Here is a 277,449-nt window from a genome sequence, read left to right on the forward strand (position 1 = left end):
CTGGGCTCATGACCAGCCCAACACTAGTGAACCTGAACTAAGCCCACACAGTCCTAGGAATCTATATATTAGGCTGGGCCAACACATTGTCTCAGGGTCTAACAGGCCCAATCTTAGGCTTGAAAGTTTCTATTCCAACAATTCCTTGGGCTTGGGGCAAATCTTAGGTTATAGCGCGCCCAGCTCAACCTACCCACACACGGGTTTGGTCCTTAATTTTTGCAGCATTCATAGTCCACACAAACTCTTGAAACTTGTACTAGAATATTTTAGGGCGTGATGAATACCCACTCAATTGACTCAATTCTGCGTATCACCCACTCCAACCATCGAGAAGTCAATGGATTGAACCCTCGTAATCAATTACATGGAGTAGGGCTTACTTCTAGAGTTAACAATTATTTTATGCTATTAAGTATGCTATTGACCCGGAATGAAGATGGGCAGTCAACAACCGTTAATTATCATCTCCCATGCCATTCAAAGTTTTCTAAAATTATATCTACATCCATATACCTGCATGCTGATGATGGCATAGTTGAAAAATATATTGCCTAAATGAGTTGGTAGTTGAAATATGTGGAGGAAGCCTCTGGGAAGAAAAGTCTTCTAAGGCATATAGGCTTATGTGAAAAGGAGATGTGGAAAACTTTTCCTAGTACCAAACCGGGTCCACTAGAAAAAATATCATCCCAGGCTGTTTCATGTACGTCCAGTCTGGTCTTTTGTTCATCTAAGATGGTGAAATCATGTATTCATAAAAGGGTTCAAAGTATTGAAAACTAGGTGGGGTTGTGGGATGTACTTTTTTGAACATGGCCTGTAACAAGAACGATGTGGTATAGTATAACTGTATCGAGTGGTAGTCTGCTTGATGTGGCATCTCTCTCATGAATTTGATGATAGTGTTGCTTTGGCCGGATACGGCATTGATTTCAGATTGTAAGTTGGGGGTTCTGCTCACCAAAAGTAAAAGCCTTCAAAGTACCGTGTGACACTGCTCATCAAGGGTGGACCCAAAAAAAGGAAAGTGATTCATTTTTCATACATCATCTTTCACTAGTTCTTTATTTATCTTCCATTTATATATGTTTAATCTGATTGTGATAGGGTTGTTCAAGGTTTATGTATATAATGAATAGTGATTAAGTGTGATAAAAAAATGGTTTATATTTATTAAATCTGATTTTTTTTTTATGCAATTTTTTTTATCATGTAATAAAATAATAAAAATGATGATAAAAGTGATAATTCATATTTTACCTTAAGAATTTTTAGTGTGGAAGCAAAGGAAAATGATACATCAACATCATCATCATATAGAAACAATGGTCTGGTTCAGTCTGGATATTGATATATTAGGCACAGAGTAAATGGATAGAAAGTAATATGGTATAATCTATGATTGGTCAGCAACATGATAGCCAGAAAAACGTATTGAATCACCCTTGAACAAGTTCTCCAATCAAGCTTTGATAAATAGTTGGATTGGTTTACTTATAAGTTATATGCAGGAGAAGAATCAAACATGGGTAAGCAAAGAAATGTGGCCAGCATTAGTCCTCGTATAAAGATGTACTGCAGAGTGTAGAGCGACAGGCAAAGGCCTCCACGCTTTCCAAATTGCGATCCACCCATTGGACAGAAACCGAGTCTGGATGACGGCACAACTTTGGAAGTTTCATCGCCCACCTGTCAATGACTTCATAAAAGTAGCCTATTATTGAAACAAAAGAGCCTGGCCCCTCACCCCACTACCCAGGTTCCATAACTCATCCCCATTTCGGCTCTTCTCTCTATTCCCCCTCCACTCTCATCTTTGCTCCCATCTCCCATAAAAAATTTACTCCCACCTCCTGGAGGAAACTAACTTGAGTCTAAATTGTTAATATCATACCTATTCACTCATATAAAGTCTTTATTTTGAACATTATTTGTTCAAGGTAAATAAGGAGACTTTGAAAAAAAGAAAACAATAATTAAAAAACATATATTTATTAAAACATAATATTTTAATTTTTTTTTTTAAATTTAAGACACTTTCAAAAAACCCAATTTAATAGATAACTTCAACCGAATTTTCATATTTAAAGTGACATTATCTTTTAAATTATTGTATTTTTCGAATATTTTTATTTCTACCACTAATTTCTACCTTTTAAAGCTTTTTAAGGTCAAATGCCATATATAACATTCATTTCCTTTTCATTTTTTGGGCAAATTTTTATAAAATTGCTACCATTGAAATGATGGATTTTTGCGATAGCACATCTTGATATTTCAACTTACATCTTATTTTGCATTTTTTACATTAGTGGTTAGAGGTTTCTATTTTCAATGATGCCTCTGTCTCTACTTTTAACATTTTGGAAAAGACAGTTGTCCTTTTTTGGTTTTTACACATGAAGCATCTCCATAAAGGGTGGCAACTGGTAGCCACGCTCAAAAGTTGCGTGTGATGTTGAGCCATGGACGCTGTTGTACATTTTCATTTGGTATGTGAATGTTGAATGCTCCATCGCCAGCCAACAATATCCCAGTCTCCTTCTCTCCACCATCGCCACTACCATCATCTCCATCTCTCTTCTTTGTGTACTCTGCCGCTATGAAAATACCTGAAACTGAGCATATCAACCAGCTTATCTCTTCTCTGTCTGATGAGATACCTCATATACAGACCTTCAAAGGGAAATGGGCAGTTATCAGAGGCAAGCTGGGTGATCTCAGGACCCAAGTGGCTGATTTTGGTGACTTTCCTGGGTTCAAGTCCAATCCTCTTTCTATGGAACTCATGCAGTCCATTTCGCAGACCCTACAAGACGCCGTTTTGGTGGCTTCGAGGTGTAGAGAGTCTGAGTTGTCTCAGGGGAAGCTCAAGACCCAGAGCGATATAGACTCGATTTCCGCGAAGCTGGACCGTTTGATCAAAGATGGTGAGATCTTGATAGGGAGTGGAGTGCTTCAAGATGGGGTATTGGTGGGTTCGAAGAGGGAAGTGGTGCGAGCGGAGGCGAGGAACTTGATAACTCGGTTGCAGATTGGGAGTTCCGAGTCCAAGAACTCGGCGATGGACTCGTTGTTGGGTTTGCTCTCTGAGGATGACAAGAACGTGATGATCTCGGTGGCACAAGGCGTGGTTCCGGTGCTCGTACGCCTACTCGATTCCAGCTCTTCTGTGGAGATGAAGGAGAAGACCGTGGCGGCGATTTCCAGGGTCTCGATGGTGGATAGTGGCAGAAATGTGTTGGCTGCTGAAGGGTTGTTGCTTTTGAATCATTTGCTTCGAGTTCTGGAATCGGGAAGTGGGTTCGCAAGAGAAAAGGCTTGTGTTGCCCTCCAATCTCTGAGCTTTTCGAAAGAGAACGCTAGGGCAATTGGGTGTAGAGGTGGAATTTCATCTCTATTAGAGATTTGTGATGCTGGGACGCCGAGTTCTCAGGCTGTTGCGGCTGGGGTTTTGAGGAATCTTGCTGGGTTTCAAGAAATAAAGGAGAATTTCATCGAGGAGAATGCGATTTCTGTTATTCTTAGGCTTCTGGCTTCGGGAACAGCCTTTGCGCAAGAAAATGCAATTGGGTGTCTGTGTAATTTAGTATCTGAAGATGAGAATTTGAAGCTTTTGGTTGCTAGGGAGGGAGGGATCCAGTGTTTGAAGAATTTCTGGGATTCAGTTGGGGCAGTTGGAAGTCTTGAAATTGCTGCCGAGTTCTTGAGACACTTGGCTTTGTGCCCGTCAATTGCAGAAGTGCTTGTTTCTGATGGATTTATTGGTCGGCTCATGGTGCTGTTGAATTGTGGGGTGGTAGGTGTGAGAATTGCCGCAGCTAAGGCTGTTGATGCATTGGGCTTTAGCACAAAATCGAGGAAAGAGATGGGTGAATGTGGGTGTATTCCTCCATTGGTTGGAATGTTGGATGGTAAGTCTATTGAAGAGAAAGCAGCAGCGGCGAAGGCATTGTCCAATCTCATGCTCTATGTGGGCAATAGAAAGATTTTTCGGAAGGATGAAAGGGGAATAGTAGGGGCAGTTCAGCTTCTGGATCCTTTGATACATAATTTGGAGAAGAAGTACCCTGTTTCTGTATTGACCTTAGTTGTGAATTCAAAGACCTGCAGAAAGCAAATGGTTGCTGCCGGTGCTTGTGTATACTTGCAGAAACTCGTCGAGATGGATATTGAAGGGGCTAAGAAGCTTTGGGAAAGCCTTGGTCCGAGTAAGTTATGGGGTGTTTTTGCCAGATCATAGTAATGAAAGAGATCTGAAAATGGCAATGCATATCATGAACAGCATTGTCAGGAAGATTCAATAATTTGTATCTACAATTGTTGTGTTTTCTTTTTGTTTTCCTTTTTTTCTTGTCCATAATTGTAGGTAGAATTTGCCCTAGTAAAGTAAATGTTGGTGGCCTAATTTCCCGATGAAAACTTATGTGTAGAGCTGTGATCTTGGTTTGTTGACCTAACTGGATTTGAGTGTTATGTTTTTCTCCCAAGAAGCCAATAAATTAATAATGCTTTATTCTCTATGAGTTCATCCATCTGTTGAATTATTCCTTTGTGTTTATCGACTTCATATTGGCTGTCTGAGGCACTATATACAATTTAATCATTCTGAATCCCTGAGTTTTTATTTTCCTGCTACAGGTTCTGAAAGTAGGAATTTTTACAAAATTTTGCCCCTAAATGTTTTTTTCTGCTACTGGCCCCTTTGTTATATAAGTGTTCTGGAAATCCTTTTTCTGCATTCCATTTTATCCAATAATTAGTGCTTTGTTGTGCTCCATTTTCTGAAACTTCTTTTGTTGATGTATTTTATGACTTTGTTCACATTAAGGAAGAGTGTTATATTTTTTTGGATTTTACTTCTAAGCCATCCTCCTACTTTTATTGGAAACTTTCCCATTAGCAACAATATTAGATTCTTAGCATAGTTTTAAATTGTTTGGCAGTTGGCTGTGGTTTTTTTTAGATGATTTCCAGGTAATGGTGGGTCTGGGCCATGTGCACTTGTCCAATGCCTTGTCCAACACACTGCACCCCTGTGTTGGTGTAGTTATCTGAACATGTAAGGTCCTATCTCCTTCTTCTTCATCCCCTTCTTAAACTATGGGGATCACACTTCCTATTCTGGGACCTCAGACTGATATACTTAATTAACATTTCTCATTAATTCCTCCATAAATAGTAAATTACAATGTTCAACAACTTCAGATCAGTTTTGTAGTTTGATATCTCTTAAGAGCACACCCATGTAATGGTGGGTCTCAACTATGTGCATTTGTCGTATGTCTAAACCATGTGCATTGTCTGATGCAATGTAGCGAAGGACCTATTGAAATCTGTTTGCACCTTCAGGTGTCTCAAATCTTTTATTATCAGAATATCAACTGCCCAAATTCTGAGTTCAATTACTTGCCCTTAAGTAGCAATAACCCTTGCTCTGTTGCAGTCTCCATATATAAAGTTGAAACCAAAAATAGAACCAGTGTTGCTTGATGAGGCATGGAATTTGGCTGTCTATTTTATGCTGGAATGACTAGAAGCTGTGATTCAAGTTGAGCCTTCTTGAATTTAGAGGACCCCCCATTTTAACTGGCTCCCTCTAAAATGAAATTCATTACGGCTGTGTTCACCAAGAGAACATGAATCCAAGAAACAACATAGGATGGTGAACAATAGAGAGAAGTGTGATGAAGTTGCTCATTTCTTAGCTAGGAAATTGGTCTCCAAGTTGTGGACTTGTGAGACCAATTAGAACACACAGAGCAGCAGTTGATGGGCCCTGGCTATTACTGGAGTTTAATGTAAACTTCATTTGCTAGGTTTATTGCTTGAAACTCATAAATGAAGGAATCAGCTCTACCGAGATTCTTCAGTTTCCCTTTCTTCATTTATTTTTCGTGGAATAGCATCTACTAGGTTATATCATGGTAGTTCCAGATCCAACCAAAATTACATATTAACACAGAGAAACTTCTGGATTTGGTGTGTTTTCACTGTTTTACCTTCACGTTTAAAGATGCCACATCCTAGTTACTATCTGTCCTTGAATATCTGCAGAGAGGAAAGTATGAATTATTGCAGAATGATGTGTCTGAGAAAATGAAGGATAAGTTAAATAGGAAGATAGTGAGAAATGGTTACCAAGAAGATGAAGAATAGGAGAAAGGGATCAATTCTTAAAGGAAAACCTAGGAGCATTTAGCAGAGGTGTTGGGATGTGTTTGTCTTGGGGTTGGTAGTAGATTTTTAACTTATTAAATCCTACAGTTGACATACAATATGATACTAGAATTCTGAGCTCAAATCCTTGATGATAACACATCATAGGCAATTAAATAATCACCACCATACCCCAAGCAACAAACTCTTCAGTCCTGGGAATCTCATTCACTGCCATACAATGTGCTATATTTACTAAATTTTTTTAGCTGAGTCATGCCCTGTACTTGTTCATACCTGAATTTTCTTAAACAAATATATGGCAGCAGGACTAGTTTACATAACCTCTGTGTATTTGTTCATGAATGTTAATGCTTTCTGAACTTGTTCACATCCTGAATAAACTATATCCTTCTGGTGTCTTTTGCTTTTGTCTTTTTGTATGGAGGCAGTGAAAAAGGTTGAAGAATATTTGGGCCGCATTGCTTAAGAACAGATGTTAATGTTCTCACTTTGGTTCACAACTGCTAAGATACAATCAACCAATTAAACTATTTTACTCACAACAAGTTGTCTCTCTATTTCCTTTTCTTTCTGCCCATGTTGCAAGCATACTCTCTGTCATCAAATTTGAGCATTATTTTGAGGATGAGGACTGGGATCCAAAAAGGAAAATAGAAGAAGAAATTTTCTTCCTTCTTTATATCCCATTTTTCACTTCACACGTTTTCCTTTTGTCCCTTTTCCTATGACATGCATTTCAACATGAGAATTGGTGAATCAATGAACTCTCCCCTTTACATTGAATTTATCACCCCTCCCACCAGATCCTCCATGTACTCGGAAAGTCCTAGAGTCAAACCAGCCTCTTTTCATTCTTTTTGGGCTCATTCAAAAGTAACCATTTTGCTATACCCACCTAGGGTTTCTTTATTTCCATTTTGGCAAATCATCAAACCACACACGCTAGCCTTAGAGACTCCAGAGTTGGCCATATGGCAGGTCAGTCTCATGCCATTTGTTGGTCCTGTTTGACACCCACTCCACTTCACCTTGAAACTAGCTTTTCTCATTTTTAGTTGTTTTATTTTGGTTTAATCAGCTTAGCCTTGGAAAAGAAAAAATGGATTGATATCTCTCTTCCTTAGAAATCTTATCATGCCCCTTTTCAGTTACCTTTGAAATTTTGGTGGGGATGTGACTTGGTGAAGGTTTAATAAAGTTCGAACCAAAATCTTAGTGAGAATTCCCAAATCAACCCGGGGAACTGAAGGCCCTGAATTCAATAGCCTGCACTATAGTTATGCTACTCCAGGGCTTTTGATGATACATAAACGGAATCAAATAGTACATTACCTCATCTACACGCCCACCTCATCATCATCTTCTTCTTCTTCTTCTTCAAACTTCTAATTCTACTACTACTATTACTCTGATTGTACAGAAACTGAATCTAAGTCATTCTCAGACTCGAATTTCTCTGGACTTGTTTGCAGACATAATGGTGAGCATCAGTATGAAAACAAAGGCCAAGTAAGAGAACATCAGAGAGAGTCTGATTCTGTTGCAGTACTCGTCAAATTGGTCACAGATGGCCATCCAACCAGCATGGTTATTCCCATACCTTCCAACATATCCTATTGCAGTTGCAGCAGCACAACCAGCCAGCACCAAAGACATCATGCACTGAAAAAAAAAAATGGGAAAAGAAAAGAAAAAACAGTAAACAATGGTTAGTTTCAGCCCTTCATCTCTCCACAACACTAGCTTCAATTCAAGATTGAAATCAAACCCTAACTTACCAAATCATGCAGGAACAAGAAGAAGAACTTCATTGGGGTCGAGCCTCGATAGAAGAGGGAGAAAGCTGGGAACAAGGTTAGCACAGAACAGCCACATGCAATAGCATTTGCGTAGGAGAAGAACCTGCAAATCAGGTACAAGATAACATCTTCACAACACTGAATATAAACAAAAATGACCTCTACACTTGGTAGGATTTCTTCATGTTTAGAGTATCTTACTTGAAAGCTGATGAGTAGCTATACTTGGCTTCAACTTGGATCCCATACACCTCAACGGTTTGCTTGCTGGTGATCATCATCCAAGCTGCAGTCAATGTAGCAGTTACTGTCAAAATTCTCAAGCATATATGGGCTCCAAGGAAAAGCTTGTGTGTTCCCAGAGGTGGGTTCTGCTGAAACTTGGCCTCAATTCCTGCCATTACAAGATATTTTCTAGGAAAAACCCTGAAGAAAATAAGAGCAGAAACAAGAAAGGAAAATAAAGAGAAGAATGAAGGAAAGAGAGTCTATGGGGTATATTTATAGAAGAGATATAGTTAAAGGAATCTTTCAGATCAAAGGATAATGATGTGAGAGATCACCTGAAACTAGAAAAAAACTTAAAAGCAAAAAAAATTGAAAAGAAAATTTAATTTTTTTAAAAATAAAAATAAAATAAAATCATGGGGTTTCAGTTCAACTGTAAGGCATGAAGTGAATCGATTGCTATATTCTTGGAAAGAGGTTTAATGTGGACTGTTGGATATGCATGGCCGTTGGATAGGATGACTTGTGGTGTGGTTGACTCTTGATTCTTGACAATAGGCTTTTCATCCAGGCTAAGGATGTGGACTAGTAGTAGTTTGTTCATTACCTCTTTCTTTGAAGAGAATTTTAAAGTTCTTCTTCGACCTTAAAAAGAAAAATGATTAATAATTTTAACAATGAAATTATAATTTTTAAGGTGATGATCATAATTTTAATATATCCTAAAAAAATGAAAATAATATTGAAAAAAAAAAATCCCCCAAATAGGCCAGGTATGAAGTTTACGAGATTGAAAACTTATCCTAAGTTTGATTTTTGAAAATTTTAATTGAAAAACATGGCGAATATGGATAATTATATTTGATTTTTTAATATATTTTTATAATAAATTATATATAAGAATTTTTTTTAAAAAAATATTTTTCTTTTTTAATATTAATATCATAATTTTGATGTAAAAAAAATTAATATCCGAATTTTAATACTTGTAATGTTACCCAAAATGGGCCAAATAACAAGTGTACAAGATTGAGAATTGAAAGCACATGCGTCCATCATTTTTGTCCACATCTCCAAAGATATGCACAACCTTGCTTGGAGAGACAAAACACCCACTATATTTTCCAATGATAAGCCTCGTGGGAACTTTGCTTAAAATATTTTCATTTAGTTTTAGTATTTAAAAAATGCATAAAAATTTCACCAAAATCTTTAAAGTCCATCATTAATTAAAAAATAATTTTTAATTAAAAATATTTTTCAAATTAGAAAAATTCCTTTTGGGCATTTTACATTTAAAATAATTTATATATTTTTTTCTTAGTATTTGAGTTTCAAAATTCGAAAAGCATGTAGAAGAAAGCGCAGCATATTGTGTGATGTTGGCCCAAAAAAGAGGTTGACACGACACGCCTTGGGTTGCAACGCACGGTGCTTAGCCACATTCAATGGTTACGGTTATGGAGGTTACAAACTTACAAGCACATGTTGATGTAGAGTTTCTTTTCAGCTACTACTTTCTCTTTGGAATCCCTGTGAAGCAATGCCCAACTTTCTCTTCCTCTTTTTTTTTTCTTCCACTTCTTCGTTTATTTCTAAGATCAATTTTTTCCATTTCTAGGGTTTGTGCTGCATATAGCTTAGGAGGTTGAGTTAAAGCAAAAAAACAACTTCACCCATGGTTTGTGGAGCCATAGGTTACATCTTGTTAACTTTGTTACATTATTGGTGTGTTACCTATGTGCCTAAACTTTTCTTTTCATTCTTACTTTGTCTATAATTAAAAGGTATGGTCACATATCATCAAACCAACTATGTTTATTTCTTAGAAAGTGCGAGAACAAAAAAATTGAAAGGGAAAATAGAAGATGTAAAAAATATAAAAATTTTCTTTTATTTCAATGTCTATAAAAAAAATTGATGGGAAGAAAATTAAATTAATAAAAAGTTTATTTTTTTCAACATTTTTTAATGAAAATGAAGAGAAAAACTTTAAGCTATTGTTTTTTTCAATGTTTTCAATCAGTTCAAATGGCCAGACTGGACCAAAATCGTGACCGACCGGTCCAATTTGGTTTTTAAAACCATGGTTTTTTTTTTCTTATATTCTTCGAGAACTAAAGAAAACTCTAAAAATTGACTACCTTATAACATGACAATTTTCAAATTGTCAATTCTCCAACCTAACTATTTCACTCCAATTTATGATTTGTGAGAGATCCTTTTCCCAAAATCACTCAAATCCATTATTCTTTCCAAACCCACCCTTAACAGCAAACAACTTTATTATATGAATTCAGTTTTGGAAATTTCTTTCATAAAAACAACATCAATACCAGGAGTATTCAGTTGAATACTTAATTCTCTACAATTAATGCTATTCTGGTTGAACTCTTAATCGACCGTTCATCCTCCATGTGAAGTCCACTGCATTTCAGGGAAGAAGTAGTCGTATTCTACTGTGGTTAATAATTTAATGTAAAGGTTTGAATTTATCTGGGAATATTCATGTGCTAATTTTGCTAAAAATTCTATAATCTTTTCTGAAGAGTAGTCTCAGGGCATGGGATTCCCTTCCTTTATGATGCATCGAAACAACCTAGAGAGCTTTGGGGATTATATGGAGAGTTTGGTGCTAACAATGACCATTAACCAACCACATTAAAGTAGTCGAGGATTTAGTGGGTTGTTTGGAGTCATGGAAAAGGAAGGAAAATGGGAAGAGATTGAATATATTGAAAACATTAAATACAGTGTAATCACAAAGGTTAACGGGGAAGACAGGAATAAAAGTTATCGGTTTGATTGTTAAGAGTATGACAACTTATGATACCAAATATTGTACACAACTTAAATTATTTATCCTAGTCTTATTTTACATGTCTTCAATGTGGGAGCTGTAGGGACCTCTCTTGAGCGGACACGTGGAAGATTACCCTGGTCTCACAAGGCACCTTTCTATTGGACACATGGCACCACTTGCCTTCTGTCCGGACATCCAGTCCGGACCTAGTAATTGCTATCCCAAGCAAGACCTCTGACCATATTTGCGGGTAATCATTACTCATCCCACCAAAAGCACACTTGATAGGACATCCCTAGGTCTTTTCAGGCGACCTGTTACGCCTTGCCCCGTGCCGCCTGCAAAATGAAAGGACAAGTGAGACGACAAGTCGTCCCACCAACAATCTCTATCAACCTCTTGAAAGATAATGATTACTCTGTCACCCTTTGAGCAATCATCATGATTGCGAAAGTCAAGGAGCCTCCCCATCTTCAATATGACAAGGCTTCAAACACTATAAAAGCCTTCTGATGACTCAACGAAAAAAGGGAGGTAAGACATTCAATCCAAAAACCTCATAAAAACTGATACGTTTTATCGCCAATCTAACTAGAGCTTTGGAGGGTGTGTCCAGACATTTTTTACAGGAGAGTGGAAGGAAGCATCACTCAATTGCAAAAATATCAGGGAGTTTTAGTACTTCCAGGAAGTCGCGACCTCAACAGGAGCCGTGGAGCAACCCTTTGCTTGGGTAGATAGAAGTGGCCCAGCCAAGCCAAGGGCTAGTGCCCAAACGGGTGAGAGTGTCCTCCATCCAAACGTATTTCACTCCGGTAAAGCAAGCTTCCGAACATATTTCACTAAGATAGAGCAAGCTTCCTAACATATTTCACTGGGATAAAGCAAGCTTCCGGACATATTTCACTAAGATAGACTAAGCTTCCGGACAGATAGTTAATTAAGAAAAACCCTGAGCAATAAAGTAAGCATAAAAATTGAAGCATTTGTAAGTTACAAATGTTATACAGGAATTTTTTTTTCAAAAAAAAGTAGATGAAAAAAATATAACAAAAGAAAAAATAAACAAAAATAAAAAAATAAATTTAAAGTTAATAGATAATATATATAAACTCATTTCACCTGTTTTTTTTTTCCTTCATCTATATAAAAATTAAATTATTTTAAAATATATAAATTTTAAACTAATTTTTACTTTTTTTTAATAATAAATCAAATATAAAAAAAATCATTTTCTAACATCTTTTTCTGTCCTAGATTTTTTTATTTATTACAACCGTACTATTGTGTTATTCAATACTAAGGCCTAATCCTAACTTACTATGATATAACAACTCTAATTTTAACGGGCATTTTAACTCTATTTATTTTGAGTTGACAAAAATGAAAAGTAGCGAGAGAGAGAGAGAGAGAGAGAGGAGAAAACCTCATCATCCTGTTATCTGGGGTCATGGGAATGGCTGAACAGAATCATCTAATTTATTGAAAATGGAAATCTCTACAGGTGAAATGGGGTTATTGCCCCAGTAAGTGATGTGATGAACAAAAAATTACATTTTATTTTTACATACAAATGTACAGACACAACCAGATTCTGAGATCACCTGGGCCTTCTAGTTGCTGATGTCAAAGTATTTTGGATCTGAAGGAAAATCATATTCCACTTGTAGCTGCAATACAGAAACAACCCCTTGTAAGATTAGGGTTCAGAACACAGATTATATAAGAAAAATTACTTGGATGACTCCGAAGATTAAACAAATCTAAAAGAACTAAGGTTGCAGAATATGTTCATTATTCTCTAGTCAAATCACATGTAACATTCAGAAGATGAAGGAAATAGACTTCCATTCCTTCTGGAGATGTGTTTTTGGGATTTAAGAGTCAATATCTTGCAACATGATTTGCTAAGCTTGTTAGGAACTTCCATGGAAATGGAGCACCATCCCAGTTATACCCACCTAATCTAACAGGATAGATAAGTCCTCTACTGGACTGCTTCTGTCTTTTGTCATTTTTCTTTTCTGGTCAGAATAAGCAGAGCCTATGTATATGTACAGAATAAATTTCAGTAATGCTAAGCCAACAATTGAAGCTAGCTTATTATCACATGCAACAGGCAAGTAAACCATATTAGTTGATAATATTGAAGTTGGCAAATGGTAAAGAGTTCAGCATACCTTTCCCTCATCAGCATCTGAATGGCGTTGAGGGAATACCACCCTTAGATCATTATATAAGTAGAAGCGTCGCTCCCCATCAATGTCCATATTGTCTCTTGTTGGTACAGATAAAGGATCGGATTTGCACCTCTGGATTGACCTCACACATTTCTTAGGAGGTGTGCATAAAAACCGGAGATGAAGAGCATAACGCAGAACACCAGCACCAGTTGTGTTCTCATTGACCTTTGAAGGGCTATGTACAGATTTGCTTTCAGTTACATGGCATGTATTCAATGGAGCATTGTTCAGCCTACTGGTCTTTAGGTATTCACTACTGTTGAGTTTGCTAAAATGCAAGGCTGGTGAGCCTCCTTCTTCGTTACTTTGGGATCGATGGACAGGATCCCCAGTGTAGTCCGGAACTGCAGTTTCTATCATTTCCACACCCTGGCTTGTAGATCTTATTGTATGTGCAGCATCAACTCCATTTGAATTTGAAAAATCCCTGCTTGGTAAAGAATGACTGGTGTTTGAGATTAAAGATGGCTTGACATCATTTTTCATGCGAGGAACTCTTTGTCCTCCATTCCCTGGTACAGAAGTCGATCTAGATGAGGCCAGAGTGACCTTTTGGCGCAGAAATGTCTTTTTTTAAATAAAAAAAAAGATACAGGGAAAAAAATAGCAAATGTAAGGATCTCAGTTCACACTTAAATAAATAAATGAAACAGAAAAAAAAGAAGAAAAAATACTGCAGTATGACAGTTAAATGTGAAATGAAAACACAGTTGAAATAGAAATATCTAGATGAATGAGAGACAACTAATAACATAAACGCCCATGAGAAGTTAGAGGTAGCGCCAAAGATCAGGGAAAGCCAAATGCTGTCTATGACGATTCAAGCATGTGTGACAAATACAAATAAGTGCACTAATAAGGAGGAGAAATCCAAGTTGAAGGCTCCAAAGGACGAGAGCAAGGCCAAAATGACCATGTTTTGAGGTTAGGAAAAAAGACATGATTGTCGACTTGACAAAGGATACGACTCTAGATAGGCCGGAATGGGAAAAAGAGATTCATGTAGCTGACCCTATGTAGTTGGAATTAACCCTTTGTTGAGTTTAAAACTTGAAATTTCGTGAAAAAACATATAGTGTCTCATGTCAATAAACATTTCATAAGATTTAAAATATATCGCATATTTTTCCTGCTAACCTTGGTACCAGATGGCATGTCACTCAAATCATAGTTACAAAGAAAGGTGTGAATGGGCGTCTTTTCTGGATTGCTAAGTACCTGCCAAAAGCAATTCAATTGAGGGTAAAACAGCCATACACTGAGTTATAAGTCTCACAAGTATCATTTCAGATTCTACTGCTCAATGTATAGAAGCTCCCATACAGCATGTAAGTATTCTACTAAGCAATAAAACAAAATTGCAACCACTGGGACATCTCAAAAACACTTGTCATAAGGGTCATTCCTATTTTAACATCCAGCTTTTGCCATTTAGGCAACCATTTTAGCCACAACCTTGTCGATGAGGCCATGTTTTGTAAGCTCTATATGAATCATGTTCCTGCTATTTAAGTGGTTGTGCACAAGCAAGGGAGAACACAAGGCAGATGGAAAACAATTTTAAATGTTTTGAATTCTTACGTGTAATTGCCCGTAAAGCATCTAGAGGATCTGAAACAAATTTCAAAAAACAATGGGGCATGTCTCCAAACATCTCGACTTTGACCAAGAAATCAGTGTTCACTCCATCATTTCCCTTCATATGCTTTCCCTCTTGAGCATGAGCTCATCACTCACTTGCCACTAAGCAAATTTAGCTCATCCTAAAAGCCAGATTCCCAAAACTCCAGCTGCTTTAGAAGGAAAAATTGCTTGCATCACAATCAACTATGATAACAAAACTCCTACCATTTTTTTCTAATGGAAACTCAAGATCTTGAGCAACAACTGAGCCATCAAACGACATTTTTAGGTCTCAAATGAAATTGTCAAATCTTTTTTTCTCCTACACTTCCAGTATTATACTCAATTTTTTTTTTCCGAGTCTCTACTCATAGGACTTTAAATCCCAAGACTACAAAATTGAAAACTATCCTGCATCACCCAATAAAAAATAGGTAAAAATATTCCTAAACATAATTCCATGAAACATAGTTCTAAAGGGTATTGCAAACAGGAGAAACAACCGGGGAACTCGAGCAAACTACTTGGGAACTTATGTTGGCACTAGGGGAGTATTCTAAAATCAGATTTAATCCACATACCAAAAATAAGTAAAGAAATTATCAAGGAATGAACAACAAAAATGCAAATGCTTATATGCTTCATCCAATAAGGCTATGGTCATAAGCAATGGTTCATCCACTAGAGCCATGATCACAAGCAAATCTAATCAACCCCCTTCAATAATGATGACGGAAACTACAATAATGCAGATTTTCCCCTCCAAAGACCCAAAAAAAAAAACAGAAAAAACTGCCAAAAAGTGTATCCGAAAAGGGTTTCAAAGCTGCAACAAACTCTCTTGTTCAGATTAAACATGGATTTGCCCAAAAGCTCATGAAAACTGGTACCTACAGGAGAAGAGTCAGACAGTGAGCCATCATGCTCTCCTATGAAGGAGGACATTCTATCAGCTTTAGTTACAAACGAGGCCTTCAGATAGAGTTCCAGACATAAAATCCTGGTTGGACAAGTGATGGAAAGCTGGAAATTTCTGTTCCAACAAGTAAAATCCTAAGCGAATTGTCCTTAAAACAAAATCTCTAGAAAAATAACAAATTAGAGACAAATCCAACAATCAGCATTTTGGATCAAATTCCACAAAGCCATCAGCTCAGCTTTCCACCACACACAAAAAATGGATGTTTAAGAGTTCGTTTGGTGGTGATTCTAGGAAGCGTTTCTAACCTTTCTAGCACTTGAAATTTTTTATCAAAAGAGTTGTTTTCAAATATTAAAAAGATTAGAAATGTTTCCTAGAATTACTGCCAAACATGCTCTAAATCTCCCAAAATACTAATTCATTGCCTTTTCCATAATATCTTACACATGAAATCATTCTTCTGACTGACATTTTGTCACCTCAAAACAAATCGATCAACTTTTCACCAGTTGCAAGAAACCCAAAAAGCTATGACACTCCACAAGGCTGCATACACTAGAATTGAATCTTTAACCATAATATCCCACAAAACATAAATATCACAAATTAAAACTTTGTCTGCAAAATCACTATTAGCAATGTCCTGAAACTCTTGTATACCACTAGTTGGTGGTATGGATTTGTTCCAAATCCAAGTTTTATTGGCAGGTCAACAATAAGAGAAGAAATTAATGGTGAAGAGCATATGGCAAAAAGACATGCAGGCTTACATGTTTCATCCAACAAGTATGTCCACAAATGAATACGGACATCAAGCTCCACCAATAATAATGGAGATTGCAATGACATGAATTTTCACTAAAAATTAATAAAAGGACTCTTTGCAGAGAGTGTTCAGAGGAAGAAAGAACTCTCTTGATTACATACAGAATATGGCAACATCTCAAAACTTACAAAAAGTGGTGCCTAAAACAATACCAGGTCAACAACCACATGGAGAGCCACCATGATCACGAGAGCCCACCTCTCCTTCAAAACAAACTTCCTAGAATGGATCCCTCTCTCAACTTTGGATACAACCTACCCCATTTAGTAATGTTTCACACACACAGTCCTTGTTGGATCAGGAATAGCAAGTTGGCAATTCCTAATTCTTCTTAAGCCTCTTCCGAATGAACATTTCTTAAAGTATCTTTTTCTTTCCTAGAGGTCATGATTTAGTTTGCTACGCAGCTTTTCTAACATTGCTTATTTGTTTGGTCAAGTTCCTCATCAATTATCCCTGAAATTTCCTGCTTGTGTTTACAGCATAATTTTGGGGCAACATTTCAACTTCAATTTCTTGTACTGTTTCCTTCTTTGCATCCTTTACTGGAACTGGGTTACTAGTAAATCTAAACAGGAAGTGAATGAACTCTTCTACTACTATGCACCTAAATCAATGTATTATACTAGATTCAAATAAAAGGAGTTAGTAGTCCACTAGTCCCAAGTTGATAATCAATCAAATTTTTGACAGATAAAATCCAAGTACCAGTTGTATCCGCCCTTTCATTGGTATACGCAGGCGGTTCTTTTCTGCTCGTGAGTCATTAATGCTAAGGCTCCTCTTCATTTTTGGGCCTCTGTACTTGTCTGATGGAAAATTCCCAGCAAGATCTATTGATGAATAGTACAGTAAGTAGTTATCCCCATCCACACTAGTTACTGCAAAAGGAAGCTTCTTAGGTTTGGGTGAGAAATTCCCTCCAGTGACATTAAGAACAGCTAGGAAACCATCGATTTTCTGCATATAAAAATCATAAAAAAGAAGTTGAAGAAAAACGTGTATAAGTAGCAGAAGTTAAACACATGAATACCACCTTATATCACAGGATGTTGATACTAACCTGACTGACTTTCCCAGATGATAACCGGCCAGACAACAGGGACTCCTCAAATGAACCAACTAAGGACCTTCTAACATGCAATCCACTCAAAATTCTGACATACTTGATACATTGTGGATTAATGGTTGAATCATGCCCACAATGCTCACCCATGCTCGAGATAATCTCAGGTGTAAACAGGTTTAATTTTTTCTGGAGAAGATCAATATCTTCAAATGATTTGCTTGACAACCCAAAGTACTCTTCCTTCTGGGAAGATAAAAGGCCTGAGACAGTTCTATCAAGCGACTGTTCCACATCCTTTAAGGTCAAATAGTCATCATCTAATTCTTCCCTATTATCCTTGCATCTTCCAGCAGCTTTTATTCTTTCAGGGAATTTTGGACCAAGAGGAGATAAAGATAGTGGAGGGGAGAGCACCTTTATTGAAGATATAGCTATTGCTTCAGAGTGGGACCCCAACTCAGCTGTTTCTCCAAAGTAGTTAAGTCCAGGTGAAGATAAAACGGGATTATGAGACAGTAGGCCCTTCTTCCCAAGCAAAGGGCCATCAGTGAGAAAAATGGAATTTGCCCCATAGGTATCATCAGGAGAATTCTGCCACTCTGGGGAACCAGGTGCAGACCAGATTGGAGGACTGAAATAATTGGAGCTCTCGATATTAGCTTTTTTATGATCTTGTGACTCAGAAACATTATAATTGTCACTACATCCCTGGGGAGCAGTCTGATGAATAAGGTGACGAGTGTCATGGGCATCACCATCAAATTGATCTGGGAGAAGCATGCCACTCAAAGGTGACAATAACCGCTTCCTCACTTGCAACCCACTGGCATCAGTTGCATCGCCGGTGATACAAGCAACAACAGATGAGGGTTGATTCCCCTCAAAGATATTAGCAGGAGAACTGAGAGCCCTTGATTCAAAACCCACAATTCTTGAAACAGGACTCTGAATATTCCGAGAACTTTTACGAGTGAACAAGCCATTTTTCTCTGTAGAGCCAATCTTCAACCTGTGTAAGTTGGATGTACCCTCATTGTGAGTATCCAGGCCACCTGGGTCCTGCGGAAGCTCCAGGATGGTTTTCCTTTGGAAATCTCCTAAAGAAGAGCATGGCAATTCCATTGCCATTCGATTGCCTGGGTTTCCCCCATGCAATCCACTTAAATCACAGCTGCTCACACCAACAAATCGAGATGGAGTTTGCACAAATGTGCTCAATGATGTGGTCACTTCCTCAGCGACCGCACTGGAGGACACTTGAGGCAAGCCCATATTTAGGGTCGAATATGTTATTGTCCTAAGTCTTCAAGAGGGTCCTTTTTTCAGTTTATTTATCCAATGTTTCAAACTTCTATTCTTTGCCCCCTAATAAGTACACTCTTACACAAAGATCGACCCTGTCTCAATTTCCCAATGAACAAATGAAATTCAAGTTGTTCAATCCCATCACTGCCATCAAAGATTATTAAAACCTCACAATCCCTAACTCCCACCCCAACTTCACCAAGAAAGTAGAAATTCCCAGGATTACAAATCCATATATATATTATAGTGCCTATTACTAGCAATCTACCTAATGCGTCATGGCTTCAACTACAGCACTCTCATGAGATCCTCAAGAGAAACTCAACCATTAACCGGGAATCCAAACCGCACAGCAAGGATAACCCATCTCTCCTTCACACCAGCAAGCAACAATAGAAGTGAGGTTCATGTTGATTGTAGCAAACCAACACACAGAATCCTGGTATACATCAGAAAAAGAAAGTGTGTTATAACCGGTATGAAAATCAAATAAAATACAAAAAGGCCAAGAGAAACAATTTTGCAGACTTCATTTTCCATTACCCTGTGCTTATCGACTGACAAAACTAAGGAAAAGACTGGTAAATAAAATTTTGCACCTTTGGTTTTTTTTTTTTTTTTGCTGGTTTGATTTCTTAGAAATGAGAAAGTCGACTTAGTTAGAACCAAATATAAGACAAGACTCACTTAATTGTGTGTTTTTCTTTCCATGGTTCCAAAATAATGGAAATGCCACGACTAGGATATAATTTCTTTTCCTTCCTTTTCTTTTCCTCCATTTTCTCAGCAACCAAACCGATCATCACATCTTTACATCCAACTTGAGAGAAAAAAACCCAGAAAATATCACCTAGGAAATACACATGCTACTCAGGAAACTTCAAAATCTAGCTAGGCTTTAGGCATTGATCTTTGATTTTAACAGAAAATATTTTAACAGGAAACCCACAACTAATTCCAAATAACACTCCAACACACTAAAAGTTTAACAACAATGCAATCGAGAAGAACTCATTTTCTCTCCAATTTCAGCAGATGAGAATCAAAGCCAAACACAATCTCTCCAAACAACACAGCAACAAGTACATAATCACAAAATCCCCAACTTCAATCTATAAGACTATAATCCACATCAAAGTACAATAATTCAACCATTTCACTCAGTATAATCTGATTGGATGCTGAGAAACCAGAGGTAAATAGAAAAAGGAACAGAAAATTAATCTGCCAATTTTCCCAAAACCCAAAAAGGAGTGAAAAAAATTCAGCTGAGCTAAATTGAGCTTTCTTTTCTTTCTTACGAACTAAAAACCGAGAGGAAAAAAAAACCCTCAGTTTTCTCGGCGACCAAACAGAATCGAAAAAAATTATCAAAAAAATCGCAATCGTGTATCGATGAAATCAAAGTCGATCATCAAAACTCTTATCACACACAAAAAATAAAATGAAAAAATCGGGTCCAGACCCACCAGTGAAGCTTTGATTCATTCAACAAAAAACGAATAAACCCTGAGCTGACCCAAATATTTTCTGAAATAAAAAGCAAAATCAAAACGCCCCGTTTTGAAATTCCATATTTTCCTGAAATTTTCTTCTCTTCCTCTTCTCCTTAGAACTGCTTCTCCTTGCGTTGAATTTGCGGTTCCTCAGCATTCCCATACCTCTCTCCTCTCCCGTCTCCCTCCTCTTGTGTGAGCCTCAGCTTCTCAAATTATACGCGTCATCGTTTAACCAGAAACGTCTGGCTGTTCCTTGTGAAATGTGTGTGTGGGGTTAGCCTTCACAAACCCATATTTCTAATACCACATGCTGCTCTTTCCAAGTTGCGGCCTCTTTTATTCTCCCAACATCCGTCCTACTCAATTCAAATTTGCTAAGTAACTCATTTATGGTATAACTTGATTTAACATTGATATGTTTTTTTCCTTTTTTTTCTTTTTTATATGATGTTATCAAAATTATTTTTATTTAAATGATTTTAAAAAATATTCATTATAACATCCCATAAACATTCAATCTAGAAATTGTCAAGAATATTTAATGCGGTGGTTTGATTTTCAAATATTAGGTATTCAAATTTAATATAAAGGTTATAATTTTAATGTGGATAAACATGAATTATAATGTACTAAATGGTAAAATTATGTGGCGACAAGAGATTGTTTTTTTACTAAGAAAAATATGGTAAAATTATGATTCTAGAACAAGTCACCTTCCGTGTATCATATGGACAAATTTTTTTATTTTAATTTATAAAAATTTGGAATTATGAATGTATGAATTGTAGCTATGTGGAACCCATGGACATGATTGGAAATAATTTGTGGTCGTTGATTATTTTTGGAAAAATCGTGTGCGGGTGGGCTTATGGTAAGGTTCCACGTGTCGGAGACTGAGCTGGCACTCAATTGGAGACGTGTCATACAAGGAGTCATCGTATGAAACGTGTCAACCGCTGATGGGAAACATTCAATTAATCCTATTTTTAAAATTTTAAATATTATTTTAAAATTGTATGCAACCATTGATCCAACTCAATTCTATGTGCTGCTACGTGTTTTCTTCAAATTTTATAAAATATTTTATTAACTTATTTTACCTATATATTTAATTTATTATTTAAAAATTCAATTACTTACTCCATGATAATGAAATATTACTATTTTGAATTTTTTTAAATTATAGAGGTGTAATTTCTTGATTAGAAATCAAAGAAATTCTTGGTGAAAAATAACAAGATAACCCTTAATTTTAAAAAAATAATCCCACTTTCCAACAACTTTAAGGGGGTGTTTGGTACATGGGAATAGGGAGTGGGAATAGATATCTCATTCATTTTCTCCCTTATTCCTATATTTGGATAAATGTTAAGAAGGCGGAAATGAAATAAAAAATTATTCCGGCAGAAATCAAATCCAACTTATGAGTCGGATTTGCATTAATTAAAAGTAGGTGGTATTCTGATTCATTAAACCTATTTGATAATATAAAATAACCTAAATTACTATTTTATCCTCTTATCTTGTTCTTCAAACCCGATGTTTATCTTATTTGTAAAGGTAGAGATCCATTCATCATCCACTTCTTATCTTCTTTGCAAAGCTAGAGACCCACTCATCATCCAATTCTCTGCAACAAGTGATTCTTCCAAATTGAATCAATTAAACCTTCCACGATATTTAAAAAAAAAAAATCAATTTCTAATTTATAGGGTTTTGGATGTTCATTTTGATTGTTGGATCTAGGATTCGTCATTGTTTACTGCAACTAGGTTCTGAAAACTCCCTTCTACATCTTCGATCAGGTTTACCTTATTTTCTCTTTCTTCTTCTACTTCTTTATATGTGTTTCTTCTTCTCTATAAATCAATTAATTTTTTTTTATTAATTTATGTTTGGAATCTTTGATGTTTCTTTATCTTGTATTAATGGAAACTAGAGAGAAAAATTGCAATGGTTGGAAAAAGATTTTTCGATTTCACGTGTTTACAATATTGAAAATTTTTAATGGTTAGGAAAAAAATAAAAAGAAAAAAACAAACAAAAACAAAACTTTTGTTCAATTTAGATGAAGATCTCAAGGTTGAATGGACAAAACAACTTCTTCAAACCCCATAAATCTCCATGTTGCATCCTTGTTGATTTATTGTCTTTAGGTTGGATTGATAGAAATTTTAGGTTGGATTTTGTTTCATCAATTTCCTATGAACTTTTTTATTGATTTGATGGCTTAATTTTGGAGGATATACTAGTTGTAGATTTTAGTAGATATGGTACTTATATTGAGAACTAGAATGAAGTTTGTGTTTTTTTATTTCCCTTTTTGCAAATAAGAAATAAGTATTTGGTAGCTTTGACAATTTATATGTTCTTATATTTTTTTTCTTTTTTTTTTCTTAGTAAAATATAATTCTATAGCTTTTTTTGCATGACAAATTATTTAAAATTTTGATAAAAAAAACGAATATTTATAATTTTTTAAGGTTATGGATTTGATCGGATATGATACTTGTTGAAAATTAGAATAAATTTGAATTCTTTTATTTCCTCTTTTGAAAATAGGAAAAACATTTGCTAGCTTTGAGAATTTAAATATTATAATAAATAATTTTTTTTAAAAAAAAATATAATTTTATAACTACATAAGCATGACAAATTATTCAAATTTTCAATAAAAATAATAATTGAATATTTGTGCATTAGGGTTATACGATTTTTTATGGTTAATTTTTTATTTATTGAGTATATATATATATATATATATATATATATATATATATATATATATATATATATATATATATATATATATATATATATATATATATATATTTTAGTCTTATTATTTAATAACAAAAAACTTCTCAAATTTTATTTTTTTAAAATAAAAGTAAAAATAAAAAAATATTTTAAATTATATGTAAGGATATTATTGTAAATTTATTTCTTTTTCATTTCCATTCCTATTATTATCAAACATTGGAATGGAAACAAATAATCATTCCAATCTTGTATTCCTAAGTTCATCAAAATGCTAGAAATGGAATCATCAAATTCATTCCATTCCACTAAGAAATAGGAAAGGAAACAAAATATTATTTCCATTCCCTATTCCGACTTACCAAACACCCCCTAAATATAATCTTGTTTTCATAAAAACATGCATTTTATATTATTTTTTTTTCTTAATTTTTATTTGTCTCATCTTAATGTTTCTCTAAATGTATAACTCCCTTCATCCACTTATCAATCTCATTTGTTTCTTTAATATCAATTTGCAATTATATATTTTTTTTTAAATATTAATCACAAAATTATTGTATTGTCAAATATAATGAATGATTAATATGCCTTTATTATATGTTTAATCTTTTTATATTTTATAATAAATTTGTCTTTATTATATTAAAATTTTTTATATTTTATAATTTTATATTTTAAAAAGTATGATCGTGATTGATGGAAGATTTTTATTTTTTTAAAAAAATTTATTAGTAATAAATCACATTGATTATTAAATTACATTAAAAAAAATTATATTTTTTAATTTATTTTTTTCAATGGTGTGAGGTTTGGTTAACAATTAGACAACCATTTTCTTAAGAAAATCGTATTTAATATTTAAAAGTAAGTGTTATTTTCCGGTTGAAAGGATTATCGGCCCGAATCTTTGTCAACCTCACAGATAAAATAGAAGAATATTTTTTTACACCAATAATTATATTATCCGCCGCCACTGGAGCTTCTAAACCGCCACTTTCTCTGACTTTTGCACCCAAGCCCTGAGCAATGGGGCCATACCACTAGCCCCATTAAAAAATGGTGGAAATTAAGGAGAGTGGGGGAAGAGGTGGAGGTTTGAGAGGCAAATGATGGTGATGAGGAAATGAGTTGCTTTGAAAAAATAAAGAGATGAGATGGAGCGGTGCACCTAACAATGCCTTTCAATTCAATTACCACCTCTGTTTTGTACATAAAGACTAGGACCATTATGTCTCCATAATTAATAATGAACATCTCCATTCTAATTGACCAATTGCTCCTTCAAAGTTGATTGCTTCCATAATGGTTCAAACTCCTTGTGTCTGTCCAACCTTAATTATCGGATTAATTGATTGAAAATATGAAAATATTTTAAATTTATAAAGTTAATAGAAAAGTAACTCATCTTTTATATAAATATTTTTTAATATTTCGATTATTTATATATGTATTTTAAAATAAATTATTATTTTTGTAAGAAAAATTAAAGACATTCCTATTCAAAATGAGTATTTTTTTATGATAAGAAAAAAAAATGGAGGGTTGGTTTTACAAACTAAGATGATTTCTTTCATATTTTAATTAAATAACCATTTTTTATTTAAGGATGATAATAATAGGTTAGAAATGTGCTTAAATGATAACCCCTGGTGAAAGTAGTCTTTTATTTTTTATAATAGAAATTTGTTATAATTTTTTTATATATATAATTTAGTAGGGAATCTTGTATTCTTTGGAATAATTTTCAAATGTTTTTAAAAAATATATATTTTTGTAAAGTTTTCTAAGTAATAATTGAAAATTTTGAGAATGGTTTGAAAACTGATGTACAGTGTCTAATAATAAGTCTAAGAAAAAGTTTTTTTTTTCTTTTTTTTTTTTGGTTTAAGTTCCCAAATAAAATTTTATTCTTAAAATAAAATCTATTTTTTGAAAACATTGTCAAATAAGTCTTATTTTCCTTTTTTATTATTGAAAAGGGCTCACCGAATGAGGATTTACCAAGTTGGTTTGTATGAAAAATATTTTTAAAAATACTTTTTTATTTTTTATTTTAGAATGAAAAAAACAGTTTTCTAAATTGATAAATTGATAAATGCAATTTGACAAACAGTTTTCTAAATTGATAAAAAAAACAGTTGTTTTGTTATAATTGAGCTCTATAACAAAATTTTATTTTTAGAAAATAAATAATTAGTTAAAAGGGATGAAATACTCTATATATTTGTAAATTTATCATTTCACATGTTTTTATTTGAAGAGTAACTCATTTTTGACATAAATATCCTTAATTATTTTAAGTATTTACAATATATTTTTTTTAAAAGTTATTTTATAAAAAATAATAAGAGCATTTTTGTCAAAATGAAGCCAAGAAAGGATGAAGGGTTAGATTTTCAAAATTGAGTTTTCAATGATCCTTTTAATCAAATAATCCTTTTGAAAATAACAAGTTTGAAAAGAATTGTCAAAAATTGACATTTAAGAATTGTTCTTAAAAAGTAATATACATTGCATGATCTTATAAAAAAAAATCCAATTATATACAAGAAGTGGCATGAACAAATTTGGAAGATGACTTATTTAAAACTTAGAATTACCTATCAATGTGACTAATATGAATTCAAAAGTTAGGATTTGATTTTTGCTATATACAAAATTGGAAATTAAACAAGAAAATATCATGAAACAAGGGGAATGACAATGGTCTTGGGCTTTAGGTTAGAAATTTAATGATTAGTTTTTTTTTGTTAGAAAAAAATTATATCCATTTTAGGGTTGATTATATGTATAATAGGACTACATAGACTTATCTACTTCTTGGTCTAGCAAACTTTCATAACTTTAAAATGCGTTTACATTGATTAAGCTTGAGGGCCATTATGTCATATTTACATTCTTGACTATATTATATAATTTTCAATGACTTATTAATGTTAGAGTTATTTATTTATTTAGTTACTATTTTTCTTTTTTATTTAGTTACTATATTAGAGTTATTCTCTTTCCTTCAAGGAGCAAGGATAAGTTAGTCTTTATTTCCTTTTATTAGGTCTATTTAAATTCTATTTTTTTTATGAGCGTTCATAATGAGAACCCGCAATTTTTCTTTTTTCTTTTTGAATATTTTTTGGATTTCACATGGTATTAGAGCAAAATTAATCTTTATGAGACCTATGATTTGTGATATCATGTGAGAAAGTTCAATCTCATACATACACTACTTTCGTGGATTCAACTCTACAGTGAGTTGGCTGGGGGCTTGCAAGGGGGCAATGCGCCATTTACTCAGGGTTTGGAGTAGAGCCTCAAAAAAAAAAAATCATATTTGGCTGATCGTGGAATTCATTTTTGTCGTGTTTGATCATGAGATATCATAATGGGTGATTATATCATTCTTTTCCTATTTGATCATAGTATTTGATTTTATATTCATTTTATTCGGTTCATAACTATTTTATTTTATTTAGTGGTTATTTGTTGTTTATTCGTCATGATTGGTGAATGGCATGGTTTTCTTCAATCTATTAGTGTGAGATTGGACAAAAAAAAATAATTTGTATTGGAATTATGTGATGAAATTTTTTCTAAAAAACATAAAGATGTAGGGTTATATCATTGACACTCTATGCAAACCTATGAATAAAAATAATGAAAAATAAGCAGAATAGTTAGATGTTTGGGAAGCAAGCAATTCAAAAATTATAACTTGGATCAATAACTTCATTGATAATTCAATAAGTATACAAATGACCAAGTATGAAAATGTTAAGGAGATTTGGGGACATTTGGAAATACTGTATACATAATTTAATTTTGGAAAATAGTATTAGTTAGAGACTAATATACAAACCCTTGAACAGAAAGATATCAGTATTAAGGAGTTTTATTATATTATGACTAATATCTAGGACTAGTTCGGTCTCATGAAATTAGTAGAGCTTTGGGCATTTGCATGTTATATTACTCGTAGAGAAAAACAATGTTTGATTCAATTTTTGATGGCCCTTTGTAGTGATTTTGAAGTATTATGTGGAACTATTTTGCGTCACAACTCACTTCCTTTTGTCGATTCAATGGTTAGTGAAGTATTGGCTAAAAAGATATGGCTTAAGTCATAAACAAGAACACCTTCTACATTTGTTTTGGCAGTCCCTTGTAGGCCACCTTCTAGGACACATTCCAATTAGAGAAAACCTTACTCAAGGGTTGTCAAGGATGAATGTAGCTACCATAATAAAAAGGGTCACTGGAAAGTTTGATGTTCGATTATCCTCCCTCAAACAATGTAAAACCTACCTTCTTAATAGTCTCAATAAAATCAATTCAATATTGGTCAGCAACGTTTTTACATATCTCTATAGTCTAATATTGTTGTAGTTGTTATTTCATTTGACTTATATGGATTTGGACCCACATTATCCTTTAATCCCACGATAACTTCCCTTAATGAATAGTTCAAGAAGTTCTTCATCACATAGCCACATGCTATGTCTACCTCTTCAAGTTTGCTAACCATTAGTTCTTCAGGTATATCTTTCTCCATATGGGTCTTGGACTCTAGGGCTTTTCACCATATATCCTCTAATTCTTTTTATTTTTATTTTTTTATCTCTTACATTTTCTATGTTTGTCATGACCGTTGATGACAATACTTTACCCTTGTTGGTATTAGTTTTGTTATACCTCATTTGTCTCTTCCTCACGTTTATCATGTTCTCAATCTTACATTGAATCTTGTCTTTGTTGGTTAATTATGTGACTTTAGTTACTTAGTTTTTTTTTTCTTCTACTTCTTGTTTTGTGTAAGATCCTCAATCCTAGAAGCTAATTGGGATAGACCATAAGTGAGTGGAGATTATATATTTTGGACAAGCTAAAAGTACCAACAATTATAACTTATAGCCTTGATTTATCTTTTTTTCGCTTGAGCCATTCTTCATCTAGTTTTTATTTATGACATTCTCATTTAGGGCATGCTTCATCTTCTCATTTAAAGTATTTAGTCTATACAGGAGCATTAGGAAATTTGTAAACACAAGATATTTCTGATTATAGTGGTTACAAATTGGCAAAATTTTCTACCTTACCTTTTAATATAAGTATTTTTTTTTCTTTTGTTCGATTTGATTTAGTTCATTTTGATGTGTGAAAACCTTTTTCAATTTCTACAAAATAAGGGTTTTGACATTATTGTTGGGTTTATCTTATGAAACATCATTATGATTTTTTGAATATTTATAATGTATTTCAAGTTTGTGTTAAAACTCAATATTCTACTGTTATCAAGTACTTCAAATGTTGCTTTTTGTGAATAACTTGCTTCACATGAAACTATTTACCATATGTCTTGTACTTGCACTTTAGAGTAAAATGGTGTTTGTAATACCTAACACTAATGAATTAAATAGGTAATAATGATTATCTTAGTACTTAACTTTAAACGCGTTTAATTAGATGTTAAAACTAGTTTAGTGTTAATCTTGTTTAATTATGAATTAAACTTTGATTAAGGTTAAGTGAGATTAATTAATGACTTAAGTATGCTTATTAAGTTCTTAGGGGCTGATTAGAGTTATGAAAACCTAAAGGACTAATGGGCAATTGTAAGTTTAATATTGGTTAATTCTGATGACTAAAGTGCAATTATGAAAAGTTGGGGTTGGTGGCTGCCATGTGGCCTACCAGCTCCTATTTGGCTGCATGGAGGCCCCTTTATAAGGGGTTGCAGCTTGTTTTGCACCATTTCACCTATTGCAGCTTGGATTAAAGAGAGGATCTAGAGAGAGAAAGTGTAGATTTGAGGTAAGCAAGTTGTTTAATTTAGTAATTTTGGTTCCTAAAGGTATGTTGAAACAAATTAACGATAAAATTTGTGTAAAAGTTGAGTGTAATTAGCTATAAACATGTTTTAGTTAAAAATCACAGTTAATTAAGGATTAAAGTATTTTATTAATGGTAAAATCAGCATAAATCTTTGTTTAGTTTGGTTTGATTGAAAAAGAGATTAGTAAACATGTGATTAATTAGGTTATTTGGACACTTGGGATTTGTTAATGGGTTAGGCTTTAAGAAAATCAAAACAATTAGTGTTTGGTAATTAATTAGGGAATATTAATATGCATTGTAAATATAGTTTAATTCAATTCAAATTTGATTTGAAAACCTGTGGGCATGTAGATTAGAGAATATTAGAATTAAAAATTAGCAATAGTAAATTGTATAGATTTTCATCGTTAGAAAGTCTAAATTACGTGTTTCATTTCAGTTCCTTATAATAGGTAAAGATCACCTACATAGAAGAATCACATAGGAAAAGTTCGTGTAAGATAGGGAATTTTATGTTGTTCTATGGTGTATTTGATTTCTTTCCTTAAAACATCTATTGGAATTTCATGTTATTTATATGATTTCATAAAATGTTTTAATGTGTCATTGCATCTCGGTTTATTGTATTGAAATGTTACAACGATATTGGAACGTATATTGATATGAAGATTCATGGTTTTGTGTTGTGGAAATGGTTCATAGTGTGGTTGCATTGCAAGAAGGATATGGAATAATCATAGATGATATTTGGAGAATTGATTGGTGGAAAGTGTTTATGTGATGCTACAAACATTATCCTTTGATATATTGTTTATGTGGGACCGTGGGTTCTTGGGTGAAAGTCCCTAAAGCCCTCGAAGAAGACATTTCGATGTGGGTGTATGGGGTTGGTCCTGCCCTTGGGTTTTAGTCCCTAAAGACATGAGGTTAGTCCTGCCCTTGGGTATGAGTCCTAGAAGACACGGATACCCCGCCCTTGGGTGATGTCCTAAAATAGTCATTATTATATTGACCGAGTATCTTGTGGAGCATTGATATCTGATGTGTAGATTGGTGGAGGTTAACAATTTATCAGTTGTGAAAAGATGGATGAGGAAAAGCAAAGATGAAACTAGCAAACATGTGCATACATGTTTGACATGATTACATATTTGTTAATGGTTATAAAATGTATATCATGCACGCTATTAAACGTTTAATTCAAGGTTTTTAAGGGTATGCTTATGATGGTTATAAACTTTCCTACTGAGTTGTGAACTCACTTTATCCCTTCCACCTTTAGATACAGATCAGAAGACCTATGCAGGAAATAATGCTTGAGCAATGCTTTATTGTGATTGGATGTTGTTTGCTCGCATTGAAAGTTTATTGAGGCTTTGCCTTTTATATTAAAGACTGAATCTTTTTGTAGGAATAATGTAATATATATATTTGTCAAATACATTTGTAGTATGGGCTACCCGTAGTGAACCATAGGATTTTGGTATATGTAAATTAATGTAGTACAAGTTTCTTTTGTGAAACGAAACATATTTTGTTAACTAATAGTTACAAAGTTTAATATAGGATGAACTCTTTATAATAGGTTTTGCATATTCTTTTTTTACACAAAAAATCAAGTGGGAATAAGGGTCTCCAAAAAGCCCGCGGCCCGCTTTAGGCCCGGCCCGTAGGCCCGCCCCTTTAAAAAAAAACTACAAAAATAAAAAGTATTAAAAAAAATATTCATTTCAAAATTTTATTCATTGAATGTATAATTACATTTAAAAATGTGGGAAAAGTTTACATCATTACAAAATAAATACATCCCAACTAGGTTGGCACCTATTTATTTGTCAATCATCTGTATTTTTCAACCACAAAAAATAAAAATAAAAATATAATATACATTTAGTCATTATTTTCTGGCGGTGATGGCGAACTATCATGCATCCATGAAGATCTTGATAATTTTAAAGATTCCATATCGGCAAGCATCTCTGTTTCTCAAATGGAATCGTACATCCTTTTATCTGCTATTTCCCAATCTTTCACACATATCCCTGCTTCAATAACATCTGGCGCTAAGTTGCATCGTTTTTTACTAACTACTCTTCCACCTGCACTAAAAGCAGCTTCTGATGCAACTGTACTCACAGGAACTGTTAGTACATCACGAGCAATTATAGAAAGCACATGATATTTGTGTTGATGTGATTTCCACCATATTAAAATATCAAAATCTTCTTGATCTTCAAATGAAATTATATTAGTATTAAGATATTTATCTAAATCAGATGTATTATTTGGAGAACTATTTGTTGTCTTTTTTCGACTTTTCAACATTTCTAGAGCTCCTTTATAAAAAGATGAGGAGTTTGTAGATGTAGGTGGTAATTTAATAGTATTAATATCATTACCATATTTTTCTTTATAATAGTTATATAAATTATATAATAATGAATTTATTTCATTTTTAATTTCTTCAATTTTTATTTGGTCATTAAAATAAATAATTGTTAACCATTCATCCAAAGCTTCAAATTTCAATCTAGGGTCCACAATTAAAGCAATATAAAAAATTAAAGGTATTTCTCCTCAATATTTTCTAAATTTTTCTATCATTGCAAATATTGTATCATTAAACATTTCAAAACTTAAATATTTTTGAAGTACAATAAAAATATTAGTTATTTGCATAATAACTCGATTTGAAGTTGGATAATATACACCACAAAAAATGTTTGTTGAAGTATCAAAAATTTCAAAAAGATCTCTTAAAAGATCCGCAATATGCCAATCATAATCATTTAATGCATAAATATCTGCTTCACAATCATTGTTAATTAATTGTATTTCATATAATTCGACTACTTTTTTATATTTTGTAATATTTTGTAAAAGTTTATATGTGGAATTCCATCTAATGGCCATATCCAAATTTATATTTTTTCTTTTCATATTTAACATTTTGCAACAATCAAAAAATAATTCATGTTTTGCTTGAGAACTATTAATACTATATGCAATGCCTCTAATTTTTTCCAATGTACTATCAACATTTTTTAATCCATCCTTTACAATTAAATTTAAAATATGTGCACAACAACGCACATGAAATATTTTAGCATGATCTTCTTTTACTTGCCAATATCGTTTTAGTCTATATATTGCTGCATCATTATTAGCAGCATTATCTAATGTTATTGTCAATATTTTATCACGAATGCCTAAATCTATAATTTCATCATTTATTAAAGATGCTATATTTTTACCACTATGTGGAGCATTTATTAATTTAAATGAAATTATTCTTTTATTTAATTTCCATTCATTATCAATGTAGTGAGCAGTTATACATAAAAAACCAGTGTGAGTTAAAGATGTTCAAATATCAGATGTTAAACAAATATTTCCTTCAAAATTTGCAAAAAAAAATTTTAAAATTTCTTTTTGTGTATAAATTTTTTTCATAATATCTCTTTTAACTGTATTTCCAGACCAACCTTTAAATTGAGGATTAATACCTCGTTGAATTGTTCTTGCAAAATCATGAGTTTCCATCATGTTGAAAGGTTGTTATGCTCTTATTATATAATCAACCATTTCTTCACGACAGTTAGATTCATCATAAGAAAATGTTTTTAAATTTCCACTTTCATTTTTACCTAATTGCATATAATTTCTAATATCTACATTATTTTTAGTTTTACAATTTTCGTGATGTCTTTTTAAATGACTTGTGCCTGCATTTGAGCCACTAGTAAGAAATTTATTACAAATTTTACATTTTGCTTTTATTTCTTTTTTATTATTTTCTAAAATTATTTCTATTCTATAAAAAAAATTTCATATATTTGATGTAAATTTTTTGTTTGATGATATTTCATCACATGGACTAGATGAAGAAGCATTTTTCATATTATAATTATTGATAAAATATTATGCCAAAAATAATAAAGTAATAAATATAAAAAAAATGTAACAAAAAAATAAAGTAGTAGGGGTGAAGTATGTTACTCAATTAGAGAACCGATGTAGAAATTCCTAGCAAATTTGAACTCTTGGAGCCACCAATGCTTGTTTTGCACCACCAACAATATTGTATAATTTGAGGGAAAAATAAAAGAATTTGAAATATTGTAGAATGTGAGAGAAATAGAGAGAGAAATGGAGAGAATTTGATGAAAAAATGAAAATGAAGAAAATGTATTTATAGGAAGGTTTTAAAAAAAAAAAAAAATGGCCATGTGACAGTTGGAGGCTTAGCTCCAACGGTCACATGACCCACATGGGTTGGAGCCTTTAATTTTTTTTTTAAAAAATAATATACTTTATTTTTATATATATATATAACTAACTCAATTAATAAGCACAAAAGGAATGTAGCTCAGTTGGTTAGAGCCTTGAAATTTAAGCATGAGAGGAGGGGTTCAAATCCCCCCCTCTCCCTTCCCTTCCATTTTGGCTTATTTAAAAAAGCCCGCCGGCCCGGCCCAGCCCGGCCTGCCTGTTGGAGACCCCTAAGTGGGAACTCAACATTTAAATTTTTATATCCCCATATTTTTTTAGAGAACTTATACTAAAGTTTGGGTATCACTTGTTAAGTTTGAAAAAAAAAAAAAAAAACGAGGTATGATAGTGTTGCTAAAAGGAAACATAGGCATATCGTTGAAACTACTTGTTCTTTTTTATTATCTACATCTGTTCCTACTGAATTTTGGGGAGAAACTATTCTTTCTGCAATTCACTTAATTGATAAAATCCCTTCATCTCACACCTCTGGTCTGTCATCATTTGAAAAGTTGTATGACTATGCTCATTATTATTCTTCCTTAAGAGTCTTTGGTTATACTTGTTTTGTTCTTCATCTTCATGTAGAGCATAATAAGTTATATGTTCACTTTGTCATTTATGTTTTTCTATGATATGGTGAAGGGCAAAAGGTATATCGTTGCTTTGATATGATTAGTCATAAATTATATGTTTCTCATCATATTTTCTTCCTTGAGCATGTACATTTCTTTTCTATTCCTATCAAGTCTCATAATGCCTCGAAGTTTGAACTTGCTCACATTGTTCATTTCTTGGATGATACATTTAGTTTTCATACAAAGACTGGTACTTTAGTTTCTGATCATCATGCACATTTTTTTTCCTTCTACAACCACTCCTACTCTTTTAAAGATTGTGAATCCTCCTTCCTCATATTCTTTCCAACGTCTTCATAAGTCTACTCAATTACTAGATTTTGTTTATTCCTCTTATTCATATTCTTTTACATCATTTTTAGCTTCTATTCATAATTTTTTTGAGCCTCTATCATATAGAAAAACAATTCTTAATCCACTTTGGCAGCACACTATAACTGAGAAACTTTCCGTTTTGCATAAGATTGATACTTGAGATTTGGTACCTTTACCACTTGGTAAGAGTGTCATTGGTGCTTGATAGGTTTATAGAATCAAAACTAAGTTTGATGCTTAGATTGAGCGGTACAAAGCTTAATTAGTTGCTAAGGGGTTTTCTCAATAGTATGATATCGACTATGATGAGACGTTTGCTCTTGTTACAAAGATGACTATTGTTCATACTCTTAATGTAGTTGATTCCGTTTTTCAATGGCATATATCTCAGTTTGATATTAAAAATGTCTTCTTAAATGGTGATATTCAAGAAGAGGTCTACATGGTCCCTCTTTCTAGTGTTTCTCATAACCTTGGAGAAGTTTGCAAGCTTAAGAAAAACTTCATATGATTTCAAACAGACACTTTATACTTGGTTTGCAAAGTTCTTTGATGTGCTTACTTCTCTTAGCTTTCACTCTAGTGATCACGATCTTGCACTTTTTCTAAAGTGCACCTTTGTTGGTCGTATTCTTATTTCTCTATATGTTGATGATATGATTATTATAAGTCATGATGTTGATAAAATTGTAGTATTGAAATCCAATTTGACTTTTCATTATGAAATGAAGGATTTGGGTGCTCTATGATACTTTTTGTGTATTGAGGTAACCTCCTCTCTGAAAGGTTATCTTCTTTCACAATCCAAGTACACAATTGATATTCTCGATCAAGCTCACCTTATTGATACTAAGACTGTTGATACTTCTTTTAAGGCTAATGTTTGTTATTCTTCTTTTGATGGTAACCTCTTGTCAAACCCTACTTTATATTGTATTATTGTTGGTAGTTTGGTTTATCTCACCATTATACGTCTAGACATTGCTTATGTTGTTCACATAGTTAGTTTGTTGCTTCTCCTACTATAGTTAATTGGGTTATTGTTTTTCGTATTTTCTAGTATCTTTAAGGCTCTATATTTCAGAGTGTTTTATTTCCATCAACTTCCTCTTTAGAGTTGCATACCTATTCCAATGCTGATTGGGCCAGTGATTGATTACAAGTTTACAACTAGATTTTGTACATATTTTTTTTTTTGAAGATTCTCTTATTTATTTGAAGAGCAAGAAACGAACTATTGTTTCTTGATCTTCCACAAAAGCTGAATGTCATGCCATGATGTCTACCACCAGTGAGAGAGTTTGGTTATGTTAGTTGTTGATACGAGTGTTTATCTTTTTTGTCCCACTCCAATGTATTGTGATACGAAGAGTGTTATTCGCATCGCCTTTAACATGATACTCTCACTTTGCCTTTTATTCCTTCTTCCCCACAAATGGCGGATTTGTTTACCAAGTCACACTCGCTTCCTCGTTTTCGATATTTGGTTGGCAAACTTTCAATACTTCTTGCAACTGCATTGTGAGTTTATGGGGAATGTTAGAGTTATTTATTTATTTAGTTATTATTTCTCTATTTATTTAGTTATTATATTAGAATTATTATTATTATTTTTTGGAGCAAAGGTAAATTAGTCTTTATATTTTTTTTTATTATATCTATTTAATCAATTTTTTAAGTGAGCATCCATAATAAGAAACTCTAGTTTTTTCTTTTCTCTTTAAATCTTTTTTGAATTTCACAATTAACATTTTGAATTTAAAGATTTTTCTTCCATGCTTTCTTTCATTTAAATTTAAAACTTTTTAAACCAAATCTAGCTAAAATGATATTGCCCATCAAGCTAATTCCTTACCGGAATCAGGTGTTCCTCATCAAGCCAATTACCAAACGTCTCTAGCCGTCCAATGCTTAGAAAATAGATGGTGTACGAAACCACCGTGGACCAACATCCACCCCACCCAGATGCTCCCCTATCACCTTTTATGCCCACTAGCTTTTATATTCAATGATATTCACACTGAAAATCCTCTGTCAGTGGAAAAGAAAGAGAGGCAAAGTGAAGGCACGAAATTCAGAGATTCTGGTGTAGAACAGATTGAACAAGCGGAAAATTAGGGTTTTTTGGGGGTTGACGATGGTGGACTTGGGCAGAGTGCAGAAGGAGCTTCAGGAATGCAACAAGAACATGGACGTTTCCGGCATTAACGTGAAGCCTAAAGGCGACAGCCTCACGCATTTGATCGGAACTATTCCTGGGCCCATGGGCACGCCCTACGAAGGGGGCATCTTCCAAATCGACATCGTTTTGCCTGGTATATAATGATTATTGTTGCTGCCGTTGATTTATTTATTTCTTTGAATTCTTGTGCTGAGGACTCTGCTTTTAGCAGTGTATTGTGATTGGGGTTTCGTTTGTTTATTGAAATTGGGGATTCGGAGGGCTTTATGGTTTTTTGAGATGGGTGTGAATTGATTGGGGTTTTTGATTGGAAATGTAGCTTTAGGCTTTGTTTGGTTGCCGTGAAAAAAGTAGGAAAAGGAAGAGAAATGTAGAGTTCCCTTGTTTGGCTTGGTTTAGGAAAGGTTTCAGTTTTTAGAGACGAGAATTGTTTGGATGTTCTCAGCAATTAAAGGAGGCTTTGGATTCTGACTTCGAATGCCAACGAATTGTTTGATTAAATTGATCGAATGCTTTATATTACACCAAAATTCAAAGAATTTTTTTTTTTACTAGTTAATGGTTATTTATGAGTTCTTTGCTGTTTATTTGGGTTTCAAGAGAAGGAAACATTCATATTCTTTGACATTGTTAATGCTGGATTTTTTGCAGATGGGTACCCTTTTGAGCCTCCAAGAATGCAATTTGCCACGAAAGTTTGGTAAGGAGAAATTATGTATGCTATATTCTTTTTGGCCTATGTGTTATCCTTTTCTAATTGATTACAGATGGGGCATATTTGTTTCAATTACATCGGACCTTTTCATTATCCATATGAGCTATAGGAGAAATTCAAATGTTTTATATCCATGTGAGCTTCATTGTTTACATATGTGCATCTTCACATGATGACTGGGATTTGAGCATAATGGAAGAAGCTAATTGGAAATTTGGAATGACAACTTCGACCACTGGTTATGCCATATGTGTACTTTTTTTTGTTAGGCACAATAAAATTGAAAACAACTTTTACACTTTCATTTAGCATGGATCCCATTGCAACATCAATGGTTAAGAGAGATCAAGATGTGTTATTTACTTTAGTGGAACCGTTAAATTTTGGTGGATTATATTATGGAGAAAGAAGTAATAATATTTCATAAAAATTTAGACTCTCAGAGCCTCTTCTCCCCAAGTGGTTTGTTGGGAGGAGCGTGTATAGTTTCTAATGTGGTACACATTTGGTTTATTGTTACTGCTTGGGTGTTTCTTTATGTGCCTTCACATGGTTCTAGCACAGCTGTTGCTTTTGACTTTTGAAGCTCTTGTTTCTCTGGGATCACTCTAGGAACTAGGAATTATGTGATTTTGTGCATGGAATGGTTCTAAATCTTGGGCATTGGTCTTGTCTATCATATATGTATTGGGCATTGGTCTCAGTTCTGGTTTCAGTTTGGTGTTAGTAGTTCCCAATAAAATTTGGTTTTCGCCTGAAACTTATTCAATAGAAAGCATAAGAATCCTAAATAGATTGTGAGAATTCAGAATTCTTGAAAAATGGAAAACTACACAATCATGTTGTTGTATACAATTGATACTAGAATTTCTAGCTAAACAAGCAATTGCCAAACTGGTTAGCATTGCATGATTGATTTGCTATGCCATATTATGCTATATGTGCTATCACACCATATTTATGTGTTTTTTAATATAGCAAATGGAACATTTCTAGTCTACTGGATTAGTTGGGCAGTCAAGTGATAAGCTTCAAATCATTAAAGGAAAAAAGTTTTAAAAGGAACCCATTCCACCCTCATTTGCTGCTGCCTTCTTGAAATTGATTCTTTTTGGGTTTTTTTCAATCTAATCATTTTTCAAATATTTTTGTCTGCACAGTTTTGTAATTTGTTTCATTTTTTTACACTTGTTCTGCACCTGAGAGGCATCTTTTGGATGTAGGAGGATTTCAACTCTTTGACAATAGTTGCATTGCATGACAAATATGCCTCTTTTGGCACACAGCTACATGGATGAATAGTTATTTATGGTTTAATACTGGTATATTGATGAATGTTACAGCTGGACATTCCATGTTGACTGTCTCTTTCAGTGTATATTTTTTTATGTACATATATATTCTCAGTAGCGAAAACTAGATGGATGAAGATTGTGGATTAACTAAGTTTGATGCTTAAATTATGTGGTTTTTAAATGGACTTCATATGGCTGTTTAGGAATAATAGTTTTGGATTTGGTCTGCTGTCTTGAGGCTTTTAAAGGTGATTTATTTTGCTTGCAAATTTTTCACTCCTTCGTGCATGATAAAGCATAACGTCAAATAATTGGTCAGTTCATCTTTGAGACGAGTAACATAAGAATCCTTTTTGCATGTGCATCACATATTCAAGGCACCCTAATATCAGCAGTCAAAGTGGAGCAATTTGCTTGGACATTCTGAAGGACCAGTGGAGCCCTGCACTTACTCTGAAGACAGCACTCCTTTCTGTACAAGCCTTGCTCTCTGCCCCTCAACCTGATGATCCTCAAGACGCTGTGGTGGCTCAACAGGTCTAGTTTGCTTCTAGTCTTCCTACATTATCTCCTTATTTATTTTAGTCTTATTTTCTTGTTAATTAAATTAGCAGCTGTCTATGGTCATTCCATTATCTTAGAGACTAGCAGACTTTGTAGTTTGCTTCCAATCTTTCCTCAATACTGCTGCTTATTTATTTTGTTTATATATTTCTTTTGCTATCGTGCTAAATTAGTTTCTGTATGTGGATGTTGCAGTATCTTAAAGACTATCAGACCTATGTTGGCACAGCTCGATATTGGACAGAAAATTTTGCATCTTCTCGTGGACTTGAGGAAAAGGTATTATCATCTTGGCTTAAAAAATTACTGAATATGGTATAAACATTCATCGACCTCTCTTCACTATTGTAATTTTTTGAAAAGTAAATGTTCATTAAGTTACTGTTGGATTTGTACAGGTACAAAAACTTGTGGAGATGGGCTTCCCTGAAGCTTCAGTAAGGAGTACCCTGGCAGCTTTTGGTGGTGATGAAAACTTGGCTCTTGAAAAGCTCTGCTGTGGCTAGGGCATCAGCACCTATGCTATTGTCTTACTCAAAGCTTATGTTCCACCATGAGCGGTTAAAAATTACAGAAGGATACAAACGGTTTATAATATAAGCTTTATTTATCTGTTATTATCCATTAAAACCTTCTGTTTAGTTGTTTTTTCCCCTTGCAGATGTTACCTACTCACCCCTTGTGGGCATAGCTAAATTATCGTCTGATTTTACTGCATCCATGTCAATGTAACCTGATTGACTACCAACTTCTGCTATGAAAATAGAGCTAGTGGAACTAATTGTGAATGGGAAGTTGAAAATTTTCAACTCACATATCCAGTATCTTTCTTTTCACCTCAGCTACTGGTTTTCATAATAAGGTAGAAACTACAAAGATAGGGTTGGGGAAAATTCGGAAGGTTCTGTTTAGGAAAGGAAATGCAAAATGGCCTGCTGGATGAAATGATCTTGCTTGTATTTGTTGATGCTGGGTTCCCCATTCTCTCCTTGGAATGATCTGGGGTTGGGTTGGGTGGATTTGGGGCCATTCTCTAGGTTGTGGGCGGTGGGTGAGGTTGAGCTTTAGTAGAAGCATTCGTTCATTGTAAATTTTGTATTGGCATTGACAAGACCCACGGATGATTCTGAGCTCTTCTCACTAAAAACTTTGTATTGGCACTGACAGGACCCGGAATGATTCTGCAACCCTTCAACTCTTTTGCTCTTTGCCCTGGACCCATGAAGGATATCGCAGTTTTTCTAGTCAAGTGTAAGCAATGTCATTGTAAAGTGAATTCTTGTAAGAGAACTGGTTCCTCTTGTGGGTGACATTGGATTTGGCTGTAGATGGACAATATCTTTGGTAATTTCATTTCTCTTGGGGATATATTTCATTAATTCCCATAAGATCTCATGAACTTGCTGCTTAACATAGACTCAATGTGATTAAGGCATGGCCATTACTTGAGGAATTTAAAAAGACTTTGAAACAGTCATGTGTTTTCTGGTGAAACTTTTTTCAGTGTTGTGCTCCTAGCCAAGCTTCCATTTTAGTATAAGAGCTTGGAGTTGCTCAATTGAAATTGTACTGAATTGATGAAATTGGCCTGCTGGTGAAAAAGTGGCTTGAATGTTCCGAAGATCATTAATTGAATGTTTAGCTTACCAATTAATTGCCAAAGTAGCAACATTAATTCTTTATTTGTGGACTGCAATTGGAGCTCTTAATCTAAATGGAATTGTTGGGGGCGCAGCAGTGCTGACTTGCCTGAAACATGGTTTTTGGAAATAGGCTTGGGAATGGTTATGATGTTGAATGCAATAAAAGGTATGATTTGATCTGACAAGTGGTGTTAAGAGCTCTGTGGCCAAACTTGATGCAACAAATTGATTGCCATTTACCAAATACACTCTTATGGCATTGTTCAAAATAAAAATAAAAACCCTTGTGACACTGCATCTCCATTCATTGAGCCCTCAAGTTAGGAATATTCTCGAGTATGGGTGCAGCAGTCGCAAAAATCCCAAATCTCTGCCCATGTTTTTGACCTTCAGTTGCTATTTTTTCACCGACAAATTTGAACACAAAAATCCATCTTTATTATCACATTGATTGGTGCCTTGCCTTCAGCCACATACAACCCATCTAATACTGACTCCTCGTTTCTTATTCTTCTTCTACTGAAGACGACTCCTACCATCCCAAAATTAACTAAATTTTCATATTCAAGCCAATATATATATATACATACATATGCATCATACACTGGTAGTAGATGGTACATACCATTAAACTTGAGAAGTCTTTTCTAAAGAAAAATCAACGGCACTGACAAACAACGACCGTCCTTCTGGGATAGGGTGGACAGAGCATCATCAACAACATAGCCAAAACCAAAGCCAGCACCAGCCCCCAAAGCATTGAAGAGTTGTCTTCTGAGTCTGAGCAGCAGATCCCCATTTTCCCTTGTGATGAAGATGAAGAAGAAAAAGAAGAAGAGGAATGAATGAATGAATGAATGGGCTGAAAGTAGTGGGTGAGAATTTAGAAGAAAGGTTGAGGTTATGAGAAGGCTATGAAAGTAGTGGAGGTCTATCCACCGAAAGTGGGAGGAGATGAAACGTCTCTTTCATGAGTTAGGGAGTGTTGGCTTTGTTGTGCTCCTTTTGGGCCCTTTTTGACAGCAACTGGTGCGTGTGTTGGATCCAAAGAATTGTGTGAACCATTGCGCTCTCATTCTTTCATTGGAAGAATCTCACAAAATAATTTCATTGGTGTCATTTATCCCTTTGGAAAAAATCCCCCAAAATAACTTCATTGAGGTGTCAAACATGGCATATGCATTTGACAGGTGGGAGTAGGAAATCATTACATTTGGATTACTTATTATTACGAGAATGTGCATAAAATATAGTTTTCATAAAACCTAAAAATTACCCATTTAAGTTAGATTTGATTGGATATATCATATGATAAGATAAAAAAAAAAAAGAATATTATAAATAATAATAATATTTTAAAAAAAAATTATATTAATTATTTTTAAAAATAAAGTTTTTAGACAAAATTAACCAAATAAATATAAAAAATTCTTATTGAACTTAATTACGAGCTTTCACCTTTTGTAAAATGGATCTAATCAATCTCTGCAACCTTTTTTTCAATAATGTAAAATTTCACCAAAACCTTTTTCTTGATGATGTAAGATTTAACTGAGTGATATAATCTTCCAAAATACCAAACTCTATAATGCTATATTTGATTCTCATAAAATTATTATTTTTTCTTTTCTTTGGACTTTCCAAAATCAAACGTAACCTAACCCTGGCTGAAAATAAGTTTTTTTTTTTTTTTTTGGTAGATTCTTTGACATACATATGACCAAATCTTGTGACAGATATGATAATTAACCAGTCGACCAAGTAATCAAATTGCGGGCTGTTTGGTATTCCATAGAAAGTCTATGAGAATGAGACCCCGCTAACCTACAAATATATATATTTTTTTCCTTTTCAACATTCGACCTTTCTACATGTAAGAATTGATGAACGTAAGTCTCTAGCTAACATTGACAAAAGAAGACTGTCATCATGCTGAAAACAACTTCAATCTGTCCACTCTTTTACTTTTTCTTCAACAATTTGCTTATTTATTTATTTATTGTATTTTATTGACATGGTCTAATAAGATAGTTGATTATTTTCTAAACACGTGAAAGAATTTCATTCAATCTTATTTTTTTTGGTACAATAAGTCAAATATTGGACATCCCAATATGAAGACTTTTACATGGTTTTATTTAAAAAATGTATTTGAATTGTTAATAAGCCCAATCCATAACCTCCTCACCAACCTACAATTTTTCTATTTTATATTAATTAGTAATATAAGGAAAATAATGAGCCTAAAAATTTTATGAGTATTTTATTATATTTGTTAAATTAAAAATATGTATGACCATAATTTTTAAAAATATTTTTAATATTTAAAAAATAAAAATATTTTAAATATTTAAAAAAAATTTCAGAATCAAATGCATTTTAATATGAATTGATCGAAAATTTTAAGCTCACAGAAATTATCACAATAATCATTTGATGAAAAAAAAAAAAAAAAAGAGGGTTGAAAAATGAAAGCAAAGGACAAATGGCAAGGTTTGATGAGGAGTAATGGAGGGTTGTGAGTTTCTCAATCCATGAAAGGTGTGTCTGGCTAGCAATTTTCCAGCAGGAAAGAGACAAGCATTTAGTGAAGAAGAGATGGTCAGAGCATTGAGTAATGGGCAATTAATACATGTTGATGGGGTTCCAGACTCATCAATTCAAACATACCCATTTGTAGTCCTTGGAGTTTGACTTTCATCTTCTCTCCCCCATCTCAAAAATCTAAACCCACATTCCAATTTCTATTTTTATTTTTTGATTGAAAATTATATTTAAAAAATAAGAGTAATTATAATATTTTTAAAATATTTAATTTATATATATGTATATATTTCAAATATTTTATTAAAATAAATATAATAATCACAAATTTATAAAAACAACCTTTTCCATATTTGAATAATAATCCATTTTTGATATAAAAATAACCCTTTTTAATATAAATATTTTCTAATGTTTAAATTATTTTCATGTAAGTTTTTAAAAAAACACGTTAATTTTATAAGAAATGATGAAAATATTTTTTTTTGGGTAAAAAATGGATCAACGGTTGAAATATATGAAATGTTAGATTTACAAATTTACGATTATTTCATCATTGCATATCGTTTTTAAAATTCAAATAATAGGGTTATTATCTATTACAAAATATTTATTTTTAATTAATGATAGACTCTAATACAATATTTATTATGAATATATGAGTCTCCATAACCCTAATATATTGGTCTTCACAATCTTAAAAAAAATGCATTTTTAAATTGGAATATTTCAATGCCATCTTTGACTACCGTATAAATATTATTTACCATGAATCTATTGATTTTCACAACTTTAATATACATATAAACATTGAGAAAATACCCCCCAAGCAATATATCAGATGTACCATACCCTTATTTTAATCAAACATAATCTCATTTTCCTTTTAATAATTTCTCTCTACTCTTATGTTATACTATTTCTAATAAAATAAAAAAAATTCTCATGGGACTACTTATTTAACATAATCAAAAAAAGAAAAAAAAAAAAAAAGAAGAGACAAGTATGAACAATGATTTATCTTACATCTTAAAGTCTACTTTCACCAACAATCTCTTTGTATAATAATGACAACAATGATTTATCAATACTTAAACTATTAACAGTACAACAAACTCATTTGGAAGCTTTAGACTTTAAACCCCTTTTATTATTATTTTGATATCTTGACATAGATATTATTATATGATAACAATTCATATCAATAAATGGTATTATTATAATGTCAATAGATTAGTCTAATGGCATGTATCTAGAATCCATCATATATGGTTGGGCAATTATATCAAATCTTAAAACTCACAACATTATTTACTCCAAAATCGCATTAAAATAGTCTAAGCTTTGAATATAAATTATTTTTTGTTTTCGTATCTTCTCTATTTGGTATACTTCCTAACTTTTTTTATCATTGATTGTAATCAATGAAATTCTCACACCATTCATCACAAAAGAGTTGCATATGTCATATTAAGGAGTATGATATGCATATAAGGGAAATGCAAATTGCAAATAAGAGAGGAGAACTCGAGACCTCAAAGCTTGGTTTGGTAGGAAAATTTGCATTTTTCCTATTTATTTATTGAATATGAATCCAAATTCTATATATCTCTTCATGTGCGATTGTGCGAATATGGGTGTCGCATGTGAAGGATCGGGGTTTTAAGAAACATGATATACATATCAAATTCATATCACATCAATATATATATATATATATATATATATATATATATATATATATATATATATATATATTGATGTGATATGAGTTTTTCTTGTATCCTATAATAATTAAGAGTTAATTTCAGTCAGTGTTGGGACATCATTTGTTTTGAGTATATTTGGCTCTGTGGGATGCTCGGCACTAGGTGCACACGTTTCCCCACAAAGTGGCCTCCCTAGGATTCGAACTCGAGACCTTAAGGTCTTTTGGTTTGCCCTCCTGGTACCATCTGGGCTATCAACCACAAAGACTAAAGTCTTGAATTTGAATCCTGGGGACGTCACCCTCAAGGGCTAAATAAACAAATGGCCCCATAAGACTCTGCGTGCGGGCAAACGTGAGGTCTCCGGACCCGAGCATCCCACAGACCAGAGCAAAAAAGGCCGATGTTTATGTTGGGATGTCATTTGTTTTGAGTATATTTGGCTCTGTGGGATGCTCGACACTAGGTGCACACGTTTCCCTACAAAGTGGCCTCCCCAGGATTCGAACTCGAGACCTTAAGGTCTTTTGGTTTGCCCTCCTGGTACCCCAATAGTCAGTTCTTTGAAGTTTTGTATAAATACATTTAATTATTATTGATTTTACATTTAGCCCGTTAATATTTATATTTTTTAATTTCAGGTATGAATGAAAATATAATCCATCCCAATAAAAAAATATTTAACAGTGGGCAAAACAAAATTGAATCTATCTCTCCAGTAATTTACCTTTACTTAAATATTGAAGTTGAGTCTTGGAATCACTTATTAGAGCCCACTATTAAAAGGGTTTACGCCATTATTTTAATGATGGTTTTTGGGACTTAAAAGATGTGATGATGAATGTAACTTTAATTAATCCATCTCTTGGCATTAAATAATAAATATGTCACTACTTTGACACCCATCTAACTATCAAAATTGTTATGTCTCTCATTATTCCTTGAAAGCATCTTAACTACTTGCTTTAAGTTTTAATTTTTATGTGAGTCAAATTACAAAACACATTCAATGAAAATTCCTCTAATTTATTGTACAAAGCATGCCCAAAGACCCACTTCCTAAATTAATTTCTAGGAGGATAGATCTATAATTTTTGTGTTGAAAAATATCTTATTTTAAATGCCTTAATGATCATGAAAACGAAAATTTGTTTGAAAATGGAATATCAAACTTGACTTGGTAATTCATTTGACTAGGTGGGGGGATTTACACCTTGGGGGTCTTCCTTTAGAATTATTATTCCCTATGGTGCAACAATAGAAAGCTCCACTCCTATAAAGTTACCAATCAGCTCTTCCATGTTGACCCCATGCATTTGACTTTGCTCCTTCTAATTTACTCCTAAAAGTTACTTTTTATGAGAAAGCAAAATAAAGTGGAAAAAAAAATAAAAATAGAGTGGACAATTTTCAAATTTAGAAGTTGTTTTTGTAACTTTTTATGGAACTTCTTTATTTTGTAGGCAAAAAAGTACGATTTTTAAAGTAGTATCAATCATGAAGCCAAGAAAAGAGAAGAGATCATCATATAGAACTAAAAAATAATTTTCAATATTATTAAAAAACTGCCTACTCATCATAACTAATAATTTCTTTATCTAAGTTATATTTTTTTTATATTTTTATTTAATAATTCTAACTTGAGTACATAAAATAAATTAAGATTGATGGAGGAGTATAAAATCAGATAACCTTCACCTCGAGTGCTTAGAAATCTCTCTTTCTAACAAACAAAATCATCTAACTTGTCAACTGAAGTAGGAAGAAATAAAATATATTCGATAAAAAACTAAACTTAAAAGAATTATAATAAAGAAAAAGCCTAGAAAAAGTAAAAAATCATTGTGTCAAATAATGGTTTGAAATTTATGATAAATTGTAATCCGAATAAAAATTCTTATTTTTAGTAGAAGTAAAAGGTTTTTTTTTGCATCTTCAAGTGATATTAAAAATTTGGTAAATATCATGTTGATACCTTAGCATTCCCTAAAGAAAAATATAGAGTACAAAATGGAGTTGGTGTTCATAATTTAAGATTGAATATGTGACTCAATAATGGAAGAGGGTGAGAATTAAATAGGTTTGGTCATGGTGGGTAGAATGGGCTTCAATTCCTTTCTACACTATTATAATTCTGCAATTGATTTCACCTTCTCAATGACGTTGTCCTCTTGCTTCTGCTGCAAGTCTTTCTAGGGTTTATTCACTACCAAAAAGTCTTAACTTTCTTATTTTTTTATTTTTTTTATTTTTCCAATTTCAATAAAAAACTTTCATTTGATTAAAAAATATATAACATAAAAATCAAGAAATATTACTTCTCTTAGAAATTGTATTTTAATTTATAAAAAGTACATTCTATTCCTTTTGAAAATAACTTTCAAACTTAAAATAAAATAATTCCTAAAAATATTCCCAAATTCCCCTGGGGGTTTGAAAATTAGAAAATTCAAAATTTGGGTTTCAATTCAAAGCCATCCAGAGCATAAGTCAAAAGGATTAAGGAGAGACTTTCAATTCCATGCCTATTTTGAAACTTAATTTTCTAGGCTGCCAAACACCTGGATAGCAATCCACCTTGGAATAAGTCTTCAAGGCTGCTTGCAATACCCCAGAAAACTACATTTTTGAGGAATTTTTAATGTCTTTTTGTAGGTTTCTTGACCTGAATTTTTGGCCCAAATAAATGATAATAAGAATTCTGATTTCCTAATTGAACCTGCTTGTCCCCTCATCTGTTGACTGCCACTATTAGGGAAATGCCGTACTCAACATATAATAATGACTAAATTTGTATTGAATGATGATATAAAATATGAGTAAATTTGTATTATAAAATAATAATAATTAAAAAAAATGAAATCCTATGTAAAGAAATAAGACTTAAATACAAAATAATCAGATTTTAATTTGTTTTCTTATTATAAATATAATTTTTATTTGAAGAATTAACTGTTTTTTTTTTAAATTTTTTATTGTCGGAAAATTTAAGAGAAAATGTAGGGGAAATAAAATAGAGAGAGAAAATTAATAAAAATAAAAAATAGATTTCAAGTTAATATATTTTTTTTATTTTCTAATTTAAATTCCTTTACTTATTTTAATAAATTATATAAAGATTAAATAATTTGAAATTGTATAATTATTTTTTAGCTAATTTTGATTATATTTGATTTATTTATTTATTTTTTATAATATAATAAAATATGAAAAAAATCATTTTTTTAGTATTTTTTGACAACAAAAAAATAACCTTAATAGAGGAAATAAATATTTTTTATAATTTTTTTTTTATTATGTTATGTTTTTTTTTTCTTTCTTTTGACATAAGTTGGTATCTCTCCCACTTTCTCTTGCCTTTTTTTTTTTTTAAAAAAAAAACTAATATAGACATTTATTTTAATGTTCTTGAAAATGATTTTATGATTTGAAACAAGTTTATACTTATAAGTATGTTTGGAAGTGTTTAACAAATTTTTTTTTATTGAAAATAATGTTTTGAGAATAAAATTAAATTGGATAAAACTGTTTTCTATTTAAGTTTTTAGTTAGATTTTTTTTTCTAAAATAATTGATAGTTAATTAAGAATTAATTTTAAAAACTATTTTTTTTATAATTATATAGATTATGCCAATAAAAAGCTGTTGATCTTATATAAATACTTTTTAAAAAATAAAAATAAAAAATAAAAAAATAAAATATAAATATAATATTTATTGTAGTTGGATTTCCTTCCAAATAGATAAAGATGAAAAAGTTAGATTAGATGGCCAGAAGATTTTGTTATGAAAAAGGTTATTTTTTCGCTTTGACTTTAATGAACCCGACAAGTAAAAAATTCCAAGGTCCGTGGTAGTTCGGTAATTACCTCAGAAAATGAAGGCTGATTGCGTGGAAGCAGTGGCATTGAAGTGAGACTAAGTGGCCTTACTCCTCAATCCACGCAGAGAAACGAAGCTCGCCTTTCTCTTCGAAAAGACCTAACTGCCCCTCTTCTTCGGCCTATAAACCCGCTCTTTTCGGGCCCATTTACGTCACCGGTGAACCTCCGTCTGTTGCCGGAGCTCTCCGTGCTCCGACTATTCCCGTGGCTGCAATCTCTGAGTATGAGAATTTAGTGGAAGGTGAGGTGAGTGGTGTTCCGGCGATTTGACTCTGGTTTGTTGGCGTCGATGCCGCGGAGGCATAGAGGGGGGAGAGTTTGGGACTGAGGAATGGGTTGCGTTCAGAGCAAGAGAGCTTCCAGAGATGACCCGAGCGCGGCCGGGGAGTCGGACAGGCAGCGGGAGCTGGAGGAGCTGTCAAACGCTCTTAAGAATGTTGTTAAGGGTAGGAAGGAGGGAATGGAGGTCGCAAGGGGGGTGGAGAGGGAGAAGGTTACACGTGCCGGAGATTCCCCGGCGACGGAGCGGCGGCGACCGCGTCCGGAGCCGTACTTGAGGAGCCAACGAGGGTGGCCGTCGTGGTTGTTGGACGCCCTTGGTGACGGAATCCAGGATTGGACTCCTCGCTGCGCCAACTCCTTCGAGAAGCTCGATAAGGTAGTAATGATTCGCAAACCCTAGCTAAAAGATGTTAATTAGTACTAATCACTGATGTTTAGCATCTGATTCATAGATTTTTTGTTTGATTAATCTTTGTTTAGATCGGCCAAGGAACGTACAGCAATGTTTATAAAGCAAGGGATCTAATTACAGGAAAGATAGTAGCTTTGAAAAAGGTTAGGTTTGATAATTTGGGGCCAGAGAGCGTGAAATTCATGGGAAGAGAGATTCTTGTTCTTCGAAAACTCAATCATCCCAATGTGATTAAGCTTGAAGGTTTGGTTACATCAAGAATGTCTTGTAGCCTCTACTTGGTTTTTGAGTACATGGAGCACGATCTCGCAGGCCTCGTTGGCCATGGCTCCTATCTCTCCACCAGCCAAGGCCGCAAATTCACTGAGCCACAGGTCCTTTTCGAATCCGCCAACCCATATTTTAACCCGATCTTCACGTGAATTTTGTCTTAACTATATTTTCCAAGTGAAGATGTTGCGAACTATTGGGTGAATTTGAGCAATTTATTTGGATTTAGGTGTTTTCCTTTTAAAGTTTGTTATCCGCTGTTGGTTGTTTTATGCATTTTTTTTTGCCATTTCCGTGAACAGAGTTTTGAGCTTTTATGGTCGAGTTTGTCTTTTAGTTTTTGTTCTTGTAATTTTTGATGTTTTGGCTTGAGCTTTCTTGGTATTGGGTCCCATTAGTAGAGTTTTCAGGTGTCTGATTTTCTGCTTCTGTGTTCATAATTTGTGGATCTTTTACCATGATGTTAAAAGTTATATTGTTTTCGGCATGTTGATTCAATGGAACTTCTTATTTCACATGACTCCCAAAAATGTAGATAGCCATAGGAGCTGTTCACTTCAGTCCATTTAGAACGGTCTAATTGGTCACCAAAAAACTATAATGATTCCTGGAATAGTTGGGATAAGGTTCTTTTTTGATCCAAGTGTGTATGAATTTGTCTATAGCTTTATTGATAAAGAGTAGTCTGAAAAGCCTGGCTTTTTCAGTCAAATGCTTCCACTCCTTTAAAGCATTATTATGCCTTGATTTCCAGTGGCTGCTCTTGCATACGCCTATCTGCTCATAACTCACGTATTTCTTAGTAATTAGCTCTAAATAATTCTAATCAGACTCATCAATGATTTTTAAATTTTGGGAAAAGTGTCAAAGCTCTTTTTTTTTTTGTTCGCATTTCTTTATTATTATTGGGCCAATTATGTCATCATATATACATACTAGACATACATACATATATATATATATATTCTGTGCTTTTAGCAAAGGTGAATAATGTGTTGTTGGAGAAAAAGAGAACACAGCTACTTACTTGATAGAGAAGGAAGATGTTTCTGTTGAGAGGTTCTGTTAGTGATGTGATTAAAAAGCACTTTGCGACATACAAGCATACAGCTGCAACATTCTTTCCACAATATTGGCTGTTACTACTTAATCCTAGTTTTCTTAGAAAAATTATGTCTTCTCATAAAAAAGGATTGAGTTAATTGCTGAACTAGAGACCTACCTTTGCTTATATTAGTAACTCTCGTGCTTGTGGATGCTGATTAACAGCTTCTCACCTTTGACGTATATGGGCGAGCAAGCAGTTGTTGCAACTATCTACCAGTTATGAAAGATATGATTTAGGATAACTTTTGAACATTTAGAAGGTCATTTTAAGAGAGGCACTTTACTTGAAACCATGGATATAGGCTGATAATTTCTCTTTACAAACCTTTGATGCGTTTGTCTTGGTTGAGATGGGTCTAAAATTGCCCTTACATGTAAAGTAAATTAATCTCCTTTTTAGGTATTCCTTTTATGGTTAGCTGCCCATTCTCAATGTCTTCCCTTTCGCAGGTCAAATGCTTTATGAAGCAATTACTCTCTGGGCTTGAGCATTGTCACAACCAAGGTGTTCTGCATCGAGATATCAAGGGTTCCAATCTGTTAATCAACAATGAAGGAATTCTAAAAATAGCTGATTTTGGACTGGCTACTTTTTTTGATCCTGACCGCAGGCGGCCCATGACTAGTAGAGTTGTCACTCTTTGGTACCGACCCCCAGAACTACTTCTTGGGGCCACTTATTATGGTGTTGGTGTTGACCTTTGGAGTGCTGGCTGCATTTTGGCGGAGTTGCTTGGTGGGAAGCCAATAATGCCTGGACGAACAGAGGTGATCTATTTGCCATCCTTTTTAGTTGGAAAATCCTTAAATAACCAATTCTAACAATCTATTCTCAAATCAATCATTTTTTTAAAATAATTTTTTAGTAGTGACAGGGTTTTTATGCAACAATAATTTAGGTCGTTGGTTTCTATCCATTGGTCACGTCCTCATCAACCTGGGCTTTGAAGATTCTGTCCATCCATTATCCTGCTTGTTGCAAAAAATCAAATGGTTAGGAATTTAGATTCACATGCACCTCCATTGGGCTATTTAGGTTTCATTGGGGAACAGATTTAGGTTACATTGGAGAACAGATTATGCTTAAACATGTCACTTTAATTTGCATGTACTGCCAAATATACCATCACTGTTAAATGGAGGACACAGAGCTGCACTTCTACTACTGAGTGGCCTAGCTTATTTTTTTTAAGATACAGAATTGTCAGGGCCATTATTTAATGGAGGATACTCAAAAATCACTCTGTATTTTTATCTGCTTGGTGATCCTTGTAGATGTTGTAGCTGTGAATCCTAATTTCATTTTTTTTATTGGATTATTTTCCTTCTTAGGTTGAACAAGTGCATAAGATATTCAAGTTATGTGGCTCCCCATCTGAAGAATATTGGAAGAAATCCAAACTGCCACATGCAACAATCTTTAAGCCGCAACAGCCGTACAAACGCTGTGTAGCAGAAGCATTCAAGGATTTCCCTTGTTCTTCGCTTCCTTTGATTGAAGCTCTTCTTTCAATTGATCCTGATGACCGAGGCACTGCCACTTCTGCTTTAAATAGTGAAGTGAGTAATCTCTACTGATTGCAATGTTTACTTCTTTGGAAAGTAATTACATTTGCAAGATAATTTGTATCCTTAATGTTCCATGTCCAAGCATGCAATCTGGTTAGCTATCGTTGGTTTGACAATCTGTGGCAGTTTCAATTTATGAATACTGTGTTGGTTCTTGACTAATGAAGGTAATTGTTGTGATTGCAATGCATAGTAAGATAAGAGTTGTTGTTGTGATTGCAATGGAAGGTAAGATAGATTTGGAGTCGAAACCATGCAACCATGATTCTATCAATAGTTAGATATTGTGTTGCAGTTTCAGCTTATGAGCGTGATGCTTTTTTTTTATCTTGTGGTTTTTAACTAGTAAAAGGTTAGTGCCAACATTTGCAATTTTGGAGTCTAAACCATATGATATGTTTCTATTTTTGGTTTTATGTTTTAAAAAAAAATAGAATTATAAGATTTATGATTGTAGAATCATCCTCCTACTGTGGCTTTTGGTTTTGACATTTGAATGTTATTAACTATGCCTCTTATTATTCTTTAAGAGGTCCTCTGTTAGCATAATAGTAGCTGAAAATGCATTGTCTACTCAGTACATGAAAGCAAGATTTCTATTGCCTTTGCTGTATTCATTTGTGGATTAATTGCAGTCCCTTTTTCTATATCTAGACATTTGAGAATGAGCTAAATGTTATAATGCTTGACTTTTTACCAATAAATGGCTTTGACCATCTTTTTATGTACAAGGAAATTGAGTTAGAAGCTTAATGTTGAGTTACTCTATTCTCTGTAGTCTCTGTAGGGATTTCTTTTATCTTGGATCTACACTCCTAATCCTTGCCAAAACTTGCATGATTAAACTATCATCCATGAATCCGGCAGCAAATGGTTCACTGTTGCATCAGTAATCAAGATTATGATCATTGGATTTTGGATCTTGAAAGAATGATAAAAAAACTGTTGCAATACATGATTCCAAGATTGATGTCCTTTTTTTATTGTAATATGTTTTTGTTCTTCAAGAAGGCAGTTTCTGGTAATAGTTTGTTGTGGATCCCAAGAAATTATGTTATATTTATTCATTACTGTATTTATTGTTTTAGAAGCTAATTGCTGCTGGTCAAATCTGCTTTAGATCTTTAGAAATTGGCTCAATGTATACATTTGAAACCGTGTAGAACTGCTCTGACTTGATTGTTTACTTGGTACCTTGTCTCTGCTTACAGTTCTTTACTACTGAACCATATGCTTGTGAGCCGTCAAGTTTGCCAAAGTGTCCTCCCACCAAAGAAATTGATGTAATAAAATTAAGAGATGAAGCAAGAAGGTTGGTTTCTGTTTCTTTTCTTCATTTTTTGCCATTATCTGGAATTGTATTTCCTAAATACTGACTGTTACTATTGATTTTTCTCTTTAGGCAAAGAGGGGTGAGCGGGAAAGCCAATGTTGTTGATGGTAACAGAAGAGTCAGAGCTCGTGATCGGGGTGGACGGGCAGTTCCAGCTCCAGAAGCCAATGCAGAGCTCCAAGCAAACTTGGATGTATGTCTTGCCGACCTTCCTGTTTTTTATTTTTTTGCACTAAATGCATTAAGACTTCACCTCCTGATCCCCATCTTTGAGACTTTGTTAGGTTGTGCTTTAGTCTTTTTACTTTGGCCTAGTGGTTGTGCTATGCCATTAAGTGGCTGCAGCCCAGGAAGTGTCTTTGGTTTGGGTGGGTGTGTCTAGTTATATGATTCTTCACTTCTCAAATTTTAGGATATGGCAAGTCGATTAAAAAATAAGCTTGAATGGTACTTGAGTATGGCATAATAAAGGGAAAAAATCAATTAGAAGTAAAAAAATTAATCTATCCTTGGTTAAAAAAAATTTCTCTCTTTTATCCTTATTTTTTTAGAAAAGAAAAAAAAGAGTCAAAATAGCAAATATATGAAGCAAAATAGGAGAGCATTCTACAAGGATTCCCACATTTACATCCACTCTTGTCATGGCCTGTGATGTGGGTGTGTTTAGTGAAGTTAAGCCCTGGTATTACAGGTCAGCACAAACTCTATTTTATTTGCATAATTCCATTTTTTGGTCTTTGTAAACAGTGCCACTATTCATTTGCTATAGTTACCTCTCCAACCCCAACAAAGAAAAAGTTGAGGAATGCTGTCAGTCATCAGATGGTTGCTATCATTTGGTCAAACTAGCTTTAAACCAAGATTATCTCTTAGGTTGGTCATTAGACCTATCCACTGGCTGGGTCCACCTTCCCTGTATACTGCAAAATTTGGATGTCATTTAGATTAATCTGTGCTTGAGTTAGCCTATGCTAATTTTTGTTGTATCTAGTTGTACTCCAATTCTCTCTTTGGTACATCAAAGTTAATTCTAATACTTAACTGCTTTTTTGTATACCAATTTTTCCAGAAGTGGAGAGTGATGAATCCAGCAAATTCCGAGAGCAAGAGCGAGAAATTCCCGCCTCCCCATCAGGATGGAGCAGTTGGATTCCCTCACACATCACGCAATGGACCTGTATCATTTGGTGCAACTGATACTTCATTTAGCTCATCATTTTTCAATCTAAAGCACTCGACATCTGTTCGACATACTGGGACTGCAGGAGGCCCTTCAAAGAGAAAAAGCAGCAGAGCAGAGCCCCAAACAGCTCCATCTCGTAGGTTCCTCCGATTACTCAAGACATCCTCAACAACTCCATCAATGCATCCAAGCTCAAAGGGCAAAGAATCAGTTTCAGAAGTTTTTGGCAGCCAAAAAGTAAAGTAAAAACTCTTCAGAGTTTAGCATAGTTTCGCATTCCTTCTTCCCCTTTTTGTCGGATTAGATGCCCTAGCCGTCAGTTCTCAAATATGCATTTTTCTTCCCCATAGTTCCCATTTATTGTATCTCATCATAAGTAAGTGGGTGTCTTATTCCAAACAACCAAAATGGATTCCCCCACTTCTGTTGTACAGTTTTTGGAATGAAGCTCTAGCTTTATTGTCGTCTTTCACTTCCCTTTCTCTTAAAGCTTTTAGAAAAATCGGTTGTCCATATCAAAGTTAGCCCTAGTTAATCAAATATCTGTATCTTCCATGATGGGTATGAGGCTCCACGGAAAGGGAGTGTTGGACTATGATTTATTAAGCTTATAGAAAAATGTGTTTTTCAACATATCATTTATAGAAAACACTTCATGACTGAATCACTGATTGTGATGTCCCTGGCTTTGATGAAGTCAATTTACCACTTCTCAGGTAGTTTTCCAGGGGGAATATGATATTACGTGCCTAAAGTCAATATCTAATCGTGTAGTAGTTGGATTTTTAAATGACAGTTAATTATCCAACTTGTCTTGATAAAGGAAAAGAATCTGAAAATGCCAAGAAACAAACAGACAGACAATTATGGTTGTGGCTGCTTATAAATAGGAATATGGTTCACCTGCATTTATCTTCCATCTAAAGAGACATGATGTTTGGAGAGAAGAGAATATTCCTTGTTCTTCGCCTACTTCTACTCACCATTCTAGTTCTTTCATTTGTCATGGCTGTCACAGGTATCTAACACCCTCCCTCTCATTTTTCATCTTGATCCTTTACACTAGTTTAATTCTTGAAAAATGATTTTTTGACGTTTCTTGAAATTGTTTTCTTCTTTCAATTTTTTTTTCTTTTAACATGGGAAAGTTTGGGAAAATATCTGTTATAAATTTAATTTTCTTGAAAATTTTCATGCACAACTTTTATTTTCTATGAACTTTTTGGGATTCAAACATATTTATTTTCTTGTATGCTTCTTCCATATGTTGAACAGCTAGGGAAGGGGGACAAGTGCCCGGATTGAGGACCGTGCAGAGGGTTCAAAGCCGAGATCCGCTGCCACCGCCGCCACCTCCCCGAGCGCCACCAGGCCCAGGGCCTTGATTGATAAGCATTCCACACATTTCATATGTATCAAAACTTAATATTAACGATGGTAATAGCAATTACAGCCAGTGTTATCTTCGTATAACACACTATTTAATTGTATCAGTCAGTTCATCAATACCAAATAATGGAGTGAAGGGCCAAAGGATTCGTATCATTAGTCATCGATGTGTGAAGTTGGTAGGTCCATTTTCCACCATATACCGTAATGTCATGGCTACTCTGTTCATGGGTTTCCACCATACCCGAATTCAAACTTGGATTGGACCAACAAATCCCACATTGATTGTTTGACTGACTCTTAATCTCATAGTCCATGATGGTAACATCATATGACTTTGAATTTTTGAAGAGACGAGTTTTTGAAATTTATGAGGGTCAAATTGCATTTTTATAGACGTGTTTTAATACTATAAAGGCTAACTGAGTTAAAACTTAAAACTCACAATGTCTTGTTGGGTCAAAGAAATATTTGATAAACATTAATGGATTCAAAAATGATAATATACAAACAACAAGCTTGAAAGTACAATTTATATGAAAAATCATGTTATGTAATCTTTAATAAGAAGATTTTAGGATAAAGATAAATGAGTTAGAAAAGTTTTAAAAAATCTGAATAGGATTTGAGATGGATTCGGGTATGACCTGTTTGCCCCTGTCTCATCCTTCCCGATTATATATAATTTTAAATAAAAAAATATTTTAATTATTTTTTTTCAATTTTTTATATAAATAAAATGTTACTTTTTATATAAATAAATTATAAACATTTATAATATTTTTTATTTATAAATCGTATTTATTTTTAATAAAATTTAAATTTAAAATACAAAAAATGAATAAAAATTAAATGGGACAAGAAATTTCCTATACCCACCACATTTATTTATTTATCTTTTTTGATAGGATGAAAATAAATATAAATAAATAGGATAGGATTGGAACGAAGGTAATATGCTCGGTCTACCCAATTGTCATCCTTACATACGAGGGTTGCATGACTTAGAAATTCACTAGTTATGAATATGTTTCAAAGCATTGAAAGTCAATACGAATAAACCTGATAACATTTACATATTCATCAAATTCAAAACAATGAAAGCGTATTTTGCATGCAAAGTGTTTTATAATAGCAATCTATGCATAAACAAGTCTACAAAGCAGAACAATGTGAATAATTAAATAGTTTCTTCCAGCAGAAAGAAAGGATAAAAGAAAATGACATTCTCCATATTCTATAATCTTTCATTTGAGAAAAAGAAAAACCCACCTTCACATTTTTTCAAAGTGAAGACCAAATCTTTTACGTTACAAAAACCTGGTAGTCAATGAACCGATGAGAGCACAACACAACCACAAATGTTTATTAACAGAAAAAAAAATAAAAAATAAAAAATTCCCAAAGAGACCTTGTGACATGAGTCACGGGATCATATATCTCGATTTTATTTTTTATTTTTTTTGGGCCAAAACTCAACACCTAAACATGTAGAAATTATTTTTCTTTTTATGGCTTCTTTCTCCCTACTACTTCAGAATGTAAACACCAAATAGCATATATAATTTATATATAAGATAAAATTAATAATTATAAGAAATAAATAATTGAAATTTTAATAATATTTTTATTTTTTATATTTGATATTGTCAAAAAATAATAATATGAATAAATATGAATTTATTAAATAGAATGTACCGAAGATATATAAAATAATAATATTTATTTTCATCCAAAAGTTATATATGTTATTATTTTATAATTTTAATTTATATCATTTTTATATTTATTATTATAAAAATAAGTGTAGAGGAAAATATTTATGTTTATTTAAATGTTTTAAATAAAAAAATAGTTTGAAAAATACAATAATGATATATATAATGTTTTACAACAATACTATAATTAACAGCCTCACAGTCACAGCAGAGTGGTTTATCCACTCCTTTGAATAGCTTTTATTATCCGGAGGTCCATGGCTGACTAAGTCCTTTCCCAGATTGGATTGAAAGGTAAGGGTTTTGCAAGAAAATAGCCCGTTTTATCCGCTGCAGCCTTCATCTCCCAGATTCCTTTTTAATCACTGAAAAAACACCCCAAAAAGAGTAGAAAGTGATCTCTCTTTTGAAGGAGTTGATGGAGAGAGGGGGAGGGGCCGAGGACTGCAATAGCTGCATCTACCACACACCACCTACCTGTTGTTAATAAAAACGAGAGAGAGAGAGAGAGAGAGAGAGAGAGAGAGAAAGCCCATTTAATTCTCTGTCAAGGTTTCCTGCAACCCTCAACCATTTTGAACTTTCTTCAGTATTTCATTAAGAAACCCTAGTGCAGTTTCATGGAGAAGATGGGTGAGTGCAGTTTGCAGTACTACTAGTATTGTCTTGAAACCGCATCCCACTACTCTTCTGCTCAGACCCAACGCCAAGTTACCAACTGCAACACCTTTAAGGAAATTTTTGTGGAGTTTTTCAATGTAGGGAATTCTTACTTGAAACCTGGTCAGACTCGACACAGCGGTCTGGTATATCTTTTCATGCAATATAGGGTTTTGGGTTTGAATCTGGATTGGGTTTTTGTTTGATTTGGGTGATAGGTATTTCTTTGGGATGTAATTAAACCTCCCATGAAGATTTTGTGTTAGGCCCTTTTCACTTCACTTGCATATCAATCGATTGGAATGCAAGGAGGGAAATAAGGGCCATAAGTTTTGAGTATATCATTATCTTTATAATAAAGGCATATTTATATTCCATATTTTTATTTTGTATTGAATAAATCATAATTTTTTAGAAGTTCGAGTTTTTGAAAGTTCCATAATTTTTTTTAATATTTATATTTTTAAAATATTTTTTTAATTAGAAAGTATATTAAAAAGAATTAAATGACAAATTATATTAGTTTCTTAGGTTATGTTTGGTTACTGAAAAGTACTAATAAAAAAAAAATATTAAGAAAAATGATTTTTTTTATTTGGTTTCATTATGAAAAATATTAAAGAAAATTAAATATAATTAAAATTAGTTAGAAATTTATGCATTTTAAAATCATTTAATCTTTATATAATTGAAGAAAATAAGTAAAATAAGTTTAAAAAAATATGTAAAAATAATTTATTGACTTTAAATCTATTTTTTTTATTTTCCTTCACTTTTTCTTTACTTTTTTTTTTCCTCTTTTTTTTTACTCTTGCATTTTCTCACAAAATTTCCAATTAAAGAATATTGTTTTAAGTTATATTTATAAAGAATAAGAGATGGTTTGATAGCACCACCTTGCTTTGCTTTGAAAAAAGCACACGCCTTTTATTAAAAATTTAACCTTTTATTAGAAATTTAAAATATGATTATTAATCGAGGATCTTTATGATAACATTAAGACAGTTAAGTATATTTTATTTTTAATTATTAGAATATGAAATATTACCATTGTTAATGGCCTCATCATGGCTTTGAAATTTAAAAGGGTTGCTTACTATAAATTTGAACATATAAAGAAAAATCCAATTTTATTGTAAATTAAAAACTACATTTTCCAATAGTATTGTTATATTTACATCTTGGAAAATATATTTTCACATAATATGAATTTATTTTCATAGAAAAAAATTATTTTCAAATATGGTATGGCTTCATTTATGTTCTTCACAACCAAAGCAAAGTGTCCTCCGTTTAAGGCTCTCTCTTTTGGAAACAAATTAATTTGATAATTGTTTTGAAAACATAGTCAATTTTGATAAATTCAACAAAAAAAACTGATTTATTTTTTAAAATTTTGGAAGTAGTTTACTTGGTTTGGGTTCAAAATGACCCTTGTAGCAATAAAAATATGTATTTGGGATTTATTTGAAATATTTATTCAAAAATGGATTATTTTCTCTTTTCTGCTTCATCTTTTATTTTTTATTTTTTATTTTAAATTTGTTTGAAAGTATATTTTAAAATTACGATTTCAATATAAATTTAGAAATTGATGATTTTAATACAAGGAAAATGACATGATTAATGGAACCAAATCATAAAATTAATAAATTGGGTAAACTTAAAAAAAAAAACCTCTAAAACATAAAAGAATTAAATATAGAATATAAACAAACTCGTCAATCATCATATGATTCCTCATAAACTCAGTGGAGAGCTCGACCCTAATATCCCAAGCAAAACACAACAAAACTTATTCAAACTTCACAATCCAATAAAAAATTTATTACATATGAGATATTTTTTTGTAAAACATTTTTACCCTTTTCACATTAAGTTGTATTTAAATTATAATTTGTTTTAAATAAAGTTGGCAAGACAGACATAGAAGCTGAAGTTCAAATGGGGCTTATATTTTCTTAGAAGGTAATTTAAATATGCATGAAAATCTCTAGAGGTAAACTCAGCCAACAAACCATCTAATTGAAGGAGAAAAAGGAGATTAACCATACCCTCAAAATCATATGCATACAAAATAAAGTTAAAGATATATAACCTAGTCTTATTTGTCTGTCTCAAGCTTCATACAAGACGAGGTCAACAAAGAGAAATTTTAATTTCCAAATGTTGTTTCTTTGAACTTCCTTTTAAAAGAGAAAATTGACGGTCCAATCTCCTATTCCAATCAAAATGTAAAAGTCTAGCTAGAGACCAGTCTTTACCTACCAAATGCGACTATGATATAAAAAAATTTCCACCCTGACTTTGAAAATTATGACAAGAAAGATGATCAGTGGGAACTGCAAAGAAACAAACAAACATGGTTGTGTATAAATACAATACCATACCTGCATTATCCCTTCATCCGGAGGCAACATGAAGAGATGCCTTATTCTTTGTTCTCTCATAATTACTACCCTAATTCTCACATGGAGCACCCTTGCGGCAGGTAAGATTCACTTGTTAAAACTTATATCTATTGCTGGTTCAATTGGCACCTTTTTTTTTTTTAATTGTTATTGTTTTTAGAAGTGTTATTGGTATATTTTTCCTTAGGTAGAGGAGGACAAGTATTGAGATGGGCAACGGTGGAGCATATTTCTATTGGAAACCCACCACCGCCTCCAAGGGCCATTCCACGTCCACCGCCACCACCTCCAGCAGCGCCATCAGGGTCGAATCCTTGATGCACATTCCTGCGTTTCCATGTTATTGCAAGTGTTATTCCCAATATTATGTGAAGAGTTCGATAATTTGTCAATGGGAATATTGAGTTGTATTTCCACTTCGAAAAATTTTATACATATGAATAAGAGGGACATAAATACCATTTTTTAAAATTAAGGTAATGAAATATTATTAATATGGATAATTTCCATTATGGAATTATTGATTTTGTAAATCTCTTTAATTATTCATATTCTGTAAATTCTTTGTATTTCTTTTGATGATTTCACTTATGTTATATTTTTGTTGTAAAAATTTATAAAAAGTAAGACACCCACCAACAATATCATATCATATCATATCATATCGTAATTTTCAACTTAATCTAGAAAGGAGAATAAATATTTTTCAGAATTATAATTATTTTCAAGGGTTATTGTACTTATTATGGTATCTAAAAGGGGGATTCCCATTGTAGATTTCCCTTATTTATTTATTTTTTAAAAATAATTCTATGTTAAAATCTCTCTCGTCCTCTTATGTTTCTACAATTAAATGTATTTATCTCAAATTTCCCATTTTAAATACTTTTGGATATGATCTTAAGGTACATCAATAATCAATATGACAAAAGTCCTTATATCAATACCAACTAATTTTGATATTTGTAGCTAGTGATGTAAGTAAAATCGAAAAAATGGACAAACCCATCTAAATCAAACAATACATATCATATTGGTTGGACTTTCGTTTTTTTGTCTCATAACCAATAAAAATTGAAACAAATTGATATTCTAAAACATATATATAATTTTTTGCTATTTGATAACATTTTTTATATTAGATTCTATTAAAGTAATTCATTATTTTTATATTATGGTCAAATTAATTTTAAATATATTTAATATATTTTTAACATCAAATCTAAATTGGTTTTAATTAATTTTAAAAATAAATTAGACGTAGGACCTAATATAAACTCAAATTAATGAACTTTTGACTTAAAAAATAAAAATTTATAACTAGGTTGAAGACTAAAAAAGCCATTAATGTTAATACCTCGTGTCCCTGATGATCCACGTAGTTGCCAAATGGATGGATGCGTAGTTCTCAACCAATACAGGTTCTTGATTCAGTTGGTTTACCTGCAAAAGACGTCCGGACAGGGTGTTCGGACGCACCCTCCGATGGTTTTGTTAGCCATGGTTAGAGAGAGATAATCAGTTGACTTTTTACTAGGTATTGCAAGCTTACCTTCCTCTTTGTGTGAAGGTTGATATATATAGTATCAGAAGCTTTAATTCCCTCTTTAATGGCAGGGAGATATTTTGTGTTGTTATGATGACATTAGGTGGTGGCAGGGCTACCATCACCCTATGGGTGGCTGACAGAGATCGTGGTAGGTGATCGTGTGAAGTGATCGTGGGAAGTGACTTGTTGTCACTTCATCTTGTCTCTTCACTCTGCAGGTGGTGTAACGTGGGCCATGACAGGCTGTTGTGATAACGTGTGAGACTTGCTTGCTTTAGTCAATGATCCGGACCATTATATCCGGATGTACTACATTGGTTATCCGGATGTATCGTGGAAGTCATCTGGATGTTTTATGTTTATAAGTGTCGTTTGACTTTCCTTGAGGCAGGCCGGATATGAGGGCGCGTTGCGTGTATCCGGATGGGATGGTCCGAATGGTATGTGTGCTACGTGTCACTACGAGGTGTGTGGCACGTGCTCTCAGGAGGAGGGGTCCCTACAATGCCCCCCTTTTTAACTTGCCCATTTTGCTTAAGCAAAAAATGGGTGGGTTAAAAATAATCGGTTTTTTGAAACTGAAGTCGTCCTTTGTCTGGTTGGGCCAAGTGGCGAGTAGGGGTGCGGGAGCCAAAAAAGGCATTTATGATGAGCCGCCGACTCTGGGTATTCCTAGGCAGCATGTCGTTTCAATGATGGCGTTGCTGTGCGTTTGGCTTTCCGAGGGGTTGTCCCCCTATAAATAGCATACTGTGCCTTCTGTTGCATTTTTTCCTACTGCGTTTTTTCTGAGAGTTTTTTGCTTCTTCTTCCTTCTATGCTCTCCTTTGCTTTTTCTGAGTGAAGCCCTAGAACCTTTCTGCCGGTGATTTTCGTGTTTGCAACAACAACCTTTCTTCTTCAGATTTCCACTCGGTACGTGTATTTTGCGTTTGTCTTTCCCTTTGTTGCGTTTTTTTGTTCATTGGCTTCGTTTCTAACTTGTTTGGGCAAGTCGTTTGCTACTGTGTGTTGAATGTTTGGTATTTGTTGGTTTTCTGGGATTTTTTGAGGGTGTTTTTGACTGTTTTTGGTTAGGGTTTGTGAGTTTTTGGATCACAGTGTTTGACTGTTGCACTTCTTGTATGTAGGTTTCGGTTCAGCCTCGGGTTTAAAAAATGTCTGCAAAGAAGAAACTGTCTCATCTGTCCGGGCCAGCGATGCTCGTGAGAAATCTATAGACAAACTGAATGCGAAGGAGTTCCGAGATCGGTTCTGCATCCCAAATGGTGTGATTGTGGAATTACTGAATGAGGAGGAGCTTGTGCCGACTGAGAAAGCTGAAGGAAATGCCATCATTTTCTCAAAAGAGCAATTCAACGTGGGGCTCCGGTTCCCTCTTCCGGCGTTGTTCAAGGAATTCCTCCATTTCTCCCAGATTCCACCCGCCTTCATCCATCCCAACATAGTCCGAGTGCTGATGGGATGCAACATTATAAACATGCTGTACAATCTCGACCTCTCGCTGCTGGAGGTTCTTTTCGTCTACTCCCTGAAGAAAGGAAAAAATGATATCTTTAGCATGTCCGCTCACCTACCCTTCCTTCAATTGGTGACGGAGCTGCCGGATTCGACGAAGGGAGGGGCGAAGGGACACGTGATGGTCCGGGGAGCGTGGGCGGGGCTATTGGAGCATCCGACGACGCCTTTTTCTCTAAACTACTCCACAGTGCTTCCGGGTAAGTTTGCTTGCGGGTTTTGTCCGACTTTTACCTTGTTGTCTTTTTGTTGATCTTTCCGGACGACATTCTTATCTTTTGTTGCTAATAATGCAGGTCCGGAAAGGAGGGGCCACATAGTTGACTAGGTGGAAAAGGCGTCTTTTGCCTGCCTTAATAAATTATTTGAGATAGACGCTAAGGAGAGACATTATGGGACGCTGCTCACTGCGCGGAACCTAATGGCCGTCGTTTGGGAGTCCCAGGAGTATGTCGTCAACATTTTCCCCAGGAAGATGCCAAAGGAGGTAGTGCCTGGGGAGCATTACATTCTGAAGGATCTCCCTATCTATCAAGAGGTGAAAGAAGCTGATGCTGAGAAACGCCGAGCCCTCCTTAATGATCGGGAGAAGAGAAAAAACGAGGGAACTCTACGGAAGGCTCCTGGACAGAAACGCAGCGCAGCCTCCCCTCCAAGGAAAGCCCCAGCGAAAAAGAGGAGGCTGGTAAAAAATGGGAAGGGAGTGAAGGAGCCTACTCCCCTAAAGGAGTTTGTTCCTCCGCCTATTACCCATGCGGCGGAGGTAATAATAGAGGAGCCAGTGAACCCTGCCCCCCACTCCATTTCAAGTGGCCCCGGACACGTCGCGGGACTGAACCATTCGGGGCCCTCCTTGTCTGCGGTTGCCCGTTTGGCTACTCTGGCTGAGGAAGCTGCGTCCATAAACCATCCCGGCTCCCCCCATCCGGATGCTGATGCAATTGAGGCCCTTTGCGCGACTCCAATGGAGGAAACGGGGGTAGAAAGCCAGAGTCAGCCCTCTGACGATCCAAACCGTCTCGCTCTTGTTCTGGTAAAGGGGCCACCTTCAAAGAGGTCGTGCTCGGCGCGCAATCTAAAGTCCGGACTCATCGGGTGGCTTCAAGATCGATTGCAAGAGATTGAAGTTAGTTGCTCATCCGCCCAAGATGCTCATCCGGAGGGGAGTGAGGTGGAGATGGCAACTGAGACTCTAGTCGTCCCGGTGGTGGTCCCGGACGAGGGTGCACCCGGAGAGACCCCTTCAGGCTGAAAACGTTGAGGCCTCGGATCCGGAAGAAGAGTTGCTTTCTAACGCCTCATCGGGGGGGAATCCTGTTAATGATGCGGCTTGCACCTCCGCTAGCCCTTTTAGTTATGCGGAGTTCGAAGAAAAGTTGAAACAGATTCCACCCGGCTCGACTACCGTCATGCCTTCAGCCAAGATGTTTGAGATGGTGGAAACGGTATACTGTTTTTTTTTTCTTTGTCACTCTGATGTGTTTTTGTTGGTATGGTTTATAACTTTGCTTTTCTTGCTTGTGTGTTTGAATGCAGCTGGTAAGTGGTCTTCGTGGCATGGCTCAACAACACGATTTATTCACTGACTTGCTGCAAACCACTGATTATATGAAGGCCTTCGCGTCTCAGCACAAAAATAGTGAAGATCAGCTGCGCTTGAGACTAGAGGAGGCCGAAGCCAGTTTATCCACCGCTCGGGGGGAGAATGAGGCCCTCCGGGCGGATTTGGCTGAGGCAAAGAGCCGGGAGGAATCGATGGAGGCCCGCCTGCATGAGGCAGAAGATGAGATGACCCGTCTGAGGGGGGATGTGAGGCAACTCCGGACGGAGGCTTCGATTGAAAAGAAGCAGAAGGAGGATCTGCAGCTGTGCCTGGTAGCGCAAAAAGAGGAGCTAGAGGGAGAGTTTGTTGCAGACAGGGAGACGCTTGAAGCGGACTACCAAAAGCAAGTGGATGGTAATTAAGGACCGGAAGGAATGCTAAAACCCTTGTCTCAACACTCATCAATCAAATCATTTGAAAGAATTAAAGAAATCCAGCAGTGGCTATGTATCAGAGAATTCAAACCATCTCACTATTTTTAAAAAATATATTTTTTTAAAGTTAAAAAATATACTTAAAAAATATGCAGCCTTTCAAGAAACTAATTAATACTTAAAAGTTAAACCTTTTCAAAATGGCCGGATGTTGAGGGCGGGCGGAGAAGCACGGCAGCAGCAGCTGCAAGGGGCGGACTGGCAGAACGGCAACAGCTGTAAGGGGCGGACTGGCACAGCGGTGGCACGACGACGACAGCTGTAGAGGGCGGACTGGCACCGCGGCAGCAGCTGCAGTAGCTGCAGGGGGCGGACTGAGGTGGGGAGGGAGGGTTTCGGGCTTCCAGATTTGAGATTTGTAGCCAAACTAGGAGATTGAATATATATACCCTCTAAAACGGCGTTGTTTTGATGCAGCTTAAAAAAAAAAATATATTTTAATTGAATCGGTCGGTTCGGAGAAAACCGGACGGTTCATCCGGTTCACTGGTTGGACCGTTGGTTCAGGCGGTCCGACCCTGGTTCGATTCCATCCCGGTCCAATTAGCCGGATCGGACCGGAAACGCCACCAGTCGGCGGTCAGACCGGTCGGACCGGCCGGTCCGGTCCGGTTTTCAAACCATTGGAAAATACAGATCAATTCTTAATTTTATTTTTGGTTATTTAGGATAAATATTCTCCTTTTTTATTTTCAAGTGGTCCGAAATTTACAGTAAGATTAAATCTTCTATGGGGTGTCAAGTTCTGAGGTCCCGATGCAAGAAAAAGAGTCTTCCAAAATTCAAGCCTTCACATAAATTCTTTTCATCACTAGGTTCGCGAAGATGCCCAATTGTGAGGAATAAGAAATCTCTTAGCTTAAGATAAATCTAACCCTTAAAAAGTGGAGTACTCCTATTTTTTCTATTCCTATAACAAAAACCATTGCTCCTTTCGTTCATTTTTGGAATTTTTTATAGTGGTCCCCTCCATTTTTGGTATGTTTAACAAAAAAAAATCCATGCTAGCCCCCATTCCATATCTGTAAATATCAAACACATCTTCACCAAATAGAACCCAAACACATATATAACAACAACAATAACGTGAAAACCAAACGAATTTACAAAAAAAAAATTAAAATTTATGATAAACTGAAAAACTCATAAATCTTACCTGACCAATGACTTCCAAACTTTGAATTTGAGCCACGGATGCAAAGGAAGGATGAAACCCTAAAGAGACGAAACCCTAAAAGGGAAGAAAGGTAACTGGGAAGGAAGAAGGTAATTGGGAAAATGAATAAACTTAATCGGGAAAGGGGGAAAAGGTAAAGGAAAGTTAAAGCCGTAGTTGGTAACTACGACTTTGAATGTTTTTAAAAATAATCAAAGCTGTAGTCACCAACTACGATTTTAAACACGTGGCAATCTACATGGCGCAGACACATTAGATTAGGCATTATTTTATAAATGAGGGTACTTTATGGATTTTTTTTTTAAATTTAGTCTTTTGGGTCAAAGCTCGGGAAGGAGGACAAGTACCAAAATTGATGATTGTGCAGAGGGTTGGAAATCGAGCTTCACTGCCCCCGCCACCACCTCCAACAGCGATAACATGGAATGGGCCTTGATGAGCATTTTACACACATTTCATATGTAATAGAAGCTAGATATTTTGTTGTGTCAATATTAATAACTATAACAATTACAAGTTGTCTCATCATATTATTACATATTTTATTGTGCTAGTAGAAGCTTTAATGCAAATAATATTAGTTCAAAAAAAAAAAAAAAAAAAACAATCACACAAAGGCATATGAAGTTTTAATGTGGTTCAACTAACTATGTTTGCATTCACGAATGAAAGAAAATCATTCCACTATATCATAGAAAATAATATAGATAAAAGAACTAGATATAACTATTAGGTTTCCAAAACATCTCATACTACCCCACCCCTTATATTTACACCTTGAACCACAAGCTCGTTCGTTTCATTGGGTATTTTCGATTTTTCCTCACATCTCTATCCAACACATATAGTCTTTATAAGTTTATTTTCATCTTATAAACTTTTCCTCTCATGATTTAGAATATTTATAAAACTATTTCCAACAAGTTTTCTTAATCTATAAAAAAATCTAATATTACAATAACATATCAACTTAGAAAATATTTTATACAATATTCTTTATATAAAAAATTCTATATTAATTAGAAATTTAAGACACTTTCCAACACACCCTTTAATTGTAGGGAGAATTATGTTTTGGGGGTAGATGGGCCCCCAAATTAACAAAAGGTCCATATAACTCTTTAAATTGAGTTGAAGGATATGAAATAGTAACGGACAAATATACCCTTTAAGAATACATATAAAATATTTTATAAAATTAAGTTAAATAATTTTTTTTCAATAATTTTTTTTTCAAAAATACTAAATTAAATAAAAGTAGTTTTCAAAAATATTAAATTAAATAATTTTTTTTCCAAAAATATTAAATTAATTTTTTTTTCAAAAATATTAAATTAAATTAAATTATTTAAAAAAATATTAAATTAAATAAATTTATTTTAAAAACACATTAAATTAAATAAAAGTATTTTAAAAAATATTAAATTACATAAAAGTATTTTTTAAAAATATTAAATTAAATAAAAAATATTAAATTAAATAAAAGTATTTTTAAAAAATATTAATTTTTTTTCTCAAAATCAACGAAAGACATTTTTAGAAATACTGAAGGATGATATCCTTCAACTCAATTTTCATATTTTCATTGGGTCTTGGGCTCAATTTGAAGAGTTACATGGACTTTTTGTTAATTTAGGGGCCCATCTACCCCAAAACATAATTATCTCTTAATTGTATTAGTTAGTTCATTAATACAAAATAATGGAAGGTTGAAACGCCAAAACATGTTTAATATTCGCACTTGGAATAAAAAGGTCCTTGTTATTTTATTTGGATTTTGTCTATGATTTTTGAAAAGAAACTTGATTGAGACTCATTTAAGTCATATTTGGTAATGGGAAAACTTCGTTTGAAAGGTCAAATAAAAGGGCTATAATCTTAACTCATTACCCCTCATTTGAAAAGGAAAAGCCAACCTTCACATGACTTTTTCAATGCGAAGACCAAATATTTTGTACCATAAAAACCTGCAAGTCAATGAACCAATGGGAGCACACCACAACAGTCAATTTCATCAAATATTTATGAAAAGAAAATCTCCCAAGACCTCGTGACATGCATGCATGCATCTAGGATCTACACATATTAATTTTATGTGTCAAAATTCAACACCTAAACATGTAGAAATTGATTTTTCTACGACAAATTCCACAACTTGACCTGGTAGTTATAATGGAAGATGAAAAGAAAATGAGTAGGAATAATTAAAAAGTGATGAGGACCGCATATATATATATATGTTAACTGAATTAATAGTTATGCTATGCTCTTCCTTTGTAAGGCAAAATGAGGGCTGAACTGGTGAAGAGATACCTCATTCTTGGTTTTCTCACATTCACAACCCTAATTTTTCTGTGGAGTATGCTCATAACAGGTAAGATTTTAGGTTGTAGATGTTCGGATAGAATATTATTTTTTAAAGATATATGATACTCATATTTATGTTTGATTATTGGTTGATATACACACAGATATATATATATTACCATCATCCCGATGGAAACGAAAATTTTAAAACCTATCCCATCCTACCAAACGAACACAACCTAAGATTAACATTTGTTTTGTTTTTATTTTTAATTCATTTTTCATCTATCATATTACATATTTGTAAAGTCAATTATTATTACATATTTGTAATTATCTTTTCAAAACTCATTAGCCACAATTATATTTAGTTGTAGGTAGAGAAGGAAAGATGGAGAAATCGATCACCGTGCACATGATGCAAAAACCCCCAAGCCCGCCACCGCCACCACCAAGGGTGCCGTCAGGGCCTTGGCCTTGATGCAGCAGCGGAGTCAAGAAATGAATTGAGAAGGGACAAGACATGTAAGAAGGGTAGAAAATCAATAAAGTCATCGCATTGCTCACTAATACTCATGGATGAGCTCTTTTCAATATCTCTAATGAGGGGTTCAAATCCCGTTAGCGTCAAATTTATAAAATAAAATAAAACAAATCAGTTTTTTTTTTTTTTTTTTTTTAATTTCATGAGGAAAAGTACCTCTTCTGGGTACTATATATCTGGCTAGGCTACTGTCTTGATGGGCATTTCATGAGTTTCATGTATGTATCACAACATTAGAATTCATTGTTATCTTTACATGAAGAATGAATAATAGCTATGCTCAAAGTTATATATTTTGTATTCTTAAAATCAAAGTATCAATATATCCGAGTGTATCAATATATTTTTATTTTCGACTATACCTTTATCAATTATACTTACAAAATAATTTTAATATGTGTATTTTTATTTATTTTATTATTTTTTAAAGTTTTTCCAAACATTTCTATTATTTTTGAACAATTTCTACCTTATTAATATTTTTGTCAAAATATCCATCAATATTTTTTATATATCCATAAAATTTAAGTATCAATATATTTGTATTTATCGATATTTTCATCATCGTATATAATAAGTGAAGAACTTGTTATAAATATTACTTTATCACTTTATTACACAGGTTGAACATGGAACACATTTTTGAAATAGCTAAGATGTTGTTTGAATATATTCCTATTTTTTATTTTTATTTAAAAAAATATTAAATCATATATAAATTAAAAAAATTCTTAAAAATTTATTCCATAATTTTTAGAAAAGTTATGCTATTAATAAAAATTTACTACCTCAAATTTTAAAATTGTTAAAAGTAAATTTTTGGAATATAAATTAAGTCCTTATATTTGATATAGAAATCACTACTAATTTTAATTAAAAAAAATCATTGTTGATAGTAAATATATTTGGACCTAATTTCGGAGAAATCATAAAGTTATTTGGGTTGGCCGGATTTTGGGGGCTTTTTTTAACTTTTGCAGAAATTTTAAAAAATAATTATTAAAAAATGGTAGTTGGGAAAATATTGATAGATCTACGACAGTTTTTGCCACGTGGAAGGTGTCTTTTAAAGAGACACATTCCACAATTTTCAAAATCATGATACATATCTAAAAGAATTAAATTTAAGCTAAAAGTATCTCTTCAAGAGACACCTTCTACAATTCCAACAAATTTTAATTTATACAAAAGGTGTTACTTGAAGAGACACTTTCCACAATTCCACAATTCCACAAATTCCAATATGTACTAAAGGTGTCTCTTCAAGAGACACTTTCTACAATTTCATAAAATTGAATTTATACTAAAAATGTCTCTTGAAAAGACACTTTCCACAATTCCACAAAATCTAATATGTATTAAAAATTGTGGAAATGATTTTAAAGCTAAAGATGTCTCTTGAAAAGACACCTTCAACATAAATTCGAAAATTTCCAATGTGTATGGAAATTGTGAAAAGTGAGAAACACTTTCAGTATAAACCCAATTTTTTTAAAATTATGGAAGGTGTCTATTCAAGAGACACCTTTAGTATAATTCCATTTTTCGGGAATTGTGGAATGTCAAATGATTGCCACTTATTACAACTACATGTACCTTCATTCAACTTAACAACTTGTTTGTTACATCCTTTATCCATATGAAACCCATGGAGAGCATTAATTACTTCAAATGTTTGATGAATTTGATAGAAGATGGTGATAGTATGTCCACTAGCTTTGGCTTTAGCTCTTCTAAATTTATCAATTACATACGTGGTATACACATCTCCAACTACCATTCTAGCACGTATCTCTGCTCTACGAGTCTCAAAGTATGACACACATCGATAAAAAGTTAATTGAACAAGTGCAGTGATAGGTAACATTCACGCTCCTTTAAGCACCTCATTTATGTATTCAACAATATTTGTAGTCAACCACCCATACCGATATCCTAGATCATATGCTTGAGTCCATTTTTTAGTGTCTAACTTTGAAAACCAAGCCACACTTTTTTCATCTAATTGTTTTAACTCCTCCATGTATCTCTCATACTTCTGCGGTTGATGTTGACTTCCAGCTCTATACGTCAACTCTTTTCAGACCTTATTCTTATATTTATCACTAAAATTGCTCACTACATGCCTAAGACAATATCGATGTTGCGCATGAGGGGGGCTCCATCCAACTGATGGATTTCTAACAGCAACATTTATTCCTGCATGGCGATATGAAATTAAGCATATCCCTTCTCTTTGAGTGATGTGAGGCCTTAATGTAATAAGAAACTAAGACCAACTATCCTATGATTCTTCCTCAACAATTGCAAACGCAAAGGGGAATATATGACCATTTACATCAATTGAAGTAGCAATTAAAAGCTTCCCCATGTATTTTCCATATAGGAATGTACCATCAAGTTGTATAATTGGTCTGCAATGCTTGAATCCTTCAACACTTGGCCCAAATGTCCAAAAAACACGCATAAACCGCACGTTCCCAAAAATCCCTCCTAATGGTATTGTCTTCCAAACAATCTTTGTTCCATGATTAGTTAGCTAAAGGATGTCCATCCACTTCGGCAATGCTTGATAAGATTCATCTCAATCACCAAAAACTCTAAGCATTGTTTTTCTCTTAGCTTCCAAAATTCTCCTATAATGGACATCATATCCAAATTTATCCTTCACTATCTAATGTAATGTAGCAATAGAGGTAGTGTGATCCCTCCGAACGACATTTTGGATCTCTCTTACAATCAATGTAGAGTCTAATAGAGAGTGATCTTGTGATAATTTAGGATAAACACAAGTATGAGAACCTACATACTTGGTTATCTCAAACATTTTATGGCTTTTACGACGACATGCACAAAGCCTCCAATTACATTATTCCTTCCACTTCTTACATCTCACTGCCCACAATTGTGGTTCTAATTCACAAACAACCAAATGTTGATTCTGACATATTGCATAACGTTTTACAACATATTACAAGTCTTCTTTACTCTCAAATCTCAATCCTTTAAACAACTCATTAGATTCATTCCACAATCCGATACGTGATGTGAGAGGCTCAACAATCATGTTATTTATTGCATCCCAATTCTTCAATTGTTTGAATATTGGGGAAAGCATAATATGTTCACCATCATTTAAAGAAGCCTTATTTGTTGGAGGTTTATCATCATAATTCATCTTATTAATCTCGTCCTCATCATAAAATTCCACATCATCATTTTCATTTATAAATGGGATGTCAACATAGTTGTTTGTTGCTATCATAACTAACTAAGTTACTATTGCCAAATTCCCCCTTATTTCGTCATTATGTGCTAATTCTCCTCCATTTCATCAGTGTGCACTGCCAAATTCCCTTATGCTGGTATTTCCACATCATGACCCATAATTTCTTGATCAAATGATGGACTTAACCCAGATGAATGATCCCTTGGACGTGTCTGCAAATACATTTCAATAGTATTTGATGGTGGGATTTGTGCTACAACATGAAACATTAACCTTACATCATCATCATCATCATCTTTAATTGGTAATTATATATAGTTAATGTTCCCATTTCCAATCGACATAAGAATTGGATACCAAAATATCATAGATAACATGTTATGAGCGCAATCGATCGACATAACATGATACAACTTATCCTCAAACTCATCATATTTGATCAAATTGTTCACTAAAACACCTTTTTTAGGAGGACAATTGTAACACACCCCATTTGGGCCATGAATTATTTCACCATCCTTGTAACACACAATTATAAGCAAACTATCCATTCATGTACCTAAAAAGAATTAAATAAAAGATATATAAGACTGAGTCAAATTAAATTTATTTTAATTTATCAAATTCAATTTAATGTATTCATTTTATACAAGATAAACTATTTAATTTTAACAAATAAAAAGATAGTATATCCATTTTTATATATGATAAATGATTTGAATATTAATTAAATATAATAATAATTGTTTAATTAAAATGATCCAATACTTCATTATGTCCCAAGCCAAATCTAACCCATATTCGATTGGGCTAGTTTCAATGTTTTCCTAAACCCAACCCAAATTACACCATCCATAATCTCCAAAATCTCGTTGGATTTGGTTCCAAGTTGCAACCCAGTGAAGCATCCCATTTTGCTCCATGAAATTGAATTTGCCACCGCTGGTAGCATTTCCTTCACTACATTGACAACAAGCTTCACCCAATGAAGAATCCCATTTTACCCTCATTGAATCTGCCACTCTCAATCCTCGTAGGTACTAATCTAATCATGTTATTATTTTTTATTTTTTTGGCAACACCCGTTTGATTCCCAATAAAATCCATCCCCCATTCGATTTCCGGGAAAATTCATCATCGTTTTATTTCCGAGAAAATCCATGCAAAACCCCTAACGAAAACAAAAAAAAAAAAAAGCTTTTTCTGGATCTGTTCTAGGGGTCTCTTTGCTTTTGTGCCATTGGATTTAAATTTCACAAACCCTAAATCCACGATTTTTGAGCTAGGCTGAAAAACATAACCTTTCCCTACAAATCATTATCATATTACCAAATACCATCTTATGTTTTTTTATAAAAAAAGTTAGACAAATTTTGTATCCTATGCGCGGGCTGGACTGGTAGGAAATATCAGGAAATTTCTCGAAAATTACCGAAATTTCCTTCAACCGATAATCGGTGACGAATATTGTGTCGGAGCCAACCGATAAAAAAATGAAAACAAAATTTTCAACTTTCCCACACTTTCTTGGCAACCAAACATACTCACAACAAGCCAAACCACAAAAAAAATGAAAACTTTCTCCATAATTTTTAGTCTACTTGGTTTCATTGTAAAAAAAAAATGAAAACTTTATTTTTTTTTTCAACTTTCCCACACTTTCTCGGTGACCAAACACAACCACACCACTAAATATAACCACAAAACATACAGAAAACATCGAGGGCAATGGTCTCTCATATCTGCACTTCACTTCCTTTCTATTGGTGTTGAGGCAAGGATATCCACTCCATGATCAATGTGCGGGAAAATGGGTTTTCGAGCAGAGGACAAAATGAGTTTTGAGGCGGAGAAGAAAACGGACTAGGGGAAATGGTTTCCACTTCTTTTCAAATATAAAATGCTATTTTTTTTCTACTCTCATCCCACGTGTTAAAAAGTGCCATAGAATTGAAATTATTTTCCTATCTACAGCATTTTAAAAATTACTTTCCCCAGTAGCCATACATTTGTCACAAATCCCGGATTTTGGACCCTGGACAACTTTGAACTTTCTTCCCCATTGAGGGAATTCATAAAGGTATTTGGGTTGGGCCGGATTTTGGGCCTTGGACAACTTTCTTCCCCCACTGAGGGAATTCATAAAGTTATTTGGGTCGGGCCGGTTTTGGCCCTTGGGCAACTTGCTTCCCCACCGAGTGGATCGTCATCAACTTTTGCTTTTCCCAATGGTTGCAATGCAGAAGAAAAACCAGATGGTGGTCAGTATCTTCTTGCTTTCGGTAAGGAAATTGAACCTAAACCCTAGATAAATCTTAAAAAACCCTACCTCCTAATCTTTTTCGCAGTCTAAATACAGCAGGAAAAAGCACAGCTGAAGCTTCTTACAGGTAAGATTTATGATTATCATCAATCATCTTACATTTCCAATTTTACGACTTCATGGTTCAGTGCCTGCAAACCCTAAACCCAATTTTTGTACATAGCCACCAGTGGGTCTGAATTGATTATATATTATTTAATGGCATCTCATGTGGAAGTTTTCTTATATAGTGGGAGAAAGCCATTTGAGAAATTTTGACGAATCTCGAGAAAATAAGCTTGTGTTTTATCAAGGGCAATCATTTTCCTGTGTATGATTGTTCAATTTATCTTTTTACTTGTACGGATGAAAATCCATCTTCAAATTCAAATACTTTTGGTCAGGAAGATCAAGAAATTAGTGCTTTGTGTTTGTTTTAATGTTTTAATAAATAAAATGAAATTCTATGTTTTTTAATCTGGGAAGGAGGGGAGGTGGTTGTTCACTTGATTGTTATTAGAGGCAGATGTAAGTTCATATTGCTGATATGTACTCTTAAGTATCTAAAATGGCTTTCAATTCCCAAATTGACAAATAGAAATTTTTTTGACTCGAAATGGAAATCTATCAGAACTTAATTCATGTCTCACTTTTACCAGTATGAAAATTTCAAAACTTCTAATCATTTTGTCCAAATTTTTAGCTAAATCAATCAAAATATCAACAGGACAGATTTTGACAATTTTAACCTTCATTTCTCTGAATTTTCCACATGAACTGACCCAAATTTGTTTAGTGGTGTTCCCAGTGTCTAGTTAGTTTAGTGTACATGACAATTCGGTCATTGTGAAGTTAACATCTTTCTTCTTTTTCAGATTGCTGGAGTAGGATGGCCTGGTGTTGAGTAATTGTGCATTCTCAACACTGCTATTTTCTTATTTCAAAAGAGCTAGGACAGCTACATATAGCATATAGGATCATGGATAGTGCAGTCAAGCCTAAGACAAGAGTGGCATTTGTGCTGATTGATGGCATAGGAGATGTCTCTTTGCCAAGGTTGGGATACAAGACTCCTCTGCAAGCAGCCAAAATACCAAATTTAGATGCCATTGCATCTGCTGGAGTTAATGGTCTCATGGATCCTGTTGAAGTAGGCTTGGGTTGTGGAAGCGACACCGCACACCTTTCTTTATTGGGTTATAACCCAAGAATATATTACCGAGGCCGAGGTGCATTTGAGTCCATGGGTGCTGGATTAGCAATGTTACCTGGAGATATTGCATTCAAGGTGGATATTTATTTTTGTTTTTTTTTTTTCTCTCATTTCATGTTCATATTTATAATGCCTATCATTTCTTTTTAACCAAGTATGCATTAGGTAGAATATGGCATCCAAGTGTCAGACAATATGGTGTATGGTAAAGAATTTTTTGTATTGTGACCTTCTATCCCACTGCTATTATTTCATGCCTATTTTATATAGAAAATAGAATTCAGGAAATCCTAGCTGGTCTTTTGATTAAACAGAGAGTTTGGACCAACATGAATGTGATATCGAGTCTTGAGTCAATAAAAAATAAATGCTAATGATAATTTGAGTCTGGAAAATCCTGATAAATGTTTGTAAAAACAGTCTTCAACTTCTTGTTTACTAAAGTAAAATTTACCCTTAAGGATCAACAAGCACTGATGTGGAATGACTAATGGTTCACAAGATGAATGAAATAGATACCAGAATCCTTGTGTAGTGAAGGCATTAAACCAAGTATTAGCTTGGGAGATTTGCAATTGCCTCCAACATTTACAAACCCAATCTGAATCAAGACTTACCCTATCCATATCTATGTTCATGGAGAAAGTTTTGAAATGTGTTTGAGATTCTTTTGAAATTTAGCTTTCCTATCAAGAAAAGTCACAGTGGTTGAAATGATAATGGCTTTATAATGAATTCTCAATGGAATAGATATTAGGAGCCCGAAGTTAGGTGAGTTTCTTAAGCAAGGCATGCCACCAAGAAAGTCACATTAGAAGGTGTTCAGAATTTTCTAAGGAAGATGTGCCACCAAGAAAATCACATTAAAGGTGCTCCTGAACTCTTCTTCTTCCTTTTGTATTTATTATTTATTTATTTTAATAGGGCAAGTTCTCAGGTTCTTTGAGAATTGAAGTACAAAAAACTGATTTTAACTGGCTCTCCTCTGGTTTATCTGAAGCAGGTTGATACCTTTTCAAAACGAGTATCTTCTGCTGCTTCAATAGAGGGCATACTCTGCTCAAGAGTTTATACCTCTTTGCCAAGCTTGAAGCTTTGAATTATTCATAATGTCTTTTGCCTTACTAGAAAGGCACACCAAATGATTTATTTTCACTCTTCTTCTTTTTGGTTTCTATAGAACAACCCAAGGTTTATATAGATTTGTGCATATTTGTTGCTGACAAGGCAGATCCTGCATTTTGCATGTTGCTACAAACTCTTCCTTTTCAGCTGGTGCAGTAAAAGAACTAAACTTGAATATATTTCTATCGGTAGGCTAAATATTATGTATGAGATTATGTTCGCCTATGAAGTATGAAATTCACAACTAATTGACTTTTCATTATCTGATTAGCTGGACTTCTGAGCCCCTGCATGATTCTACCATATTGATGTATGGTAGGTACAGTTGGGATGTTCCAAGAAAATTGAATGGCTCCATAATCTTTGACTTAGCATTTGAATGTACAAATCCTCCATGAAGAATGAGCATTCTGAAGAAGATGGCTTCCAGTTGAACTAGGAAATAACATCCCTATTTATGATGTCGGAGCAGTATTAGGATTTCATGAAATGATAATTTCTATTTTTTATTTTCATTTCTCTTGTAGGATTCTACCTCCTGTTATGGTTCATTTGTGATGAGTTTGTAAATAAATTCATACCAACATGCCTAAACACATATATAACATACTTATATCCGACATACAGTAGCAAACATGTACATGTGCATAAGTGCGCACTTGAATATATTGCAGCTTTCTATTTCTTGCTATTTTTCTATTATTGTGAATTTTTCCTTTTATCATTTGTAAAAAGGGATTGTGTTCTAAAGTTCTTTGTCATTTTTGCTTGTTCCATCCTGTGACCCCTCTGCATTCTTTTATCTACAGTCAAACTTTGCAACTTTAGATGAGAAGACTGGAATAGTCACCAGTAGAAGGGCTGACAGGCACTTCGAAGAAGAAGGCCCCATCCTCTGTGCTGCACTGGATGGAATGAAGCTGCCATCTTTTCCTCAGTATGAAGTCAGAGTCAGGTGCAGATGTGCAGTAACTTACATTTCTATTGCTTGACTGAACATCCTTGGAACTGGAAATTTTTTATGAGAACTGTGTTAAATAAAAGGTTCTTAAGAACTTAAATCTCCATTCATTTTTTGGAACAAGTCACTATCAATTATTCTTAAGAACTTAGAACTCCATTCATTTTTTTGAACAAGTCCCGATGAATTAGGAAGTCTATCAAGAAAAGGATTAAGTTTGGTTGGTCTAACTACCTCTACATTAAATGCTTTTAAGAGTGCTTCCCATCTCCAAGTTTGTGTAGAGTCTCTTATATCAAGTAAAATCAGACACTTGAGTTTTTGGGTTGAGGTTAAAGCCCTTTGATTTGGAGACAGTATAGTAGAAACTTAAAACAACATCATTTTCTATACAGGTATGCAACAGAGCATAGATGCGGAGTGGTTGTGAAAGGACCAAATTTGAGTGGAAATATATCAGGAACAGACCCATTAAAGGATAACCGTTTGCTTTTACAAGCTACAGCTCTAGATGATACTGATGAAGCAAAGCACACAGCTGCAGTTGTTAATGAATTGTCCAAGGAGATATCACGAATTCTTGTTTCTCACCCTTTGAACGCAAAGCGGGCAGCAGAAGGAAAGAACATTGCTAATGTTGTCCTTTTACGAGGTTGCGGTATTTGCATTGAGGTTTGTTGTCTCAGCCCTTAAATGATGTCTCATTCTTTTTCCAAATGTTGTATCACTTAGGTAAGTTGTTAGTGTACTAGCATAGGCTAGATTAAGCTGGTAAATTTGTTCCAAAAGCACTTGATCCAATGCACTACTTCTTGTTAATGAACTAGCATGGCTAGATTAAGTTGATAATTTCATTCCAAAAGCATTTGATCCAATACACCACTTCTAAGGAACTAATTAGCTTCAAAAGAAAGATTGAAGATTCAAGGAAGTAAAGCAAATTAAGGAAAGTATGCAGTTTTGGATTTGGTTAAATAATGGAAAAATTAATAATTGAATTTGATGTAAAAAGAAGTTTAAAAATCTCCTATTCTTATTGGTTCTCACTTCCTGACTTTATTATACTTCCTATTGTATTCTAATTGGGGTTTTGTGCTTATAAAAAGAAAATTATTTTTCAAAACCCTTTAGAAGGAAGGACACACATTAAAAAAAATTATTATTTTGCCATTACTTCACCATTGTCCCTAAATTCTCAAAAATCTTTCTAGTTCGAAACTTGAAAGTACTTTTGGTGAAAAGCATTGGTAGGTTGACCTCGTCACTTAAAGGAGTTGGAGTTGAGGTATTCACTAAGGAGCATGAGGTATACTATATGGACATGAAAGTAAACTGTAGGTACTGCCTAAAGTTCACTTGGAAGTCGGTTGCTTCTAAGTCAAGTAAATCTGTGTACTTGCTTTTCATATTTAGTGGATTTGTTTTGCAATTTGCTGAGACCCGTGATTTTACACCTGTAGAAATTTCTGTAGGATGTTTCCGTGTATTATTATGATTGGTTCCTCTATATTCCTGATATGAATAAAGTGTTCCATAATAATAATTCTTAAAGTTAGATTTGGAATTAATCAAAATTTCATATTTCTAGATTTCACAGAAATTGAATTGAAAAATTGAAAAATTGAGAAATCAAGAAACTGGATTTGGACCATATAAATTGGACAACCCTATTTACACCCCTCTGGTTAGTTTCTGTAAATAAAGAATGAGCTTACATAAATCCAACTATAAGCATTTTGACAAATTGGCATGCACTTTCTCCATACTATTAGGTAGCAACAATACTGATGTGTCTACTGTTGGGCTATGATCGTGTAGCTTTGTATCTTTAGATGTACAAATATATGCTTTTAAATTTCGAAGAAAGAATAAAAATTTCTCACAAAAACATTTGAACCTAAAAGGGCACCTGGTAACATTCTGTGTAACTTTGGATGTATACGTATACATTTCTAAAATTGGACAAGGAGGGTGAACTCTCAGAACTGTTTGGAGATAAGAGGATCAATTTGCAGTGCATTTTTGGTTTCTTTATTCTTTTGAAATATTTTTTTTCAGGTTCCTCCGTTTGAAAAGAAACATGGGCTATGGCCATGCATGGTAGCTCCCACTAAAATTATAGCTGGCCTGGGCTTATCACTTGGTATTGATATCCTAGAAGCTCCCGGAGCAACTGGAGACTATCGAACACTTCTAACTTCCAAAGCAACTGCCATAGCTAAAGCACTATCAGCTCCTTTGCAGTCTTGCCCTAGTGTTTTTGTACCAGGGGAGGATGAGCACAAACCTGGCCGATCGGATGGCTATGATTTTGGGTTTCTTCACATTAAGGTGTGAGCTCTTGAGTTTCAGACCTCCATGCTTTTTAATTTTTATCTCTTGCCTGTCTTGATTTTTGTTTAATAAAATTTCCTCCCGTCAACATTCTCAAGCCTAGGAAGTGATCAACCTTGGGTATGAGGCTCAGCTCAGACTTGTGCACACTGAAGCACTGAGACAGAACTGCTGGAATATTTTTGTAGATGAATGAATAAACTGAAAAACCTATTGACAAGATTCACAATTAAGATCAAGAATCCTGAACCAACTGAATTGAAACTTTCTGCCACATCTATTTAGGAAAATTTTCACAATCTAAAGATAAGATGGTAAAATCGGGGGCCTACAATTATTGGTTGCTGAAATATTTTACTTGGGTTTCCACCCTTTGATGTGTTCCTCAACAGATAAGTTATCTATGCAGGCCTGACTGTCAAATTCAGGATCTTCTATATCTGTAAGATAACAGATTCAAGTTTTTCCTTTGATGTTAATATGATTTTCTTCTTGATTATGTTTGTCGCAGGCTATTGATGATGCAGGCCATGACAAGGCGAGCATTTTCAAAGTCAAAGCAATGGAAGCTGTAGACAGAGCTATAGGACAGCTGGCCAGGCTCCTCTGGCAGGCAGAATCAACTGGGAAATTTGAATACTATCTTTGTGTTACTGGAGACCATTCTACTCCAGTTGAATATGGAGATCACAGTTTTGAACCTGTTCCATTTGCAATTTGTCAGTTGAAAGACTTTGTTGATGCAATGGGTGGAGAAGCCGCCATCATGAAAACTTCACTTGAACCATTCCCTCTTCCAACCATCAAGGGGGATGAAGATCTAACAGAAGGTTTGGAAAAGATGGAAGAGAGAAGTAAACAAGCTTTCAATGGTGATTCGGTTTCAGAATTTACTGAAATAGCAGCTGCAAGGGGATGTCTTGGGCGATTCTCAGGGAGCGAGATGATGGGAATTATTAAGACATATCTTAAGCTAAAAGCATGAGCTTCTGAGTAGAGGCATTGGTTAAGGTTTTGAGCTTCACCAGATGGTTCCCAATAAGGTAATGTCTTAAATTCTAAACTAACAGAATAAATTTAGCTTCTCCAAAATTTTCCCATCATCCTAATCTTTCCCACTGTAGATCTCTAAGGTGAGAGACTCTTGGCCTTTGCTTCTTCTGGTCATGTACTTAAAGCATGAGACTGTTGACGGTTGAGAATACTCAGCCTTGTATTTATAATTAGTTTTAATGCATATCTTGAAAACGTAACTTGTTTCAAGTTCATAATGTAAAACAGTGGGCGACTATTAAATAATTTCCTCTGAAGAGATAAAAGAAAGGACCCATATCCTATACCCTTGGTTTGAAAATGAAAATAAAAAAAAATAAAAATTAAGAAAAAAATATGAAGATCTTGGTGGGCATATCTGGAGTAATGTAAATTTTAAAGACATCTTGCTTTCACTTTTTGAATATTGTTAGGCAACAACTCTGTCATTTGTAGTACAAAGCTCTATTAGAAAGTTTTTCATTGAGGTGGGGGGGCTGTGTAAATGCTGAGAAGAGTAAAACAATTTGTATGTTATTATATCATGAATTTCCAACTTAATCGGGAAAGGAAGATAGGGAAAAACACTTTTCTACTCTTTAGAGCAAAAATAATTTTTAAAATTAAGAAATAAGTAGCAAATTTGTTTTGGAAACAAAATGATTTTTGAAGATAAATTTAAGATATTTTCTCTTATTTTTATGTAAGCTGTTCTGAATATGGAAGAAGCATGAAATTATTTTTATGCAACTTTAAACCTAATCCTAAATGTCTCTTCATCACCATCTTCTTTTTCTTGTTCATCTTATTAGAATTGGATTTATTTATTTATTTTTTTGAAAATAATAAATAAATTTTATCATTTTCAGAAACAAGTTGTATGAAATATAAATATACAATTTTTTCTTTTTCACAAAATCACATATTATTTTTCTTTTGTTCTTAGTAAGATTTTATGGGATTTTTAATTTTTTATATCTATGTTTTGTTTTTAGGAAGAGATATTATCTAGAGAATAAATATATCGATACAGAAATAGTAATGATTTATTTTGAGCAGTAATATATATCCTTGACTTCAACTATAACAATGAGTCCTCTTAGTTTTTGAATTGCCCTTCCAAAAATAAGCACTTTTATGTCAAAAAAAAAAAAAAAAGGATTCATAAACAATTTTGGAAAAGGAAGGGATGGTGGTTATATTGAAAGGCTTTTGCCTTCAAGAAATCTCTTTCTACTTGGAAAATAAGTATTTGTTAAAATAGTTACCTCTTAGTTTTTAAACTTACATGTAATCACTTCAAATTCTTTTCTAGATGATGTTGAATGTAATTTTATTCTAAGTTATATCAATACAATGTCTTGATTATATCTCATGACTTGATAATTTTTATATAACATCTTATTTAAATCATATGACTCTAATTTCTATATTAGCAACTCCAAAATGTTTTAGAACCTTAAAAGTACTTGAAGATGTTCGGAGGAACTTTTGAAATACTTGAAAGAGCTTGGAGCAACTTTGTGGTATTAGGATATTCTTGAATGTAGTTTGATGAGCTTATTCGAACCCCAAATTGGAAATATACCAAAGGAAACCATATCTAGGCATCTATAACTTATTGCAACCATCTCAAGGAGTTAAGAAATACAATATAACAAACTTTCTTAAACTATGTTTGGTTTTCAAAAAATTAGAAAGATGATTAAAAAGAAAGAGAATGGAGAGGAAAAGTTAAAGAAAAAAAAAAAAGTTTATAAATTATTTTAAATTTATTTAACTTATCTTAACTTCTTAATATAAAGATTAAATAATTTAAAAGTATATAAGTTTATAACTAATTTTAATTATATATATATATATATATATATATTAATATTTTCCATATTATAACCAAACAATAGGACATCATTTTTTTCTTACCTTAATATTTTTCAAAAACCAAACATAATCTTAGTATTATTATAATTAATTTCTTCATACACAATTTCTTATTATGTTAATTTAGGGGATGTTAGTTTGTGTCTCAAGGCTCCAATGCCATGTTAAAGCTATAATAATTCAACTATTAGATAATACATAAGAATGTATATGAGCACATCCTGCAGCCAATATGGACCATATTCACGCCGAAAAGGATGTGAAGATTATTGAAAAAGATGAATACAGAGAAAAAAGGAAAAAAAGACAAAAGAGCGCATGGACATTTTCCCATTCAAAGACCACAATATTCAACCTACTGAGTCTGTGGGTCAATCACAAATGGGAGAGATGCAGTAGCCCAAATGTCAATACCTAACCATTTAGTTGGTATCTATCCAGCTTGACCTAGTAAAAGAACAGAATTAAAAACTGCAAATAAACATGGGTAAGTATGTATAAAAGGGAAAATCATACCTACTCTTGGAATATGTGACTCATATTGAATGAAAGATATATGAAGAAAAATGGACAAATATTGAAATGGAGCGATGACTTTTGCCATTTAAGTTTGTATTTTTATTATTGAGAGCCAACGATAGGTTGGAGGGTGGGGGATAACACCTTTATCCTCAGGGTATGTTCAAGGGTATTTTTGGAATTTCATTACCTGAGAGTTAGTATAAATACCTATAAGGGTAATTAGAGATATAGTGAAAGTTTTCTTCCCTGTTCCGTGGATATAGACAATCTTCCTAACCACATTAAATCTATGAGCTTTTCTTTTCGTTTGGAATCGTTGCATGAAAGTCAACACCTACATTTCTCTTTCTTTCTAAGGAGAAATGAAGCTTGAAGTGAAGAGAAGCCTTATTCTTTGTTTTCTCACAATCACCATCCTATTTCTTGGTTGTAACAGGCTTGTTTTCAGTTTTTATTCTTCCTAGAGAAAGAGAAAACCACCACACACAGTCCACAGACATCTGCCAGTCCAAAGTTTTGTTCTCATCTCCTATTGTGAATACTTACTGGTATGTTTTTGCATCAGGTGAGAAGATGGAATCAGTTAATGCACAAAGCAGGGAAGGGGGATATGCACCCAGATTGGTCACTGTGCGGCGGGTGGGAAGCCCAGACCGCAAGCCACCGAGCCCACCACCACCTCCTCCAACGGCGCCACCAGGACCAGGGATGCTCACTTGACCTTTTTCTTGGATCCCAAACTTTCTATGATGTATCTCTAAGAAAAGAATGAAATAAGACCGACAAAATAAAGAACAAAAGTATTGATAATTTACGCCTTAGTTTCATGATCACTCTTTGTCAGTTTACAAAATCATGATCTCCCACAGGGGAAAAAATTGTTACAAACCCTTATTTCTTAATAATAATAATAATAATAAATAAATAAAAATAGAATGTTTATTTTAATGTTTCTCGGTGACAGGAATGTGCTGAACCAGCAGCTGTCACTAGCGTTGGCCGAATTTTGAGGGAATGCACAACATTTGTGTGTGCATAGACATAGGTGGATAAAAAAGATACCTTTTCTGAAAATGGAAATGGGAGATGAAATGCTTAAGCAATCTTGATCATGCTAAGCGGCTGCAGCCTTAGGAGCTGATCTGTAGCAAGTCCTCTTTGCCGCACGAATGATATCATCAATCTGCATAGTAGATCAGAACTACGATTTAAATGACCAAGTCAAGAGTATTATCTCAAAACTTCAATCAGGAATTAGGTAGAATTGAAGTTCCATAATACAATTTCTAGCGAAATTCAGTGTCAGCCTTTAATTGGCTTCCAAGTTGAGGCAGTGGCTTCTTTGCAAAACAAAAGGGTGCCCCACATCTAAAGGGCTATTTTAGAATGTGAAACAAGTTTTTGGCTGGAAGAAAAATTTGAAATATATCACAAGACATCTTTCTAGTGGATTTGGACAATTATATTGAAAATAAACTTCCTGTTTGAACTGAATCTCATTTTCTATCCACCATTACCAAGTGGTGGAGTGAATTTATGAATGAGCAACTATAATAAGGAAGACCTTTCTCTCTTTTAATTCTTCCTCTACTCACTTCCATGGGCGAATGGAGTCTACCACACTTTTTTGTTAGCTAGTTTGGTAGAATATACAATCATATGATCAAGATATATCTTTTTGTAGACCTCCTGGGAGTCCTGTGGCACAAGCATCTTGCTTGCAACCGAGAAATATATAAGACGTCGTATGTAATTCCAAGGACAGGCCATAAATTTCCAGATCACCAGCAAATCTGAAACAATGTAGAATGTAATTACAAGAAAAACAAAGGAGAATATCAGGATGCATACCTGTGGAAGAGCCATTCTCTCAAGATTTGCTGCATAAGGCATGGGAATATCTGCCCCTGCAATCCTTTCGACAGGTGCATCAAGAGAATCAAAGCTCTCCTCAATAACAGACATACTGCAGAAATTCAGACACGTTGTAAGAAAAATACTTAAAAGGAGGATTCTAAACCACCACTATCACACCCTCGCCCATGCCATAGATTTGGTGAAAAAGAAGGTAACCAGATCTCAGCGCCAACACCATGTTGAGGGAACCCCTCTTCAACAGTCACCAGTCTGCTAGTTTTCCTGACTGAAGCATTGATTGCCGATCTGTCAAGGGGACGGATTGAGCGAAGATTTATAACCTGTATCAAACAGAACAACAATTGCTTTCCTTAAAAACTGAATGGAATACCTTTCTGAACTTCCAAAACTACTAGTTGTCTGAATCCAATACAAAGAAAATAATTTCAAACTTCTTTTGAGTTACCTCAGCACTAATTCCTTCTTTTGCGAGTATTTCAGCTGCCTGAATCCAAAAAACTGAGTTACTTGTGGATTAAAATGGAAAGATATCTTGCTCGACATTTAAGATAACAATAAAAGAAACACTAATAAGAAAAGTTGGTTGCTAAAATGAGACAGTGAAAGATCTAATGGTACACATGTAGCCATCACCTTGTGGCAGTCTTTGAGGAGAAGATAACACTAAGCTATAATGCCATAGCTCCTTTAACTAATGAATCCAGCAGAATAAAGGCAATGTAATGGCCTATATAGCCTTCCACGCATCTGTAATGGATATTGCATTTACTTTGACAGCTAAAACATCCTAATGCAAGTAAGAGAATAAATTCTTGTGGGTGGAAAACAGAACATAGTAATTCTGGTTTTACTGTTAGCAAAAGTTTGATTCTAAAAAATTGAAGCAAATGTCTGTTCCCATGAACCTTTTGTATCTTCCTTGGTTATATGCCATATGAACCACCTATTTAGTAATTTTGATTACCCTCTTTACGCATATGAACTATATCTATGCTGAGAATACAAGTCTTTACCTACATTCTGGTGTTATAGTCTAAATCTAACATAAAGTTTTGCGTCCTTTCCTACACATAGTGGTTGTTTGATATCAAAATTCGATGCCTAATACTGAAATTTTCCATGTTAGAGTGTTCCATAACTTACAGTAATCAGTGGAATTTCCATTTTCACTTTACATAATCAGTCAACTTACTGCTGAAACACAAATTAGCTCTCATGCTATAACTCAATCACAGTAAGATTGTATGATCCAATATGGAGTTACCAGTGCATAACCAGTGATTTGTTCCGGCTGCAAGAAAAACAACCTATTGAAGTAATATTTAGAAAAAGCACCCTAAAATCAATTTATCAACTAACAACTCAAGAAACATTTTTTTTATGGATAAAATCCATTGCCTTTTTCATCCTTAATACAAACTCAACAGAAATAAGCATATCCTTATCCAACTAAATTCCATTTTAGTGCAGGCCAAATATGTGCAGGATTATAAAACTATATTTTCAACTGAATCAAACAGTATACCCAAGTTATTCACAATTATATGCAATAGTGCTTCAAGAAAGAATCTCAAACCTGGAGAGAATAATCAACCATCCTTGCGTAAGTGACAATAGTTACATCCTTTCCTTCTCGCTCTATCTTCAATAGCCAAGAAGAGGAAGAATAATTGCATCTAAAGATAAAAATCATTATCAGCAGCAACAAGAATGTTAAGAAAAAGCACCTTTGCTTTCCCTATTGGAAGGGAGAAACTGGAATCAAGAGCTTCCTCTGAAACAGGGAAAGACTGACCATATCTGCAGCATGAAATTCAACTCAAGGATGAGTAAGTATACAATGATCCAATTACAGAGAAATCTCAAGCATCAAAACACTAACAGCAATTCGTTTTCAAGGAAAACAACAGGGTCAGGGTCCCTTATAGCAGCTTTTAACAGGCCCCGAGCGTCCTCTGATGAATATGGAACCAGCACCTTCAAACCAGGGCATGCACCATACCATGCTGCAAAGCACTGCACAAAATTCCAAAATGAGCTTTCAACCTAGTGTGGACTTTTGATATTATTAATAAATTAATCAGAAATTTCATAGAAGTGCTGATAACTTATAATAAAACAACTCAAGTTCGTAATCATTTATTGATTAAAAATTTTAAAGAACACCAACACCCAATAGGTCTCTCCAAAGCGTTTTTCACCTTAGGGATTACCTATTTAGTTTCCTGAAGTGCCCAAAAATATTTCTCAGAAGAAAAGATCTCTGAAAAATACTTGCCACAACCGGAAAGACATGGTGGTATGCTGACATTGTTTCAATTCCTATACACTGCAAGCAGGAAAATCATGCTCCTAACACGAGTATCTACATCAGACCTATTAATCATTAGTTCTTTCTCCTTTTAATGAGTAAAAAATTAACCATAAGGACATTCAATATTCTCTTCCTAGACCTTTTTCCAATTTCCACTGACTTGAAAATACACAATAAAACAGCATAAAGAATATATATATATATATATATATATATAAAAGAAAGTCCTCACTGGTTCCACACTGGTTTATCACATTCCGGAAAAACAATATAAATAAGCCAAACCCCATTACCAACAGATTCTCATTTGATCATCTTCAACGAACCTTGACCCTTTTATCTACTATTGTCTATACTTTTTCTTAGTTTATTCAAGTAAGGTCAATGTCCATTTGAGAACTTTTTCTGCTTAAGCTATATTTTAAGTTTGATACTAGACACAGAATGCTCAAGTGGGTGGTATCCTTTTAGTTCATAATGAATTCTAGACTAATAACAATGATTGTTTGGTAAATTATTATGAAGCAGTCTTGAAGTAGGGCAGTTGACCAACTTGGGGATAAAGTAAAACCCAAATTTGATGAATTTGTCTTGTTCACTGTTGCCCAGCCAAAAGTAAAAAGGCCTGTCCATGTGACATATTAGCAATTTATAACTCTATCCTTCTGAGAAAAAACCACACGACAGGCCCAAAAAGGGCATAGTATATGATTTTCCGTTGATCTCTTATAAGTAGAAGTACAGCAAATGATTTGTGAAAAATCAAAATTTGAAGATTTTGAAGAAAGCATTACATAGTTGAAGAATTTAAGAAAGGTCAAGTATGGTTTTCTAGCCATTCTATCATTTCTTATGCTTTTAAGAGTAAATTATTTGAAATTATATTATATTGTTGAGATTAGAATTCTTTAATGGCCGGGTTTCATTGTTAGCAAAGTATAAGTTATCAATAGTGTCTATAATTACTTATAACTGCTATCAAATTCCTTTTGACGAGGACAACCTCCATTCCACAGAAACGGAAAGGCCAGCCCTTATTTGTGCTTTATTTTCCCTTGCTCTCTCTTTCATTTCTTAGCATCTCTGTTCATTAACTGAACCAAGTACTGCTGACCCAGAAATTAATCTGCAGCTTAGATGTTTTGTCTTGTAGGATTAAGGGAAGAGAAGGGAAAATAAGCAGAGCATCTAGAAGGTTAGAAGGAGACTAACCATATATGATGGCAAAATCGCATAAACAATAAGTATCAGACAGAATTTGGACTACACCTGAGAATGCTGGGCACCAACTCCTGCAGCAGCCCCATTTGGCCCTCTGAAAACAATTGGCACAGATATCTGACCAGCAGACATATAGTTTGACTTTGCAGCTGAATTAATTATATGGTCAATTGCCTGGAACAATTCAATAGTGAGATTAAAAAAAGGAAAAATAAAAAAATAAAAAGTAAAAAGTTAAGGAAAAAAAAACCAAATGTTCACTAACGGAATCTACAAGAAGTCCAAACTAGATCATTTACCTAGGGTGGTGTAAGAAAAAGGCTGCATGAATGTGATTTAATTAAATTGGTTGAAATGCTCTTAAGTTTGGGACTTATGAAGTGATACAGGAATAGAGGTGGTAACTGGTAATACCACAAGAGAGACCTAAGACATGATTAAGACTCAATTCAAAGACCAATTTTTAAGAAAGTAACTCTGACCTGCAAGGAGAAATTAAATGTCATAAATTCTATGATAGGCTTAAGACCATGGTAAGCAGCACCAACTCCAATTCCGGCAAAGCCCGCCTACAATACATATCCCCAGAAATCAGATGCTGAGAATATTCCCGCAATGACAAGTTAAGAAAAACACCTTGCTGCATATACTTACTAAGCCAAAGTAAAAAAGAAAAGAAGAAAAAGAAACAGAGAGAAATGGCAGAGCATAAAAAATTATCTAAGCACATGAAGAACGGTAAAGCTTAAGGTCTTTTCGAGTGTAAGGAGTAACCTCTGTGATTGGAGTATCAATAACCCTCCCAGGACCATACTTGTCCAAAAGCCCTTTGGAAATCTATCCAGAATGCAAGTTGAAAAACTAACTTCAGTGAAAAGAACAGATGGACAAGCATTTGAAGACAGAACAAGATAGTAGGATTATCTGGCTATGCATGTCTTACCTTGTAGGCACCTTGATATTCACCAACCTGTGGTACAAAATTTTAAAAAATAATTTATAATTAACAAAAAGAGAAAAAAAAAAGCCACAGGAAAATGAGCATACAAGGGAAGAAAATTGTTTCTATTTGTGTTTCTACAACACCTCTTCACCCATCAAAAAAACTTTAGGATCTGCAGACATCTCTTCATCAATTGCAGTATTCAAAGCTTCCCGTACTGTCATCTGCAAGATGTCAGCATTGCAAAAAAACTTAGACCACGATAATGTGAGAAACGGTGCATATAAAACTTCCATTGACACTACATAAATACAAGACTTATGTTCAACCTATAGGAAGAAAGACAGAGGTGTTTGTTTTTATGGCTTGTAAAAGAAATAAGAGCAACAATGAAGATCCAAGCAGACCCAAAAATAATATGCAAAAAAAGAACCAACTATTTACAATAACATGAGTGATTGAATCAAATAAACAATTTTCTGTATCCAATCAAACTCTTGTATATCCCAAGCTAAAATTAAGAGAAAGCAACCCACTTATTCAACAAGATAATACTTGTAAAAGAAACCGTATAGAATGAAAAGGAGAAATGTTTAAAACACTTCCATGTGTAGATACAAAGCAACCACTTGAATACATTCCCATGAAAGCAACTTTAACTTGATGCCACCTTATGCTCTTCAGCATTTTTTTCAACAACATTTTCCTCAGTGCATTATAACAAGATGCAACAAAGCAATTTCATGCAAAAATATTAAACTGGAAGACACGGAAGACTTGTTTGGGAACATTTTTAAAACGATTTTCAGAAAACAGTTCTTATTAATGATTTGTTTGTTACTGTTTTTAAGAATAAAAAAAATATATGGGAGAACATGTTTGACAACCAGAAATAGAAAACAATTTTTAGTTCTTAAAAAAATATAAAATAGTTTCCAAGAACATCTTTACATTGTTTTTAAATGTTTTTAGTTATTTTCTCAGATATTTAAAAAAAAATAATTATACAAACATGGAGAATGATTAAAAATAAATCATGGGTAAAAGTTATTCATAGAAAATAGGTTACGATATTTCAAGTTTCAAACAAACTTTTGTTTTACAAAACATCAAAAAATTGTTTTAGTTGTTTTTAATTTTTTTACTTGTTTCCTTAGATTGTTTTAAAAAAATAATGAGAGAAATATGAAGAATAATTGAAAATAAAGCATTATATATAAAAATTATTTTTTACAAAAAAAATTTGGAAACATAAAAAATAAGTTGAAAACATTTCAATTTTTCAAACGAACTTTTGTTATAGAAACATCATAAAACTATTTTTGAAAAATATTTTCGGAGAATTGTTTTTGAAAACATTACTAAATAGACCCTAAAGTTTTCAATTGTTTTTACAAACAAAATTCCGTCAAGGGGCTAAAATGTGAAAACAATTTTCTCAACTTATTCTCTATAAAAGTACAATGCAAAAGTTTCATATCTTCGGTTGTTGCTTAAAACATTCTGCAAAAACAACTGAAAACACCTAAAATTTATTCTTAAACATAACCTATTTTCATAACAAATTCTTAAAAAATTATTTTCATGTCAAACATGTTTTTAAGTTAGAAAACTCTTCTTAAGAACAGTTTCGATAAGAGCCAAAGTAACCCACAAATGGAGTCAATACCCGAAAAACACAGTAAACAGGAATAAGTGAATATTACCTGCTTTGGTCCAGATGCATAACTTCTGGATGCGTATACTACAGGTCGAGTCCTGTTCAAGGCCTGCTCCCAACATCACATTTTCACAAACATAAAATGTGCTTCAGAAACTATGAACAGAGGCATCACATTCAATAAATTGACAACAAATCCAAATGAAATGAATAGAAACCATAACTCATAAACCAAAACAAGATCACAAAATAATAACGGGAGCGTCAGAATTCACCAAGTAGCTGACTCGTTGCCTCATAGTCCCCCACATTTTCTCCTTTTTCACTGATTATTATCCCTGATCACACTACAAGAAATAAATTAGAAAAAACACATAGATGATGGATTAGCAAGAAACAAAATATATTTCAACGCAGAACATACTCTAAGCGTTCGGAAAGCACATTGTCCAGAGCAAAAAAAAAAAAAAGAGGCGCACGTTTGGATCCCAAGAAAGCGTGGGGGAATGTACGAGAACAAATAAAACAAAACAAAACAAAGGATATTTTCTTTTTCACTTTCCCTCCAACCAAACAAAACAAACTTAAAATTACATCTTTTTCTCGGTACCTTTTCAGATCTCAAATGATTAAAAACAATAATAAATAAATAAAAGATTTTCCATCCACCTGGTCTGGTTGGTAGTGAGTGTCGTCGTTGGGATCGCGAAAAATGATTCGAAAGCCAAGACAACGCGAAAGGTGGCCAGCATGAAACGATGTCGTACCGTTGCCATCAATTAATATGCTCTTAAACATGATTAATAAAGAAAAATAAATAAATATGGGATTTGGATAATAAATTCTTAATCTTCGTCGTACAAAATCCAACAGCCACGTGTTGTTTCATCATTGGTAAGATAATCTTAACAATTGAAATACTTAACGGTTTGTTGCGCTTTGAGGACTGTTAGCCTATTATAACTCTCGGTTACATTACTAATTCAAATCTCTATGGGAAACTTGTATTTTGATGGGGTCATTCGGAAAATATATGGTTTTCATAACCCAACTTCATGAAATATGAGAACCAGATTTTAATATGAAAAGTAATATTGCTTTCATGCACTTTGAGTTCAACTCCATTTTTTGTGCCAAGATTGCCCTTCCAAGTCTTCATTATCGATAAAAAAAAGAGGTAGAAGTGCATTGTAAGAAGTTGGGTTTAGCTATAGTGATGGCGGCGGTGGTGATGGACTGATGTAGAGCTGCGACAACCTTGGCACCTCCGAATTTTTCTTCCACAGCAGCATCCAAGCCTCCACGTCAACACCGATCGAAATTTGAACAAGTTTCCTAGCTCATCTTTTCAATTTCTACTCTTCCTTCGTCATTTTCTTCGTTTTCTAGGTTTTTCCACTCAAAAAGGGAGAGTTGAAGTAAAGTCACCATGCGATTGCTGCACGAGGTGAGCGCCAACCACTGTCGCCATTAATTACCACCAACTTCCCCTCAATCACGACTAAAACCCACCATCACCATTGTAGCTTCTTCACATCTCCAGTTTCAGCAACTTCCAACTCTAAAACCACTTCCATCTTCACTACATCAAATTCCAATCCTTCAACACTTATTCGGCGCTGATCCACCTCCATCTTAATAATAGCCGTAGCAGCTAAAGGAAAAGAAAAATCTGGAGGTGCCAATGTCATTGTTGCCACAGCTCCACATCAATTCATCGTCGCCGCTACCACTATAGCTAAACCTAACTTCTTACAGTGCACTTCTACCTATTTTTTTAGATCGGTAATGGAAACCCGAAAAGGAAATCTTGACACAAAAAATGGAGTCGGCTCAGAGTGCATGAAAACAATATTACTTTCCATATTAAAATCCGGTTCTCATATTTTATAAAGTTGGGTTCCGAAAACTATATATTTCCCAAATGGCCCCATCAAAACACAAGTTTCCCAATCTCTTTTGCATTTGTTAAGAAATGGTAGGAATGCAAATTTGGCTTGTAGGTCTGAAACCTGGTTCACGCCTAAGGATGAATCTTAGTCGAGCCCACTCAAGAATTTTAACGTTTCATGCATTTGCTATGGAAGCTTGGGGATGTAAATTTAAGGCTAGGGTTTATTTGATAATTGTTTTCGAAAATGATTTTTCCTTTTCTAGAGTAAAAAAAATAAGAAAACATATTTGATAATAAAAAAACATAAAACAATTTTTTTTGTTTTTAAGAATAAACAAATGATGTTTATAAAGAATATTTTTTAGTTGTTTTTGTTTATTTTTTAAAAACTATTTTAAAAAAGAATTATACAAATATAAAAAATCATTGAAAAGTATTATAAAAATGATAAGCATATTTGAAATTACGAAAAGATTTTTAATCACACTTCCCAAGCATCATCAAATGTAATTTGCACACCAAAAAAATTAAATATTTTAGCACTAAACACTCCACTAAACAATCTTTAGTCTCTGACAAGATTAGTAATTTTTTTTATTAAAATTGTAATGAGCTTTGAATTATTTTGCACGTATTAATGCCTCACAATAAAGTTTGAAAGAAAAAATAGAAAGTAAATGAAATGAAATAACTTTTAAAGTATTTTGCTTTTAATTTTTTGCTTTTTCTAGAAATAGAAAATTACAAATAAGGTTATATCATAACTTTCATATTTATTTTTATAAAAATATTAAAATATTAAGTTGAATATATATATATATATATATTGACCACTACTTTTAATGTCTTTGCTGTTGAGAAACCATAAAATTGTATTTCCTTTTTCTTCAATTTCCATGCAATACATATAGAGTCATGGTGATCCTTATGAACTAGTTGAACTTGAATCCTAAAAGTGAATAAAAAATCGGATCTACATCAAATTGTCTCACTGATGTACATTAAATTGCCTCGTTAGTTCTTTTGAGTAAAAATTTGGTCTTACACTCTACTTTAAACAAGAGGAGTACATTATATTAATGTGTCTTAAATGATCCACATCTAGGGTAGTTGACCCAATAAGCATATCAGTGGTTGACCCAATGAGCACATTGAAGAATTAATGTGATTAGTCATGATATTTTTGTAGGGATGACAATGGATAAATTTTTTTTGTACCCTCTATGCCCTTAATAGGACGAATTTGAAATAAATGTATGTGGAATGAGTTTTATTGTTGTTGTTGGTTTTTTTTTTTTGTTAATCAGAGTCATATTCAAAGAAGGTTTTCTTACCCACACTAATTGTATATAAAATTAAATAAAAATAATTTCATTTCATTTCATTTTCTCTTAAGATAATTAAAATTTAAAAATTTGAAAAATAATTTAAAAATTAAACAAGATGTGAAAGGTAAGCATGGGAAATTCCTAGGGGTACAACTTGGATAGGTTAAATTGGGTTAGGAACATATATATATATATATATATATATATATATATATATATAAGTTTATTTTTACTTTTTCATTATTATCTTGAAATTTTGTCTTGTTTATTATTTAAATTTTGGTATAAATATATATAAATTCTTTTTAAAAAAAAACCATTATGAATGAATTTTAAATAATGCAACTCAATTAACCCAACCAACTCGACTCTTATCCAATCAATTCGAGTTTAACTCCATCAACCCAAATTTAACCAAAGTTTAGAAAAATGATATTGAGTTAAACTTAAGTTGAGTACTTCAAGTTAGAAGTCGGGTTGGATTGAACTTGAGTTACTTATTTTTTAATTTGAATTAGGCTCAGGTTAACTATTAACATTCCAAGTTGCAACCCTAGAAATTCCATACTTATCTCAATCTACTCTTTTCTAGTTAAAACCTTTTTTAGAATGGAAATATGAGTAATTTTAAATAATCTAGGTACCTACCCATCCTCATCCATTGAGTTGCTATCCCTAGGGTTTTTATAAGATTGTCACCCTCTATTTTTAGTATTTTTACAAGATTGTCGGTCTTGTTATTATTTGTAGTTTACAGTTTCATGGAATGTAGATGGTGGTTATCATCTATTCCATTATAAAGAAAATAACAAATAGTGTGTATTATTGGTGGTAGGTTTCCTGAAAAGCCCTTGGGATCTTCCTTTCTCCTAATTTATTATCCTCTTGGAAACTCCCATTCTACTTGTACAATGACTTATATGCTTTTTTATCCATCTCCCTTTGGAAAATGAGAGAAAAAGACAAGGGGAAGTTGTGTTTTAGGAGGCCCATTTGAAGGTTATATGGGAATGAAGCCCATAGAAACTGGAATATGGGCTTTGTCCATTAATGATCAGAATATTATTTTTTTTGTGCACTAAATACTGTTTGGATAAGTTATTTCAAAATTGCTCTTTTGTTTTCTTTGTTAGCAGCCACCACAGTCTCCATGTAAGCAGCCACGGGTCTCCAAAATTGCCCATGTAATAAACACTCAAATCTGAATTGAAAAGAACCTGATCAGAGGAAACAAGGCATGAGATATGTGGTTCTCTGTTTAGTGGGTTTTACCTTAGGTGTTTGATTGATTATAGGTGTGGTAGATAGTAGATACAGTATGTGTTTAGTACAGCCATGATCCTGAATTTGGTTTGATGCCTGAAGACGCAAACCATTGTATTTTTAGGCAAATGGTTGTCATTTTACATATGGATTTGGATCTGATCGATGATTTTGCTGACCATTCACATCCAAATGACCCACTTTCAATTTTTGTTGGCACTACAAGTACATTTTCGGATCTATTTTGGTAAAATATCTCGTTTTTACACATGGGTACGAATTCGGTTGATAATTTTGGTAACCATTCATCTAATATCCCAATTCAATTTTTGAGGGAAAATTCTCTTTTTTGGGTGTGGGTTTGAGGATTTTGATGAACATTTCTGCATTTTTAGCCCATTCTTCCTATGACCTAGGTGAAGTTTTGGCATAACAAGTAAATTTGAGAATGTGTTTTTGGGAAACAATCTCATTTTTACACGGGTTTGAATCTGATTAATGATTTGATGAGCATTTCTTAACTATATGGCTACTCATGAAATGACCCATGTAAACTTCTGATTGTATTTTTGGGAAAAAAGGTCTTAGATTAAATCATTTTGCTGACCATTTCTCTAATACATGGTCATCCATCCAAAGGCCCACTTCCAAGTTTTGGCACAACATGATTATTTCAGTGTATTTTTTAGAAAGTAGATAAATAAAGCCTCTCTTTTACATATGGGGTTGAAATTGATTTGATGATTTTGGTGAGCACTTCTCAATTATGGAACCATTCATCCAATGACCCACCTCAAGTTTTGGCACAATAATAATATTTCAAAAGCTAATTTTGGGAAGTAGTCTCATTTTTTAAAGATTGCACCTTAGGTATTACCTTAAGAGCCCTTAGGTACTACCTTAATGGCCTTGAGGTACTACCTTAAGGGACCCTAGGTACTACTAGCTAAACCTCAACTCAATATCTTCCAAGCCTCGGGCCTTCCTTTCTAACCCTTAGACCATGTCATTGTGTAGTTCTCTTGAGTGCTCAAGTGGTCCACCAATGCTTTTTAGGGACTATACCTTAGGTACTACCTTAAGAGCCCTTAGGTACTACCTTAGTGGCCTTCAGGTACTACCTTAGTGGCCTTCAGGTACTACCTTAGTGGCCTTTAGGTACTACCTTAGTGGCCTTCAGGTACTACCTTAAGAGACCCTAGGTACTACCTTAGCTAAACCTCAACTCAACCTCTCCCAAGCCTCGGGTCTTCCTTTCTAACCCTTAGACCATGCCATTGTGTGGTTCTCTTGAGTACTCAAGTGGTCCACCAATGCTTTTTAGGGACTATACCTTAGATACTACCTTAAGAGCCCTTAGGTACTACCTTAGTGGCTTTCAGGTACTACTTTAAGGGACCCTAGGTACTACCTTAGCTAAACCTCAACTCAACCTCTCCCAAGCCTCGGGCCTTCCTTTCTGACCTTTAGACCATGCCATTGTGTGGTTCTCTTGGGTGCTCAAGTGGTCCACCAATGCTTTTTAGGGACTACACCTTAGGTACTACCTTAAGAGCCCTTAGGTACTACCTTAGTGGCCTTCAGGTACTACCTTAAGGGACCCTAGGTACTACCTTAGCTAAACCTCAATTCAACTTCTCCCAAGCCTCGAGCCTTCGTTTTTTACCCTTAGATCATGCCATTATGTGCTTCTCTTGAGTACTCAAGTGGTCCACTAATGCTTTTTAGGAACTGTACCTTAAGTACTACCTTAATGGCCTTGAGGTACTACCTTAAGGGACCCTAGGTACTACCTTAGCTAAACCTCAACTCAACCTCTCCCAAGCCTCGAGTCTTCCTTTCTGACCCTTAGATCATGCCATTATGTGGTTCTCTTGAGTGCTCAAGTGGTCCACCAATGTTTTTTAGGGACTGTACCTTAGGTACTACCTTAAGAGCCCTTATGTACTACCTTAAGAGCCATTAGGTACTACCTTAACTAAACCTCAACTCAACCTCTCCCAAGCCTTGGGTCTTCCTTTCTGACCCTTAGAGCATGCTATTGTGTGGTTCTCTTGAGTGCTCAAGTGGTCCACTAATGCTTTTTAGGGATTGTATCTTAGATACTACCTTAAGAGCCCTTAGGTACTACCTTAGTGCCCTTCAGGTACTACCTTAAGGGACCCTAGGTACTACCTTAGCTAAACCTCAACTCAATATCTTCCAAGCCTCGGGCCTTCTTTTCTGACCCTTAGACCATGCCATTATGCGATTCTTTTGAGTACTCAAGTGGTCCACCAATGCTTTTTAAGGACTGTACCTTAGGTACTACCTTAAGAGCCCTTAGGTTACCTTAATGGCCTTTAGGTACTATCTTAAGAGACTCTAGGTACTACCTTAGCTAAACTTCAACTCAACCTCTCCCAAGCCTCGGGTCTTCCTTTCTAACCCTTAGACCATACCATTAAGTGGTTCTCTTGAGTGCTCAAGTGGTCCACCAATGGTTTTTTGGGACTGTACTTTAGGTATTACCTTAAGAGCCCTTAGGTACTACCTTAAGGGACCCTAAGTACTACCTTAGCTAAACCTCAACTCAACCTCTCCTAAGCCTCAGGTCTTCCGTTGTGACCCTTAGACCATGCCATTATGTGGTTCTCTTGAGTGCTCAAGTGGTCCACTAATAGTTTTTTGGTACTCTACCTTAGGTACTACCTTAATGGCCTTTAGGTACTACCTTAAGGGACCTTAGGTACTACCTTAGCTAAACTTGAACTCAACCTCTCCCAAGCCTTGGGTCTTTCTTTGTGACCCTTAGACCATGCCATTAAGTGGTTCTCTTGAGTGTTCAAGTGGTCTACCAATGGTTTTTTGGGATTGTACCTTAGGTACTACCTTAAGGGACCCTAGGTACTACCTTAACTAAACTTGAACTCAACATCTCCCAAGCCTCGGGTCTTCCTTTGTGACCCTTATACCATGCCATTATGTGGTTCTCTTAAGTGCTCAAGTGGTCTACTAATGGTTTTTTGAGACTGTACATTAGGTACTATCTTAATGGCCTTTAGGTACTACCTTAAGGGACTCTAGGTACTACCTTAATTAGTTTTAAAAACTTTAGATATTCTTTGAAAGATCTCAATCTAGATTAGGGTTTGTTAAATTAATTTTTAGATTAAAAGACTGGAAATTTATGAATGTGGATTAATTTGTGATGAAAATAGGAAAATTTAGAAAACTTCAATTAAATAGAAAACAAAATAAATGAAAAATCAATGGAAGAAAAGAAATTTTAGATTTAGAAAATAAATAAATAAATCGTTTGTGTAGACTTTAGATTTGAAAAAATAATAATAATAAAATAAAATAAAATAATAATAATAATAATAATAATTGGAGTACGCATGTGTTGCCAAGGTGTTGACTTAGGTATTGGAAAAGATTTTATATGTAAATATATTATTATAATAATAAATAATGAAAAGAAACATGAGACTTACTGTTTTATTTTTAGGGCTTTGTGCGTGTAATGAAGATATGAGGGTAATGAGTTGGTTATGTATCGAATTTGAAAATTAATAAAAATTATAATATTTAGTTTTAATCTAACAAAGGAAATATTATTAATAATAATAATAGTTTCCTATATAAGTTTTAATTTAATTTAAGTATATAAAGAAATAAATAGTGAGGGTAAGATTAGGAAAGAAAATGAATTTTACAATAATTTGGAAACTCACTAAATTAATTTATTATTGTTTAGGAAGTTGAAAATAATATTGGATGGTAATAATTTTTAAATGAGAAATTAATTAGGATCCCTAATACTAAATAAAATATTTTTAAGATTGTATATATATATATATTTAGATAAATAATCAATAATCAATATTGTGTATGATATTATGTTAAGTGAGGAGAAATTCTTCAGAGTTAAATACTTCAAGATTTTGAGTACTTTTTCAAGGTAAGGGAAATTAATGCAGATTTTTACAGAAGAAAATAAAATTTTTTTATATTGTATTTTGAAAAGTGTAAAAAATATTATTTTTATCTTTTTGCATGGATCAAATATGTGTTTTGTATGGAAAGTATATTTGAGAATCTTCTTTGTTTATTTATGAAAAATGAAAATTTTTTGAGATATAATATTTTGTTTTGCAAGTTTGAATTAATGAAATAAAGTGTTTGACTTTGATTCCTATGGCCCTAGTCAACGGGTTATAATTGTTGACATTTCTATGACCCTAATCAATGGGTTATAATAGTTAATATTATATGACCCTAGTCAACGGGTTATAATAGTTGACCTTATGGCCCCTAGTCAATGGGTTATAATTGTTGACTTTTGGTTTTGTTCACCTTAAATGGAACAAATTTGAAAATAGTCACTCATTTGTGAAGTCCCACCTAATTGGGCACCATTTGTTATTTGATAACCAGAGTAAGATATTTTGAATGCATTTAATTTGGTTTTGATGAGAAATTGTTTTGAAATGGATATGAGAAAGTTTGTTGAAAAGTTTGAATATATTAGTATTTTGAACTCACAAGTTTTTTATAAAAATAAGTATATGTTATATCTCCTATTTGCAAACATGGTTGAAAATATTTGATTCATGAAATTGCATTGATGTTCTTTATTGAGCTTTAAGCTCATGCCCCTTCGTTGATAATTTTTCAGGTACTCTCAGTTCGGGCAAGAACTGATGGCTAGGCTGGGGAAATTTTTCTTTGTTAGGATTTTGGTTCAAACTTTATTTTTGGACATTTTTTAGATGTTAAAATTTATTTTTCGTTTAAATTATTTGAATTTGGAGTTATTTGAACAATAATACTCTAGTTGATGTGTTAGTTTTTTTTTAAAAAAAAAATTGATGCTCAAAGACTTTAGAATTTTTTCCTACTACTCTGAATAGGAATTTGGTAATTGGTAAATTTCTTTCCAGTTACAATACGAATGTTTGTGTCATTTTCACTTTGAGCCTTTGGGCTTGAGGTGTGAAATCACCGTCATGCCCTTGGAATGGGTTTTGGGGCGTGACAGATTATGTGATCATATGACATACTAGACTTGGGCATATTGGACAAGAAAGAATGAATAGACTAGCTAGAGAAAATCTACTAGGTCAATTCACTAAATTTGATTTTCCAACTTGTGGATATTGCCTAGCTGGTAAGACAACGAGAAAACCATTTGGAAAATGAACTAGAACTGAAATACCATTGCAATTGATCCATACTAACATTTGTGGTCCTATGAGTGTTAGAGTAAGGCATGACACCTTGTATTTCATCACATTTATAGATGACTTTACTCGTTACGGTCATGTTTATTTGATTTCTCATAAGTTAGAAGTATTAGATTACTTCAGATGCTACATTAATTTAGTTGAGAATCAGTTGGATAAAAAGATTAAAACATTAAGAACAGACCAAGGTAGGGAATACCTATCAGAACAATTTAAAGATTTATGTGATGAAAATGGTATTAGTAGACAATTGACTATTCTAGGGATTTCACAACAAAACGGTGTTGTTGAGAGGAAAAATAGAACGTTGTTAGACATGTTTAGGTCAATGATGGCTCAAGCAAATCTTCCCATTTCATATTGGGGAGATGCATTGTTGACTGCTACTTATGTACTTAATCGAGTGCCCTCAAAGACTATTGCATCTACTCCATATGAGTGATGGAATAATCGAAAGCCTGATCTTAGCAATTTGCGACCATGAGGGTCAGCGGTTTATATTCATAATCCTTCTTATAAATATGGAAAATTAGGTCATATTGAGAGACATGTTTTATGTACATGTAAAGTCATTAGGATTGCGTAGGTTATAATTTATGTTGATTATATTACATGGATCATTATTGATTGGACATAAGATACTCTGTAAATGATCAAATGAGATGAATATTCGTTATTCATATCATTGAATATGTAAATAGTACTTATACATATAAGCTCTTAAATGTATGTCAATAGGCAGATGTTGGCTCTCTCACATAAGCAACTGTCCCAATCAATGTGTTTATGAGTTGGGATGAAACATGGTATATTGATGATGATAAATAAGTAAAAAGTATACAAAGATAATGAGTGTCACCTTGGTTAAGTATCAAGATGAGGTCTATAATAAATGACATCTTGATCAAATGTAATCACCCACAATTACATTTGCCTATTTGAATCGGACTTGAGTTGTAGCATAAAAAGTTTGAGGAGAACTATAGATGTGAAACTCAAACAAGCGGTTGTTATGAAGCTCTTAGTTGAGGTCCGTATGGTGGTAGTTTGACATACACTCTCTAATTGAAGAGAAATCACCATAGCATGTATTTCATACTACATGTGTTATGAAAGTGACTAATAAGGAAAGTGGGTGATTAATCCCTACATCCTCACTGTGTAAGATCCTTAGGGCTTATTACATTTGTAATAACTCATTATTGTACTCTTTGTATTTTTTGTTATGTTTTGAGGTGACAAATTAATGTTGCTATTTTGGTATGTTTCCGACGTGAATAAAATAATTTATCCTTATGGGACATATTTGGCAAACAATTAATTTGAATATAAAATATATGAGCCTAAAAGAAAGATTTTTTTTTAGTTACATTGATAAAGATGTGTTCCTGGTCGACTAGTTATATTGCTTTTGTAGCTAATATAATTGTGAATACATTTATATTGTTGTGTAGTATACAACTTTGAGGGATTAGGTGTATACATTAAAATATGACTAAATAATCTGGGGTACAACTAAACATGATTATAAATGTTCACTCATAATTTTGGGGTTAAGCTATTATGTATCCCTAATAGGTACATAACTTTATAAGCTCCCAAATTGTAAATGTGCTCGCATGGTCTTACAACTCATTTGCCTGTATAAATCACCTTCAAAAAATTGAGAGAATGGACTTGGATGATTATTTATCAGTTGTATCAACCTATCTTATGCAAGCGGGAGATGTTGGAATTGGGTGGGTGCCCAAGTTGGGCTGACCCAACCTAATCCAATATGTCAGAGATCTGGGGAAGTAGTTTTTGGTAGTTGAAACTACCAAAAACTACCTAAAAACCTCCCCACTAAAGATATATATATATATATATATACATAAAATCTCTCTCTGACTTAATCTATCTCTAACTCTGTCTTTCTGGCTCTCCAATTCCCACATCCTTTGTTTTTTCTCTAAAACAAAAAGACAAAGAGAACTTCAAAAGAAAAGTTCTCTAAAAGTGGGTGAAAAGTTTTTGTATTGTAAAACCAATTATGAAAATATCGGTAATCACGGATATATCGATACTTCAATTTTATGAATATATTGACGGATATTTTGGAAAAAATATCTGTAGACCTAAAATTGATCAAAATTCATAGAAATAATAACAAAAAAAAACTTCATAGAAATGTAATTAGAAGTATAATAGATATTTTAAAATTTTTTTGTTGAATAATTTGATATATATATATATATATATATATATATATATGATATAATTTATCATATTTGATAATAATATCCTATACGTTAATAAAAAAAAATATGAATTTTATAAGTGTACATTTATTATTAAATTACATCAAATATTATTTCATAATAATATAATGATATTTGATTATAATATGTCTAATTTTAAAATATATTTAATATTAAAATTATGATTCATTTAATTTAATTGTATTAAATGATATAAAATAAATGATGATATATGCACAATTTTTAAATATTTAATTAATCTATTAATGATATTAAAAACACTATACAAAAAATTATCATAATAATTTTTATATTTTTGGCAATCATTTAAATGAGATTTTTTTCATTTAGTTATAAGATAATTATAATTAATTTGTTCTTTCAAATATTTTTTAAAAATTTTGTTTATATACTCACTTTTACTATATATATACATATATATATATATATATATATATATATATATATATATATATATATATATATATATATATATATGTTTGGTGCATAATATTTAACAAAGGGCAAACCAACTCTAATGGCAAAATGAATGTTTTGTTGGAGGTTTGAATCCCCTTAATTGCAAAACAAAATCTTATTTTTGAGCTTTGATTGAAGCGCCCGCACGTTGACCACACCCAATGCTTATGTTGACTGCCTAAGCCGTGCTTTGACCAAGGCAAAATATCGTCAATATATCGCCATTGGCGATTTTTCTCGATATATCTCTTGGTCGATATTTCTCCACCATATTTCGTTTCCATAAGCTTCGATAGGCGATATATGACAATATTTTCATCCATGTGTGAAACTAAGTGGTTCCCAAGTTGACTATGATTCCATTCAAGACTTGGGCCGAAGATTTGAATAGTGAAACAATTTTATTGGATCTTGGATTTTTTTTAAAAGGTAATCCGAAGCTTTTTAACAAAAAAATAAAAAATAAAAAAGATAAAACTTGATTATGGTTTTAACTTTTAATATTTTTCTTTGTTAAAATTTAAAATTTTTTATTTATATAAAATAAAAATAAAATATATTTTTCATGAAAAAATGTATTTAATCATTTATATTATTTTCTCTTAATTTTGTTAAAAATTAAAATTTTTGCACATTGAAATTGCGCATCCATCGACATAACCCTTTGAAAAGATCACACTTTTTTGAACAAAAAAAAAAAGTACCATTGTATATTAATAATACCAGTGTGATGAGAATGATATACCACTCTTCTTTGGTATTTTAGAAAAAAAAATGGTATCACTCTTTTATGAAAAACCTAACACTGAAATGTATTAAAAGTACCAGTATAGTGGGAAGGGTATACCATTTTTCTTTGATTTTATGGTAAAGTATGCAAAAATTTTAATTTTTAATAAAATTAAGAGAAAATTAATGTAAATGATTAAAAACATTTTTTATTTTTTATTTTTTATGAAAAATATATTTTATTTTTTATTTTGTATAATAAACAATTAAAAATTTTAACAAATCAAAATATTAGAGCCACAACCAAGTTTTTATCTTCTTTAATTAAAAATATTAAACATTTTAACAAAAAAAAAAATTTAAAACTGGGCAAAGTTACATACCCATAAGTAAAAGGTTAAATTTGTTTATTATGTATTTATTTTTATATTAATTATTTATTATATGTTATTATTATTATTTTATATTTAAAGTCCTTAAAAATAATAAAAACAAAAGAAGAAAGAGTGAAAAAAATGAAATTAAAAATATTTGTATGAGAATGTGTAATTATCATATTATAAAAAAGTTAAAAGGTGAAATGAAGAAAAATAAAAAGGAAAAATAATGTGACATATTGATTGGTGACTCTCAAGTTTAAAGCATGTGGTAAGGTAGATTGCCACATGTCTCTTTACTGATTCCTTCTCCACTTGACTATCCTCTTGGAATCTCCCGTTCTACTTGTACAGTGACTTATATGCTTTTTTGTCCATCTCCCTTTGGAAAATGAGAGGAAAATACAATGCAAGGACTCCATAGTCCACAAAGACGTGGGGTGGAGGAATGGTGACGTCACTTTCTAGTACAATTCCACTAGATGGGTGTCTTTTTAAATCTTTAATTTTTATTTTTTTTCATCCTTTATTGATTCCTTCTCCACTTTCTAATTCCTTCGCCGTAGGTTCCTCTTTGGTTAAAGTTAATCATTAAATGTAAAACGATTAAATAAAATAACATTTTCATTAATAGTCCCATTAAAGTAAATCATCAAAGTTAAGATGATTAAATAAAATAATATTTTGACTAATAATTAAGGATTTAATTGAAAATTATTCTTGAAATTAGTTTTATACTCCTTACAACAAAATTTCAGGAACACTTCTTAATTGTTTTTAGAAATACATTTGTATTTGATATTTGAAAAATGGTTTTTTATCTTATTTTCCATGAAAGTATTATCAACTTAAAAAAGTTTATATTTTCAATTATTACTCAAAACACTTTAAAAAAAAAATGAAAATATCTTAAATTTATTCTCAAAACCATTTATTTTTAAAATAATTTTTCAAAAAACTTTTTTTTTTCAGAAGTCTATTAAAATTGTTTTTTTAAGTTAGAAAATTGCTTTTAATTATACAAACTTTTTTCATAAATATTTTTGAAAATAATATTCAAAAATATTTTTACGCTAACTTCTAAAACAAAAGTCTGTTTATAAATTTGAAATATTTTCAATTTAGTTTGTGTATTTAAATATTCCTTAAAATTAATTTTTATATTTAGTACTTCTAATTTTTTTAAAACAAATTTTAAAAAAACTAGTGAATACCATTGTATATTCTAAAAAAAATCATATTTTTATAATAATTCTCAAAAACCTATTTTGGGAATAACAGAATAATAAAACATATTTTGATTTTTTTACCTTTGAAAACAAAAAAATTGTTAAAATAATTTCCAAATATAACCTAAAAGGTTGTTTTCAAAAATAGTTTTTAAATATATACTTTGCATATGGATTTGGTATTATATCAAACTCAAAATATGAATCTTTATGATGTATGATTAAAAATATATCATTGAATAAAAACATAAAAAATAAAATAATATAAATATATAACTCCAAATTATCAAGAAAAAAAAAACATTATAAGTACAAATAAATGAAATTTGTGGTCTTTATATAGATGTTTTGCCGGAGTAGCACTTTGTACGAAAAATAAGGCTTATTTCGAACTATCAATAATTTGTATTTTGAAAACATTTTTATATTTTTAAAATCATATTTGATAATTTTTTTTATTGAAAATAACATTTTTTTTTTTTTTTTAAGTTTGCTCTCAAAATATGCTTTTAATAACAAATTTGAGGTGTTTTGAGAAACAATAAAAAAATGATATTTTAAAAACTTTTACATTATGTATTATGTATAGGTGCATAATACATGGAATAAGTTTTTCAAATTAAATTCTCCATGAAAATTTTGTTTGTAGTATAAATTGAGAAGTATTTTTTGTAATAAGAGTTTATTTATTTATTTTTTAATGAAACTCAGTAAAAAAAATTATATTTAGGAAAATTGTTAAGTTATCAAATAGATATTATATCTACAACTAAATCTAAATTATTGATCTTCATAATTAAATTTGAAAGACTAAATAAATGTAATAGAAAATGGGATCAGAATGGAAAATTAGAAACAAGGTATAAGAGAGTAACCTTCTCGAATGGAAATTCATTCCATTATAAATTTCTCATCTTTGGATATATTTTTCGATTGAATTTTGTACTTTTTTATATTATTTATTTTTATTTAAAAAAAAAATGAAAACTTCCCTTTTTCTTCACTGTAATTCACGGAATCAAATTTTTATGAGATTAAAATTAGAAATAAATAAAGTAATTATTTTAAATTAGAATTTTCCAACATAAAATTGGATGATATAAAATTAGGTAGAAACAATGAGATTTAATTTAAATTAAATACAAATAAATCTATTTTACACGTGGTCATTTCTAATTGGGCAGATCGAAAAGATACCACTTTTAAATTCACTCCCACATGCAAGGACGATTCAAATTCCCCACTTCATGGTACCACTCGTCGGCTCCCCTTTTTATGTTTCTTTTGTCGATTCGGTTGATTAGTTACTTCATCCACAAGTTTTGCTTCTCCACTAAGTTTCTCACGTTCTAGTCCACCCGAAACGACAGTGGATTGGACATTCTGTAAATGCGTCTCTCTATATATAGACACTTCTTCTGTGTGTTGCCATCTAGTGCTCTTGGCTTCTTTCTACTGAGAGTGAAGACTGAAGAGTGCTTTGTGTGAATCTAGAAGGAGGAGTAGTAATGGCGACGCCGAAGGAGCATATAGAGGAGATAAGGAGGACGAAGTTCTCGATCGGAGGAGAGCAGAATCCGCTGACGGAGGATCTTCACCAGGCGGTGAAGAATCTCTCTGCTGAGCTTTACGCTAAGGATGTTCATTTCCTCATGGAACTCATTCAGGTCTGTACTTTATACGTATGTCTTGTTGTTTTTGAGATGCGATCGGCACTCTGCGTTGTATGCAGCGATTGTTTTGTTATGTTATTTAAAATTTTGAGCGTTGTTCTGTTCCTCCTTTTGGTTGCTGAGACTTTTGAATATTTTGTTTTTTGTATGTGTATTTTGTTTCTTGGAGATGACTAACTAGAGATTGTAGCTCTAAATCTACGGTATACTGACTTTCCGAAGAATCAGTTACTTATCTATCATTTGACTCGTATACGGATTGAGAGTTAATTTGTTACATTTGAAGAATTGTATTTTCGGTCCAATTGGGCTTGATAATTAAGGTAAATCCTTCTATCACTCAAAATTGATTACAAAGAGACGAGATATTAATGGATAAAAATACTATTTTAACTCATTTTTGTCTTTATTCTACCACTCTTCACATGCCGCTACCATCAAATTCTCTCTTATTTAACCATTTTTGGATTTTCATTATTTTTTTAAACTCTTTTATAAATTATTAAAAAATCAACATTATTTTCTATTTTTAAATTATATAAAAAAAATTATATTAATGATTTAAAGGGTATTTTGAAAAATACTTTTTAAAAAAATGTTAATTTAAATAAATAAAGATTACCTTTTATATTTTAAAAGTAAATAATTTAATAATTAAAATACTATTTAAAATAAATATATTCACTATTTTATTTTCTTTTATACTAAAAATTATTTTGAAGTTTTTTTTATTATTATAAAATAAAAAGTTTTTTTTTTTTAATTTTCTTCTTTTCTTATTTTAATAACTTTTTGAACATAACTTTTAGTAATAAGTTATACAAAATGTTATAAATTTGTTTATTAAGGATTTTTTTTAATGATTTTCATTAATTGAAAATTTTTTAAAATAAGAAAAAGAAAGAAAAATGATGGAGGAAGAGTTTTTTTATTTTAAATAAAGATAAAGAAAAAGAAAGAAAAGAAAAAAGAGTTTTTTAAAATAAGTTTTCTTCTTTCTTTTTTATTTTATTTTAAAAGAAAGAAAAATATGGTAGAGATTGAGTTTTTCTTATATAAAAGGGTTGAAAAGTATATTTACTAATTTTAGATGAAAACAAGTAGTTAAAAATTATATAAATTATTATTTTCTCTCTTTTTGAAAATATGTTTAATTAAAAAATGAAAACTATTTTTAAAAATAAAAATTGAAAACTAACTGTACAAGAGAAATATACTAAGTATACAAGAGTGTACTAGGCTATATTTTGTGAAAGATTTCAATTTATTTTGAACCATTCCTTTATTTTTCTTATCACACACAAATTGTATATTTATGTCATGTATTTTATCTAATTCTCACATGAAAATTTCAATACTTTCTCAGTAAAGATATTTGGGGAAAAAAATTTGACCCTAAGTCATCCACCATTTTCTGAACTAAACCATTGGAAATATGGTTAAACACACCTACGTGGATATATAACTTAGGAGAGACATGAAATTTGTACCACTGTATAGTATACAAGGGAAATATATTAAGTGAATAAGGGTGTACAAAACTACCTTTTGTGAAATATTTCAATCGAACCATTCCTTTATTTTTGTTATCACTCAAGGATTGTACATTTATGTCATGCATTTTATTTAACTTCCACATGAAAATTCCAATACTTTCCTCAATAATGATATTTGGAGAAAACCCTAAGTCATCTACCATTTTCTTAACCAAACCATTGAAAACATGGTTAACACACCTACATTAACACAAAACTTAAGAGAGATATGAAATTTGCACTATTTTATAAGGATATTACACTAACTGTACAAGGGAAATGTGTCAAGTGTATAAGGGTGTACAAGACTCCTAATAGATTTGTAGGATTTTTAAACAATTTGAGCTTGACATTAAGACAATTTTTTATAGTTTTTTTTTTTTTACCAAACTATGTCATTAAGACATTTCCTACAAAAATTAACATGTAGAAAATAAAATTAAAACCAATCATGTTTGAATTGTTCATTATAAGTAAGCTAAATAAAATATATATATACTATTTTGCCTTTATAAACATAATTTTATTGTTATCAATAGAGATTAAAAAATAATATTTAAATGGAATTAAAAATAAATAAAAACTATTTTTGTAACATTTTTACTTTTTAAAATCATTAATTTAAATTATGAAATTAGTTTTAAAATTAAAAATATTTGTTGTAATTATAGTTTTGAAGATTTCATGATTTTTATCTTATTACTTTTAAAAAATTGTTTTAATAAGAAAATATTTATTTTAATAGTTTTAAATATTTAAATCTTTATTTAAAAATATTTAGGATTAATATGGGGAGCAATTAGGTAATTTTGAAATGGATAAATTTTGAATATCTTGAAGACTTTAATTTTGTCAATTACTCTATTTACACTTTCGAAATTATTGGAAGGTTGGTAAATTAATCTTAGAAAAATTATTTTCTTGATTAATATTATATATACATATATATAGCATGTGAGTGTTTACATTATTTCCAAAATAACATGAGAAATAATAAACACTCTATGTCTAATTTGCAAGTTAGAAAAAAAGAAAAAAGATAAATAATATTTTATGAGGTATTTAAAAATTATTTAATATATATAAGAAATAATGTACAACATATTTATTATTTTGTAAGTAAAAAACAAAAAAAATTGCTAAGGTATTTAAAAAGAATTTATTATATATTCTATAAGTTTAAAAAAAAAACAATATTTGATGATGTCTAATTTGTAAGTTATAACAAACAAATAATACTAATATTTTATGAGGTGTTTAAAATTTTTTTTAATATATTTGAGAAATAATATAAGTTTAAAATAAAGAATAATATTTATTATATATTATGTAAGTTTCCAAGGTATTTAAAAAATATTTATTATATATTATGTAAGTTTGAAAAAATTATTTGATGAAATATTTAAAATTTATTTACTTCAAAAAATGTATTTAGTGAATATAATTTTTAATCATTTATCTTTCATGTTCAATTTGATGGAGAAAAATGATTAGGAAATTATTCAACTAGGTCCCACTAATAAATATGAAAGAGAATGGTGAAAGAGCAAAAAAGAGAATGAGAAAAGTGGGATGGTCGGTTAGCTTTTTCATTTAATAGTCAAGGGTATTTTAGAGATTTTTTAAAGGTAGTATCCTTTCTCTCAATTTCTACTTTTTCATTGAGTTTTGAGTTTAATTATGAGTGATAGGAGGACTTTACCTCAATTACCAACTTTAGTTGAACTGAAAACATAGTTTTTTTTTTTTCCCTATTCCTCTTGGAAAATCTAAATGTGAATAAATCAAATATTGTGAATTTTACACATCAGAATGCAGAAGATAACGAATATGGGGAAGACGTAAATCCGTCGTTGGAGCTCGTTATAACTTCAAAGGACATAACTGGCACTAGAGCACTAATGACGTTGTTGATTTTCAACAACGAAAAGGGATTTTCAGCTAAAAATATTGAGTCTATCTGCGGTGTTGGGAGGTCCACCAAGAAAGGCAACAGGAAGCGCGGTTATATTGGAGAGAAAGGTACCTTCATTTCTTGATTCTTTCATTCATATTTTTCCATTTTCCATACCCTAAATTTGAAAGGGGAAACTCTTTGTCCTAAGCTCTAACTATAGAGCAAGTATATCCTCAAGTCTTAGAACTTCTAGTGTAGAAACACTTTATTCAAGTCAAAAGTTAGCTTGATCAAGTTAGCTAAATGTTATGAACTGAAGCCTTTTGTAAGCTCACGAGCGGCACTTAGACAACTTAAAGACATTTGAAATTGCTAAATTAGCCTTCCCTTATACTTAGCTTGCTATGTTAAGACGCACACACCTTGGAAGCTAAGATGAGAACCGTAGGCAACACTTAAAAGAAATGAAGCTTTATTGAACAAGGAAGCTTTTAGAATATTGCTTGGAAGCTCTCACTTGCTTGGTTGGTTACGTGCCTTGGCCAAACGAGGCCTTCACCGATTTATACGCACCTTAGGAATTCTCTAGAACCCACAGAGGTTCCACACTATCCAAAAATTCTCTATATAAAGACTATTTCCATGACTTGTTTGGAACTCTATAGAACATCCCACATGCTTTCCTTTTCTTCCAATCTTATGTAGAGATGTGTGAACATCACACTCCTCCACTAGTGTAAATGACTCCAAGAGATTCCAAAAGCTTTCTGCTCACCTATATAAGCTTAGGGGAGGGTCATTTAAGCAGGTTATGACATAGCTCTTGAGGCCTAACTCAAGTGGTAAAGGGTTGGGGAGGGTTTGTGGGAGGTTCTAGGTTTAAGTCCCAATGAGGACAAAAGTTTACCTATCATATATAAAAAAACAAAAAAAAAACATAAAAAATAGTTTTCAAACTCATTTAACTTATTTTAACTCTTCTATATAAGGATTAAATAATTTAAAAACATATAAGTTTTCAACTAATATATATAAAAAAAAACATTAAAAATAGTCTTCAAACTCATTTAACTTATTTTAATTCTTCTATATAAGGATTAAATAATTTAAAAACATATAAGTTTTCAACTAATTTTAGTTTACTTTAGCTGCAAATGACAACATAGGGTAGTAATGAAGTTCATAGGGCTTAATTTTTTGGATGATTATACAAATAAGAATGAAAGATGCATGAAGAATATTCCTTTTCATGCATTCTATCTATGGCTCCGTAGAGTTTATCCTTCCCCCTAAAGAATGGTATTAGATCCTTACATCTTGGATTGCATTTCCTTTATAGAAATCTATGCATTTAAAATGCAGATATGAAATATAGAACACCTATATATAAATTTACCTAAGAAATATTGATTAAAAATATGAAGAACATATACAAGGAAGTTCTCAACAACATATAAGAGTACGTGAGAGTTAGTTTTAAGCATCAAGTCAAAGAGGTGTACAATAAAAAGGAAATGTTCATATGCGTGGAGGTGCATGAATACAAAGGTAGAAATGGCTTCCAAATTCAGTAATAGGAAACCCAAGTTAGCTTTGCAATTAAAAACCAATGTTAGTGAAAAGGTTTGGAATTACAATCATGTTATTGGTGTTCCAGAGTATCATTTGACCTAAAATATATGAACTCTTCCTACAATAGGCAAATCACAATTATCCCAAATACCTAGTTGTGTGCAGTGTGCCACCATAAAACACCAATATTGATGGATTGCCCTAGTGTTCTATGTTTTAATTTTCTTAGAGGGGTTCTTCTGTAGACTTCAGTTCCTTTGAAATTGGCCTTCTTATTCTTTTCCCCAAAGCCATTAACATGCACTGTCTGATCTTTGATGTTTTTTTATGCACGTGAAAGGACTACTCTGGGCATCACATGCACAGGACTTTGTTCCTTGGTGCCTCAATTCCTTCCCTCATATTTTTACATTCTTTAGTGGCAAATTATATACTGCAAATTGCTGTAATTTTGAAAGGGCAACAGAGTAGTAGCCCTTTACTCTCTTACCTAAGCTTTAGGCATGGAGCAATTAGACCTTCATGTCATAGAACTTGTGGAGCTGAAACAGTTTATTAAAGTCATGGGTTTGTTTGATTAACACAGATGGAAACATATTCCTTATTATCTTAGCTTTTGTCTTTATGTGAGTCATTTTTAGTTGAGTGGACCTAGGCAAAATTTCTAGTCAACTTTAAGCGTTCATGGGGATGCTTTTATTTGAACGTTCGGAACTACACGTTACTCATAATTGAGAGAGCATTTGTGTCTTGGACTTTTTCCGGAAGTACTGAAGCTCACTGATGAGCTAGATGGCCGAACAATAGTATAAACATGTGATGACAAGTATGTTTGTAATTTTCAATTAATCTAATGGGAACAAGACTTTCTGTTAACCAATTTGATCTCTTTACCAACTATTTATTTATTTATGTTACTTATCTTCTTATTAGAACTATTTCTTATACAACTTGTCGTCTTGCTAATCTGCAGGAATTGGATTCAAGAGTGTATTTTTGATCACAGCTCAGCCTTACATATTCAGTAATGGATATCAGATACGATTCAATGAAGAGCCTTGCCCGCACAGCAATCTTGGGTACATTGTCCCTGAATGGGTTGAGCAGAATCCAAGTCTTGATGACATAAAACAAATATATGGTTCTCATGCAGTCCTTCCAACCACTACCATAATCTTGCCTCTAAAGCCTGACAAGATCAAGCCTGTGAAGGAACAGCTCTCAAGTATTCAACCTGAAGTTCTATTATTTCTTTCAAAGATTAAGCACTTTTCTGTCAAGGAAGATAATGAGGATCCAAGGCTCAATACTGTGAATGCCATCTCTATTTCAAGTGAAATTAACTTTGTTACAAGGAAGAATATTGATGCTGATTCCTATACTCTCCATCTCTCTGCGGATGAAACTAGTGATGTGACTGAAAAAGAATGCAGCTACTATATGTGGAGGCAGAAGTTCCCTGTCAGGCAGGAAAATCAAGTAGAAAGAAGACTTGAAGTGGAGGAGTGGGTTATTACGCTGGCATTTCCACTTGGACAGCGACTGAATAGGGGGATGAGCTCTCCTGGAGTCTATGCATTTCTTCCCACGGAGATGGTTACAAATTTTCCCTTCATTATTCAGGCAGATTTTGTTCTTGCATCATCCAGGGAAACAATCCTCTTGGACAACAAATGGAACCAAGGCATTCTCGATTGTGTGCCTTCTGCTTTTCTTAATGCCCTTATTTCACTGGTTACAACATCAGAAGATGTTCCAGTTTCTACACTGACCCCAATGTTTAAGTTCTTACCTATTGACAGCTCTTCTTATCCAAAGCTCAATGTCGTGAGGGAGTCTATCAAAGCAAAACTGCTCAAGGAGAATATCATACCATGTGAGTCGTATTCAGACCAGAAGATCTTTCGTAAACCTTGTGAAGTGGGTAGGTTAATGCCTTCTTTCTGGAATATCCTCAAAAAGGCAAGGAATCAAGGGGTAAGCTTGGATTCTCTGTCATCCCATGGAAGCTATATCCTGAATTCTTCATTTGATACAGAGGAGTACGATCACATATTGAATTTCCTTGGTGTGAAACCTGTCAATAGCGAATGGTATGCCACGTGTATCAGGAGTTCCAATCTTCTCTTGGGAGTGACAGAGGATGATTATTTGGAACTTCTACTCTTTATTGCTGAGAAATGGAGTTCCTCTTTCCACAGCACGGACATGAGGAATGTTCCTCTCCTGAAATATGTTGGTCCTGATGGAAATGTTGTTTTGTGCCCTACAAGCAATGTCTCAATGTGGAATGGTGGAAGTATGATTTGTATGTCCCGTGAGTCTCAGCATATTTCATGGTTGATAGACTGGAACAGGGAATTTAGACGTGTGACAGATCGATATTTTATGCCCAAAAGCACACAAGAAGCTATCAAAGTTTTTTCTAAGAGAGAGACTCTGTTGGAATGGCTTCAAAATCAAGTGAAGGTTCGCGTTGTCAGTGTGTACGACTTTGCTGTCATTCTTTATAATTCTTTTAAGGGTGACCGACAGCTTGCTATTGCCTATGTTCACTTCCTTTATCATTCCCTCTCGAAGAGTTATCTACCAAAGGGGGATGTTGACAATTTGTGTCGTATCATGCCACTTGTAGATAACTATGGGCATGTGAGCACTCAGAGAAAAGGTGTTCTCGTTCCTGCTAACGGAAGCAAATGGGTGGGATTAATGGGTGCAAATCCGTGGAGGGGAGCAGGCTATGTTGAGCTGGGAGAAGACTATTTGCGCTCGGGCAGTTATGCAGGTTCATTCACACCAGAGATGCAGCTAATGACGTTTCTCAAAACTCATGTTGCAGCTTCTGATATACCTGATATATCTCCTCCCGACGCCGAGTTATCTGCCGCATATGCACCACTCACCAAGCAAAATGCATTCTTGCTGTTGGACTGGATTCACAACCTGAAATATAAGCAAGGTCTGCCAGCTAAGTTCCTGACATCCATTAAGATGGGAAGCTGGCTCAAAATTTCCCTCAGTGGCAGTCCTGGATATAGGCCACCATCACAGTCTTTCCTGCTTGCTTCATCAGATGAAAATCTTCTGCAGGATGAGTCAGTAATGGTTGATATTCCATTGATTGACCAAGGATTTTATGGAAATGGCATCAATAATTATAAGGAGGAGCTCAAAACTGTTGGAGTAAAGTTTGAATATGGCGAAGCGTGTGAGTTTATAGGGAGGCACCTCATGTCTCTTGCAGCTTCCTCTGCATTGACTAAATCCAATGTGTTTCAAATACTTAAGTTCATCAGATTTTTGAGACTTAGATGTCTTCCGGCTGATAAATTCATCCAGAGCATCAAAGATGGAAGGTGGTTGAAGACTTCCTGTGGTCACAGGTCTCCAGTTGGATCTGTTTTATTTGACCAGGAATGGGAAGCTGCATCACAAATAAGTGACATCCCCTTCATTGACCAAGATCACTATGGCAAGGAAATCCTTGGTTTCAAAATGGAACTCCAATTGCTTGGTGTGCTGGTTGGCTTTAACAAAAATTACCAGCTTGTTACCGATCACTTCAAGTCTCAAGCATGCTCAAATTGTCCAACAGCCAAGTCTATTCTTTTGATATTTGAATGCATGTGGGATTGCGAGCGCAATTCAAGATCAGCCCATGAGCTTGTGCATGCGCTTAAAGGTAATAAATGCTTGAAGACGAACATGGGCTACAAGTTTCCTAGTGAATGTTTCCTGTTTAATACTGAGTGGGATTCGCTTCTGAAAGTCTTCCATAATGATTTTCCACTTATTGATGAAAACTTCTATGGAACCAGCATCTTGTCTTACGAAAAAGAGTTGAGGCAAGCAGGTGTAGTGGTGGATTTTGAAGCAGCGACCCAGAAATTTTTAGCTGTTTTCAAGAAGCATGCATCCTCGTCTTCTATTGGAAGAGAACATGTTCTGTCTTTTCTCAGGTCTTACGGACAGATTAATAAGACAAACAAGAAGTTTCCTTCAGATTTTAAGCACAACATTTGTGAGGCAAAATGGCTGCAAACACGGCTTGGTGTTCCTAGATCACCAAGAGAGTGCATTCTTTTTGGCCCAGAATGGGAACCTGTAAGTTCAATTACTGTGCTTCCTTTCATTGATGATAGTGACAAGTACTATGGCAAGAGAATTCATGAATATAGTAAAGAGCTGAGGAGCCTGGGTGTTACCATCAAGTATAAAGATGGGGTGAGGTTTGTGGCTGCAGGTGTCTACTTTCCCCAAGATCCCAGCACCATAACTCCTGAAAGTGTGTTCTCTCTGCTGCAGTGCATCCAGATATTAATGAAAGATGGTTATACTTTGACTGATGCTTTCCGGTCAAAGGTTTCTCAAAGTTGGTTAAAAACCAATGCTGGGTATAGGTCTCCAGGCCAATGTTTGTTGTTTGGCTCTGAGTGGGGTTCTTTCTTACAGAGGAACGATGGACCTTTCATTGATGAAGAATTCTATGGCCCCAACATTACAGCCTACAAGAACGAGCTCAGAGAAATTGGAGTGACCGTTGATTTGTTAAATGGGTGCTCTTTGCTTGCTGGCTATCTTGATTTTCATTCTGAATTTTCAACCATTGTTCGAGTCTATAATTACTTGAATGAACACGGCTGGTCGCCTTCCAATGATACTCCTAGAAGGATCTGGATCCCTAATGGGAGTGACAGTGGAGAGTGGGTTAGTCCTGAAAAATGTGTTATTCATGACAAGGATGGTCTCTTCAGTTCACAGCTGAATGTTTTAGAGAAACACTATAAGCCGGAATTATTCAGCCTTTTCTGCAGAGTCATGCAAGTTAAATCCAATCCTTCTATTGATGACTACTGCGAACTTTGGAATAACTGGGAAAATTCAAGGGAGCAACTGTCACGTTCGGAGTGTTGTGCTTTCTGGGCCCATGTTTCAAAGCACTGGAGTAAAAACACACAGAAAACTCTTGCCGACAGCTTGTCAAAACTGCCAGTTGAATCAGGATCGGAGAGAATAATGCTGTTTGACAAACGTGATGTTTTCATTGCAGATGACCTCCAGCTGAAGTATCTTTTCCAACAATCTTCGCCTCACTCAATTTTTGTGTGGTATCCCCAGCCAAGCATCCCTTCCTTGCCCCGGACTAAGCTGCTTGACATCTACAGGGAAATTGGTGTTCGTTCTATCTCTAAATCTGTACAGAAGGAAGAAATCTCCAAGTTGGAGGCCAGTGAACTCAAGCAAGTGTCTCAGAAGGAAACTTTGATCGGAAAAGGCCTGCTGAAACTCATTCTTGGCTTTCTCGCTGGTCCTTCTATTGAAATGGAAGCAGGACAAAGGCTGGAAGCTGTCAAAGGCCTTCTCAATCTTAAGGTGTTTGAGACGGAGGGGCAAACTGCAGCAAGCTACAGATTGTCAATGTCTTCTGGGGAAACCATGGACGTTGATGCAAGAGGAATGATGCGCTGGGACCGGGAGGATTCCAAGCTTTTCATGCAGAAGATGGATATATCGGGTGGACATAAAAATAAAATCGAATATGCTACAATCTTCGCTGAAGTAATATCAGAGGGCGTCTTACAGGAGAAAGAAGACCATATATCTGATCTCGCCGAACTGATCAAGTTGGCATTCTTCCTGGATTTTGATGAGGAAGCAGTTGGGTTCTTGATGAGATCCAAGAATCTCCAAGTTTTCTTGGAGGACGAGGAGCTTCTCTCTTCAGCCCTTTCTCTCGACTAGGTATGCATTCTATGCCATGACCAATAAATAGTTGAAAGTGTCATTTTCCTTATATTTCCCCGTTTGAAGTGTGTACTGGTGTGTGCTATTAGAATATTATATAATGTATATGAATCTGGTGTGAAATGGCTGATTTAGGCAGCCTATATTGTGATAATTATGCCCTTGTGCTTGCCTTTTTTATTAAATCGATTTAATATTAATTGACATGCAAGAGACAAAATTAAATATTTAAAAGGAGATGCATGTGAAGATCTAATCTACTCATATGTTTTCAAACACTAAAAGTAAAAAAAAAATTATATTGTAAGAGTTCAACTTTAACATATCAAATTATAAAAAAATAAAAAAATTACAATATATCATCCTTAAAATAGATGGTTGCAATTTTTTTTTAATCCTCATTAATTATTTTTTAAATGACTATATTATTTGCTATAGAGAATACTCCATCTCTATACCTAAATTTAACACTTGAAGAAAAATTTTCTTCGGCTTTGAACCCCGTGAAACTCGGTTGCATTAGAAGTTACAAATAAAAATGATTTCATTACTTTAATAAGATAATATGAGAGTATTTGATATATAAAATTAATAAATGAACATAGTCTAATATTTAATTTAATTTATTAACCATATTATGGATTTTTTAATTAATTTATTTAATGTCAAAAAATCTTTTTTTAGGTCTAATAAACCCAAAAAAAAAAAAAATTAAAACATGTTAGGTATTGTTTTGTTTAATTGTTATTAGATTATTAGAAAACAATTTGGGAGTAGTTATTAATCGTTTTCAAAAACAAAATTATATTTGATATTTTAAAAATAGTTCATTGATTTTGTTCTCAATGAAAGTACCATAAACTTTAACATAAAATATAATTTTTTTTCTAAATGTGTTCTATATTTTTAATTGTTTATTAAGACATTTGAAAATATGTTAAATTTATTTTCAAAATAATATGTTATCAAAATAAATTTTGAAAAACGGTTTTGTTTCAAAAGTCTACCAACTATTTTCTAGGTTGGAAAATTGGTTTTAGTTATACAATAATAATTTCCATACGGATGCTTGAGATATGGATTTAGTACCATATTAAATTTATGTATTTAAATATAAATCATTGAATAAAAATATAGCAAAAAAAAAGATATTTAAATGTAAATATATTGGACCACGTTATAAAAAAATAAAAAAAACAAGAGAACGAGACTATTACAAGTATCGAAGTATGAAATTCAAGGTGCCCACATAAACCTTTTTTATTGAGCACCATTCTATATAAAGATTTATTTGAAAACTTATTTTGAAAATAGCTTTGTGTTTAAATGTCTTTATAGTTGAGAAACAATAAATTCATATTTCCTTTTTTTTCAACTTCCATGCAATACCTATAGAGTCACTGTGATTCTTGCAAATGAGTTGAACTTGAATCCCAAAAGTGAATAAAAAATTGGATCTACATTGAATTGTCTTGTTGATCTACGTTAAATTGCCTCATCAATTCTTTTGAGTAAAAACTTGATCTTAGACTTAATTCAAACAAAAGGAGTACATTATGCTAATGTATCTTGAATGATCCACATCTCAAGGTAGTTGGCCCAATATATCGGGATGATTGGCTTAATGAGCATAGGGGTGGTTGACCCAATAAGCACATTGAAGAATTAATGTGACTAGTCTTGATGTTTTTATAGGGATGGTAATGGATAAGTTTTTTTTGTACCATCTATGCCCATGGGACAAATTTGAAAGAAATGTATATTGAATGGGCTTTATTGTTGTTTTTTCTTAAAAAAAAAAAAAAACTAGAGTCATCAAAGAAGGTTTTCTTACCAAACCTAATTATATAAAATTAGATAAAAATAATTTCATTTCATTTTCTTTTGACAAAATTAAAATTAAAAATTTTGAAAAATAATTTAAAAATTAAAGGAGATATGAGAGAGGTAAGCATGGGAAATTGCTAGGGTGCAACTTGGGCGGGTTGGATTGGGCCAACCCAAACCTAACCCTCTATTTGGACGGGCTTAGATAGATGTTTTTAATATTTGGGTTGAACTTGTATTAAGTTTTCTCAATATGAACCCAACCCAAACCGGTTTAATGTTTTTATACTTGTATAATAATATTCATCTCCTTTTCAAATTTTAAAAATATCAAATTATAAATATATCATATACTTCTCATTTATATATATATATATATATATATATATATATATATATAAGTTTATTTTTATTATAAAATATGAAATTTTGTACCACTATGGTAACTTATGGATGATCATCCATAAATATATTTTATAACTCTTTATAAAAGGAAGAGACTTCTAATGAAATTTAATAGAGTTTTCTAATACATTCTATTATCTCTTTCTTGATTTCTTCTTCTCTCATTTTGTTTTATAATAATTTTTACTTTTTTATTGTTATCTTGAAATTTTGTCTTATTTTTTATATAAATATATATAATTTAAAAAAAAAACCATTATGAATAAATTTTAAATTATGCAACCCAACCAATTCCACTCTTGTCCAATCAACTTGAGTTTAATTCTATTAACCCAATTTTAATCCAAGTTTAAAAAAACAAGATTGAGCACTTCAAGTTAGAAATCGGATTAAATTGAGTTTGGGTTAATCATTTCTTAATTTAAATTAAACTCAAGTTAACTTTCAACCTATTCAAGTTGTAACCTTAGAAATTCTATACCTATCTCAATCTACCATTTTTTAGTTAAAACTTTTTTTAGGATGGAAATATGAGTAATTTTAAATAATATAAGTACCCATCCTCATCCATTGAGTTGCTATCCCTAGTGTTTTTATAGGATTGCCACCCTCTATTTTGAGTATTTTTAGAAGATTGTCGGTCTCGTTATTAGCTCATATTTATAGTTTAATCCTCTTGGAGACTCCCGTTCTACTTGTACAGTCACTTATATGTTTTTTTATCCATCTCCCTTTGGAAAATGAGAGGAAAAGACAATGCAAGAACTCTATGGTCCATAAAGACTCGGCGTGGAGGAATGGTGACGTCACTTTCTAGTACAATGGGCCAAACTTTTTTCTCATTTTCCACTAGGTGGGTGCCTTTTAAAATCTTTAAATTTTTATTTTTTATTTTTGTTCATTCTTTATTAATTCCTTCTCCACTTTCTAATTCCTTCGCCCGGAGGTTTCCCCTTTGGTTAAAGTTAATCATTAAAGGTAAAAAAAGATTAAATAAAATAACATTTTCATTAATAATCGCATTAAAGTGAATCATCAAAGTTAATATGATTAAATAATATAATATTTTGACTAATAATTAAGGATTTAATTAAAAATTATTCTTGAAATTAGTTTTATATCACTTCTTAATTGTTTTTAGAAATAGAATTACATTTGATATTTGAAAAATAGTTTTTTTTTTTATCTTATTTTTCATTAAAGTATTATTAGCATAAAAGTTTTTAAAATATTACTTATATTTTCAATTATTACTCAAAACACTTTAAAAGTAATAAACGAAAATATCTTAAATTTGTTCTCAAAACAATTCATCTTTAAAATAATTTTTCAAAAAACTATTTTTTTTTTCAAAAGTCTATTAAAATTGTTTTCTAAGTTAGAAAATTGCTTTCAATTATAAAAATAGAGGTTGTTCAAAAATGTTTTTGAAAACAATATTAAAAAATATTTGTATGATAATTTCTAAAACAAAATTTTGTTTATAAATTTGAAATGTTTTAATTTATTTTGTGTATTTAAATATTCCTTAAAAATATTTTTTTTATATGTATTGATTGTTATTTAAAAAAGTTTTAAAAAACAAGAAAAACCATTATATATTCTAAAGAAAATAAATCATATTTTTATAATAATTCTCAAAAACCTATTTTGGGATAACCAATAAAAAAACAAATTTTGATTTTTTTTTTTTTGTTAAAATAGCTCAAAAATATAACCTAAAAGGTTGTTTTCAAAAATAGTTTTAAAATATATCCTTAGCATATGGATTTGGTATCATATCAAAACTCAAAATATGAATCTTTATGTGTATGATTAAAAATATATCACTAAGTAAAAATATAAAAAAAAATGAAATATTTATATAAATATATAGGACCAAATTATCAGGGAAAAAAAACATTAAAAGTATAAACAAATGAAATTTGTAGTTTTTGTATAAACATTTTAGCCTAAGTAGTGTTATATATATATATATATATATATATATATATATATATATATATATATATATAAAGGCTTATTTGGTAATGGCTAATAATAAGTTCTATTTGGAAAACATTTATTTATTTACAAAAAAACAGATTTGATCAATTTTTATTATTATTGAATATATATATATATATATATAATAACAAATTTGAGTTGTTTTAGAAAAACAATTGAAAATATGATATTTAAAAAAATTTTACATTATGTATTATGTACAGGTGTATAATACATGGAATAAGCTTTCCAAATTAAATTCTTTAAGAAAATTTTGTTTGTAAAATAAATTGAGAAGTATTTTATGTAATAAGAGTTTTTTTTAAAAAAACTCTGTAAAAATTTATATTTAGGAAAATTGCTAAGTTATCAAATAGTTATTATATCAACCACTAAATCTAAATTATTGATCTTCATAATTAAATTTGAATGATTGAATAAATGTAACATGAAATGGGATCATAATGGAAAATTAGGAATCAGGTATAAAAGAATAAGCTTCTCAAATGGAAATTCATTCAATTATAAATTTCTCCATTTTTGGATATATTTTTCAATCACAATTCTATAGTTTTTTATACGATTTATCTTTATTTAAAAAATAAAATAAAACATGCCTTTTTCTTCACTGTAATTCGTTGAATCAAATTTTTATAAGATTTAGTAATTATTTTAAATTAGAAATTTCAAACAAAAAAATCGGATAATATAAAATTAGGTAGAAATAAATACAAATAAATCTATTTTACACGTGGTCGTTTATTATTGGGCATATCGAAAATAATCAAAATACACCACTTTTAAATCTCACTCCCCACATGCAAGGACGATTCCAAATTTCCAACTTCATGGAACCACACCTCGTAGACCCGAGCAAGTCTCCTCGTCCGTACGTCTCGCCCCTTTTTTTTCTCTTTCTTTAGTTGATGTCGATTCCGTTGATTGCTTACTTCCTTCACAAGTTTTGCTTCTTTACTAAGTTTCTCACATTCTAGTCCACACAAAACGACGATGGATTGGACATTCTTTAAATGCGTCTCTTTTATATATGTAGACACTTCTGTGTGTTGCCATTCAGTGCCCTTGGCATCTTTCTACTGAGAGTGAAGACTGAGAGTGCTTTGTGTGAATCGAGAAGGAGGAGTGGTCGTAATGGCGACGCCGGAGGAGCATATAAAGGAGATAAGGAGGACGAAGTTCTCGATTGGAGGAGAGCTGAATCCGCTGACGGAGGATCTTCACCAGGCGGTGAAGAATCTCTCAGCTGAGCTTTACGCTAAGGATGTTCATTTCCTCATGGAACTCATTCAGGTCTGTGCTTTATATGTTTGTCTTGTTGTTTTTAGAGATGTGATGAGCACTCTGCGTTGTATGCAGCCATTGTTTTGTCATGTTATTTAAAATTTTGAGCGCTTTGAGCGCTGCTCTGTTCCTCTGCTAGAAAACCAAGGAAAATGACGGTTATGAGACTTTTGAATATTTTGTTTTCTTTATATGGTATTTGTTTCTTGGAGATGACTAACTAGAGATTCATAATTATATGATATATCTTTGAAGTAAAAATCAACTTAGGAAAGTATATGATATATTTATAATTTGATATTTTTAAAATTTAAAAAGGAGATGAATATTATTATACAAGTATAAAAACACTAAATCAGGTTTGGTTTTGGTTCGTATTGAGAAAACTTTAACACAAGTTCAACCCAAATATTAAATCGGTGCACTAACTTTCTGAAGAATATGTTACTTATCTATTATTCTAATTCGATCATTATGATCGGAAAGTGAAGTGATATGGATTGAGAATTAGTTTTGCACTAACTTTTTGAAGAATATGTTACTTATCTATTATTCTAATTCGATCATTATGATCGGAAAGTGAAGTGATATGGATTGAGAATTAGTTTTGTTACATTCAAACTTCGGTTACATTTTTTTGGTCTTGGAAAATCTAAATGTGAAGAAATCACATATTCTAAATTTTACATAACAGAATGCAGAAGATAATGACTACCCGGAAGGTGTAAATCCATCACTGGAGCTCGTTATAACTTCACAGGACATAACTGGCACTGGAGCATCCGCGACATTGTTGATTTTCAACAACGAAAAAGGGTTTTCAGCTAAAAATATTGAGTCTATCTGCAGTGTTGGGAGGTCCACCAAGAAAAACAATAGGAAGTGTGGCTATATTGGAGAGAAAGGTACCTTCATTTTTTTACTCTTTCGCTCATATCTCTCCATCTTCCATGCTGTAAATTTTAAAACGAAACAGAGCAAGCTCTAACTCTCTGTCTGCAAAAAGAAATTCTTTCTTTTCGATAATCCCTAGTCAACGATAGACTGTCTCCCGATTGTCTCTGTGAAACAATCGGAAGACAACAAGGATTAGATAAAATGAGAAATAGAGGTATGTGATAGTAGAAAGTGATCTATCTTGGTTCTATATTTTTATGCATTTCATTAATACTGGGAACAAAAGAAACAAGGGGTCTTATTATTCTTACATGTTCATTAGTAACATTCCCTTGATACTTTCCAAGGGTATCACTCGTATTTTGCTTATGCTTAATGTTTTCTGATTCTACTAGAAATCTTATAAGAACTTGTTTTGTTATAAGTGGATTTATGGGATTGGTTCTTCAATGGTCTTGGGTCAGAATCCTATTTTGACTCTGCATCATCGATTCCACTATTATTAGTGAGCAATAATGGAAAAATTCTTTCATATTCATAGAAATAAGGGACATAATTTACATGGATATAGTAAGTTTCGCTTGGGCTGCTTTAATGGTAGTCTTTACATTTTCTCTTTCACTCGTAGTATGGGGAAGAAGTGGACTTTAGAGGTACTATTGATTCAGTTGAGAATCTTTAACTACAGATCAAGTATATCCTCAATTCTTAGAACCTCTAGTGTAGAAACACTTTATTCATGTCAAAAAGTTAGCTTAATCAATTCAGCTAGACACCCCAACTTTGGTCTTTACTAAGTCAACCTTCTCCTTTGCTTAACTTGCTAGCCTAAGATGTACACGACTTAAAAGCTAAAATGAAAACTGTGGGCAAGACTTTTGGTCTTTACTAAGTCAACCTTCTCCCTTGCTTAACTTGCTAGCCTAAGATGCACACGACTTAGAAGTATTTCTTATACAACTTGTCGTCTTGCTAATATGCAGGAATTGGGTTCAAGAGTGTATTTCTAATCACAGCACAACCTTACATATTCAGTAATGGATATCAGATACGATTCAATGAAGAGCCTTGCCCGCACAGCAATCTTGGGTACATAGTCCCTGAATGGGTTCAGTGGAATCCAACTCTTGATGACATAAAGCAAATATACGGTTCTCATGCAGTCCTTCCAACCACTACCATAATCTTGCCTCTAAAGCCTGACAAGATCGGCCCTGTGAAGGAACAGCTCTCAAGTATTCAACCTGAAGTTCTATTATTTCTTTCAAAGATTAAGCAGTTTTCTGTCAAGAAACATAATGAGGATCCCAGGCTCAATACGGTGAATGCTATATCTATTTCAAGTGAAATTAACTTTGTTAAAAGGAAGAATATTGATGCTGATTCCTATATTCTCCATCTCTCCACGGATGGAGCTAAGGATGTGACTGAAAAAGAATGCAGCTATTATATGTGGAGGCAGAAGTTCCCTGTCAGGCAGGAAAATCAAGTAGAAAGAAGACTTGGAGTGGAGGAGTTGGTTATTACGCTGGCATTTCCATTTGGACAGCGACTGAATAGAGGGATAAGCTCTCCAGGAGTCTATGCATTTCTTCCCACGGAGATGGTTACAAATTTTCCTTTCATTATTCAGGCAGATTTTGTTCTTGCATCATCCAGGGAAACAATCCTCTTGGACAACAAATGGAACCAAGGCATTCTAGATTGTGTGCCTTCTGCTTTTCTTAATGCCTTCATTTCACTGGTTACAACATCACAAGATGTTCCAGTCTCTACACTGACCCCAATGTTTAAGTTCTTGCCTATCTACAGCTCTCCTTATCCAAAGCTCAATGATGTGAGGGAGTTGATCAAAGCAGAACTGCTTAAGAAGAATATCGTACCATGTGAGTCGTATTCAGACCAGAAGATCTTTCGTAAACCTTGTGAAGTGGGTAGGTTAATGCCTTCTTTCTGGAATATCCTGAAAAAGGCAAGGAAGCAAGGGGTAAGTTTGCATTCTCTGTCATCCCATGGAAAGTATATTCTGAATTCTTCATTTGATACAGAGGAGTACGATCACATATTGAATTTCCTTGGTGTGGAACCTGTCAATAGCGAATGGTATGCCAAGTGTATCAAGAGTTCCAATCTTGTTTTGGGAGTGACAGAGGATGGTTATTTGGAGCTTCTACTCTTTATTGCTGAGAAATGGAGTTCCTCTTTCTACAGCACCGACATGAAGAATGTTCCTCTCCTAAAATATGTTGGTCCTGATGGAAATGTTGTTTTGTGCGCTACAAGCAATGTCACAATGTGGAATGGTGAAAGTACGATTTGTATGTCCCGTGAGTCTCAGCATATTTCATGGTTGATAGACTGGAACAGGGAATTTAGACGTGTGACAGATCGATATTTTGTGCCCAAAAGCACACAAGAAGCTATCAGGTCTTTTTTTAAGAGAGAGACTCTCTTGGAATGGCTTCAAAATCAAGTGAAGGTTCGGGCTGTAAGTGTGAAAGACTTTGCAGTCATTCTTTGTAATTCTCTTAAGGGTGACCGACAGCTTGCTATCGCCTATGTTCACTTCCTTTATCATTCCCTCTCGAAGAGTTATCTACCAAAGGGGGATGTTGACAATTTGTGTGGTATCATGCCACTTGTAGATAACTATGGGCATGTGAGCACTCAGAGAAAAGGGGTTCTCGTTCCTGCTAACGGAAGCAAATGGGTGGGATTAATGGGTACAAATCCGTGGAGGGGAGCAGGCTATGTTGAGCTGGGAGAAGACTATTTGCGCTCAGGCAGTTATGCAGGTTTATTCACATCAGAGATGCAACTAATGACGTTTCTCAAAACTCATGTTGCAGCTTCTGATATACCTCATATATCTCCTCCCGACGCCGAGTTATCTGCCGCATATGCACCACTCACCAAGCAAAATGCATTCTTGCTGTTGGACTGGATTCACAACCTGAAATATAAGCAAGGTCTGCCAGCTAAGTTCCTGACATCCATTAAGAAGGGAAGCTGGTTCAAAATTTCCCTCAGTGGCAGTCCTGGATATAGGCCACCATCAGAGTCTTTCCTGCTTGCTTCATCAGATGAAAATCTTCTGCAGGACGAGTCAGTAATGGTTGATATTCCTTTGATTGACCAAGGATTTTATGGAAATGGCATCAATTGTTATAAGGAGGAGCTCAAAACTGTTGGAGTAATGTTTGAATATGGCGAAGCCTGTGAGTTTATAGGGAGGCACCTCATGTCTCTTGCAGCTTCCTCTGCGTTGACTAAATCCAGTGTGTTTGAAATACTCAAGTTCATCAGATTTTTGAGACTTAGATTTCTTCCGGCTGATAAATTCATCCAGAGTATCATAAATGGAAGATGGTTGAAGACTTCCTGTGGTCACAGGTCTCCAGTTGGATCTGTTTTATTTGACCAAGAATGGAAAGCTGCATCACAAATCAGTGACATCCCCTTCATCGACCAAGATCACTACGGCAAGGAAATCCTTCGTTTCAAAATGGAACTCCAATTGCTAGGTGTGGTAGTTGGCTTCAACAAAAATTACCAGCTTGTTACTGATCACTTAAAGTCTCAAGCATGCTCAAATCATCCAACAGCCGAGGCTATTCTTTTGATATTTGAATGCATGCGTGATTGTGAGCGCAATTCAAGATCAGCCCATAAACTTATACAGGCGCTTAAAGGTAATAAATGCTTGAAGACGAACATGGGCTACAAGTTTCCTAGTGAATGTTTCCTGTTTAATACTGAGTGGGATTCGCTTCTGAAAGTCTTCCATAATGATTTCCCACTTATTGATGAAGACTTCTATGGGACCAGCATCTTGTCTTACGAAAAAGAGTCGAGGCAAGCGGGAATAGTGGTGGATTTTGAAGCAGCGACTCAGAAATTTTTAGCTGTTTTCAAGAAGCATGCATCCTCGTCTTCCATTGGAAGAGAACATGTTCTGTCTTTTCTCAGGTCTTACAGACAGATTGATAAGACAAACAAGTTTCCTTCAGATTTTAAGCGCGACATCTGTCAGGCAAAATGGCTGCAAACACGGCTTGGTGTTCCTAGATCACCGAGAGAGTGCATTCTTTTTGGCCCGGAGTGGGAACCTGTAAGTTCAATTACTGTGCTTCCTTTCATTGATGATAGTGACAAGTACTATGGCAAGAGAATTCATGAATATAGTAAAGAGCTGAGGAGCCTGGGTGTTACCATCAAGTATAAAGATGGGGTGAGGTTTGTGGCTGCAGGTGTCTACTTTCCCCAAGATCCCAGCACCATAACTCCTGAAAGTGTGTTCTCTCTGCTGCAGTGCATCCAGATATTAATGAAAGATGGTTATACTTTGACTGATGCTTTCCGGAAAAAGGTTTCTCAAAGTTGGTTAAAAACCAATGCTGGGTATAGGTCTCCAGGCCAAAGTTTGTTGTTTGGCTCTGAGTGGGGTTCTTTCTTACACAGAAACGATGGACCTTTCATTGATGAAGAATTCTATGGCCCCAACATTACAGCCTACAAGAACGAGCTCGAAGAAATAGGAGTGACCATTGATGTGTTAAATGGGTGCTCTTTGCTTGCTGGCTATCTTGATTTTCATTCTGAATTTTCAACCATTGTTCGAGTCTATAATTACTTGAATAAACACGGCTGGTCGCCTTGCAATGATACTCCTAGAAGGATCTGGATCCCTAATGGGAGTGACAGTGGAGAGTGGGTTAGTCCTGAAAAATGTGTTATTCACGACAAGGATGGTCTCTTCAGTTCACGACTGAATGTTTTAGAGAAACACTATAAGCCGGAATTATTCAGCCTTTTCTGCAGAGTCATGCAAGTTAAATCCAATCCTTCTATTGATGACTACTGCGAACTTTGGAATAACTGGGAAAATTCAAGGGAGCAATTGTCACGTTCGGAGTGTTGTGCTTTCTGGGCCCATGTTTCAAAGCACTGGAGTAAAAACACACAGAAAACCCTTGCCGACAGATTGTCAAAACTGCCAGTTGAATCAGGATCGGAGAGAATAATGCTGTTTGACAAACGTGATGTTTTCATTGCAGATGACCTCCAGCTGAAGTATCTTTTCCAACAATCTTCGCCTCACTCAATATTTGTGTGGTATCCCCAGCCAAGCATCCCTTCCTTGCCCCGGACTAAGCTGCTTGACATCTACAGGGAAATTGGTGTTCGTTCTATCTCTAAATCTGTACAGAAGGAAGAAATCTCCAAGTTGGAGGCCAGTGAACTCAAGCAAGCGTCTCAGAAGGAAACTTTGATCGGAAAAGGCCTGCTGAAACTCATTCTTGGCTTTCTCGCTGGTCCTTCTATTGAAATGGAAGCAGGACAAAGGCTGGACGCTGTCAAAGGCCTTCTCAATCTTAAGGTGTTTGAGACGGAGGAGTCAATTGCAGCAAGCTATAGATTGTCAATGTCTTCAGGGGAAACCATGGCCGTTGATGCAAGACGAATGATGCGCTGGGACCGGGAGGATTCCAATCTTTTCATGCAGAAGATGGAGATATCGGGTGGACATAAAAATAAAATCGAATATGGTACAATCTTCGCTGAAGTAATATCAGAGGGCGTCTTACAGGAGAAAGAAGACCATATACCTGATCTCGCCGAACTGATCATGTTGGCATTCCTCCTGGATTTTGATGAGGAAGCAGTTGGGTTCTTAATGAGATCCAAGAATCTCCAAGTTTTCTTGGAGGACGAGGAGTTTCTCTCCTCAGCCCTTCCTGTCGACTAGGTATCATTTTCCTTATATTTACCCCCTGTTTGCAGTCTCTACTGGTATGTGCTATTAGAATATTAATATGTAATATATATGAATCTGGTGTGTAGTAAACCTGATATTGTGATAATTATGTCCTTGTGCTTGCCTTTTTAAGTAAAGGAGATGTTAAGATATCCTAATTTTTCCATTTGTTTTCAAACAATGCTATGTTTGGTCCCCAAAAAATATGAGGGAGAATGTGAGGGAAAAAAACTTAAAGAAAAAAAGTAAAAAATAAAAAATAGATTTAAAATTAATAAATTATTTTATAATTATTTCAAATCCATTTAACATATTTTTTCTTTTCTATGTAAAGATTAAATCATTTTAAAATATATAAATTTTTAACTAATTATAATTATATTGGATTTTCTTTTATATTTTTCATATTGTAATCACACATGAGAAATTTATTTTCTTTAATAATTTTTTTCTTAATACTTTTTGGGAACAAAAAAAAAAAACTTATATTATAAGAATTGAACTTAACATATCAAATTATAAAAATAAAATTACAATATATCATCCTCAAAATAGATGGTTGCAATTTATCTTTTTTTGTCATCATTAATTATTTTTTAAATAAGTCTATTATTTGCTATATTGAATACTCCATCTCAATACCTAAATTTATCACTTGAAGAGAATTTTTCTCCCCCTTTTGACCCACTTCTCTCGTAACCACTTTGAAAGATTTTTCCTGTTATATTTAGAGCCCGTTTGGTAATGATTCTAGTGGAAGTGTTTTTATTTTAAGTGTTTTCTGTTATAGTGTTTCTGTGAAAAACACTTTTATGATAATCAGAAAAAATGATTCTAAAGTGTTTTTGATAATATATTGTATAAATATAAAAACACTTTTAATATTAATAAATTACCAAAAAGGACATACAATTTTAATTAAAAAAATGATATGATAAACAAAAAAACTTTTTATTAATGAAAAAACATCTAAATCACTAAAAAAATAACATTAAATAAAAGATAATTTTAAAATTAAAACAATATATGATTACCTATTAATTTCTATAAAAAAAAAAGACTTTTTTAATTAAAAATAATAATTTTTTTATCACTATACTAAAATTTTAAAAAATATTTACAAAAAACATCTAAATCAATAAATAAATAAAAACATTGAATAAAAGATAATTTTAAAAGTAAAACAATATATGACCACCTATTAATTTCTAAAAAAAAAAAAGATTTTTCTAATTGATTTATCACTGGGGGCATTTTTGGAATATTTCAAAAAAATTGAAGTGTTTTTTTAAAAAAAATGATTCTCTAAAAATCACCTCAAGTGTTTTTCCAGATTTTAAAAAGTGTTTTTTAAAATTTGCCAAACACTTTATTTTCATCCCAAAAACACTTAAAAGTGTTTTTAAGGGTAGAAACACTTTTAAAAATCACTGCCAAACGGGCTCTTAGTGTTTCTTTTTTATTAAATGTTCTTGAATTATTATTGCTCATTTTTGTTAAATTGTTATTATTGATGAGCGGTGGTTATTGTTATTGATGAATCTTTTAACCGAATACTTTAAATCTCTTCTTTAACTTTCAATTAAGTATATTTAAAAAAATAAAAAATGAGAAGTAAATTAATTTAAAGTAAATTTAAAATTTTCCATAAAATTTATCCATCATTTTCCAACTTTACACTTTTAAATATAATTTATTTCTAATTTTAAAAAGTATTAAAGATTTATATTTTTCTTCAATCACAATTCCCACCAAACTAGATTTTTGTTGGATTAATTTTTGTTTTCAAATATCATAATGATAGTCATGTTTAATTACAAGAGCACCTTTAAACTAGTGTTTTTACTTTTTGAAACACAAAATTGAATAGGATAGAATTAAGAATAAAAAAAATGAGATCTAAATTCAATATAAATAAATTTAAACTTTCCACGTGGCTGTTAATTATTGGGCAACACTCCGAAAAGCTCCGACTTTAAAATCTCACCGTTCGCCTCCTAGGAGACCTGAGCAAGTCTCCTTGCCCGTACACCCCCTTTTCCTCTGTCTTACTCTTTCGCGTAGACGTCGACTTCGTTGGTTACTTACTACTTTCTCCACAGGTTTACTTCTCCACTAAGTTTATCACTCTCAAAACCACAAGGATTTGGCATTGGATTGCGTGTCTCAAAGTGTGTATATATAATTATGTATATGTATGACACTTCTTCGGTGTGATGTCGTTTGGTGCTCTTGGCATCTCTCTACTAAGAGTGAAGACTGAAGAGGAGTACTTTGAGTGAATCGAGAAGGAGTAGTAATGGCGACGCCGAAAGAGCATATAGAAGAGATAAGGAGGACGAAGTTCTCGATCGGAGGAGAGCTGAATCCTCTGACGGAGGATCTTCACCAGGCGGTCAAGAATCTCTCTGCTGAGCTTTACGCTAAGGATGTTCATTTCCTCATGGAGCTCATTCAGGTTTGTTTTTAATACGTTTCTCTTGTTTTTTGAGATGTAATCGGCACTGTGTTGTATGCGGGGATTGTTTTGTTATATTATTTAATATTTTGACCCTTGTCTTGTTCATCAGTTCCGTTGTCAGAAAACGGAGGAAAATGAAACGTATGGAACTTTTGTGTATTTTGTTTTCTTCATGTGGTTTTTGTTTCTTGGAGGTGACGGACTGGAGATTGTACTTCCAAAATAGCTCTGAATGGAGAGGAGTTTTTCCATATATTTTTTTCCTTTCCTTGGTATGCTAATGAATTACTTTGGAAAATCATTTGGTTTTGATTTCCAACATAGACCAAAGAATCAGGCATGTATTGTTTTGATTCTGACCAGAATGTGATCTAGCTGAGATTTAGTTTTGTTACATTCAAATTTCAGTTACATTTTTTTTTTCTTTTGGATAATCTACATGTGAATTAACCAAATATGGTGAATTTTGCATAACAGAATGCAGAAGATAATGAGTACGGGGAAGGAGTGAATCCATCGCTGGAGCTAGTTATAACTTCACAGGACATAACAGACACTGGAGCACCGGCGACATTGTTGATTTTCAATAACGAGAAGGGGTTTTCAGCTAAAAACATAGAGTCTATATGCAGTGTTGGGAGGTCCACCAAGAAAAGCAACAGGAAGCAGGGTTATATTGGAGAGAAAGGTACCTCCATTCCTTGATTCTTTCACTCATATTTTTCCCTTTTTATGGTGTAAATTTGAAAAGGAAACAGAGGAACGCCTACCTCTCTATACTAAGCTTTAACTACAGAGCAGGTAGATCCTCAAGTCTTAGAACTTATAGAGTAAAAACACTTTAATCGAGTCAAAAGTTAGCTTGATCAAGTCAGCTAGAGCTTTCTTTCTTATTATCTTGAATTATGTGTTTGTATAAGTTATTTTTGGTTGTTCAGAACCATCTAGTTAACCTCTAATTTACAAACTTCTTAATGGAGGTTGAGCATTTGAAGTTCTTTTAAGATATGACGATTGCCTGTATTGTTCTCATAATTAGGAGAAAATTTGGAGCTTGAAAATTTATCTATGCATCATACATGATACTAATGGAACTTGAATTCACTATGATACATAAAGTCTCAAATGTCATTTAAATGACACAACATAGGGAAGAAATGAAAACGTAAGGCTTTATCTATTACAGTAGCTTACCAACATCGAATCTTGGTTCACTTTACCTACAAACAACAATATAGGGTGGTAATGAAGATCGAAGGGGCTAATGCGTTTGGATGGATTATTGGTTAATTTTTGAAAACATGACTGATTCAACATTAAGTCAATGCAGTGTAGGCATTATATTGAAACATATGCAACAGTTTAACATACAATCTAGGATAATCCTATAAATATTAGGGAAAATAAATAAACTGGATAAAAATAAAACGAAAAATGTACCAATGAGATTCCAGATTCCCTCCCTTGCTTTCTGTATGTGGTTCCCAATGCTTACCCTTCCCCATAAAGAATGGTATTAGAGCCTTAAATCTTGAATTGCTTTTCTTCTAGTGAAATATATGCATTTTAAAATGCAGATATGAGATATAGAATGCCCATATATAAATTTACCTTAGAAATATTAAGAATATGAAAGGAAGTTCTCAACAACATGTGTGTTAGTACAAGTCAAATAGGTGTACAATAAATGGAATTGTTTCATATGCATGGAGATGCATGAATTCAATAATAGGAAACCATCAGAATGATATGACAGCAAAGTTGGCTTTGCAATTAAAATCCAACACTAACTGACCTTTTTTTTAATTTGTAATTACAATCATGTTGTTGGTGTTCCAGAGGATCATTTGAAGCAAAATATATGAGCTCTTCCTATAGCAGGCAAATCATGATTATCCCAAATACTTAACTTTGTGCAGTGTGCTAACCTAAAAACACCCCCACCAATGAATTGTCCTAGTTTTCCCTCCTTTGAAATTGGCTTTCTATTATTTTTCCCCAAAGCCATTAACAAAAACAGAGTAGGCATTTCCTTTCTGATCTTTGATGTTTTTTTATGCATGTTGTAGGACTCTTATGGCCATCTCATGCGTTCAGTCCTTGATTCCTGGATTCCTTCCATCATATTTTTACATTCTTTAGTTACAGATTTATATGCCACAATTGCTGTATTTTTAAAGGGAAACAGAGTAGCCCTTTACTCTCATCCCTAAGCTTTAAGTATCAGGTAGCTAGATCCTAATGTCATAGAACTTGTGGAGCCAAAACAGTTTCTTCAAGTCATAAGTTCGATTGATGAACACAGATGGCTTTATATTTTCCTTATTATCTCATATTATATCTTTTTGTGAGTCATTTTCAGTTGAGTAGAACTAAATAAACTTATTCATTGAGCTGACGTGTTCAAGGGGATGTTTTTTATTTTCAGAAGCATGCCTAAGAACATTTGTGTATGTACCCATAACTAGGGGAGCATTTGTGACTAGAACATTTATTAATACATGATACAAGATACTAAGAGAGCATGAATTCCCTAAGTTGACATTGTAGTTACTTGGGAAGGGGTGGAAATGGAGATCAAAGGGCTCTATCTCTTAAGGTTGATTTCCTTAAGCTACATAAAGACATCAATTTGAGTAGACTCGACTTAGTTGACTCAATGCAGAAGATTAGACATTAAATATTGAAACATTAGTAGCAATTTAACATATAATTTAGGTTAATTATATAAATATTAAGAAAACTGAATATACGAAATTAAACTGACAAGCAAAGGTATTAGAACCTTAAATCTTGAATTTTATTTCCTTCATTGATATTTAAGGATTTTAAAATGCAGAAAGAAATATAGAATATGTCCATACAATGAAATTATTTAAGAAATATTGGTTGGAACTATGGAGAGCATGAAAGAAAATATAGCACACTGCACAGGACTAAGAAAATGGGAAGAAATACTTAGTTGTGTGCAGTGTGCTGACAGTGAGAATTTGCCTCAGACTCCACACCAGCCCTAGGCCCATCCACACACCCAAAAACAAATAAATAAATAAAAGAAGAAGAAGAAGACAAGAAAAGAAAAGAAAAGAAAAAGAAGAGAAAGAACAACACAGCAGCACCGATCTATTGTTTTTCCTTCTATGTTTTAATTTTGTTAGGGAGGTTCTTCTACACACTGTTGTTCTTTTCAAATTGCCTCTCTATCAAAGCCATTAACAAAAACAAATCATGTTCTATGTGTGATTATTGAATGTCTTTTTAAGCATATGGAAGACTTATGGCCATCATAAGAAGTTGAATAATGCCCAAATATCACATTTCAAATGCCTGACCACTCCATTACCAATTATCTTCACACCTCCAAGGTCAAAGCTTCTTTAGAATTTCCTCACAACCATTCTCAATTAGAGTGTTTCATGACCATGAGTACTAAAATTGACTGATGACCTAGATGAACAATCAACAGTGTGAACATGTGATGACAAATTTGTTTGTAGTTCTCAATTAGTCTAATGGGAACAAGTCTTTCTGTTAACCAATTTGATCCCTCTACCAGTTATTTGTTATTTATTTTACTTAGTTACCTATTAGGACTATTTCTTATGCAACTTGTCATCTGGCTAATATGCAGGAATTGGGTTCAAAAGTGTATTTTTGATCACAGCTCAGCCTTACATATTCAGTAATGGATATCAGATACGATTCAATGAAGAGCCTTGCTCGCACAGCAATCTTGGGTACATTGTCCCTGAATGGGTTGAGCAGAATCCAAGTCTTGCTGACATAAAACAAATATATGGTTCTCATGCTGTGCTTCCAACCACTACTATAATCTTGCCTCTAAAGCCAGACAAGATCAAACCTGTGAAGCAACAGCTCTCAAGTATTCAACCTGAAGTTCTATTATTTCTTTCAAAGATTAAGCAGTTTTCTGTCAAGGAAGATAACAAGGATCCAAGGCTCAATACAGTGAATGCTATATCTATTTCAAGTGAAATTAACTTTGTTACAAGGAAAAATATTGATGCTGATTCCTATACTCTCCATCTCTCCACGGATGAAGCTAGTGATGTGACTGAAAAAGAATGCAGCTATTATATGTGGAGGCAGAAGTTCCCTGTCAGGCAGGAAAATCAAGTAGAAAGAAGACTTGGAGTGGAGGAGTGGGTTATTAAGCTAGCATTTCCGATTGGACAGCGACTGAATAGGGGGATGAGCTCTCCTGGAATCTATGCATTTCTTCCTACGGAGATGGTTACAAATTTTCCTTTCATTATTCAGGCAGATTTTGTTCTTGCATCATCCAGGGAAACAATCCTCTTGGACAACAAATGGAACCAAGGCATTCTAGATTGTGTGCCTTCTGCTTTTCTTAATGCCTTTATTTCACTGGTTACAACATCAGAAGATGTTCCAGTTTCTACACTGACCCCAATGTTTAAGTTCTTACCTATCAACAGCTCTTCTTATCCAAAGCTCAATGTCGTGAGGGAGTCTATCAAAGCAAAACTGCTTACAGAGAATATCATACCGTGTGAGTCGTATTCAGACCAGAAGATCTTTCGTAAACCTTGTGAAGTGGGTAGGTTAATGCCTTCTTTCTGGAATATCCTGAAAAAGGCAAGGAAGCAAGGGGTAAGCTTGCATTCTCTATCATCCCATGGAAGGTATATCCTGAATTCTTCATTTGATACAGAGGAGCACGATCACATATTGAATTTCCTTGGTGTGGAACCTGTCAATAGCGAATGGTATGCCAAGTGTATCATGAGTTCCAAGCTTGTTTTGGGAGTGACAGAGGATGACTATTTGGAGCTTCTACTCTTTATTGCTGAGAAATGGAGTTTCTCGTTCTATAGCACTACTATGAAGTATGTGCCTCTCCTGAAATATGTTGGGCTTGACGGAAGGGTTGCTTTGTGTGCTATAAGCAACGTCACAATGCGGGATGGTGAAAGTATGATTTGTATGTCCCATGAGCCTCGGCATATCTCATGGATGATAGATTGGAACAGGGAATTTGGATTTATGACAGATCGATATTTTATGCCCAGAAGCACACAAGCAGCTATAATGTCATTTTTTAGGAGAGAGACTCTGTTGGAATGGCTTAAAATTCAAGTTAAGGTTCGTGTTGTAGGCATGTACAACTTTGCGGTCATTCTTTATAATTCTCTCAATGATGACCGACAGCTTGCAATTGCCTATGCTCACTTCCTTTATCATTCGTTCTCAAAGAGTTATCTACCAAAGGAGAAGGTTGATTATTTGTGTGGTATTATGCCACTTGTAGATAACTATGGGCATGTGATGAGACGAAGAAAAGGGGTTCTCGTCCCTGCCAATGGAAGCAAATGGGTGGGATTGATGGGTGCAAATCCGTGGAGGGAAGAAGGCTATGTTGAACTAGGAGAAGACTATTTGCGCTCAGGAAATTATGCAGGTTCATTCACCCCAGAAAGTCAGCTAATAACATTTCTCAAAACACATATTGCAGTTTCTGATATACCTGATATATCTCCTCCCAACGCTGAGTTATCTGTTGCAGATACACCACTCACCAAGAAAAATGCATTCTTGCTGTTGGACTGGATTCATAATCTGAATTATAAGGAAAATCTGCCTGCTAAGTTCTTGGCATCCATTCGGACAGGAAGCTGGCTCAAAATTTCCCTCAGTGACAGCCCTGGATACAGGCCACCATCACAGTCTTTTCTATTTGCTTCATCAGATGGAAATCTTCTTCAGGACGAGTCAGTGATGGTTGATATTCCATTGATTGACCAAGAATTTTATGGCAATGGCTTAAATAATTATAAGGAGGAGCTCAAAAAAATTGGAGTAATGTTTGAATATCGTGACATGTGTCAGTTTGCAGGGAAGCACGTAATGTCTCTTGCAACTTCCTCTGCATTGACCAAATCTAATGTGTTTCAAATACTTAATTTCATCAAATTTCTGCGGCTTAAAGTTCTTCCAGCTGATGAGTTCATCCAGACTATCAAGGATGGAAGATGGTTGAAGACTTCCTGTGGTCACAGGTCTCCAGTTGGATCTGTTTTATTTGACCAAGAATGGAAAGCTGCATCACAAATCAGTGACATCCCCTTCATCGACCAAGATCACTACGGCAAGGAAATCCTTCGTTTCAAAATGGAACTCCAATTGCTAGGTGTGGTAGTTGGCTTCAACAAAAATTACCAGCTTGTTACTGATCACTTAAAGTCTCAAGCATGCTCAAATCATCCAACAGCCGAGGCTATTCTTTTGATATTTGAATGCATGCGTGATTGTGAGCGCAATTCAAGACCAGCCGATAAACTTATACAGGCACTTAAAGGTAATAAATGCTTGAAGACGAACATGGGCTACAAGTTTCCTAGTGAATGTTTCCTGTTTAATACTGAGTGGGGCTGCCTTCTGAAAGTCTTCCATAATGATTTCCCACTTATTGATGAAGACTTCTATGGGACCACCATCTTTTCTTACAAAAGAGAGTTGGGGCAAGCAGGAGTAGTGGTAGATTTTGAGGCGGCAACCCAGAAATTTTCTCCTGTTTTCAAGAAACGTGCATCCTCATCTTCCATTGGAAGAGAACATGTTCTGTCTTTTCTCGCATCTTACAGACAGATTAATAAGACAAACAACAAGTTTCCTTCAGATTTTGTGTGCAGCATCTACGAGGCAAAATGGCTGCAAACACGCTTTGGTGATCCTAGATCTCCAAGAGAGTGCATTCTTTTTGGCCCGGAGTGGGAACCTGTAAGCTCAATTACTCTGCTTCCTTTCATTGATGACAGTGATAATTCCTACGGCAAGGGCATTCATGAATACAGAAAAGAGCTGAATAGCCTGGGCGTTACCATCAAATATAGAGATGGTGTGAGGTTTGTGGCTGCTGGTATCTGTTTTCCCCAAGATCCCAGCACTATAACTCCAGAAAGTGTGCTCTCTCTGCTGCAGTGCATAAAGATTTTACAGAAATATGATCCTCATTTACCTGACATTTTCCGGAAAAAGGTTTCCCAAAGTTGGTTAAAAACCTATTATGGGTATAGGTCTCCAGACCAAAGTTTGTTGTTTGGCTCTGAGTGGGGTTCTTTCTTACAGAGGAATGATGGGCCTTTCATTGATGAAGAATTCTATGGCCCCAACATTACAGCCTACAAGAACGAGCTCAGAGAAATAGGAGTGACCGTTGATGTGTCAAATGGGTGCTCTTTGCTTGCCGGCTACCTTGATTTTCATTCTGAATTTTCAACCATTGTTCGAGTCTATAATTACTTGAATAAACACAGCTGGTCGCCTCACAGAGATGCTCCTAGAAGGATCTGGATCCCTAATGGTAGTGACAGTGGAGAGTGGGTCAGTCCTGAAAAGTGTGTTATTTATGACAAGGATGGTCTCTTCAGTTCACAGTTTAATGTTTTAGAGAAACACTATATGCCAGAATTATTCACCTTTTTCTCCAGAGTTATGCAAGTTAAGTCCAATCCTTCTGTTGATGACTACTGCGAACTTTGGAATAACTGGGAAAATTCAAGGGAGCGATTGTCACATTCAGAGTGTTGTGCTTTCTGGGCCCATGTTTCAAATCACTGGAGTAAAAAGACACAGAAAACTCTTGCTGAAAACTTGTCAAAACTGCCAGTTGAATCGGACTCAGATGGAATCATGTTATTTGACAAACATGATGTTTACATCGCAGATGACCTCCAGCTGAAGTATCTTTTCGAACAATCTTCCCCTCATTCAATTTTTGTCTGGTATCCCCAGCCAAGCATCCCTTCCTTGTCCTGGACTAAGCTATTTGAGATCTACAGAAAAATTGGTGTTCGAACTATCTCTGAATCTGTACAGAAAGAGGATATCTCCAAGTTGGAAGCTAGTGAACTCAAGCAAGTGTCTCAGAAGGAATCTTTAATCGGAAGAGGCCTGCTGAGACTCATTCTTGGCTTTCTCGCTGATCCTTCTATTGAAATGGAAGCAGGACAAAGGCAGGAAGTTGTCAAAGGCCTTCTCAATCTTGAGGTCTTTCAGACGGAGGATCCAATTGCAGTAAGCTATAGACTGTCAACGACTTCCGGGGAAACCATGGACATTAATGCAAGACGAATGATGTGCTGGGACCAGGAGAATTTCAAGCTTATCATGGAGAAGATGGAGATGTCAGGTGGACATAAAAGTACAATTGAATATGCTACAATCTTCGCTGAAGTAATATCTGAAGCTGTGTTACAGGGGAATGGAGACCATATATCCGCTCTTGCCAAACTGATCAAGTTAGCATTCCTCCTGGATTTTGACGAGGAAGCAGTTGGGTTCTTGATGAGATCCAAGAATCTCCAAGTTTTCATGGAGGACGAGGAGTTTCTCTCTTCAGCTTTTTCTGTCGAGGGTCGACCAGGTATGTGCCCTATGCCATGACCAATAAATAGTTGAAAGTGTCCTTTTCCTTTATTTTTATTTTCCCCCCTGTTTGAAATCTGTACTGGTGTGTGCTGTTAGATCTCCTTGTTGAAGAACTTTCCCCTGCTTGAATGTTCCTTCTTGTTTCAAAGGTCTTTAAAGGAGGTTGGGAAAGCCCATGGTGCCTTTCAAGCACTCTTAAAGCAAGGGAACACTTAAGACAAGTAGACCATCCAAGAAGTACGCATGGCAGACACCCTCATGTCCTGCATAGTGCCTTTGTATGATACCGAAAGAGGCATAGGGCACGGTCGGTACTCTCCAAAGTGCTATATGTCCTTAGAGGGAAGGCTTTTAAGAGACTTATTTAAATTGGGGAGTACACTGTCACAGGCTTTGAAAGAGGACTCATGCATCCAAGAGGCTAGTAAGTCCCAAGACATAGAGTATGATTAGCAGACTCCTCATGCACCGGGAGGCTTCTATAAATCTTGTTGGACAGGTTTTTCGCTTGTAGCCTTTGAAGAGAGACTGAAATACCCAAGGGCTGGTAAGTCCCGGGGCAAAGAATACACATAGCTAGTAATAATAAGTAGTATATATTAATCAGGTGTGAAATGGCCTACTCGGGCAACCCATCAGTGTGTAGTATATATTGTAAAAACTTTGCCCCTGTGCTTGCCTTTTTAGCTACTTGTTTGCAATTAAGGTACCATTATGGTCATAAGGCTTATGTTTGTGAACTTCAAATACAAGAAAGAAATGCTCAACCTTCCTTTTCCTCCTGAGATTAACAACAGATTCGTGACCTGCTTCAATTTGAAGATTTGAAATTGTTCATGGACAAAACTTCCAGCAAGAGATCACCCTGGTTTATATTGTTATCAAGTGATATATCGGTGTACATAGACTTGGCTCACCAGAAATGCAGGTGAGGATGATCGGTTTTTCACATATATGTAATTAAGCACACTCTAAATAGAGATTCACTTATGCCGATACTGAAGATCGACCGTAAGGCCGCATCTTCATCTCGGCTTCATGTTACATTGGGTACATAATTAGCATTCTTTCGGTCGCATTAACTATTCCTGTCTTTGCTAAAGAGCAGAACATGTGACCAAGAACAAGAATGGAAAAAAAGGCGAAAAACCCATCAGGGAATAGGTGTGGAAGGCAGTCCCCTTTCTTCCTAGCATGTTCAAGCTGATGCTTTCTCAGTCAGAAGTTGAGGCTCTGACTTGGGAAGAACTAGATGGAGATGACTTGATGGCCATTAGATTCATTACTGCCCTCCTAAATCTCCTTCCTTTCTTGTCTTTCTTCACTGGTTGAATCATCGAGGAGCCCTGTATTTCAGTAGAAGAAACAAATTGAGAAAAACCGAAGATTAAGATAGATAAATAGGAGATTGTAGCTCATCTCTTGTAATAGAAATATGTAGCTACAACCTCAGCATTGGTTTTAAGCACAATAACATCATCATGATCCAAATTTTAAATATTTAAGCGTTTAGAAAAATTAGCTGTCCAATACGGTATTAGCGCCCAGAACCGAATCCCCGTTTAGGTCTAGGTTCTAAACAAACAATGTATATTAAACCAACAACAGATACCTGATTGGAATTCGAAAATTGGGAACTCTCAGCATTCTTCAGATCACTCTGCGAGTTGTTCCTTGTGACGTCATTCGTACCTGTAAGAAAGATGATGAGAAAATTCACACATCATCTGGTTTCAGTCCAATAAATATATAGATAGAGACAAACTTACCATTATCAGTGGCTGTGCAATATTCTCTGAAACTAGGTGAACCAGGACACACCAATCCAACCTCCTCACCACTGGCTTTTCCATCCTCTTCCCTTTCTTCTTCATCATCCCCTTCCTCCTCTCTGCCTCTCTTCCCCATTTCTTCTTCTCCCCTGCTGCCCTCCTCTTGTATAGGCAATAAGGAGGTTATCCCACTCTCAGTTCCCGGGGCTTTCATGATAGCCTCTCCATCAGACTCCGTTGCCACCTTCAACCTCGTCGATCCATCCTCCAACGAGGACGATGACATGCTTCTCCGGCCATCCTCGTTGGAACCATTAATCGGGTAATCGTCGATGTCTGCATCACCGTTGGTGAGCAGCTCCTTCTTGGAGAGGGTGGTACCACATCCGAACATACATGTGCTTCTTCTTTTTATCTCATCGCCGGAGCAGCGGAAGAGGGGTCGACGAAGTCCGGCTGGCGACGGATCGTCGCCATGGCTGCACTTCGACGCCCCGCAACCCATGGAGATTGGAGAGAGAGAAAGAGAGGAAGGTGAAAATGGAGGGTTGGAGACAGCAGGTGGAATATGCAAAGACTAGATTTAAAGTTGCAAACGAGGGGTTCTGCGGCTACTTCGCGGGAGGTTTGGTGGTGGTAGTGTCTGTTTTTTCAGTTATTTTTAGGTAATCTGGTTTGACCTGAGCTCATTTTTTCTTTCAATATCTGCCCTCTTATTTCACTCAATAGAAATTAAAAATATTGATCAGTAAAAACGAAAAGTATTTGAGATTATCCTAAATTTAAGTGTTGAATTTAATTTAACAATTTGACAATAAAAATTATTTATTTAAGTGTTGAATTATCAAAATTTAAATATTGTACATAATAACTCATGGATAAAAAAAATATAATGTCCAAATAAAGTGATTAAATATTTATTTAACAGTATTATTTCATATATTATGATTAAAATTATCCTAATATTATCATTTTTTTTTCTTTACAAAAATGTAACGATTGTTTTCGAACCATTATTACATGTTTAAAAATTGTGTGAGCAGATATTTCCACTACAGAAAGAATGGATATCAAATCAAGTAGTCTTTCTTATCTTCAAATCTTAATTATAAGAATAAATTAATTAAATATAATTTTTATTTAGAATTATAATTTTATTTTATACAATTATACATGCTTTATTTTAAAAAGGTTCAATTTTAATTTAAAAATATGATTCACTATATATACTTCTTATATTTTCCATAACTATATATAATAAATGAATTATGTATGGAACTATGACTAAATATTTAACGAAAAACATTTAGGGTGTGTTTCGGGTTTTAGAAAATAGCAGGGAAAGAGATAAAAATGCTAAAGGAAAATCATTAATTTTAAATATAATTGAATAACATGGAAAATCAGATAGAAAAAATAAAAAATAAAAAATATTTGAAAATTTTAAAGTATTTCTCTTGATATTTTTTCTATAAAAAAAAAAAAGAATGTTTGAGCAAAATCTTAATGATTTAATTTTCTTTCTTACAAAATTTTTGTGGAAAACTTACTAAAAAAAGTTTTAATCACTTTTTTTTTCTTTATAATTTCTTTTCTTCAAATTTTTAGGCAACCAAAATGAAGTATAAAATAATATATAATAATAAAATCAATGAAAATAAATTTTAGAGTAAATGAGGATAATAAAAAAGAAAAAAATTCTATATTCATAATAAATAAAAATAATATATTATCTAATTTATTTCACTATCATTTTTATTTTTTTTTAACCAAAATTCTTTAAAGAAATATCATCATTATTTCCATTTTTTCATCAATCCTTCAATAAAAAATTAGTTATTACAAATAAATTATCAAGTTGATTTGAAAATTTAATTTTATTATATTAAATAATTAAAAATAAAAGATTTTATTTTAAAAGAAATTCAATTTCAATATAAATCAATTAAAAATAAAATTTGATTTAATGTAATTCCTATAAATCAATTAGAATATATTCTAGTATTCAAAATTTTAAGTTTATCGCATGAGGAACTAATAATCAAAAAATTATTTGAAAAGAGGATCAATTTTTCTACAAAATTATTTAAAAATATAGATCTTATATTTTAAAAGAAGGATTAATATGAAATAAAAGTATATAATCTTAAGTGGTTAGTCAGATATGTTTCAATAAATAAATTTAATAGACTTTTAATGGTATTTAGTGTTGAGTGATTTAAAATTGGTCTTATCAAACATATTTCAAAAATCTTATTTTCTATATGACTTTTCATTATCATAAAAACATCCTATACTGTATGGATCATAAAAACCTTAGCCTCAGGAAAGAGTTGGGATAAATTTTAATTAAATTGGAACCAATTAATTTATTAATCACATCAATTCCATTTAATATCAATTTTATTTAGTTTGATTTTTTTTCTCTTGATTTGGGTTAATATTGAGCTTACAATATTTTAAAAAAAAATAATTTTAAATTACTCGTTTTTAACACTAAATAACTAAATACAAGTTATGTAATATATAATGAAAAGCATATGATATTATAATATAGAATTAATCCAACCTAAAGCATAACATTGTTGAATTGTGAAGTCTGAATCAATTTTATTACGCTTCATTTGGAATGTCAAAGTCGAGATACCCGATCAACTCGCACGTGGGAGGTTGAAGGGGACAGAACCCTTTGGAGAAATATTTTCTATACCATGAGTGTTGAGTTTACCCCTATTATATATATTTAATCTTTTTATGTTTAGGTTTTTATTTTCTAAAGAGCTCAATCATATTCTCATTCTTTTGATTAGTGGATTGTTGAGTATTGGTGCACTCCATGAATGTAAGGACCATTATATCGTCAAACCAGTCTTTTATTTTTTTATTGTTTTCTACCCATGTGTATGTGTGATTTGATTAACAAACATATTCACCAGATGATACAAATATTTTAAGTGAAAATTTAAAAATATTCATAGTGGCACAACCTAAAACATCAAATCATGATCACATGATAATAACATTCAAAGTGGTGGGTTAGCTTAGGGACTAAATACAATTGTAAAATTATGCATATTCAATTCAATTTTAAAATTTTTATAACTTATAAACCGAATCAAAAATTTTTATTTAATTCTTCCCAAAATAAACCAATAAATTAAAATTTTGAAAAAAAATCAAAGGTTTTTTTCGTGGTTTTATTGACTTTTTCCTGTAGATTTCCCAATTTTATCAATAAATACAGAAAAATAAAGGAAAAATAAATAAATATTCCATTCCTTATTGAAAGATAAAAGATCAACTTTTAAATTGAATGGCATGCTTTTGAATGTGAATCTTGTTCCCCAATTTCCTTTACATAAAGAAGCTTCCTTTGAATCTTGAAAAGAAGAAAAATAATTGCATTTTTTTTTCTTCAATTTATTATTAGGGTTTTCTTCTTTGATTTTTCCTTGTGATCTTATCAGCATGTAACAGGTCATCAAAATGATTTTCACTTTTTCAAATCCCAACACAGAAACTCAAGGGAACCCAATTAATTTTTTGATGTTCTTTCTTATGATCATGTTGTGGACCACTTCCTCTACCCTAGATTTCTTTATTCAAAGTTTGAATTATCATTTTTCTCTGCTTTCTTCTCCTTTTTTTCCACTGTCTCCACATGTTCTTTGAAAAAATAAACTGCCTTTTAATATCAAAAGCTAAATATTTTAAGCTTTTTATGCGCTATAAGTCAACAAGGTTGAATGCATGTTAAGAAACTTAACCTAAATTCATACTAGAAGAATCATCTCCAGCTCATAGCTGCAAATTTTCTGGCTAACCAATCAGTTCTCACACCAATACTTTAATATCTCTCTTCTTTACAGATGTGATATATATCCTCTGGTTGAGAAATATAGCCTCGAGGCACACACTAGCTAAGGCACACAGAATGATCGCCAGTTCTTAATTCTCCATTAATGGAGCTCTTGCTTAAGAAGCTGTTGGTTTAGGAGAGGAGGTCGGCAGGAATGACAAGAAGAAGAAGAAGAGCTTTCATGGTGGGTTTGTCTTCTGAAGTAGAGATCAGTGGAAGAAATTGTAGCCAGCAGTACTACTGCTTTCTTCATGGTCTGATTCACTTGAAGAAATTTCTGTGATCCCACTGGAACCTGACAATGATGAAGAAGAAGATAAAATGACCAACTAGATATTAATCTAGACCCACGTTGGAAAAAACTGCATGTTTTTTTCCTTACATGACTCTGTGGCCTCATGATGTTCAGCCCCTGTTCTTCTCTTCAGAAATACGCGACACAGAACCCAGTCTTCCATTTGGATCGAAGAGCTCTGAGGGAAACAAAAAAGAATATATAGGGTTAGAAAAGAAGGATCAAATAGGTATATACATAGTATATCAAGGTTGAAGTCAATATCAATGGAGACAAACTGAGGGTGTGTTCTTTGTCTGTGGAGCTCCTGCAATGAGAAGACGATATTCATGCATGACCCAATCAGTCCTAGAATCATATGGAGGCTTCCCTCTATAGAAAACCAGTGTCTTCTTCATCCCCACCAGCTGACTATTCCTTGAAGATGTGATTTGTTTGTCTGTGCCACTCGCCTTCCAGTAACCAGAACTTGTTGCTCTATTGCTCCGGTTTCCAATCTGATACTTGGCTTCCTTGTTACTGAAAAAGTACTTCTCTTGCTCCAAATCACCTGAACTCAAAAAACCCATTTATCAGAACCATCCCACTACAAGGGATTAAGCTCAATATTCATCTGCATTAATGCAGTGCATGCAGCTAAGTAACATTCAAATTCGTATTTGACTATCAGTGAGACAAAGATCAATGGGGGTATAGTATATGTATTTTCCTCTAACCTGGCAAATCCCAAGGATCATACTTGCTGACATTAATCTCAGGAATGATTGAAGCAGGCAGCGGACGCGAAAAGACCTTGCATTTCAAGTACTGAAAAACAAGCTCTTCGTCTGTTGGCTGGAAGCGAAACCCAAGTGGCAATCTAATCACCCCGTCTCTAACAAAATTGAACTTTTCCATATCGATCAAATTAAGCTCTCTCTCTATATGTATTACTGAGCTTTAGTCAACTCAAACAATGTCTGCTGAGTTGGGGTAGACTAGTAGTGCATCAGAGGGGTATATATAGAGGATTTGGGAATGGGTTTTGGTCCTTTTGGAACACAAGAGGGACTGCGTTGTAATAGCCGCAAAGGCGTTGGTGTGAGTTGGGGGAGACTATAGATTCATGCATGGGGAAAGTTGAGACTACATGAGCTTTTACCTAAAGATTCTACTAGTAGATTAACATAAAGAAAGCTTAGGCTCACGGAAACTTTTATAGGGGAAACGTCGAATGCTGTTCAACTATTATTGTCTACCCCACTTTTGAAATTTTCAAGTAAGTACAGAACATAATATATAGATATATATTCAAATGAATATTTGCATGGAGGTGGGTATGCATTTTCTCAAACTAACATGATATATATATATGGATGATAATTAGTGGGCTTTGGAATGAAAGGGGAAACAAAAATGTCTTGCCAAGTCAAAGGGTTTGCTAGGAAAAAATAGTTTTCTAACATGCAAAACATGGAAAACAATTTTTTGAGAATTTGTTTTCTAAAAATAGTTTTTTTTTTAGAATATATAGGATGTTGTCAAGAGTATTTCTTGAAAAGTTTTGAATTATACCTAAGTCTATATTCTCTTTATGAAAAATAAGTTAAGAAACAAAATGTTGTTTTCAAAAAATTGTTGCCTAAAATAAGTCCAAATATTCTGATTTCTATTTTCTGTTTCTAACAGATATTCTAGTTGGGTTTCTAGATCAAACCCTGTGAATGAGGTCATCTAATGGCAATACTGGCCCACCCCAGTGTACTTTCAATAAAGAAGGATCCTCTTCTCCAGCACTTGAAAAAGTTGTTTGGCTTCAATCACTTTCCTTCCATATATACTATAAACATTTCTATTTTAAGTGAATGATTTTTTTTCCCATCTTTTTCATAGAAAATATGAGATAATAGTTTATACTTCAATGCTTTTCATAGTAAATTACTTGTCTAGTTGATGATCAGGGCCTTGTTTCCTGAGACATCTTCGCATCTAAGTAACTGCTCCAGTTTTTCGAATTTGAAGAAAGTAGGAAGGAACCAAGTTTTTTTGACCAATCCACTGAAGAAAACCCTACTGAGTTGAGTGCTTCAGCTGAGTTTTCCAACTGCAGAATGCCTATCAAAATAATGCTGTTTCCCTTCCTTTTAATCTGCTTTTGGATTTCTCCCATCTGCAACGTCCCTTTTATCTTTCATTAGTGACTTTTGATTATTTCAGTTAACAAATACATCTTTCCACATTGGCACATTGGATTTTGAAGGTATGACACATAAAGGCCAAAGACCCACCACCCCCTTTTTTTGTATGGGCAATCACTTCTTTTTCTTGTTCATCCTGAGGAACTTTTCTTAGTAGTGAAGTAGTTGCTTTGCTTTCTCAATGAGTCAATCTAATGGTGAATGAAAAAGGCAGTGCTGTAAGTTTGTTGCTTAAGAGAATAGCAACCAAAATTTAGTTCTTATCTGTCTACATCTCCTTTTAACTCGTGCCTTCATAGTATAGTAACACATGTGATCTAATACCTTTTTTTCCTCCCATAACCATTAAATTTTTTAATTAATTTTAATTATATTCGATAATTTTTCATATTTTTTATAGTAAATTCAAACTTAAAAAATTATTATTTTTAATATTTTTTTTCTTTTTTTAATACTTTCCGAAAACCAAAAAGAAAAAACTAAAGAAAAGTTATCATTACCAAAAGGGTGCTATTAAACTTTGTATGTAAATCATATCATATTAAAATAAAAAATAAAACCAAAATACAAAGAAAATCTAATTATAAAAATGGAATAAATGAATTACAACTCTAAAATAAGATTATTTTTATGGTATAGCATTTTTTATATTAGTTTGGATACCTCTGCATGGAACCAAAAAGCTACATTTTGCTTTTCAATTTAATTTTTAAGAAAAGATGGTTGTGCAAGAGTGAAAGAGACCCCGTTAATTATGGAGAAGAAACTGAGACTTTCCTTGTAATTATATACTTAACACCTACCACGTTCTTTCCTTTGTCTTTAGAGGGTTAATTTTTAATTTGTTTATGATAAAGAAAATTTACTTTATTGTGTGTACCCACCTCATCGTATTTATTTTGGGTATTTGTTTATGATAAAGAAAATTTATTAAATTAAAAGGTATATAGTATGTGTGTCTCTTTATATATAGGTCATGTTTGGTTTTTGAAAAGATGAAGAAAAATTGTAAGGAAAAAAAATAGAGAAAAAAAGTAAATAAAAAATAAAAAATTAAATCAATTAATTATTTTTATATTTTACTTAAAGTTTTTTTACTTATTTACCTCTTTTATATAAAAATTATATAATTTAAAAATATATAAATTTCTTAATAATTTTAATTATATTTGACTTTCTTTTATATTTTTCATAATAAAATCAAATATGATAAATCATCCTCCTTAACATTTTTTTCCTTTCCGATACTCTTTGAGAATCAAACTAGTCATAGTGTTTTAATTAGAATGGAAAAACTAGTTGAATATAGATATTTATGAAAATGTGACTTATTTTCACTTTTTCACTAAAAAAAAATTATAACATATTTTATTTTATATGAGAAAATTAATGAATTTAAATTATATTTATGACATTTTTGTAAAGAATGAAAACAGTTCATTTGGAAAAAAAAAAAAAAGAAATATCATATGAGTGAAAAATTATCAACTCAAACAACTCATTAATATAAGAAAATCATCTACAGACATAATCTCGTCATTTCAAAGATATATAAACTCTATTATGTACGATAACGATAAACCTTCTTTGTCCCAATATTAAAAAAGAAAATCTAGTCATAATAAAAATTTTATTTTAGAAAATATCATTTCTACATCAAATTTTTGCTTATTATATTGTATCTAGGGTTGTGCTCATTTTTCTTAGATCAATGATAATTTTTTTTATATTTTAAAATATTTTCACTTGCATTAATAAATAAAAGATTTAAAACATTGATTATGCTTTTATACAAAGAATAAAATTCTTAAACCAACCCCCAAAAAATAAAAATAAAAATAAAAAATAAAATTCAAGAGCCAATCATCCAAATCAAACAATCCTTCGATCATGGTTGATTTTTTTTATTTTTTATTTTTTGCATTTTGATATAATAATTTAATAAAAAATATAATTGTTTTAAAAAAATCTTTTCCTAAAAATACTCTCCAAAGGATATTTAGGGTAATTAGAAATTTTTAATTATTTATAATAGAAAACAATTTTCTAATTTTTAAAATATATTTGTTAAATTTTGGATTGAAAATAGTTTTTTGTGAATTTGTTGTTGAGAATATAAAAAAATTCATTACAAATTTAAGCTTTTTTTACATGAAAAATAATTGGAAATATGAAAAACAGGTCAAGAACAATGCACCATAATGCCTTCATGGAGAATGGTTCAAAAAAAAATTTGTTTCTAAAAACAATGTAAAAACTGTTCTAAAAAATTAGAACTATTTTTGGGTGTTTTTTGAAACATCGCCAAACACACCCCCATTCACGAAAGATCAACTATTTTTTAGTTTCTACGTATTCTCCCGTGTGATTTCAGTAGGCTCCAACCCACATTCTCTATCAGTTGGGCCACTCACTGTCGGCCCATTTTATCATTTAGCTTGGCCTGATTAGATTAGGGTTTTTGGAGATTTAGGGGTGAGAGGTTTTCCAGGAGAGTCAGTCAACACAATCAGCTTCTATGGATTCATCTCTGAACTCCGCCGAGCTCCAGCACTTTATCTCTGTAAGTTGCGCTCTCTTCTTTCCTTGTTTGGTTGCTGAGAAACCATGGGAAAATAAAAGAATTAAAATTCTGATTTTTCGTCTTATGGCATTTTGGTTTTTACTGCAAAACGCCCAAATTTCTGCTATTAAGCACAGTTGTGTGGATGCTTATATGAGATTCAGAATTTTCGTTTCTGTTCCTTCCTTTTCCCATTCTCCAAACAGATCATTTGTGTTTCTCCATTCAATTTCTGTTTTTAGTTTTAAATTTTTGGGTTTGCTTTTCTGCATTTAGTTTGTACCATTCATGAACTCTGATATGAATTCACTGTTATGTATGCGGGACAGCTTGTTGAGCCTTTTCTTTGCTGATCTTTGGTAATTTATTTATCTTTTTCAGTTCATAGAATAATGAAAGGGAAAATTCGTAAGAATGTAGGCTTTCTAGGCTTCAAAATTAAAATCTCTGCTTCTTGGCGAGTTCACATTGTATAAACAGCTGCTTTAGGGTGCGTTTGGTTGCGGGAATAGGAATAGAAAATCTCTGCTTCTTGGTCGGTTCATGTTGTATAAACAGCCATTTTAGGGTGCGTTTGGTATATGGAAAATAGTGATGGTAATCGGATGGGTATGGAGGTAAATCATAATAACACCTAGAAAAGAGAAATCAAAGTCCTGGTGAGAGTGAAATTTGGCCATGGCCCATTCTCCTTCTCTATTCCAGCATTCCAAACATGGCCTTACCTGGTTCATCCTTTGTTTTTCCTTTCTTGTTTTGTCTATACAAATTCAATTTCACTTTACTTAACAACAAGACCTTATCCCAACTTCAATTTCCCTTTTACAATTATTCATTTGATGAAAAGAGAAGAAGGGAATTGTTTCTTCTATCACATTCTCATGTCCATTTATCATTGTTTTCCTGTAAGTTTTGATCCATATAGGGAGAATCAGTCTGAACTCTACCAAATCTCACCCCTTCACTAAGACAAGAGTAGGTGTACTGATGTTTTCTCATTTTTTATGAAAATCATTTACTGAGATGGTTTACTCAGTTTTCAAAGTCCATTAGCTGCATTAGTGAAGATGCGGAGAAAAAACCTCATGACCAGTGTTATAACAGTATATATGTTAGAGCAGATTGACTGAACATGATGAGTAGTCAGTATCCAATGGTTGGGATAGTACCTTGATTGAATTGGTTTGTAAGTCTTCCAGTTATCATATGCAGTTCTTTTGATTCAAAGACCGACAATTTAGTTCATCTGGGCTCTAGCAATATTTTGAGGTGTTATAGAAAAGGTATCAAATATGTAGAACTGTTGATTGAAATTAATTAATTTTTTATTTGAATCCCTCGTCCTGGAATATTGGACTCAATTCCTTCCTTGGGAAGATTTGGATTTGCACAAGGGGACACTCAAGGGAACTCTGCAAAGCACACATAAGAAGAAAGAGGATGACAAACAGAGAGTTATAATCTTGATGATATTCTACATGGGACCATCTGTTCATCTGTACTGCCTCCTGCCTCCTGCAACCACACCTCTGTCCATATGTTTTTAAACTGTGATAACAACAACAAAGCCCGAGCAGGGTTTAGAACCATAACCATGCCCTAAATCCCAACCATCAAGTTCATGTCTTCAATCACATTACAAAATATCATATGTTTCCTCACTTCTCCCAACAATATGATTTCTCCATTCTCTTATCTCAATTGATGGTTATCACACCAAGCCTCCTACGAATGCATCCATTTTAAAATAGAATTGAGCGTCTACAAAATTCATACACCAACTTACTTGCCATGGATTAAATTTGTGACCATGGTTGGTATGGGATTAACAATACAATTCCTTTGATATTTATTCTGGCATATGTGCAGACTTGCTGCCTTTCACTAATAGTGTTATCCTGAATGACTCGTCACTGTGCAGCAAGAAAAGGAGAAGGCCATGGTTAACGAAATGGTGGCAAAGCTCACAACTGTATGCTGGGATAAATGCATCACTAGCACACCGGGCAGCAAGTTCAGCTCCAGCGAATCAACTTGTCTTTCCAACTGTGCTCAGCGCTATATGGATATGAGCCTCATAATCATGAAACGATTTCAATCAATGCAGTGAAGGTTGCAGAGCATCTACTGGATTTTCAGTTAATTTTTGGCTATATTTTGATGGTGCCATCATAAGTTCATTTTTGAATTAAATGTTTGTATTTTCTGGAATTAGCTGTATTGGCAGTTTCAGTAAACTTCTGCATTAGTTTCTCTCTTATGATGGTGAATCATGGATGCTTTTGATTCTACCTCAAAATTTTATTGTTAGGTCTTTTTATAATGGAATAACTTTGTTGCCAAGAGAGATAAACTTGAGATAGCTATAAATCAAGATTTCTCATGAACTCCCGAGCATTAGTGAAGTAGACACAAATTGAAAAATGGAGGTGAGTCTTACATCATATCACATTTGAAGCAACTCAAATGAATGCAATGATATTCCTATGAAAAATCTGTGGCAATCATAGAAAACTGTCTGATGCTATAGATTACAAACAAATATAACTAACAAACTAAGATGCAAATCGGGTAAAAATGAAGTATAAAATATAAAATTAAGGTAGAAACCAAATCAATTGAATCAAAATGAGATCAGCAAGTATAGGCATACTCCATGATTGGTGGTAAATTGGGAAGTTACAACCCCTAATTAGTGATACAATTCCAATGTCACTGAAAAGGTACCATTGAGTACCATAACCTTATTCCTAATATTTTGATAAAATCAAATCATTGATAATTTTTTTCTATCATGGGGCATGGTTCAAATAATTGTTTCAACCAATGCTTCACACAATCAAGGTGAAAAAGGTGAAAAGTAAAAATAAAGAAACTCATGATGGCACACATTCCTTCTTAAAAAAATACAAGAGCCCAAGAACCTCACATTCCACAAAAACAAATGCCACACTAATAACACACTGTAACATGAAGGATTGACTGCCTAGGAGCATCAATCCCCCAATCCACACCCCATTCCAAACCATCACTTCGTCTCTTTCCTTTCTAGAAAAAGAAAAAGGAAAAAAGAATAAGAAAAAGAAAAACTCTTTTTTGGCCTTTTTTTCTCCTTTTAGTTTTACAATGTAGAATTTATGGATTGTGCGGTTTTGGGCTGTAAGTTGGTACCGGCAGTAGGCTTTGTCAAGCTGCTTGTGCTGCCACCACTGACTCGCTGCTTGTGCTGCCACCACTGACTCGATTTGCGCTTCCAACTTCAGCTACCATTGCAATAACTTCAGGTGATATATCCCAGCTTCCACTTGCTCTTCCCCAGCTAGAACGCCTGTGATGCAAGGCACCAGGCCCCTCCGTGCCCTCTGCATGAAGTGCTCTGCTTGAATATGGGGACACATCAGTGAATTCCCCATCCTTGTCCACACCATCATCATTGCTGAGCTGTCTTTCATATTCACCTGCTTCTGCCGCAGCCTCATCCCAAAATGGCTTCCTCCCCATCTCTATGTCAGCTGCGTCTTTCCCCAGGATCGGACTAACAAAACCACCACCTACTGTCCGAGCTGGAATTTCAGGCTCCTTTGGCACTTTTGCCCTGAAATTATTCTTGGATGAAGGAATGCTGGTGCAGAATATCTCCATGAAGTTCTCAATCACCCCTTTGTTATATGGGTTGGCTCGCCGGTCATATCGGTATCTAAAATTTTCATATGTAGACTGCCAAACACATACAAGGAGAGCAATGTGTTACACCTCCAAGAAAACTTAGCTTGAGTGCATCAATGGAACTTCAGGAATTGACTTGTCACCATTTACAGCACTTTACATCATGGTACAAAGGGTATAACATTCATTTTACCAAAAAACTGGAACGGGGTTTTGCAGAAGATTCCCCTAATTATTGGGTAAATGATGTCTACCACCTAGATGCAGAGTACCCCAATAGGAGATTAGACAACCAGAGGGATGCTTAGGCAGAGGGAAACAATGATTGATCCTACCATGACTATGGAGAGTTTCTTACCTGGTTTGTACTGATGAGATACAAATGGAAGACAGAAAGCCCCCCCACAAACCATACTGCTACGAAAGTGTAAACTATTAGCACAATGGAGGCAGGAGTCTTGGCCATTGCTTTCCAAATTGTGGTTTCCTTGCCATCCATGATCCTCATGATGTAGACCCAGCAAAATCCAAATACATACACGCACAGAAGAGTTGTGGAGAAGACAAACATGAAGAAGAACCTGTAATTTCGCTGCACCAAGAATTAATGATAATTCATTGTGAGAGATGAGAAACATATATGGATAAACTTGAGGTAGTCTAGCAAGCCCTTCTAAATTTACCAGTAATTTTGACTGCTGGATAGTAATTACACAGAAATCACAAAAATGAATGCAACTTTTATCACAATAAATTTACTTTCTAGATCACAATAACCACCCTACCTAAACAAGGGAAGAAGAAATGGGAGAAATAAAGACAACAAATCTAGGTTCCCATAATGCAGTATTTGTCAATGGCATTAATTTACATTTAGAAAGCATGTGATACAGTTAAAAGAATGTTCATTACCAGTCCAATACATTGACCAACCCAAGGGCAGTGATGGTCAAATCGTTCCACACAATTATTGCATATTGAACAGTGTGAACAGCGAGGAGGTCTATAAAGCATGCAGGTATCGCAGTATTTGACCTTCACAGTTATTCCATTCACAACCACATCCTTCGTTCGAGGCAAACGCAACTGTGGAGTTTGGCCAGCCCCAACTTCAGTACCATCATAACCTTCTGGCTCTGGAGGGTGTGCATTGCGAGGTATTATGCCAGGATCTCTTCCAGAGGTTAGCAGAAGAAGAACTAAGATCTGGAAAACATACATCCGTCAGTTAAAAGCACAGTGGAAAAAATTTGTTGTTATCACTAGTTCTTCCATGATTAGAAAGGTGAAGGAAGTTTGGAACCCAACCTCAAAGCTAAACTGAAAGAATAATAAGTACTAGTTCTTCCATGATTAGAATGGTAAGGAAGTTTGGAATCCAACCTCAAAGCTAAATTGAAAGAATAATTTGTAACTTGTCCTTCTAAAGATAAAAGAAAGTGGTGCTACGAAGGCCTCCAACTATTGGCTACACCAGTATGATATTTTATTATGGTAGTCTTCAACTTCCATAAAGTTTAAAAAGTGCATGGAATAGGAAGAAATTTAGTAAATAACAATACCCCACATGAGCGCGACTGTAAAAAATTTTAACATAGAAGAATAGGTGTTCATGAGACATAGGTATACAGTACTTTTTGAAAAGAGGAAAGTGACTGTTACACAGGCTAGATCCTATAGGATGTGAGGACTGTCGTGTCCCTAAGAAAACTCTACTTCCATATTTGGTCACTTATATAGGATTTTGTCATGCCACATGCAATGTTCCTAATGGAGAATCAAAACAGAAAAATATTCCCACGTTTTCCATGGACCCAGTTTCGTATTAACTTGTAGACCCGATTTGTCTTTAAAAGGAATCAAGACTTGTGTCTTCAGAAAGAATAATCTAGTGCCAAGCTCATATGGAACTAGAGTTCTTTTAAAGACACAACAAGGACCATACAAGCAAGAGAAACACAACTCCATGTTTGATGAGATGTCGCAACACAACAAAATGGAAACTTTGAAAAGAGAATCCAACACACAAAGCAGAAGACACATCCTTCAAAGACAGAAGCAAACCTTCAAGGCTCAAACCCTACAAAAGTCCAATTATCCCCACAATTGGGGGAAGGAGGATAATGGTAGCCTCTAAATACCTTTAGAGTGTTAGCTCTTTTAAATGAAGAATCAACTTCTGGTTTGCTTCCCTCTTTCAACACCTAAAAAGGTCTGAAGTTCCCTGAATTCCCACATAGAATGACCATATCAACAGGGTACCAATTTCCCCACTTGATCCAATTGATCAGAACCTCAGCATCTCCTTCACTCAAGAAGCCTCTGAAACCTATTAAAAAGCTTCTTTCAACTCTTACAAAAATTGCTCTAACATCAGGCTCAATGGCAAAACCAACCCCCTTAAAGGCCTAGAGAAAATGGGCATACTGCACTTCATCGAGTCCTTAAAAAAATATCCAAAATTATGTGCATTTGAATTGGATTTCCAACAATAACTCATCAATAGATTAATTCCTTCTTTTATTGTAGGTTGCCAGGAAGAAGAGGCATCATCCGCATGATACAAGGTAAAACAAACTAAACCCAAACTGACATAATATAATACCCAAAAGAACAAATCCTTGATGATTCATGCCCATAATTAAAGCAAAAAAAAAGGCCATCCCAAAATTTGCCTCAAATCCCTCTCATAAAAAATCTTTTGTTTTTCTCCAACCAAACCACCCAAAAAATAAATAAATAAATAACAAGGATGGTACAGCTCCAAAAGAATCTCCTTCTAACAAACAATAAATGTAATTATTGACAATTTGACATGTCAACATTGTCCAAAGAGGCATCATTAAAGTTCTCTTACTCTTCATACTAATGCAAATGCAATACCCCAATGAACTAACCTGTTTTAGCAAAGCGAGGTTTTACATGGTTAGACAATTGGCAATTAAATGGTGTTTCTTTTTTTCTTTTTTTGATAGACAAATAAGATGATTATACTAAAAAGCACCAAAAGAAATAGCACCCCAAAGTACACAGGTCATATACAGTGGCCACCAACAGGCACCAATTGGAAACTAAATGTGAATTATGGAAGTTACAATATATGCATCAACAATCCCCTGCTGACCTTCAACTTGTTGGAAATCATTATTAGTTGCTAAATATAACCAAAAAATGTTGCTAAATATAAAACTTCATCAGGGAAGAAGGTGCTAAGATATAGAATATAGAAGAAAATTAGCAGGAGTTCAGAGAGTAGGGCTCACATATAATGTGAATGCGATTACAACAACCATTATTGATATTCCCAAGTGATGAGGAAAATCATCCATCAAATGTCTTGCAACAAATACACAGAACACAGCAACAGGGGCTACAATAAGGAATATGGTTAGTGCAAGAGATCTCACATCGGGTCCAAATATAAACCTCCCTTGAAGAAAAAATATCTGCACAACAGAACAACCAAAAAAGAGATTCAGAAAACTGAAACAAAAATAAAAGAATATATTCCATTCCAAAATCACCCCTTAGTAAAATTTACTAAAAAGCTTTCAAAAGTTAACCAAAATAACAGAACGGCTTGATCTCAAACAAGGGACATCCAAAAGCAATTTCCATATCATGCTTTTAGGAAAATTAGAGTAATTAACTCAAGCTTTGAATATTCAGCCTCAGATGCACAACCTCGATTAAAATTTTGTGCAAATGCAATCCCCATATCACACTTTCCACATGGATGGATATGCAATCTAACGAAATGCTAGTTATCACAGATTTACTGATTTTAGTCCCTCCTTTTTCTTCATTGAATAAACCAATTGCAGATATGGGTTCCTTATTTCAGAGAGAAAACCAAAGAAAAAACTTAAATAGGTAGAATCTTGCATGTGAAGCCAGATGACAATGACATAAAGTAAAATGTAACATCACTCAATAGTAAATTTCTGCATACCCAAATCCCCTTGAATAGCACACAGCTAAAGCGGTGTAGCAAAAAGCTTTGATTAGCAGAATCAGAATGACAGAAAGTACAAAGATAACAATCACTTGTTAACATCCGAATATCTATCAAATCATACACTATTTGAAGAGAAGTACGAATTTGGTGCAAAAGTTACATTTTCTACAAGCTAAATTGATTCCCTCATTTGCCAAATTGATTTCTAAAGATATCAGCGACTCCAATAAACAGACAGATTTCAAGCAACTAGAATTGAAGGCAAAACCTCCACTCTGTTAATCTCCCAATTCATAATTCTTCCCCCATCTCAAAAAACCCAAGCTTTACGACTACACACAACCTGAATTCAGTAAAGAAATGAAAGAAAATGGACAAAAGATCCCAAAAAATCAAAAACAAAAAACAAAGCACCTTAGAAATATCAACCTAATTTCATCGGAAAAATTTTCACATCAGTAGAACCCATCATACCTAAACTCCCGACATTAATCACAAAAGAAAAAAGAAAAAAAACCCTAAATTCTCCACCGAGAAAAGAGAGCAAAACTCACATTGCTGCCTTTCCATGCCTGATATTTCCGGAGCACGGCCGCGCCATCGCCCGCTCCGGCGTTCGGATCCGACCCGTTTGGCGGTGGAACCACGTACATCTCCCTCTCCCTCTCTCCCCCTCTCTCTCTTTGGAAACGAATTCAATATCCAAACGAGGCGGCCTAAACCCAATGGAAAAACAACAAAAAGCAAAGCAAGAGACACCTCTTTGAAGGCTTTGACTTTTCCCGCCAAGGACTCCGGAGAGTCAGTAACAACAACGTCGCTCTGCGGCAACCGCCGGCGCCCACCACCGAGCGACGATAATTGGACCAATTGCAGACAAAAGAACTGTCTTTTCTCAGAAAAAAGCGAGTCAAATCTCGAGTATGTGTATCATTCCACTTTCTTCTGATTCCTCCCGAAAAATTCAGAGTATACAACATGGGATTCTCTTCTATTGTCTTTCCATTTTTGATTTGACTGACGTGGCGGGCCCTCATTTGCCCTCCCAATAACTGCTAACTTTTTTTTTTTTAACCATTTATTTGAAACAATTTATAAAAATTATGAATTTATTTACTAAATTGTTTTTAAATTCGATGTAATTATTACTATAATTAAGGTTGTTTATGGTAGGTGACTACTAACAGAAATAATTAGGCAAATCTGTTTCGATTTAAACCTCCTTCAGCAACGATAGATAAACGTCACTCTATGATACCAAAAATTATTTTTTCCAATACAACATAAAAAATAGTTTTATTTACTTGTATTTTATTTTTGATCTTATTAATATTATTATTATTAATGACTTAAATTTCAGATTCAATGTATTATTAATTCACTATTTTAATATTTTTATATTTTATAAATATTGAATTGCAAGTGAAATTTATTTAAGAGTATGATTAAATCATTTTTTTGTGATTTAATTAAAGGGTGTATATTTGTGACTTGATTTGTTTCGTTAATATGGATATGGTACACCGTTATCAATTATTTTTGTTTTATTTAGATATTATTATTTAATTATTTAATTCAAATAAAGAATGATATGTTTGAAATATTAATTTGAACTTTAGATATTAAGGATGTGTTTCATAGTAATTCTATAAAATGTTAATAATATTTTTAATACTTTAATGATAAATTTTTTTAAGTATTATAAATATTAAACACGTTTCTTAAAATTATTATTAAACTGTCTTTAAATAAGATTTTTTTTTAAAAAAAATATTAATAGATAATTGGCATGTGCTATAAATTTAAATGTAATTTTAAATAAATTTAAACCCGCCTTATTTCTCCCACAGTATTTCCTACTTAGAAGTTTTCAAATTGGATTTGGACAATACTTTCTAAAATGCACACCCAAGAAGACAAGGAGAAAAGTGTTAGGTGTTGACTTGGAGGGCGTAGAAGAGTTCAATCTGAACTTTGGTCAAATAAAGCCAACTACTTTGTGAACAATTGGACATTATTGTTACACCATTGGCAATATTTTATATTTAATTAGAATAACTCAAAGACAAACCTTATCCTCCAACAAAGTCCACCAAAGTTCCTACTCTCATTAAATAAATTTGCAAAGAAAAGCTCATTATCAAGTATGATAATACATTATTCTTGATAATGATACTATGCACCAATATTTTTTTAAAACTAAAGGCTTGTGGTTTTGTTTTGGATTTTTTTTTTTTTTAGTTTTTACTTTTAGTTGAAGAAATAAAAATAAAAATAAAAATAATTATTTTTATTGTGTGACTATTTTTAATTTGGAAATTATACCTTAAAAATACTTTTATTAAAAATAAGGATAATTATGATATTTTAAAATTTTATATTAATTCAATGAAATTTTCTTTCCATCTTAGGATGGATCAAAAAGAAAATTTTCCTTTAAGTTTTCAAATATAAATAATTTTTATTATATAGTGTAAGTAGAAGTTTGAGAGTTTTATCTAATTATCTTTAAAAAGATATTTGATTTATGAAAAGTAATAAAAAAAGTTATAAATTTTTCGTGTTTAATTTTACTATGAAAAATACAAAAGAACTTAAAATATAATTCATTTACTGTTTCTTTCATTGTATTTTTTTATTTTATTTTATTTTATTTTTTTCTATTTTCTCTCAAAAATTTCAATAATCAAACATAACATAAAAGTTGGTTTTAACTTCCAAACACCATTTTTAGGATTTAAGAGATGTTACTTTCAAATTATACATCTTCTAATATTTTCAACTTTTAATTTTTTTAGAACTTCTTTTTATATTTTTAGGTTTGATTTAAAACGTGTTTGACAGTGATTTTCATAATTGTTTCTAATATTTTTAATACTTGAAAAATAAAAAATTTCAACGTTAGAAATATAAAAAACACTTCCCAAAATTATTATCAAACACACTTATAAAAATATTTCTAAGACTAATTTTTATTTTTATTTTTTAATTGTTAAGAGAGATTGTGTCACTTTGTAGTTATATACAGATGATATACTCTCTCCTCTAATTTAATATAATAAATTATTATTGACCTTCAATTGGGCTAAGTCCATGAAATTGGACACTGGAAGGGCATACTATTTACTTTAATTTTACAAAAATTGAATTGAGAGCAATCGCACCCTTTGAGTCATACATAGATGATGTGTTCTCTGCTTCACTTGGGCCTAAGTCCATGAAATTGGATATTGGGCCTAAGTCCATGAAATTGGACATTGGAATACTAATTAATTTTATTTTACAAGACTAACTTCATAGAGATAGGGGGAGGGAGAGAGGTGAGAGACAGCTGACAACGACAAATAATCAAGAGTGTTTCCTAATTCAAGTGAGAAAACCAGATGTTTTGATTAATTTAGCGAGGTTAAAAACTAGATATTATAATAAGTTTAAGGTTACATATTCCTGAAAATGATTAAAAATATGATTTTTCTCATATTTGGTTTTATCATAATTTTTTTTTTAAAAATCAAATATGGTTAAAATTACTTAAAAATTTATATGTTTTTAAATTAATTAATCTTATATAAAAAGTAAAAATAAATGAAATAAATTTAAGTAACATGTAAAATTATTTGGTATTTAATTATTTTTTTCTTTCTATTTTCTTTTTCAGGCACTTTCCCTTAAAAAAATTTTAAGGATCAAACATTAACTGAGAATTTAAATTTGTGATTAAAGTTTGAATTTACCAATTATGATTGTTGGGTATAATCATATCATTCTTTTAAGTACTTTAATAAAATGGGTGACCATCTTAGAATACATTTGTAAGGTATGGCGTTATAAGTGATATTAGATTTGATTTATTCTTATTAAAATTAATTAATTTTAAAATAAAATTATTAAGTCTTATAAAAAAAAATTTATATTAAAGCTAAATAAGTTATAAGTTCCGATCATAAGAGAAAGGATCGTTGAGGTATAATAATTAAGCCCAATGGATATGTCACTTAATTGATTACTGTTAAAATAAATCCATGAACATAAAAGTTTTAATTTTCTTTTATAAGACATAATTAGTCTTATGAAATGACCAAAATTCAATCTAAAAGTAATGGTAATTAATATGATTTTACAATATATTCATCCAAAGACTTAAAAGAGAGACAACTAAGGAATGATTTACCAAAACAAAGTTGAAGTCCATATTTGAAAAGAAAATATCATAAGACTAATTTTCATTTTTTATTTTTTATTAATTTAAAATTCATCCATTAACTTAAAAGCAATCATCTTCAAGCAACATCTTTATTGGAAAACCTTTTTTACCGATCATAAACTCTTTTAGCAAAATGATCAAAACATGTTCTCATGTTATCGCCTACTGCTACACTTAAATAAAATCTTTTTAAATTTTCAAAAGAGAATTCAAATATGGGCTATCATGTTTTGAGTAGTATGTTAGTCTTGACGAAGTTAAAATTATTACAAGAATTATGATTTGTTATATTATAAATTTATGTCTTATTTGATTGATGAGATATAACATATAATATAATAAGATGAAGGATTTTCTATTTTTTTTCTATGTTTGGTAATAAAATGGGATATGTTATTCCATCACATATCCTGTTGTCTTATTCTATGTTCAATCAAATACCAAATAAAATAAGTGGTGTAATATATTATCCATTTGATTTTTATATTTAATGTATCATGACTTTATTTTTTTTCATGAATTTTTTTTAATGTTGCTTATTTTTCAAAATAAAAAATTTTGGATTAAAAATAAATAAATGTTTAATTAAAAAATTTTAAAAAGTATTTATAATATATATCATTTTTAATATTTTAAAGATAAAAAATTTCAAGTGTTTTAAATATTATAAACGTTTTCTGAAATTTCGATCAAACGAATTCTGAATACAAATATGATATAATATATTTCATATTGTATATATCATCTTAGGATATGATGTTTATTGGATATAATATTCAATGAAAATGATATGATAAAATATACATCAAAATAACAGGATCTCACCTTCTCAAAATCTCAGTTGAATAGGACTAATTAATGTATGCGTGAATCCAAACAAGATCAATTAACATGTGAGTTTAAATAAACATGTGAGTGGATGTACAAAAGAAGAATCAACACATGGGCTTCTCAAAAGCCAAGTTGATTAACATATGAATGAATATAAATAAGAGAGCATCTCAAAAGCTAAGTTAAATAAAACCGATTAACACATGAATGAATATGAATAAGACCGATTAACACATGAACTAAGTCTGAATAGGACCAGTAACTTATGAGCTTTCTAGAAGTTAAGTCTTGTCAAATAAGGCCATTTAACATGTGAGCCAATTTAAACAAAATCCATAAACATGTGAGTGAATCCAAACAAGGCCCATTACTATATGAGCTTTGATAAAGCTAAAATTATTACATACAAGGGTTTTAAGGATCAGAAATTAATCAAAAAAAGGTCCTACCGGGAGTCGAACCCAGGTCGCTGGATTCAAAGTCCAGAGTGCTAACCACTACACCATAGAACCGTGACGGCACATCATGGGCAAATAAAATATATTTATACTGTATTTTATTTCTAAGTAAAATACATAGGGATTGATAAACTAAGATGATGAGCATAGACAGAGGCTAAATGCAACTGGGTACGTACGTGCCATAAAATGAATTAATTGAGCCAAAGATGATAGTATGCTTCCTAATATATTCTACAGTAGCTTAGCAAATGGGCCATGTATGCACCTTAATTTGTGGCACTCTATGGATAGACTTCTACTTTCACTATTTTAAAACTAATAAATATAAATTAATTTTCGATTATATTTTTAATTTTTATAAATATTAAATGTTTGGCAATTCTAATTAATGTTGTTAATTTCATTTATAAAAAAAAAGGTATAGGTGAATGTGAGTGTTAATTTCTCATTTTAAGATTGTCTTATAATATTTTGGAAAATGAAAAAAAATAACTTTATTTTATTTTATGTAATTTTCAAATTTTTAGTTGTTAAAACATAAATTGAATAACAAAAATGCCACCAAACGCAACCTAATTAGAGATTAATTATGAGGCATTTTTCTTATGAAGCCATGGCATTTGAAAAGGGAAAAGTCATGAAATTTCAGTTCTATAGGCTTTGAGAACAAGAAAGAGAATTATTCATGAGGAAATGGTTGTTCATTGTAAGAAAAACAAGGAAATTAGACTGAAAATATTAAGAGAAACTAATATTGCTGCGGTCTATAAAGTGGAATTCATGCATTCAGTAATGATTAATTACCCCGATAGCGTGAGGTAGAATTTCAAACCCTAGCTAGATTAACACCTAAGAAAACTTTTAGCTATAAACCCCGATATAAACCCTATGGCTATGTTTGGTTCTTATAAAATTTGAGGAAAAATGTGAGAAAAAGAAACTAGAGAAAAAAAAGTTTAAATTTAATAAATTATTTATATATTTTTTAAAATTCATTTTATTTATCTTTCTATTATATAAATATTAAATAATTTAAATATATAATTTATTTTGACAAATTTTAATTATATTTGATTTTTTTTGTATTTTTTATAATGAAACTAAATATAAAAAAATAATTTTCCTTTATATATATTTTTTCATTTTTTAATAATTTCCAAAAACCAAATATAGCCCAAGCGAATATGGTATTGGTGGGTAACACATCATAAAGAAGAGAATGAACTAAACTAGTAATTAGCTAGTAAAGAGAACTCCTACTTCCATTTTCTCGGAGAAAAATGAAAATTCTTATATTTTTTTGCATTTTGGTATTAATGGAGGGACTATATTAATCATGATTATTAGTATGCAAATTAATGTGCTAAAAAGAACTGAGATGGTCGTATATAACAACTTAATTATTTTCTTTGTCTTGGTTTCATCTTTACTTTAAGTGTATATACTTTCAATGTATATTTCATTCTCTATAGCTCATCCTTCAATAGTTGTATGTGAACAAAATTCTTCCAAAGGAGGAAAGTATTGGCTCGATTTGGTAATCTTCTTAGGTAGTGTTTATTTTTTTAACTTAATAATGAATGCAATTTGCTTTTAAACTTTAAATTATTTATTTTTTAATTTTTTTTCTACTTATTACTTATTTTTAAAGTTTTTTTTATTAAATGATAAAAATTAAAATATTTGACTTTTTCTTGAATATTAAAAATAATTTTTTGAAACAACCAAAATACAATCTTAACACAACCCTCATCCTATTAATATTTAATATTTAACAATAATAGAATAATAAAAAAATAAACAATATAATACTTAATTCTATTAAGTTGCACTTAAAGTTAAATTAATTCTATTTAGATTTAAATAATAATAATAAATAAAAAAACAAACATTACCTTAGTTTCCTGGATGTAGTTTATGTTTCATTCTTTGAGAATTTGAGAAAAAAATACAAGAGAAGGAAAATAGGGAAAAAATTAAAAAAAAAATAGAAAAAGGAAAAAGCGAAAAAGAAAAAAAAATTTAAGTTCAATAAATCATTTTTATATACTATTTCAACCTCATTTCACTTATATTAATTATTATATATATAAAATTAAATAATTTAAAAATATATAAATTCTCAATTACAAAATACATCTTCTATATGGCTAGCTAAGTGAATGATTAATTTGCATGACTTAAAAGAGTACATAGAGGGAGCCATGGTTTATAGCTAGCTAAAGAGAAGTGTTCACATGAGAGATGCCCAAGGGCTAGCTAGTTGCTCAACACTCTTTCACATTGGAATCAGGAGTCCCTGTGAACGAGCCTAGAAGTTGGATGGAAGTTTAGCGTGATCAAATGTGCCAAATTTGATCTCAATTAGGCCAACGTTTCAGAAAATTTATCCCACTAAATCATATGCAGTATTACAGTGAATCATGTTCTTCAAAATGATGGAATGCTTACAGATATTAGCAAGTCTATATATTAATTAACATGCATATTCTTACAGTTAGGTGATAAGAGTTTTTTCGTATTCTCATGACTAATTCTCTTGTCCTTCTGTCTTCTTGCAGCTTCAAAATGTTCAATGCCTACGTACCATTCTTCCCTTATACTATTTATATGCCATACATCGACATCGAAAATGCCTGGCTTTGTGACCCTTGTTTGAATGAGAAAGATTGATCTTAGCAAAAGAGATAGTCATGTTCTCGACTCACTGTCCATGGATTTTTGCCTATTTTTGGCTTTCTATGTAAAAATATAAGTTATGTTTGATAATTGTTTTTGAAGACTTTTTATGATATTTTATAAAACAAATGTATGTTTGGAAAAATATTTTAAACTCGTTTTCTTTATTTTTCAAAAACATTTTAAAAATAACTTTTACATCTAATATTTTATTTTTAATCATTTTTCATATTTATATAATTATTTTTTAAAATAACCTTTAAAAAAAATAAGAAAAAACAACTAAAAATAATTACAAGATGTTTTTTAAAAGCATCATATTTTTTAATTTTCTGATATCAAATATTTTTTTCAAAATAGATAATCGTTTTTGTTTATTAAACAAGCTCTCCCGGATTCATCACAAACACTCAAATTGTTTTAAAAGCTCATATGTTGGCAAAACATTTTCTTTAAAATGTGTATTATATTTTCTTTTATGTGAGGAAAATTGTTTCAGAAATTTAACCTTAATTTTTATTTAGCCAAAAAATAAACACCACCAAAGTATTTGACTCTTCTATTTAGCTAAAAGTAATTTGTTGATATTAATCAATATAATTAAAGTGAACTTATTTTCAATAAGTTTAATTTAATTATATTGGTTGACATCAATGAATTACTTTTAGCTGGATAAAAAAAGTCAAATATTTTGGGTTTTTCTATTTAGTAAAAAAAAAACAAACTAAGATTATCTTTAATTGCTTTATTCTCTTTGTGACCTTTGTATTCTAGAAACATCCATCACCTGCTAAGGTCAATGAAAGATTGAGATCATTGTAGGTGACCTTCAAAATCTTTGATAGAGGGTACGATCTACATTGTCGTGTACATTGTTCATGCACCAAACAAATCTATGGCACCACTTAAAAAAACCTTGCCCTTGAACCTATGCTTTGTCATTCTCATAAAATTAATCTTTGTTTAATGAAGTTTTGTCTGGAACTCAACTCACAGATACCGAATTTGAAGGTACTACTTTTTGTAGAATATTGGGGTGTTTTATGCTCAATTCTTCTTTTGACCTACTTTTTTTTGCAAAAGGATTACACTGGGTCAAATTGTTTGGATGGGTTTGTGTTCTTCTACCTATGAGTGTATTTACAGCAACTTAATTAACTAAGTATAACTATGGTGAGCTTGCCATATATTTGTCTTACCCTTTTCATTTATGCCATAAAATGTTAAGAAAACACGTTTCAACACTATTACAAAAACTTAAAATCATGACGTTTTATTCCATGTCGCTTTTATAAAGCGTCATTACTTAGCCTACAATGGTGTATACCATGGCATTTATTAGAAACGTCCTTATTTAGTATAATTTTTTTAATTCTATGGCGCGTATGAGTAATACTAGTAGACAATGGCGCTTATTGAGAGCGTCCTAATTTTATTATTCAATTTTGGTGCTTTACTGGAGTGTCATTGATTTATGGTTATATATATATTCTCTTAAAAATATTTGCCCCTTCCACGATACCCATATAACATTCTCTCCACCATTTGTTGCGAACCCTAACAAGTGTGGAGCATCTGAAACCTTAAGCCTCAAATCCTTCTTTGTTGAAAATTCTAACCTTTACTCTATTTTGAAAACCCTAAGCCTTTGTTTTCCGTCAAAAACCTTAAGCCTTCACTCTCCATGAAAAACCCTTGGAAGATTACCATATACCCGCCTTGACCCACAATTTTTCTTCACTTGCTGGCAATAGAATCTCATAGATTTGAACAATAACGAAATCAGTAGTATAATGAGAGGCAATTGCAGAGGGATACATCGCATCATAAAAAAACGAGGTGTGCTTTGTTAGAAAACAGAGCAATTTGGCCTTATCATCTATGAAGCAACCAAGAGTGGATTGAGGTATGGAGGGTTTTGTTTTATGATCAAAGTTAGATTTTTTTTTTTTATATGTTATCAAGATATTCAATGTGGTGTTTTTGGTTTGGAGGTTCATATAGTCGGGATTAGAGGATTGGATACTCAATGTTTGTTTCATGGGAAAGAAAAATCTGCTTGTTTCTTGGGAATAAAAGTGTAGGGCACCAAAAAGATAAAAAAAAAAAAAAAAGTTCTAGGGGATTTAAAAAACCAATAAAAATATGCTAAAAATTCAAATAGTCGATTTTCTAGGGCACCAAACAACTCGTAGTCGAAACCGTAACCTACCATCATATCACTTGGTTTGTTCAACGAGCTTGGAAGCGAAGAGGAGGTCGTGTTGTTCTGCGGAAGAAGCCATGGGGAAGATTTGGAATTCAAAGATGAGGGTTTGTAGAGAATGGGGGGTTTAATTGGACTTATTTATAGATTTAGTTATCAGATTGTTCGATGGAGATCCACATTGATAGTGGCACAGAATCTTCGGAATAAGATATGAGAATGGATTGATTGGATCCAATTAGAAAACAGACGTTACCCTTTACAAATTCAATTTCGTATTTAATTCAAATTTGGAGCCTGTTGAAATAATGTTTTAAAATAATAAAAAATAACGTTTTAAAAAAGGAATTTTAATTAAATCTATAACTTTTTAAGGAAATTATTTTAATTAAGAAACATAAAATATTTTCATAAATTTCAAATAAAGTTAGAGGTATGTTGCCAAATACATCAGTCCCAATATTCAATTACATTGTTTGAGATGTTCTGTAACTCACATGATTGGTTCATTGAGGAAAATCCAACCCACAAGCATAATCAAAGCCAAATATAGGAATCCGAATACAACTAGAAATTTTTTCAAAAGTTTGATGAATTTTCATGGCAACCAAACAAGGCACAAAAGTATCTCAACCTGCATTAGAATTTTTTTGCAGTAAGGAGACTATTGTTCCTCTCTAACTTCTTCCAACACTGATGTTTCCTACACTGGCACTATCTCTTCTTTTTCCAACCCACCATCCCTTCTTCTCCTTCTTCTTCATTCTTCCCAACATCATGTAGAAATGGGAAGTCACTTGCGAAATTCAATAAGTGGACCAATCAATAATGATCTTCTTTTTGTTTTTGGTGATGATAAGAGTGTGTATCTTGTAATTCTTGTTCCTTAAGTTTAGTATAAGAAGATTGCCATGTGTATGCATGTTTTACTGTCATGGAGGTTTATTATTAAATGATACTCATGGTTTGATCCTTTTCTTCCTAGGTTTCTTATCCATGATCCAGATCTGCAGTATTAAAGCACTAAATAGCTAGAGGTTTGCAGTATTAAACCTCATAGATCGTCATAGGTTTGTAGTATTAAAGCACTAGATAGCCAATGTTAAGGTATTATAGATTGGTTTTTCTAACTGTCTTGGTCATTCTTATAGGTGAAAACACATCCTTTTTTCAAGGGAGTTAACTGGGACACCCTTGCATTACAAAAGGTAGGAACATGCTCTTCTTCTTGATCTTTATGAAGAACACAATTCTTATGCTTGCAATTATGGTGTACACGAATCACATGCCCTGCCTTCATGCCACTTGTTCGTTGTTTCATTCATTGTTGCACCATGAGATTTTATTTCATAGATGAATAGCACTTGGAAGAGCAATCATGAGATTTTATTTCATAGATGAATAACGCTTGGAAGAAGCAATTTTGTGTTTTGCATTCTTTATTTATTATTCAGAATGGGGCTTATGCTTTGAGGTTGGGACAAAAATCTTATGACTGTAAAGTATTATTTCTTTTAGTAAAACTTATGCTGACATGATTCGTAAACAACTGATACCATTAATAGGAGCAACTTATGTAATGGATTTCTTTTTAATTGTGAAGAATGAGTAGTGAGGCAAGAGATAGAAGCTATTTGGAACCTGAGGCTAGGGGTGATGGGATTTGTATGAGATTTAGAAGAATCATATTGAAAAAAGAGAGTAAGGTGGCGTTGGGAAAGTGACTGAGGAGGCAGTTGAACAGGAATGCCAAACAGGGAAAAAACATTGACTACTAAGGAACTAAGGTCTAAAATACTGTTTGAGAGGCTCACGTGGAGAAGGAGCTCTTGTTTCAAAACAACACTACAGTCACGTAGTCCAATTCTCACAGAAACAAGACAAAATAGTACTTCATCAAAAGAATAGTGTGAAGGCCTTGGGAGGTGGAAAGAAAAAGCACTCATCATCACTCCTCACTCTCTCGAATTTGGGGTCAAAATGGCCATTTTATTACAAAAATTATCACTTCTAGGCACTTGTTGAAACTTATGTTCAAAATGGCCTCTTTAATGTCATGTCATTAAAAAATATTTTTTTTCATTATTTTAATTGAAGTCGCAGTTGGCAAATGTGGCTTCATTTTTTAACTGAAGCCGCAGTTGGCAAATGCAGCTTCATTTTTGAATTAAAGCCGCAGTTGGCAAATGCGGCTTCATTTTTTAACTAAAGCCGCATTTGCCAACTGCGGCTTCATTTTTTAACTGAAGCCGCATTTGCCAACTGCGGCTTCAGTTATTTTTTTTTTAAATTAAAATTTTAATTAAAAATTATTAAATTATAAATTGAAATTTAAAAAATATACTTAAACAATAAATTATTTATATTTAAACTTAAAAATCTATTATTACTTTCAACAAACATAAATTGATAAATAGAAGATATTATAAATAAATATTTTTATTTATTAATAAATTAATAAATTAAAAAAAATAATGAAGTGCTAATATTTATAACTTAAAATTAATTTGATTAGATAAATTGTTAATAATTTTAATTGTGGCTCAACTCCAATCAGTTTGTTACGGGTTTCTAAGTTTTTAAATGAAATTGTGGCTCATCTATATTCACAATTTCTTTAAATAATTAAAATTATTAACAATTTATCTAATCAAATTAATTTTAAGTTATAAAATATTAGTACTTCATTATTTTTTTTAATTTGTTAATTTATTAATAAATAAAAATATTTATTTATAATATCTTTTATTTATCAATTTATGTTTGTTGAAAGTAATAATAGATTTTTAAGTTTAAATATAAATAATTTATTATTTAAGTATATTTTTTAAATTTCAATTTATAATTTAATAATTTTTAATTAAATTTTAAATTAAAAAAAAAATTAACTGAAGCGCAGTTGGCAAATGCGGCTTCAGTTCAAAAATGAAGCCGCAGTTGACAAATGTGGCTTTAGTTAAAAAATGAAGCCGCATTTGCCAACTGCAGCTTCAGTTCAAAAATGAAGCCGCATTTGCCAACTGCGGTTTCAGTTAAAAAATGAAGTCGCATTTGCCAACTGCGACTTCAATTAAAATAATGAAAAAAAATATTTTTTAATGACATGGCACTAAAGAGGTCATTTTGAACATAAGTTTCAACAAGTGCCTAGAAGTGATAATTTTTGTAATAAAAGGGTCATTTTGACCCCAAAGTCCACTCTCTCAGTATAAATTTATACGAATCCCTCAACCATCATTGTTTATTTTGAGTTCTTTTGGGGAAGCAAAGCTTCTTCCCTTGGTTTTTTATTTTCTTCCTTCTACCTTTCTCTTTATTTTAGCCCCTCTTTGAATACAGCTTCCATGGCTTTATCACTCAAATTTTCTCTTTTTTTTTTTTTATCTCGCATGTTCTGGCAACCAAAATAGCCTTAAGAAACAAATCTAACACATTAATTAATAATAATCATCGTTAATATTTATAACAATACTACTTATTATATTTACAATAATGTCATTTGATTATAATATTTTATTTTATTTTTTTAACAGTAAATATTAACAAAAAGACCCATTCAATAAATCTCAACAATTCTCCCCATATTTTCAAATATTTACTAGTTTTTTACCCTTAAAGATGGTCAAATTTTAAAATTTGACTTTTTTTTTGAGTTCAAGAACCTTTAATTATATTTTTAATTTTTTTTATTTGAAATTCAAAATTCGTTTTTAATATATTGGTAATGTCAATATATTAAATTTTATAATTTTTAAATAATACCTTTCATATTAAACCAAGTAATAAATTTAATTTTTGATTATTTATTCTATTATCATTAAATTATTTTTAATCAATTTGATAAAAACACTATCTTCTAATTTTTATAACTTATGCTATGAAAACATTTTTTTTTGGTATAAAATAAGATAAATTTATTTTTAATAATCTATCATGGATTTATAATATAAACTCAAATATTTAAAAAAAAAATTATGCTATTAGTAAATGAAAATGAATTGTAAGCTCCTATACTACATGTTGTAATTAAACTCAAAATTACTATATTTTAATACATACCCTATGAACCTTGAACATGTGGCCAGCCTCAGTGATGATAAATATATCTTTGAATTTAAAAAAAAAAAAAATTAACTCAAATTCTGAAAAAAAAAAAAAAAAAAAGGAAATAATAAGATTATAACTTGTCATGAAAGAGGAGTCACGTTCCTTTGGTTTTGCATTCTTTATTTATTATTCAGAATGAGGCTTATGCTTTGAGGTTGGGACATAAATCTTATGACTGTAAAGTATTATTTCTTTTAGTAAAACTTATGCTGACATGATTCATAAACAACTGATACCATTAATAGGAGCAACTTATGTAATGGATTTCTTTTTAATGGTGGAATTCTCATAGCTGATTACAGGTTTGATTCATTTCATAATAGAACATTATAACCACACCAGTATAGTAAAGTTTAGATGGGGTTTAGGATGTGAGAATACATGAAGAAGGAAGTGGGAGGCAGGGAAGGGAATTCTAATATGCTTGTTTCTTTTTTTGTAGTTATATTTATTTTTATTTGGTTGTCATATCCCATTGATTCCTAAATTTTGCTATGTTCATTTGAAGGGTATTTGTGGCTCAAGTGGCAAGGGTTTGGGGTGGAGATACGGAAGATGCTAGATTCAAGTTGTAGCATGCACAAAACACAAATAGAAAAAATAATAAGAATTAGCACAAATCAATTTTGGGAAGTCTTCCACTCTAACAAAATTATTAAATAATATAAAACACAAGTAAAGTTTGCATAGCTGCCACTTAAATTAAAAATTACTAGATAACATCAAGGTGGAATAAATTTTGTCTCTTTGCCATCATATCACACCGACTGATGATTTTATGAAGAAGCTAATTTCTATATCTTAGAATGGACAACCTAATCATCATCCACTTGGGATTTCAAATTACCTGAAAATATTTACAGCAGTGTAAAGTACCAGACCTGAATGAATCATTATAAAACTAGATTTAGTTGTTTTTCCTAAGTGTGGGTTCTCTCAGACTTGCAAAAGAACCTTATTGTCATTTTATTTTTTTTCATTTTCCTATTTTTTAGGGTCTTAATTTTGTCTTTTTAATGGTAATTTTAGTCATTTTTGTTCCTACATTTTTCTTCTTATATTTTCATCCATTGTTGATTAAAAATAACTACATTTTTGTTGGTCCCAACTATTTAGTAGTTGTTGATGTTCCTTTATGATGTAAGTGCACCACTTCCCATTCCTATTCCTAGACAAACTACTACTATTAGGGCTGCAATTGGTTACCAAGTTTTGTGGCCAGCTCATTTGGTCAGCATCCATACTCCCGTCTTGGTAAGTAAATTTAATTACCAAGCTTTATTATAACCCCATATATATATATTCAATTAACTACTTAATTTGATTTGTACCATGGTTCTTAATTATACAGGCATTTAAGAAAGGAAAAAAACAAACAGTAAATGAAGTTGAAGTGAAATCCAAAAGTGAAAAACCACAAGATATCAAGAATTTTGAGGCATTGGTTGGCCTCATGCTTGCAACCTCGAGAACACAACCTGTAGACTTCCCAAATGATGTTTTTGGTGAGAGTTTCAAGACCTTCCTAATGAAAGAAGATATGGACATGATTATATCATAAAAAAAAGTATCATCCAATTGTATCTTATACTACATCTGGTGAGAGATTTTATAATTTTTGAATGACTCTTCACACTTTTTTGAGGTAAAAAATTATTTACTAATGACCTATATTGATTGTTGATAACTTGTTATGTGAGGTTTAACTAGGCACTTGCATAGAAAGTTGATTGATGCAAAGCAATGATTGGAGCCAAAATATGTGCTCTAATGGCACATATTCGATATGATTTGTGTACCAAAGGACATTCAAATCACCCAACTTGACCTAAATCAATGCTAAGGCCCTAGCCATGAGTTTAATCTATACTTTGGAGATTTATCTCAGGTTCAAGGGAAGAAAATTGTGCAAATTGAATGACTTTAGATTTTGAAAGATCAAGAAAGGGCTAAATGAGGAAATAAGTGAATCAAGACTCATTGAACGTAAGGAAAGGAAAAACAAGGATATCATGAGGTTGGAGGATGACAAATGGCCATTATGGAGTAAGAAAGAAGGCAAGGAAGCATGGGAAATGAGGCATGAAGCAAGATTTAGCTGTATGGAAATTTAGAACTCAAAAATATGATGGCATTATATACTCTGAATTTGAGGACAAATTTGGAGCACTTTCTGGAGTCCATTATATACATACTATATATCGTTTCGAAGCTCAGGAAGTCAGGAGTCCAACACTTCAAACGGTTTGCAAATCGGAGCTGAAATGAAGAAGTTATGGTCATTTGAAGACAACTGCACCAAGTTGGAAGGTCATTTCGAAATGATTTCGAAATTCAACTTATGAATTCGAAATCCACTTCGAAATGACACCAATTTCGAATTCACCCATTGCCACTTTGATGTTCCGCCTCCTCTACCTCGGGAATTGCATCTAAAGCACTCCATCCGCCCTAGGTGGACCCCACACGACTAGAAATCACCATTTTATTATTTTTTAATCATTTTTAGGAAATTATTTTGTAATAAGTGACCAATGAGAGTGTGCCACATGTTAGGTAATTGAGGATATTATAAAAACTCTCTCAATTCTAGGTTTTAGGGATCTTGAATTTTTTTTTCTAGAGTTTTTGACATTGAAGGAGGAAGAAGACGAGAACTTTGGTTTGTTTTCTTTTTCTTCTTTATTGAATATATTGTTTTTAGTTTCTTTTGATTCAAATTATGGATTTTTACCCTACTATGGATTATGAATGTGACATCACCCCCATGAGAGGCTAAGATCCAACTTGGGGCTTGAAGCATGAAAACCTAAGGGCTAGGAAACCTATGGGGACAATGGGTGAATTATTATAACAATGAGATTAATTATTAGTTGAGTGACAATTTATCAATTTTTTTTATCCTATCCTTGTGAGTTCATTTAGGGAATGATACGGCAAGTTATTACTTGATACTAGTGATTCTTGGTAATTCTTGATCATTAGTTATCCTCATCTTACCTACCGTTATTTGCCCCTAAACAAAGCTATAAGGAGTAGGAATAGTTAAAAAGCCAAATCTTAAATTGATAATCAATCTCATTCATTTGATGGTTTTAGGAATCTGTTTTAAAAAGGAAAAATTAGGTTTTGGATGCAATTTTGAGTTATAGAACTCAACTTGATCGCGACTAGCCAAGGATCCCAAAACCCTAAGATCATATTACTTAAAATACCCTTGTTTTCTATAGTTTCTATACCCTAGGTTGGATTGTGGAAAACCCCAAACTTGAATCAATTGAATTTAAAATCAATATTCATTTTCTCTTATTAATTTAATTTCTTTTACTTAGTTTCACATTATTCACATATTGTTTTTCACTTAAGGATTTAAACAAAAACAATTCATTTAATCTAGTATTGACAATTTTCATAAGCCAGTCCTTGAAAACGATACCCGGAATACTACAAAAGCCGTAGTGACTCTTTCTCTAGTTTTTCTTGACCAGAGTTACTACGTAAAAAGGCTAAGTATTTTGGTACAATAGAGAAATTTCGGTCAAGCAAGTTGAACGATATGTTTTTGTCAATCCAATATTGGTTTCGAAAACTGGAATGGGAGAAGGAATCAAGGAAAACAGGTTAAGAATTATTGCAAATTGACTAAGGAATACAAAGCATGTTGAATAAATGTTTATTCCATACAATCCAGAGTAACCTTTTACCCCAAATGTCAATATGGTGTATGTAAGTTAGTTTGTGATGTATTAATTTATGGATAATATGTTAGCACATCTGTTTTTTTTTTTTTTTCCTTTTTATTTAGTTTCCACTGGGGCTTAGTGGCACTAGAGATGAAGAGAATGATCGCATATTACCTTGATCCAATGGCTTGTCAACCATGTGATGATCTTAAGGAAATAGTTAACATGTAAGTGTGTATCTTCTCATATTTTAATACAATGCATTGGGGTTGAAGAACATAATTTTTTTTATAGGGCAATTAGAATCAACCCACCAGAAAAACAGAAAACATCAAAGAATGAACCAACTTGGGTCAAAGTGATTGTAAGTACTTATTCATTTAGATTAAAATATATTGTTTGACCACTTACTTTGTTACACAAAATTAGGAAATGGATGGTTATTAATATGATCATTGGCTAGATATTAAAGAAGTAAGAATATCATTCTATTGTTTGTTGTAATTGTTGATACTTTTATCATAGTGCCCAAGACAATTGGGTAGTGTGGAATGTGGGTATTACGTGATGAGATACATGAAAGAAACCATTGCTAATCCAAACCAACTAACAGCAAAGGTTTGTACTCTATTCAATTCATTTGGTTGGTCATTTTACTATGACATTTGAGTGGTCAATTAAACTTAATGAATGGTTTATGTTACTCCAATTCAGTTTGATGGAAGAAAATCATTCAGCGAAATGGAGATTAATGAAGTTCGCTCAGATTGGATTATGCTAATGACTCAATTAATCATTACTCATGCTTGAAGGTACCCCTTGTGACTTATAGTATAATATAACTTCCTATTATTTTAAAGATCTATTGAATATTTTGTGAATGTTATTTCTATAATGGATTTATTCTTAGTCATAATTTTTTAAATATCTTGGTACTCCTAGTTGATAGTGTTTTCAATGTGGATCATCCAATGGTTGCTCTATTTCGATTGATGTGTGTGAAACCAAGGTTTGGTTAATCTTGATTTTGATGATAACAAAACAAGGTTTAGAACTAATGACTACATTTTAAGTGTGATTAGGCAAGATGACTTCTAAAGTGGCAATCCAAAGACAAATCAAGCCAAGGAGAAATCATGAAGAAGAAGACCACCTCAAAGAGAAGAGTTTTTCAAGACCAAAGCTTCTTAGATCTCTTTGTAAGGTTGTTGGTGCACTAGGACTTTCATGCATTTCATTATTTATTTATGCACCAAAATCATCCAAGAGTAATAATGTTTTAAATATCTATAAAATTGGATGATTTAATGTTTTCAACTAAAACCTTGTATCAAATGTTGTTTCAAACTTGTTTAAAAGGTTATAAGTTGAAAAAGTTGGTTGTTGAGCCAAAAACGACTCAATTGGCTAAATCTGGTGAACCGGATGAACAGTACCCGGTCGACCCATAGCTCAACTGGTTGAGGGTATGAACAGTAACCGGTTGACCCATGAACAGTCCCCGGTCGACCGGTACAAAATTTTCTCTCTCTTCCAGAATGCTTGTTCAACCGATCAAGGTGGAACCTCGTCCGGTTGAGATCCGGTCGAGGTCCGGCCGAGGCCCAACGGTCACCTGCCAAGCATTTAATGCTAACGGCTAGTCAACCGGTCGACCCATAGCTCGACCGGTTGAACCCCAAACGGCTAGTTTGACTTTTTTCTTCTATAAAAAGGCTCCAATCTTCATTGTTTAAAAAGCTTAACCTTCCCAAATCATTCTTGATTATATTTGAGCCTTGGAAGAGTGTTTTTGAGTGCACCATTATTTCAATCCTAGCTTTTCTTGTATCATTTGAGCTTAAAGTTCTTGTGCTAGGATTTTTGTAAACCTTTGAGATCATTATTTGTAAACCTTGAGAGGAAATTTCAAGAGAGGGAATTTCAAGAGAGGGATATCTCTTGAGAATTGTAAAGGGTGCTTGGAGCCAAAAGTCCAAAAGGGTGAATTGGAACCATAATCCAATTGTAAGAAGATTGGAAGCTTGATTGAAGCTTCAAGCTAGTGGAACCCTCACTCGGTTAGGAGGTTGAGGAGAGTGGATGTAGGCCGGGTTGCGCCGAACCACTATAAACTCTCGTGTTTGCTCTCTCTCTTCCCTAACTCTTTTAATTTATATGCAATTGTCTTTATTTTGCTTATCATATACTTGCATATAAATTGTCTCTTATTTTTACTTAGTTTAAATTTGAAAAAGAGACCATCACCCTATTCACCCCCCCTTTAGGGTGATTATCATAGGTTGGATTAGCCTCAAATTCCTAACAATGTGTAATTGGCAAATTGAGGGATGAAGCTTAGTAAACATGGTGGGTGTCACAACCTTTCATCCTTTCCTTTACACATTCTTGTTAGTTGGATTTATTGAAATCTCAGTATTGCACTGGTACAAAAATTCTTGCATTTTGAAGCTCATTTTTGTGAAGTCTTTAGCCTTATTACATGTGTGTGTATGTATTAGGAATATGTTTATCCTCTACAAAAGCTTTTTGGGTATTTGAGATCACTTGCTTTATAAATTTCTTCAATCTAAACTTGTAAAGGCCTCCTACTAAACTAATGTGCTTAAAGTCTATAATATCATGTACTTCTATTTTCTTTGACATAAAAATAAAATAAAATAAATAGGAAGTTAGATTAAGACTTCTTACAAATTAGCCTATGGGAAAAATAACACTTTTTTATTCCTAAATAGGGCCTCTAGAGCTTCCTTGTCTGAGTAGGATATCAACTTGAATACTAGCCCCTTAACTTGAATACAATTGTAGGAAATGAACTAGTCATTTTGACATAATAGTGTAACCAAGGTCATCTTACTTTTAACCTATTAATGACTTTTATAAAAAGAACCAATTTTGTCCATATGATTTTTTTTTTGTTGTCTTTGGTGTTATTTTATTCTTTTAATCAATAAAGTGTTGGTCATGTATAATTCTTCATGGATTCATTACATGTCAAATTGAAAAATTAATTTAATAATAATGTTATAGCTAAAATTAATTTCTCTTCATTAGCATTCCTACTTTATTTATCTTAATTATTGTATTGCCCTTGGCTACCAATCTTCTCTGAAAATAATAAGTAATTTGAATATAATATGTTAAACAAACTTTTAAGAATTTAATTTACTGCTAAATTGTTTGTTATATATTCTTCACGTTGTATAGAAAGGCATAGGTCATTCTCTTCAGTACATCACTACTGTTCCTGCTTATTCAGACCTGAAAATGATTAGTGACATGAAGGACACCCTGAAGCAATTCAAAATTTTGCCCAAAGAATTTTGAGGTAACATGTTTGGGTTATTATTAGTTTTACAACATGAATTATAACATGAGCTATACAAAATTAATTATTGCATTCAACCCAAGTTTGATATACTAACAACATATTTTGATAACCGTGGCTGCAAGGCATCATTAACTCTTGGTTAGAACATGAATGATAACAAGAGTTGGACAAAATTAATTATTGCATTTAACCCAAGTTAAATAAAATTAAATATTGTGTTTGGGAAAGCACCGATAATAGTTTATTGTTGGTTTTCTTAAAATCAAAATAAGAGTTTCAAAAGTATTTCGAAATTTGGCATAACAATATTATTGGGGTTTGTTGACTTCTTCCAATATTTTGAAATGTATTGCAATGAAAGAAATATATATTGGAAATTTTAAAAATTGGCAGACACATTTCATTTACAAAGTTGTTTTTTATTAACTATTTGTCAATACTAATATGTAACTCTTTCAATTATTTTTGTAGATTGAGCATCTAGAAAGTGAGTTGCAACCATCTTTATGCACTTCGAAGAAAAATGATGTAGAACTAAATGCAGCAAAGGACCATGAACAACTCAATGTTGAAGAAGTTGTAAAATTTCTGGTTTATTAGACAACTTTAACTTAATTTAATGCTAAACAAATTCATAATTACTTATGTATGATGTTAATAGGTAAATTTTACTCGTGAAAAGAAACACCAAAATATTGCTACTTTTTGTCTATGCAGTTTCTTAAATTAATTTTTTATTGTTGAATTAATTGTTTGTGGAAACTTATAAAACAGGGCATAATTAGGACATTTCCTTTTCTGGCATATTACAATTTCAAATGAGAGAATATGATGGTTTTTAAAAGCATCATGGTAATTAAATAAAGGCAGAAGATGACGCTTTTTATAAGTGTTAAGGTTAAGGATACCAATAAAATGACGTTTTTTTTAAGCGTCAACGTTGAACATGCCATATAATGACACTTATTATGAGTGTCAATGTTGTTCCTACCTGTACAATGACACTTATTACGAGTGTTAATATTGTTTCTACTTGTACAATGACACTTATTACGAGTGTCAATATTGTTTCTACCTGTACAATGACATTTTATTGAGTGTCAATATTGACATGAATGAAATTATAAACATATGATGATACTTAAAAAGCGCCAAGATTTAAAATTATGACACTTACTATGAGTGTCATTGTTGAGCTGAAAATAATATGGCGCTTCTAAAAAGCGTCAACAAATGGCAATTTATAAGATGACAGTCTAAAATATGACACTTTTGAAAAGCGTCATCTTATATCTATCTTGACGTTTAAAAAACGTCATCTTTTGACATTTTCCTTGTAGTAACAAAACACAGTTTCATGTTCTTATATATATATATATATATATATATAAATACTTGATTTGCTAATTCCTCATCCTCAAATTGGTCCTTCCATGGGTTATTATTTAAAAAATATTTTTTAATTATTTTCTAAAAATTATTTTAAAAAATAGTTATTCAAATATATATAGAGAATGAGTAATAGTGAAGTACTGTATATAAAAATTATTTTTAAAATATAAAAAATAAGTTAAAAGTATTTGAGGTTCTTAAATAAATAATTATTTTTATAAAATATTAAAAAACAATTTTAAAAATATTTCTCAAATACTATTTTTCAGAACCATTTTAGAAAATAAATACTAAATAGGTGGATAGACTTCATGTCAATTTCTCTCATTTTTTTCCTCAGAATGAGTGCTATAGCTAGTGTGGTTGTTTTATGGTATGCCAGTAAAGGACCTTTGTATTGCTCTAAGGGGTAAATGCCTTTAGGATTATATAATAGGAGGAGTGATGTTGATTTGCTTAATCCCATATGGGCTTTGATTAATTTCAACATCAGAACCCACGTGAAAAGCACTTTACTGAAGTATTTTAAAATGTAATTGCCACTCACTGTAATCAACCTTTTGTTTACTGCAGCTAAAGTTCTTGATTTAGGTTTCTCTGACATATGTCACCGATAGGCGCTGATTCGATTTTCTTTAATTATCCCTCTCCTTTCCGAATGAATAGATTCCAAGCATAATGGGTTTTATCTTTTGGATCATTCAGATGGTGCTCTGTTACTTAATCTCCAAGAATAGCAAGAAACCTATAGAGCTAGCTGAAGCTATCTCCACACATTATCTATATTTTGAATTAGTTAAGCCCTACTGCCTTTTCTGTGAGGTTTGTTTGGTTCTACTTCTAAGGAAATAATTTTTTTTTTTAATTTATATAAGAGCTTCCATGTATGTTTGACTAATTTTATCGAGCTTATGATTTATAAAAAAAATTAAAACTTTTAATAAGTTCTTCCTTAATAAAACTTTTATAATATTAATATTATCTTTTAAAAATTATGATTTTAACTTCGGTTTTAGCATTTTGTGAAAACTAAAAATAGAAAGTTATTCCAAACGAGACCTTAATATCCCCTCATACTTAACTTGATGACCAAAAAGCGAACCGAGATCTTAATTAGTATTGGATTTCATGTAATCCTACTAGACATGCAGTTTATAATTTAGAAGTTATCTAGAACGTTCCAATTATGACAGGGCTGGCTCTTTTCAGCCTCCTTTCTCTGGATGTGAAAACTAAAAAATGACTAAATCACAGGTGTTAGGATACAGCTGAGGCCTGATTAGCCAACACAACACTTGAGGCAATTTCCTGAGGAACTATTTGTTCCCATCTACAGCCATTCAAAGAATTAATAGATACTCAGCCGCATGCATTTATTCTATGACTGTTCAAGCAACACCTTTGGAACTAACTTTCCAAGGAAGCTTCCTAAATATTTTTTCGTCTTTTTTTTTTGGTTCTAGAGGTGGGTACAAAATGAGGAAGATGGCTGCCGACTTTGTCTTTGCTGGCAATTCAAAAAGGAAGGGAAAATATTGGTGAAATGGGCTTCACCTCCTGCCTGTAATTAAGAACTGGAAAGCAGTTAGGTCTGATTCAATTAGCTGGTCACACTCCATTGTTTAAAATGAGAAGTCTAATTGGTTACTGATAGTTAGGTTGCCTATTATAAAGTCATCTTGTACCAACCTTTCAGGAAAATTTAAAGGAAAAAAAAAAAGGGGGGAGGAAATTAAATGAAGAAAGGAAGAAAAAAAATATAGGAAAATAAAACATAAATTTAAAATCAAAAATTATTTTCTTATGTTACTTTGACCCGTCAAGATTATGAAAGTCAAAGTCAAATTAATCATTCAATTTCGGATCTAGACCAAAAATAAGTGAGACATGAATAAATAGAGTAGAGAAGATTCATTCTTAATCATTCACGAGATTCATTTCACTTATAAAACTCTTGTATATAAAGATTAAATAATTAAAATATATATAAATTTTTAATTGATTTTAATTATATTTGATTTTATTTCTTATTTCTTTTATAATAAAACTAGATGTAAGAAAATAATTTTTCTTGATGTATATTTTTTCTTTTCTTAATATTTTATTTAAGTTATGTGATATGCTTCATGTTTCACGTATGCCTTATTCCATGAATTAAAAGACTTAATTGAAGCAATTACTAGTTAACAAACTCATTTCATTTATCTAATTCTTTTAATTATATAAAAATTAAATAATTTGAAAATATGTAAATTTTTAATTATATTTAATTTTCTTTTATACTTTTTACGCTAAAATCAAATGCTTAACATTTTGTTCTTTTTATTTTCTAGGAACCAGACATATTCTAAAAGAATTTGAATTTTGTAGTATGTTTGAGGTTACACATGAATCTTATGCATGCTTGTTAGCTAGTAATTGCTTCAATTAGCTGTCATTCAATTCATGGAATAAGTTCCCACACGCTTCCACCAAGCTAAAATAAGTCAAAATTATTTTGGCTTTGTTTGGTTGCTTTATATGCTAATTGATATCATTTGGAGCAAGAAATCCCAAATCCCGCAAATGAATTCTATATGGTCAAAAGATTAACTTTGAAACTTAGCATAATTGGCTAGAATTCCAATTAATTGATACGAAATCTCGTGGCATACTAAGATCTACGATTTGATCGTTCAAAAAATCTCAGGGGATATACTAATCTAAGTTAATCTTATCTTTTAAAAGTGGTCTCTATATTCTACTCTCCACCTTCTGATAAAAAATAATGTACTACTCTACACCTGCCAGTTCCAAGCCCTTTCTTACCTACCTAAAATAGACCGTCAACCTTAAATTATTTCATTCTTTGAACTGTCGTCCTAGTATAAGATCCGTACAACAACTTCGCTATAGCAAAAGGACGAAAGAGAAGCCAAAAGATGGGAGTTAGTGGAAGGGTTTAGTATTCTTAAACGAGTTTCAGGTATTTGCGCATGCCCTTGTTAATAGATCAAATATAGCAGACTTTCGACAATGAGAATCTTAGAACATTCAAAATTAACGAAAGCTATGAGATAAAACGCAATAGCATTTGCTGATGACACTCAGATTAGTGATGTTTCTTTTGTTACAAATATATTAATGGGTAAGAAGGGTTGTGGTTGGAGGATTTGTACATGGAAGTCGTAACGTCAAATGGGATGCCAAGGAAAAGGCTTAAAACCATAGTAAGTGCTGTAATAGTGGCAAACTTTTCATAGTTTAAGGGAAGATTTCGACAGCAATTTGGAAGTGGGATTAATAGTTAATTAGTACTTGGTTCATTTTATGCTTGTGTTCGCCAGCAAATGCCCCGTCTCTGTATCCTACGCTGCCACCTGCTACAGTGACAATCCTCCACCCTTCATGCAAAAGCTCACCTTTTCCCCCTCTATTTATAGCTCACATGCAAGCTCAATGCCTCACCAGCATTTCAGCTTTGGGTGAGTGAGAGAGCGAGCAGGGTCTTTTCCCTAATAATCAGTTGTCATCCACTCTTCTTTGGAGAGAGCTGAAGGGATGGCCATGTTCACAGTTGGTCACCATCCATGGGTGTTTGCCTCTGGGATTCTAGGTATACAGGGACTATATATATTATCTAATATATATCTATAATTAGAATCGTCTTGTCGTGATTCTGTTTTTCAGCGTTACAAATATTAGAAATACTTTCTAAAATCACTATAAAATAATTTTTTTTCCCTTACATGAATTGATCTTCGCTTTTGTGTCGATGTGCAGGTAACCTCATGTCATTCTTGGTGTATCTTGCTCCTATGTAAGTTATTTCTTATTATTAGATATGTTCTTATGTGGTAGAAATCAATTGAGCACCAAACGATGGAAGTTTGGCCTAGACTAATTTTAATTGAAAATTTTAACTTCCTTGCAGACCGACATTTACTAGGGTTATTAAGAAGAAATCCACAGAAGGGTTTCAATCGGTTCCTTATGTTATTGCGCTGTTCAGCGCAATGCTTTGGATGTACTACGGATTGGTTAATACGAACGCATCCTTTCTCCTCTCCGTCAACGGGTTTGGTTGTTTTATAGAGATTATTTACATCAGCATCTACCTCATTTTTGCGCCAAGGCGAGCTAGGGTACCAACAAAATGAGAAAAAAGAAATAGATTTCCCTTCCCTTTTGATTAAGTTAATTACTTTTATATTTCAAATATTTTCTTAATCGAAGTCTTCATCTCCAATGGCAGATCCTAACTCTAAGGCTACTTCTTCTAATAAACCTTGGAGCATTTTGCTTGATTCTTATCGTTACCAACTTCATGGTAAAACGCCCACACCGTGTGAAAGCTGTTGGATGGGTGTGTCTCATATTCGCTGTGAGCGTATTCGCAGCGCCTTTGAGCATTATGGCAAGTATTCTCTACGTGCATGAGATTATGCACTCCTCTTCTTTTTTTTTTTTTATATCTGTTTGGATTAAGAGAAATACTAAAAACAGAAAAAGAAAATTTTAATACTGCTAATCTTTATAGGTTTCCCTATAAAAGTAACTGTAAGTATACTTAATTATCTTATTCTATGAACTCTACAGAGATTGGTGATTCGAACCAAGAGCGTGGAGTTTATGCCGTTGCCTTTATCGATTTGCCTCACTCTAAGTGCAGTCGGGTGGTTCTTCTATGGCATCCTACAGATGGACTTATACATTGCGGTAACTGCTCTATCTCTGAAAGATCGAATCATTTAATCTTTACATCGTTACTAAATTCTGATGAAGCTGCTTTTTGTCCTTAAAAATTCTTTCTTTGCCAACTTAATGATTTAATAAGTAATTTAAAATCCTTTTAGCAATGATTTTAGAGAACACTTCTCACATTTCTAACTTAAAAACTTTTTATGAAAAGAATTATTTTTAAGTACTAAAAAATATTATAAATACTTTTTAAAAGTAGTATCATACTGACCTAATTTATTAAGCATATATTAATTTATTAAGCATATATGATAAAGTAACTTAATATTATAACTAAAAAATGATAAACAACTTCGCTAAATCAATTTAATGGTTTCATAATCTAAGTATAATTTTACTTAAGATCACTTTAAATCGTTAATGGTTAAGTATTAAGTATTAAGTTTCATGGATCATCGTCTAAGAAAAACTATCTTAATTTCCCTTTCTGCCTCTTATTTCCTACTCTAATGCTGGTTCTTTCAAAATAACAGATGCCGAACACACTGGGTTTCGTCTTTGGGTTGATTCAGATGATACTCTACGCCATGTACAGGAACAGCACCCCCGTTACCAAAGAGCCGAAGCTGCCCGAACAAGTTATCGATATTGTGAAGCTAAACACTAACTCTACTCCTGAGGTACACCCGGTGTCCACCCTGCAGCCCAATTGTGTTGAAAATGAAGGCGGAAATGGTCAAAATGCGCGTAAGGAAACCGAGCATGCTGAGGAAAGCATGGGAGGATCGAACCGGGTTTGATTAGTGAAGTGCATGTGAACATCGACCGACCGACCGACGGATCGAGAGTTTGAATAATTAAGTGCATGTAAAAACTTTTAGTTATATCATATGCATGTGAAGTAATTACTAGTTTCTTTATGTTCCTGTATTTCATACCTCTGTATAAAGATGGGTCGGGAGAGTATGAGAACTACTACTGTAAGCTTATTTCCTACTATATTATGCAATGTTCAACTTCTCATGCACTGAATCAAGGAGCCATGTTGATTGAGAATATATTGCTTTTTCTTTGTCCTTTTCTTCGCGATGATAATGGGATATATCTCTCATATTTGAAAACCTCCAAATTCAGAAGAAAAGCATGATTTTTTTCAAAATTTTTTATATCCTAAAGACGATGTGGGACTGAACGATTGTCGGGCATATCTAGACTGCTTTTTAAAAAGACTAGTACTAGTGTTGGATTCTTTCATGGATTTGCCAAGATATTTCTCTTAGCAAATATACAATATGTAAGTGTTGAGATTACATGACGTCTCGCTGAATCTGTTGGAGGAACTATTAGGATAGCAACATTAAAAAGATTGGGTGCTTTGTTTTTAAATATTCTCCCAAGTCGTCAGCCTCACGTAATCCGAAACTTTGCTCACTAAAGGTTTTATTGTTTAATTTGCTTTGTGATTAGCCTACAAATTAATTAAAAGACTTTAATTCTTGAGGATATGCATGGCCTGAGAAACAAGAAATGCAAGGCACAAATTTTATTGGTTTTGAGGGAAGGAGTGCTATACATAAAACATTACGTGTCTTAGACAGATAAACTTTAGATCAAAGTGCTTGAATTTGGATTAATTTCATATGTACATTCCCCAAAATTGTACCATAAAGCAAGAATCTGACAAGATTTCATATATACATACCCAAAAATTGTGGCATAAAGATGGAATCTGTACAACTAAAGGCAAACCAATTTGAGACATGGTATGACGGTGAGTTATTCCAGCAGTGCCAAGAACATACCCTGGAGATTTTAGGGAAAGAAGGAGCTTTTCTCGTTTTTGGAAATTCAAGGACATGGTTGATATAGCTAGACACAGTGATACAGATGTCTATTTTCAGAGATTATTCCCCGCAAGGCTGTACAATATTGTACATAGATTGGCTTAGAGGGAATGTCCAGGGGCATGGAATTTAACCACTTTTTCAATTTTCCAAAACTCCTAATAGATTCGAACTAATCCTTAATTTAACAGTTCAAAATATCTAATCATATGCATACAAGTATACAACTTCGTGGCTAAATTTCAAATATTCTCAGTATGATGAAGGGAGAAACGTGGAAGATTTTTAACTTCAAACCTTTTGGGAAATTAAAGATGTAAACACCGAGTCCACAAAGCTGATGTAATACGAAATCCATGCGCTTTCCTTTTTCAGAAAAACCAAAAACAGTGCGAGGGGATAAATAATGTGTTAGGCTGTTGGGAGGGTACGTGGACTTTCCTATCATTTTACCGTGTTTAGATTGATGTGTTAGGCGCCAGATATGCGCAAGCCAGTGACATGTCATCCTCTGCTTCCACTACTAGGAGTACACAGAAACGCTGGGTACATATATTTAGGATTGGGCATGGTGGCTCCGAGTCAACTGACAAAAGTTGTTTCTTGTTTTGGGTATAACAGCAGGGCTTCCATCTTGATGCTGAGGGCTCCTGTCCGCCCTTGGATTGATTCTTTATGCAAATTGAGTAAATCTATGGCAGAGCTCAGTCCATCAAGTGCATTACACATCATAAAGTCCCTTAGTGGAATCCAAATAAACGATAGAGAAGTCTCAAACCTTCTAGGATATATCTTGAGGAGAGATTGGGAAAGTGGGTTAGGCTGCTCTAACAATGAAACCGTTACCAGTACTGGGGCTGATGGATCAAGTGGCATGCAACAACCATAGTACTACTGCGATGTCAGCCTAAGAAAAAGGATGTAAAAGCATAATTTTAAAGCGAGGGAGCTGGCCGGAGCTTCATCTGAAACTTATCCTCATCTTAATCTTGATCCGATGATGACATCCCTCATTCTAAATAAATGAAATTATTGGCCTAGTGGTAGAGCCATTTGAGATTGTCCCTTAAAAAGAAAAGAATGCAAATGAGCAGATTGGAAATTGGAGCATTATGGATGTGTTTCCTTTGATAAGATGAGGCTCACATTGAGAAAGAATATACAAGTTTTATATCAAAAACCTCTGGAACTCTATGTATGAGTTGTACAGCTTAAACCATTTGGTGGGTGACACATCATAAAGAACCGAGGTGGGTCCCCAATAGTTTGGGGGTGTTCTCTGAATGGCACTGACAAGTAGGGTATAGGTGATGTTAGAGGGCTTCTGTTTGAGAAAAAAAAAGCTTAATATGGATAAAGAGGCATTAGCCCGGGGAAAGCTGTTTGGAATGTGATAACGTAATTGGATTTTAACAACTGGAAAGGAGAGCAAAAGATCTCACACCACCTACTGTTCTATTGATCCACCATTCTCACATGCAAACAAGACTTAATTCAATCCCCCCTCCCTATATAAATGCCCCTTCTGCATCAATCCTCAAATTGTGAGCTTGTAGAAGAAAAACCCCTTCTGCATTCTGTCCTTGCCCACCTCCCAGCTGAAGAGATGGCCTTGTTTCCCATTCACCATCCTTTGGTTTTTATCTTCGGCATCCTAGGTAGAAATTATTACAGTCTCTCTCTTTTGCCACCTTATCCTCCTCCTCCTCTTCTTCCTCTTTAATTTTTCTCATCTTCATCTTCTAGTATGTCGGTGATCTCGCGGTCATACCCGAAAATAAAAGAATCTACCTTTCGTAGCATAACCCGAATTGAATTTCTGAAGAGACCATGCATACATACATACTCACATGTTTTAGGCTTGATAATTGAGTTGATGATGTTTTTACTTTAATTTTAGAATTATACTTGTATGTTTTGAGGTAGTGCAATGTAGCAAGGGGTAACGGTCATGCTATTCATAAAGAACTAATTGTTTTTTCTCCTTTTCCATTAATTTATTTGCAGGTAACCTCATCTCATTCATGGTGTACCTTGCTCCACTGTAAGTCCTTTACTTTCTATTCTTCTTTAATGATCTTCGAGGTTTCTTTACACGATCAATGATAATTTACACAAAAGAATAACAATCCCTTCTTTAATTTTCGCCGCAGGCCGACTTTCTACCAAATTTACAAAAGGAAATCCACTGAAGGGTTTCAGTCTGTTCCCTACGTGGTTGCATTATTCAGTGCTATGCTTTGGATATACTATGCCTTCCTTAACACTGATGCTAGCCTTCTCATCACCATCAACTCCGTTGGCTGCGTCATTGAGACCAGCTACATTGTTATGTTCCTTGTGTATGCACCGAAGAAGGCTAGGGTATTAGCAACAACCTTTCTTTTCTTTCTTTTTTATTTATTTATTTATTCGAAGTTTATTTCCACAAGAATATTATACATATATTCTAAATATTTGCAGATCACGACTGTGAAACTCGTTTTTCTAATGAATATCTGCGGATTCGGTTCCATCCTGCTCCTAACCCTCCTCCTAGCTGAAGGCGCTAACCGTGTCCGTATTCTTGGATGGGTTTGTCTCGTGTTCTCGCTAAGCGTTTTCCTTGCACCCCTTTGCATCATGGTGAGTATATTATGGCTTCTCCTTGAAGAAATATGACCATTTTTCTTATAATATAACCATTTTTCATACCCATTTTATCATTTTTATCTACAGAGACAAGTTATCCGAACCAAGAGCGTTGAGTACATGCCATTTCTTCTATCTTTTTTCCTCACATTGAGTGCTGTAATGTGGTTCTTTTATGGTCTGATGCTCAAAGACTTTTACATTGCTGTGAGTACTCTAACCCTCCATTAATATTCCTTACTAATTACCTACATCAAATTTTTAGTATTCCAATATTATTTCTCTCTTTACCTCAACAGGGTCCAAACATCCTGGGCTTCGTCTTCGGGATTGTTCAGATGGTCCTCTACTTAATCTACAGAAACAGGAAGAAAGTTCTGGAAAACGAGAAATTGCCTGAACTATCCGAACAAATCATTGACGTTGTGAAGCTTAGCACAATGGTGTGCTCAGAAGTGAACCTAACTAACCAGCAGCACAGCAATGAAGGACATGGCACCACAGGCCTTGAAGTCATAGTTGCTCTGTAATAAAACAAAGGCTTCCCACTTCCCACGTAGCTACGGTTTTAATTTCATTCGATATGCATGGCCTTGCGACATGGCCATGTTAATTAGTAGTCTCTTTTCTGTTTTATGTGTGTGTGTCCCTCTAAATCTCCATCTGTATCTTGTGTAATTGGGGATGATCATATGGTGTCTTTATCGTATGTAACTAATGATTATTTATTATCATCATTATATTAAATTGTTGGGTGTTATGAGAAATATTGAGGGTGATTGTCCATTATATTATTATATCTTTCTTATTTCAGTGGGTTCTTTTGGGTGATGCAATGAGAGAAGTTTATCTCCTTTGCTAAATGATTGACGTCGTCTTTGGGCTTTGATCATAAAGAAAGAATCATCCTTTATGACCAGGTATTCCACATTATGGGTAGCCAATAAGAATTCGGCACCTCATGGGGATGAGGTTGATTAATTGATGATATGACCCTTCCCTCTCTCATCCATGCAAAACAATTGAGAAAAGTGTGGTTCACGTAGACGTGTTTGAACCATGTCTTTTGAATTAACGGAAAGGTGTTCTCAAACATTTGAAAAGGAGTAAAGAACAAAGGGCCAAAAAACTCTATAATGCATGTGTTAAAGATTTAATAATCATGAGCTAGCTTTCTATCTTTCCCACATACCATGTCTATCTATAGAAAACGAAATAAAGGGGTGTTTGGTTCATAAGAATTGGGACACAAAGATAGGTACTGCATGACCTTCAATCATAGGAGGGTTTAGTAAATTTATAAAATAATACTTATGTTCCTTTCACTAGAATTTAAGCTCCAAGTGTCCCTTTTTTTTTGTTTGAGGCTTAAGGAAATAAATGATGCAGGAGTGGGGTTTTTTGGTACTCCATGACCCATGGAAGTACTAAAATTGGAAAATATGCAAAAGAATAATCAATCATGTGGTAATCATATGGTATTATTGGTAGGTCAAAATGGAAGAATGAAAATGAATATTCTATTATTATTCTTATTAGCTTTAGAATGTGATTCACATTTAGAATTGGTGATTAATCAAAACCCCAAGTCTCTCTTTGACTTTGAGGTTTAAGAAGAAATAAACCATGTTTCTACTGCTTCTTCATGTGTCTTTATTTGATTGCTCAAAATGGATCCTTATTCGTATTTTTTTTATTCATAGGCCTAATGATCTCCTAGATAAGGTAAGCGGTCACTAATTAAAGACTTAAATTTAATTTAATAACACCTCTTCGGTTTGAAAAACCTTCTTTGGAGGAAATAAACAAAGGGTGAGTTCAAACCAAGTTTATGATACCACATGTAATAAGTGAACAATTTACATGGAGCTAATCAATTAGATAATGACAGACTCAATAATTTTTCATAAAAATATTAATTTCGTGTCGTGATCCCTACGTACAAATCTAATAATCTTTCTTTCTTAAAAAGCTTTGATGTCGGGATTACGGGTCAAGTGGGAGAACCTAATCAATTACTTTACCAAATGCCATGGGATTAACGATGCGGACACACACATTAGAATAATACTGTAGGTTCGTGGAGGAAATTAATTAATAATATCATCACTAAGTGTCATAATTAAACAACTTAATAGAAAGAGTCTAACAAAAAGTGAAAAAGTGAATTGAATAATTCTAGTTTTCAAACCAATCTACTTGTGGGGTAGTAATGAATCTTCACCTTAGCATGTTGAGAATGGGGTTTTCCAGAAACTGAACGAGTTTTATCCACTAATTGGCCATGGTAGAGAAGCATGTGAGCCTGTTGCCATACCAAACGGAGAAAATGGCTCACTAAACTCAAAATAATGGAAAACGTTGAGATTCTGTCTCTAGTGTCAAATGACTGGAAAGTTTGTATCGAGTGGAACTGTGGCCCACCATATCATCAGTATTGCTAGGCAGATGAGTGACAACGATGGAACTATAGGATATTCTTCTTTATGGTTTTGGAAATTATCTTAACATACTTTAGAAATATTATTCTTCGCATTTGAAGTATATAAAATAAATAAATGAATATTAGAAGTTGATTAGATATCATTGCCTCATTCATGAAGTGAAATGATTGAGTCCCAAAAGCTAATGGAATTGCTGAGAGCAGGGTGACATAGAGATGGCTGGGAGTGTGTGAAACTTTTATTTGTTGTTGAAAAATGAAAATTAACCTTTTTGGTGACGATTAAAGGTTGTTTGGTTAGGTTGATTTGACTCATGAGAAATAAAGTGTTTCAAAAAACAAAAAAGTTTCCAGAAAACAACATTTAAACAGTTGTTTTTAATCATTCATTTATGAAAAATAAAGTATTTTCAAAAAATATCTTTTATTTAATTTTTAAGATTTGGTTTTAAAAAAATAATTATATAAAATATAAAGTATAATTAAAAATATATTAAAGAAAACTTTTTAAAAACCATTTTCAAAATAATTATCAAATAAAATCTTAATTTTTTTATAATTTATTCTTTATAAAAAAATATTATATACTTATGTGGAATTCAAAAGCTTCTAGAGTATTTCTTATATTTTTAATTATTATTTATAACATGTTTAAAAAATAACTTATTAAATTATTAAGACAAAAAACCAACCGAAAATATTTTAAATTTGAATTAGAAAAATGCAAAAAAATAAATAAATAAAATTAAAATACTTTTCAAATAAACTCGTAACTTAATTAAGTTAATTTTTTAAGTTACGTATCTATTTAAATAATTTATTAAAAGAAAATAAAATTAAAAATAGAGGTTAATATAAATGTTGGACAAACATTACTTCGCTTTAATGTGGATGTTGTCTTATAGGTAAGAGATTTCCTACGTGATAGAATTTTGTAATTAAACAAACAAATCAAATTGGTTAGATGTCATTACCTCATTCATGAAGTAAGAATGGTTGTGTCCGAAAAGCTTATGGAATTGATGAGGACAGTGGGAGATGAGATCGGTGGGACGTAGTGAAACTTTTATTTGTGGCTGACAATTAACCATTTGGATGACGATTAAAAGGAGTCAGGCTCGGTTTGATTTGATTGATAAGGAATAAAGGGTCTGAAATAAGTTTTCAGAAAAAAAATTTATAATAATTTTTCGTTTTTTTTAAGAGTAAAATTCTGCATTGGAATTAAAAAATTAGTTGTGTTGATAACTTATGTTCTTTGATTGTATAAGTTGTTTTTAAAAGTGGTTTTCACTTTTTAGAGAATCGTTTTTAAAATTATTATATGATATTTTATAAAATAAAAATATGTTAGAACTTAAAATATATTTTTAATATTTTTAAATATGTTAAAATTTAATTTTATATATTTATATATATTTTTTAAAAAATAATTATTAAAAAACAAATAAAAATAATAAAAAATAATTAAAACATATTATTTGAAAACATGTTGTTTAGAGTTCTTAAAAAATAAAAACACAAAACAATTTTCATTTGTCAAATATGTTTTATTAATTTTTTTGTTATGAAGAATAAAATGTTATTTTTTATACAAATTCTATATGTCCACATAAAATTTAAAACCTTCAATTTATTTTATTTTATTTTTCAATAATTACTCATAACATACTACCAAAAAAACCCATATGAAATTATAAAAATACTTCAAATTTATTCAAAATGGTAATCTATCCATCATCTTTTTCGAATTAAAAATATTTACAAAATGAGATTATGAATAAAGTCATAAGTTATTTTTTTAAGTTATATATCTATATAAGTAATTTTATTAAAAAAATAAAAATAAAAATAGAGCTTAATATAAAAGTTAGACAAATATTTATTCTCTTTAATCTATATTTTGTGTTAGATATAGGTAAGATTATTTCCTATACGATATAACTTTAGAATTAAACAAATAAATCATTACCAAAAGTTGAAGATATCATTACCTCATTCATGAAATAAAATTATTGTCTGAAAAGCTAAAAGACTTGATGAGGGCAGCGTGAGATGAGATTGGTGGGAGTACGTGAAACATTTATTAGTGGTTGAAATTTTACCTTTTGATGACGAATAAAAGGAACTTAAAATTTAACCTTTTGATGACGAATAAAGGGAACGCAGGCTCAGTTTGATTTGACTCATGAAGATTAAAGGGTCTCAAATAAGTTTTGAGAAAAATATTTAGTAGTTATCAATTTTTTAGTTTTGTCAATTCATTTATATTTTTAATTATTACTTGTATCATTCCAAAAAAAAAAACACATCAAATTATAAAAACATCCACAAACAACCCAAATTTGTTCCAAAAAATAACCTACCAATCATTTTTTTTAATGAAATTAAAATTAAAAAATTAGGCAAATATTACTTTTCTATTATTTTTTTAAAAGTATACCTTATGATTTAAGCTATTTTAACTTCTTCTAGCTGATACATGCCCAAAACAAAAAGCCTTTTTGAAACCGACTTTGGAAATGCTTGAAAATTATGGTGATAGGATGAGACACGCAAGAAAAGAATGTGTTAGCTATGGATGTTGGGGCCAATATATTTATACATCAGGTGGCTCTATCGACTCCTTTGGCCATACACACTAGAAACTTTGGATTCGAAATATTGTTACTTATGGGCCTCATCCATTCGTACTGGGTTTAGATCGTATAGAAAGATAGATAAGTATAAGCACCTTTTAGCGTGGATTCCACTTTGTTCTATAGCTAATGTACTACCCAATCCCACCAGAGAAGGGTGGTAAGGTTCTCATCCCAAGTGACAAATTTAGCTATGAAGCTGGATCCAGACTTGGAACTCAAACGAATTTGGAGCTTTAGTTTTAGTCATGACAGTGTTAGAAGGCTCACAAATTTAAGGAATGTGATTCAAAGGTGGTGTAAAGATTAAAGAAAGGTGCTGTGTGAAAGGGAAAGTCATGAGAAATAGGGTGACTTTTGGCCAAGATCTAGACAGAGAGGCAACATTTTCATTGAAAAGGGCCATTGCCATTAGGCACCAAAACACCATGCATTTGCTTTGTGCGTTTCCCCATTTAAAAGATGGGTCACTTCCACGATGCACTCAAACACCATGGATTTGCTTTGAGCTTTTCATCATGCGAAGAAAGGGAAAATTTGTGGTTGAAGCTTCTGTGATTATAATCATTAAACTAACAATCGATTTGAAAGATTTGCTTTGAGCTTTTCATCATGCAAAGAAAGGGAAAATTTGTGGTTGAAGCTTCTGTGATTATAATCATTGAACTAACAATCGACTTGAAAGCTTAAGTAGTTGAGTATTGATCGGAAGATAAAGGTAAGCTAATAATTGATCGGAAAATAAAGGTAAACTAACAATTGACTCAAAAGCTTAAGTGGTTAGGTGTCGATTAGAAAATAAACGATGAACTAATGACCTTTCGAAAAACAAGGCTTTAGTCCAAATGTTTAAGTTGTTGGATATGTGTGGAGGGGAATTGGGAATAGCTTTGACATCATTGTACATCCCATCAAAAAACCCTAAGAAAATAGTCATAATCCAAACACTAGTCGACACTATATTCTCAATTAACCCGATTCAATGTAGGACTTGAAATTTATTTAACAGTGATTTTAAGAAATGTTTCTATCATTTTTAATACTTAAAAACAATTTTTTTGGTAAAAATTTTCAAGTATTACAAAGTTTAAAAACACTTCCTAAAATCACTACCAAATGGATTGATATTCTTGATCAAACTAGTCATAGAATGACTAGCCCAGTTTCCAGGTCTGAGCCTAACTCTCCAACCTGATTATTACCCTTTTCGGTCCATGTGTCAGTGCATGCTTGTGTTCATCACAGCAAGTTCACGGTTTATTTTTCCTTCCCTTGGCTTCCTCTCTTTTGAGCTCTCACTCTGACTCAGCATCAGGAATTTCCACGTAAAAGGGGAAGACACCACCCCAGTGAAGTTTGTTCATCTATCCGAGAAACAGATTGACATAGAAGTAGATTCAGTATACTAAGGCAAAGTACTTGCAGTTGGAACCAAAGAAAAAGGATAGAACAATTGAACTTGAAACTCATTGTTATAAAAAGCCAAAGGTTTAAGTACAACTAAACCTACTTCAGCTTCATTTTTTAGTTACCTATAACAATGGTTTTTTTTCAAGACTTACAAAAAGAATGGAACTTATCCCTATAAATTAATACCCTACAGATATCCGAATATTTAAGTACAACTCAGTCTGCTTCGTTTGAGAGTGAAGCAGTTCTAATTTCTAAAAGGTTCTAACCATAGTTTCCGGGACTTAGAGAAAGAATGGCATAATTAGTTACGAATAATTCAACCTGCTTCATTGCTGAGTAACTTGAATGGTTTTAACGATAGTCTTCCGAGACTTGCAGAAAGAATGGAGACGCTTTTCATCCACTATGCCAAAACTGGAAAGTTTGACCCCATACTGCTCCAATCTGCGGATGTCTCGTGGAATAGGCGATTGCAAATTCCCATCCCACCAAGCAGGAGCTAGAAGTGGTGTCAGAGCACATTGTTTGGGTTGGCTGGGGCAACTCAAGGGGCCTGCAAATCTGTTCCATACATGTCCCCAACCAACTTGATGGTGCAAGCCTTCCCTCAACAAGTTACTTTGAAAACTGCTGAAGAACGAAAATTTTGATGCAGTTGCATCGTTCTCTTCTGAAAAAAACAATGGAATAGTATAAATTGTAAAATTGAAAAATCAAGCGACATTTTTTAAAGTAATGCAGCAGCACTGAATGGTGTAAGCATACCAAGTTGGTGAGCTGCTGCCAGTGCTGCAATTAGCTGTGCATAGGTAGTTCCAACACGCCTTTGGGCGCCTGAAACAACAGCATGTTTAGCCAGTGAAGCAAGAAAGAAGTCCACAAATGCAACCCACCTAGGTGCTGATCCCCAATCTTTCACCCTAAACTCTGACTGACGCAGATCATTTACTTTTCCCCTTGAAATTTTTCCACTGAAAAGATTGTAGTCAAAATGAACAACCTGGCCATGTAAAACAGGATTTGCCACACAATGAAAACGGTTTAATAGTGCACATAACTTGCTTTCGCATATTTTAGACATGGAGGTTTAAGTGGTGAACCATGAAGAATATAAGCTGTTAAACAAGCAATTTACCTCAGAAAATTCCTTCAGTTTTGGTGTAATGTCTTTAATAAGAGAAGGTGTATCTGAGACCAAAACCACACGAGGCCTTGGCACTTTTAGGTGATTACTGAACAGGGTCTTCTGAATGCAACTTAATGCTGAATTTACTGCTCTTGGAGACCTAAAAATCAATCATCCAGAGGCTTGTGTTACCAAACATTGACATCTCATAAAGATCTTGAAGTAATCAGGAGATGTTGAGATAAATTACTTGTTCATCAGCATGCGCATGTGCAATGTAATATGAGGATCCGGACCTCCCCTAAGGGTCCAATTCACAGCTTCTTGGACATTTTCTGAAGGAGATATGATAGCTCTCATCAGCTCCCCAAATGTATTAGGCCTAGATTGAAGATACCCTGGTTTCCCAAATAATGTAGAAGCAGCCTTCCTCATCTGAGGATGTATGTTCTTCAAGAAAAACTGAGCTGCCACAGCATCAGTTGTACCTTTGAACCTGCCATTAGAATTCTCATACTCAATGATGATACCTGACACATAGTGATGGGTAAATCAATAAAAAAATATGTAATATGGTCAGTTTACCATATGATCGGCTGTTTCCATTTTCTCCAATTACTGCAAAGGACATTTGTTTCTGTAGGCTTCTCAAAATCATCTGTCCTCATAACCAGATGCCTTCCATACTTACCAACACAGTCATTTCGTCTCCAGAGATGCTTCACTTCATTCATAGTAAAGGAAAGGTCTGTGTAAGAAATGTAGTTTTGAAATGGATATTTGCCCCTGAAATAAGGAAGCAGATCAATAATTAGAACACAGATTAAATTATTGCCAAGTCAAATTCCACTATGACTGGTCTAAACTCTAATATATAGTTATTTCATAAAAGGGTATTTTGGTAATAGATAAAGCAGGTCATTAGTTTCACTGCCAAAAAAGTTTTTAAGAGCAATCAACTGGAATCACCAATATGGCAGTGGAACAAACAAATCCAGGTTGAAGTGATAGTATGACAAATTTAAATTTGTTCTAGTAAAAAAGGAAAGGCAGGAGGGAGAACCAATATGCCTGGTTTGCCCGATGATGAGTGAACGGTTTAACATAATACTCAATGCCGCAGAGGTTAAGATCTTGTACATTTCATTCCCAAAACCTGCCTGTGATGCTTTACCAATCACAAAACCTTGTTTGCAAAACTGCTCAGGTGGGAGTTCTCGGACTCTAGAAGCTCCTGAAATAGAAATCAAACAAATGAACATCTGACACTCCAAACTATATATGAGTTGAAACAAACAGTAGAAGCGAAATCAACTAATACTGGAAAAATTCCAAGGATTTCCCAGCACAGAAACAAAGCAGAACACAGACATGGAAAAGGGAAAAGCAAATTGAGGGGCACACAAATTCTCAGTTTTTAATCTGCTTTTCTAATATAAAAGCCACAATTGCTTACAGACACAACAAAGATTCTCTTAATGGAACCAGAGAAGTTGGTGTCTGTGGTTCATGAGATCCAGCTTTGTAAAAGCCCAGATATCAGGAGGGTGAAATTTTTTGTACAAAATTGTTCTTTTTGCAGGTGAAACTAAAGATTAGCATCCATATATCCTAATGCCAATGGGGGGTTGACTTAATTGAAACTCAAAATAAGGAAGATTGATGAAATTCAAGGCTTCAATGCAATGATTCATTAGCTATCTCTTTCAAAAAAATAAAATGACAAACAAAAAAAGAAAAAAAATGAATGTAGAGAAATAAAGAGTCGATGGATGGGTTATTGATGACAGCAGTAATGCACATTGCCCACCACTCTCAAGCTAATGTGGGAAAACAACAGATAAAACAAACAGAGGTTTCAAGAATAGAAGTACACGTCAAAATGCATTCAAGGTGATCTAGTCACATGACAGGTCAATAATCACTCCCATAATGAGAACTATGATATGATCAAGGACGAGGAGCTTCAAGCAACAGAGGAAAACAAACAATGAACAACTTAATGGTGAAATACAATTCATCTGAACCCATACACAGTTGTTGCATGAATTGATTTCATCCAACAAAACTTATTCAGTCACTTGGAAATTTTGAATTACAATCTACAAGGTTCAGTACAACCAAAATTAACAGTAATGCATATGTATGTATGCAGTCTATAACAGTCACTAATCTTCACAAGCAGAAACAAATGCATCTGACAAAGGATTATATGAGAAAAGTTCAACGATTCAAACCTGAAAGTAATACAATGAACAATATCATCTAGATCTTCAAAATCCCCACAAATTATGAATCAAATCAACTAGCATTTTAAGCTAGGGGCAATTCATAAGCAACAGTTATTGAACCATGCCACTATGCAAATGTGATTGTAATTTATTTTGGAACAAAAATAAATTCATAATTTTTAATCCTAAATAGTTGATCATGGTCTCTCCAGTCTCTACTCGACCGAACCTAAGAGAAAAATAACAAGAAAAAAAAGGCATTAAATTTTCCCCCTTTTTTCCTCGGTTTTCTAAGTAACCAACCAGACAGAAACAAAATTCCAGAAAACAAACCGTGCAAAGCGAAATGATCTCGAATCAACCGCCTAACTTTGAGGCTTTCCTTCCAAGACACGTGCCCAAACGCCTCCCCCATTTCTTCCACTGTCGCGCACGGAAGCTCCTTCTGCATTTTGCGGCGCTGAATTTCCGCCGAGCCTTTGGTCGGAGAAGTTGAGTTCGCACTCTGGACATCCTCAGTCGGAATCTCCGGAGACGCCACCGGAAGGCTGGTCTCCAGCAAAGTTCCTGGAAAACTGAGCTCCGGCGAAGGCACAACGGCAGTGAGGCTGAGGAGTAAGAGAGTGTAGAATGTGAGAATCGTACAGCAGAGGAGGAGTCCCAGAACGGAGAGACGACGCCTTCGAGGGGCGGTGGATCTCATCATCAGAGGACTGAGAATCCAAGAAAGACCTGAGCTCCGAGCAGAATCAGATTCCATCGCTGGTTTGGAGTTTTATAGCTGATGGGGTTTTATGGGTTCGAAGTTTCTTAATACCCGACAGGGAGCCTTAGGACATACACTCGAGATTTCCGCAAGGAGATATAAAAAAGATTTTTGGATATCTATATGTTTTTCTTTCATGTCTTTTTTTTTTTTTTTTTTCTCTCTCAATATTATATATTTCTTCTTTTCTGTACATGGATTAAGGGTGAGGGAAAGGATACAATGCTGAAAAAGGAAGGAAAGTAAAAGAGGAAAAATTAAGAATGTATGTTTCCTTCAATTTATTTTCTTTTTTGAATTCTTAAATAAATGTGTTATATATATAAATATATTTAAAAAATATTTACCAAATAATTATTCCACTCTAAATTTATAAAAAAAAAAATTAAAAATTATCTAACATTTAATCTTTATAAGAAAGAAAATTCAAGCATTCTGCACCTCTTAAAATTCAAGTGTATTTGTTTATAAAAAACACAAAATAATAATAGTAATAATAATAACTCTAAATTAAAAAAAAAAATCATTATCAATCTAAATCTAAATCTAAATCCCTCTTGTTTGTGTATAAGATTTAGAAATCAAAAAACCAAATAAAAAAAGCCGACATATTCAAACAACCTTAATAATTGAAATTCTATTATAAGACTCATTTAAATATGGCTTTTGAAATCCTCGAAATCGAAACCGTTGAAATTTCCTGGAAGGCGCCCCTTTTGTCATTGTGATTTAGATTCACTTTCATTCTAATCATGTTACAAGAAATAATCAAACAGTATGACTAAACAAGAACAATAATGTAGTCAAGGGCATACTTCCCCACTTCAAAAGCAATAACGATAACAATAATAATGCACACTTCAATAAAAATAATAATAATATTGAAGCGAACAAAAGAACAATAATCAAACATTTATGAACAAAAGAATAATAATGTACACTTGCGCTTCAATAATCTCTGGCCTGAAACCGAAGTTGCTCTACAAGTAACTGGAATATGAACTGAAGACGAACTTGAACTAGTTACATGTTACAGGCAGGCACATGGTTTACAACTTTACATTCAGCATGTAGGAATGTAATATGTAAATGCTGCAGCTGCTGCTTGCCCAGATTGTCGAAAAAAGGGTAAATGGTAGAGGAAATGGCAGGTCTATTTGGGATTGCTGTTTGCAGCTGGATCTGCCCGGAGTCTCTTCTTTTTATTGTGATGCTGTTGTTGAGCCTGAGGTGCTGTCCTGGTACAGTCCTTACCTCCTTCAATCTCTTTTTCTCTGCTTCTCTTCAGGGCTTTTAACTGATTTATTCGTTTTCCCAGATTTTTGCTCGTGTACTTGCACTCGATCTTATGATCCTTGACGCAACTGATCACAGCTTTAACTGCAGCTATTTCTTTGTCAAAGGCCTCATCCTGTGGTGAGCATGTATAATGAGGGAATATTGGAATGCTGGGATTTAAGAATGGGTACTAATCCTGAGTCCTGAAAGATAAAAAGGAATTAGTTGTACCTTTGATTGACGTGAGTCGGCTTCCTTTGTAGCCTTTTTGTGAGCCCTCTTGGCATCCTGCAAGTGGGCTCTTAACAAGGGGAATGGTGGGAACTTGTCAACCAACCCAAATTCATATATAAACTTAATAGCTTCTATTTGCTTCCTCTTTGTAATAAGATTTTGAATGAAATCTGAAGCAAAGGAAATAAAGATGCAAGTATCATCAAGACTGCATTAGGGATGCGTAAGACAATGACACCTATGGAAATTAAAGCAGCCCATTAAGCTTTTTTCACATTCAGATGAGTATATGCATAGAATTGAAAATTGTAATCAAATTATAGGTTAAACATCCAAGTTTAATCACATAAAAGACCGTTTGTAACATCATATTCATCCAATAATAAAAGTGATCTAAGAACATGAGGAGGAATCAAACAAGAAGCACTATGGGGCTAGTATTGCAATTTCCAGTTCAAAATATTCTATTATGCTGTTGATAAATAAATCAATAGCAATAAAATGGACACAATTAATATGAAATTAATAGAAAATATTAATACACTATTGGTATCGCCTGTGCAATGGCTTTAACACGACCAGCAATTTCAATGACAAGATAGGAAACAGAGGAATTAAGAGTAACATTATGTACAGTAAGGCAAGGCCTCAGAATTGTAGAATAACAGCAAGGCCTACTAGCCATTCAGTCCCAAAAGATGGTATTTTGATAGCTGATATCATCATAGGCAATATTTTTTATACAAAATCTCAACAAAAACTAATTTAATAAAATGCATAAAGAGAAATATGTTTGTCTAATGGCCAGTACCAAGAGGTAAACGCGGCAGTGATGGAATATGAGACTGGATATCAATGGAGGAATTCTTAAAAGAAAGGGCCATTTCTATGCATTTACAAAGGAATTCACAAGTATTACTGGTTTGCAGTGATACAGTAAGGAAGTTCTTAACTAAGCAATTTCTTCAGTAAGTTAAGCTTGTAAATGAAATAATGATAAATGTGCTTTGCTTGTATACTTAGTGTGTACATGGGTGAAACCCCCTTTTCATTTGGGGTTTATTCTAACTTAATTATCCTAGTTTGCCTATAACACACACACATACACACATATACGATATTTTTTTTTATAGTTAAATAAGAGATTGTATTAGAAAAGCCTAGAAGAGGCGAAAAGAGTACACATGAAGTACACGAGCAATGCCCAAGAAGCTAGGCAAAAGAAAGAAGAAAACCTTTCTCCTATCTAGACAAAAGGCATACACACATATACATATTTGAAACTCTATAACATAAAAACCATAAACAAAATTGTGATAAGAAAAATGTTTGTTCCATGGCCAGTCCCACAAGGTAATGGCAGCAATGCTGCTCCACAAGGCAATGGAATATGGAACCACACATTAATGGAGGAACCCCCAAATGGAAGGACCATCAACATCAATGAGCTTTTCTCTGTGACGCTTATTAAGGAATTTACAAACATTACTGGTTTGCTCCCATTATGGGAGTTCTTGGAGGAACTTCCCCGTCACATAATACAAGAAATGCCAAAATGCTGTGTTAAGCTTGTAAATAGAAGTGACAAATGATACATTTAAAAAAGAATAGCGTATATACAGACAAAGATTAAGCAAATAAAAAAATATGTCTTATGGCCAGTCCCAAAAGGTAATGGCAGCAACATTACTCCACAAGGCAATGGAATATGAGACCACCCATCATCGATGAAGGATCTTCCATAAGGAAGGACCATCAACATCAATGAGCTTACTTTGTAATTTTTACTAAAGAATTTGCAAACATTAGCAGTTTGCTCCAATCAAGTAAGGAAGTTCTTTATTGAACTTCCCACTCACATAATAAAAGAACTGCTAAACAACTGCACTACGCTTGTAAATAAAACTTCCCAGTAATTCATTTAACAAGAACACCCACATGATCACAAATGAAGAAAACATGTCTCATGGACAGTCCCAAGAGGTAATGGCAGCAATGCCACTCCACAAGGCAATGAAATATGAGACCTCCACTCAATGGAGGAGCTTCCATGAGAAAGGACCATCAACACCAAGAAGTTTCTTTGTAAAGTTTACTAAGGAATTTGCAAATATTAGCTGTTTGCTCCAATTAGTAAGGGGCTTCTTTGTCAAATCCCCTGTCATATAAACTCATAAAAATATTTTTTTGATAAGTAAAAATATATATATATATATATATATGTATATTAAAATTCAACTTGGGACTCACAAATGAAGCACTCATACATTACAAATGGAGCATGTAAACAAAATGTGCACCCTGGACACAAGACAGTATACAAAACTAGCCCAAATTTTGTAGTTCTTGCGCTATACCTATGGCCTATATGACCAAGCTTACCAGAAACCCTATCCATGAGCCCAAGCCTCCGATACAACTCGGAAGCCTGGTGGTGCAGAGGAACCATCTCGAAAAGATCAAACAACACATTCAATTGAAATACACAGCCCAATTCATACGCAGCTAAGAGCAGCAAAAGGCCTAACACCCTCGATGAATTATCGTTTTCCCCATTAATTTTCGCTTTCCATTCAATTGCCAATTTCTTGGCTTTCGCAGTCACAGCAGGACCAATTCGTGGGGAGATTTTCATCAACTGCTCCAACAGAAGAACACAGGTCCTTCTGATATCAACCAATTCGCTGCGCTTATCCTTTCCCTTAGATTTAGATTTTCGCGGGTAAAAGCCATCCACTGCATCCAGCACAAGCATTGCCGGATCGGGAGCAGATAAAAGGGCGGCCGAGACTTCGTCTCCGATCGAGAACGGTGGACGCGCCTTTGTTTTCTCAATCAGGAACGATCTCAAGCCCTTACCGTCCATGTTAAGGCAGAGATACTTCAACTCCGGCCGAGGCTGAGATGGGACTGATGAAGATAATGCTTCGGTGATTTGCTTCTGTCTCAGTTGGATATCGTTGAAGCAGTCGTCGACGGACAACTGAATTGACTCGAACAACTCCTCCAGGTCCCTCCATTGGAGAGTGAATGACGCTAAAGAATATGAATATGCTCGAATATCTCCAAGCCTATTCGTGAGGAAAAGATTTGGATCGGTAGAAGAATTCTCCACTGAAACCATCCTCTTTCGCAAACGATGAACAGGGAAAAACCCTAAACCTAATTCTTCGTACACGGGAGAAACCCCAGCTACAGAATCGAAAAAAAATCGTACACTAGGTTGGGCCAGCCCAGTGTTTGGGCCTGGCTAACCCAATGATCTATGGCTCGATTTAGACATGGGCTGATTTGAGGCCCAAAAATCGATTTTCACTCAAATTGAAAACGTTGATTTAATAGTATAAAGTAGTATATTTGATAATAAAAAAATAGAAGAAATGTTAATTATTTTTAAATAATTATTTGAAATTGGTATTTTATAAAATTGGATTCTTATTTTATAATTTTTTTCACATGAGCGTATGAAACAAACTTTTTTCGATTTAATATAATTCATTTTTTTCTTTATATATGTAATTTATTTATTGTGATAGATACTAATATGGTCTCCCACGATTTCATAAGCAAAATGGAAAAACATGTGATAATATTTTGAATAAATGAATGTATTTTAATATGACCATCTTTAATAAATGAATTTTAATAATTTGTATTAAAATTGTTAAGAAACCTTCATCAGTTGCGTGATCTTCTTTTAGTTTATTTTTATTAATTTTTAAAATAGTATATTAAATATAGGAATGTAAATTAAACAAGAAATATTTGATTAAACAGTATCAATACAATTTTATTGCAAAATAAAAGAATATATATATATATATATATATATTTATTCCACGAGCCTTCTCCAAAGTCCATTTTAATCCTAGGGCAATAGCGAGGGCATATTTGAAAAAATAGAGAGAGCGGTACTCTCATTTTCGACCCACAGCTTCTCGACACGAGCTTCGATTTTCACTCCTCCCAATCCCTTCAAATTAAACACAAACTCATGAATCTACCTCGAAATTTTCACCATAAACCCTAATCTCCGCCACCTTCTCACTGTCTAAATGCAAGAGCCTCCGCTGCATTAACCTTAACAGGTCTGATTTTTGCCTTCTTATTAGGGATAATGGCTTTTACTGTGAATTTTATGCTTTTGTTTAGGTTTGTTTGGTTGCCTAGTTAATTGAGGAAAAGGAATTGGAAGTTTAGTGTTTGTTCATGAGAAAACAAGATTCTTAGCTTTGAGAGCGGAATTGGTATAAAAGGCAGGTTGAGTTGATTTTGTGTTTTCGTTTCTTGTCGGAACGCAGCTGAAGTTCGGATTTTGGACCGGATGGAGCATTAGGTTTTGATTTCTTTTTACTCCACTACTCGTATGTTGATTTTCGACCAATCTGAGTGGAGCATTAGGTTTTGATTTTGTTTTGCTCCACTACTCCCATGCCAATTTTCAACCAATCCGAGCATTAGGTTTTGAATTGTAGTTGCAACTTGTACGTACGAAAGGGATATTGTGGAGGAATTGGGTTTTCAATTCATTCTCTATTTGAGACTTAGTGTATTTGTAATCTTCCTGTGACCACTCAACCTAAAGGACAGACATGTATTAAGAAAAAAAAATTTTGAATTGACAATCGAACACCAGGAGATTGAGGACAATATAAATATAAAAATGATCACTCCATAACTTGCGGAAAGTTGGAGAAATGGATTGTCTCCCCATTAGATTTCCTAAATTGTCTACCATGTCGACAAGTTGCTTTATAACCATTATCATAATTAGTTAGTGACTATTCCATCTCCTGGCTTCTCTCTGTTTTGCATGTTTTCATTCTTCGTAACTTCAATCCTGATTCACATAGTGCTTGCCATCTTTGAGAAGGAAAATGTTTTATGTCAAATAGATCTTGCAAAATGCAAAATGCTTTATATCACAAATAGATTTCTTGAAGTGCAAAATGGTTCTAATTATGCATTCATTTAAATTCTTTAATAATGCAATAGACTTCACTGATTACACATGGATCAGATTATAGCATTATGGGGATTTCGAGGATTGATGTTTCTGTGGTTTCAGCTCCAGAAAAGATTCTTTCGTTATGTGTTGTGTAGTTTGTTTCAAATCTACTAGGCAGCAAACTTGTTTGACTTTGACAAGGTTTCCATATATTTACTTTGATAGGCAACTTTTTTTGGTCCCTGCTGTGACTTAAAACCCGGTCCCTCCCAACATTCCCACCCCAAACCTCTTGCCACCACTTAAGCCAGGCCTCAAGGGCAGCAAGGTTTTCATCATGTACTTGTGCAGAAATGGCAATATAGAAGAATTTTTTATCAACTTACCCTGAATAACGGAAAAAATCATTTTGAGTTTAGATATGATCTTAACTGTAAGAGTACATTATTACGTTATACTATGGTCTTCTTTGCGCCTTTCTGATTGACAGGCAAGAGTATGCACTTATTAAAACTTGTCAGAATTGTTGATGCCCATCTTTCTCTCTCTAGGATCATGAAAAATAGTATTGCTCAAGTTTATGATTTTCTTTTAATGATAATTTCTTTTTCATATTACCTACTCTATATTAGAAATTCGTGTTTTATTTGGGTCATAGATAGATCTGATTGTGTATCATTTCTTTTTTTTCCCTTTGTAGGTCTTATCTCTATTAGCTGGACAGCTTTTGGTACCAGAACAATGAATGGAATATTTAATGAGCAGATTTTGGTTGAGAAGCTAGCCAAACTCAATAGCTCACAAAAGAGCATAGAGAGTATCCTTATAACTGATTATTATGGATGCATGTTAAAATTTGGTGAAAGCATATGATATTCTTCTTATACTATTTCATCCTTTTACTTGTTGCTTAAGTTTTCTGATATATGGATTCCCTGCTATTAATGGTTATTGTTGGTATTGCCAATCATGGTTATTGTCTTCCTGGATCCATTGCTTGTGATGATTATATTTTCTGAATGTGGAATAATATTGAATCTGTATCAAAATTCCAAAACATCCAGGCTTAAACACCAAATAAAAGAATCATTGCATTTTTCTTTCTTCATATTGGCAACTTCTCAGCTTAAAATATATTTGGGAGCCCATTTTGCCTACAGTTGTTGAGAAAGTTAATGGGCCTTTAAGGAGGAGGAATTGGGCCAATCTTTGGGCCAAGGTTGAGAACGCAAAGGCTAGAAATTTGAGAGAGCCCAAACAGATTGGACCTAGATTTGGATCCTCTAGCCCTCACCTTGAGGTAGTCCTCTGTGGGATGTGCACAAGGTGGTTGAGAAGTCGAGGCTCCCTTTTAGGAAGTGGAGAAGGGGGTACCATGGAGCAAAAGGTAAATGAAGCCAAGCTCGTTGTTTTTGTGATTCAAGGGCAATAGTGTGACATTCCACATTGGATAGAGGGGAAAGTTCCTGACACCATATAAGTATGGACTCCTCATAACCGTGTAGACGTGTTTTAAAGCCGTGAAAACCTCTTTGGGTCCAAAGTGGACAATATCTACATGGTTGGGAGCAGATTGTTACAAATGGTATCAGAGTCAATCCTCGACTTCGGTGTGGGCTTTGTTTGGCCCCATAAGGGTGTTTATTTGTTTGACCCCACAATCCTATGAGATACAACAAGGACGTTGTGTTTGCATGGAGGGGTGGGGAGGAGGGTGGTGTTTGTGACATCCTACATCGGATAGGGGGAAATTTTATGGCATTATATAAATATGGACTTCTCTTAACCCTGTAGATGTGTTTTTAAGTTGTGATGACCCCTTTGGGTCAAAAGCGGACAATATCTACACAGTTGAGAGCAGGTCATTACAAATGATATCAGAGATATTGTCCGCTCCCAATCGTGTAGATATTGTCCGCTTTAAACCCAAAGGGACCCTCACAACTTTAAAATGCGTCTACAGGGTTAAGAGAAGTCTATACTTATACAGCGCTAGAAACTTTCTCCCCTATCCGATGTGGAATGTTACAAACACCTACCCCATGCAAACACAACGTCCTCGTTGTGTCCCACGGGATTGTGGGGTCAAACAGACAAATACCCTTATGGGGCCAAACAAAACCCACACCGAAGTTGGGGATCAATTCTGATACCATTTGTAACAACCCGCTCCCAACGGTGTAGATATTGTCCGCTTTGGACCCAAAGGGGTCCTCACGGCTTTAAAACGCATCTATAAGGTTACGAGGAGTCCATACTTATATAGCGTCAATAACTTTTCCCCCTATCCGATGTAGGATGTCACAAATAGAGCTAGCCATGTTGGCATTATCTCTTTCAATGGGAAGCAACCTTGCTTCAACGCCAAGTAAGTCTTTGATTCCTCTCTCTTTGGCGGATGGGTCTTGAGATGATAGGAGCCTCTATTGCTTCCTTTGCTCTTTTTGGTCTAGTGAGTCTTAATGGGGATTTCTTTTTTATGAATGATTCTCTAGGATGGTCACTCAGTGGAATTCTACGAAAACATTTTGAACAATTCCTCTAGTATGGAGGTTGAAGCTAGCAAGAATAAGGGATTTTTGGCATGTATGGATCCCTTAGACGAGGCTTTGTTGTTAGGATCAAGGGATTTAGAGTGTTTGGCAAAGTCTTTAGAAGTCAAAAATTGGAATGGAGAGGTTGGGGTGGTCCTATACCCATGGATTAATAGAAAATACCTTTGGTTTTGTAAAAATGTGGGCATATCAGTTGATAGGCATAAAAATCATATCCATAGCATTTTGGATGGATATTGAGGTAAGAAGTAGCACCCAAAGTTTAATTAGTTTAGATATGCCTTTTGTATACCTCTTGTGTACATAGGTCACACCTCCTTTTGTGAGGTTGAAAAGAAAGGGGCTTTGGGAGGAATTTGCATGCCATTCGAGGGCTATGGAAGGAACCTTGGTGCATAGGAGGGGATATCAGCGTGATCTAATTCTTAGGGAAAAGAACTTGTAGCCATGTTTCCTCCTTTATGAGAGACTTTTCATAGTTTATTGAAGAGTTTCAATTGGAGGATGCGCCTTTATCAGGATGGCCTTTCACTTGGTGCAAGGGACAAGATGATCTTCAAATGTATTGATTGGATCATTTTCTTGTCTTGTGGGATTAGAGGATCCCTTCTCTAATGCAACCCAATCAATACTTTGAAGGCCTGTTTTGAAGGACTAAAATATTTTTTAGTTTGTAATCTTTGCACTTGGTCTAGGTTCTATTTAAACTTTGGTCCTCCTTCTATAGTAGATTTTGTGGACTGGTTGAGTTCCTCTATTTGATGTATAGTGGATGATGCACTCTTTTGTGAAAGGGGTGCTCTTGAGTTGGAGTGGTTCATTAGTTGGCTAAAAGAGGAAAAAAGCTTGGAAAATTGCCCATTTATGCCTTTTTTGGTCCATTTGGAGGGAAAGAAATAGGAAAGCTTTTGAGAATAATGAAAGTTTGGACCAAACAATTAAAAGTTCTTTTTTGTATCTATTTTGGGATTGAGTTAGATTGTACATTGGGGTTGGTGGTATGTCATTGTTAGATTTTGTGCATTGGTTAGGTTCCCCGTAGGGTGCGGTTGCTTATTTTTGTGTATTCACCTTGACTGGCTTTTGTCATTTTGTACATCGTGTATACTTTTATTTAATACAATACCCTTTTACCTATAAAAAAACTTAGTTTTTTGTTGGTCCCTATTTTTTGTTAGTGCTTTTAAGCATTCGTAGTATATTTCTTGTGTACTTCAAAGCGCTATTTTGGTGCAAGCCTTCAAAGGCTTGTTTTAGATCATGCTCCTATCCTTTTAGAATGTGGGGAATAAGGAGAGGTAAAAGCCTATTTAGATTCGAAATACGTGGTTGAAAGTGGAGGGATTTGGTGACTTTTTGAAGGCTTGTTGGTCTAATCATGTTCTTAAGGGCTCCCCTAGTTTCATTCTTACAAAAAAATTGAAAGCTTTAAAAGATGATTTGCAGCTTGGAGTATAGAGCTTTTTGACATCATGGCCTTTCGAGATGATCCTGTATTTTGAGAAAATTATATTTGGGGATGAAAAGAAAAAGGAAGATGTTCTCTTAGTAGGGGAGAGAGAGGTGTGACGATCATTTTTGGACGAGTTTAATGACAATTTTATTGGAAAGAACTTTTAGAGGCAAAATTCAGCATGCAATTGGTTGCATTAATATCTGTTCTATGACATGCATAAAAGTGGTGAGGCATGATTATTTTGACAGAATAAGTGCACAACTTCACTGATGTATGAACTTGGAGCTTAAATTGACTGGAAAGATAAATTGAACCAAAATAAAATACTTAGAAGTAAAACCTATTACATATATCCATGCTGCAGATGCCAGTCAATATATATATATATATATATATATATATATATATATATATATTCACACACACAGGTGATTATATGGGTACCTTCTAAGATATACAGATTAAAATTTAAGTAAAATATTATTGAAAAACCATGTAATATTTTATTTGTTATATTTTTAAGACCAAGGATAAGAAAAACTGTTCCTATTTTATTTTCCTTAACAATCTCTCTATGTGGGTTAGGGTGTATATAGGCGGTGGGTATAGGAATATGGTTGACTTCTTAGATTGGTTGGGGCTTGGATGAGGGAGGGAGTATTTTTTGCGTATTCCCTTTTTCCTATTTTTTGCCAAGCGTACTTTGTATACGTCCTGTGTACTTTTGTGCGCTTTTAGCACCTTTTAATACATTCTCTTACTTGCAAAAAAAAAAAAGGATAAGAAAAACTGGAGCTAGGTTATAAAAGAATTACTCCTGTATTGCTAGAGTAAGGTTCTGATGTGGGAGCAGCCCCAGGCACAGGATCTTCTAGGTGGTGAAACCTTTATTGGTCAAGCAAGGCAATCTTCATGCTTTCAATGGAAAGAATTTGGCAGATTCTTTTTAGCAAAAATGTTAGGAAGCTTATTTTCTTGAACATCTTTAATCCTAGTTGGAGCACTTAATTTTATGCTAATCTTTTTGTTTTTTTGATAGGTAAATAAGCAGAGTAAATTAAAGGGGACTTAATTTTATGCTAATCTTTCTTCATAGTTACAAATAAATTGAAAGTCAAGAGGTCAACTAACAGACAATTTCATCTTCATTTTCTGTTTTTTCTTTTTCTTTTTGACAAATTTTTCATTTTTTTTACGTCTACTTGTAGTTCATTTCATATATTTTTCTTTGGGATTAAACTTGTTAATTTTGCTCGTCTTCTCATAATTTTGATGTGAACCTTAACGTCATCAAGCTTTATCACACTGGTGCATTTTCCATAGGAAGAGAGCAAAACAAGTTGTTGAAACATGGGAAAGACAGTTCCATTGCTCCCTGAGGGAGCAGCGACTCTCCTTTCTATATCTTGCAAATGATATTTTGCAGAATAGTAGGCGAAATGGTTTGGAGTTTGTTGGTGAATTTTGGAAGGTTCTTCCAAATGCTCTTCGTGATGTAGTAGAAAGTGGAGATGATTTTGGGAAAAATGCTGTGCTGCGACTGGTATATAGATCTTAGTTTTGTTTGCTTATTTGTTGATTCTTTATCTCGAAAATGATATAATTCACCAGAAAACTTTTGTCATGCAATGGGAATCTGATGTAGAAGATATCAAATTCTAGGGTATGGTTTGCTCTGTGTGAAAGAATTGTGAATCTTGTGTTCAACTATTTGCAGATAACAATAGTGGATTAGGAGATAGTGAGCTGATTCTGTTGTCATGCATTTTTACTTCTTAAAGTCAGATGTAGCAAGAAAATTTCGCAGAGCTCTATAGGCTCATAAAATTCAACAGAAGAAGGAACCTTTTGCCAATTTATGCAACCTTGGTTTTTAGCCAAGAGGTCAATCCTCTTATATAAACGCAGAACTTTCTGCTATTGCATAAGAGCTGAAGTCCTGTAGTGGAATTGGGAAGGGTAACAGTCTTATTGGTGCTTTTTTTAAAGGGAAAAAAAAAACCTAGTGGTGTTAGACCTCTGAACCCAATTTTCATAGGCACAATAGCGTCTTCAAGAGTTTTGAACTATTTTAAAGATGTATTGAAACAATGAAGTTCATTTTTATGCAAAGGAGTTATTATGAGCCATCAGATTAGCAGCTTTTTGTCACCTAACCTTTGTGTAAAGATAAAAAATAGAGATTTGACATTTTCAAAGCAATGCTTAGCCAATATGTTACTAGTAATGAGCTTTTATCTGATCTAATTGGTTTTCACATCTAGCCTCTTATCGGTTGCTGAGAAAATGGAAGAAAAGAGAAGAAAAATGCTTTAAGTTTGCCATGTTCATGTTTTTTTCCTCACAGGGTTTCATTTTAGTTTACTCATTTTCTTAGCAACCAAATGAAGTGGTAAGGAACATGACTTTTAGCAACTGATGTTCTACACAAAGCTAAACCTCAGAAGTTTGTTTGTGTGTTCTTATTATGGTTTTGATTTTTGAAAGCCACCTATCAGTTCTAGTTTAGGATGAACTAACATCAATCTTGTGAAGTACAAGAGTTATATGAAAATGGTTCTATGCTTGTGTCCCTTAATTGTAAACTATGGTGCCTCCTTTGGGTTATTTTTAAATAGCACATTCTCATGGAAAGATTGCCTGCTGAAGAGGCTCTAATTCTAATTCACTTGTAAAATATAGTGAGAATGACCTATCTGCCCAAGTATGATAACCTCTTCTATGTGTTAATGTATTTTTATTTGATCACCCCTCCCCTGCAGTGCGTCATTCCCCATTTCCTCTTGTTGAAATATAAAATAGTTCCAATTATATTTCAAATGGACTTTATTTCTATTATTGATTCACTTTCCTTGTTTCCACACAGATTAATATATGGGATGAGAGAAAGGTATTCGGTTCTAGGGGGCAAATTCTCAAAGAAGAGCTCATGGGGAAGACTGTGGAGAATAATGATAAAAATAATAATAACAATTCATATAGCAAGAACTTGAGCTTTAGACATGTGAGTGCAATCATCTCAATGATGTCATGTGCATTTTTGTTGGATGTTACTTCTTCATTTAAGTTGAAGAGTTTCAATTATTTACTCATTTGTGGAGCAGAAACATCCTTTCCAAGCTGCAGTGGAAAAAATCATTTCAAGTTATGAAAATGTATATGGTAGTCCATTGGATGAAGAAACTCTATTGAGCAAATGCAGGAGCGCTATTGGTTGCATTGAGAAAGCAGAGAAGGAGATTGGTGGTGATTACAGCTCAGGTACTTGTAAGTAGGGAACAGGATATTTCTTATCTAAGGCTTGGTTTTATAAATTTTCATCATCTTTATATAGATGTTTATTTTGCTTGTCCGTTCCTTCTACCAAATTTTAGAAGCATAATTTAATGCCAAAAAAAAAAAAAAAAAAAAAAATCTTGAATGGCCAATCGAAAATGTGCAAAGCTCATGACATGGTATTGGATATGTATTGACACAGTGTCACTGGATGTGTATCCCATGAGTGTTTTGTCAAAGAAATAGAGCATATTCCTAATTAGTCCATGTTCCTGGATTGTGCTCTCTTTAATAGTTTATATAGTCTTTTGCCTATCAAAAAAGACACCTCTAGCTAACTAAAGTTTCTTTGGACTTGTTCTTACTGTGTCCCTCTATTAAATAAATATTCAAAAATGAGTGTTTATGTTTGGAGACATTATGTTACACGCACATTGGTCTACCCTTGGGATGTATGCATAATTTTATGCTTGTGGTCCACACAATTGTGTGTACTTATGTATGCATGACCCTAGAAAGAGTGGAACTGTGAAAACATATGTAGCCAAGCCTGAACATATTCATGTAGCTGAACCTGAGGAGTGTAGATAAGGCTTTGTTGTTTTGCATTGAGCATGGATATGGCAAATCAATGGGGGGAGGATGGGGACTGCATTCATCAGTTGTTCCATAACAAAAAGGATTAACCTTGTACTGTTTCTGCAGTGGCATTAATAAAGCAGTTCCACTTAAGATACAAGTGTATTTTGCTTCTTGTATTACAGTAGTTATGGGGCACTTTAATCTAAGTTGGCTTCAGTCTGAAATGAATATTGAATTTGCTACTTCTAAATGAACTCAAGTAATATTATAATGCTGCATTTCTACGTTGTATTTGAACATGACTGCAAGGAGTGTCTTTGTCAAATTCACAATTACACAGGTTATGGGAGAGGAATGATATGATGGGATCTGCTTTTTTTGCTTTATTGATTGCCGTCAACTATTAAATATTATGCCTTCAGTACTGTGGTAAGGGATGAGAAGCTGGTGGTGATTTTTAGAATTTTACAGTGCATAGTGCTTTCTTTTAATTGCTTTTGTAGATAGGCATCTAAATTTCCAACTCATAAATTTTTCTGTAAAACTGTTCTTGTTCTTTGACTGAAATTGAATGTCATGTCATATGTAGTGGTAGTATAACTGCTTTTATGTTGCCTTCCTTGAAAACAGGGCAATTCAATGGATCTAAATATGTTGAGGAGTTGCAAGGGCAGCATGACATACTGACAGAATGTATCGAGCAACTGAGAACAGCTGAATCATCAAGAGCAAGTCTCGTGTCTCATTTGAAGGAGGCTCTCCAAGAGCAGGTTGATCTTTTGGTTGCTTTTGTAGAATGCATGGTATTAGATTGTTAGCACTTCTTTATATTTCATTAATGAACTGATGGTTTTATTTCCAGGAATTCAAGCTGGATCAAGTTCACAATCAACTTCAGGTAATACTTTAATGCTCCTACAATTCATTCATGGCGTTTTTTTAATTAAAATTTTCAGCATCTTCTCATTTGGATTTCTAAAGTTCACAGCACAGACCACAGATGGTCTTGAGCCATGAGAGAAAAATTCATGCATGATAGAAGAATCTGTTCATTCTTAAAAAAATTTCTCATATTGTAGTGGTCTGAACTTAGATCTTAGAATTATACCTTACAAATGAGGGTCTAGCAGCTTGGTTTCTTTCATCTATGGTTACTCTGTATTTGTTCTGTCAAGGTACTTTCTTCTTCTTGGTTCTTATACTCCATTTCAAAACCAAGCGAACATTGTTTACCATGAGATGACTCATCCAATTGAAGGCCAAGCCTACTGAAATTTGTTAATCAGATGCTAATTGCATATTAACCCTCTATAAAAGATCAGTTATGACAAAACATATTAGCAAATTATATGGCAATTTCCTTGAAATAAAAGGTCATGTCTTCACTCAAATGAAGAATGAAGAATCTAGTGAAATATAGTAACTTCTGGAAAAAAAACTCTGAAATTGACAATAAACTGAGAAAAGGCCTAAAAATTAGGCTACTGGCTAATGCCATGACCTCTCTTTGGTGATTGGCTGCTTTTGCTGCTAGGTTTCTGGATTTGAATAGCTCCACTACTATTTGAGCTTGTGAAGAAAGAAATTCAGAAGAAGGATGAAGAAGATGAAGACTAGAGAGTGGAGATAGATGTCAGGAGAAGGAAATAGGAGTGGAATAATGAGAGGGAATGAGATATACTGAAGGGATTTAGTATGTCATTTTCAGATCTTCAGGAGTGATTTCAACAGTCTACTCAACAATTGAATTTTCTGCCAATGCTTTGATATCCTATATATGAGGCCCCTGTGCCTTAACAGTCTGGCCTGTATTGAGGAAGTGACACATTGAAATAGCAATCCTGACCAGTTCTGTAATATATCAGGGATCACATCAAAATGATAGGCTATATGCACAAGGTTCATCAAATATTGCTTCCTACCAAAGTATTTGTCATTACTAAAATAATATTCAATGATAAACTCGTGATGGACCATTTAATTTTCCTTAGATGTTTTAATATCATTCATGGGGTTAGGATTTAATATTCTTGCAATTATCTTTTGTTTCAGGTTGCCGAGTCACAATCAGCACATATAAGCAGCATTCGGCAACAATTGCTGAACTGCAACAGAGGTCATATGACAGCAGAGCAGAGGGATGTTAACGCTCATGCTGAGGCACCTTCCACTTTCACTCCAGAAACTCCAGCCACTGGTGGAGACAAGGAACAATCAGCTCCGGTAATGTACACAAGGGAGGAATCTTTCACTGGTAAGTCTTCTTCCCGCTTTGAAGAAGATCCACGGAAATCTGCAGCTGCTGCTGTGGCAGCAAAGCTTGCAGCTTCAACCTCCTCGGCCCAAATGCTATCCTATGTGTTCTCCTCTCTGGCGTCAGAATCGGCGGATGGAAATCCAAAGGAAGAATCTCCTGATGCTCTTCCTTTTGAGAAAAGGCCAAAACTTGAAAACCTTCCTTTTTCCTACTTCCCACCTCAGCATTCCCAACAACCACCACTTCCCCCTTTTCCCCATCCTGATTCGCTCCAAAACAAGGCGACAGCTACCTCGCAAATGCCTCCGCAGCAGCCACCTCCCCAACTGTCCCCTCAGGTGTCACATCCAGATCTGGCCATGCATCAGGCAGCACCACCTCCGCTACCAACTCTCCCACAGCTAGCCACGCCACCATTTATGCAGACAGCTGGATCTATGATAGGTGCACCGTACAACTATACACCACCACTGCCTCCACCTCCTGGCTTTTCAATACCTAGAACCCCACTAACTGCTGTCCCTTATCCTTCTCCGCCGATTCCATACCAGAATTTTCAGGGGCCAGAAGGTTTCTTCAGTCAGCCGCCCATACCAGCAACACCTCCAATTTCGAGGTCCTAGAACTGCGAGGTATGTAGTTGGTGCTTTAGAAGTTTTACATGGCAACTTGACTTCGTAGGAAATTTACCAACCTCCTTGATGATGGAAGATGAAGCTTCTTGTAATATTACATGTAAATTACTTAGATTATCGTAAAGCTCACAGTTATATTAGTTAATTATGCTGATAAATTTTTTGAAGAAGCCAGCTTCTTGTTGGTGAATGGTTCTCTTCAGTTTATTACTCAATTAGCAGGTTAGCCTGTGGCTCGTGGACCCAATTGTCTTATCTTCCTCCGGTTGGACTTGGCCCTGAGATAGAGGCCCAGAGTGTGGCCTTGTGGGGCCGATGCAGCAGGTTAGCCTGTATGGCTCGTGGCCCCAATTGTCTTATCTTCCGCCGGGTGGGCGTGGGCCTGAGATTGAAGCCCAGAGTGTGGCCTTGGGGCGACGCTAGCTGGGCTGGTTGCTGATCAGACCAAGACATCGACTTGGGTAGCGAGGCCTAACTGCCATGAGACGAGATGCAGATCCAACGTGAAAAGCGGGTATATGGGTGGGGCTAGGGATGGGATGGGCCGGTGCAGGCAAAGCCATTAGTCATGGCCCATCAAAATGGGCCTGAGTTGAGATCGAGGCTCACATGGGAGAGGCCAGTATGACAAGGCTGGTTTCGGATTGGGCCTTGATTAGGCCCATGCAATAGGCTCTGCCTGGGAGTGAGGTGTAGGTTGGGCCCAAATGTGAGGCTCAGTTGACCATGAGTGGGCCTGGGTTCTCAAACGAAGGAACCTGCTAAGTGAGGCTGGGTTGAGATTAGGCCTAATCAGGCCCATTCTAGTCCCTTAACTGAGCTATATCTGGGCCTCCGGTTCAGTTGCTGCCCAAATGCAGTCAGGAGGCAGGCTCGGTTAGGCTGTGGATTTGTCTCTAATCAAAGAGGGACCATCGGTGAAAGTGGCCCGCACCACGAATGGGCCGTAATTAGCCCATGAATTCTGCCTTACCGAGTCTAAGATGAACGTTGGTCTTAATGGCTTGACAATTGGACCTGGGTTTTAACCAGAAAATGGGCTAATCTGCCTAAGCCTGAGATTGATACTGAAATGCGAGAATGCTGCTGGTTTTGAAATGGGCCTAATTGGGCCCATATAGTCCCTTAAGTTGAGCTACAGGACTACAGATGGAGTCTTGGCTCAAATGGGGTTACGTGGGCCAACAGGCTACGCTCAGTTTAGCCTTGGGCTCGTGCCCAATAAGGTGAGATTAGTGGGATGGTCCATAAGTGGGCCCGCAATGGGCCCATGGGTGCCTGCTGACTGAGATGAAAGTTGTTGGGCGCTAAGGCTAGGCTCAGGTGGCCTTGTGTGGGTCGGGTTTTGAACCAGTAAATATGACCTGAGCCTGAGATTGAGGATCAAATGTGAATCTGCTCGGCCAAGCTGGTCTGGAATTGGGCATTGGGCCTAAATGACTCCCTTAAGTCTATCAATGCTTTGGGTCTCAGAGTCCCAACCCAAATAGGGTACAGCCAGTTTAGCCTTGGATTCTGCCAAACCACTCTAGACCATACGTAAAAGTGGGCTGAACTAAAATGGGCCTGATACGACCAACTAATCGTGCTCCATCTTCACTTGTGATGGAGGTTATGGGCCCAAGTATAGGCTTGATCAACCTTGAGTGGGCCTAGAGTTGGGCGACAAAAATGAGCCTGCCAAATGGTGAGCCTAATTAATTAGTTCCGTGAGTTTGGCTCCATCTGGGCCTGGGATGAGGGTGCTGACCACATGGGACCGCACAGGCTAGAGCTCAGTTTAGCCTTGGATTAGAGACTCGTCAGGCGGGACCATGAGATATACCAACCAGAGCTATACCAGATTCCCAGGTCAATCATCTCTCTAAAACCATCCAACAGTGGGATGCACCTGCTCGATACAACATCCGGACAGCTACCAATGAAGAGGCCAGAACCAGCCACACAGTTGGTTGCACACTTACAACACAGACTCCCATTCTGTTTCTCTGCCTCATCTTCTAACACCACCTGCTTGCCACCCAATAGAACCGAAAAAGGAATTTTTTTTTTTTTTTTTTTTTACAAAATAAAAATAAAAAAAGGGCGACAGAAAGGAAGAAATTGTTCACCCCTTGAACCATGCTCCACAGTTTTTGGGAGATAACTGGACACAGCTACATCATAAAAAGCCCTTCTTTAATTGAAATAACAAAAGCACATAGAGTCCTTACACATTGAAATAGCAGCCCATCCCAAACAGAGGAAACATCAACAAAATTGTATCCAAATGCGAGGGTAATATCCTCTAATAGAATGCCTGCTCCAAGTTTTAACTCCGTTGGCTGTCAGCTGAAAGGGGCTGCCGCTGATGAAGCCTCCCCCCTTAAAAAAATTGAAATCAAAATTAGTGACTATGTTCTTGCTCATATGTCTAGTAATAGTAGAATTATGTATTGGTATAAAGAAATCTAGTTGGACCCTTTGCCTAGCAAGCACATCTGGTCCTACATGGAACAGGTAAAACCACAACTTCCATGTCTCTCCCTGGATTAGCTATGTCAAAAATTCACACACAATTTTGGGTGAGAAAGAAAGAGCAATACCGTTTCTTCTAAAAGAGGGAAATAACAGTTAGTCATGCGATGCCCACTCTGGATGTGGGCATTCATAAACCCAATCAGGCCCGCAGTATCTAATGCAGTGTAACCATAAACCCTCTTCATCCTCATCATATCTGCAATTTCAGCAGCAACATTCAGAGGAAGCTAGAAATGTCGATAATAATAAATGACCATCACATAAAGGCATATTTAGTGAAGTATCTGAAATTACATTTGCATGGTCCTATTTGAGAGAAAGGGGCGTAGGGGTGTGGTTGTTGAAAAGTCCTATTCACTAAGAATCACGTTATGGGAGAATTTTCTTACCCTTTAGGGGTCAAATTTGGACAATTTGTACACATAGGATCAATGCTGAAATCTACGGTGGAATTATCATCACAATATTCGTCAACACAACTTTTGGGAGAACTGGATGGCAGAGAACAGCCTGAATTAGCTGCAGCTCTATCAGCACTCAATCCTTTAGTAGAACGATCAACAGAAAATTCGGAGAGGTAGAGCATATCATTGGCTATTGGATGGCCTGTATATTGTAAATGAACTCGAATCTACACCAAAGAGAGACTGATCTGAATATGATAATTTATGTTTAATGATCAAAGTTTTAACAAAATTTTGGTATAGGAGTTACTATTTCTCCAATCAGTTTATGGGATTGTCACTGAAATTTCTGAAAATAAAATGCAGGACAGTTGATGAAATATGATTACTTCTAAAAAAAATCCAACAAAATAGGGAAACACTGTTTCTTCTTATGAAGCAATATATGCAAATGTACGCTATAAAATCATTCATAAGGATGAGAATATTTCTCACTTACATAAAAAGAATGATGGAAGTGAGCTACTTCTTTCTTTAAGCCATGGTAAAAGAATTATAGAATTATTCATAATTACTAACTACAAAGCGGAACCAACAAAAGGGAAACTATATTTCCAAAAACCCTGATTAGAGAATGGACAGACAAATACTTATTTAAGATAAACTATAAATGTTCTTACTTGATGAGTTCGACCAGTGATTGGTTCACACAAAACAATGCTATGAGTTCCATTGGTACTAATCCTAGTAAACTTTGTACATGCTGACTTTCCCTTCAAGGGAGTATTGCCACAACAGTTGCCAACCTGCATAAAGGAACGATGCTTCCAAATTAAGCAAATATGATTGATACATGTTTCTTCAATAAAAATGCCTCAACTAACCATTCAGCAATGAATTAAATATGGCAAGGAGTTTGGTCAAAAATGGATGTAACACCAGTAAAAAGTCACTATCTTAACAAAGCACTGAAAAGGAACAAAGAACGACACTTGAGGCAGTTAATTATTGAAATAGAACAAAGCATGTACCATGGGAAAGAAAAATTCAATATGCTACTTTAGACATTACATACAATATGCTATTTTAGACATTGGTCAATTGCAAGGCTACTAGTGTAGATTTCACTTCTTCCATTCACAGTTATCAACAACTATCTATAAAAGTTAAGTGGTTGAGTGGAAAGCCTTGCCTCTACTGTGCTTCTTCCTTCCCGAGCATTATAATTTACATTCACATTGACAACTTGCTGCAAAGAAAAACTATAATTATCAAACAGGAAAAAAATAAAACTTAGTCTCCTTACCATTAAGCAAAATTTAGAGGTACAACTTCCCCAAAAAATGCATACATGTAAATGAATGCAACAGATTTTAGGTTCTGCTAAATAGTGTCCATTATAACAACTGCCTCAACAGCATAATATTGGCAAACAGGTGAATTTAGCCCCTTATTATGAACCAGTTGACAAGTATTCTACAATGCTATTAAGGATTCCAAGAGAGAATGTAAGAAGAAATAAATATCTAATGGCAACTTAAAGATACAAAGCAATATAACCTAATTAATCAATATATTCTGAACTTCAAGGGCATTGTCTTAAGCAACAAAAGTAAGATCACAAAGAATGATAAAAATGTTGAGCACCTCATCCACAGATGAGAGAGAGAGAGCAGAGAATGATACAAATGTCCAGCACCTTATCCACGGATGAGAAAAAGAGAAAGGTAAAATCACACACATGGCAATGATATACACAAAGTTCTGAGACAGAGTTGAAAAGCAGAATTTGAGAAAACACACGACTTGATGCCCGTGGTTTGGGCACTGCTAAGCACACATCTTTGAATATTTTCAGCACACAAAGTAGGAAGGTAATAGCATGAACAACCATGCATATTTGTCTGTTTTATTGTTTCTTTCATCACATATTTACTTTCACATGAATTGCATGAATCACCAGAGCCTGGACAAAAGAATACCTCATCATCAGGAAATACCCCAGTGACCTTTGCAATATACTGTTTCTGCACCATCCCAGCTTCAATCTGCAGTAACCGGGTTTTATTTAAGATGTTAACAACTTTCCTTTTCTTTTAAAATATTTATATAACTATCCAGAAGGAAAAATCCAAGCATATGTACTGAGTATCTAATAGTTCTTTTATCTAAATACAATTTCAATATATGTATATATGGATTGAAATGATGACAACATATTTCTGAAAAATTGAAAATTCATCAAACAAATCCAAGTATTCTTACAATTAGGCATACATGGTTAGTGATACAACTAAAAACAAAAAAATCATAAAAACAAGTTTGTGGATCTGCCTAACTATATTCACTACATATACTGAAATAGAAAGATAAAGTTATTATCAAACATGCTGTACATAACGAAAGGGATATGATGAGTCTCCACTGTGCAAAATGTCACATGTAAGGTAAAAACATGTAATACCCAATAGCAAACAGCTAAAACTATAACATAAGTACACCCAATAGCAAGCCATAGGGTTACAAGAAAAAGGAACTCAGTTTTTTCCTACTTCAAGTTTTAGATAAACAAATATGAGCATTATAAAGCTAACCTGTTGCCTAAAACTGTCAGCCTTAGAAGCACTTCTGGCCAAGATCAGGAGTCCTGAAACTAGGCGGTCTAGCCTATGGATCGCTGACATTAGCGTCAAGGGAAGGAAAGAAATCCAGAGGAGCAACACTTTACCAGAAAAATAAGCAGATGAATAATTTGAACAAGAAAACACACTTAAGACTTCTTCTTTGTCCTTTCTTCTTCTTTTTTTCCCCCCTTTTTGTGATGAATTAGAAACTTATGTGGATTATGTTCAAGTACAATCACAATAGTTGCTATCAAAGATAATTTGTTTGGATACGAAATAGAGGTGCCAAGCCATGCTCCGCCTGAAGGATGCCGACAACAGTGTTTTTACGGTATTGACCACATGGATGCACCTATATAACAGTGGAAACTCCAAAATTTAGAACCATGTAATAGTCAAAGAAGTAAACTCAAATCAAGGTGTGTGAGTGGAAAGAAGCTCTCTTCTCTCCGAGTCATGGAAATAGCACACATGCAGGATTGTCAAAACTTTACTATGAAGAACTTAAAGGATGAAGATGATTAGTATTTGTTCGACAATTGCTCACATCACTTTAATAAGTTGACTTTTTAAAATCAGAAACAACCATTTCATTACATTGAAATAATAAGTATAATTGCATATAGGACGTGAAATCCTATGAACAAGCACACAATCCAAAATACATACATGCACAGATCCAAAAAGGAAAATATATATATATTAGTCTAATAAAATAAATCTATAAGCACAGGTGAAGATAGGTAGGACAATGCTCATTACAATTCATTGAAAAAAAAAATCTTGCTAAAGAAACAAAGAGTTGTGTTCAATGCTTTGCTCATGCATTCTCTAAATGATTACCTAGGAGATGAACCTGATAAAAACATGCAAACTCTAAAGAAATATCAATAATTTAACCAAACCACCCATTAAACCTCCACTTTTTTTTCCATTGTCAACATGACATGATAATGTAGAATCTTCTTCTACTTAAGAGATTGAAGAGGTCTAAATCTTTTGCCTACAAAAGAACCCTCCAAAGGGCAAGAATCTTAGCCTCAAGGGCTAAACCTTGTCATACATGGCTAGAATCTCCTTTCCTCTTGGGCTGACACTCCTGATTCCAACCCATGACATGGTCTCTCTACCCTAGCTCCCTTCCCTGACACCAAACCACATCTCTTTGCAATCTCTCAATCTTGGAAATTACTTTGCCAACTGCAAGTCATTTGATTATATAGTTCAAATCAAAAGTCAGACATCAAAAGACAATAAGAAATAGGGCATGCATAACTACTCATGGTGGGCACACCAAAAGCAGGATCATATGAAAATGCCCACGAGGCAAAAAAAACTAGTGTCTGTGAATTTTCTACAGCACTTTTGATAAAAGAATATTTCCACCAATCAAATGGAAAAAGTAAATTCAGTCTCTGAACAAATTTTCTTGCAGAACTCTTAGGTGGATCCAACAGAAAGTTCAATCTGTATTGACGAGAATGGAGTGAAAATAAATAAAGCAATAATCAACTTGTCCAGCCACCATGAAAAGCACAACCATTTTTTGACTTACCGGAACAGATGCTGGCTTACAAATGGTTAAAACATCTGGTTCTTTCTGCAAAACTGAGACATCCAACGCCAACACTGGCGGTTCATGCCTACAGCCTTCACAACATCAATTGCTAGCTTGATAATTTTATAGTAGCAGACTTGAAAAAAGGAAAAAGGCTAAAAAAGAAAGAGAAGTAACAATATATCCCAAAAAAAAAAAAAAAAAGTGATGTTACACCAACTGAACAAACTGCTAGAAGTGATTCTCTGAAAGAAACAGCCAAAAAAACTCTAATTTTGTCCCTAAAAAAGGCCTATGCGCCACTGAGTGTATTGGAGAGGCATTGAAGAAAATCAAATTATAATATTAATCATTTTCAATTGAATAATAAAACCTAAAATGAACAATCAAATGTCCAAACAAAATCTAATGGAAGAAATCCGCTACTTATGTTACTGATGAATGAAAAAGCATCATTAAGACCAACAACCTGTGTACAAAGTGGCTTATCTTTTGCGATGATCGGACTATGTACGAAACAGGCACCATCTCTCCATCAACTTGTATCCTTCCCGATTGGACAGCATTAACCTACATTGCACAACATGTAATTTACAAACTCGAACTGCATAGTCTGCATTACATAAACCAAACGAGTGAAAATCACAGAAACAAACTACGAAACCCAGATACAACAGATCAAAAACGTTGTTACGAACTCACTCTACACACATTTCAAGGATAAATCACATAATCACGCATAAACACAACTTGAGGCGATTTTCTACAGATTTGATTTCGGAACCATAAACTAAAAGCAAATTTTCAAACAATCAAAGAAACGATGAGTCAACGAATCTAAGAACTCGTAAACCAAGCAGACATTAAATAAATCATACATAATAATCATAAGGCCGTCCTTTGAACTCTTCGGTGAACAAATCGACGATGGTTTTTCCCGCCCAACGATTCTTAACCTTCGCAATAAAAAACAAAGAAAATCAATAAAGATTTCCGAAATGATAAATTAGGGTTTCGAATACGATTCAGAGCGATATGGAGGAGTACATGAGAGATGAACTCGAAGTAGTAAGGTCTGACGTGGCGTTTCCCTGCAACAAAGCCGATGATTGAGAGATAATCGCAATTATTTGAAACGAATTTCTAATTTTTTTTTTCTTTTTATTACCATTGCGGAATATGTAATCATGGCGCTCCGGCGGGTTCGCTGGGGTCTGCCACACAATCTCCATCTCCGCCGCCTCATCTCTCCTCCTCTTCATTTTCCGCTCTAAAAACGACGTCGTCTTGTTTGAACTCGTTCAAGCCGAAGAACGACAATTAAAACGACGTCGGATCGACAACACTCTTCTTATTCTCAACTTCCCTGTTAAACGACGTCGTTTGTTTAGACTAAACACGACGTCGTTTATTTAAACTAAGTACGACGTCGTATTAGAGAGGCTCATCCCCATTCGGCTCACCAACTCCATCTAAACAAAAGGAAAAGGGAAGAAAAAGTCATGGAATTATGGGGCAGTGATGCCGTCACGATCGGGTACAGCTACAGATCTCCCAAAACGGCGTCGTCTGTGGAGGAGTATCACTGAGTTTACTTGATTCATTAGATATTGTATATATATTATTAAAAACCCAAGAGAAAAAAGGCTACAAGCACTTGAAATTTTGAATCGGTGGTTGCTACAGATCTACACCATTTTGAGCGATTCATTCAAGGTCTCTGCTACTGGTTTGGTTTAATTTCTTAATAATTTTTTTTTTATTTTGATTTTTTCTGATTGGTCGATTTGTACAAATACAGGGGAGTTGCGGGTTTAATTATTGTTAATTGATGAGTTCGGATTTGGTTGATATAAAGTTTAGGCTGTACGATGGATCTGATGTTGGACCCTTTCGGTACTCATCCACCTCCACGGTCGATATGCTCAAGGAGAGAGTTGTCTCTGATTGGCCGAAAGGTACTGGTTTGTACTGTTTTCCATTTCTGTTTGTTAATTCAGTTGTAAGAGTTTCAAAATTGGTTGTTGATGAAATTGGGAACTGACCCATGAGATTTTCATTAAGGCAGCTGCCGAATTTCACTGCTGATTTCCAAATTATGAGGTTTCGGGTTGTTGATTGAGAAAGCCATTTCTATTGAACTCCAAAATGGAATATAGGGATAGTAATTTTCATTTGTGTGTTGTTTCCTATAATGCCCTTTTCTTTGAGCAAAACAATGGATTTGGGTTGGGGGAGGGAAGGAGAGGACTGAGTATGAATGTTCACAAATATCCATTGAGGGGACGAGCATATATGTCAAGCTTTGTTTCAATAAGCATATTGGAGAACTCTTGTCAGTAAAGTTATTCCTTACATGTGACTTTATTGGTTTCCTTTGGGAGGAAGCCTTTATAGGGCTTGAATATATTGCTGAATGTTAATTTTCTTGTCCTTTTTATGACAATTCTCCTGGAAGATGAGATATTATTTGTGCTTGTCAGCCTCAGTTTGGATGAAGTTGTTCTGTTATTGGGTAATGGATAATATAAATTCAAGTTTTGAGCCCTGCGGAGTTTGTGCAGGTTTCCTTGTTGCCTGCTATGAAATAATGTTCCAAGTATCTTTGACATACATGGTTCAACAATAATCAGCAGAGAACAAATATAATTTATGGCATTTGAATCCCAACTACTGAATTGTATTTCCTAGCCGGTAACCAATTTGGTGTTTTCTTTTTTCATCAAAAGTTTGATGGTTTTTGATAGTTCAGTTTGAGATCCCTAGCATTCAAGATCGATGCTTATTGATGAATGGTTTGATTTGTAATTATTTGGATTTTAATATGAAACTTGTTGGGAAGAAGGTACAGGAAAGACATGGACTGAATCAGCCTTTTTTTTGTTTCCACTTGGAGGATATTTTCTCTTTTCTTTCTGTTTTCAATGTGATTTTCTTATATGTTCTTTCTATCTTTCTTAGGTAAAACCATTATACCGAAGGCTGCAAATGAAGTTAAACTGATTAGTTCTGGTAAAATTTTGGAAAATGACAAGACTGTTGGTCAGTGTAGAATACCCTTTGGTGAACTTGCAGGAGGGGTTCTTGTAATGCACGTTGTTGTACAACCATCTCTAGCAAAAACAAAGACAGGTATGTTCCATGTTGATTTAGGACTATTCTGTTCCATATAAGGATGGCTTGTAACAGTGGATTTGAAGCTTAGTTTGATGGTTGTGTGTGCACTTTATGCTGTTGTGAAAAATTTCTTAACCTGAACTTTGGAATTGCATTTAGTAGCAACTTTTACTTGCTGATGATTGGACCCATTTTGTAACTTGCAATATCTGATTTCTAGGTGGAGGATTTTTTCATATCAATAGACTAATTGATTCTAGTTTGGGTAGTATTTTGCTATCGGCTTGCATGGCATTCCTCTATTATTATAAAGAAGATTGCAAAATGTCTGTTTGAGCTTTTTGACTGTTATAGGGAAGTTAGTATAGTAAGACTAATGACTCAAAATGGGCTCAGTAATCTAGTTGTTAGGCAGTTTTCTTTACTTCCTTTTTTTGTCTCTTGTACTTCTCTTTTATCAATATGGTTTGTTATGAGAAGAAACGGGCATAAATTTTTGAAATAGGTTGGCTGACCTTAGATAGAGAAGTGAATTCAAAATTAAAGTCAGGCCACTGCAGGCCCTAGTCCAAGAAAATAGGATTATCGAGCTTATTGCCTCTAGTCCTTCCTAAAGTAGAAAATGCTAAGAACTGTTCCATTAATGGAAAATCATATTAATAGTAGGTGATTCTCAATTTGTTTTTTCATTTTCTTTCTTGGATATTCCCCAGGCATGGAGGGTGGAATTGTCCAGTGGTGGGATATGATTGGACAATAACATCGATGGCATCTGAAAAAACTTTTTATTTTTCTTGTTATGGGTCAAGCAGTAATTTTCTTGGGTGAGATTCCTTTACTTTCATCCTGATCTGAAAGAAAGGGTTTCTCCTTTTTGAAGTAAGATCTAACTACATTCCGAAAGTCAGCAACATGAAATAGGGTTCCCACATTAAATAATCAACTCTTTTGGTCTGAAAATCACTGAGGATATTATTGGTGAACATTTATGCCTTTCTGTGCTTCTTTTTTTGGTGAGTAGAAGTTTGAGGTTTGTATCAAAAATACCATTACTAGCATGCGTCACATGCATATTCCATTAGGATGTTTCACCTGCCTCTTAGTTTGTAAGCCAGCTTCTTATTTTGGCCAGCCAAGAAAATTACAACCCGGCTATATCAGAAGGTTGCTATTTATCTTAAGTTTGCAATAAGTGATTGCTGATATGATGATAAATAATCCTGGTTGATCCTTCTATCTTACACAAACATCACAGTTCACACCCATCAGCATCATTACAGCTTTTGACATTCATGTTATGAGATTTACTTTAGTGCAATATCACTGCAAATGTGTTTTCATCTGTAACAATGCAAATGTATACTCATTAGTATTCTTTAGGTTGGGTTCTAATATATGATGCTTTTTTTTGTGTGCATTTCTTTTTCTGAGCAGAAAAGAAGATTGATAAGTCACCCAAGAAAGTTGTCTGCTCATGTTCCATATTATGAAAGCTAACATGCAGGAACCCAGAAGTTGATCACCCTGGTTTCAACATTTTTAGCTGCAGAAACGTCCATCCACCATTATTTGGTGTTAGTCACTGCAGCATTCATGTGTACAAGTGCAGTGTGGATGATGTGTTTATATAATATCAGTGTTGTTCATGGAATCTAGTGGCGCATTGGTTTTTCTATCAATAGAGTCTCAATTTCGTTCTTTTTTTCTTGTTTCCTAAATAGCATGAAAAATGTGTAGCAGCAATCTGAAGCTGTATAGACCCTTTAATGTAAAGACAAAAACAACAATCAGATTTCAATGAGAAAGAACTTCTGCGTTCATGATGAGTTATTTGTTCTTGGGTTTTAAGTGGCTAGAGCAGCTGGGAGTAAGAAGCAGCTATTAATGGCATATACTGCTCTCTTCTCAAATGCCAGAATACCTGGTGTCTCCTGTAAGCTTTTTAATAATTCATCGTATCAATCACCTCTAGCATGCTTGATTTGCAGATTCTGCAAATTGATAAATTGTAGGCCAACAGACACACACCAGGCTATGAGCATATGACCTTCTGGCACAGCTCCCATTAGCTTTGGGTTTCTTTTCCATGATATCATTCATTGTTTTGCGAGTTTTCTAAGAAACAATTGTAAACATGACGTAGACTTGGTAAAACTTTTGCATTGTATCTTTCCAAAGATAAATTGAGGATCCATTCCCAGATAAAATTTTATTTTAATAATTGAGAACTATTTTTAAGATTAATTAAATCATGATTCAAAAATTGGCATCGAAGTTGAAAATGGGCTTGAGCCACAAAGGGCGTCATGTTAGAGAAGGATTCGTTAAGGTGTGTCACAATATCTCACTCTTAAATCCAAAGATGAGTCACCTAAACGATGGTTATACGGAATGAAATACAAGACTTGACTTCCTCTCACTGTACATCAATCGATTTGGTCCATTAATTATTTGAATCCATAAACAAACAGTCCAATAGAGAAAAAAGAAATTAGACGAGATTCCTTGTTGTCAGGCCATAGGAAGAGCTCTAAGAGGGGAAAAGGAGTAGGGATGTGCTCTCCACGATTATTTAGAGTACATGATACAATACATCCGTCAAGACAAACAAAAAGGCTTAAATAAGCCATTATCACAACAGAAAGAGACCATACAAAAAATCCGTTCCATTTAGCCTACAAAAAGAACAACCATTCCATTTAGCCTACAAAAAGAACAATCAAGGGAAGGAGTAAAAGGTCCAAAACTAACTGCAACAGAGCTCAGTGCTCTAAATTTTCCGGAAAACCTTCTCAGCTGCTGCTATCGTTTGTTGGATATCTTCAGGCGTATGTGCCAAGCTAGTAAACCCAGCCTCAAACTGGGAAGGTGCAAAGTAAACACCTTCCTCCAGCATTCCCCTAAAAAACCTTGCAAATTTTGCTGTATCACTATTCTTTGCATCCCCAAAGTTGTAAACAGGTCCCTCTGTGAAGAAAAACCCAAACATCCCACTAATATATCCACCACATATGGCATGCCCAGCCTTTTTTCCAGCATCCAAAATGCCCTGAATAAGTTCACCAGTGATTTTATCCAAGTATTCGTATGATCCTGGCTCCTTCAACCGCTTTAGTGTTTGGATGCCTGCTGTCATTGCCAATGGGTTCCCACTCAAGGTTCCTGCCTGGTACATTGGGCCTGCTGGTGCCACCAACTCCATGATCTCCCTCCTTCCTCCATATGCACCAACAGGCAGGCCACCACCAATGATCTTTCCAAGTGTTGTTATATCAGGTGTAATGCCAAAGTATTCCTGGGCACCACCATAAGATATGCGGAAACCTGTCATAACTTCATCAAAGACAAGGAGAGCACCATTTTCTTTGGTGATTTCTTGGAGAGCATTCAGGAAGTCAGGTTTGGGAGCTATGAAGCCAGAGTTTCCAACAACAGGTTCAAGGATGACTGCTGCAATCTCTCCTTTATTCGCCTCGAAGAGTTTTTCCACAGTTGATAAGTCATTGAAGGGTGATGTTAGAGTTTCAAAGGTGGCTGCCCTGGGAACACCAGGTGAGTCAGGTAGCCCCAGGGTTGCAACTCCACTGCCTGCCTTGACAAGGAATGGATCAGCATGGCCATGGTAGCAACCCTCAAACTTTATGATTTTCTCCTTGCCAGTGAAGGCACGGGCTAGGCGGAGCATGCCCATGCATGCTTCAGTACCCGAGTTAACAAAGCGAACCATCTCTATGCTTGGAACAGCAGATATAACCATCTCGGCCAGAATATTCTCCAGAAGACAAGGGGCACCAAAGCTTGTTCCTTTCTTCATTGTTTCAGCCAAGGCTGCCAGTACCTGCAGGTAAAGGTTAGTCCAGGACAATCCGGATAAACTGGTAACTTAAAGCATAATTCATCACCCAAGTGTGTAAGAACCCCAAGACACATGGAGAATGAGACAAGGGTTGCTTCCACCAAGAGGGGCTTCATTCAGTGATTGACTCAGCAAAATATGGCAACAATAATCCTTAGAATTATTTTCTTCTCTGTGGTTAGTAAAAATGGCTTGCTGGCCAAGACATTGTCTATTTCAAGCAAAGAGATCTCTCTCTTAAATAAAGCATCCTAGATGAAACCATGTCGAGTCATATAGCAACAGATGTTCTTTGCACTACTACAATTATGAAGGGAATTCTTCAAACATAGAATGCCACCACTGACTTGTGTTATCAAGATATCCCATATACAACATTTATAGATATTCCATGGTAAATTTGAATTAAGAAAACAGGGAAAAGGAATGGAACCTCATCATCAGCATGACCAATGATTGCTGGCCCCCATGAACCAACGTAGTCAATGTATTCATTGCCATCTATGTCCCACATGTGAGAGCCCTTGACAGAATCAAACAAAATAGGCTGTCCACCAACTGATTTGAAGGCACGAACAGGTGAATTCACACCACCAGGCATCAACTCCTGCCAATGGTCTCAAGTGAGTTCATAATCAAAGAATTTTCAAACAAATAATGCCATTAAGCACCAGTACAAGAATAAGTTACATCGAAGATGTTCTTCAGAACATCTAAACATCAATAATTTTGGAAGGACGGCGACCCAATGCCAAACAAAACTCTGGATCATTCTTGTCACCATGTCATCGTGGGTATTGAGTGTTTTAGAAACTGTGAAACTCAATTGAAGTTCCTATGCTACACTCTGATAAAACCGCTACCCTGTGTATTGGGGAAAATCTCATACTTAATGAAGCACCATTTCTCTATATATCCGTGACCTATAGAGCAGCTTTAGAAACTTAAACATTGAGGTCCCAATGCCAACCTCTGGATCAATATCCCTAATAATGTTCATAGAGTTTTTGCTGCAACTCACTTATCAAAGAAAAAAAAAGAGTTTTTGCTGCAACTCCACACATCAAATTGCATACTTTAACAAGAAAACATTTCATGCATTCATCAGGAAATGCTCAAGAAAGATCATGAAGAACAAAATCTGAAAAAAGATAGAGACCTAGAGTTTAATCATCTGATACTGAATCTTTAGTGGCAGTTAGAGAGTTAATTTTTTTTTTCTTCTAGATATAGACACATATATACAACCCATCAGACCTCAATGTGCAAGATAACTCCTTAGCCTAGCCATTCTGCTCAGTGAAAGACACACTGTAACAAGAAAGTACAGGATCTATAGAAGTTTTAGCACATTATTTTTTTAATTCAGTGAAAAAACCACTTCAAGAATAATAGCTTACTAAGCAGAGGTCACAATATTAAAGGCAATCAGGATCAGCTACGTTGAAGACACTTCTAATTATCACTAACAGGTACATTAGGCATGTGTTGACACAACATGCACATCTATGCATCTTAGCACCTGTCTAGAGTACTTTCAAATGAACCCATCTTTGTTTACTTGCAAAATGTTCAGAAATATTTGTGTATAGTTTCATATCTCACTGTCCTAGTAGACTTCAATGAAATTACACATTCAGCAAGCCCATGTGTCCCCGCCTGCCCCCGTCCCTCCCCTCCTAGCCTTCTTGGGTTAGATTCACAAAAGAATTCATTGACTGGTATTTGGTTCCTCCGCCCGACAAGAGGAACATCTCATTTATGGATCCCAGTAAACAAGGTGTCCGCTAAATAATTTTTATTCACGAGTCACAGTTGAAGCACTGAAATTAATTATCAGATTGAAACTTAAATTCAAACTAATACCTTTTCCCAATTCAAAACTCCCAACACTCAACCATTTAGCCACTTCCTAGTGGAACTATTCCTAACCATAAAACTAGTTCATAATGCTAAAGGGAAACATCACCCAGTAACTCACTAACCAAAATTCAAATTCCATTTTCTCAAGTTAACATATTGCTCCTATTCAGGCTATAACAAGACCCAATTTCTGTTTCTCTCATCGGCTACATATATTTCAGATTTCACCATATATTTATCATTATTATTTTTTTGTTGACAATGCATCCATCAAGCAAAAACCGGCGGAATTGGAAATGGCCGTCCAATCCCATACCGTATAATACCACCTGAACTGACATCAAACATTTGTTGGTGAAATCATATGAATTTGCAACTAAAAAAATTAAACAAAACCCACAATCTTATCTCAACTGCAACCACCAACACGAACTCAACCACATCGGTATCTGCATTACCCCAGATCAAATCATTCGCAAATAGAAGAAATTAGATGACCCCGTAAATACCCACAAATACACCCAACAGCCCAATTAACCGACCAGGCCACAAAGAATTGGGAAAATTTTAGCAGAAAAGAGGGGAAGGAGAATCGCAATCATACCTTAGCGATTTCGAAGGCCTCTTCAGATTTTCGAAGAGTGAAACTCTTCTTCTTCTCATCAACTGAAACTGCCATTTTGACGGAAGAAGAAGAGACATGGCGGCGATGAGATGAAGAAGAGGATCTGTGAGAGAGCCTTGATGGGCATGAGAGAGCCACTCCTCCAGATACGCTCGCCATTATCTTCCTCCCCTCTGCGCTCTCAAACCAACAAGATAAGAGAAACCTCTATTTGCTGTATTTGCTTTAGCAGCTCCTGTGAGAAAGTGTGGATAAACCCCTTTGTTCTGCTTTTCCCCCTTGGAAGCCACTTGTTTTTATAGGCTGTCTACATGAGTAATGGTCCTCCATTTTTAAGTGTAATAAAAGTTTATGGATTTATACTCAAACCCTGCCCATTTGGGTGAGCGGCGACCCAACGGGACGGGACGGGTTAGGGTAGGATTGGATGGGTACCCGAAACACCCAAATATCAAATATAAAGCTTTTATAAAAGTAATATTTTTATAATTTTCACATTATTTTTTAAAGAAAATTCCTCAAAAAATGTGAAAATTGTTATTAAGATTAAAAGGAGCTTTTGCTTTTCCACACCCACAGGGTTTAATATGATATGAAAATTACTATTTAATACTTTATCTTGCAATTTCTTTTATTTCAAAAAGCAAATTGACTAAGCTATTAAAAAAATGGGAAGTAACACCTACTCTCAATTCTATAGGGCAAAATTCATTTCCTCTTCTACAAGGCACTGCCTTTCAAGACCCAACCAAAAGTTTGACCCGGAATGGGTGCATTCAGATTCCGGTGGTTGGCCAAAAATATATATATATTATTACTAAAAAATAGAAAGTAAAAAAAAGAAAAGGCCAGCACGGTGATGAGGCGTCTTTGATGATCGAATTAAAAATGGTTTTATATTTTTTAGAATAAAGGATGTTCTTTTTAAAATGTCAAAAAACAGGTTTGATAATTTTCTTTTAATTAAAAGTAGTTTTTTAAAACAAATTGTTTTTTACAACAAATCTATGTTGTTTTCATTTTTTTTTAAATATTTTTAATTAAAATATAATTTAAAACGTAAAAAGACATTTTAATCATTTTTATATTATAAGCGTAGTATAACAAATTGAAAAATAATTAAGATTTAAAAAAAAACATTTTTAATAACTATTTTTTTTAATATAATTGTTTCCAAAATATTGTCAAACAAACTGGAGATTCGCGGATGTTAGGTAAACCAATTTAATAACTTAATTTAAGTTATTAAGTAAATTAAATATATTTAGTAAAATAACTTAATGTTATGATTTAAAGTAAAAAAAATAATTTTAAATAATAAGTAAAGATAATTAATTTATTTTTTAATTTATATTTTCATTTTATTTTTTTTTACCTTCATTTATCCTAATTACATCAAGTATTTCTTTTGTTACTCTATGATTTCTATTATTACTCAATCTTATTTATTTTAATTATAATTTATAAAAATAAATATATTAAATTGATAATTTATAATAAATTTTAAGTTAATTTTATCAAAGAACTTTAATATTTTAAAAAAATTAAATCAATAATTTAAATATAATTTAATTTAAATTAAATTTAAATAATTAAATAATAAGTATTAGGTTTTAGAGCATGTTTATAAGTGGTTTTAGGAAGTGTTTTTATTATTTTTAACACTTAAATTTTTTTATATTTCAAACGTAAAAAATGTTAAAAATACTTCTTAGAATTACTACCAAACCCACTTTTAATAACAACCCCTTACTATTCCAATTTTTTTAAAAAAAAATTACAAAAATAATGACTTTTATCTTCATTACCCTTGCCAGCTTATACCGGTTGAAGACAAGAAGGTGAAAATGGAAAGAGTATTCTAACTTTTCAAAGACAGCTTTTGGCAAATTCTTATCATATATAAAGTATGCAGTACTCCTCACCAGAAAGAGAGAAGAAGTAAGCAATAAGACATCGGAAGACGAAAATCTATATTATATTTGTTAAGTTTGGTGAGGGTAGGATACATTTTATCTTTCTTATATTAAAAAATAATCGAAAAATTTTCAAGCTAAAAATAAAAATTACCTTTTATTTTTAAATATTATCATCAAAATCAGAAAATCTTTATTATTTGACTTAATAAAAAAACTTTAATACTTATTTTTAAAAAAAATAAAAAGTAGAAATATTTTGGTCATCTTCTGCGTCCTAGTCATATATTTTTATATCGGGATTATTTCTTTTATTAATAATGCTTTTTAGAAGTGTGACTTAGATGACAATAATGGATTGTCACTAAATATTTGGAAATCAAGACTTTCAGTTGGCTTTATTTAGAAGGGCTTAATTGATTGAATTGGGAATCAAATGATTTCGTCTCCACTCCAGCGTAACACAAAATTGCATGCAAATGTCCGATTTATCACAAAATAAGGAGCGATTCATTTATGAGGCCGATGGACAAAATTATTTGAGAAATCCACTTGGCATATTAATAGCCTTACCTCAAAATAAATACGTCCTATATGTACTCATAGTTTTCTGAAAATCATACATTCATAAAAGAAGAAAAAAATGGAAGGACATTTTTCGCATTTGAAACTGCACTTCCCATTTTGTCCGTAGCATGTTAACACGGGGGGAGGAAGGCCGTAAGGTCAGTAATGTAATTTGGGAGGAGGTCCACTCGATGGTGGATACTTCTAGGCGGTTCAGAAGAGAGCGGCGCTGGAAAGATTTGATGAAGGGAACTTAGGGAAGATATGAACCGCACACGCGCCACGGGGGTTTTGCCGGTTTGATGGTGAGTGAGCTTACCAGCTACTAACGCTAGCGCTGCATTAGCTATGAAAGCAACTCATCGTCCATCACTGAAATGACCTCCATGATTAATGCTGAACCCATATATGTACATATATATATATATATATATATATTATATAGACGGGTGTTTCAGCTAATTCTTGGCTAATGAGCCCTTGTCCTTGTCAGCGCCACACGTACTCTTCCTGCCCACTTTCTCTTTCTTTTACTTCACTACTTTTTGGCTTTGCAGCCACCTAGCTAGTGGGCTAGTCACAAGTCAGGCAAATGGGAATAATAAAATAGTAAATAAAAAATGATAATGGCGAATTTGAGGATGTTATTTAATCAACCGACGATGAGAGGGATAACTGAAAGCTTGAAGAAAAGAAGAGGTTATCAGAAGCAAGAATCATCTCTCAGATGTATTCAATTCATCAAGAAGAACAAACTAAGAAAGCAAAGAACATTCCTCTAATCACAGTTAGAAACTCGCGTTGCTGGCAGACGTACAAGAAGCAAGCAGTATATATACAAACACCCAAAAATTGAAATCATCACCCTGGAATGGAAGTTTTACAATGTGTGAGTATGTGGAACCATCCCCAGCTCAAAAAATGCGTAAAAGGCAAAGAAGAAAGAGAAACGAACTATATAAAGCAAAAGCAGAGCCGGAAGACAAAAAAGGAGGAGCAAGTCCTGCTTCGAGTTCTTTATATGGTTGTCGTTTATTGCATGGAGGTGTGGTTATTAATATCAGCAGACAACGGAGGAGACAGAGAGTGGGTAAGGAAAGGTGTTGGCGTACTGAAACGACAGTGTTCCACCGTTGGTGAGGGGTCTGCCGTCGTTGACGAGGCAGTCGTCGTAGCGGAGGCGCTTGAAGATTCGAGGGTTGATGAGGCGAGCGGAGCTGAACCATCCGCAGCTGAGGTGGATGCCGGAGATGTCACAGCCGGTGAAGCACACGTTCATGATCTCAACGGTGTAGGTGGGTATGCCGCTAGGGAGTGGAGACGTGGGGCCCTGGTTGATCACTATATCAGCCTTGGAACATTTCTCTCCCCATATTCGGTTCGGTTCCACCAGCGCTACAGAAAGCATGTCAAGACAAACAAACAACAGAAAAGGCAAAAAGGTGAGGCCACGTATTCAGAATTCCACAGTACACAGCATGCAATTGCAGTCACACGCATAAACCTTACGCTGAGTAATAAGTTACTAACGATGGCCACCACCATCACCACCAAAGGAATGAGCGTACGCGTCTCCAGACAAAATACACTTTTTTGTCTGGAGGTGCTAATATGCGCAGTGAGGCAAATAAAGCATCCGGATGAAGAGCGGGGCCGGTGCATGTTAGAATCATTGGTAACCAAAAAGTAGACGTGCGCCATCTCCCACAACAGAGCCGTACGCATCTGGAGCAGGACGGTAGGGTCGTGGGTGTGGGAGAAAAGGGAGTGTTGATTAGCAAATAAAGTGAGGCAAAAGGGCGGAGGATTGGGGGTGGACTCAGACTCGAAGTCGAAGAAAACAGGGACGCGGTAACACAGTCATATCAGTAGAGATTCTACAAATCTCCGCGTTAACACAACCCGAAAAGAGAGATATGAAGATAAAAGACAATTGCAATTGCAGGGTACGACGATGGGTTTTGGTCTCTTACCACGATGAAGAAGCTTGCGATGAGGGACAGAGAGAGTGATGTATCCCATCAGCCTTGACTTCTCGGAACCATTGCCGTGTTGCAAAGCTGAGTGAACAAAAGAAAGAAAAATGAATATTAAGTTAATAACATAGTGGAGAGCTGAGGACAATAAGAAATCAATATGGAGAACATCATGTCGCAGAAAGAGAGGCCATGGATAAGCAAAAAGGTGGGCTGAAGCGCAATAATGGGAAATAGTAAAATAATGAGGACCTTTTTCTTTTATTTTTGAGAAAAAGGAAACAATGAAGGTGGAGAATCTGGGATGTACATAGACAAACCTGTATGAGACGCAAGCAGAAGCACCAGAAAGAACAGGAATGTAGCCGCAACTACAGAGAATGGCCGATTGGAGAAAGCTCTCATCCTTGAGAAGAAACACAAAAAATTGCTGGTGAATCTAGCTTTTGCAAGCGAAATGAAAAACAGACACCCTTGTTGATATTGTGAGCTTGAGTTTCAGAACCCTAAACCGCCATAGAAAGAGGCACGGTGAGAGCTCAGCGCAGAAAAGAAGTGATGGAGATGGTCTAGTCTCGATTACCAAGATCTGCAACACAAAAGGAGTATATATATCACATCATCTGAATAAATCAGTCAAAGAACAACCGTCAATATGACGAACCGGTTACGATTTGACTTCATGTTCTTAACTCACCACTCACGAGCTATTCTTAACCTAAAATAAGCGCATCAACAAAACGAAGAACACCTTGTAAAGAAGCACAACCAAGGAAAAAAAACTCCAAAAAGTGAAGCAGTGTTCAAATTCCCAATCAACAAATCAGAACTGGGAAGTCTTACATTTTCCATGAAAAAAAAAAAAACAAAACAAAAGGAGGAAAACAAATCTTAAGTTCCCAATCAAAAGCAAACGTTTGGGATACCTTTATACACATTCCGGGAAAATCGTAGACGTCTAGTTTTGCAAAGAAACCAAAGCGCTGTATCAAAAGTGGGGTTTCTTGAGAATCGAGAAAAGTTGCTGTAATTAAAAAGGAAACTAACACATTTTCCTGGAAAATAAAGGGCCTCGAGAGAAAGCACAAGAAATGGAAAAGCGGAAGCGGAATTTACTGCGACAGAGCAGTCGACAAAACAGAGAGTACAGTACATAGGGCGAGCTTGCATTAGGCCAGTGCAATCTCAGATTTGAAGACAAAAATGGCAGAAAGATCGCGAAAGCCAGAAATGACAAAACAGAAAAAGCTCAGAAAAAAGTCGATTAACAAAATATTCATCTGCATACTAATGAGATCAAACCTTTGACGCCCGAAGTGAAAGAAGATCGAAGAATCAGAGAAGAGAGAAACAGTGAATGATCTAGAGCGGGAGAAAGATAACGTTTATAGAGAGAGAAGATTAGGGTTTCAGGGTCTTCGTTTTCTCTTTCCTGAGGCTGCAGTGGCTGAGTTAATACCAGTTGTTTTGAAGAGAATGTTTGGGGTCCGTGAGAGAGAAGGTTGGAAAAGTGGGGTATTTATAGCGGGAATTTAATATGGGTTTGAAGTCGAGGTTAACCATGGTTAAATTGCACGTGGCATTTTAACTCTTCCTGGTGGTTATGTTTTTGTACCCTGGCCCACCTCCATTTGACATTCCTCATCTCCTTTAACTTTTTGTTTGAAAAAAGAATAAAGAAATAAGAAAAAAATAGACATAAATATATATATATATATAAAACAGAAAAGATTATTCCATCCCTAATTTTCTTAATTTTTTTGTTTGAAAAAAATTAATATTTAACTTTTTGGGTGAAAAAATGAAGGTTGTGTGGTTAGGGTCTAACTAACTTGAATGTGTTGGTTTGACTTAATTAGATGTTTGGTCGTATTTTTATTATTTGGGTTGAACTTGGGTTAAGTTTTCTCAATTTAAACTCAATTTAGATTGGACTCGGGTTAAAGTTCAAATAATTCGGGGCTAACTTGAGTCAAATTTAATATTTTTATAATGTTTATTATTCTATATAATAATATTTATTTTTTTATATTTTAAATAAAAAAATATAAAATTATAATTATATCATATATTTTTTATTTTAAAAATTTTATTATTTAAATTATGGTATAAGTATATAGAAAAAAAGTTTTTTAAAAATTATTATGCATGGATCTTGAATCATGCAATTCTATTAATCTAATTTGATCAATCCAAGTTCAACCTGAGTTTTAAAAAATAAGATTGAGTTGGGGTTAGATTGAGTGGTTAGAGGTCGAGTTGAGTTGATTATTTCTTAATTCGAGTTGTGGTTGAGTTAACCATCAACCTGACCAATCTACCTAAATTGTAACCCAAGTTATTTCTATTTTTTAAAAACATTGAAGAAAAAAAAAGAAAAAAATAATAATAATAAAATTTTCCCTTGTTTCATTACCCAAAAAAAAAAATTTTTGAATAAGGTACTTTTTTACACACTTTCTCCTCTCTTACGTTAAAATTTGAGAAAAATATTTTAGTAATTTATCATTTTGTAGTGCTTTGTTTCCCTTATCCTTTTCATGTACTCGAGTATTGCAGAATCATTTTCCCAGCGGCCAGGAAAAAAGTTGTAGAAAATTGGCTCTCTTGTAGGCGCCTTAGCTATGTTTCGTAAGAGTTGTGTTTCAGTTGAGGAGAAAAAATAAAAAAGTTTTAGTGTTTAAAAAAAAAAAAAGGAGATTTGATAAATTGTTTTTAAATTTTCTTAAAGGAAAAAGAAAAAGACAAAAGGAAAAATTTGTTTAGATAAACAAATTTAGTTACTTTTAAAATACTTTTTAATTTTGATTTTATAAAAAAATTATAAATTAAATTTATAAAATATTAATTAAATCTAATTAAAGTTTTATATAAATTAAAAAAAAAATTTTAATTATAAAAAATTAAAATAAATAGATTTTAATAAAAATAAATAGTAATATTATGCATCTTTATAAAACCATAAATTTTTAAAATGAATAATGATAATATTTTTAAAATAAATAAATAAATTTTAATTTTTTTATGGATGCATCTAATACCCAAATACAAACAGATTATTCGGGATTAATTTTTATAATTACTATTATACATCTTTATAAAACCATAAAATTTTAAAATGGATAATAATAATAGTTTAAAAATAATAGTGATTAATAATATTTTATTTTAAATGAACTAGGAAAAATAAAGTTTATTTTTTTTAATATATAAATAAGTCAATCATCACATGTGATGCACACATATACCAATTATGGTCTAGTGGCGATGGAATTACTTTTTATAATTCCAAATTATTTTTTAAAAGTTAATAGTTTTATTAATAAATCCATCATATTAAGATTTATTTAATTAGGATTTTTTCTAATGAATTTTTTTAAAAAAAAAAAATTATGAATTTAAGATTCTATTTGTTTGAAAATTTTAGAAAATTATGATTTCAAGATTACAAAAAAACACAAAATCATTAATTTTTTTGCAGTTAAATTTATTTTCCTAGAGAAATTTTAAAAAATATAGATATGCATAAAAAAAAAATTAAACAAAAAAAGAAAAAGAAAAAGAACATATATTTCAAAGAAAAATCATATTTGAAGGTTACAGCTAGCTTGGTGGGGGAGAAAATTAACCATTTGCGCCTTCTTCATTTGTGAATTTTTTACAGTGGTTTTTCACAGAAATAAAAGAATGAAATGAACCTTTGTATTCACACCAACAAAAGAAGCAGCTAAGCACTAGTTTAGTTACAGATCAACGTAAATAACAAATTATGCATATATATACTGCAGTATGCATCATTCTGATTCAAAATTTGGCATCAGACCCAACCCCCCAAAAAAAGACAAGATCAAAAACTTTTCCTTTCAATCCATTTTCCTAAATATATTAACAGGGAGTAAGCAGTTGGGGGAAGGCACCATACCAAAAGCTAGGTTAGTAAACCATTTAAAGAATGATGCTGCTGCTGCTTTCCTAAATTCTGCACCCATACTAAAATCCATATGTTAGAGAAGCCAAAAACACGCCTGATATGAGGGAAACCATGACCATGTACAATATCCAGGAACAGTTTAGAAGTCTCTGTTGCAGATGAAGCCTTTAGCGACGTTCTGATTTGCCATTAGGGGTCTTCATCTTCTCCAGCACCCTCACCCTCTCAAGCAACTCTTGGATGGTATTAGATGCTTCCTGTAATGATGATTCTCCAAGTTGATAAAAATTTCAACTTCAAAATGAGAGAGAAAATGACAAAGATTCAGCAAGAAGCTAACCCTTAATTTCTTTCTCAGGTTTTCCTCCTCAATGTCTCGTCGGTCCCTCTCCTCTGAGAATATATCAATTAGACTGTCCTGCTCTTTGTTCATGTCCTCAATTTTCTGTCTTGCCTCCTGGAGCTGATTGATGGCAGGCAGGGATTTCAGAAAAATTAGGAGACAAAGACAATATACATGAAAAAATGGAATGATGACTTGTAGTTCACTACTTACTTCAAACCGAAATCTAGATGAATTTTTTTTGGTCAAATAGCACATAAAAAATATACAAAGAGGAAGGGAAAAAAAAGAGGAAAAATTGAACATTAAAATCATTCAATCAGCCATGGGAAGGAAATGTGGCTGTAATAGTATGTTTTTTAAGGGAATTTGACAGCTCTGATATAGGTGAGGGTCACACAAGATCATTTAATCCCAAAAAACCAAGTGGTTCTCACATGTATATCATATCAGATGCAGAAGCTGAGGAATTAAAACTATTCCAGTTCAATATTGCCAAGGATATATTTGTAGGTAACGACAATTAATACAAGTGAATAGATGTTGTATTAGTCATTCATCAACATCAAACAGATCAATCCATGTTGCCAAAAAACTGTTTCCTCAGGTTTCAGCATGGCTATTGAAGACCAGCAATAATGCAAGAACAAGAAGTAACAATGCACTCACCTCAGTTTCAAGTAATTTACACTTCTCTCTTTCTTTCTCCAAATCACCCCGCAAGGCAACTACTGTATCACCCTCCTTTCTCTTTAATCTGCACAAGCAAAAATAAAGGAAAAGGAAATTAACGATAATGATTTACTAGTACCAGCATGAAGTGAAGCACAATACATGTGTCTCATGGGAAGAATAACCCACCTTTCCTTTAGCTCACAATTTTCTTCTCTTAACTGTTCTAATGCAAGGGAATTGGAGTTTCCATTAACATCATCTCCCTGCCATTTGAAAGAATGCCATTTATTAAATAATGTTCCATTGAACAATCACACAAACCATGAAAAATTAGGCCTTATTTGGTAACTGTTTTTTAAAACAGTTATGAAAAAATAGTTTTTTAGAACAGTTTTTGAAAATTGTTTTATGATGTTTTATAGAACAAAAGTCTGTTTGGAAATCTAAAATTGTTTTTAACATGTTTTTATTATTTTTAAATATGTTTTAAAAATAATTTTATGTCCATAGCTTTATTTTTAATCATTATATATGTTTATATAATTATTCTTTAAAACAACTTAAAACAATTAAAAGTTCTCTGAAAACACTATATTTTCTGTTTTATAAGAATAGAAAACAAAAAGAAAACAGAAAACAGATTCTTATTGCCAAACATGTTTTTCAGTTATGTATAATTTGAGGAAGAATTCAGTCAATAGCAGGCAAGTGTCTCAAACAAATAACATAAAATAGGGTTTCATGCCTTAGCAGCCAAATGCTAGAGTAACTATAAATCAGGTGTAGACCGAGCATTCATCTTGTTTTCAAAACTATTTCTGTTCTTTTCTGTTTTTTTGTTTCTTTTGGTGTGTTTATGCATAGGGGTGTGTGGATTTGAATTGATTCAACCACCCTTTTTTCCTTGTGATACGATACAGACCTTCAAATGATTGTAAAATCCCAAATAATCCACTACTCTACACAGAATACATTGGATGTTTACAATGCTAAAGAAACAGCTCATTAAAAAAAAAAGAAAATTCCCCTCTAATGTCAAGGAGGTTGAAATAATAGATTGATGGCTGGCACCATCCTTTTCTCCTGTTGACAATGTCCTGTATTGGGGGTATAACCTCTGTGCATTTTCCCCTCTCAAGGTTGAGAACCTATTGTGTCCTAACAAATTTCACACACATACCACCAAGCTGATGTTTTAGGCTTTAGCATGTAAAAATCCAGTTCTAAAATTAGGTGATGGAATGTCAATGCATGCTTGCTTTCAACAAACTAATGCAAAACAGGAGCTTTTGAATGGAGAAAGACAGCGTCGAGAAATGACCTTTGACTGTGAACGTGTAGAGATTTGATGCCCGTCTTCTCCAAAAGAATTATTAGCATGTGATGCCTTATGAACTCTACCATTTGCTTCTCTCTCAGGTAGAACAGCTGGCACGTCATCATCATCAACATCCTCTGCAGAAGGTGATGATGGCACCAAAGAACTTTGCTCTTTTCTAGGTCTTGTGGGCATATGTGTTCTCTTTTCCTGCTTACTGGATGCATGTCCATTTCCATGACTCTGGTAAACTGTTTCTGGAGTTCTTTCCAATTCTCTCCCTCCCTGCTTATGATTTGAGTGTGAAGCATGCTTGTCTAAATTTGAAAGTGGAGTCTTGCCACTTGAGGCACCAACCTTCTTTTTAGGTTGTGAAGGTGTTTGGGGAAGATAATCAGGAGATGTTTCTACAAAATTTGGATACATTAGTAAGAGATGGCAAGATGACTTAGAAGTTCTCTCAATCAGTGGACATAACATTTGGTTGAACAAGAAACAAAAATTTACGTGTATAAAAACTGTTGGGATCCAACCAAATACCTCTAGCAGATTCATTGATTAATTTCTTGTTACGCCGAGGAGCATAGCCAATTTTATGACAATATGTGGTCCTGAATAAGACAGTGAATAACAATTATCAACAATTAACCTTGAAAAACCCAACATCAGACACTGTTAAAGCCACCATTTTAGCCCAAAAGTGAAGTGGTAATAGCCTTAACAGAGATGAGAAGAACAAACCAGTATGTCTTTTGCATTTGTAGCAATCGTGTCTCAAGCCTTGAAAGAACTATTGTACGCTCAAACCCCTGCTTATCATGAGCTGGTTCAACAAAATTAGCCTCCAATACGCCTGCATTAGAAATGAAATACATCAGAAGGTGAACTCGAGTCATTTAATATACGCTAAGGAATCTCAAAGCAGAAACAAGACCTATTACTCCTCGGCCATCACTTCCTGCAGCATTCCAAAGCCTCCAAAAGGGCTGTCAAAACAACAATACTTTCATCAATAATGAAACTAACTTCTTTTTCTGCGATCTTCAAAACCTTAATTTTATCACTCTTGCTAATTGGTCAAATGTTTTATTATAGTTTTGAATGGCACAATGACCTCCAGGAGCTGTAGCACCCATGAGCAGCCCCAGGCCCCAGGTGCAAGCCTTGGTGAATTCACACACAACTTAACATACATATGCAATTTGACATGCAATTATATAGAAAAATAACTTCACATTTGAACATGCACTGATGTAACTACAGAAAAAAGCATGCAAACATTTATTACTAGAAATGGATAATAATTTTTCTTCAACATGAGGTACATTAAACAAAAGTAATTGATTTTGCTTTTCACAAAGAACATTCAGCATTATGTAGATGTTAGCAATATACTACTAAGGGGGAAATTTCAGAGAAGAATTTAAAGGAAAAATGCCGCAAAGATATTTCAGATAAGAAACTTCCTGAGAACTTTTGGAAATGAAATGACTCGATTGTAGATATTTTTTTCCTTCTAGAGAAAGAAGGTTTCAGGCATATCTTTAGTGTATATTGGCATTCGTAACTCAAAGCGGGCATCTTGAGTTATTTTTGGTGCATGATTCAAGACCTCATTTGCCATAGCTGTTAATTAGTTTGCAACTATGGTTTTGGCATATTTCTTTATTAAACCAGTACTTAGAATTATAGATAGGAAGCTACTTCTAACAAGCATCTTAGAGAAAAGAACAAGGAGATAGTTCAATGAATGAGATCATGCAGTATCAGTTTTTCATTTAAATGGAAGAAAGCAGACCTTAATAAGTCGATTCTTGTGATAGACATTAAATCCTTGAACATCAATATGGTGCTTTGCATCCTTCACGAATCCAATAGTCACAACAGCAACCATCTAATAACACAGTGGCTACTGATTATCAGAAAATAGTGCGAAGAGGGAGGTATCTCAAACCAGACATAAGTTTTAACAAGTATTACATTCAAATCCTTAGGGACCCCGTCAGCACTAGGTTGTGGTCGGTATGTAACCTCCTGTGTCATCATCATATCATTTACTACATTGTGGTGCTCAACATCTTTCCCACGAAGAATAATTCTGAAGCCAGGTGGAAGTCTAAGATACAAAATTGATGCATAACTCTGCAGATTGAAATAAAACAATTAGAGAACCAAATGAGATATAATACAAGCAAATGCCTGAGAAACAAGCAATTGTCCCTCATCACCTAAAAGGGGAAAAAAAGGTTCTGCAGCTTCATGATAAATAGTAATTCATGGGTTACAACTTTCTTTTTTTGATAGGTAAATTTTTGTCCTCACTGGGACTTGAACTTGGTACCAAACACAAATCCTCTCTTTACTTTTAGACCAGAATTCATGAGTTACACCTTTACCCAGTTAAGGGTGGAAAATTTCAATTTGGTATATAACAATGCAGTGGGAAACAAACAAATATATATATCTATATTAGGAGCCACCAAAAGAGCAACCCAAAGTACACAGTGGTAAACAAAAATATTGCTTAATTTCATTTTCAGCATCCTCACAAGATTGGGTTTGGGCCAGGAACAGATATAAACATCCTGCACTAGATCACCCCAATATATGCCAGAGAATCTTATAGTTGACAAATAAAAAAGAAAATAACTACAAAAACAAGAGACGTAGGAACAAGATTGGGTTTGGGCCAGGAACAGATGTAAACATCCTGCACTAGACCACCCCAATATATGCCAGACAATCTTATAGTTGACAAAGAAAAAAGAAAATAACTACAAAAATAAGAGACATAGGAACAAGATTGAGTTTGGGCCAGGAACAGACGTAAACAGCCTGCACTAGAGCACCCCGATGTATTCCATATTTTATTTATTAGTCTTATTTCTTTAAATAATTAAAAAATAGCCCAATATACACACCATTAAGTGGGATCTTCCTGAACCTAATCCCCTCTTTGTTCCCTCAAATCTCTCCAACCACCAAATCTTATCTTCCATCAAAGCTTTTCTTTGTTCTTTTTTTCTTTCTGATCTTATCTTCCCATAGAATCTCATCTTCCCCCAAAGTTTTTATTTTCTTCTCATATTTCTTTCTCCTTCCTGCTACAATGGCTGCTGCTGCTGTGTCAATGTTTCCTTCCCATGATGGCTGCTGTAGCCTCACATCATCCCACATAGCTGCACCATTACTGAACAAGGAGTCCCCTTAACCACTCTCTCCACTACCCTCTACCTATCTCTCTCAAGTTTTGTCCATAACAGTGCATCATCTCTCAAACTTTATTCCCAAATTATACATTATCTGTTACTAAGAGTCTTTTTGGTTGTTCAGCATAAAAAATTTCGAATAATTTTAACTATATTTCTTTTGATTGTTGAAGAGTATTGGATTGTCATTTGGTTGTTGAGAATGCACAGTGGGAGAAGTAGGGTGTGGCAGGCAGGTTCTTTGGATTATTCATTCCTGGGCATGATACATGATCACTCCGGCCCAGTTTGAGCCAAGGATGGGCTGGACTGTTATTCTATAGGGGCAGTGTTGGGAGAGGTATCGTATCCAGCACTCACTCCACTGACATCCCTAAGGGCATTCATAACTTCAGAAAGGACTGTATAAGGTGCACAAAAAACCATAACCAAGGAAAAAATAGCTAATCAATAAGGTGAAATGCCAAAAGAGGAAATACCATCCAGGAAAAAAAAAGCGAAATCACCAAATTCTCAAAAGACTAAAAACCATTAATAGAAAAATGTTATCATTTAGTTGCAAGTACGGGATTCTAAGACCTAAGGGAATGAAAATATGTACCATTGTGCCAGTTATAAGTATAATGTGCTCTAATGAGGGGTAATACTAATTACTAAGAGGAATGATAAGCTAGGACTTCACCAAGACAACTGTAACAGGAGAAGCTTATGGGAACTGCTACTGTAGCTCCCACAAGAGCATAAATTTCTGTTAAATTGTCCCATTGATATAACTGGGTAACCAGTTAGCACATAATCCAACCCCACCCCCACACACACTCAAAATAGGAACATTATGGTGGATCATTGACTCATCGATTAACTACAAACACTTGCAGCCAAGATCTCTTCTATAGGTTACAACCAAAGATCTATCAGCAAATAATCTTACCAAAGTTGCTTGAAAACAATTATTTTTTTTATAGGTAAGGGAAAGGGTCTATTAAAAAAGAGACACCAACAGAGCGACTCAAGGTATACAATACCTATATACCCACCACCAAAACGGCCAAAACAGTAAAAGGAAACAATCACCCAAACGGGTCAAAAAACAACCTTAACTAGAGCCCAACCAATCAACAAAACTAACTAAAGTTAAAGGGCGATCAACTATAAACAACTTTGTCTCTGACCAAAGGGAAAACAATTATTGAGATCTTATGCATCTCAGATGTGACTAATGGCTGTAATCCATATCTTATTTTACATATATAAAATTGCCCTTTCACTATTGTAATAAGCCCTATCCTGCTTGTTGGGAGTCTGCAACATGAATCCTGTTCACCATTCAGGATTTCCATGTTGATAATTGTTCAAGTAATGATTTTACAAGGATTTTCAACCTAAACCACCTGTTCTTCTCCAGCTTGGAAGCTGTTGAAGAGAATAAGGAACTAAATACAAGTCAGGCAGGATTTAATGATAATTAAGGATGTCCAAGCAGTAACTTCTGCAGCTAGTTACGGTTTACTCCTTTTTCATTCTTTCTTCTTTCCACTCCATCTTTGTTCTCTATTATCCAATCTACCTAAGAAAATTCCTTCTTTCCTTTGCTACATAATTTAAACAAATGTTCAAATTAGTCCTAGATGGCCATAAGGCACCGTAAGATTATTATTGAGAGCTATAAACAAAAATCAAATAGATGTAAGAAAGCAATGTCAATTATTATAGGAGGCTGACAACTCAAAATTGATCCAGTCATCGATCTTTTATCACAAAACAGAAGATCTCATCATCTCTATCATGCAAACTAATGGCATTCTTTACCCTTAATGAATGTCGGTAAGTCAAAAAGTGCCTGGAGTTTGGAAACTGTTTTGCCATTTGGATATTCTTCTCATCTCGGTTGACACCTCTAATTTGAATATCCTGCAGTATTATATATCAAACCAAATTAATCTTAAAGATAGAATTCTGTGGAGAATCTCATTTAAGAACAATGAAACAGGAAAGCAAGGAAACTGGTTTAAAAATTGGAGTTGTTGGAGACTTACTTTGGGATCAGTGTCAAAATCAAGCTCCAACTGCCCAGGGTCATCCTCCCAAAGGTTGTATATGATTATACGTGTACCATGTTCTTTTATAAAATTGAACTACATAGCAACAAAAGAAATACTCAAGACATGCTATGGAGTAATGCACAAGAGTATAAATCATGCTATGCAGAACAAAAAGAAAGGAAGTGAAACATGTGACATAATATCAAGTTACGATATATGTTCTTATCAATTCTACACACCATTAGATAAGGGATTTATAAACATCTTAAAGTGATTAATTCAAACATTAAAAAAAAAAATGAAAACTTCATGTTTCCTATTTAACATATGATGCAAAAGAGGTAATATGCATGATGCAAAAGAGGAATATAGACGAAAAATGTATATCATATGAGATATCTGTTTCCACATAAGAAGAATGGAGACTAACCTGTCGAAGAAGATCCAATTCACTTGAAAATGGAGACCACTGCATTATTGTTTCCACGTTCTTATTCCAATCACTGGCAGATGATCTTATCATCTTGTTCCATTCCCGCCCTCCTTTCTCATAGTCAATCTTCCCGTTTCAATCCACACAATAACAATAATTAGAAGCACCTAATTAGAAGTAACTTACCAGCATAAAAAAAAAATGCATGAACCACATTCCAGTGTTATTAAAAAATGAAGTTAGTTGACAAGCATGAGCAAGGTACTGAACTATGGTGGCTGTAGTGCATCATTCAACATCACTCAACCACCTATAGTTGCAGTCAAGACACATAAGTAACAGTTTGAGACTACAGTATTCCTCCAAATATAAGACCTTGGTTTTTCAGGATCCATAGAACCAAATAAGGTGGGGAATGTTAAGCAAACAAGCAATGCAGAAATTTAGTGAACAACATAGATCATAATAATTCAAATACTTGATGACAAATAAGACGGTTTTTAATAATGCAACCCTAAAAGTGACTGCAATGCAACATGTTGAAAAATGTTTTTATAAAGAAGGTTAGTTACAGAGCAAATCCTAGAAGTGAAATGTCTATTCTATGCCAAGATGCAACAAGAAGCAAGTAGGCCTGGCCTTTTCCACTGTCAATAATGCTTGGTAAATGAATCAGATCAAAAGACAAAAGTCCCAAAAAATAAAATACTGGTCATCCGGAGGGAAGATGAGAATAGTTCTCCTGACTTCAAATGCTCCACCTGTATCTTCCATACTAGTCCTAAATAGGTAAGATCCAGTTCTTTTTCCCTCCTTCATAGAAAGAAAAAACCCAAAAGGTCTATGCACTCACCTTTACAAATATAGGAATTTATCAACCAAAACCTGGTATTAGAATGGGATAACTCACATGAGTTTTGCAAGGGAAAAACCTGCACAGGCAGAGGCAGAGGCACCTTGTGCCCAGGAGGGACCAATGCCCCCCCTGAAATTTTGGAAAAAAATATATAGGAGAAGGGATTTGATCCCTTGACCTATGATTTTGAGTAAAAATTGTTAGTTATCATTAGGCTATACTAACATTGTATGTCCCCCCCCCCCCCCCCCCCCCCCACCACCACCACCACCCCTCCCTCCCCACACCCAACCACCCCACCCCTTAAATAAATTTCATATCATGCCCTCCCCAAGCTTCCTTTCTAGCTCTGCCACTGTGCACAGGCGACAAGGTTATTGAAATGGGTTCAAAAATTTCAAACCCTTTATAAAATAAATAATAAAAGATTAGTGTAGTGAACATGTGTGCCCAACCCATAACCAACACCACTCCTCTCCCTTCCCCATCAAAACAACAACTTCCCCCAAGCCACTTAAGAAGGAGCAGTAGCCATCATGTAGCAATTTTGAAAGTATGGATGAATTAATTGAAGTTCTAATTAATGTGGAAAAAATTCAACAAAACAATGTAAATGTAATGTTCAATATTGTGACCCATGAATAAATGATACAGCAGGCCTGTAAAATGAATCCAAGTATTTTCACACATTTAGCACAAATACTGCCCAACTGTAAAACAAATCAACACATTAAAATGCTGTCAATTTCACACATCAAAGATGTACATTGTAAACTGCCAACAAAAGATGAGTCATGTCCAAAGATATAGAAATATGCATTATTACCATGGGAACTACAATATCTTCCTTCCCTGTGCTCCTCAAAAATGTGTAAGACAGCAATCCAATGCTCTGTGTGGGGCTAAAAGAAAACATCAAATGACTTAATTAATTTTAATGAAAGATTCACAAATCACATAAAAGTAGTCATATCAGCAAAAAATATAAAATAAAATAAAATTGAAGAGAAAATGGAAACTAAAAAATCAGATAGAGAAATATGTAGATAAAAAGATTAGAACATTATTGAATTAAGTAGTCTTTTTTTTCCTTTTTTTTTTTAAAAAAAATCTCTGTGAAACTGGCAAAAGAGAATTTCATCACTGATCATGACATTTAATACTATAAATTTCCAACTTTTTTAAAAGTTTAGTCTAACTCATTCATGGAACCATCTACCTAATTTAATAGGAAACGGATGTATGTGGCATGCATGTGTATGTGTTGGGGCCCTAGAAAGTTTTGCAAGCAATTCATTCCATATGCCTCCTTGAAGCAAGCTACAGGAGGGTAGTGTAAGGTTTTGCCAAGTTGACTACAGTATTAAAAATTCAAACTAAGTACAGAAACAAAGAAAATTCTCCATAAGAACAAAATATCTTCCAAAAGTAGACAATTTTATCATGGTTAATCAACCAAGCTAATGAAAAAACAATACTTTAACAATGTAATGCAAATGTAATACAAATGAAAAAAAAAAAAAAAAAAAAACCTTTTTCCATCCTTTCCACAACAACGTGAGAACACAATAACATCTGCTCCAAGCCTCATGGTACTCGTCTTAAAACCATTTCCATCTGATAAAAAAATATACACAGAAAAAAAAACCACAAATTATATGCCATGGTTCCTTAAAAAAGGGCCATCTTTTGCTAATAAGACTTGGTGACTTACATTGACCAATGGTGTTTGCTATTTTGCTTTTTGCAGAATACCCAAGAGACATGCATTGTCGCATTTTCTCTGGATCCATCCCACCTCCATTATCTACAGATGGAATTCAAAATTCAACCATAATAACAACAAATTTAGAAAGAAATTGAACTTAATGCCCACCACATACATACATAGAAATTTAGAGGACTAGCAACAAATAAAATCACACACAGCACATGGTCTTCAGAAATATCAACAATGAACAGAACCAGGTTTAAAGAGTAGAAGAAATGTTCTCTACCCTCAGAAGAAAAATGAAAAATCTATCCACTACTAAGTTTTAGACTTCAGTCCAATATGACAGGACACTTATTAACTTAGATTCATAAATTAAAGAACCATTTGTACAATCAGATATAAGCAATCTGCAAATCCAAGAGAAAAGAACTCTTAAAAAATCTCAATTTGATTATGGTTATAATAAATAATACATTCAATTTTCCAAGCTTAATGATGAAATAGAGTACTTAACTCCATAAAGCAACGGCAGTTCCTATAAATATTTTGTTCCAATTCTCTTAGAAATTCTATTTTGGACCTCCAAAAAGCATGAACTTGTGTAGGGCTTTTGAGCTCGAAACTACACCCACAAAACACACCCAGGATATGCAAAAACCATCATAATTTTAAGACCAATAATTAAAACAGAAAAATATGGCATGAAAGGAGATGTTATAATTTTAAGACCGACAGGAGAGGGAATTGCTTCTGGAGAATGGGTATAACTCGTTATCTTAACTGAAACACACAGATGCCTGCTCATGCACATACACACACATACAAGCATCAAATACCTTCAATCAGCAACATTCTGTTCCCATCTTTCTTATTTTCAAGCATATCTACATTAACATAAGTGGCTCCGTTGCAGATCTGACATCAAACAAATAATTTAGTCAAAATGAGAAAATGAAAAGTATACACCTGACATTGCTTAAAAAGAAAAAAAAAATGCAAAATACCTCATCCAGTGAATTGTCCAAAAGCTCTGCAAAAGCTGCAAAGTTCCACAGCCATTAGAAGCAGATTCCACAGAAGGAGAACACAGAATCATGGATATGCAGGTAAGCTCAAAATTTTAGCTTAGATTGAGCAAGTTTACCTCCAAGAGCCCATTTATGACTGGTGGCATTGGAGTGTAGGAACTTGGGGTGAACCCTGACATGATCCAAGCCACCTACAGATATGAAAGAAATATGGTATAGCAGTTGATCCTTGCCCTTGAAAGTATATCAATGAAGATATCAAAACCTCAGAATGTATGCTATGAGAACCAAATTGTATTCACATCACAAAATGATAGGCTCAGACCTATTGATAGAAATGGCCTTGAAATGTCATTCACACCAGTGCAAGGGAAAGGAAAAAGAAAAACATAGAAGATGAGGGAACCATGGCTAGGGGTGTCAACAATTTTTTTTTTTAAACAGTTATCTGTGATTCCATATTCTAATGCTACTCGTTGTAGATGAATCTACATAACATTTATTTTGGATGGTTTTTTTTTTGATAAGCAAATGATATATATAAAACGGCCAATAGCCTCAAGGCATACAGGAAGTATACAAAGCTACCAACCCTCAAAAAACAACATAACGAAACAAGCCCTACTTGGAGGCTAACCACTCCAAGAAACCTATTAGGGATTTCGACTCCATGTTAATGTACACTTTAGCCCAACCCCAAATAATGTATACAAGAGACGTTTTTAATTTCTGACAATCCAACACCCCCCCTTTTAAAAGCTAGCCTATTCCTCTCCTTCCATATATTCCAAAAAATGAATAACGGGATGGCCTTCCACACTTCTTTTCTTTTCCTCCCCACAAAAGAGCCTTTCCAACTACTAAGGACCTCCTTTACAGAATTTGGAAAGACCCACTGCACACCACACAACGCAAGAATGATATTCCATAACCCTTTTGCCACTGTACAATGAATTAATATATGGTTGATCGTTTCCTCTTCACACCCGCACAAAAAACATCGATTAGGTAAATGCCACCCTCTTCTTTGCAGCCTATCCAACGTGAGGACTTTCCCCCAAGTAGCTTCCCAAGCAAAAAAGGCAATTTTGGTTGGGACTTTGCCTACCCAAACATTGCTATGAGGGAAATCCAGCCCATGAGAGTTTGCCAACACATTATACGCATACTTGATTTTAAACAGCCCGTCTTCACCCTTCTTCCAACAAACCGCATCGTCTTCCATAGTAACACTATAATCCCTCAACACGGCTAGAATATTGCCCACCAAGCCCACCTCCCAATCATTCAAGTCCCTTAATAGCCCTAAGATCCATCCTCCTTGCCCCGTATTCTGATCCCAGCATTCCTCCACTGTGACATTCCTATGGGCAGCCATGGAAAAAAGGTTCGGGAAGTCTTGGGACAGCACACTGTTACCGCACCAAAGGTCAGTCCAAAACCTTATTCTGCTACCTTTTCCCACCTTAAACCCCATATTTTCCCAGCACCAAGTGGATTCCTTCAAGATCTCCTTCCAAACTCCAACACCAAACGCCCCGTTTGCCTTCCTTGTCCTCCACCCAAACTCCTCTTTCCCATACTTGGCCTCAAGCACTTTTTTCCAAAACTCCTCCTTAGCACACGCGAATCTCCAAATCCATTTGCCAAGGAGAGCTTTGTTCAAGATAGTAATTTTCCTTAGCCCCAATCCTCCCTTCTCTTTTTCCACACACACCGCCTCCCATTTAACCAGATGACTCTTAGTCCCCCCGTTAGTTCCGCCCCACAAAAAATCTCTTTGAAGTTTTTCAATCCTTCTTGCCACTGATTTAGGCATACGGAAAACCGACATTTGATACAAGGGGAAGCTAGACAACGTACTCTTTATAAGAGTGAGTCTACCACCTTTGGATAGATATTGACGTTTCCAAAGGGATAGCCTTCTCCGCGTTCTCTCCTCCACCCCATCCCAAGCGGAAACATCCCTATTTGGAGCCCCAAGAGGCAAACCCAAGTAAACAGTAGGTAGTTGCCCCACCCTACATCCAATTTCAGCCGCCATATCCAACACCCCATCCACCTCCCCTACCGGAATAACCATGCTTTTGTCCAAGTTAATCTTCAGTCCAGAGGCAGCTTCAAACCAAAAAAGGACCCAGCCCAAATGCAAGAGAGCCTCTTTCTTGGCTTCACAAAAAATAATTGTGTCGTCCGCGAAAAGAAGGTGGGTAACTTTAACAGCCTGCTCTCTATCTCTCCAAATTCTGCAGCCCTTGATAAATCCCCCTTCAGCAGCCCTAGTGATAAGCACACTTAGTACTTCCATTCCCATGATAAATAAGTAGGGGGAAAGGGGGTCCCCTTGCCTTAAACCTTTCGTGCTTGAGAAGAAACCAGCTGGGGCCCCGTTCACCAGCACTGAGTATTTGACAGTGGAGATACAGTACCACAACCATCCTATCCATTTTGATCCAAAACCCATCTTTTGCATGACCTTTAGCAAGAATTGCCAATTGATGCTATCATACGCCTTCTCAATATCCAATTTACAAACTATACCTTTCTTTCCCCTCTTTTGCCACAAATCTATCACCTCATTTGCGATTAAGGAACCATCAAGAATCTGTCTCCCTTTGATGAACGCATTCTGATCAGGAGATATAACCTTGCCAATAACTTTTTTGATCCTATTGGCCAGCACCTTGGCCAGTAGTTTATAAAGGCCCCCAAGCAAGCTGATTGGCCTGTAGTCGCCTAACTCCTCCACACCCCCTTTCTTTGGGATCAGCACCAGAAATGTGTGATTCAGACTCTTAATGAAAGAGTTCTGATCATGGAACTCCTTGAATAACCCCAGCAGATCCTCCTTGACAGTCTCCCAGCTATTTTGCCAAAAAGCTAATGTGAATCCGTCCGGGCCCGGGGCTTTGTCCCCGTTCATCCCCTTCAAGGCTGTGAAGATTTCAGTCTCAGAAAACGGAACCTCAATACCATCCGCTTCTGAGGGACTGATCTGGTTCATAAGAAGGCCCCCTATATCCGCCTTCCAGCCCGGATTTTCCGAAAGGAGCTGCTGATACGCGTTTGCTATTCCTTCCCTCATATCTTGATCCTTTGTGAAACTCACCCCATTTATCATAATTTTGGACATGGCATTGATTCTCCTATGGGCATTGGCCATGCGGTGGAAGAACCCCGTGTTCCTATCCCCTTCCCTTAGCCATAATTCCCTAGACACTTGCCTCCAATGCACTTCTTCCATTGACACCCACTTTTCATAACTCTCCTTAGCTTCCTTCTTTTGATTTAGCTCCACCTCTGTTAAACTCCTCATTTCTTCCACAGAATCCCAGGACTCCACTTGCTGAAGAGCATCAGCTTTGTTTTTCTCCAACCTTCCAAAAACCTCCTTATTCCATGTTTTTAGATTTTGTTTCAGCCCCTTCAGCTTTGTCGCCAATCTGTAACTCGGTCTCCCACTAACCTCTATCCCTTGCCACCACCCCTTTATCAACTCTTGGAACCCTTCAGCTTTGAGCCACATATTTTCAAACTTGAAAGGAGACGGACCTCTCCTTACCCCTCCCCCCTCTAACAGAATCGGGTAATGATCTGATGTTGGACGAGGCAGCCTTCTGTTAAGAACCCTACTAAATTGATCTAACCAACAAGGGGTTGCTAGGAATCTGTCCAGTCTAGCCCGCGTTTGATTGTTGAGCCCCCCACTCCAAGTGAAGGAACCCCCTTGCAAAGGGATATCAACGAGTCCTAGCTCGTCAATGATCTGGGCAAACCTCCTCATAGCTGAAGTAATTCTCCCAGTTCTATTTCTATCATCTATGTACAGAGTTATGTTGAAGTCTCCTCCCAAGCACCACGGCTCCTCCCACAATCCTCTGATTGCCCCAAGTTCCTCCCATAAACCCTCCCTATCTTCTCTAGAAAAAGGTCCATAAACCCCCGTGAAAACCCAAATTGCACCATCACCCTCATTCCTGAATCTACAGGAAATGGAAAACTGGCCCTCTTCCACCCCCAGAATCTCCAGAGATCTTTTATCCCAACAAATTATGACACCTCCTGCTGTCCCCTTAGCATTCAACACCTTCCAATCAAGGTATCTCCCCGGCCCTAGACTCCTCACCATCTCATCAGACATCACTTGCACCTTCGTCTCTTGGAGACAGAATAGATCCACCTTCTGACTCCTAATCACTGACTTAATAATTTTCCTCTTGAGCCTATCATTCACGCCCCTCACATTCCAGCTCAAAATTCTTAAGTTCATTGGACACCTACTTTCTGGTTCCCTCTGCCCTTCATAGGGCCTTTCTTCTTAGCTTCCCTTTCATAGTTAACAGAACTTTCCAATCTCTTGAGCTCCCTCTCAAATCTTGAGGCCTCCAAAAAACCTTTACCTATGATCTTCTCCTTTCTTTTTCTGATTTTGTCCAAGAAGTTCAGGATTTCCACCTCCAATCCTTCCGTAGAGAAGCCTAGGAATTGGCTGAATCTAACCAGACTACTCTCCTCCCAGTTCAGTTGGTCCTCCTTACTACCCTCTTGTGGCTCCGTCTGGTCTGCCATCCATCCCAATTTTCTTCCCAAAGGCTCAACACTATTTATTTCAACCAGATCCCAACAGCCATTCCTTTTCTCTATACGGTCCTCTACATTTGGATTTCGGGACCCGCTTCCAATCACAGCCCCCTCCCTTTGCATCCCAGAATGGTCGTAACCCTCCTTTTCCGGAGACCGACCAAAATAAAAAGAATTAGAGGAAGAAGCCCCTTGTACCCTAAGACCCCCCAAATTTACATCAATACCGTACCTTGCAGCTTCTTCCTCCAGCATCCTCTCTGTATCCTGTGATGGTGGGACCTACTGCTGCCTTCTCCCTATCTCTTCTACTCTGTAATTGATGAACTCATTCTCCGTGAAGGCATTTCTATTCTTATCAGTGAGGCCAGGGGAGAAGATCTTTAAAAGGGGCCCATTGTCCACTTCGTGGGCCTGATTGAGACTGGACTTTCCTTTCTGAAGCTGGCCCAGTCCATCAACTGTAGCTCGTCCCAAATTTGGATCTTGCCGCAGCCCAAACTGGTCCCCCATTGGGCTTAGAGATGGCCCAGCAGCCTGGATCTTCAAGCTGCTAGGACCCACAGACCCAGCCCACGAGTCGGGCCCCCGCAGCTGGCCCACATGCGAAAAGACCCGTTCTGCTGTACCCTCTCTCTACAACAGACGGCACGTCCCGTCTCCCATCTGACGCTGCATCTCGATCCCCACACCCACCTTCTCCTTCACTCTCGACCCCGCGCGTGGAGTTACATCTCCACTAACCTCCCCTCGTAGCCGATCGCTCAGGCAGCGTTTCCTCCCCTCTTCCTGCCTTAGCACCGACACCGACTCCCACCATAGTGATAGGGAGTAAGAGATCTCTTCAATCTCTTGTGAGGCAGAAAGGTCTAGTATAGATTTTACCTTATTGTGATGCCTGGGATAGGTGATCAAAACCGATTTAAGGACACTTCAATGATTTTAATTTTGTTGCAAGATAATGTAAGCAAACAATGGAAAAGTGGGGGCTGTTGGAGGTCCTAACATTTCTAGAATACAGCATATGTTCAACAAATGTAGGGGTCCTATAAATTGATATTCTTATGATATTTGTGGCAGTGAACAATTTCACCCTTGTTTCTTTTTCTTAATAAGTGTAAATGTATTATAATAAAAAGAAGTATACACGATGTATACAAAGGCACCAAAAAAACCGAAAACAGCACGGGAATACAACAAACATCAGCTATGCCCTACAAAGAACCTATCCAGTCCACAAACTCTAACAATGATAAAGATCCGACTCCAATATGCATTCTTACCCACTCCCAAAACAGACACAAGAAAGAACTCTTAATTGTAATTTCACCCTTGTTTCTACATCACTTTTAGTCCTCATAATTATGCAAACTGACAAAGGCAATATCAAGACAATAAGACCTACTTTGCTTGGGCATAAAGCAAAGATCTAAGCGATAAAAGGCAATAAAAAATGTATACACACACACACACATATCATCCCTTGTTCGTTCTTTCAGAACACTTCGTGTCTCCCATGCCTATGTGTGTGTGTGTTATGCTTCCCACCATATTTAAACAATATAAACATCATAATCACAAGCATTTTGACAATAACAAGAATATTACAAAACAATTAGTACTATCAAACTTTTCATACCTTAAGTATTCTTGAGGAACCTCACACATTAATTCAATAATTTTCAAAGGCTTACTTAAGTTCTATCAAATTAAAAACCTCTAGACTCTTTACTCTAAAAAACCTACAGTTTCTATTTTAAAAGGCTTTCTAAGTCTTTAAATCATAAGGAACATGACAAATAAATAATAAAAATATTAAAATTAGTACTATCAAGTTTTCATACCTTAAGGCTTAAGCACTCTTGAGGAACCTCACACATTAATTGAATAATTTTAAAAGGCTTACTTAATCTCTATTGAATTAAAAACCTCTACCCGCACTACTCCTTTAAAAGACCTATAGGTTCTATCTTAAAAGGCTTACCAAGTTCGTCAAATCAAAAGGAACCTCACACATTAATTAAATACTTTTACATAGGGTCTTCTACATAAGGAAACTATTTCCTTCCATTTTTTTTAAACACACTACTTCCAAATGAAGAAAAGAAAAAGAAAAAACGACAATGTCTACTTTTAACACCTTACTAAGTTTTCCAAAACCTACGAATCCCATGTCTTAATTAAATACTTTTCAGCAGCTTTCCTACTCAATCTTGTGAGAACCAAACCAGCTATTAAAAAAGGTAGAAGGATTTGGTTGGACAACAGCAGCTTGGAAGAGGCTACAAACCATTAATAAGGTATTCTTGCTTAGCAACTAGCAGCCTATCAAGAAAAATAGTTTAGTAACTAGCAAATATATCTGCCCATTTATTTGTGCAATGGACTCCCATGCATCAGCAACCACTGAATAACATCAACTCTGAAGAAAGAGGTCAGGAATTCAATACAAACACAAGTCAAGCACAGCACTGCTTATTGTGAGTGGGCTAGTAGGCTAAGGTGAGTTGGGTTCTCCTTAAAGCAATCAAGGAGCAGTTGCTTTCATAGCACCATATCTTTATGAAAAAAATATGTAAAACTTTGTGGAGGATGCTTCCTTCATGCATATTTTGGTGTGTCTACAAAGGACTTTTGAAAGCCTTGAACAATCAGAGTTGTTGTTCAAAGACCAATTCCTCAAAACTTATTTCATTTGGTTGAACGGAGAAGGAAAAGAAGGTCTTGATCAGTGTTATCAAAGGTGATCTCGCCTGGGTTTTGCCTAGGCCATCGGGCTAGGTAGGGTAGATAATAGTTGCCTTTTGAAGACCTAGACAAGGCAACTTCAAAGAGGCAACGCCTAGGCAATCGCCTTGGGATAAGGCACAAGGCATAGAAGCGGTCGCCTTTGACCATGAATTAAGATTAAACATACTTAGATTATAATTTCATTCAATCTAACATTGAATTAAACAAAGTATTAGATAAAATATTATATTATCAATTATAGAGATAAGAAGATGGAAGGTTATTGATCTAGTTTTGATGGAAGTAATGACAATTTTAATTTCAATAATGACTATGATGATGATGCCTAAAGCTTCTCTAGAATGTTCAATCTCTTATTTTGTTTTTTATTTTGCTTTTTAAATGTTTGAAAAATTAAAATATATATTTAGATAGGATGAATATCTTTAAACAATATAATGTTTTTTATAATATGGGGTATAATATTTAACACTTTCTATAATTATTACCATTTTGTTAATTTTATAAGACATCGTGAGTGATGAAAAATTAGTAGTGTTGATTATTGAAGACAACACTTATATTGGTTGAATATTGAATAGGCAAATATATGCATATTTTTTATCGCCTTACTATAGTTAGGTTATTGCCTTGTTTTTCGCCTTTTGCCTTACGCTAAAAGAAGTCTTACCGCCTTGATATCGCCTTTTGCTTTTGACAAGACTGATCTTGATCCTCTTATTTTTTAATTCATTAATTGATTGATTACTTGGGTATATGGTAGGCCATGTTCTAGTTATCTAGTGGTGAGCTTTGTATACTCCTAGTGTACCCTTTTTTACTAGGTGCTCCTATCTATTATATTCTATTTACCAATTAGCCAAAAACGAAAAAGCAAAATAACACAAACCAAATGATGATATACCCAAGTGGAAGAAAAATGTAAGCAAAATATCATGCCAAACCAGCATCCACCCCCTCCAATCTCCCTAGAACACCAGTTGTTCGATGGGGGAAGAGCATCCTAGTGACAGGTTCTGGCTTAAGCTAACAAATTTCAGTAATTTTGTGAAGATGCCACTTGTGGGTTTTGAAAAGGAGATCATCTCCTTTTTGAGGAAGATGGAGGTGAGGAGTGGGTGTTATGTGGGATAAAGACTTTTCAATTTTTTATTTTTTTTTATAGGTAAATAAGAGTTTGTAATAGTAATGCCTAGAAGTGGTGAAAAAAGTATGGGATAAAGACTTTTCATGGAAACAAATGTAGCATTAGACTTCATTATTTTCTAAAGACTTTTCAAGGAAGCAAATGTAACATTAGACTTCATTATTTTCTTTTCTTCTGCTTATTGATATCATGTTGTAATTAAAATATTTTTTAAAAAAATAACTCAGCATCCGTTTCCAGAGGGAGATAGGAATCTAGAATGCTTGGTTAATTACAAAAGTTCCCCTATATTAGGTTAGTGTAGGAGGAGGAGCAGGGGGGGTCCAGCTCAATCTGCGAGATAAAGCTAAAATTCTTCTGCAAAGTTTCAAGGGGAAGTCTGTGGGAACAGTGAAGGCAAAAGAATTGACAAGAGGCATGTTGGATTCCTAGGTCTTTAGAGCTTCGATTTTGTTTGAGTGGTGGTTTGTTGCTCTTTCCTTTTGCTTGCCTTTCTGCAGTGTTTGTATTTGGTGCGCCTTTTACATGCGATTTTAATATAATTGCTTTTTATATGCCTTTTGGTTGCCGAGAAAATTTAGAAAATAAAATAAAATTTTAATAACATACTTTTCTTTGTTTAACTGATCCTTAGGACCCAAGAAAACAAAAACCTTCCCTGAATTGAACCTAATACGATTATTTGGCTTCTTTCATACTAGTTCTTCATCTCTGGAAACCAAAACAACATAAAACTGAAAACACAAAATTGAATTTTTATTGCATCTCCAGTTTCATCAGCAAGCAAAGACATGATTAAAACACCATCACAATCAAGAGAAACAATGAACATGCACGAATTACCAGCGGATGAATCGAAATCGCCACCCGGAGCTCCTTCATACTCTCCAGCTTTCCAAAATAGCTTGCAGCTTTGCTCAACCAAATTCCTATTCGCAGTAGATGACCGCTGGGCAACTGCTGTCGGCGAGGTCACCGCCTTCGGCACCAGCGCCGGCGGTTCCTCGGGCGGCAGAGGATCAAGAAATCCGAGCGGCAAAACAATTCCTAATCCATCCAACTTCTTCTTTTTCGACAGAACTCCTTCGAGACCGCTAGAAACCCTAAATCTCTTGCGACCGGAAACGGTTGCGTCATCGTCGTCGGAATCGGAGGAGTCGCTGGAATCGGACGAATCGCTGCTACTGAGTTCAATCAGAGGAACCGATTTCGAAACGTCGTCGTTCCGATTTGGCTGCAAAGCTTGCGCAAATTCTACGATTTCTTGCTTCACCCGAGCATCCTCCATGGATGAAACGCAAGAGTTTAGTACGAAGAACGCGAGTGCACGTAACGGCCAATGTGGCTTCAAAAACCAACCGTTAGGTAAGCCGGAGGAATCTTCACCGTTGGATCGTGGAAATCTCGGGATTAGCTCCCCGGGTTAACAAAGCTTTGTACAGAGTAGTTGCCGAGGAGGAGAGGCCGATTACGCACGTCCTCTCTTGGATTATATATAGGGTTTAGCCGAAGCCAAAAGAGCGCCATTTGACGCACAACAGTGGAGCGTGTACAACAAACGCCCTTCTTTTAGGTCCACGTTAATATTATGAAAAAATTCATCACATGTTTTTATCCAAAATTACAATTTTATATTGTATAGATTAAAAAAGAAAATTATTTCTTCCAGAATTACAATTCCTATGTAAATATTATATGAAACAACTCATACATTATTTGAATGTGAAAATGTGGAAAACAATTTTCTTTTCTTTTACTTATTTTCATAAATATTTTTGTAAAAATATTCATTTTATATTTATCTCAATTATTGGTAAAACAAATCTTGAATTATATGGATTCAACCCTCTAACTTATTTCATTTAATATTGGAAAAATATTTAATTTTTTACCGCATATTATGATATATATATTGACTTTATTCAAATAGAAAAGTGATAAATTAAACTCAAAAATTTATTATTAATAATAATTGAGAAAATATAGGGAGCTTACCATTTATTATTTCTAATATATAATTTAAGATATGTTTTATCATTGTTGTAAATTTAATATGTCCCCATAAAAATTAACTTGTAATTTATGTACACTCTTTAGAAAGTAAATATAAATATTTTTAAAGTCAACTTAATTAGGTATTAAAGTATATATCTACACGTTATAAATACACATAATATTATGAATTAAATTAGGGTTAATTTCGTTCACCTTTCTTATAGTTTTAATTAAATACATCTAATCTAATTGATTTAAAATTTTATCAAATACCTTATATATCATTGTCGTTTTTAATTTTCACTCAAAATAAGGAAGATATTTAATAAAATTTCAAGCCTACAAGGACGGGATGTATTTGGTCAAAACTTTAAGGAAGATAAATGAAATTAACCATATTTCTAAAATTAGGAAATACTCTTTTTATAATTTTTATCATCTTGATAATTCAATTCCTCTTTAATGGTTTTTTTGGTATATTGAATTATTTTTGGTAAGGAAAATATTTTATTACCTTTTTCTTTAATGCTTACCTTTTTTCAGTATTAGGTCTTATTTGGCAAAGGTTTCTTATAATAGTTTTTTATTATAAAATAAACAAAAAGAAAAGGTGTTTAAAATAAATAAAATGGTGGGTGTTTGTTAGTCTAAGGTTTCTTCTAAATACCATTTTGATGATGACAAAAGGTTGAAGAACTAATAGTATTTGAGCTTAAATGTTTATGATATGTTTGAGAACTGTTTTTTAAAATAATTTTTTATTATTTAAAACAAAAAATATAGAAAACACGTTTAACAATAAAAAAATATTTTTTTATTTTTTGTTTTATGTTCTTAATAACAAAAAATATAATGTTTTCAAATAACATCTTTTAGTTGTTTTATATTATTTTCATTTTTTTTAAAGTTGTTTTAAAAAATAATTATACAAACATGTGAAATAATTAAAAATAAAACATTAGTTATAAAAATTATTTTAAAAATATAAAAAATTGGTTAAAAATATTTTAGGTTTTTAAATAAACTTTTATTCCACAAAAATCAGATAACGATTTTAAAAAATAATTATCAAACCGACCCTTAATTTATAATAATCTTAAGAGAGTTTAAAGCAAATAAGGATGATAAAAAGCTTATGAAAATCTTGTATATTTGAAAAACTTTTAGGAACAAAAATGTAAGGTTCAACTTGGTGCACTAGGGACTCAAATTCATTTCATGCACTTTATGTTATATTTATTCAATCATAATTTGATTAAATTAAGTTTATACTTTTATAAATTGGGGTGGAAATCTCTTTATATGAAAAAACCAAGCTTAAAATCTTCAAAATCATCTTAGAAGGATTTTCAAATTTTGTTGGAGATACATGGTTGGTTGTTTTCTCCTTGTTCTAAGTCAAAGAACCAAACTTGCATGTTTATTATTATTATTATTATTATTATTATTATTATCTTTTAGGATTTAAGGGAATTGATCGACTGTTAAATGCGATCTATCAAAGTGGCTTTGGAGGCCTAGAGAGGTGTCTTAGGTGGTGGCCACTTGTTGAGCCACTTAGTGTGACCTATCAACCATTTTTTGATGGTGAGTGATTGCTGAAGTCCTTAAAAGAGCTACCACGAATTAGCTAAAAAAAATGATAAGGTAGTTAAGTATAATAAGTGAGAAAAAAATCATACCTTTATCCTAAGTCATTAGCGAATTGGCAAACTTTGTCTTAATCTAAAATTGGTTTTTTAATTGTCATTAGACTGTCACATATATTTTTGAAGTCTCTTAAAAATTCTTCAAAATACCATGATAGGTTTTTTTTTTTTTGGGTCATTAACATATTCTTCATTTTTTTTTTCCAAATATAATAAAGGCAATTGCTCTTTAAGAGAAGTTTATACATCATATATTGTGTTAATACCATGTTGAAAACACTTTCTTTTATAGTTTCAATAACTAATGGAGCCTATGGACTCGCGTTTTTCACGTGTGTTTTTTATTTATTTGGTGAAAAACATGATTTTTAGAAAAAACTTGGAATCCCCGTTATTTTTGTTTTATTTTTAAATGAAACAAAATAAGAAGGAAAATTCTAACTTTGACTCCTTATTTGAAAAAAACAGTTTATGAAAAATCGAAGTCGAGTTCAGGGGTCAAGTTACCTATCGAGAAGGTATAATAAATGACTATAACACCCCTCTAAGTCCCTATTGGGGGCTAGGTTCCAATTTTCAAAACTTCAATTTTCAAATAATTTTCAAAACTCTAATTTTCAAAACTCAAATTTTCAAACAATTTTCCAATTTAATTTTCAAAACTCCAATTTTCAAAACTTTGGTTTTTTAAATAATTTTAATTTCACTCCGGTTTTCAAATAATTTTAAGTCATTTCTTTTCTTTTTCCTCCTTTAGGGTTTTGAGTCATAAAAAAAAATCTTGTTTTTAATAAACTTGCCATTTTCTATTGAGAATGCATTTTCACAAAAAAAAAAAAAAAAAAATTATTTTAAAAATAATTTTTTCCAATTTTCTTGATTTTTAATAAGCATAAATAAATTTTTCATAATTTCAAAATAATGGAATTTATGAGATTAATTCATGCAAAATCAATTGGGCTTTGGTGGGACTCAACATCCATGATATTTTCTTTAAAAATGATTTGAGTGAAGTGCATAATTGCCATTGAGGATTTCTTACTATGTTTTGTGACACATGCGATATATTTTGTATTTATTATTGTGCACTGATCTCGTTTCATGATAGCGCACTATTACTTGCTGCTAAGGTATGATCTCACTCCCACTTTGCTTATTCTCGTGCATGATTCGTTTTATTATTTGATCATTACATTGGTATCCATTGATTTCCTTATTGTTAGCCCAAGGGTTCTCCTAATCATGTTTTGATGATAACAAACCATGGTTAAGTTACTAATTGGTTTGAATTATAAAGAATTTTATGTATTAATTTGGAAATTCATCAAAGGGCTTAATAGATGCAAGATCAAGACTTTTGGAAGACATTTAATCATAAGAAACATATGTAAGATGAATGCATGAGTGCACTTAGGATTTACATATCATTTCATTCATCTTTGAGAAACTCGGTTTATGCTTTAAAGTTACATTTCCATCAAAATTCAAGATCTATCAAATGAACCTTAGGCAAAATGTTTCAAAATTGACATATTAATTTACCTAAATATCTTGCCTAAGTGTTAGAAGAGAAAATAATAGAAAAAGATGGGTTTTCGGGCAAAAAATTGTGAATCGGTCGAGGCACTGGCCAAACCGGTTCAACTGGCCAAGGTACCAATTGACTAATTCCCTCTTCCCGATCGAGGTTCAGTCAAGAGGTGCAAAAAACACTCTCTCTCTTCCAATAGCCTTTCATTCTCAATCGAGGGATTTGCCTTTGCGGTCGAGGTCTAGTCGAGGGTAACAGTCACCTGTTAAGCATTAAATGTTCCAACGGCTAGTGAATCGATTAACCCCTATCTCAACCGATTGAGGCTATTTTTTGGTTTTTTGGCTCCCGAGGTTAAAAACCTATAAACAAAGAGTTTCACTTCATTTATGAGTAAGAGAATACCTACATTTATTTGTTTACTCACTTGTTCTTACCTTAAAAACTCTCATTATTTTCTTGGTTTTCATACTTTTTAGTGTACCTTTGTGATTCATCCTAGCCTCGAGTTGTATTTGAGCCATTGTTGAGCTAGATTGAGAGACTTAAACTTGTTATTTGAGTGATAAAGCCTTCAAGTGAGTTGAAACTTGAAGAGATTGTGTAAGAGTCCATTGGAGCCAAAATCTAAGTGTAAAGGTGATTAAAAACTAGGTTGAAACTTCAAGTTAGTGAAATCCTCACTCGGTTAGGAGCTTGAGGAGAGTGGATGTAGGCAAGGAAGTGTTGAACCATTATAAAACCTGAATTTGATTTCTCTAACCTTATTTCTTTTTATTTACTCATTTTGTGCTTAAATTTTTGGTGTTTAAATTTATTTATTTTTTTAATCCTAATTCATCCTCCCTCCTCCCCCCTCTCGGGTGTTTTCCCTTTTAAGATTAACCTTTATTTTCTTACTTATCAATTGTCACACTTGCTTCACCTTATTTAGTAGAAACTCGTTTCTAAGGACTTAGAGGGGTGTTACGGTCATTTATCGTACCTTCCCAATAGGTAACCTAACCCCTAGACTCGACTTTGGTTTTCCACAGACTGTCTTTTCCAAATAAGAAGTCATACTTAGAATTTTTTTTCTTATTTTGTTTTCCCTTAAAAATAAAACAAAAATAAGTGGCGACTCAAAATCTTTTTCAAAAATCATACTTTTCACCAAATAAATAAAAAGTGAGTCTTCCTGTTAAGCGTGGGAACGTACATGAAAAACGCGGGTCCACAAGCCTCGTCCTTTAACTTTGATACTATGAAAAGTTTGTTAATTTTGGTAATGAAAGTATTGCATTTTATTATTTCTTTTTAGATGTTTATATAAAAATGTATAGTGAATTATATAAAGAAAAGAATAATAAATCCTAAAATTAAGAAAAATAAGTATTATTTTTCTTGATTTAAGAAAAATAAATACTATTTTTCTTGATTTAAGAAAAATGAATACTATTTTTCTTGATTTATGAAAAATAGATACTATTTTTCTTGATTTATGAAAAATAAATACTATTTTTCTTCATTTATGAAAAATAAATATTATTTTTCTTCATTCATGAAAAATAATATTACTCCACCTATGAATGACTTCTTAATAATCTGCTAGTTATTGTTTAAGGCACCTTTGACCAACCAATGACGGCCTTGGCATAAAGGTTTATGTATCGCTTGATAAAACAATATTATCTAGCTAATGACAATCTAACCTAATGCACATATGCAGTCAAGGTAACCATTAACCCAACTATGATCAAGGAACCATGGTTAAGTTGATGAAAACTATATAAAGACGTCTAAACCAAAGTAGAAGGCAAACCTATTCATTTCGCACACACGATCCCCTCTAACTTTTCTCCACATCCTCTACTTAGTACAAAAGCTAAGCCATTAGTTTGAATCGATTCTTTCACGTAACCCTTCTCAATAGATTCCAAGTTAACTTAATTATCAAAGAGTGTAACTAGGGGTTGCCTACTATACAGAAGTTAGTCTTGGTGAAGTTTATTAGTTTGAGTGATCACTATTCAAAAAATCGTCTTAATGAAATTCAATAAGTGGTACAATCATTTGTTAATAGGGCAACAAATTATTGGGATTACTCACTACTTAACTTACTTTGAAAGTTAGTGTAATGTTGTATTGAAGAGTCTATCATTTCCAAAATATTAAAAAAAGAACATTAATTAAAATAACATCTAGCACATTGCTTATACAATTGAAAGAAAAAATGGGTGCAAACTAATTATTGAAAATGAAAGTTATGAAAATACAAAGAAGCTTCAAACAAGGTAAAGTTCAAGCTTGAGAAGCATCCCAAATTGTATTGATAATCATTGACATGAGGAATTGATTACTCCACCATGATTGATTCTTTATTCATTTGATATTGTGATATAGGGACAAAGGTTACTCTTATGTCATGTAATGAGATGCATGTGATCTCTATTGAGAAAAATAAGTTTGGTGATAACATTGCATTGATATGGGAATATAGAACAATTCTTGTTCACTTTCAAATCTTGGGGAGAAACCAATTTTTTTTCTGCTAAGGGGTGGCAATTGATTCTCTTGTTCCAAACCAAGATTGTATGAAGATTTAAAAAAAAAAAAATCATAAACTTTACCTAATTCATGCATGACTCTTTTAATCATTGTATCAAATTATTTAACATAAGATTGTTTTGTTTTGTACATTGGAAAAATGACACAATTTATGCAACATATTTATTAAATAAGTTGGATTCGATTGAGTTTAATTCGATCTAATTGTCACAAAATTGACACTTATTTATTTATATATTACCTTTAACACAATTATGACCAACTTGGCATTATTATGTCTCATTTAACCCATTAAGGTTTTAAATTTATCTAAATTACACATTGACTTATTGTGTTAAAAAATGATAAAATAAAATAAAATTAATAGAAGTTATTAATTAAAACCTTACTTTTTGAATAGAGGATTTAAAATCTATAATTATACAAATAAGTGAGTTATACATGGTAAATTCAATTTGAATAAACTAAAATTTAATTTTTTTCATTTTTCATTGATTTTTTTTCATGATTAAATGAGATTAATAATTCATTTTTCTCCTATTTTTATCCATTTTAGGATACTTTCCACCATCCATTTATAACTTTAAAATCACACTTCAATTCTAAAACAAAAATAAAATTAATAAATTATTTTTATATTATATTTCAAATTTATTTCACTTATTTTAATTTTTTTATATAAAAATTAAATAATTTGAAAATACATAAGCTTTTAACTAATTTTGGTTATAAAATATGAGATTTTGTACTATTATAGTAACTTGTGGATGGTCATCCATAAATATCTTTTGTAACTCTCTATAAAAGGGAAAGACCCCTAATGAAATTCAATAGAGTTTTCTCATGCATTCTATTATATTTTTCTTTCTTTCTTCTTCTTTCACTTTGTTTACAACACGTTATTAGCATGAATAGTCTCTACAAAAGAAATAGAAAGATTTTTCTCTATTCAGAAAAATAGAAAGACGTTCTTTTATTCAGAAAAATAGAAAGTTGTTCTTCCATTCAGAGAAATAGAAAGTTCTTCTCTCTTTTTTCTTACAAAAAAGGTATATGATAAACTTATATTATGATTTTCTACTTTATTCCTTTGACTCTCTGTTTTCACTTATTTTATTTGAATACATAAATATATACAATCCCTATAACCAGAAGTTATGAGATAAATTATAAATTATATGATAAATTCATAACCAAAAGTTATGAAAAATATGTATGACCGAACTTCTCTATTGTACCAAAATACTTAGCCTTTTTACGTAGCAAAAAAAAAAACTAGAGAAAGAGTCACTACGACTTTTGTAGTATTTCGGGTATCATCCTCAAGGACTAGCTTATGGAAATCGTCAATACTAGAATAAATGAATTGTTTTTGTTTAAATCCTAAAGTGAAAAACAATATGTGAATAATGTGAAACTAAGTAAAAGAAATTAAATTAATAAAAAAATGAATATTGATTTTAAATTCAATTGATTCAAGTTTGGGGTTTTCCACAATCCAACTTAGGGTATAGAAATTAGATAAAACAAGGGTATTTTAAGTGATATGATCTTAGGGTTTTGGGATCTTTGGTCGCTCGCGATCAAGTTGAGTTTTATAACTCAAAATTGCATCCAAAACCTAATTTTTCCTTTTGAAAATAGATTCCTAAAATCATCAAATGAATGAGATTGATTACTAGTTTAAGATTTGGCTTTTAAACCCTTTTTACTCCTTATAGCTTTGTTTTGGGGCAAATAATGATAGGGAAGATGAGGATAACAAATGATCAAGAATTACCAAGAATCACTAGTATCGGGTAATAACCTACCGTATCATTCCCTAAACTAACTCACAAAGATAGGATAAAAAAAATTGATAAATTGTCACCCAACCAATAATTAATCTCATTGTTATAATAATTTACCCATTGTCACTATAGGTTTCCTAGCCCTTAGGTTTTCATGCTTCAAACCCCAAGTTAGCTCTTAGCCTCTTATGGGGGTGATGTCACATTCACAATCCATAATAGGGTAAAAATTAATAATTTGAATCAAAAGAAACTAAAAACAATATATTTAATAAAGAAGAAAAAGAAAACAAATCAAAGTTCTCGTCTTCTTCTACCTTCAATGTCAAACTCTCCGGAAAAAAAATCCAAGATCCCTACAACCTAGAATTGAGAGAGTTTATATAATACCATCAATTACCTAACATGTGGCACGCTTTCATTGGCAACTTATTACAAAATAATTTCCTAAAAATGATTAAAAAATAATCAAATGGTGATTTCTAGTCATGTGGGGTCCACTTAGGGTGGATGAAGTGCCTTAGATGCAATTCCCGAGGTAGAGGAGGCGAAACATCAAAGTGGCTATGGGTGAATTCGAAATTAGTGTCATTTCGAAGTGGATTTCAAATTCATAAGTTGAATAGATGCAATTCCCGAGGTAGAGGAGGCGGAACATCAAAGTGGCAGTGGGTGAATTCGAAATTGGTGTCATTTTGAAGTGGATTTCGAATTCATAAGTTGAATTTCGAAATCATAAGTTAAATTTCAAACTCATTTCGAAATGACCCTCCAGCTTGGTGCAATTGTCTTCAAATGGCCATAACTTCTTCATTTTAGGTCTGATTTGCACACTGTTTGAAGCGTTGGACTCTTGACTTCCTGATCTTCGAAACAATATATAGTATGTATATAATAGACTCCATAAAGTTCTCTAAAGTTGTCCTCAAAGTCAGAGTATATAATGCCATCAGATTTTTGAGTTCTAGATTTCTATGTAGCTGAATCTTGCTTCATGCCTCATTTCCCATGCTTTCTTGCCTTCTTTCTTACTCCATAATGATCATTTTTCATCTTCCAAACTCATGATATCCTCGTCTTGCCTTTCCTTATGCTCAATGAGTCTTGAATCACTTATTTCCTCATTTAGCCATTCCTTGATTTTTCAAAATCTAAAGTGATTCAATTTGCACTATTTTCTTCCCTTGAACCTGAGATAAGTCTCCAAAGTACAAATTAAACTCATGGCTAGGGCCTTAGCATTGATTTAGGTCAATTTGGGTGATTTGAATGTCCTTTGGTGCACAAATCATATCGAATATGTGCCATTAGAGCACATATTTTGGCTCCAATCAATGTACATTCCTTATAACCAGAAGTTATGAGATAAATTATAAATTATAGGGTAAATTCACAACCAGAAGTTATGAAAAACATGTACAATCCCTATAACCAGAAGTTATGAGATAAATTATAAATTATAGAGTAAATTCATAACCAGAAGTTATGAAAAATATGTGCAATCCATATAACCAAAAGTTATGGGAAAAA

General features: G+C 33.8%; 24 protein-coding genes, 5 long non-coding RNA genes and 2 other non-coding genes across 43 annotated transcripts; 16 read left to right on the plus strand and 15 right to left on the minus strand.

The window, feature by feature from the left end:
* The first annotated feature begins 2,424 nt into the window (after positions 1 to 2,424).
* LOC100256102 (vacuolar protein 8) lies at positions 2,425 to 4,526 on the plus strand. Its single transcript, XM_002280692.4, has one exon. It carries the CDS (start codon positions 2,504 to 2,506, stop codon positions 4,244 to 4,246), a length of 1,743 nt encoding a protein of 580 aa, XP_002280728.1. The 5' UTR covers positions 2,425 to 2,503; the 3' UTR covers positions 4,247 to 4,526.
* A 2,660-nt stretch (positions 4,527 to 7,186) lies between these two features.
* LOC100261186 (UPF0497 membrane protein 8) lies at positions 7,187 to 8,556 on the minus strand. The gene is made up of 3 exons (NM_001397824.1): positions 8,187 to 8,556; positions 7,965 to 8,088; positions 7,187 to 7,848 (listed from the first exon to the last, which is right to left on the minus strand). Exons 1-3 carry the CDS (start codon positions 8,384 to 8,386, stop codon positions 7,627 to 7,629), a joined length of 546 nt encoding a protein of 181 aa, NP_001384753.1. The 5' UTR covers positions 8,387 to 8,556; the 3' UTR covers positions 7,187 to 7,626.
* A 3,917-nt stretch (positions 8,557 to 12,473) lies between these two features.
* LOC100266395 (uncharacterized) lies at positions 12,474 to 20,910 on the minus strand. Of its 3 annotated transcripts, none has more exons than XM_019226490.2 (6): positions 19,692 to 20,910; positions 17,694 to 19,443; positions 17,339 to 17,590; positions 14,397 to 14,477; positions 13,197 to 13,826; positions 12,474 to 12,686 (listed from the first exon to the last, which is right to left on the minus strand). In XM_019226490.2, exons 2-6 carry the CDS (start codon positions 18,969 to 18,971, stop codon positions 12,630 to 12,632), a joined length of 2,298 nt encoding a protein of 765 aa, XP_019082035.1. In that variant the 5' UTR covers positions 18,972 to 19,443; positions 19,692 to 20,910; the 3' UTR covers positions 12,474 to 12,629. The 3 variants fall into 3 exon arrangements, with proteins under 3 accessions (XP_019082035.1, XP_002280705.1, XP_019082034.1); XM_002280669.5 differs by having other exon boundaries at positions 20,474 to 20,865; XM_019226489.2 differs by having other exon boundaries at positions 20,666 to 20,838.
* A 15,242-nt stretch (positions 20,911 to 36,152) lies between these two features.
* LOC100259387 (ubiquitin-conjugating enzyme E2 27) lies at positions 36,153 to 39,793 on the plus strand. The gene is made up of 5 exons (XM_002284330.4): positions 36,153 to 36,635; positions 37,154 to 37,202; positions 38,890 to 39,049; positions 39,272 to 39,355; positions 39,475 to 39,793. Exons 1-5 carry the CDS (start codon positions 36,458 to 36,460, stop codon positions 39,580 to 39,582), a joined length of 579 nt encoding a protein of 192 aa, XP_002284366.1. The 5' UTR covers positions 36,153 to 36,457; the 3' UTR covers positions 39,583 to 39,793.
* Positions 39,794 to 40,905: 1,112 nt separating this feature from the next.
* On the minus strand, positions 40,906 to 41,895 carry LOC104882373 (uncharacterized). The gene is made up of 2 exons (XR_788106.3): positions 41,345 to 41,895; positions 40,906 to 41,251 (listed from the first exon to the last, which is right to left on the minus strand). It is a non-coding gene; the product is annotated as an uncharacterized LOC104882373 (long non-coding RNA).
* A 7,004-nt stretch (positions 41,896 to 48,899) lies between these two features.
* Positions 48,900 to 56,505, plus strand: LOC100264561 (probable serine/threonine-protein kinase At1g54610). Its single transcript, XM_002284305.5, has 8 exons — positions 48,900 to 49,514; positions 49,619 to 49,924; positions 51,378 to 51,695; positions 52,260 to 52,487; positions 53,708 to 53,808; positions 53,899 to 54,022; positions 54,899 to 55,249; positions 56,288 to 56,505. Exons 1-8 carry the CDS (start codon positions 49,188 to 49,190, stop codon positions 56,315 to 56,317), a joined length of 1,785 nt encoding a protein of 594 aa, XP_002284341.2. The 5' UTR covers positions 48,900 to 49,187; the 3' UTR covers positions 56,318 to 56,505.
* A 4,679-nt stretch (positions 56,506 to 61,184) lies between these two features.
* Positions 61,185 to 61,710, plus strand: LOC100854833 (uncharacterized). Its single transcript, XR_788105.3, has 2 exons — positions 61,185 to 61,270; positions 61,378 to 61,710. It is a non-coding gene; the product is annotated as an uncharacterized LOC100854833 (long non-coding RNA).
* An 8,022-nt stretch (positions 61,711 to 69,732) lies between these two features.
* Positions 69,733 to 70,631, plus strand: LOC104882372 (uncharacterized). The gene is made up of 2 exons (XR_788104.3): positions 69,733 to 69,845; positions 70,150 to 70,631. It is a non-coding gene; the product is annotated as an uncharacterized LOC104882372 (long non-coding RNA).
* A 5,094-nt stretch (positions 70,632 to 75,725) lies between these two features.
* On the plus strand, positions 75,726 to 82,749 carry LOC100242333 (2,3-bisphosphoglycerate-independent phosphoglycerate mutase-like). Of its 3 annotated transcripts, none has more exons than XM_010665487.3 (7): positions 75,726 to 75,812; positions 75,900 to 75,941; positions 76,729 to 77,141; positions 79,001 to 79,146; positions 79,548 to 79,824; positions 81,211 to 81,483; positions 81,998 to 82,749. In XM_010665487.3, the coding sequence occupies exons 3-7, from the start codon at positions 76,833 to 76,835 to the stop codon at positions 82,469 to 82,471; spliced, it is 1,479 nt and encodes a 492-aa protein (XP_010663789.1). In that variant the 5' UTR covers positions 75,726 to 75,812; positions 75,900 to 75,941; positions 76,729 to 76,832; the 3' UTR covers positions 82,472 to 82,749. The 3 variants fall into 3 exon arrangements, with proteins under 3 accessions (XP_010663789.1, XP_010663790.1, XP_010663788.1); XM_010665486.3 differs by having other exon boundaries at positions 75,733 to 75,833; XM_010665488.3 differs by lacking the exon at positions 75,900 to 75,941 and having other exon boundaries at positions 75,732 to 75,833.
* Positions 82,750 to 84,601: 1,852 nt separating this feature from the next.
* On the minus strand, positions 84,602 to 93,562 carry LOC100247469 (pyruvate dehydrogenase E1 component subunit beta-1, mitochondrial). 2 transcript variants are annotated; one of them, XR_788103.3, is made up of 16 exons: positions 93,362 to 93,562; positions 93,213 to 93,284; positions 92,984 to 93,046; positions 91,421 to 91,501; positions 91,278 to 91,304; positions 91,109 to 91,171; positions 90,817 to 90,903; positions 90,383 to 90,508; positions 88,682 to 88,815; positions 88,527 to 88,599; positions 88,376 to 88,441; positions 87,245 to 87,283; positions 86,995 to 87,119; positions 86,773 to 86,887; positions 85,984 to 86,104; positions 84,602 to 84,846 (listed from the first exon to the last, which is right to left on the minus strand). XR_788103.3 is itself a non-coding variant. In XM_010665482.3 (15 exons), exons 2-15 carry the CDS (start codon positions 93,246 to 93,248, stop codon positions 86,036 to 86,038), a joined length of 1,104 nt encoding a protein of 367 aa, XP_010663784.1. In that variant the 5' UTR covers positions 93,249 to 93,284; positions 93,362 to 93,562; the 3' UTR covers positions 85,486 to 86,035. The 2 variants fall into 2 exon arrangements, 1 of the variants encoding a protein (XP_010663784.1); XM_010665482.3 differs by lacking the exon at positions 84,602 to 84,846 and having other exon boundaries at positions 85,486 to 86,104.
* On the plus strand, positions 85,038 to 85,742 carry LOC100242276 (uncharacterized). Its single transcript, XR_788101.3, has 2 exons — positions 85,038 to 85,347; positions 85,487 to 85,742. It is a non-coding gene; the product is annotated as an uncharacterized LOC100242276 (long non-coding RNA).
* Positions 93,563 to 109,119: 15,557 nt separating the features above from the next.
* On the plus strand, positions 109,120 to 120,331 carry LOC100247409 (uncharacterized). The gene is made up of 3 exons (XM_002284278.5): positions 109,120 to 109,372; positions 112,725 to 112,935; positions 115,356 to 120,331. Exons 1-3 carry the CDS (start codon positions 109,214 to 109,216, stop codon positions 120,122 to 120,124), a joined length of 5,139 nt encoding a protein of 1,712 aa, XP_002284314.1. The 5' UTR covers positions 109,120 to 109,213; the 3' UTR covers positions 120,125 to 120,331.
* Positions 120,332 to 125,335: 5,004 nt separating this feature from the next.
* On the plus strand, positions 125,336 to 132,454 carry LOC100252577 (uncharacterized). Its single transcript, XM_003634177.4, has 3 exons — positions 125,336 to 125,656; positions 126,342 to 126,552; positions 127,528 to 132,454. Exons 1-3 carry the CDS (start codon positions 125,498 to 125,500, stop codon positions 132,291 to 132,293), a joined length of 5,136 nt encoding a protein of 1,711 aa, XP_003634225.1. The 5' UTR covers positions 125,336 to 125,497; the 3' UTR covers positions 132,294 to 132,454.
* Positions 132,455 to 134,421: 1,967 nt separating this feature from the next.
* Positions 134,422 to 143,971, plus strand: LOC100257713 (uncharacterized). 2 transcript variants are annotated; one of them, XM_002280578.4, is made up of 4 exons: positions 134,422 to 134,760; positions 135,241 to 135,451; positions 138,395 to 143,170; positions 143,272 to 143,971. In XM_002280578.4, the coding sequence occupies exons 1-4, from the start codon at positions 134,602 to 134,604 to the stop codon at positions 143,301 to 143,303; spliced, it is 5,178 nt and encodes a 1,725-aa protein (XP_002280614.1). In that variant the 5' UTR covers positions 134,422 to 134,601; the 3' UTR covers positions 143,304 to 143,971. The 2 variants fall into 2 exon arrangements, with proteins under 2 accessions (XP_002280614.1, XP_010663783.1); XM_010665481.3 differs by having other exon boundaries at positions 134,423 to 134,760; positions 143,325 to 143,971.
* Positions 143,972 to 144,022: 51 nt separating this feature from the next.
* LOC100854620 (uncharacterized) lies at positions 144,023 to 145,510 on the minus strand. The gene is made up of 3 exons (XM_003634176.4): positions 144,945 to 145,510; positions 144,788 to 144,867; positions 144,023 to 144,521 (listed from the first exon to the last, which is right to left on the minus strand). The coding sequence occupies exons 1-3, from the start codon at positions 145,450 to 145,452 to the stop codon at positions 144,390 to 144,392; spliced, it is 720 nt and encodes a 239-aa protein (XP_003634224.1). The 5' UTR covers positions 145,453 to 145,510; the 3' UTR covers positions 144,023 to 144,389.
* Positions 145,511 to 148,700: 3,190 nt separating this feature from the next.
* On the minus strand, positions 148,701 to 150,248 carry LOC100252516 (NAC domain-containing protein 83). The gene is made up of 4 exons (XM_010665480.3): positions 149,818 to 150,248; positions 149,380 to 149,651; positions 149,189 to 149,279; positions 148,701 to 149,101 (listed from the first exon to the last, which is right to left on the minus strand). Exons 1-4 carry the CDS (start codon positions 149,996 to 149,998, stop codon positions 149,016 to 149,018), a joined length of 630 nt encoding a protein of 209 aa, XP_010663782.1. The 5' UTR covers positions 149,999 to 150,248; the 3' UTR covers positions 148,701 to 149,015.
* On the plus strand, positions 150,119 to 156,228 carry LOC100257652 (uncharacterized). Its single transcript, XM_059734169.1, has 3 exons — positions 150,119 to 150,181; positions 153,730 to 153,841; positions 155,711 to 156,228. Exons 1-3 carry the CDS (start codon positions 150,119 to 150,121, stop codon positions 155,911 to 155,913), a joined length of 378 nt encoding a protein of 125 aa, XP_059590152.1. The 3' UTR covers positions 155,914 to 156,228.
* A 480-nt stretch (positions 156,229 to 156,708) lies between these two features.
* Positions 156,709 to 162,438, minus strand: LOC100262775 (probable protein S-acyltransferase 7). Of its 2 annotated transcripts, none has more exons than XM_002284216.4 (5): positions 162,020 to 162,438; positions 160,771 to 160,953; positions 158,420 to 158,713; positions 157,866 to 158,099; positions 156,709 to 157,558 (listed from the first exon to the last, which is right to left on the minus strand). In XM_002284216.4, the coding sequence occupies exons 1-5, from the start codon at positions 162,116 to 162,118 to the stop codon at positions 157,028 to 157,030; spliced, it is 1,341 nt and encodes a 446-aa protein (XP_002284252.1). In that variant the 5' UTR covers positions 162,119 to 162,438; the 3' UTR covers positions 156,709 to 157,027. The 2 variants fall into 2 exon arrangements, with proteins under 2 accessions (XP_002284252.1, XP_019082159.1); XM_019226614.2 differs by lacking the exon at positions 162,020 to 162,438 and adding an exon at positions 161,192 to 161,318.
* Positions 162,439 to 166,940: 4,502 nt separating this feature from the next.
* On the minus strand, positions 166,941 to 167,012 carry TRNAQ-UUG (transfer RNA glutamine (anticodon UUG)). The gene has a single exon. It is a non-coding gene; the product is annotated as a tRNA-Gln (tRNA).
* Positions 167,013 to 171,199: 4,187 nt separating this feature from the next.
* On the plus strand, positions 171,200 to 173,569 carry LOC109124326 (uncharacterized). Its single transcript, XR_002032270.2, has 3 exons — positions 171,200 to 171,546; positions 172,832 to 172,916; positions 172,998 to 173,569. It is a non-coding gene; the product is annotated as an uncharacterized LOC109124326 (long non-coding RNA).
* Positions 173,570 to 187,791: 14,222 nt separating this feature from the next.
* On the plus strand, positions 187,792 to 190,071 carry LOC100262834 (bidirectional sugar transporter SWEET14). Its single transcript, XM_002280563.4, has 6 exons — positions 187,792 to 187,954; positions 188,122 to 188,158; positions 188,273 to 188,483; positions 188,594 to 188,755; positions 188,938 to 189,057; positions 189,573 to 190,071. Exons 1-6 carry the CDS (start codon positions 187,900 to 187,902, stop codon positions 189,837 to 189,839), a joined length of 852 nt encoding a protein of 283 aa, XP_002280599.1. The 5' UTR covers positions 187,792 to 187,899; the 3' UTR covers positions 189,840 to 190,071.
* Positions 190,072 to 192,199: 2,128 nt separating this feature from the next.
* LOC100267921 (bidirectional sugar transporter SWEET10) lies at positions 192,200 to 194,281 on the plus strand. Its single transcript, XM_002284208.4, has 6 exons — positions 192,200 to 192,541; positions 192,891 to 192,927; positions 193,037 to 193,247; positions 193,347 to 193,508; positions 193,602 to 193,721; positions 193,814 to 194,281. The coding sequence occupies exons 1-6, from the start codon at positions 192,400 to 192,402 to the stop codon at positions 194,042 to 194,044; spliced, it is 903 nt and encodes a 300-aa protein (XP_002284244.2). The 5' UTR covers positions 192,200 to 192,399; the 3' UTR covers positions 194,045 to 194,281.
* Positions 194,282 to 199,699: 5,418 nt separating this feature from the next.
* On the minus strand, positions 199,700 to 204,237 carry LOC100267986 (uncharacterized). 3 transcript variants are annotated; one of them, XM_059734131.1, is made up of 8 exons: positions 203,700 to 204,236; positions 202,207 to 202,369; positions 201,721 to 201,921; positions 201,386 to 201,631; positions 201,145 to 201,295; positions 200,775 to 201,009; positions 200,331 to 200,679; positions 199,700 to 199,960 (listed from the first exon to the last, which is right to left on the minus strand). In XM_059734131.1, the coding sequence occupies exons 1-7, from the start codon at positions 204,124 to 204,126 to the stop codon at positions 200,336 to 200,338; spliced, it is 1,767 nt and encodes a 588-aa protein (XP_059590114.1). In that variant the 5' UTR covers positions 204,127 to 204,236; the 3' UTR covers positions 199,700 to 199,960; positions 200,331 to 200,335. The 3 variants fall into 3 exon arrangements, with proteins under 3 accessions (XP_059590114.1, XP_010663780.1, XP_019081978.1); XM_019226433.2 differs by lacking the exon at positions 199,700 to 199,960 and having other exon boundaries at positions 200,564 to 200,679; positions 200,775 to 200,843; positions 200,903 to 201,009; positions 203,700 to 204,237; XM_010665478.3 differs by lacking the exon at positions 199,700 to 199,960 and having other exon boundaries at positions 200,042 to 200,679.
* Positions 204,238 to 204,991: 754 nt separating this feature from the next.
* LOC104882370 (FRIGIDA-like protein 2) lies at positions 204,992 to 208,847 on the minus strand. The gene is made up of 3 exons (XM_010665477.3): positions 208,027 to 208,847; positions 205,642 to 205,814; positions 204,992 to 205,543 (listed from the first exon to the last, which is right to left on the minus strand). Exons 1-3 carry the CDS (start codon positions 208,766 to 208,768, stop codon positions 205,286 to 205,288), a joined length of 1,173 nt encoding a protein of 390 aa, XP_010663779.1. The 5' UTR covers positions 208,769 to 208,847; the 3' UTR covers positions 204,992 to 205,285.
* Positions 206,288 to 206,376, minus strand: LOC132253028 (small nucleolar RNA SNORD96 family). The gene has a single exon (XR_009464809.1). It is a non-coding gene; the product is annotated as a small nucleolar RNA SNORD96 family (small nucleolar RNA).
* A 641-nt stretch (positions 208,848 to 209,488) lies between the features above and the next one.
* Positions 209,489 to 221,523, plus strand: LOC100250806 (uncharacterized). 2 transcript variants are annotated; one of them, XM_010665476.3, is made up of 8 exons: positions 209,489 to 209,732; positions 211,293 to 211,409; positions 215,899 to 216,146; positions 217,470 to 217,607; positions 217,708 to 217,864; positions 219,092 to 219,231; positions 219,324 to 219,359; positions 220,514 to 221,523. In XM_010665476.3, exons 2-8 carry the CDS (start codon positions 211,334 to 211,336, stop codon positions 221,339 to 221,341), a joined length of 1,623 nt encoding a protein of 540 aa, XP_010663778.1. In that variant the 5' UTR covers positions 209,489 to 209,732; positions 211,293 to 211,333; the 3' UTR covers positions 221,342 to 221,523. The 2 variants fall into 2 exon arrangements, with proteins under 2 accessions (XP_010663778.1, XP_010663777.1); XM_010665475.3 differs by having other exon boundaries at positions 209,496 to 209,732; positions 217,708 to 217,870.
* Positions 221,524 to 223,514: 1,991 nt separating this feature from the next.
* On the minus strand, positions 223,515 to 229,780 carry LOC100255954 (RNA pseudouridine synthase 7). Its single transcript, XM_003634175.4, has 13 exons — positions 229,628 to 229,780; positions 229,507 to 229,550; positions 229,338 to 229,415; positions 228,929 to 229,029; positions 228,457 to 228,544; positions 227,175 to 227,253; positions 226,872 to 226,954; positions 226,260 to 226,325; positions 225,470 to 225,526; positions 224,958 to 225,083; positions 224,263 to 224,504; positions 223,939 to 224,069; positions 223,515 to 223,717 (listed from the first exon to the last, which is right to left on the minus strand). The coding sequence occupies exons 1-12, from the start codon at positions 229,719 to 229,721 to the stop codon at positions 223,967 to 223,969; spliced, it is 1,161 nt and encodes a 386-aa protein (XP_003634223.1). The 5' UTR covers positions 229,722 to 229,780; the 3' UTR covers positions 223,515 to 223,717; positions 223,939 to 223,966.
* Positions 229,781 to 229,883: 103 nt separating this feature from the next.
* On the plus strand, positions 229,884 to 233,402 carry LOC100245604 (membrane-anchored ubiquitin-fold protein 3). Its single transcript, XM_002284172.5, has 4 exons — positions 229,884 to 230,175; positions 230,261 to 230,417; positions 231,421 to 231,591; positions 233,011 to 233,402. Exons 2-4 carry the CDS (start codon positions 230,291 to 230,293, stop codon positions 233,064 to 233,066), a joined length of 354 nt encoding a protein of 117 aa, XP_002284208.1. The 5' UTR covers positions 229,884 to 230,175; positions 230,261 to 230,290; the 3' UTR covers positions 233,067 to 233,402.
* A 594-nt stretch (positions 233,403 to 233,996) lies between these two features.
* On the minus strand, positions 233,997 to 238,346 carry LOC100250737 (glutamate-1-semialdehyde 2,1-aminomutase, chloroplastic-like). The gene is made up of 3 exons (XM_002284164.5): positions 237,900 to 238,346; positions 235,866 to 236,039; positions 233,997 to 235,414 (listed from the first exon to the last, which is right to left on the minus strand). Exons 1-3 carry the CDS (start codon positions 238,077 to 238,079, stop codon positions 234,347 to 234,349), a joined length of 1,422 nt encoding a protein of 473 aa, XP_002284200.1. The 5' UTR covers positions 238,080 to 238,346; the 3' UTR covers positions 233,997 to 234,346.
* A 2,757-nt stretch (positions 238,347 to 241,103) lies between these two features.
* On the minus strand, positions 241,104 to 243,869 carry LOC100261037 (protein TAPETUM DETERMINANT 1). Of its 2 annotated transcripts, XM_019226379.2 has the most exons (5): positions 243,682 to 243,869; positions 243,306 to 243,362; positions 242,700 to 242,968; positions 242,377 to 242,463; positions 241,104 to 241,798 (listed from the first exon to the last, which is right to left on the minus strand). In XM_019226379.2, exons 3-5 carry the CDS (start codon positions 242,782 to 242,784, stop codon positions 241,464 to 241,466), a joined length of 507 nt encoding a protein of 168 aa, XP_019081924.1. In that variant the 5' UTR covers positions 242,785 to 242,968; positions 243,306 to 243,362; positions 243,682 to 243,869; the 3' UTR covers positions 241,104 to 241,463. The 2 variants fall into 2 exon arrangements, with proteins under 2 accessions (XP_019081924.1, XP_002280540.1); XM_002280504.4 differs by lacking the exon at positions 243,306 to 243,362.
* A 2,190-nt stretch (positions 243,870 to 246,059) lies between these two features.
* Positions 246,060 to 267,885, minus strand: LOC100266246 (protein MICRORCHIDIA 7). 2 transcript variants are annotated; one of them, XM_010665472.3, is made up of 20 exons: positions 267,251 to 267,884; positions 258,045 to 258,119; positions 257,905 to 257,939; positions 257,737 to 257,815; positions 256,901 to 256,993; positions 256,719 to 256,803; positions 256,013 to 256,088; positions 254,328 to 254,456; positions 253,892 to 253,990; positions 253,665 to 253,766; positions 250,627 to 250,788; positions 250,445 to 250,540; positions 249,581 to 249,632; positions 249,388 to 249,499; positions 249,187 to 249,257; positions 248,650 to 249,053; positions 247,515 to 247,591; positions 247,323 to 247,410; positions 246,651 to 246,773; positions 246,060 to 246,567 (listed from the first exon to the last, which is right to left on the minus strand). In XM_010665472.3, exons 1-20 carry the CDS (start codon positions 267,693 to 267,695, stop codon positions 246,478 to 246,480), a joined length of 2,493 nt encoding a protein of 830 aa, XP_010663774.1. In that variant the 5' UTR covers positions 267,696 to 267,884; the 3' UTR covers positions 246,060 to 246,477. The 2 variants fall into 2 exon arrangements, with proteins under 2 accessions (XP_010663774.1, XP_059590035.1); XM_059734052.1 differs by having other exon boundaries at positions 246,060 to 246,773; positions 267,251 to 267,885.
* Positions 267,886 to 277,449: the final 9,564 nt, after the last annotated feature.

The sequence above is a fragment of the Vitis vinifera genome, chromosome 17 (genome assembly GCF_030704535.1).
Source record: "Vitis vinifera cultivar Pinot Noir 40024 chromosome 17, ASM3070453v1".
Taxonomy (NCBI): domain Eukaryota; kingdom Viridiplantae; phylum Streptophyta; class Magnoliopsida; order Vitales; family Vitaceae; genus Vitis; species Vitis vinifera.

What these genes read in the sequence shown, in the direction of transcription:
- LOC100256102 (XM_002280692.4), top strand. Translation starts at nt 2,504, where the DNA reads ATGTTGAATGCTCCATCGCCAGCCAACAATATCCCAGTCTCCTTCTCT.
- LOC100261186 (NM_001397824.1), bottom strand. Translation starts at nt 8,386, where the DNA reads ATGGCAGGAATTGAGGCCAAGTTTCAGCAGAACCCACCTCTGGGAACA. An exon ending in AGCTACTCATCAGCTTTCAA is followed by an intron (nt 8,089 to 8,186) that starts GTAAGATACTCT and finishes CCTGATTTGCAG; the next exon opens with GTTCTTCTCCTACGCAAATG. An exon ending in TCTTGTTCCTGCATGATTTG is followed by an intron (nt 7,849 to 7,964) that starts GTAAGTTAGGGT and finishes TTTTTTTTTCAG; the next exon opens with TGCATGATGTCTTTGGTGCT.
- LOC100266395 (XM_019226490.2), bottom strand. Translation starts at nt 18,971, where the DNA reads ATGGGCTTGCCTCAAGTGTCCTCCAGTGCGGTCGCTGAGGAAGTGACC. An exon ending in CATCTGGGAAAGTCAGTCAG is followed by an intron (nt 17,591 to 17,693) that starts GTTAGTATCAAC and finishes TTTTATATGCAG; the next exon opens with AAAATCGATGGTTTCCTAGC. An exon ending in CAGATGCTGATGAGGGAAAG is followed by an intron (nt 12,687 to 13,196) that starts GTATGCTGAACT and finishes TCTGTATTGCAG; the next exon opens with CTACAAGTGGAATATGATTT.
- LOC100259387 (XM_002284330.4), top strand. Translation starts at nt 36,458, where the DNA reads ATGGTGGACTTGGGCAGAGTGCAGAAGGAGCTTCAGGAATGCAACAAG. An exon ending in AATCGACATCGTTTTGCCTG is followed by an intron (nt 36,636 to 37,153) that starts GTATATAATGAT and finishes GATTTTTTGCAG; the next exon opens with ATGGGTACCCTTTTGAGCCT. An exon ending in CTCGTGGACTTGAGGAAAAG is followed by an intron (nt 39,356 to 39,474) that starts GTATTATCATCT and finishes GGATTTGTACAG; the next exon opens with GTACAAAAACTTGTGGAGAT.
- LOC100264561 (XM_002284305.5), top strand. Translation starts at nt 49,188, where the DNA reads ATGGGTTGCGTTCAGAGCAAGAGAGCTTCCAGAGATGACCCGAGCGCG. An exon ending in CTTCTGCTTTAAATAGTGAA is followed by an intron (nt 52,488 to 53,707) that starts GTGAGTAATCTC and finishes CTCTGCTTACAG; the next exon opens with TTCTTTACTACTGAACCATA. An exon ending in TTAAGAGATGAAGCAAGAAG is followed by an intron (nt 53,809 to 53,898) that starts GTTGGTTTCTGT and finishes TTTTCTCTTTAG; the next exon opens with GCAAAGAGGGGTGAGCGGGA.
- LOC100242333 (XM_010665487.3), top strand. Translation starts at nt 76,833, where the DNA reads ATGGATAGTGCAGTCAAGCCTAAGACAAGAGTGGCATTTGTGCTGATT. An exon ending in CTGGAGATATTGCATTCAAG is followed by an intron (nt 77,142 to 79,000) that starts GTGGATATTTAT and finishes TTTTATCTACAG; the next exon opens with TCAAACTTTGCAACTTTAGA. An exon ending in CAGTATGAAGTCAGAGTCAG is followed by an intron (nt 79,147 to 79,547) that starts GTGCAGATGTGC and finishes TTTTCTATACAG; the next exon opens with GTATGCAACAGAGCATAGAT.
- LOC100247469 (XM_010665482.3), bottom strand. Translation starts at nt 93,248, where the DNA reads ATGTGGGGGACTATGAGGCAACGAGTCAGCTACTTG. An exon ending in GGCAACGAGTCAGCTACTTG is followed by an intron (nt 93,047 to 93,212) that starts GTGAATTCTGAC and finishes TGTTGGGAGCAG; the next exon opens with GCCTTGAACAGGACTCGACC. An exon ending in TTCCAATAGGGAAAGCAAAG is followed by an intron (nt 88,442 to 88,526) that starts GTGCTTTTTCTT and finishes TGGCTATTGAAG; the next exon opens with ATAGAGCGAGAAGGAAAGGA.
- LOC100247409 (XM_002284278.5), top strand. Translation starts at nt 109,214, where the DNA reads ATGGCGACGCCGAAGGAGCATATAGAGGAGATAAGGAGGACGAAGTTC. An exon ending in TCCTCATGGAACTCATTCAG is followed by an intron (nt 109,373 to 112,724) that starts GTCTGTACTTTA and finishes TTTACACATCAG; the next exon opens with AATGCAGAAGATAACGAATA. An exon ending in CGGTTATATTGGAGAGAAAG is followed by an intron (nt 112,936 to 115,355) that starts GTACCTTCATTT and finishes GCTAATCTGCAG; the next exon opens with GAATTGGATTCAAGAGTGTA.
- LOC100252577 (XM_003634177.4), top strand. Translation starts at nt 125,498, where the DNA reads ATGGCGACGCCGGAGGAGCATATAAAGGAGATAAGGAGGACGAAGTTC. An exon ending in TCCTCATGGAACTCATTCAG is followed by an intron (nt 125,657 to 126,341) that starts GTCTGTGCTTTA and finishes TTTACATAACAG; the next exon opens with AATGCAGAAGATAATGACTA. An exon ending in TGGCTATATTGGAGAGAAAG is followed by an intron (nt 126,553 to 127,527) that starts GTACCTTCATTT and finishes GCTAATATGCAG; the next exon opens with GAATTGGGTTCAAGAGTGTA.
- LOC100257713 (XM_002280578.4), top strand. Translation starts at nt 134,602, where the DNA reads ATGGCGACGCCGAAAGAGCATATAGAAGAGATAAGGAGGACGAAGTTC. An exon ending in GGGTTATATTGGAGAGAAAG is followed by an intron (nt 135,452 to 138,394) that starts GTACCTCCATTC and finishes GCTAATATGCAG; the next exon opens with GAATTGGGTTCAAAAGTGTA. An exon ending in TTCTGTCGAGGGTCGACCAG is followed by an intron (nt 143,171 to 143,271) that starts GTATGTGCCCTA and finishes GTGTGCTGTTAG; the next exon opens with ATCTCCTTGTTGAAGAACTT.
- LOC100854620 (XM_003634176.4), bottom strand. Translation starts at nt 145,452, where the DNA reads ATGGGTTGCGGGGCGTCGAAGTGCAGCCATGGCGACGATCCGTCGCCA. An exon ending in TTGCACAGCCACTGATAATG is followed by an intron (nt 144,868 to 144,944) that starts GTAAGTTTGTCT and finishes TCTTTCTTACAG; the next exon opens with GTACGAATGACGTCACAAGG. An exon ending in AATTTTCGAATTCCAATCAG is followed by an intron (nt 144,522 to 144,787) that starts GTATCTGTTGTT and finishes ACTGAAATACAG; the next exon opens with GGCTCCTCGATGATTCAACC.
- LOC100252516 (XM_010665480.3), bottom strand. Translation starts at nt 149,998, where the DNA reads ATGGAAAAGTTCAATTTTGTTAGAGACGGGGTGATTAGATTGCCACTT. An exon ending in TGATCCTTGGGATTTGCCAG is followed by an intron (nt 149,652 to 149,817) that starts GTTAGAGGAAAA and finishes TTTTGAGTTCAG; the next exon opens with GTGATTTGGAGCAAGAGAAG. An exon ending in AGACAAAGAACACACCCTCA is followed by an intron (nt 149,280 to 149,379) that starts GTTTGTCTCCAT and finishes TGTTTCCCTCAG; the next exon opens with AGCTCTTCGATCCAAATGGA.
- LOC100257652 (XM_059734169.1), top strand. Translation starts at nt 150,119, where the DNA reads ATGGGTTTTGGTCCTTTTGGAACACAAGAGGGACTGCGTTGTAATAGC. An exon ending in ATAGCCGCAAAGGCGTTGGT is followed by an intron (nt 150,182 to 153,729) that starts GTGAGTTGGGGG and finishes TGGCCTGATTAG; the next exon opens with ATTAGGGTTTTTGGAGATTT. An exon ending in AGCTCCAGCACTTTATCTCT is followed by an intron (nt 153,842 to 155,710) that starts GTAAGTTGCGCT and finishes GCATATGTGCAG; the next exon opens with ACTTGCTGCCTTTCACTAAT.
- LOC100262775 (XM_002284216.4), bottom strand. Translation starts at nt 162,118, where the DNA reads ATGTACGTGGTTCCACCGCCAAACGGGTCGGATCCGAACGCCGGAGCG. An exon ending in AGGCATGGAAAGGCAGCAAT is followed by an intron (nt 160,954 to 162,019) that starts GTGAGTTTTGCT and finishes TCTGTTGTGCAG; the next exon opens with ATATTTTTTCTTCAAGGGAG. An exon ending in ATCTCATCAGTACAAACCAG is followed by an intron (nt 157,559 to 157,865) that starts GTAAGAAACTCT and finishes TGTGTTTGGCAG; the next exon opens with TCTACATATGAAAATTTTAG.
- LOC100262834 (XM_002280563.4), top strand. Translation starts at nt 187,900, where the DNA reads ATGGCCATGTTCACAGTTGGTCACCATCCATGGGTGTTTGCCTCTGGG. An exon ending in TTGCGCCAAGGCGAGCTAGG is followed by an intron (nt 188,484 to 188,593) that starts GTACCAACAAAA and finishes CTCCAATGGCAG; the next exon opens with ATCCTAACTCTAAGGCTACT. An exon ending in AGATGGACTTATACATTGCG is followed by an intron (nt 189,058 to 189,572) that starts GTAACTGCTCTA and finishes TCAAAATAACAG; the next exon opens with ATGCCGAACACACTGGGTTT.
- LOC100267921 (XM_002284208.4), top strand. Translation starts at nt 192,400, where the DNA reads ATGCCCCTTCTGCATCAATCCTCAAATTGTGAGCTTGTAGAAGAAAAA. An exon ending in ATGGTGTACCTTGCTCCACT is followed by an intron (nt 192,928 to 193,036) that starts GTAAGTCCTTTA and finishes TTTTCGCCGCAG; the next exon opens with GCCGACTTTCTACCAAATTT. An exon ending in ATGCACCGAAGAAGGCTAGG is followed by an intron (nt 193,248 to 193,346) that starts GTATTAGCAACA and finishes AAATATTTGCAG; the next exon opens with ATCACGACTGTGAAACTCGT.
- LOC100267986 (XM_059734131.1), bottom strand. Translation starts at nt 204,126, where the DNA reads ATGGAATCTGATTCTGCTCGGAGCTCAGGTCTTTCTTGGATTCTCAGT. An exon ending in AGATCATTTCGCTTTGCACG is followed by an intron (nt 202,370 to 203,699) that starts GTTTGTTTTCTG and finishes TTTCTATTTCAG; the next exon opens with GAGCTTCTAGAGTCCGAGAA. An exon ending in GGCAGCAGCTCACCAACTTG is followed by an intron (nt 200,680 to 200,774) that starts GTATGCTTACAC and finishes TGTTTTTTTCAG; the next exon opens with AAGAGAACGATGCAACTGCA.
- LOC104882370 (XM_010665477.3), bottom strand. Translation starts at nt 208,768, where the DNA reads ATGGTTTCAGTGGAGAATTCTTCTACCGATCCAAATCTTTTCCTCACG. An exon ending in GCTCATGGATAGGGTTTCTG is followed by an intron (nt 205,815 to 208,026) that starts GTAAGCTTGGTC and finishes CCTTTGCTTCAG; the next exon opens with ATTTCATTCAAAATCTTATT. An exon ending in CCGACTCACGTCAATCAAAG is followed by an intron (nt 205,544 to 205,641) that starts GTACAACTAATT and finishes TGCTCACCACAG; the next exon opens with GATGAGGCCTTTGACAAAGA.
- LOC100250806 (XM_010665475.3), top strand. Translation starts at nt 211,334, where the DNA reads ATGAATGGAATATTTAATGAGCAGATTTTGGTTGAGAAGCTAGCCAAA. An exon ending in AAAATGCTGTGCTGCGACTG is followed by an intron (nt 216,147 to 217,469) that starts GTATATAGATCT and finishes GTTTCCACACAG; the next exon opens with ATTAATATATGGGATGAGAG. An exon ending in TGATTACAGCTCAGGTACTT is followed by an intron (nt 217,871 to 219,091) that starts GTAAGTAGGGAA and finishes CCTTGAAAACAG; the next exon opens with GGCAATTCAATGGATCTAAA.
- LOC100255954 (XM_003634175.4), bottom strand. Translation starts at nt 229,721, where the DNA reads ATGAAGAGGAGGAGAGATGAGGCGGCGGAGATGGAGATTGTGTGGCAG. An exon ending in ACTTCGAGTTCATCTCTCAT is followed by an intron (nt 229,416 to 229,506) that starts GTACTCCTCCAT and finishes TTTATTGCGAAG; the next exon opens with GTTAAGAATCGTTGGGCGGG. An exon ending in ATAAGCCACTTTGTACACAG is followed by an intron (nt 228,545 to 228,928) that starts GTTGTTGGTCTT and finishes TGAAGGCTGTAG; the next exon opens with GCATGAACCGCCAGTGTTGG.
- LOC100245604 (XM_002284172.5), top strand. Translation starts at nt 230,291, where the DNA reads ATGAGTTCGGATTTGGTTGATATAAAGTTTAGGCTGTACGATGGATCT. An exon ending in TGTCTCTGATTGGCCGAAAG is followed by an intron (nt 230,418 to 231,420) that starts GTACTGGTTTGT and finishes TATCTTTCTTAG; the next exon opens with GTAAAACCATTATACCGAAG. An exon ending in TCTAGCAAAAACAAAGACAG is followed by an intron (nt 231,592 to 233,010) that starts GTATGTTCCATG and finishes TTTTCTGAGCAG; the next exon opens with AAAAGAAGATTGATAAGTCA.
- LOC100250737 (XM_002284164.5), bottom strand. Translation starts at nt 238,079, where the DNA reads ATGGCGAGCGTATCTGGAGGAGTGGCTCTCTCATGCCCATCAAGGCTC. An exon ending in AGGCCTTCGAAATCGCTAAG is followed by an intron (nt 236,040 to 237,899) that starts GTATGATTGCGA and finishes GACCATTGGCAG; the next exon opens with GAGTTGATGCCTGGTGGTGT. An exon ending in TTGGTCATGCTGATGATGAG is followed by an intron (nt 235,415 to 235,865) that starts GTTCCATTCCTT and finishes CTTTACCTGCAG; the next exon opens with GTACTGGCAGCCTTGGCTGA.
- LOC100261037 (XM_002280504.4), bottom strand. Translation starts at nt 242,784, where the DNA reads ATGAGAGCTTTCTCCAATCGGCCATTCTCTGTAGTTGCGGCTACATTC. An exon ending in TCTGCTTGCGTCTCATACAG is followed by an intron (nt 242,464 to 242,699) that starts GTTTGTCTATGT and finishes TTGTTCACTCAG; the next exon opens with CTTTGCAACACGGCAATGGT. An exon ending in TCGCAAGCTTCTTCATCGTG is followed by an intron (nt 241,799 to 242,376) that starts GTAAGAGACCAA and finishes TGCTTTCTGTAG; the next exon opens with CGCTGGTGGAACCGAACCGA.
- LOC100266246 (XM_059734052.1), bottom strand. Translation starts at nt 267,695, where the DNA reads ATGGAGGATGCTCGGGTGAAGCAAGAAATCGTAGAATTTGCGCAAGCT. An exon ending in TCATAAATGGGCTCTTGGAG is followed by an intron (nt 257,940 to 258,044) that starts GTAAACTTGCTC and finishes GGAACTTTGCAG; the next exon opens with CTTTTGCAGAGCTTTTGGAC. An exon ending in CAGAATGTTGCTGATTGAAG is followed by an intron (nt 256,994 to 257,736) that starts GTATTTGATGCT and finishes TTCCATCTGTAG; the next exon opens with ATAATGGAGGTGGGATGGAT.